At 40.7% G+C, this 223,541-nt stretch overlaps 2 protein-coding genes across 3 annotated transcripts in view; both read left to right on the forward strand.

Moving 5' to 3' along the window:
* The window catches only part of STK10 (serine/threonine kinase 10), a 119,894-nt gene extending 89,392 nt beyond the window's left edge, over nt 1–30,502 (forward strand). The window contains exons 11-19 of the mRNA XM_021698333.1: nt 3,732–3,855; nt 4,269–4,448; nt 8,373–8,465; nt 11,117–11,246; nt 12,976–13,100; nt 14,082–14,270; nt 14,692–14,817; nt 17,222–17,335; nt 28,040–30,502. Of these exons, the coding sequence (XP_021554008.1) occupies nt 3,732–3,855; nt 4,269–4,448; nt 8,373–8,465; nt 11,117–11,246; nt 12,976–13,100; nt 14,082–14,270; nt 14,692–14,817; nt 17,222–17,335; nt 28,040–28,180 (1,222 nt within the window). The 3' untranslated portion in view covers nt 28,181–30,502. The remainder of the gene's footprint in view (nt 1–3,731; nt 3,856–4,268; nt 4,449–8,372; nt 8,466–11,116; nt 11,247–12,975; nt 13,101–14,081; nt 14,271–14,691; nt 14,818–17,221; nt 17,336–28,039) is intronic.
* A 42,865-nt stretch (nt 30,503–73,367) lies between these two features.
* On the forward strand, nt 73,368–194,926 carry FBXW11 (F-box and WD repeat domain containing 11). Of its 2 annotated transcripts, none has more exons than XM_021701239.1 (13): nt 73,368–73,407; nt 152,394–152,456; nt 155,583–155,808; nt 164,663–164,849; nt 165,914–166,004; nt 173,659–173,796; nt 177,075–177,193; nt 178,220–178,469; nt 181,146–181,264; nt 183,636–183,746; nt 184,640–184,718; nt 185,779–185,964; nt 192,492–194,926. In XM_021701239.1, the coding sequence occupies exons 1-12, from the start codon at nt 73,405–73,407 to the stop codon at nt 185,938–185,940; spliced, it is 1,548 nt and encodes a 515-aa protein (XP_021556914.1). In that variant the 5' UTR covers nt 73,368–73,404; the 3' UTR covers nt 185,941–185,964; nt 192,492–194,926. The 2 variants fall into 2 exon arrangements, with proteins under 2 accessions (XP_021556914.1, XP_021556920.1); XM_021701245.1 differs by lacking the exon at nt 192,492–194,926 and adding an exon at nt 186,573–186,592.
* The last annotated feature ends 28,615 nt before the right edge of the window (nt 194,927–223,541 follow it).

Genomic DNA, 223,541 nt, shown 5'->3' on the forward strand with positions numbered 1-223,541 from the left:
TGGAGAACACCCCCATGCACCCCCTTATTCACCCACCCATCCATCCACTCATTCACCCATCCACTCAGCCACCTACCCATCCCTCTACTCATCTATTCACCCATCCATTCATCTACTCACTCACCCACCCATCCATCAATCCATCTACCCATGTACTTGCCATCTACCAGGTTGGGGGACATGGTAGCGATTCAGATAGTTGAGGCTGTTGCTGTTGTAGAACTTAGACCTGATGGGCCAACACGTGATAAAAAGCCATCCCCAATTGTAGTACACGCTGTGAAGGAAGTAATGGGTGATATGATAGTGAGCCCCTGGGTTGAGGGGAGGCTGCTCTGTGTGTGGGAGACCCCCAGTGTAGTGGCTGGGGGGCCACAGAGGGAGCTGCAAAGCTAAGGCCCGAGGAGTGACTGCTGGGCTTGTTTAGGAAGCTGAAAGGATAGGGCTGGAGTGTGCAGCGTGAGGGCAGAGGTCACGTAGGCCTGTGGGCCAGGGTGGAGTGTGGATTTTATCCCAGGGGCAGCCAGAGTAAGATAGCTGGAGAGTGACTGGCTTTCGTTTCCCTTCGGAAAGATGGCTCTGGAAGCTGCAGGAGTGTGGGCTATAGAGGGCAACGCTGCGCAGGGTGACAGGGAGACCCTGTCCAGCACAGTCGGGCTGCAGGCTTGGGCTGGGGCAGTGGCCGGGAGGAGGGAAGAAGGGGTCAGTTCAACATACATCTTGGAGGCAAAACCAGTGAGACTGGTGAGGGGAGGAGAGTGTGAGGCAAAGCTGTTTGCTGGGAGCCATCTCTGCACTTTGGAGGTGCTCAGGCCCCCTAACAGCCCTCCTCGGGGAGACGCTATTTCCCCCATTTTGTAAATGAGGAAACAGTGTTTCCTCGCAGGTAAGTTATTTGCCTTGGGTCACCCAGGTGAGAAGCTAGAGCTGCGATTCTAACTAGACCTATCTGTGTGAGGGTTCTACCAGGCTTCCACTGGACCGGAAGCTTCCTGGGGCTGCCAGGGGTGGGGGGCTTAGCAGTCAGGGAGGCCTTGGAGCCAGACCTTTGCAGGATAAATTCATTATTAGTTGGAGAATATTTCTAGAACATTGAACACATTTATCTTTTTAAAAAGCACAAGCATTCCAAAGCCAAACTGAAGCAGTTTTGGATGCTCTGGGGCACTTTCCCCATCTAGGGACCACAAAGATGAGAGGCTGACTTTTCATCAGTGGTGTTTCTGCATTTCTGCATGAATGCATGTACACGTGTACACACACACACACACACGCATTCTGGTCATGGGGGCTGGGGAGGCTCATGACAGAGGGTGGGAGGATGGTTGCTCTTGGAGGATGACACCACCTTCCATTTTCCTGGTCGCCTGGGAGGCGACCTGTTCTCCTAAGCTTCAGACCTCAAGGGCTGAGTTTCCTTTCCATCATCATCTCCTCTCTGGGCAGTTCGGGTTCCTGGGTTGAAACTGTAGATCCACCATACCCCGTCTTGAATCGATGCCCTCTGGCCCTGGCCCTAGGCCCCCACCCTTTTGCTAAGCAGAGGAGCTGTGTGTTGCTCAGGTTTGAAAGGTGAGTCTTCGCAGAGGTCGAGGGCCTCTCTCCCGGTCCGGAGGGCCGAGTGTCCTGTGTACCCGGCTAGGCTGCCAGGCTGTGCAGGGGTGTGGAAGGCTCTCATTGTTCCCTGGCTGGCTGTCGCCCCCCACCGCACCCCCAGTCCACCCCCCGGCCTTCATGGATGCTAGGATTTCCGGAGAATTGGGTCACACACAGGCTTTGAACTGTGTGACCAGATACTCACTGTCCCAGACTGAGGCTTCTAGGTCAGAGTTCTTTCTCCTTTTCCCTAAAATTGCTGGGGGCCAGTGCCTTCCTTCTATAAGACATCAGCCTGTCTCTCGGCCTGCCTTCCCTCGTGAGAACCCAGGTGGGGCAGGGAGTTAGTGTTCGCACCTGGCCGCCCACCTTCTTTTGTATTCCTTTGTTTTTTGGTCAGGTGTTCTCTGAGCCTTAGTTTCTTTGGAGTCAGGATTTCTGTGTCTTCGTTAACACACTCAGCCCTCTCAATGCCCAAAGAGCAGAGGCTCAGATGGAAGCTTCTTTATATGGCTGTGAAGAGTGTCTCTGGTTTTCCAGAGACCTAGAAGCCTTTGCCTCTTGTTATGATCACTCCAGCAGCTACCACTTGGTAACAAAGTTAGCGAGTTTTACCACTTGTCTGCGCATGCCAGGGGGGTACAACAGGCATCCCCGCATTTAGCCCTCAAAGAACCTGAGAGGTAGACATGATCTGTGCAGTTTACAGATGCAGGAAGAGGGGCCTAGAGATGGAGTGACTGCCTGAGTGCACCCAGCCGGAAGTCAGCAGAGCTAAGATTCAAACAAGGTTCCTCTGACCCCCAGGAGCGTGCTGGCCTCTAGTTGGGGGGCAGATGGACTCTGGCTGAGAACAGGACACAGGCCTCATGGACCCAAATTCTGAGAGCCTGCCAGGGAGGCCTGATTCATAGTCAGGAAGCCCACGTTCTTTCTGCATCATTTTCTTTTCTGATGACATAAATGATCCGTATCAATCTTCAGTGGATTTGCGCAGAAAGAAACACAGTTAATACTCTGGAGTTTATCCTGCAGTTATTTGTGTGTGTGTGTGTGTGTGTGTGTAAACACATAAACACATATACACACACATCAACAATATATGTGTTACAAAATTAAGGTATACTCTGTGGTTTAGGTCAAGTTTTTATTGTATTGATATTTTGAATAGTTAATACAATGTCATGGTTCGAAATTCAAAGAAACGAAAACAGAACAAAACCAAAAAAAAGAAAAGAAGAGGGTAAATAGTGAAAAATCTCCCTCCCTCCCTTTCCTTTGGTTCCCCTTTCTGTGTTAGTATTTTATATGTAATCCTTCTTGAAGTACAGTGTTTAAATAGGAAAGTGAACACACAGACATATAAATTTTTTTTATTTTTCTCCCATAAGGTAGGGTAACAATAATAGACCCACTTGTCAACACCTTGCTTTTTTCACTTAGAGATCATTCCAAATCTGTTCATGTAGAATTGTTACATTTAAAAAAAAAATTGTCCCATTTTTAACAGATATTTTTCCATGTAATTAAATATTTTTTAAAACTTGATTTTTTTCATGGTTGTGTACACAAAATTAACATCAGGTGGATACATTTTATTTAATTAGACCTATATGATGAACATTTAAGTCATTTTTAGTTTTGGACTATTATAAATTTGTTATGGATATTCTTATTCAGTTATGTTGTGCATCTATGAATATTTCTATAGAATCAATATCTAGAAGTGGAAATACTGTGTCAGAAGGCATGAACTTATTACGAGTTGTCCTCCAGAACGTACCAGTCCATACCATTCAGGTTATGAAAGTATCAATTGCCCCAATACTCTTGCCTTTTTAATGAAAATGGAATTTTTAATTTGCACCTCATATCCATATTAGGTAGTTTTAAAATTGCTTGTTTTTTCTTTCATGTCTATTCGTGTTTTGTGTTCCTTTTTAAAAGTAGGCTCCTCCTGTTTTTCTAATTGATTTGTAAGTACTCTTTATACATTGATCATTAATGTTTTGCTTGTCAATAAATAAGTTCAGCCTGAGTTCTAGTCGTGCCTCTGCCCCGTTCCACGCGCCAGCCTCCAGTGTATCTAGCCAGAGTTACGTGATTGCTGAGATGCACATCCTTTCACCCTTCAGGCGCCAGGAGCTCCGAGAGCTTCGGCTCCTCCAGAAAGAAGAACACCGGAACCAGACCCAGCTGAGCAGCAAGCATGAGCTGCAGCTGGAGCAGATGCATAAACGTTTTGAACAAGAAATCAACGTGAGTGTGAGAAAGGATGGGTCCCCGGAGGGCTTCTTGCCCCGTGTTTTCTTTAAGGGCAGTAGAGAGCCCAATTCCTGTGTTTTCCTGATCTCCTGAGGCATTGGCTTTGTAAACCCAGAATCTCATGAAAGCCCCAGTGCTTTTCTGAGTCGTTCGGGAGGGTGTCCAGAGGGACACTGACCTTTGTTGAGTACCATGCAAGGTAGACAGTCCGGTCTGTTTTTTGCACATGAGGAAACAGAGACTCACCAAGGTTAGGTGACTTGTTCCAGGTCACAGGGCAAAGAGGTGGTCGAGCTGGGATTCAAGCCCAGGTCTGAAGATAAGCTCTGGGCTCTCTCCATCTTGCTTCCCATCTTCCTCCCAAGTATAGAGTGACTTTGCTGAATTTCTCCTTCTGCTCCTTCCAGGCCAAGAAGAAGTTCTTTGACACAGAGCTGGAAAACTTGGAGCGTCAGCAGAAACAGCAAGTGGAGAGGATGGAGCAGGACCATGCCGTTCGCCGCCGGGAGGAGGCCAGGCGGATCCGGCTGGAGCAGGATCGGGACTACACCCGGTTCCAGGAGCAGCTCAAACTGATGAAGAAGGAGGTGAATATGTGTTGGGCGGAGGCTGGGGCGTCTAGGTTGCAAGTGATCAAAACCCCAGCCGAGCCCCACTTCAGCAAACAGAGGGAGTTTGGGGAGCTCATATACCTGAGGAGCTCACGTCCGTGTGTCTGGGTTTATGTGCTCCAGCTGCACCGTGAGGAGCCACTTCTCCATCATCTGGGCTCTGCTGTCTTGTGTTGACTTGACTCCCAGGCAGCTTCCTGGACATCCTCCCAGCCTAGCAATCCCAGCTGAAAGAGAGCAGGGGAGAAGGAAGGGATGGCAGCCCAGAGGGATCTGAGATGCTTTGACCAGAAGGGGGAGCGGGTGCTGGGTGGCAAACGCAGTATGTCTTCTGTGCCCTGCCCTCCTTCTGCCCAAACAGCAGTCCCCTAGTTGGGACCCACGTGGCTCTTCTTCTCTTTCCTCTCCCAGCTGGAAGAGGAAGGGGGAGGTGGCAAAGAGGTAGATGGTCCTGAGACAAAGGGAGAGGGGCAGATTTCCTAGCCTGCCCTGGGGAAGGGCATCTGGGTCCCAAAGAACAGTGCACACGTCCCTCTGTGGAGCCTGTCACCGGCAGGCTGGGCCACACTTGCTGGCCATCCCTAGTCTGCAGAACAGACTCTAAGGGTGGTCTGTGGTGCTGCCGGCCTCAGAGCCCAGCTCCCAGACTGCGGTGTGTGGGTGTGACGTTTGTTGTATCCAGGGGGCCTCAGGCAGCTGCAGGGGCAGGGCTGGGGTGAGCCATGTGGGCACAAAACTGAAGGGGGCGCCAAAAACCTTGGTAATCATCAAGATAAATAATATCCTAGTATAGTGTTTTAAAATAAAAATTACTGCAAAATATTCATGATGAACAGAATGTCAGTTACTTAAAAGTCAGCATCCAACAGGGCCAAGATTAGGGTGAGGTGATGAGTTTGAGTCCTGCAAATATAGGGCTGGATCCTGTCTGTATTTAAAATTTTGATATTCATGGGGCGCCTGGGTGGCTCAGTTGGTTAAGCGTCTGCCTTCAGCTCAGGTCATGATCCCAGGGTCCTAGGTCGAGCCCCGCATCGGGCTCCCTGCTCAGCGGGGAGTCTGCTTCTCCCTCTCCCTTCTCCTGCTGTTCCCCCTGCTTGTGCTCTCTCTCTTGCTCTCTGTCAAATAAATAAAATCTTTAAAAAAAATTTGATAGTCATGATTTTGGGTATGAATTCTGAAATTTTTAAATGCAATTTATCTTGATCACTGAAGTTTATGGTATTCCCTTTTATGCCTGAGATGAGTGCCTCACTGGCCTTACCTGGCCCTCCTGCTGAGAGCCAGGCCGGTGGGCTGGGGTACGGTGCTGATACTAAGCACACCCCCAGCTCCAGGGCAGAGGGCACAGGCTTGGGAGTCAGGCCTGGTTCTGAGTCTTGGCTCTGGACCACTAACTATGTTGAGCTTTAGACAGCAACTTTCCTGAGTCCCACTTACCTCCTATCAAAATGAGAGCTACTCAGCACCTCTTTTATTGACTATCCATACGATGGCACTGTGCTAGGTGCTGGGGGTACTGAGCAAAAGAGAGAGGAACCCCACTCTCAAGATGCTGTTCACTGCCACGGAAGCCAGAAGGTTTTGGCCATTATAGGTGTGCATTTTCTATACCCATCTCTTTCTCCTTTCCTTCTGGCATTCCCCAAAACACGAATATTACACCTTTGGTATTTTCCTGTAAGTCTCTAACACTTTAGTCTTTGTAATCCTTTCTCTCTGTTCATGTTATATAATTTTTATTACTCGCTCTTCAAATTCCCTGGCCCCTCTGTCACCTCCATTCCACCCTGGCTCTGTCCAGTGCTTTCTGGGTTTAGTGTCAGATGCTGTATTGTTTAGTCCTAAGTTTTTTTGCGTGTCTCTTTTTAAAAGATTTTATTTATTTATTTGAGAGAGCACATGTGCATGCGTGTGGGAGAGGGGCAGAGGGAGAGGGAGAAGCTGACTACGCACTGAGCATAGAGCCTGATGCGGGGCTCGATCCCACGACCCCGAGATCATGACCTGAGCTGAAACCAAGAGTCAGATGCTTAACCAACTGAGCCACCCCAGGCGCCCCTTGTCTCTTTTTTAAGGTTTGTATTTCTCTGTTTCCATTAACCTCAAGTATGTTTACCTTCACCTGACGGAGTGCAGTTATAATAGCTGCTTTAAAGTTTTTGTCTGGTAATTCCAATGTCTGGGTCATCCTGGAATTGGCATGTGATGGTTTTTTTTTTTTTGAAAATCGGTCCTAGTTCCCGATTCTTTATATGTTGTTTGGATTTATCATTGCCATTTTGAATGTTACCGTCTATAGACTCTGGGTCCTGTTACAGTCTAGAGAATGTTGACTTTTTAATTTTAGCAGGCAGTCCGATCCTGGTAGTCTCAGACCACAGGTTCTGTCTTGTCTTCTGTGGGTGGCAGCTCCAATCATAGTGTGGTTTTCAAAGTCCCTGCTATATTGCTTTGGGTCTGTCTTGTCCCGCTCAGCTCGGGTGAACTTGAGATGTGCGTGGGCTCATGCACAGAATTAGGGTTTCCCTCCTCCTGCTGCCTTCTCTCTGGGATTCTTCCCATACACTCTTTGACCCGCACAAGCCCAGAACATGAGGTTTCTTACAGAGTTTTAGTTAGCGTTCCCACTGCACCACTGTGTAGGTCTGGGACTGGTGCAAAGCCAGGAGCACAAAAGGAAAAAAAATTAGGAAACTGTCCTAACCTCTTCCATAAGTTTTGGCTCCTCTCATGGTCACCTGTTTTTGTTTACTTTTCAGAGCCCTGGGGTAGTTCTTTTTTGTATTTTACCAGGGTTTTTCATTGTAGTCAGTAGGAGAGAGAGGCTGCTTTGGCTTACACTCACCATGCCGGAAGAACTCCCCTGGAATGTTCTTTTGATCATGGACAGTATTTTTCCACCAGCTGCTCCTAAGAGCCCTCTGCCAGTGAGTTTGGGGTGTCAGACACCTGGAAAGGTGTGGGTTCCTCAGAACTGTCTCAGGAGTTCTGGGTGCCTTAGAGAGAAATGTCATGAATCTCTTCTCCCTCTTCTGTTATAAAAGACAGAAGCTATTTCCAGCTGGCTTGAGCACGCTTGCTGGCCTCTGACCAGGAGGGCAGAAGTGTCACCAGGAATCCTTCCTTTTCAGGTTTTGGCATTGCCTCCTGGCACTGAGTTCTGTCTCAGGCAGGCCCCTCCAGGGTGGCCCACCGTGGCCTCCATCCTCCCAGTTTAGCAACCCCAGAGGAGAGAGAGCAGCTTTCCTCGATAGTTCCGGCACACATCCTAAAGCTCTCACTGGCCCAGCGAGGGTCATATGCTCATCTCTGAACCAGTCCCTGAAGCCGGGGCGTGGAATATGGCGACTGACAGCCTGCGTCATGTGCCCGGCCTCGAGCCAGATGGGGGGGGGGGGGTGCTGTCAGCCCCACCTGAACCTCAGGAGCTGAGGAGACGGTGCCTGAAATGTGTCTTCTTAACCAGGGAGCTAGCACCACTGAGGGGTTAAAAAATAGCTTCGATTATTATAATGGTTTAACAGATTGATAGTTTATCTGTGGGATTACTATTTCCTGGGGGCGGGTGATTAGGAAGAAAATGTCTGAAGGTTGAGAAAGGCTGCCCTAAGGGAAACGGAGGTGCCACCATCAGAAGGGGGCTGGCTAGCAAGCAGCAAAAGCAGCACCTCTTCGCTCCGGGCGAGTCCAAAACCGGAGCCAGCAGCAGACAGGAGTAGGCCAGTGGGGACCACTTGTCCGAGGGGTGTGGTGGAGAGAGGGGTTGGGGGCCAGTGTCTAGAAAGCTGAACCCTGTCTTTGGTCTCCCTGACCCAGGAGTTCAGGGGTGAAGACTTCTTCTCTAGGAAATGTGAGGAGGGAGCCTGACCCTGCCACTCTCCGCTGTTTCTGGTGCAGGTGAAGAACGAGGTGGAGAAGCTCCCCAGGCAGCAGCGGAAGGAGAGCATGAAGCAGAAGATGGAGGAGCATGCACAGAAAAAGCAGCTTCTCGTGAGTCCTTGCCCCTTAGTCGGGGAGCAGAGGGGCTGGAGAGTCCCAGGTTTGAGACCCTGAATGATCAAGATCCCCCTCTCTCTATGCCCATGCCTTGCCCCTTGCATACCCATGTCTCACTCTGAATGCTGAAATCCAGCCTCTCCTTGTTAGCACCTTCCCCAGGCAGCCTTCCTTGACTGCTCTCACTCTAGCTAGAAGTGAGCTCCCCGGCTTCTGGACACCCAGCCCTTTACATCTACTTCTTCCAAAGTGTTTAGTGCCTCCTGCCTTGTCTTAGGGCTGTTCGTATGTCATATCTCCTTGAATAACCCAGTACATCCACCTGCCCACTTGGCATCTTTTGGAATCTCAGATGTCAAACCCACGATCTCCCAGGCCTGGCCCTGTTCTTAGATTCTGAGGGGGCACTGTCCTCCATCCTGCGTCAGGCCAGAAGCCTTGTCATTGTCATTCCTGACACCTCCTTTCCCTCCAACCCTTTATCACCTAAAGCATGGGTTGTGGGTTTTTTTTTGTTTGTTTGTTTGTTTGTTTTAAGCTCCAAACTGTCTCTGGATCTCTTCACTTTGTATCTCTGTGACTCTCTAGCTATGGTCATCTTTTGCCTGGACTGCTGCAGTAGCCTCCCAGCTAGTCTCCCTGCTTCCTCTCTTGCTCTCCTACAGTTTTCTCTCCCACCAGCCAGTGTGATCAACATGAATTCCAAATCTGATCATGTCACTCTCCCCCTATAGCCTTGTGTCTTGAAAGCCTTCAGTGGCTCCCACTTTGTCCATAAGACCAGCCTCCTCATGTGCTTACAAGGCCCGGTGGGTCTGGTTCCAGAGAGCCTCTCCCACCTCATCTCAGTCCCCTCTGCCCCAGCCTCACCAGCCTTCTTTGTAGCCCTTGTCAGACCACGTACTCATTTTCCTCCCACGATGGAGTCTGTACATTTTGCTTCCTCTGCCCCCAAATGTACCCTTAAAAATGCTTTGTATATTTTCCGGTTTAGCATTCATGGCTTACTAGGGTAGGTGCTGTTCGTTTTTCCCTTTGCAGAGGAAGAAACTAAGGCTCAGGGAGGTGACGCTCTACAGAGTTAGCAGTATGGGGCACGGCCCCAAACTCGGTCTGTCTCCAGACTTCATGTTCTCTCCAGGACACCATCATACTGTCCTACAACCTGTCCCTTGATGCTATCATCAGAAAAAGAATTCCGGGCTGGGGAGGGTGGGGAAGACGGCCCCCAGCCCCACAAAGGGAGAGCAGATTGGCTCTTTAAGGAAGCCATTTTGGCAGTGGCATCAAGAGCCTCAACAATGTGCACATTCTTGGCCTGGATTTTCTGTTTCTAGAGACTAGTCCTGAGGATAAATCATCACAGAGGTTTACAAACAGTTAGCTACCAGAGTGTGAGGAGCAGCACCACCTAAAATAGAGATAACCTGGAAACAACCTATTAGGTATTGGGTGAAGAAGCTAGGGTACACCTGGGCCATGAAATATTTTCAGCCATTAAAACTCATTTGATAGAAGATTACATTATGACATGGAAAGGTATTTTTAATTTTTAAAAATAACAGTAAAATAGACCCAACAAAAGCTAGCATCTTAACCATTTTTAAGCATACAGTTCAGTGGTATTAAGTACATCCACACCATTGTGCCAACCATCCCCATCACCCATCTCCAGAACCCTTCATCTGGCAAAACTGAAACTACTACTGAATAAATAGTAACACCCCATGATACCCCTCCCCCAGTCTCTGGCAACCACCATTCTACTTTGTCTCCACGAATCTGACCTCCTATACATGGGATCATACAGTATTTGTCCTTTTGTGTCTGCTTTACTTCAATTAACATGCCCTCGAGATTCACCCATGTGGTAACACGTGTAAGAATTTCCTTCCTTTTCAGGGCCGAGTAATGTTCCACAGTGTGTACTACATTTTGTTTATGCACTCTTCTGTCTGTGGATAGTTGAGTTGTTTCCCCCGTAGCTATCGTGAATAATGCTGTTACGAATATGGGTGTACAAATCTCTAAGTCCTTTTACATAAACATATTTGTGTAGATACCCCCAAACCAGTTGCTACTCCTGGGTGATAGGATTTGTGGGGATTTTTGTTTTTGCTTATGTGTTCCCTAAAGTATTTAAATTTTAATTTTTAAATTCTTTATTATTGCAAATTAAAAATATAGGCAGAAATAGGTACAACCAGAACCCCCTTATTACCTGATCTCAGGAATTATGAACTCATGTTCCCTTACTCCCGCACCCCATTTGATTTTAAATCAAATCCCACATATCCTGTCATTTCACCTGTAAATGTCTCAGTATGTATCTCTCAAAAAATCCACAATACTACAAACGTACCTAAACCTTTAAATATTTAACAATAATTACTTGTTGACATATTTGCAGTTGAATCATTAGTTACATTTCCAATTGTCTCATTAATTTTTTTCTTTTTTACAATTTGATTGAATCAGGGTCCACATAAAGTGCACTTGCCACAATTGGTTGACGTGTCTCTAACGCTCACATTTCCCCATATATGTTTTCTCTGCTGCTCGTGATGACTTTTCTTCTGTAGTAACAGTAGAGGGTGAGACGCCGAGGCCAGCGCTAAAGGTCTGTCCTCCTCTCTCCCACACAGGACCGGGACTTCCTGGCCAAGCAGAAGGAGGACCTGGAGCTGGCGATGAAGAAGATCACGGCTGACAACAGGCGGGAGATCTGTGACAAGGAGCGCGAGTGTCTCACTAGGAAGCAGGAACTCCTTCGAGGTGGGTGCCAGAGAGTGGGCTCTGCTAGGAACTGCTAGGTTCTTCTCCATCCTAACACCAAACAGCATCCTTCAGAGTGAAACATGGGGACAACCCCCACTGAAGTCAGGACTGAGGCACAGATACCAGTTGTCACCAACATTATTCCTGATAAGGGAGGGAGGGATTTAGGGTGGGTAGAAATTGTAAATAAGTACACCGGGTGAACAGGCTGCCGGGAGTGGGGACAGTATTGAGCCCCTTATAAGAGCTATCGTATATCGAGCGACTGCTTTGCCAGGCCATGTGCCAGTCTTCATGGCTCAGTCTCCTTGAATCTTCACCTTAATGCAACGAGGCATTTTTGTAGACGAGAAAACGGATGCTTGCAGAGCGACTGTGCTTTGGCTGGGGTTGCTTGGCTAATGGGTGGTAGAGTGGGCCTTGACCGCGGGTCTCCTCTTGAAGCTGAGCTCCTAACCACCCTGGTGTGGCGGGGCTCTGACAGGTTTGCACGCTGGCGGGTCCCTCACAGCACGGGACCTTCCGGAGACCCCAGTGTGGGCCACTCCCAGAGGGAGGGCAGAGGAACTCCTGGGGAGAGAGGGCTTCTGTATCTGGATGGGGTCACTCAGCAAGGGGGTCCTAGGGTAGAGCTCTGAAGGGCAGCAGGCCTTAGGGTCTTTCTATAGCCCTGGCTTTATCTCATCTCTGCCTAGCAGATGTTTGGTGCAGTCTTGTGTGGGTGTGCACAAAGCAAGTGGGCTCTAAATGGCCAAAGATCTGTTGTTTGAGCTACATGTAAAACAGTTGGATGGGTGAAGATTTGAGTGTGGCACCTGTGGGCTTTTGAGCCAACGGTGCAGCCTGTCGTGAAGAGGTAAAAGACATAGGGCCAGGGTACCAGCACCGTCTCACAACAAAGAAGCTACAGCCAGCACTGTGATGGCTCACACAGCTGAGCAGTGTAGACCCCTCAGTACTTGGGTGCGGGCCAGCAAAATGGGGTCCTGCATGTTCTGACGTTCTGAGGAGCCATAGATGTTTCAGGAAAGCCCGCATTTTCTTTTTTTGTCCCATGATGTCCAGAAGAACCACCCTACTTGTGGGGCAGTGGTTCTGATTTTGGTCAGGAAGCCAAATCACCGTTCCGATGTACTGTGGGCGGCTACCGGTTTTCACAGATCGGAATGAAGTGCAATAAACTGACCATTCTTAGTGGGTTGAGCACAGCCCGCTCTGTGTCTTGCAGGGCATGAGGTCTTCATCTGACACCAGCTCCCTATGGCTGAGCAGAGGATCAGATAATAGACTTCCAGTGATAAAATGCCAGATACTTCTGTCTCAATCATGTATATATAAGGGACATGCAGTGGCCAAGGAGGTGTCCCCCATTTTCCAAAGGAGGAAATAGTGACAAGAGGGCTGTCCTGTCCTCTTCATGAGCCCTTCCCACCTGCCCATTAAGAAACACTGAACATAAACATGTCTCCCAAGAACGTTTCTCCCTCTGTGGTGTGGTTGTACCCATTTGGCAGAGGCAGGAGTGGAGGCCCGGAGAGGGTTTACCACCTGTCCCAAACCCCAGTGAATGAGCTGGGCTTCAGCCTAGGTCTCTGGTTTCTCTGGCTTCGGACTCCAGTCACTTCCTGGTGTACCGCTCTCCTGGGAGCTATCATCTGATGCAGGGCAGGGCAGGGCCCAGTGGGGCTCTGGCCATTAGCATCTCATTAGGCCTCATCCTCCACAGACCGGGAGGCAGCCCTGTGGGAAATGGAGGAGCATCACCTGCAGGAGAGGCACCAACTGGTGAAGCAGCAGCTCAAAGACCAGTACTTTCTCCAGCGGCATGAGCTGGTGCGCAAGCACGAGAAGGTGAGGAGAGGGCTGCCACGAAAAGAGCTGGGTAGGGTGGTGAGGCCACGCCGTAATGGGGCGCCCCTTGAATACAAGCTGTGCTCCCAAGAGGAGCCAGGTGTTGGTCATGGTGAGGCCTGGGGAGGTTCTTGGGATGTCCTGCCTCAGGTGGGGGGGCCAGGAATAGGGGAGACCATGCAGGGCAGCAGACGGGAGCTCCCTCATTCACTCCCTAGGGTGTGTCTTTCACTTTTTTCCCTTTTCCCTCATCTTTCCGTTTTCCCCTTATCTCTCTCTTTCACATGCATGCCCTCAGAATGCTTTTAAGTCTCAACTTAAACACCACCTCTGCCAGGAAGCCTTCCTTAACCCCCTCAGGCCAGGCAAGGGCCAGAGCACCCTCTCCTTCTGTGTGACTGTCTGTCTTGGCTTGATCCCCTCAGTGGGCACAGAGACAGACAAGCCGAGGGGTGCATGTACAGTCAGTGGGTAATTATATCATCTAAGTCTAACGCAAATATATTACCTAATCTAAACACAATGGTGGCAGTCAGCATAGGGCTATGGCGGCTCTAATAAGGGTGCCCGCCCTGGCTAGGAAGTCAGGGGAGGCTCCTTGGAGGAGAGGATGGCCATGCCAAGTTCTGAAATACAAATATTTAATAAGACTTTTGACACCTGCCATCAAGAATGATGAACCGTCCCTGTTAGTATACATTTTCCTCTGAGGTATTAGCTCTAATGGCCTGCCACCACAGATGATACGAGAAGGCATTTAGAAGGTAAAAATCCAAAACATTAACCAAAAGTAACATTTTCTGTTCTCACTTTAAAAATGAACAGTAGAAGTAAAATGGTAGCAGCCTTGCTCTGCTGAGCATTTGGGGCCACGCGGGTCCTGGGCTCCTGAGTTGAGTGTGGCAGCCCTGGGCCTCTCCTGACACCCCCCTGGGGCCCAAAGCACACGTGGCCTCAGGCCCGGCTGGCCATCCCCCCCAGGAGCGGGAGCAGATGCAGCGCTACAATCAGCGCATGATGGAGCAGCTGAAGGTGCGGCAGCAGCAGGAGAAAGCACGGCTGCCCAAGATTCAGAGGAGCGAGGGCAAGACGCGCATGGCCATGTACAAGAAGAGCCTCCACATCAACGGCGCGGGCAGTGCCTCTGAGCAGCGCGAGAAGATCAAGCAGGTGGGGGCCCTGTGGGTGTGCTGTAGGTTTGGTGGGGCCTGAATCTTAAACAGAAAATATAAGCTGCAGCACCGGGTGTGCCAGTCACACCCTCATCAGCCCCCCCGCCCTGCTGGACAGACGAGGAAACTTGCTCACGTTCCCTTTCAGTCCTGCAGCTTCCTCTGCTGGTAAACCCCTTCCTCTCGTCTACCAAGACGCCCCCTGCATGTCACCCCTGTGTCTTGGGGACGTGGAGTCGGTGGCCGTTGGCCCATGTTGTGTTGTGTCCCCACCAGCCTGAGTCTCAGCTTAGGAGGAAGGCATACCCTGAATGCTGTAGGGCACAACTCGGGTTGTGCACAAAGCAGCCCCTCTGACGGGTGGAGGTGGGTCCCCCGGCCTGTGGCCCTCTGAGGCGCTCACCCTCTCTCTGTTGCAGTTCTCCCAGCAAGAGGAGAAGAGGCAGAAGTCGGAGCGGCTGCAGCAGCAGCAAAAACACGAGAACCAGATGCGGGACATGATGGCACAGTGTGAGAGCAACATGAGCGAGCTGCAGCAGCTGCAGGTACAGCCCTCCCTGCCCCCCTTCTTGGACTGCCTCAGTTTCCCTCAAGGCAGTCCACTCTCAGGGACCAAAGACTCTCATCAAAGGAGCCTGGGCTAAAACCATTTCCATCCTGCTGTGTAATGTTGGCCAAATCCCATCCCCTCCCAGGCTGTGAATGGGTATGGGGTGGGGGTGAGGACTGGAGTGAGGCTCTGTAAGAAAGTGCCTTGCCTGGGGCCTGGCAGTGGCATGCTGCTGGATTTCTTGGTCATCACTGTCTTGGGACACGGTGTCCCAATTACCCTCCTACCAAAACTAGACATTATAAGTAAGGAAAACAACAAACCACTATCTCTCGTAAATACAGATGCACAAATCCTCAACAAAATATTAGCACGTAACGGGGCGCCCCTTGGACTCCAACAACATATAGAAAGAATCCAAGTGGGCTTTATCCCAGGCTGGTTCAACATTCAAAAATCAGTGTAATCCAGAACATCAACAAGCTAAACAAGAACATGATCACATCAACAGATGCAAAAAAGCATTTGACAAAACCCAACACTCAATCATGATAACACTTTTAGTAAACTAGGAACAGAGGGGAACTTCCTCAACTTGACAAAGAACACCCACAAAAACCTACAGCTAATATCATCTTTAATGGCAAGAGGCTCAAAGCTTTCCCACTGAGATCAGGGAAGGGTATCCTGATCTTGGTGTCCCTTTTCCCCAGGGGAGATCCTGACCTCTTCAAGATTCTTGACTCCTGAGCTTGCCCCATGCCTGAGGGGTGCCACCCCATGAGCTGGTACTTGGAGCCCCCTTGTGGTGGAGCAAGGCATTGCCATACCTGCGGGATGGGCCGACTCAAACCTCTGATTTCAGGAAATTGGTCAGGCTATTGGATCCATTTGGCAATTTCTGGAGAGGCAGAGAGGTGTGGAGAAAACATGACAGGCGCTGAAGCCTGTCAGGTAGGGACTCTGCCATTTGTCGCTGTGTGAATTTTAGCCAACCCCCTCACCTTCTGCATCTGTTTTCCCATCCCTGCCTCATGGAGTTACTGGGAGCATTAATAAAGTCCCAGGGGCCCAGCTCCTGGCAGGTGAAAGGTACTCCACGCTGCTAGGAATATTGTTTCTAACTAAACCGATTTCTAAACTCTCAGAAGCCCAAAATGAAAATCCCCCAATGGGTTTCACTCTTCCAACCCAATAGGTTGAGGCATCTGGATGAAGGGACTTGCCCCTTGCTTTATATTCTCTGTGAGGAATCAACAGGGACTTGTCCCTTTTGCCTATGAGAAATTCTAAGTAACTTACCTCAGAGAGAGAACGGTAATGTTGGGAGTGTCTCAGTCAGGTCCATGTCCTCATCCTTACTACAAATTTCTCCTGAAGAAATGACATACAATACAGAAAATTACATATATAGTGAATCTTAACTCTGGCTGCCATAACGAAATACCAGTCTAGGTGGCCTAAACGACAGTTTATTTTCTCACAGTTTTGGAGCCTGGAAGTCTAAGATCAGCTTACCAGTGCGGTTGGGTTCTGGTGAAGCCTCTCTTCCTGGCCTGCAGATGTCTGCCTTCTTGCTCTGTCCTCACATGGCAGAGAGAAAGAGAAAGCAACCCCTCTAGTGTCTCTTCTAAGTACACTAATCCCATCATGAGGGCCCCACCCCTAGGACCTCAACTAAACTTAATTTTTTCCTAAAGGTCCCACCTCCAAATACCATCATATTGGGGATTAGGGCTTCAACATACGAATTTTGGGGAGACACAATTCAGTCCAAAGCATGAATACAATGCTATTTAAAATAGTGAAAATTAAGAGCAACCTAAGTGACCAGACATAGGGGAATGTTTAAGTAAATTTGATGAATCCACACTGTGGGATATTCTGTAGGCATTAAAAATGATTATGAAAAATGTTAATTCTGTGTAGAAATGTTACATTATAATGTTAAGGGTTGGGGGAAGCAGGTTTCAGAAATGTATATACAGGGTGAGCTAAACAACATCTAGAACATCTAAACTTTTGCAGTGGTTTGCCTCTAGTGGTGGGATTAGGGGACTTATTTTTATTTATTGTTAATGTTTTATAGTTTTGTTAAAGTGACATATACGTTCATGTTGAAAAATTCAAACAATGCAAAAAAGCACAAAGAAGAGAGCTGCAAATTACTGCAGATCCCATCACATAATAAGAACTATTAACATGAATATTCTGAAATATTCCTCCAGGCGTATCTTGGTATCTATGTACTTACAGAGTTTCATATAAATTATAATCCAGGAGAAGAAATAAATGAATATAATGCTGGTGCTGTCACGACTACAGCATGAGGTACGTTTCAGCCCTCTCCACCTCTGCCTTCTGAGTTTCTTACCTGTTCTGCTTGGAATTTGTTCCAGAATGAAAAGTGTCACCTCCTGGTAGAACATGAAACCCAGAAGCTGAAGGCTCTAGATGAGAGCCATAACCAGAACCTGAAGGAATGGCGGGACAAGCTTCGGCCACGCAAAAAGGTAACCATGTCTGGGCTTGTGGGCTTGGTGGTAGACTCTTCATGCTGAGCCACAGGTGTCTGCCTACGATGTGAATACAGATATAAATAAGATATGGATTTATACATTTACTTTAAGAAACTGGCTCATACGATTGTGGATAGCTGCTAAGTCTGAAATCTGCAGGGCAGGTTACAGGTTGGAGACCCAGGGAAGAGTTGATGTTGCAGTTTTGAGTCCCAGGGCAGTCTGGAGGCAGAATTCCTTTTTCCTTAGGGGAACCTCAGTCTTGAGGCCTTCAACTAGTTGGACGAGGCTCACCCACATTAGGGAGGGTAATCTACTTTACTCAGAGTCTACTGAGTTAAATATTAATCACATCTAAAAGTTCCTTCCCAATGACATCTCTATGGGTATTTGACCAAACAACTGGGTACCATGTCTTGCGAGGTTGACACGTAAAATTAACCATCACAGGTCCTCAGTGCAGTCAGCTGTAAAGTGGATGTGAATATTGTGTAGTGTGATGCAAAAAGTCATTAGCCAGCCCATAGAACAGACTAAGGACATACTCCTTTCCTTCCACTCCTAAACTCTCTGAGGAGAGAGCTTACCCCCTAATTGCCCTTGATCAGGTATCCTGAAGCCCTGAGGTTGGTTCTGCCATCATACATCAGCTCTGCTTGTTCTAACTGTGTTCTGGACAAGAGGCAGCTGCCCACCTCAGCTGTCTGATGGCCTCGGAAGTCCTTGAAGTGAGACTTCCGCACCTGTGCTAATGGAGCTTTTTGTCTGGAAGTGGCCACGGTCCCAGACCTTCCTCTTAGTAGGCCCATGTTTATCATTTTCTCTATCACTGCCTGTTGGGACTTTTGATACTTGACACTCAAATCAATAATGCTCCTGCTGACATAGGTTGACTCTGGTATCAGGAAATAAATGTTCACCTGGTTCTCTTACATGGGTGTTCTATATCCTTGGCACATCCTGAAAATGAATGATCACGTTGCCTCTAGCAACTGCCTCATTATTTCCAGGGCACCTGGATTTAGAGGAGGTACCACAGTGTATGTCTGGGGAGCTGCATTGGATTTTGCCTGTGGGGCTGCTATTATGCAGAATTCTTTTTTTTTTTTTTTTTTAGGACTTTATTTATTTGAGAGACAGAGGGAGACTACAAGCAGGGGGGAGGGGCAGAGGGAGAAGCAAACTCCCTGCTGAACAAGGAGCCTGATGCAGGACTCGATTCCAGGACTCTGGGATCATGACCTGAGCCAAAGGTAGACACTTAACCAACTGACCCACCCAGGCGTCCTTTTTTGCAGAACTCTACGTAGAACCGTCTGTCATTAGCTATCTGGGTTACTGTGGGAACACTGAACCAGAAGTGATATTACTCTTGCATTATAGTCTATAGTCTTGAGCTATACAGGGGCAGGGGAGATGACTGTACACTATAGAATAGTTTTAGAAAAATTCAGACTTCTTTCTTCCAAGTAAGTACAGAATATCTGGTAGCGGCAATAAAGTGGTGCTTGGGTGACAGTTAACACAGAATATGGCCTCAGACAAGTCTTCCCTTTCAACCTCGCTTTTTAGGGCTATAAAATGTAGATAACATTTCTTCCCTTAAAGCAAGTGTTAGTAAACTATTGTCCATGGGCCAAATCTGGCCTACCATCTATATTTGTAAATAAAGTTTTATTGGAACACAGCCAAGCTCATGTCTCTGGCTGATTTTGCACTACCACGGCAGTTGACTAGTTGTGACAGAGACCTCACAGCCTGCAAAGTTGAAAATATTTATAATCTGGCCCTTTACAGAAAAAAGATTACAGACTCATATAGATGACTATATGTGGTAGGTATGAGAGAGTAGTGCTTCAGAGCACAGGCTTTGGAGTAAGACAGGCATGCAATAAAGTCCTGACTCCCCTATTACTAGCTGTGAAACCCTGGGCAAGTTGCTAAACGTCTCTGCTCTGAAAGTGGTAGCTATGATAATTAAATTGTTATTCCTATAGCAGAGGTCACAAACTGAAACTGGCTTACAGGTGTTAGGTTTGGCCAACATATAGAAATCTCAACATTTTTTTGAAAGTTGCCAACCTTGGGGCGCCTGGGTGGCTCAGTCGGTTGACCAAGCCTTCAGCTTGGGTCATGATCCCAGGGTCCTGGGATTGAGCCCTGCATCGGGCTCCTTGCTCAGTGGAAGCCTGCTTCTCCCTCTACCTGCCGTTCCCCCTGCTTGTGCACTCTCTCTCAGATAAATAAATAAAATCTAAAAGAAAAAAAAAAAAGTTGCCAACCTTTAAATTAAGTACAGGCATACCTGTTTTATTGTACTTCACAGACAATTGTGTTCCCCTCCCCCAAACTAATGGTTTGTGGCAACCCCATGGTGAGTATATATATGAGTGTCATTTTTCCAATAGCATTTGCTTACTTCATGTCTCTGTGTCAGATTTTGGTAATTCTTGCAATATTTTAAACTTTTCATTATTACTTGTTATGGTGATCAGTGATCTTTGATGTCTGTTTTGGGGTGCCACGAAACTTGACCACAAAAGATGGTAAACTTCAAAACAAGTCTCAATAAATTTAAGAAGACTGAAATCATATCATGCATCTTTTCCAACCACAACAGTATGAGAGTGATTCAAAATCTTTGGGACAGTTTATAGTGATACTGGCTTATCTCAAGAAACAAGAAAAAAATCTCACATAAATAACCTTATGCCTAAAGGAGCTAGAAAAGAACAAAGCCTAAGGTTAATAGAAGATAGGAAATAAAGATTAGAGCTTCAAATGAAATTGAGACTAACAATGAATACCAAGAGCCACTTCTCTGAAGAGTTAAACAGAATGGATAAACCTTTAGCCAGTCTATCAAGAAAATTAGCCAGTCTATCAAGAAAAAAAGAGAAAGGACTCAATAAAATCAGAAATGAAAGGGAACATCCAGCACAAGAGAAATATAAAGGATTATAAAGAATAGTACAAAACATTATATGCCAACAAATTGGACAACCTAGAAGAAATGGATAAATTCCTAGAAACAATCTTCTAAAACTGAATCAGGAAGAAATAGAAAATCTGAACAGACCAATTATTAGGAATGAAATGAAATTGGTAATCAAAAAACTACCACCACCAACAAAAAAGCCTAGGTCCAGATGGATTCACAGTGAATTCTACCAAACATTTAAAGAAGAGATTATTTTCCTCAGTCTATTCCAAAAAATAGAAGAGCAAAGAATGCTTCCAAGTACATTCTAGGAGGCCAGAATTAATCCTGATACTAAAACCAAAGACACTAAAAAAGAGAAAACCACAGGTCATATCCCTGATGAACAAAGTGCCAAAATTCTGAACAAAGTATTCGCAAACCATATTCAACAAGGATCATTTACCATCATCAAGTAGGATTTTTTTCTGGGGATGCAAGATCAGTCAATATGATACATACCAACAAAATGAAGGATAAAAGTCATATCATCTCAGTAGATGCAGAAAAAGTTTTAACAAAATCCAGCATCTGTTGGTGATAAACACTCTCAATAGAGTGGGTTTAGAGGGAACATACAACATAATAAAGGTCATATATGAAAAACCCACAGCAAACATAACTCAATGGTAAAATACTGAGAACTTTTCCTCTAAGATCAGGAATAAGACAAGGAGAGTGTGCCCACTCTCATAACTTTTATTCAGCATAGTAGTGAGAATCCTAGCCACAGCAATGGGCTAAAAAAAAGATTAAATATTTCCTTACCAATTTGGATGCCTTTTAACTGTTACTATTTGCAGATGACGTAATACTATACATAGAAAACCCTAAAGACGCCACCAAAAAAAAAAAAAACACTTAATTTTATGTCCTGCAGCTTTACTGAATTTAGTACTTCTAATATACACAGAAATAGGTGGTATTTCTATATACTAATAACACAGTAGCAATAAAGATAAGTTAAGAAAGCAATCCCATTTATAACTGCACCCAAAAGAATAAAATACCTAGGAATCAACCAGACTATAAGACATTGATGAAAGAAATTGAAGATGGGGCACCTGGGTGGCTCAGTCGTTAAGCGTCTGCCTTCGGCTCAGGTCATGATCCTGGGGTCCTGGGATCGAGCCCTACATCGGGCTCCCTGCTCTGCGGGAAGCCTGCTTCTCCCTCTCCCGCTCCCCCTGCTTGTGTTCCTGCTCTCACTGTGTCTCTCTCTGTCAAATAAATAAATAAAATCTTTAAAAAAAAAAAAAAAGAAATTGAAGATGACAAAAACAAATGGAAAGATATTCCATGCTCATGGGCTGAAAGAATTAACACTGTTAAAATTTCCATATGCTCAAAGCAATCTACAGATTCAATGCAGTCCTATCAAAATACCAACAGTATTTTTCACAGAACTAGAATAATACTAAAATTTGTATGGAACCACAAAAGACCCCAAATAGCGAAGGAAATCTTAAAAAATAACAAAGCTGGAAGTATCAGGATCTCAGATTTCAACATACACTACAAAGCTGGAATAACCAAAACAGTATGGTACTGACACAAAAATAGACACAAATCAGTGGAACATAATAGAGCCCAGAAATAATCCCACACTTATATGGTCAATTAATCTATGACAAAGGAGGCAAGAATATACAATGGGGAGAAAAAAAACTGGACAGCCATACAAAAGAATGAAAATGAACCACTTTCTTATACTACACATAAAAATAAACTCAAAATGGATTAAAGACCTAAATGTGAGACCTGAAATCAAAAATCCTAGAAGACAGCATAGGCAGTAATTTTTCTAACATAGGCTATAGTAGTATTTTTCCTAGGTATGTCTCCTAAGGCAAGGGAAACAAAAGCAAAAATAAACTATTGGGACTACCCCAAACTAAAAACCTTTTTGCATAGCAAAGGAAACCATCAACAAAATGAAAAAGCAACCTACTGAGTGGGAAAAGATATTTGCAAATGATATGTCTGATAAGGGGTTAATATCCAAAATACATAAAGAACTTAACTTAACCACCAAAAAACCCCCCAATGGGTAGAGGACATGAATAGACATTTTTCCAAAGACAGACATTTGACCAACAGATACATGAAAAGATGTTCAACATCACTAATCATCAGGGAAATGCAAATCAAAACCACAAGCAGGTATCACCTTGCACCTGTCAGAATGGCTCATATTAAAAAGACAAGAAATAACAAGTATTGACATGGATGCCGAGAAGAAGGAACTTTTGTGCACTGTTGGTGGAAATGTAAGTTGGTGCAGCCACTGTGGGAAACAGTATGGAAGTTCCTCAAAAAATTAGAAATAGCATATGCTCCAGTAATTCCACTATTGGGTATTTAGAAAACAAAACAAAAACATTAATTTGAAAAGATACATGCACCCCTATATTTATTGCAGCATTATTTACAATAGTCAAGATAGGGAAGTAACCCAAGTGTCCATCAATCGATGAATGCATAAAGAAGACGTGATACACACACACACACACACACTGGAATATTACTTAGCCATGAAAAATGAGATTTTTGCCATTTCAGACAACGTGAGGGTATAATGCTAAGTGAAATAAGTCAGACACAGAAAGAAAAATATGGTATGTTTCACATATACGTGGAATCTAAACAGAACAGAGTAGACAAAAAGCAGAAACAAACCCATTAAGTGTAGAGAACTGATGGTTGCCAGAGAGGAGAGGGGTGAGGGGATGGACAAAAATGGGTGAAGGGGAGTGGGAGATACAAGCTTCCAGTTGTAGAATGAATAAGTCACAGGGATAAAAGTTGCAGCATTGGGAACATAGTCAAGAGTATTATAATAGCATTATGTGGTGACAGATGGTAGTTACACTTGCGGTGAGCATAGCATAATATACAGACTTGTCAAATCACTGTGTTGTACACTTGAAACTAATGTAACATTGTGTGTCAACTATACTTCAATAAAATAAATCATAAAATACACTTTAGGAAAAAACAATAAGATGGCCAATTGGTGTGTATCTTCTGACTGCTCCATTAGTCGACTGGCCATTCCCCTGGCTCTCTCCCTTTCTGCTCAGGCCTCATTCCATGAGACACAGTAATATCGAAATTATGCTAGTTAATAACCCTACAGTGGCCTCGCAGTGCTCAAGTGAAAGGAAGAGCTGCACGGCTCTCACTTTAAATCAGAAGCTAGAAATGATTAGGCTTAGTGAGGAAGGCAATGTTGAAAATTGAGATAGGCCAAAACCTGGCCTCTTGCACCAAACAGTTATAGTCAAGTTGTGAACGCAAAGGAAAAGTTTTGAAGGACATTATAAGTGCTACTCTAGTGAATACATGAATGATAAGAAAGCCAAACAGCCTCACTGCTGAAATGGAGAAAATTTTTGTAGATCAAACCGGCCACAAATTCCCTTAAGCCAAGACCTAATCCAGCGCAAGGCCCTACCTGTCTTCAGTTCTGTGAAGACTGAGAGGTGAGGAAGCTGCAGAAGAAGAGTTTGAAGTTAGCAGAGTTTGGTTCATGAGGCTTAATGGAAGGAGCCGTCTCCAGAACAGAAAAGTGCAAGGTGAAGCAGCTAGTGCTGATGTAGAAGCTGCAGCAAGGTATCCAGAAGATGTAGCTGAGATAATTCATGACAGTGGCTACACTAGATAACAGATTTTCAATATAACAGCCTTCTGTTAGAAGAAGAGTTTATAGCTGGAGAGAAGTCAGTGCCTGCCTTCAGAGCTTCAAAGGACAGGCTGACTCTCATTACAGGCTAGTGCAACTGGTGACTTTAAGTTGAAGCCAGTGCTCATTTACCATTCCAAAAATCCCAGGGCCCTTAAGAATTATGCTAAATCTACTCTACCTTTGTTCTCTAAATGGAACAGCAAAGCCTTGATGACAGCATATCCACTCACAGTGTGGTTTACTATTTTAAGCCTACTGTTGAGACCTACTGCTCATTAGCAGTGCACCTGGTCACCCAAGAGCTCTGATGGAAATGTACATGATTGATGGTTTTTTGTTTTTTAGAGAGAGAGCGTGAGCATGTGTGAGCAGGGGTGGGGGGTGTAAAGGGGGAGAGAGAGAGAGAGAGAGAGAGAATCTTAAGCAGGCTCCATGCCCAGCACAGAGCTCAATGTGGGGCTCGATCTCCTGACCCTGAGATCATAACCTGAGCTGAAACCAAGAGTCCGGACACTTAACTGACTAAGCCATCCAGACACCCCTAATGATGTTGTTGTTGTTTTAAAAGATCAATGTTTTCATGCTTGCTAACACAATATCCATTCTGCAGCCCATGGGTCAAGAGTAATTTTGACTTTCAAGTGTCATTATTTAAGAAATACATTTCCTGAGGCTATAGCTGCCATAGACAGTAATTCTTCTGATGGATTTAGGCAAAGTAAGTCAAAAACCTTCTAGAAAGGATTCACCATTCTAGATGCCATTAAGTACATTCACGATTCATGAGAAAAGGTCAAGATATCAACATGAACAGGAGTTTGGAAAGAAGATGATTCCAACCGTCATGGACGACTTTGAGGCATTCAAGACTTCAGTGGAGAAAATAACTGCAGATGTGGTGGAAACAGCAAGACAACAAGAACTAGAAGTGGAGCCTGAAGGTGTGGCTGAAATACTGCAATCTCAGGACAAAACTTAAATGGATGAGGAAGTGCTTCCTATGGATGAACAAAGAAAGTGGTTTCTTGAGATGGAATCTACTCCCGGTGAAGATTATTGAAATGACAAAAAATTTGGAAATATCGCATGGTTAGTTGATAAGACAGAGGCAGGGTTTGAGAGGACTGACTCTAATTTTGAAAGAAGTTCTGTGGGTAAAATGCTGGCAGATGGCATCACATGCTACAGAGAATGTTTGTGAAAGGAAGAGTCAGTTGATGTGGCAAACTTCACTGTTGTCTTATTTTAAGAAACTGTCTTGTATGTGAACTTCAATAATAAAAATTAAGAAATAACTACACTTACCATGGCGAACAAAGCATAATGTACAGCATTGTCGAATCACTATGTTGTACACCTGAAAGTAATATAAACATTGTATGTCAATTATACTTCAATAATAAAAAAAAATTGCCACAGCCACCCCAACCTTCAGCAACCCCTTGTTCAGTCAGCAGCCATCAAGCCTGAGGCAAGACCCTTCACCAGCAAAAACATTATGAATTGCTAAAAACTCGGATGATGGTTAGCATTTTTTAGCAATAAAGTACATTTTAATTATGGTATGTACATTTTTTTTTAGACCATGCTGTTGCACATTTAAGACTATACTATGCTATAAACATAACTTGTTTTGGTAAACATGATTTTTATATGCACTAGGAAATAAATTCATTTGACTTACTTTATTGTGATATTTGCTTTATTGAGGTAGTCTGGAACCAAACCCACAATATCTGCAAGGAATGTCTGTGTAAGGAAATTTTACGTAAAAATCCTGAGTTTCAGTTTCTTTTGAAAACCCAGGAGCTCTAGCAACACTGGGTTTGTCATACCACATGACACACATCAGCTGGGGGCTAAGAAGAAACCACCTTCTTCAGACATAGCATGTGCTCTTCACCTCACCACAATCCCCACCACTCCTCACTGCCTCACACCTAGCTGTCTTCACTTATTCAGTTCATTTGGCTACCTCCCACAGGCACTGGATCTTGTAACTTCTGTTACAAAAGCTTAAACAGTACTACTTTTATCTTGCTTATATATAATGTTTGCTTATCACAAATACTTTAATAATACATCCAGCAAAGGAGAACTTGAGCCAAGAATCTGTGTGAATTACCAGAAATTTCATATCAGTCAAGTCCAAGATGAGGCATGACTTCAAATACCTTGCCTGCCTTCACATGGACATCCTATAACAGATTGGAAAGATTGGTATTGTGATCCAGTGTCCCTTCCCCATCTCTCCTTGAAGTATAGAGAACTCACTAGAATTTAGTACTACTAAAGGAATAAGAGCATAAGGGAGGATCTGGTAATTATTTGTTGAGACTATTTCAGGGCATCTGAAGAATAGTCTTAAAAAGAGACACATAATAGGGGGCACCTGGGTGCCTCAGTTGGTTAAGTGTCCGACTCTTGATTTCAGTTCTGGTCATAGGGTCCTGGGCTCAAGCTCCACATCAGGCTCCCTGCTCAGTGGGGAATCTGCTTGTCTCCCTCTTCTTCTGCCCCTCCCCCTGCTTGTTCTCTGTCTCTTTCTCTCAAATAAACAAATAAATCTTTTTTTAAAAAAAAAGACACATAATAGAAGGCTGGTCAAATCCTGTGAACATAGTTACTTCTTAGTGAAAATAAAGAAATTGGGCTGATGGTCAGATGCTTAATAATGAAGCCACATTTCTTGAGCATCCCGGGTATGTGCCCAGCTTTGCAGATGGTGGACCACAGTGTTTCAGAGCTTTAACTCTGAAGTTAGAGGTAGGTTCCCATCTTGGCTATGCCCCTAGCTAGCTGAGTAACCAGGGGCAATTGATCTAAGCCCTCTGAGCTTCAGTTTCTCCACCTATAAGATGGAAATAATAGTATCTGTCTCATAGGGTGAAGACTGAATAAGATATAATGCACTTAGGATAACACCTGACATGTAGGAAGTACTCAGTAATTATGACCCATTAGTTTTTAGTTTAATCCTCACAACAGCCCTGCTAGATAGGTAGTGATACTGCCATTTTACACAGGAAGAAAGGTGACATGTGAAGGCCACACAGCTGGTAATAAGAAAGCTGAATTCGGTATGACTTTAAAGCTCATGTTCTAGGGCGCCTGGGTGGGTCAGTTGGTTAAGCGACTGCCTTCGGCTCAGGTCATGGTCCTGGAGTCCCGGGACCGAGTCCCGTATCGGGCTCCCTGCTCAGCAGGGGGTCTGCTTCTCTCTCTGACCCTCCTCTCTCTCATGCTCGCTCTCTCAATAAATAAATAAAAATCTTAAAAAAAAAAGTATTAAAAAAAAAAAAAGCTCATGTTCTTTCCAGTACACTTTGCTTCCCTTTTTAATTGAATGCCTATTATTGGAGACCCCTCAAGACATTTTTCTGGTAGGATCCAATTTATCTAGATAAACTTGCATGTGCCCCAGGGAAGCTCCTGCAGTAATGGTCAACTAGACACTCTGCTTGTGTTTTTATTACACACAGAACCCCTGTCCTACCACACCTACCACAAATTTTCAGAATCAGAATCTCGGGGTGGTGTGAGGGCACATTATTTTAAAAACAATGCCCTGGATGACCTCTGTGGGGCAGTGCTCTCATTAGGAACACTATGTACTTGGACGTTTCTGCCCCCACCAACTCCCACCCCCCCCCCCCCCCCCTCCTGCTGTTAAATCTGTCCATTTTCTACCTTGGGTCTTTCCCCATTCATTTGGCTGTTTTCCTGCCAGGAGACTGGCATCTGCCCCCCTCCCCCCACAGTGAGTTGGCATTCACCAAACTATAGCCCTTGGCCCACAGCAAACTCCTGTATGCTTGTGGCAGAAGGAAGCAAGAGGTGGTACCTATCTTCCGGGTGAGGAAAGGAAAGAGGCTCTGGGAAAGGAAAGAGGGAAGACTAAGTTACTATGCACTGAAGGCCCGGAGGGTGGGCGAGTTTCCAGAGAAGGCCACTTTGGTGGGGGTCCTATAATAGGGAGACCCGTCCTATGGGATCTGACTGAGCTCTGTCTGCCCTCTCTCTGTCCTAGGCTCTGGAAGAAGATCTGAACCAGAAGAAGCGAGAACAGGAGATGTTCTTCAAAATGAATGAGGAGACAGAATGCCTGAACCCTACCACCCCAAATAAGGCCACCAAGTTCTTCCCCTACAGCTCTGTGGATACTTCTTAACAGCCAGCTGGAGCTGTGGCTGGCAGGGTGGGGCGCTTCCAAGGCCCATCCATCCTCTGTGAACAAGCAACTCAGGACCCCCCTTCCCTCTTGCTTCCATGATAACTTGAATCCAGCCCGTTGCCTTGTGCTACCCCAGCTGTGCCCGACAGACCCATCCTAGTGTTTCTTAATTCTCGCTCATTTATGGAGGGCGAGGTTTTATTATGTGTGGCCTGATCCTAATGTATGTCCTGTTTGAGCCCCACATCTCTTCAAGTTGTCAGTGATCTGGGCTGCTAGTGGGGTCAGGGTCCAGGAGGAATGGTGTTTTGCAGCCTTGAGGCCCTCTTGTTTGCCAGAACACCGGTTTTGCTGTCTGTGGGCACAAAGTGCTGCCACTGGTTATGATGAGTTTGTCCATATTGTGATTCTTGCCAGCTTTTCAGCCATTCCTTCTAGTATCAGACAAAAACCATGACTCTTCACAGCCCTTTTGGTTCCTAGTGAAGCCCAGCCTGCAGCCAGCTGCTCAGGGGGTGCCCTCATCCTTCCAGTAACCCCCGATTTGCTTTTCTCTTGAGACAAGGCCGTATCTACAACAGTGGGATGGAGGAGAGCCTGAACTGTTCATTCTGCTGGTCTTGGGTGTTTCATGCCATCTCGTGCCCCCGCCTTACCTGCACACATCTGCATACACATACATAAGGCTTGGTCCCCTGGCATTACCCAGGCTGGCCTCTGCCCTGGGCCTCTTGTGCCAGGTGGGTTGAAACACGTTCACTGCGTGAGCCAGTGCCACTGAGCGTGTGCAAGTGAAGCCACTGGTGGGAAGTGTGCTGGGTGCTGGCATAAATGGTACCAGCTGAGCTGCCAGTCTGCGATTCCCTGTGGCCCCCACAGGCTCCTGTGTCCAGGGGTCAATTCCATACCACACAAGACTGTGCCTAGGCTGCTGCTGTCTCACACCTGCCCATCCTGTCTGCAGGTGATATGGGAAGGCTGTTTCCCTCTGCCTCTCCTAGCGGGAGTCCGGCCTTACACTGGAGACACCGGCTGGCGGTCACTGGGATTTCTGTTGAGGACGAAATGTAATGCTTCCTGCCCCCAGCAACACAGCGGATGCAAAGCTTCTGTGTCTCAGATGGAATCCTGGGCCTTGGGGTTACTCAGCTGGCCTCCGACAGATTCTGATTCCCACAGGCTGCAGGATGTAGATAACCTAGTAAAAGTCATGCTCAAACAGGCATTCAGTTTATCTACAAAGAAAACTTTGTTCACTTTGATTTCTGACTTGAAACAAATATAAATGAATGGCTTCTATAGGAAGATACCTGCTCTAAAACAAAACTGAAGGTGATTTTGAGGAATCATATGGATGATATATTAAGTCTGGGTACCATTTTGCTGGTGATGGAGTGGCTAAGATCCAGGGAGGACTTTTGCCTTCACTCCTAAATGTTTAAGGTTTGATGCTTGGTCCTAAAGCAATTCTCTTGAAGTTTGTGTGGCACTGGTTAGAACTGGATCTTGGGGAGGGTGGGCAGCCACACAACAAGAAGGGACTTGGGTTCCCAAGGCTTATGTATACAGTGAAGATGCTCTGGGGGCTGTGGGAAGGCAGGGGTCCTCTTAAGTTAGCGAACATTCAGCTTGTCTGCTTCAGTATTTGACCCAGATGGGACAGTTTTCTCGTCTCACATGTGAGAGACAAGGGAAACCATCATCCCCTTCTATTCCTTTTGGTGCACAGGTGCTGGGAAAATGTGAACTAGCAGCAGTGTAATTACAGAACATTGACGGAGTTCCACCAGACAAGGCCAGCACTGGCAAATGGTCAGGCAGGGCTGATACTGGCTTTGTTTACAATATTGCCTTTTGCAGCCTGGGGTGTGAGAGTATTTAAGGTGAAATGCCATGGTTCAGGTGAAAGTCTTTGATCATTCCCCTATTTGGCTTGACATTTACATGATTCCTTGAATCTTATTCAAAGAGTTGCTCCTTCCCTGTTCTTTGCTGCCCAAGGCCTGATAGCTCCCCCGTCCTTTCTGGATGGGGGCAGGTTGGGTCCTCCAGCCTCATGATGGAGCCAGCGTGCATACCCATCAGTGAGAAGGCCCACACAGTATTCCTCATGCCCTGTGCTAATGTTTCCTCTGTAAGGGACAGATGGAACTGTTTCTCGTTTTCAGTCCATTTTTGGCAGAGTAAATATAACTAACTTATATTTTCCCTTTATAAAGGATAGAAGTTATTTTTATGTCATTTCAAAACTTTATACAAAACTTTTGTAAAATTTTCTCTGCAAAGTTTAACTGCAAGAATGTAAATATGCTTCTAATAAAATAACAGGATGAGAGACTGTTTGCTTTTGTGGTTGTTCTCTTAGATCGGGGTGGAAACAGCAGGGCAGACTTACCCACATCTGCCAGGCGAGAAAGGGTTTACTATCTCTGTGAGTCACACAGCCAGTCAGACTTTGGGGTGGGTTTCTGTTTTGTAAGAAGTTATGTGTGTGTGTGTGTGTTTGTGTGTGTGTGCATGTGCGTGCGCTCTACAGACATTTAACATTAACATTCTCATTAACATCAAACATTTGACCCCCAGGAGTTTTTACATGTTAGCTTATTAAATCCTTTTAACAACCTGTGAGGAAAACCTTGTCATTCCTATTTTATAGACGAGGAAATGGACACAGCAAGGGGAAGGTTGGGCCAAACTTCACAATACTGGTAAATGATGCCTATGAAATTCAAACAGACCTAGAGGTGCTGTTTCCACCACACCTCCTCTCCTACTCTCAGTTGCCCATTACACACTAAGAGTCACTGTACTTAAATGCATTTTTCCGCCATGCCTCTGAAGCCCCATTCAGGGGTTCCTAACCTGGGGTCCACAGACCTCCCCTATCACCAACAAGGGATCAGAGAGTAGAATTTAGGGTGTCTTTGTACCTGGATGGGAAAAGATTTGGTTTTAGTTTGACTAACCTCTAACTGAAATTCAGTACTTCCTGTCTGTATGGATGTAGGCAACCAACTCTAGTAGTATAAGCAGTCCCTGGGACTGTGTCAGCTGTAGAAATCAGAGATTTCATCTCACAAGACCGCTGTGCAGACACCTCAAAACTTTTGTTCATCACTTTGAAATAACAGTAGTTATTAGACCAATCACTAGATCCTGTTATGTAAGATTGAGATGTGTGTATCGCATTATATATACATACATATCACATCTATAAGCAATATGTTTTCTAACATTTTGATACCTATATTTCATTATGACTTTCACTTGTAATCTATGTGCTTTATATTGTAGATCTGAAAATACTATTCTTAGAAGGGTTTTACATTCTTTATGGAATGCCTTAAAATTAAGGACCCCTACTCTGTCTGCAGCCCTGAGCTGTCACTGTCCTAAAAACCTACTGACCAGCAGATGGTGGTCCACTGTCAGGGTATCCCATAGGTCTGTGAACTCAGTGTGTTGGAAGATGGGGGTGCAAACAGACCAGTGGCTGGCATGCGTCCCATTAAGGGACAGAAAAATGACTGGAATTCCCAGGAAAAAGGATTCATGAGACAGGTGAAGAAGAAATGCATCAAGGGATACATGGAACTTGAGAAATAAGATCATTCCACTTGAACTGATACCTCTTATGTACTATGTGCTAGAGATGCTGAAATGAGTAAGACATTGACATTGCCTTCAAAATACTTGTCCTGCCGAGGAAACAGACCCGGAGAAGCGAGTGTCTGTTCAGGCTGATGCAGCCTCAGAGAACCAGGAAAGAGCTCCCAGAGGTGGTGACACTGAGTCTAGGAGGACAAACTACTATGTGCCAAAACACATTCAGGGACTGCGGTATGAGGTTTATGAGCCATGAGGCTGGAGAGAACAGGGCCAGACCGGCATGCCTGGGCTCAGACTGACCCTTTCCAACCCAAGGGCAGTAAGAAGTCTGGAAAAGAGTTTACTCAGGGGAAGGACAGTTGAAATCATGACAGTAGCAACTCAACAGACCAGCTGGGGAGAGATATTGTTGATATTGAAGTGAATAATGGCCTACAAGGGTTGGAGGCTTTAAGAAGGAATGGACAGACTGCAGGCTCCATAAGGGCAGGGAATAGGACTCTAGCTGATCCCTAAACACCCAGGCCCCAGCATGTTGCAACACTGAGATACTATCTGGGCTCCTTGTGCCAGCAAGGGTCTGAAAAGGGAGTAGAGGTGGTCTGGGGGCTGAAGACTGGATATATATTAACCCACTGTGGTATCAGAGATGTTAACTAGGTCTGATTAACCACTGTGTTGACAGATAAAAACAAAACGGAAAGAACTTCCACTTCCAATGATGGCAGACGAGGTAATTCAGACCAGTCCTCTAAAATTGAGGACAATTAGAAAAGCTGGGCAAAAATATTAATCATGTCTACTTGAAGGCACAGAGATCTATAAGATAGTGAAGACTTAAAAAGTCAGGATTGAAGCAAGTACAGAAGGCCAAAGAGATGATTCTGTTATTTTACCCTGAGAGCATTTGCTGATCCTAGAGAGGGTACAAATGTGGAGCTGGCCAAAATGCCAGGATCTCTGCAAGGGGAGCTTGTACATGTAGTCAGTGCACTGGTCATGTCCAGTGCCCCAGTTTTGGGGGCTGCTTCCCACAGGATGCCTCTTGATTGCCTGAATCTGGGGGCTGGGGGAGGGCTGTGTTACAGCGTCCCTCAGGACTATAACAATCAGTTCTTGGCAGACTACTACCCCCAAAACACTACTGCACAGACAGTAGACTGAAACACACCCCTAGTCTTTCTGTGAAAGAGGTGTATATGTTTGTCCTGGAGCTTTTGCCTGAGGCACAGGCTTCCAGGTTTAGCACACATCTAGAGGCCTAGGGGGGTGCTCTCAGGGAATGTAGGCTGGGGGACACAACCTTTGTGCTCTCCCTCTGCCTTGCTCCAGCTCTCCAGTATCTCCCAGAAAGGAGAATATACACTTGTCTGGAGCCCTGATTTTTGCTAATGTCATCTATAGAACACCTCCAGATCACCTAGTCTGGTGGCTAGCAGGGTTTATGCTTGTGGTCCCACAGTACTATATATATTTGCATACTCAAAAGCTGCTACCTGAAGGTCTGGCTTCCAATCAGCCTGAATTTAGGTGCTGAGATCCTCCACTTCAGGGCAGATAGAAATTGGCACACCCCCAACAATGGGAGCTTTATATTAAAAATAAGACAGGCTGCTTGGAATCTTAAAGGTTCAAGAGCCTACCAAGAGCTAGACAAGGCTGAACAATAACACTCATCTCTTAAGCAAGGCCACTCCTTTAAGACTGGAAGAGGTAGCTGTTTCGCTTAATACACAGAAACAAACACAGAGTCAAGCAAAATCAGGAAACAGAGGAATATATTCTAAACAAAAGAATAAGATAAAACAGGAAAAAACCTCAATGAAATGTGTAAGTAATTTACTTGATAAAGAGTTCAAAGCAATGGTCATAAAGATGCTCACCCAATTTGGGAGAAGAATGATGCTCACTCAACTTGGGAGAAGAATGGATGAACACAGTGAGAACTTTAACAAATGGATAGAAAACACGAGAAAGTACCAAATAAGAAGTCACAGAGCTGAAGAATACAATAATTCAACTGAAAAATACACTACAAGGGCTCAACAGCAAACTAGATGAAGCAGAAAAAAGATCAGTGAACTCAAACACAGAATAGTGGAACTCCCCAGTCAGAGCAGCAAAAAGAAAAAAAGAATTTTAAACAGTTAACATAGCTTAAGGGATTTATAGGACAACATCAAATGGACTAACATTTGCGTTATAGAGGTCCCAGAAAGAGAAGAGAGAAAGGTGCAGAAATTTTTCTTGAAGAAATAAAGGCTGAACACTTTCCTAACCTGGGGAAAGAAACGGACATACAGATCCAGGAAGCCAGAGAGTTCCAAAGAAGATAAACTCAAAATGACCCACACCAAGACATATTATAATTAAAATGTCAAAAGTTTAAGACAAGGAGAGGAATCTCAAAAGCAGCAAGAGAAAAACTTCTTAGGCACAAAGGAACCCCCTTTAGACTATCAACAGATTTTTCAGCAGAAACATTGCAGACCAGAGGGAGTGGCATGATACATTCAAAGTGTAGGAAAAAAAAATCTTCCAACCAAGAATACTTATTATTTAGAATCGAAGGAGAGCTAGTTTTTTAGATGAGCAAGGCTAAAGGACTTCACCATCTTAACTAACCTTAGAAGAAACTAACCTAACCTTAGAAGAAATGTTAAATGTACTTTTTAGCCTGAAAAGAAAGGGTGCCAATTAGTAACAAGAAAACATGAAAGAATAGATCTCACTGGAAAAGTAAATATATAGTAAAGGTAGTGGATTAATCACTTGTAAAACTAGTATGAAGGTTAATTAAGAATAAGCAGTAAAAATAACTACAATAATTAGTCAAGTGATACACAAGATAAATGTAAAATTGTGACAACAAAAACATAAAACATAGGCTGGGGAGAGTAAAAACACACAGCTTTAAAATGCATTCAAACTTAAGTTGTTATCAATTTAAAACAGATTCTTATGAATATATGAATATGTTATATGCAAGCCTCATGGTAACCACAAAGCAAATACCTATAATAGATACACAGAAGATAATAAGTAAGGAACCTGAGCATACCACTAAATAAAGTCATTAAGCCCAAAGGAAGACAGCAAGAGAAGAATAAAGAAAGAGACAAAAACTGCAAAACAACCAGGAAACAATGAACAAAATGACAATAGGTACATACCTATCAATAATTATTTTAAATATAAAAGGACTAAATTCCCCAATCAAAAGACAGAGAGTAGTTGAATGGATAAAAACAATGAAACCCATCCACATGGTGCCTACAAGAAACTCACTTCATATGTAAGGACACACACAGACTGAAAGTAGAGGGATAAAAAAGGATGTTCCACACAAATGGAAACCAAAATAAAATTGGGGTAGCTATATATATATATATATATATAAACACTTCAGGGGCACCTGGGTTGCTCAGTCAGTTAAGCATTTGCCTTCGGCTCAGGTGTTGGGTTCTCTGCTCAGCGGGGAGTCTGCTGCTCCCTCTGCCCCTCCCCCTGCTTGTGCTCACTCTCTCTCTTTCAAATAAATAAAATCTTTAAAAAAAAAAAACACTTTAAAACAAAGATTGTAATAAGAGACAAGGACATTACTTAATGATAAAGGACTCAACTCAACAAAAAGATATAACTTTTGTAAATATTTATGCACTCAACACAGGAGCACTAAAACATACAAAGGAAATATTAACATACCTAAAGGGAGGGGGCATCTGGGTGGCTCAGTTGGTTAAGTGTCTGACTCTTGATTTCAGCTCAGGTCATAATCTCAGGGTTGTGACACTGAGCCCCGCATTGGGCTCTGCGCTGGGCATGGAGCCTGCTTAAGATTCTCTCTCCCTCTGACCTTCCCCAGCTCTCTCTAAAATAAATAAATAGAAAAAAAAGAAGAATTAAAACAAAACCAAAAAACATACCAAAGGCAGAAATAGCAAACTAATAATAGTAGGGGACGTTAATGTACCACTTACATCAATGGATAGATCATCCAGAGAGAAACTCAATAAAGAAACATTAGCCTTAAATAACATGTTAGACCATATAGATTTAATAGATGTATACATAATATTCCATCCAAAAGGAACAGACAATGTATTCTTCTCAAGCACACATGGAACATTCTCCAGGATAGATCATAGTTTAGTCCACAAAACAAGTCAATAAATTAAGGAGACTAAAATCATATCAAGTACCTTTTCCAACTGCAATGGTATGGAACTAAAAATCAATACAAGAAGAAAACTGGAAAATTCACAACTATGTAGAGATTATACCACATGCTACTGAACAACCAATGGGTCAAAGAAAAAAAATCAAAAGAGAAATTAAAAAAATACCTTGAGACTAATGAAAATACAATATCGTCAAATTTATGGGATGCAATAAAAGTAGTTCTAAGAGGGTAACTCATACTAATAAAGGCCTCTATCAAGAAACAAGAAAGATCTCAAATAAATGACATCTCAAGGAACTAGAAAAAGAAGAGCCCAAAGTTAGTAGAAGGTAGGATATAACAAAGATCAGAGTACAAATGAATGAAAGAGAAACTAAAAAACCAATACAAAAGATCAATGAAACTAAGAGCTTGAAAAGGTAAAAATGGCAAACCATTAACTAAGCTTAGACTCATCAAGAAAAAAAGAAAGGGTTCAAATAAAATAAAAAAAAGAAAAAGGAGACATTACTGATACCACAGAAATACAAACATCATCAAAATGAACAACCTAAAAGGAAAAATTCCTAGAAATGTACAACCTTAGAAGACTGAATCATGAAGAAATAGAAAGTCTGAATATATCAATTACTAGTAAGGAGATTGAATCAGTAATAAAAAACCTCCCGACAAATGAAAGTCCAGGACTAGATGGTTTCACTGGTGAATTCTACCCATCCTAAGAATTAATACCAATCCTCTCAAACTCTTCTGAAAAACAGAAGAGGAGGGAAAACTTCCAAACTCATGTTGTGAGGCCAAATATTACCCTAATATCAAAACCAGATGAAGATTCCACAGTAAAAGAAAATTACAGGCCAATATCGCTAATGAACACAGACGCAAAAATCCTCAACAAAACATTAGCAAACCAAATTCAACAATATATGAAAAGGATCATATGCCACTATCAAGTGGGATATATTCTAGGGATGCAAAGATGGTGCAATACCCACAAATCAATCAAGATACACAACGTAAACAAAATGAAGGATAAAAATCATATGGTCATCTGAATAGATACAGAAAAATTCAACATCTCTTCATGATAAAAACTCTCAAAAAAGAGGGAACATACCTCAACATATAAAGGTCATAATATGACAAGCCCACAGCTAATATCACACTTAACAGTGCCCTTAAGATCAGGAACAAGAGAAGGATGCCCATTCTTGCCAGTTTTTTTCAACACAGTACTGTAACTCTTCGAGCAATTAGGCAAGAAAAAAATAATAAAAGGCATCCAAATTGGTAAGGAAGAATAAAATGATCACTATTTGCAGGTAACATGATATTATATGTAGAAAACCCTAAAGATGCCACCAAAAAAAAAAAAATCTTATTAGAACTAATAAATTCAAGGGGCACCTGGGTGGCTCAGTTGGTTAAGCCTCTGGCTCTTGATTTTGGCTCAGGTCATGATCTTGGGGTTGTGAGACTGAGCCTGGTATTGGGCTCTATGCTCAGCAGGGAGTCTGCTTGAGATTCTCTCCCTCTCCTCCAGCTCTCTCTCAAAAATAAATAAATCAATGAATCTTAAAAAAAAAAAAACTAATAAATTCAGTAAAGTTACAGGATAAAATTAATATGCAAAAAAGTTTCTACACACTAATAACAAACTATCTGAAAGAGAAATTAAGAACACAATCCCATTTACAATTGTATGAAAAAGAATTAAAAAACCTAGGAATAAATTGAACCAAGGAGGTAAAAGACCCATACACTGAAATCTATAAGACACTGATGAAAGAAAATGAAGATGACACAAATAAATGGAAAGATATTTCATGCTCATGGATTGGAAGAATATTGTTAAAATGTCCATACTACCCAAAGAAATCTACAGATTTAATATAATCCCTATCAAAATTCCAATATCATTTTTTACAGGAATATAACCAACAACCTTAAAATTTGTATGGGACCACAAAAGACTTTGAATAGCAACAACAATCTTGAGAAAAAAGAAAAAAGCCGGAGGCATCACAGTTCCTGATTTCTAACTATATTATAAGGCTAAAACAATCAAAACAGTATGGTGTTGGCATAAAAACAGACACACAGATCAATAGAACAGAGAGCCCACACATAGATGGTCAATTAAGTTATGACAAAGGACCCAAGAATAACAATGGGAAAAGGACAGTCTCTGCAGTAAATGATGCTGGAAAAACTGAACAGTCACAAGGAAAAGAATGAAACTAGACTACTATCTTACATTATATACAAAATTAACCCAAAATGGATAAGAAGGCTTGAATGTAAGACCTGAAACCATTAAACTTCTAGAGGAAAACATAGGCAGTCCACTCCTTGACACTGGTCTTCATGATTTTTTGGACCTGACACCAAAAGCAAAGGCAACAAAAACAAAAATGAACTCGTGGAATTACATCAAACTACAAACCTTCTGTACAGCAAAGGAAATTATCAACAAAATGAAAGGCACCCTACTGAACGAAAAAAATATTTGCAAATCATATATGCTAAGGAGTTAAAAATCCAAAATATATAAAAAACTCATACAACTCAATAGCAAAAAACAATCTGATTAAAAAATGGGCAGGGATGACGCACCTGGGTGGTTCAGTCATTAAGCGTCTGCCTTCGGCTCAGGTCATGAACCCAGGGTCCTGGGATCGAGTCCCACATCAGGCTCTCCGCTCAGCGGGAAGCCTGCTTCTCCCTCTCCCACTCCCCCTGCTTGTGTTCCCTCTGTCGCTGTCAAATAAATAAATAAAATCTTAAAAAAAAAAAAGGGCAGGGGACCTGAACAGACATTTTTCCAAAGACACACAGATGGCCAACAGGTATATGAAAATATGATGAACATCACTAATCATCAGGGAAATGCAAATAAAAATTACAATGAGATATCACCTCATACCTGTTAGAATGGCTATTATATCAAAAGACAAGAAACAGCAACTGTTGGTTGGATGTGGAGAAAAAGGAACCCTCGTACACTGTTGGTGGGAATGTAAATTGGTGCCGCCACTGTGGAAAACAGTATGGAGGTTCCTTTAAAAAATATATACTACCATATGAGTCAGCAATTCCACTTATGGGTATTTATCCAAAGGAAATGAAAACACTAACTTAAAAAGATACACCCACCATGTCCACTACAGCATTATTTATTTATTTATTTTTAAAAGATTTTATTTATTTATTTGACAGAGAGAGACACAGTGAGAGCAGGATCACAAGTAGGGGGAGAGGGAGAGGGAGAAACAGGCTTCCCGCGGAGCAGGGAGCCCGATGCGGGGCTCGATCCCAGGACCCTGGGATCATGACCTGAGCCGAAGGCAGACGCTTAACGACTGAGCCACCCAGGCGCCCCTCACTACAGCATTATTTATAATAATCAAGATATGGAAACAACCTAAGGGTCTATCAGTGGATGAATGAATGGATAAAGAATATGTGGTATGTGAGTATGTGTACATGTATACACATAATTAAGTACTACTCATTCATAAAAAACATAAAATCTTGCTATTTGCAATGAGATGGACCTTGAGGACATTATGCTAAGTGAAATAAGTCAAAGGCAAATGCTGTATGATCTCACTTATATGTGGAATCTAAACAATACAAAAGGAAAACAACAAAACACAACCCAAAGCTCATAGATACAGAGAACAGATTGGTGGTTGCCAGTGGTGGGGATGGGGGTTAGATGAAATGGATGAAGGCGGTCAAATATACAAACTTCCCATTATAAAATAAATAAGTCATGGGGATATAATATAGAGCACAAAGACTATAGTTAATAATACTGTATTGCATATTTGAAAGTTGTGAAGGGAGTAGCTCTTTAAAGTCCTCATCGTAAGAAATAATTTTTTCTAACTATTGTTAAAGTCAAACACAAATAAAGACCAGACTTGAAAATTCTCTGGACAGATAAAACTAGTTTAGTCATACAGGCAAAGCTTAACTTACTTTGCAAGGAAAGTGAGGCTAACTTGACATTGGACACTTCTTGCTTATGCCTCTGAAAATGATAAATGAAACTTAAATTGATCCCAAAACTGATATGAGATAACCACTAACCAATTCCCTTTCTTTTAAGAAAATTCTAATACTGTAACCAGTCATTACCTCTATAATACATAAGCTGCTTTATAACAATATACCTCTGAGCCTCCTTCCATGCTTTGATTGGAAAGCCTCCGGCTTGCAAACTGTCTTTTTGGTGTAAACACAATATACTTTTACTAATAGTACTTCAGGGATTCATTGGTTTTAGGTCTGTTTTTTTCCCTGAACTTCTGGCTCTGTGGTGTCAGAAGTGGGATCCAAAGAAGCTACCCAGTGACTCCCAAGTCTGGTGAGCACACAGGTGCTGTACGCACACACCACAATGGGCTCAATGATTTCTCACTGACTCTGGAGTTTGAGGGTATATCTCTCTTGATCTGAACTCCACTATCTGTGTTCTGGGCTCTCCAGCTTCACTGTGCACATTTGCTTTCTGTTTTTGTTGAAGCCATTCGGTAAGCCACCCTTCTGTATGTAAAGGGAAAAACCCATGATTCTTGGTTTTACACCATGGTAGAATTACTGGGGCCCCCAGAGATGATTTGTGTTAGGGACTCTAAAGGCAAAGATGGGTTCTACCTGGTCTAAAACTCTCTCTGTCCTATAAAGACTCCTCCCTTTTATAATGTATAGCCACTATAGACGAGGATCTTGTGTACTTTTTTTAAAAGAGTTTATTTATTTGAGAGAGAGAGAGGGAGAGCATGAGAGAAGGAGTGTGCACAAGAGAGAGCACCAACTGGAGGGGGAGAAGCAGACTCCCTGCTGAGCAGGGAACCCTCCACAGGTCTTGATCCCAGGGTCCTGGGATCGAGCCTCACAGCGAGCTCCCTGCTCCGCAGGAAGCCTGCTTCTCCCTTTCCCACTCCCCCTGCTTGTGTTCCCTCTCTCGCTGTGCCTCTGTCAAATAAATAAGTAGATAAATAAAATCTTAAAAAAAAAAAAGAGGCAAAATGACTCCAAAAATAGCTTCCGCAGAAGAATCCTTAAAGCACACAAATTTTAGTAAGAAACTTCGGCCATCTAACAAGGCAATCTTAACTTAGTCTCTCTGCCAAATACATTTCTGGATCCACCTATTCTTTTGAGTTCTATATTGTACCCGAAACATAGCAAAAAAAATTTTTTTTTTTTTAAAGATTTTATTTTTATTTATTTGAGAGAGAGAGAAAGCATGAGGTGGGGAGGGTCAGAGGGAGAAGCAGACTCCCCGCTGAGCAAGGAGCCCGATGCGGGACTCGATCCCGGTACCCCAGGATCATGACCTGAGCCGAAGGCAGTCGCCCAACCAACTGAGCCACCCAGGCGCCCCATAGCAAAAATTTTAAAGTGAAAATATAAGATCTGTGTGTGTGTCTGTACGTTTATGTAAATCTATGTATATGTATATGTGATATTTTTAAGAGAGTTCTATTTAATTGGCTAAAAGTGAAAGAAACAGTTGTATAAATTAAGTTTTCCTAAAACTCAGAAATACATAACCTAACCCAAATGTTTTCCAAGTTCACATGATATGGGATAATCTATGCTAAAGAGAAAGTAGTTTAAGTTTGTTGGTTTAATAAATACAGGCATGTACTCAGAATTATCAACATAAATGTAATGCAAACATGCAACTTTTCTACCTGGGTTTACCAGTCAAATAAACTCATGCTATATTTATGTTGCAAAATTTGTCAAGAAGAAAAATAATTTAAAACGATGGTTAGCAGTTTCAGGTCTAACTTAAGCACAATTGTTAAAAAAGTAATTTAAATACATTTAAATAAAAGTTTACATTAAGTTAAACTATATAATGAATATTCATTGAATATATAGGTCATTCTCAAATAAGAAAATATACTGAGACATTGATAGCTAAACATGTTTATCTACTTTTTGGCCATTTCACTTCAAGTAGGCTCTATATCCAGTGTGGAGCCCAATGCAGGCACAACCCTAGATGAAGACCTGAGCTGAAATCAAGAGTCAGACACTTAAGCGACTAGCCACCCAGGTGCCTCTACTTTTGGCTTTTTAATTTTTAGAGACAAAAGATATTTGGGTTTATTAATATTGCCACATTGAAAAGTTATACTACAAAAAATATGTCTCCAAAAACTGTAAGTTTTTATAACTATGTATTTGTAAGTTTGCTAATGTACTATGGGATGCTAATATATGAAAGACCGTTCACAATTGCCTGTGCCTTAGTTTTCACTGGAAGGTAAAGATTACTAATAGTTAAAATTTATAATCAATATGTAAATATAAACCTACTAGAAACAAGTTAAAATTTATAATCAATGTGTAAAAATAAACCTACTAGAAACAGTAAAAGGAAGCAATTTTGTATACAAAAATGTGGGAAGAAAATCATGTGTATTTATGTGCAGAGTATGCAAAGAATATAGGATGTGTTTTCATTATGAAGAAAGAGTACTGTTGTCTAAAATAACATGACTGGTTGTTCTAGAATAAGAAGTAAAAAAGAGTGGGATAGAGGCTAAATGGATATAGGAGCTGCAGAAGGTTTGTGGGAAAGAAATTTTATGTTGTGAGGTCAAAGCTGGGTAAAATTGAATAGATTTACTGCAAGTTTTTTTTTTTAAAGATTTATTTATTTATTTTAGAGAAAGTAAGCAAGTGTGCGTGCAAGTGGGGGGAGGGGCAGAGGGAGAGAGAATCCCAGGCAGGCTCCCCACTGAGCGTGGAGCCTGATGCGGGGCTTGATCTCATGACCTGAGATTATGACCTGAGCCAAAATCAAGAGTCGGATGCTTAACTTACTAAGCCACCCAGGCATCCCTAAGGGTTTTTAAAAATAAGCTTTAATATATAGTGTATTTATATAAAACTATAACTTAATTTCCTTTCATCTGCTAAAAGGACAAAGTTTTCTTGGACTATTTCTCTGCTCTTGATAAGATTATGAAAGGTTTTTCTTTGCTTTTTAAGTAATCTCCCTAGAAAACAAAGATTCTGTTTTATCAAAATAATTTTCTGTGGAACACTCTTCTCTATTAAGAGAGCTAAGGGTTTTTTTTTTTCCCCTACAAATATATGGCTTTCTGTATTTGCCTTTGAAATGTTTTAATTGTCACTTTGGTTGAATGGATAACTAAGTATTGTTTTACAGTGAACAGTTATCCTATTTGATCAAATGTTTTAAAGACTTTTTTTAAATTTTATATTTTTTTAAGAGAGGGGGAGGGGCAGAGAGAGAGGAGAAAGAATCTCAAGCAGGCTCCACACTGAGTGTGGACTCAATCTCATAACCGCGAGATCATGACCTGAGCTGAAACCAACAGCTGGATGCTTAACCAACTGAGCCACACTAGTGCCCCAAATCTTTTGACATTTTTAACAAACTTCAGCAAATCAAATTCTGAATGAAGTCTTTTTGAATTTGAACTAACTTTGGGATTTTCCTGAAGAACCCTGAAAAATCTCAAAAGTTGTGTTCTCTCTCTGTATAAGAGAAATATTAATTTATTTAGGCTTATTTGCTATGTTAAACTACATGGGAAATATTGTTGAATAAAAAGTAATGCTTAATCTTCTTAGATTATATTCATATGGTTGTATATATATATATATATATTTTAAGATTTTACTTATTTATTTGAGAGAGTGAGAGAGAGCATGAGTAAGGGGAGGGGCAGAGGGAGAAGTAGACTACCCGCGGAGCACGGAGCCCTATGCGGGGCTCGATCCCAGGACTCCGGGATCATGACCTGAGCTAAAGGCAGACAGTTAACTGACTGATCCACCCAGGTGTCCCTGGTCATATGTTATTAATATAACTGTTACAAAAATTACACAAAGTTCCTAAAATTGTAGTATGTCCTGGTATGATGTTATTAGTTATAATTCCAGTTATTATTTTACAGTACTATATATCACAAAGGTAACAGTCTGCTTCTCAATTGAATCTTTTTTTTTCCTTCGGCAAACTCTTACTAGATCTTTAACCAAAGCTATTTTGAAGTCTTGTCATTCACAGACATTTATTGTTTTACTCTTGAATTTTCTCTGGAAGCATTTACAATCAACTACAGGCAAAGATGCTTCATCTTCAAAAAGATTCATGGAAAAGATCCTCACCAGTATTCTAGAACACAGGTTTCTGATAACTTTAAATCATAACACTGGACTAGATAAGCATTTCTAAAAATCTAGTGGAAAGCGGATTGATTCATAAAGCTGCTAACCCAAGATGAAACAAAAGTATAAGTCTCTGAATAAACCAATGAAGATGATTATAAATACAAATAAAAAAATGCAAATCAAAACCACCTGTCAGAATGGCTAAATAAACCCCACAAGAACTTGGCTGGCTCAGTTGGTAGAGCATGCAACTCTTGATCTCGGGGGTTGTAAGTTCGAGCCCCAGGTTGGGTGTAGAGATTACTTAAATGAGAAAATAAATAAATAAAAACTTAAAAAAAACCCACAAGAAACAAGTGTTGGTGAGGATGTGGAGAAAAAAGAACCCTTTTGCATTCTTGGTGGGAATGCAAACTGGTGCAGCCACTATGGAAAACAGTATGGAGGTTCCTCAGAAAGTTAAATATAGGACTACCCTATGATCCAGAAATCGTACCACTGGGTATCTACTCCAAAAATACAAAAACACAAATTCAAAGTGATACAGGCACCCTTATGTTTATAGCAGCATTATTTACAATAGCCAGATTATGGAAGCAGCCCAAGTGTACATCAACAGATGAATGGATAAAGAGGAAGTGGCATATATATTTTATTTAGCCATAAAAAGGATGAGACCTTACCATTTGCAATGACGTGGATGGAAACAGAAAGTATAGTGCTAAGCAAAATAATAGTTAAAAATAGGACTACCCTATGATCCAGAAATCATACGACTGGATATCTACCCCCAAAATACAAAAACATGTGCCTGAAACTGTCATCCTCATTTTATCTTCTAAAAAAGCTCCAGGGCGCCTGGGTGGCTCAGTTGGTTAAGCAACTGCCTTCGGCTCAGGTCATGATCCTGGAGTCCTGGGATCGAGTCCCACATCAGGCTCCCTGCTCAGCAGGGAGTCTGCTTCTCCCTCTGACCCTCCTCCCTCTCATGCTCTCTGTCTCTCATTGTCTCTCTCAGATAAATAAATAAAATCTTTAAAAATAAAAAAAACAAAAAAAATAAAAAAAAAAAAAGCTCCAAACTCAAATCTAGAAATTCTCTCAACTGGCTGCTGTCTAAACTCAAAAATGAATTTATAATTTGTTTGAGCTATTAACCCGTTTTTATTTCCATAGAAATGCCTCTTATTAAATTACTTGATTGCTCACATCATGGAGGCCTAGTTAAGGTGGAAAGTCATCTGTAATTCTGCCTCCTGAAATAAAACATCCTCATGTTCATGCTGTCCAAAATAATCATGAGGACACGTGACTGTTAATACATCTATTGTGCCTATGTAAAATAACTAAAAAAATGTAGATTGAATTAGAAAGGTAAAATCTGAATCTGATTAGAACCCATTTGATTAAATGGTTAAATCTTGGCTTCTGGGAATCTCTGCTCTGGGGAATTTTTCAATCCTTGGCTATTATTCTCCTTGGAGAATCATATCTCCTTATCAATCATTTCAATGTTTCTAGTGTGTTGTATCCTCTCAAGGGTTTTGAACGCCTTTGGGCAGCCACTCACACCTCAAATTATATCCATCAGGATTAGACAACTCGAGGAACTCAATGATCTGACCTCCCAAGTGTATGACGATGATCTGACTGCTGGCAACAGTGACTACATGACCCTCCATCCTGAGGACTCAACTATTGGAAACAGTGAATGTGTGATTCTTTAGCCTGGCTACATCAACAGTGGTAACCAAGAGTAACGCTATACTAGTTGGCTACACTCAGCTTGCTAAGAGAATGACCAAAAAGGAATTGTTAGAATCAAACACATATGGAGACCAGAGCTTATTTTGCAAGGCAAGTGAGGCTAACTTGACCTGGGTTTCTTCTTGCTTATGCCTCTGGAAATCATAAGCAAAACTTAAATTGTTCGCCCATGAGGTAACCAATAATTCTCTTTCATTTAAGAAAACTCTAATATTATAACTAATCACTGTGAAGAATAAACAGTCACTCTCTACACTATATAAGCTAGTTTATAATAATAAACCTCTAAGCCTCATTCCATGTTTTGATTTGCGTGCTCCTGGCTTGCAAACTGTCTTTCTGGTGTGTGCTTTTTCAGTATGCTTTTATCAATTACTACTTCAGTGATTCATTGGTTTTACTTCTGTATTTTTCCTGAACTTTTGATACTATGTATGGTGATGGATGTTAACTAGACTTAATGTGGAGATCATTTCACAATATATAAAAATATGAAATTATGTTATGTACCTCAAACTATTATGTTGTATGTCAATTATACCTCAATTACAAAAGAGATGTGGAACTGAGTGACAGCCTTCCATGGCTAAGAGCATGAAGATTAGAGCCCAGGGCCAGATAAGAGCAGAGTGGAGGGATACCTGGGTGGCTCAGTTGGTTAAGCATCTGCCTTTGGCTCAGGTCATGATCCCAGGGTCCTGGGATTGAGTCCCACATCAGACTCCTTGCTCAGCAGGGAGCCTACTTCTCCCTCTGCCTGCCACTCCCCCTGCTTGTGCTCGCTCTCTCTGACAAATAAATAATCTTTAAAAAAAAAAAAAAAAGAGCAGAGTGGAGGGAACCCAAGTGAAACCATTTCCTTTGTAGGAACCTCAAAGGGGTATACCCATGAACAAGAGTAAAGCTGATACTGACAAGCATCTTGGGGTTTGTAGTTCTCCTTCGGACAATCAAAACCTCTAAAAAGGCCTGGGGTAATCCAGGATTGCTAAGTGCTCACAAGTGTCTGGCAGAAGCAAAGGTGAATCCTCTCTAGAGGAGTACACGACCTTAGGCTTCGACAATTTCTGCAAACAGTTTTTACAAATAAAACATCTAGCACTCAACTGAAAAATAACTAGGCACACAAGGAAAATTTTATAACTGAAACCAGCAGAAACAATGGACATTAGAAACATACCAACAAGCACACCACATACTGGAGTAATCCAACTCTAAGTATAAAACTGCTATGCTTACTATGTTTGAGGAGATAAAGGACATAATTTGAAATTTTTCATCAGAGAGCTGAAAACAAGGGGAATCAAGTGTTCTAAAATGAGGTAGCAATAATGGTTGCACAACTCTGAATATACTAGAAAACTCCACTCTTTGTACACTTTTAAAGGGTGAATTTTACTGTAGGTGAGCTGTATTTCAAAAAAGTGGTTATTAAAAAAAAGAAACAGGGCGCCTGGGTGGCTCAGTTAGTTAAGCGACTGCCTTCGGCTCAGGTCATGATCCTGGAGTCCCTGGATCGAGTCCCGTATCGGGCTCCCTGCTCGGCAGGGAGCCTGCTTCTGCCTCTGACCCTCCCCCCTCTCATGTGCTCTCTCTCTCTCTCATTCTCTCTGTCTCAAATAAATAAATAAAATCTTTAAAAAACAAAAACAAAAACAAAACGTCTAGATAACAAAACAAAAATAAATGAAGTAAAATAGCGTGTAGACACAACAATGGACACTGTCAGAAGCCTCCATCAACCAATGAATTAGTCTGCAGCTCTCTTTCCTACCTCTATCGGTCTATGTCATAGCACTTTGGGATGATAAGGTTTTGAAAAAGTTTGCAAAACATTTCTTTACCAATTCCATGAGAGCAGGGACACACTAAAAAACTCGTGAAACAGAACCAACAAGATGGATTGACTTCCTTCAGGACATGAAAAAAACCCAGCAGAGACAAAGCTGAATCAGAATCTCTTAGTAATGTGAACTGGGGTAGAGTCAGAGAACAAGCCAGTGAGAAAGGGAAGTTGAGAGGTTGAATTATCATGCCATAGTGAAGAAACAGGGGCCAGGAGGGACCAAGTATTAGCTGGAGTTAAAGGAGCTGACACTCAAGGATGGCTCCTGAATTTCTGGCTTTGCTGGCTGAGTAGGTAGAGGTATCACTTACTGAGTTAGAAAAGATTGGCACAGGACAAGATTTGGTGCGGTGAAGAGAGAGAATCAGAAGTCCGACTTTAAAGAGTTCTAAAAAAAAAAAAAAAAAGGCTTAATTGTGCATATATTAAATTTGAGATGACTATTTGACAACCAAAGAGGGATGTCACTTGTCTATCCACTTGTGTATATACATCTGGAGCTCAGGAAATATCTGGGGTGGAAATATAAATTTGAGAATAGGATATGAAGTAGGTATTTGAGAAAAATGAAACAGAAGATGTAGGCAGACCAAACGGATATACAATACACCATGAAAAGAAATTTGGATTTTATCCTGAAGGCCACATGGGACATTAGCTTCATATGGCAGAAAGGTGACTAGCTGCAGTGTAAGGAACATACTGGAGAACCAGAGACATTAAGGAGGGTAACAATTAGGGCCTTTACAGTAATCCAGGTAAGACATGGGAATTCTCATATACAGTTTTATATCCTGACTTTTTTCACTTATAACACGAGCATTTAACAATGTCACCAAAAGCTCTCTGGAAACATAGTTTTAAATGACTAAATAACCTACCCACCTGTGAATGTACATAATCTACTTAACCAGTACAAAGCAATTAGGCATTCTGGCTATTTTTAGCTTTTTTTTAAAGGAACCTATTCGTTCATAATTTACCTATTCTTTGCCCCCCACTTCAGTGATAAAATCTCTGGCAAACCTCAGAGGTTTTCCAAATTTATTTGATTAGAACTAGTTACCCAGTTTTACCTTCTCATTTGATTTATAACTTTTTCTCAACCAGCTGCAGTTTGAACTAGACTTAGAAACTTGTAGTAAAAAAGACAGCATGGCTGGGATGACAGTCACCAACTGTACAATTCCTTGTCCCCACGCAGTCAGGCAGTGCTGTCACGCCTGTGCTAACGCATACTGAAAAGCCATGCATAGTCCTCCCATGAAAACAACTGGGGGAGCTGTGTGTTCAAGGTGGGGCAGAATAAGATGATGGGTCCTCTAACGACTTCAGTTCCGTGTGGAGTGCGTCCTCTGCCATTTCATGTAGGACATGAGGCACAGGCAAAACATAAACTTTATTGTACGAGCTGCTGAGATTTTAGGGCTACTTGTTACCCCAGTATAATGGAGACTATCCAATATAGTGCATGTCTTCATCATTTCTGCCACTTTGCTCTCTTCCTCTTCTTCCCCACTTACTAGGTTGCATCTGGCTGTTCCAGGGTTGGAGAAGTGAAAACAGACAGAAGACAGTTCATGGAACCAATATTCAGAAGACCCAGGTTTTGAAATTTATAGATAAGGATTATAAAGAGTTTATCATAACTATACTCCGTGGAATCAGGAATATAGATTTGCAATGAATGAAAAGTTAAGAGGTCACAGCAGAAAAATAGAAGCTATACATATTTTAAAAAACCAAACAGAAATTCTAGAATTGAAAAAAACAATACCCAAAATAAAAAATTCACCAGATGGAATTAACAGTGCAGTGGAAGTAATAGAGGAAAGAGTTACTAAAAGAAATTACCCAATCTACAGAAGATAGAAAAAAGATGGGGAAAAAAACGAACAGAGACTCAGGGACCTATGGGATAATATCCAGAAAGAGGAGATAAAGACAGGACAGAAAACTATTTGCAGAAATGACTGACATTGCCCCAAATCTGGTGAAAGATACAAATTTATAGATTCAAGGTCAGCAGATCTTAAGCAGGAAAAATATGAAGAAAGCTATACTCAGGCACATCATAATCAAATTGCTGAAACCAAAAATAAAATCTTGAAAGCACCAAAGAAAAATGATAAATTACATACTACAGAACAACTTGAATGACTACTGACTTAGAATGGAGGCCAGAAGGGGCGCCTGGGTGGCCTAGTCATTAAGCATCTGCCTTCAGCTCAGGTCATGATCCCAGGGTCCTGGGATCGAGCCCCGCATCAGGCTCTCTGCTCCATGGGAAGCCTGCTTCTCCCTCTCCCACTCCCCTGCTTGTGTTCCTGCTTTATCTCTCTCTCTGTCAAATAAATAAATAAATAAAATCTTTAAAAAAAAAAGAAATTCTTTTTTTTTTTTTTTTTTAAAGAATGGAGGCCAGAAGACAGAGAGGGCTGAATTGTGGATCCTCCCAAAATATATCTGTTCCAGTCCAAGTTGATGATATACAAGGATCCTGAACTCACCTCCTCCCATAGACACATGGAATCTACAGTTACAGATGGAACAACTTTCTCTGAAAAACAAACAAACAAAAACAAAACAAAAAACACCCAAACCAGCTGAATAATGCCTATGCATTGGGTGAAATAGAGAAAACTCACATAGAAGCAGGTAGGAAAGACTGAGACACAATTTCCCCATGACGCCCACCCTTAGTGTGGTGTGCCACAATCAGAAGGGAACTCAAAACCCCAAGCTTCTCATTGAGAAGTGAATGGTTTGAACTCCACTTCTGGCACGCCAACTTTTAAGACCTGTACCTGGGAGGTGAGCCACAAAACATCTATCTTTGAAAGCTACTGGGGCTTGAGTCCATGAGAACTACAAGGCTATAGAGCACTAAGGAACAATTCTTAAAGGGCTGTGTACACAGAATCACCCACTCCCAAAGACCAGCACAAAGGTAGTCAACTGAAAAGTGCCCAGGACTTTCTGTGAAAGAGGCTTATTTGCTTATCTTAAAGCATTAGCCCAGTGTGACACATATCTAGTCTACTAAGATATTGTTCCAAGATGGAGGCCAGTAGGCACCATCCTTGTGCTCTTTGCCTTGCTCAAATGTACTGGTATCTCCCAGAAAGGGGCTTGTACCCTCATTTGGCCCCCTGATCTTTGCAGCTGCTGCCCAGGGGACACCCCTAGGTCACTTGGCTCTGGTCAGTGGGACTTATACTTGTGGGTCCCACAGGTCTGTAACAAATAAAAATAGAGTTCCTAGGGGTGCCTGGCTGGCTCAGTTGGTAGAATACAGGACTCTTGATCTCAGGGTTGTGAGTTCAAGCCCCATGTTGGGTATAGAGCCTATTTGAAAAAAAAAAAAAAAAAGAGAGAGTTCTTAACCAGCTACCACTCCAAGGGCATGGTAAAAAGGCAACAGACTAAGATGCCCAATCTTTCTGTGAAAGAGGCCTATTATCTTATATTCAGAGCTGTGGCCTGAGCAGCTGAATGTCATCCTCTCTGGAGACCTTGGAGAGCAGGTGCTATCATTGGGCTTTCCTTCTGCCACTCTCTAAAGCTCAGTATCTTCCAGAGAGAAGCTTGTACTCATATCTGGTGCCCTGGTTTTTATGCCCAGTGCATGGTATTTGAGGCTACTGCCCAATGTCCCCTGATCCCTTAAATCTGGTGGGCAACAGGGCTTGGGTTCCTTGGGTCCCAGGAAGGTGACTGCAACAATCAGAGGCAGTTCTTGGCTGACTACTATCCCTAGGGCACAGCGCAGACAGCAGAGTGAAACACATCACCAATCTCTGTGAACAAGGCCTGTTTGCTTATCCTGGAGTTTCAGGCTGAGAGGCAGGCTCCAGGTTTGGCACACATCTAGGGGCCTGCTGAGCTGCTTTCCGGGGATGGAGGCTGGTGGATGCCATCTTTGCGCTCTGCTTCTGCTTTGCTATATAGGTTGCCAGTATCTCCCAGAAAAGAGCTTGTACACTCATCTGGTGGCCTAACTCTTGTAGTTGCTGCCCAGGGGACACCTCTAGATCATATGGCTCTGGTGGCTAGTGAGGCTTACGCTTGCAGTCCCACAGGACTATATTATTTGCATACTCTAAAAGCTGCTGCCCATGGGTCTCACTTTCAATCAGTCTGAATCTAGGTGCTGACTGAGATCCTCCCTTTTGGGACACTGAGAGGTCTTAGCATACCCTCAACTACTGATAGCCACTAAAAATAAAGTAAGCTGCTTGGACAATCATAAAGGTGTGAGAAACAACGAAGAGCTAGGGCAAGGTTAAACAATAAGCTTCATCTCGTACATGATGCCCTTCCTTGAAGATTGGGAGATGTGGCTGTTTTATGTAATACATACAAACCAACAGAGAGAATCAAGGAAAATAAAGACAGAGAGAGGAATATGTTCCAAACAAACAAAAGATAAAACTTCAAAAAAAATGTTAATGAAACAGAGATAAGTGCTTTACCTGATAAAGAGCTCAAAGTCATGGTCATAAAGGTATTCATCAATCTCAGGAGAAGAACAGATGAACAAAGTAAGAATTTCAACAAAGAGAAAATATAAGAAGGTACCAAAAAAGAAGTCACAGAGCTGAAGAATACAATAACTGAAATGAAAAACACAATAGAGAAGTTCAACAACAGCCTAGATGAAGCAGAAGAAAGAATCAGTGAACTTAAAGATAGGGTCCTGGAACTCACCCAACCAAAGCAGCAAAAATGAAAAAAAGAAAAAAAGTAAAGAGAGCCTAAGGGACTTGTAGGACAACACCAAGGGTCCAACATCCACATCTAGGTGTTTCAGAAGAGAAAAAGAGGCAGAAAACTTATTTAAAGAAATGACAATGGTGGCGCCTGGGTGGCTCAGTCATTAGGCGTCTGCCTTCGGCTCAGGTCATGATCCCAGGGTCCTGGGATCGAGCCCTGCATCGAGCTCCCTGCTTAGCGGGAAGCTTGCTTCTCCCTCTCTCACTCCCCCTGCTTGTGTTCCCTTTCTCACTGTGTCTCTCTCTGTCAAATAAATAATACAATCTTAAAAAAAAAAAAAAAAAAGAAAGAAATGATGACAGAAAACTTCCCTAACCTGGGGAATGAAACAGACATCAAGATCAAGGAAGCCCAAGACGTTTCAAAGAAGATGAACCCAAAGGGACCCATACCAAGACCCATTATGATTACAGTATCAAAAGTTAAGATAAGGAGAAATCTTAAAAGCAGCAAGAGAAAAATAACTTGTTACATATGAGGCTATCAGAAGATTTTTCAATGGAGACTTTGTAGGCCAGAAGGGAGTGGCATGATATATTCAAAATGTGAAAGATAAAAAACCACCACCAACTAAGAATACTCTACCTGGCAGTTATCATTTAGAATGAAAGGAGAGAGAGAGTTTTCTTTTCTTTTTAAAAAGATTTTATTTATTTATTTGACAAAGAGAGACAGCGAGAGAGGGAACACAAGCAGAGGGAGTGGGAGCAGGAGAAGCAGGCTTCCCGCTAAGCAGGGAGCCCGATGTGGGGCTCGATCCCAGGACCCTGGGATCATGACCTGAGCCGACTGAGTCACCCAGGCGCCCCGAGGGAGAGTTTTCAACACAAGCAAAAGTTAAGGAGTTTACCACTAGACTGGCCTTACTAGAAATGTTAAAGGGACTTCTTTAAGCTGAAAATGAAAGGGTACTAACTGGTAACAGGAAAACATGAAAGTAGAAATCTAACTGGTAAAATCAAATATACAGTAAAATTCAGAAAAGTCTAATCTTGAAAGGCAGTGTGTTATGCACTTATAAAGCTAGTATGAGGGATACCTGGGTGGCTCAGTTAAGCATCTGCCTTTGCCTCAGGTCATGATCCCGGGGTCCTGGGATGGAGTCCCACAATCAGGCTCCTTGCTCAGCGGGGAGCCTGCTTCTCCATATGCCTGCCACTCCCCTGCTTGTGCTCTCTCTCTCTGACAAATAAATAAAATCTTTTTAAAAAAAGCTAGTATGAAAATTAAAAGACAAAAGTAGTAAAAAGAACTATACAATAACCTAAGAAATACACAAGACAAAAAGATGTAAATTGTGACATCAAATGGTGTGTGACACATGGTGTGTGAGGGGGATAAAAATGCAGAGATTTAGAATGTGTTCAAACTTAAGTTGTTATCAAATTAAAACAGACTGTTACAAATATAACTTGTTTTATGTAAGCCTCATGATAACCACAAAGCAAAACTGAACAGTAGATACATAAGATAAAGGAATCTATCCATACCACTACAGAAATATCAAATCATAAAAGAAAAGAGCAAGAGAAGAAAGGAACAGAAGGATTAAAAAATAACCAGAAAACAATTAACAAAATTAAAATAAGTACATACCCATTAATAGTTGCTTTAAATGTAAAAGGACTAACAACTCTAATCAAGAGACATAGTGGGTGAATGTATAAAAAAACAAGACCTATCAATGTGCTGCCTATAAGATATTCACTTCAGATGTAAGGACACAGACCAAAAGTGAAAGGATGGAAAAAGATACTCCATGCAAATGAAAACCAAAAGAAAGTTGGGGTAACTATACCAATTCCTGACAAAAAAGACTTTAAAACAAAGACTATAATAAGAGACAAATATATTGCACAATGATAAAGGGGTCAATCCATTTGTATTGAAAATCCAAACATTTGCAAATATTTATGCACCCAGCACAGGAGCACCTAAATATAGAAATGAAATATTAACAGGCCTGAAGGGAGAAATAGATAGCAATACAATAATGGTATGGTACTTTAACACCCACTTTTCTCAATGGATAGATCACCCACAAAGAAAATCAATAAATAAGGAAACATTATTGCCCTTAAATAACACATTAGACTAGATGGACTTAACAGATATATATAGAACGTTTGATCCAAAAGCAACAGAATACACGTTCTTCTGATGCACACATGGAACATTCTCCAGGATAGATCATAGGTTAGTCCACAAAAAAAGTCTGAAAGAAGACTGAAATCATATCAGGCATCTTTTACAACCACAATGGTACAGAACTAGAAATTAATTACAGGAAGAAAACTGGAAAATTCACAACTATGTGGAGATTAAACAACATGCTACTAAAAAACCAAAGGATCAAAGAAGAAATCAAAAGGAAAATAAAAAAATAGGGGTGGCTCAGTTGGTTAAGTGTCTGACTCTTGGTTTCAGCTTAGGTCCTGATCTCATGGATTGTGAAATAGAGCCCCAAATTGGGCTCCATACTCAGCAGAGTATGCTTGGATATTCTCTCCCTCTGCCCCTCTCCCTGCTCATGTGTGCTCTTTCTCTCTCTAATAAACAAATCTTTAAAAAAAAGATACCTCGAGACAAATGAAAACGGAAATACAACATCTCAAAACTTACAGGATGCAGCAAAAGCAGTTCTAAGAAGGAAGTTCATATTGATAAGCACCTACATCAAGAAACAAGAAAGATCTCAAATAAATGATCTAACTTTACACCTCAAGGAACTAGGAAAAGAACAAATGATGCCCAAAGTTAGTACAAGGAAGAAAATGACAACAAATAGAATGGAAATAAGTGAAATAGAGACTAAAAAGACAATAGAAAAGATCAATGAAACTAAGAGCTGGTTCTTGGAAAAAATAAACAAAATAAACCATAAGCTAGACTTAACCAAGAAAGAGGAGACTCAAATAAATAAAATCAGAAATGAAAGAGGAGATGTTACTGATAACACAGGAATACAAAGATTCATGAGACTGCTATGAACAATTATATGACAACAAACTGGACAACCTAGAAGAAATGGAGAAATTCCTAAAAACATACAACTTTACAAGACTGAATCATTATGAAATAAAAAATCTCAATAGACTGATTATGAGTAAGGTGATGGAATTAGTAATCAAAAACCTCCCATAAACAAAAGTGCAGGACCAGATGGCTTCACTGGTGAATTCTAACAAATATTCTAAGAAGAATCAATACTAAATCTTCTCAAACTCTTCCAAAAAAGAGAAGAAAAGGGAACACTTCTAAACTCATTTTTTAAGGCCAGCATTACCTGATACCCAAACCAGACAAAGATGCCTCAAGAAAAGAAAATTATAGGCCAATATGACTGATGAATATAAATGCAAAAATCCTCAACAAAATATTAGCAAACTGAATTAAAAAATACATACACCATGATCAAGTGGGATTTATTCCAGAGATGCAAGGGTGGTTCAACACATGCAAATTAATCAACTTGATACTACATTAACAAAATGAAGGATAAAAATCATATGATCATCTCTATTGCAAAAAAAGCATAAGACAAAATTCAACATTTTATGATAAAAATGCCAAACAAGGTGGATATAGAGGGAATGTATCTCAACATAATCAAGCCTGTTTGTGACAAGGCCACAGCTAACATCATACTCATTTAAGATCAGGAACAAGACAAGGATGCACACTCTTGCCAGTTTCATTCAACACAGTATTGGAATTCCTAGCTAGAGCAATTAGGCAAAAATAAATAAATAAATAAAAGGCATGCAAACTGCCAAGGAAGAATAAAACAGTCACTACTTGCAGATGACATGATATGATATATAGAAAACCCTAAAGACTCTACCAAAAAAACTGTGAGAAGGGGCACCTGGGTGGCTCAGTTGTCAAGTGTCTGCCTTCAGCTCAGGTCGTGATCCCAGGGTCCTGGGATCGAGCCCTGCATTGGGCTCCCTGCTTAGTGGGAAGCCTGCTTCTCCCTCTCCCACTCCCCCTGCTTGTGTTCCTGTTCTCGCTATCCCTCTCACTGTCAAATAAATAAATAAAATCTTAAAAAACAAACAAACTCTGTGAGAAATAATAAATTTAGTAGGGATGCCTGGGTGGCTCAGTTGGTTAAATGTCTGCCTTCAGCTCGGGTGGTGATCCCGGGGTCCTGGGATAGAGTCCCGCATGCAGCTCCTTGCTCAGTGGGGAGCTTGCTTTGCCATCTGCCTGCTGCTGCCCCTGCTTGTGCTCTCTTTCTCTCGGCCTCTGACAAATAAATAAATAAAATCTTTAAAAAAATAAATTTAGTAAAGTTGGAGAATACAATATCAATATACAAAAATTTGTTGCATTTCTATACGCTAATAACGAACTATCAGAGAATACAAAAATTTGTTGCATTTCTATACACTAATAACGAACTATCAGAGAAATTAAGAACACAACTGCCTTTACAACTGCATAAAAAAGAATAAAATACCTAGGAATAAATTAGACCAAGGAGGTGAAAGGCCTGTACATTGAAAACTGTAAGATGCTGATGAAAGAAACTGAAGACACAAATAAATGGGAAGCTATTCTGTGCTCATGGATTGGAAAAATTTATATTGTTAAAATGTCCATCCTAGCCAAAGCAATCTACAGATTCAATGCAATCTCTTACTAAATTCAAATGGCATTTTTCATAGAAATAAAACAATCTCAAAATTTGTTTGGAATCACAAAAAACCCCAAATAACCAAGGCGATCTTGAGAAAGAAGAACAAAGCTGGAGGCATCATGCTTTCTGATTTCAAACCATATATACAGAAATCCAAACAGTATGATACTGACACAAAAACAGACTTGCAGATCAGTGGAACAGAATACAGAGGCTAGAAATGAACCCACACAAATACGGTCAATTAATTTATGACAAAGGAGACAAGAATATGCAAAGGAAAAAGAACAGTTTCTTCAACAAATTGTGTTGGGAAAACTGCAAAGCCACATGCAAAAGAATGACACTGAACCACCATCTTATACCACACACAAAAAATTACTCAAAATGAATTAAAGACTTGAATATAAGACCTGAAACCATAAAACTCCTTGAAGAAAACATAGGTGGTAAGTTCCTTAATAATGGTCTTGGTGGTGATTTTTTTGGATTTGACTCCAAAAGTAAAAGCAACAAAAGCAAAAATAAACAAGGGGGACTACATCAAACTAAGAGAACTGCACGCTAAAAGAAACCATTAATAAAATGAAAAGGCAACCTACTAAATGGGAAAAAATATTTGCAAATTATATATCTTACAAGGAGCTAATACTCCAAAATATATAAAGAACTAATACAACTCAATAGCAAACAAACAAAAAATTCCATTTAGAAAGGCAGATGATTTGAATAGAAATCCTTCCAAAGACAACATACAGAAGGCCAATAGGTACATGAAAAGGTGGTCAGCATCAGTAATCATCAGGAAAATGCAAACCAAAACCACAATTAGATCACTTCCCACCTCTTAGAGTGGCTATTATCAAAAATAAGAAATAACAAATGTTGGTGAGGATATGAAGGAAAAACCCTTATGCACTGTTGGTAGAAATTTAAATTGCAACCATATGGAAACAGTATAAAAATCCTCAAAAAATTTAAAACAGAATTACTCTATGATCCAGCAATTCCACTTCTGGATATTTATCGGAAGGAAATGAAAACATTAACTTAAAATGATATATTCACCCCATGTTCATTGCAGCATTATTTACAATACCCAAGACATGGAAGCAACCTAAGTGTCCATCAATAGTGTATAAATACACTAGAATATTATTCAGTCATAAAAATGAGGGAAATCCCGCCATTTGCAACAACATGGATGGACCTTGAGAGTATTATGCTAAATTATATAGAGAAAGACAAATACCGTATCACCTCCCCTATATGTGAAATCTAAAAACATAGTAACATACAAACACAAAATCAAACTCAAAGATACAGAGAATAGATTATGCTTGCCAGAGGAGGGGATGAGGGTAGGCGAAATGTGTGTAGGCGGTTAAAAAGTATAAACCCACAGTTATAAAAGAAATGAGTCAGGGGTGCCTAGGTGGCTCAACTGGTTAAGGGTCGAACTCTTGATTTCGGCTCGGGCCTTGGTCTCAGGGTCGTGAGATAGAGCCCTGCATTGTTGGGCTCCGTGCTCAGCGGGGAGTCTGCTTGAGATTCTCTCCTTCTCCCTCTACCCCTCCCCCCCATTAAACAAATCTTTGAAAAAAAGGAAGTCAGTAATGGGATATAAAGTACAAAATGGTGACTATAGTAATATTGTATAGCTGAAAGTTGCTAAGGGAGATCTTAAAAGTTCTCATCAAAAGAAAAAAGTTTTGTAACTATGTAGGTTGATGGATGTTAACTAGACTTGCTGTGATGATCATTTTGCAATATATACAAATACCAAATCATTATATTGTATCCCTAAAACTAATATGTTAATATGTCAACTATAAAAAAGGATATGTGTAATATTTACCCTTGGAACCCATGAATGTGAATTTATTTGGAAAAAGGGTGTTTGCAGAGTAATTAAGTTAAGGATATTGGGATGAGATCATTCTAGATTAACCAGGTAGGCCCTCAATCCAGTGACAAGTGTCCTTATGACTAGAGGAAAAACACAGAGGCAAGGGGAGAAGATACAGAGAAAGAACAAAAGGCCACACAGAGGGAGGCGGAGACTAGAGTTATTAGCTATAAGCCAAGGAATGCCTGGAGCTACCAGAAACTGGAAGAGCCAAGGAAGGATGCTTGCCTAGAGCCTCTACGAGCAGTGTGGTCTGCCTACATCTGGATTTTGGATTTCTGCCCTCCAGAACTGCGAGAGGATGAGAGGATGATTTTCTGTTGTCCTAAGCCACTAAGATTGTGGTAATTTGTTACAGAAGCCCTGGAAAACTAACGCGATAGAAAACCAGCATCATTAAGTGTGGAAAGAAAAATTTCTCAACCCAGAATTTCAGGTCCAATTAAAATATCCTTGGAGAATAATGGAGAAATGAAGACATTTTTAGGAAAAAGAAAAAGCAAAAAAAAAAAAAAAATTGTTGCCAGCAGAGATGCACTGTAAGAAATGCTAAAGGAAGTCCTTCAGACAGAAAGGAAATGATACCAGATAAAGAACTGGATACTAGGAAAGAATAAAGAGCATCATAAATGGTAAGTAACTGAGTAAATATAAAACTATTTTTCCCTCTGACTTTGAAAAGAAATACATAATAACATTTAAAGCTTAATGCATAATTTTGCCTTGTTAGGTTTATAACGTACGCATATGTAATACATATGACATTTATGGTATAAAAGATGCGAAGGGATAAATGGATCCATATAGTTGCAAGTTTTCTATATTTTAGGTGAAGTGCTAAATATTAATTCTAAGTAGACTGTAAAGAGTTAAGGATGTATATTGCAAACCTTAGAGCAATCGCTAAGAAAATAAGGAAGAGGCATAGCTAACAAGTTAAAACTTGGTGCTAGCTGGGTTGAGTGGAGTGCTTAAGTAGGATGTGGCAGAGGATGATAAAGATTGTTCTAAGAGGGCGCCTGGGTGGCTCAGTTGGTTAAGCGACTGCCTTCGGCTCAGGTCATGATCCTGGAGTCCCGGGATCGGGTCCCGCATCGGGCTCCCTGCTCGGCGGGGAGTCTGCTTCTCCCTCTGACCCTCCTCCCTCTCATGCTCTCTGTCTCTCATTCTCTCTGTCTCAAATAAATAAATAAAAATCTTTAAAAAAAAAAAAAGATTGTTCTAAGAAAAAGAAACAAAAGGATTGGTAATAAAATTGCCTGTGGCAAAGGAGGTTAGAATGGACATTGTAGTGGGTTGAATAGTGGTCTCCCCCCTCCCCCACCCCCCACCAATATTTCTACCCAGAATGTCAGCACGTGACCTTATTTGGAATGAGGCTTTTTGTAGATGTAATTAAGTTAAAGATCTCAAGGTAAGATCATAATGGGTTAGGGTGGGCCAATGATGGGTTCCTCATAAGATACAGACACAGAGGAGAAACACAGAGAGAAAGAGAAAAAGGCCATGTGAAGACCAAGACAGAAATTGGGGTTATGAGACCACAAGACAAGGAACACCAGGAAGCACCAGAAGTTGGAAGAGGTAAGAAAGGCAAAAGAATGAAGGTGGAGCCTTACCTTATACTGTATTAAAAAAATGAACTCAAAATGGATCAAAGTCTTAAATATAAGAGCTAAAACTATAAAACTCTTAGAAGAAGACAGGAGAAAGCTTCATGACATTGGATTTGGCAATAATTCTTAGATATGACACGAAAAGCATAGTCAACAACAACAAAAAATATGTCAAAATTTATCTTTCATGCATCAAAGGAAACTATCAACAGAGTGAAAAGGTAACCATAGAATGGAAGAAAATATTTGCAAATTATATATCTTCTAAGAAATTAATATCCAGAATACATAAAGAATTCCTATAACATAACAACAACAAAAAGCTGAAAAAACAACTGGATTAAAAAAATGGGTAAAGGACTTGAATAGACATTCCTGCAAAGAATGCCAATAAGTACATGAAGAGATGCTCAGCATCACTAATTATAAGGGAAATGCAAATCAAAACCACAATGACATACCACGTCACACCTGGTAGGACAGTTCTTATCAAAAACAAAACAAACAACAACAACAAAACAAAGAAAAAAACCCAGAAAATTACAGGTGTTGGCAAGGATGTGGAGAAATTAGAACCTTGTGCAGTTGCCGGTGGGAACGTGAAATGATACAGCCGTTGTGGAAAACAGTACAGCAGTTCCTCAAAAAAATTAAAAATAAATTACCATATGATCCAGAAACTCCACTTCTGAGTATATACCCCAAAGAACTGAAAGCAGGGATTTGAAGAGTTATTTGTACATCCATGTTCATAGCTGCGTTTATTCAGGAGAGCCAGAAGGTAGAAGCAACCCAACTGTGAATCAATGGAAGCATGGATACACCAAATGTGGCCTATACCCGCAATGGAGTATTACTCAGCCTTAAAAAAGGAAGGATTTCTGACACGTTACAACATGGATGAACCTGAAGATAGTATGCTAAGTAAAATGACCCAGTGGCAAAAGAACAAATACTATGCGATTCACTTTATGAGGTACCTGAGTCAAATTCATGGAGTTAGAAAGCAGAATGGGGGGTTGACAGGGGCTGGGGGAGGGGGAACGGGTAGTTAGTGTTTAATGGGTAAGAAGTTCTGGAGATGGATGGTGGTGATGGTTGCACAACATGAATGTACTTAATGCCACTGTCCTGTACACTTAAAAATGTGCCAAATGATGAATTTATGTTAGGCCTATTTTACCATAATTAAAACATGAAAGAAAAAGAAAAAAAGAGGAAAGGAAGGACTCTCAGAGCCTTTGAGGGAGTATGGTCCTGCTCATAGCTTGATTTCAGACTTCTGGCCTCTGGAACTGTGAGGGCACAAATCTGTTTAAAGCCATCAAGTTTGTGGCAATTTGTGATGAAAGCCACAGGCAGCTAATAGAGATTGAGACTGCAGAAGGGAAGTTAAGACAGAAATGGAAACAGAAGACTCAGGTAGAAGAGACCAGGCACTACATCATTACGATGAAGAGCTAGGGCAGCACCCCTCTGAGTGAGGCTGGGAACTGCGGACCATGCGGCACTAGCTCAGTGAGCCCTGGTACTCCCAGGCCAGTTGTAGGCGTGAATGGCCAATGGCAGCAATCCCAGCTTGATAGAAGTATAGATATCCATGGCCTCAGACCCCTCAGGGATGAAGGTCTAGGACACCCTCAGAGGCAAGCCCTCTAGAACAGCAGAAGTGTTACAGTCAAGGTTGAGGAGGATCTAGAACACGTAGAGAGGAAGATGACAAATTACTTATAGCCTTGGGATCAACTGCAGCATTGGGGGCTGCAGCTCACCTCTCAAACCTTCCTCTTCTAAGCCTTCCCCTAGAAATTGTGACTAATCCCAATCTTACAGAGGCTGTGACAGGATGACCTTAATGTAAAATACAAGTGGATCTGGGCAGTGCTTGGGATGATCTATAACAGACACTGTTAGTGCTCCAACCCACATCCCTGTAACCTCCATGTGCTTTCTTTTCTAATGGCCCATACTAACTACAGTGGACCCCGGAACAACACGGTTTGAACTACATGGGTCCACTTAAGTTATACACGGATTTTTTCCCCAATACAATACAGTACTATAAATGTATTTTCTCTTCCTTGTGATTTTCCTAATATTTTTTCTCTAACTTACTGTATTTTAAGAATACAGTGTACAATACATATATAAAATCTGTGTTGACTGTTTTTGTTTTTGGTAAGGCTTCTGGTCAACAGTAGGCTATAAGTTAAGTTTTGGGAGAGTCTAAAGTTACACATGGATTTTCAACTGCAGAGGGGGTTGGCAACCCTAACCCCCACGTTGCTCAAGGGTCAAATGTACTCTTTCTCAAGGGTGGCACTCCTATTGATGCAGCTTTGCCTGAAGCACAGAGAGCCAGAAGTGTCTGAAAGCTGACTGACTGCTCCAGGACTAGGGAAGTTAGGACCAGCTCTGGGGAGTGACATCCCAGAACATCATGCAGGATCAGCCTGAAGCTGAAACTCCAGTCTATGGGATTCTGCCTGAGAGTGCACCTTCCCTTTCTTGGTTCCCCACTCCCTAACAGGTTTCTCTTGGGAGTACTTCTTAATAAAGCCCTTGTGCAGTATCCTCATCTCAGGGTCTGCTTCTGGGGAACCCAACCTGAGGCAGGGGAGAAAATGTCCTGACTTGCCCAATTATAATCTGGCACCTGTATCTCCTAAGTGTTTCATGTCAAAGGCTGGTATCTTTTCTCATGGGCACCTTCTGGGCTTCCTATTATTCTCTGGCTAGCTCCCTGAAACCTTCCTCCCCTCTTAATCTCCTACTTCTTATGCTCTACCCCTCATAGGGGACACCTGTAGGGATCACTTCCTCCCTCCAGATGGCCCTCTTGGTCAGCAACCATTTCAAGACAATGTTTTTGTGGAATCCCCAGCTGGCCCCCACAAACATGCATGTTTGCCCCTCAGAATTTTGGAAGTCAGGCCCTTCCGGAGATGGGTACTTTCTCTCTATGGCCCCAGGCTATGTCCACTCAGCCTTTGGCCTGCCCACATATTCACGTTTGCAGACATGAATGAGGAACCAGTGCCCATATCTCCAAACTCAAGGGGACACACTTCAGTATCTGAGTGGTCCCTAAGGCACCCTGAGGTGCATCTGGGCAGTACTGGGAGGGAAGAATTCTCTAAATGTTCTTCCATCTCAGCAGATCAGTCTATAGGCCTCTCCAGTACACCCTCAAAGTGGGGGATGGGCTGAAGAGCTGGCAGAACTTGTTTTTGGACAACCTTCTTCACAGGCCTTCCAAACTTCATCTAGAACTTTGCATTAAAATGGCACCTATTGTTTTCAGGTTCAAGGCCACAGCGGAAACTCCAGACTAAAAGAGTCCCCTTTTTACATCCTGTTGTGTAGATAAGGCTCCTGGTGCATATATTTTGCTCCAAGTTTGGTAATTCTGAGCCACTACTGGTTACAAAGCTCCTCCAGTGGGGAGAAAAAAGGGAGAATCAGGCACACAACATGCCCATTCAAGTGGAAGGGAACAGAATAAGGCCATCAACAAGAGACCGTACCTGCACACACAAGCACAACTCATTGGGATTAATGCCGGAAACCTCGGTCTTATAAATTCTATGTTCTAGCAGCTAGAATCTAGTTCATCAGGAAATCCCAAATAACTTCATCCCTCTTTACCTGTTCTCTGCTGGCCTGTTTCATCAGAATTTAGGATACTCCTCAGGATAAATTTTTCAATACTTGGAACCCTCCAAGCTGCTTAGGGCCTTACAGAAGGGCCTGAGTTAGGCTCCAGCAAAAAAATTCACACTAGAGTTGAATTATGCACTGCCCTGCCTCTCATTTTGTGCCCTGCTTTCAAGCACCCATCTCATCCTCTCTAGGATGCGAGAACTGCCAGAGAGAGGGACATGCAAGCATGAAGGAATGGACCTGTTCTGGGAAATGTGAGGAGACAGAACGGAGGTGAGGGAAAGCAGAGTGAGAAACAAAGTTGGAAAGATGTACTGGAGTTAGACTGAACAGTCTTCAGTGCTATAGTGGGTAGCCCACCACAGAGCTACTCAGGAGTGAGGACTGGGACAAAGAGATTGGCTACCTGATGGTTATTTTAACCGGTATGTCCTTGGTTATTATTGAAGGGAAATCTTTTCTAAATCCAATTCTTTCACATCTATGTCAAAGACTTCTTGGCAAATGTCTAGTTTTGTTCAAGATCCTAGACTTGAGTCTGGCACTGAGGATACCAAGGCCCTTTCCGCAGTCACCACAGTGATTTAGAGCAATGATCTTTGACTTTTTTTCCTCTTGTAACCCCAAAAGAATTTTGAAACATTATATAATTACTCATTTCTTAAAATACCTAAATTTTTTCAGCATAAATTTAAATAGTTCAGAATATGATTGTCAGTGTATTATAAATACTGGCATTTATTTTATTTATTTAATTTTATTTATTTAATTTTAAAAGATTCATTTATTTAGAGAGAAAGAGAGCTTACATGGGCAGGGGGAGGGGCAGAGGAAGAGGGAGAAAGAGAAAGAATCCTCAAGCTGACCCCTGCTGTTTGTGGAGCCCAATGTGGGGCTCCATCTCAGGACCCCAAGATCATGACCTGAGCCAAAATCAAAAGCTGGCAACTTGACTGAGCCACCCAGGCACCCCAATAAATACTGACCTTTAAAAATAAAGCTGTTAACTTTTCTCAATGAATTTAAATATATAGTAATTTCATACCATTATCCTTTTAAATATACATGAACAAGCTGTTTTCTGATAGGAGGAAATTTTATATCCTTTTTTCCCTCCTTAATTCATATCTCCATTCCATTTCCCCCCAAAATTTTATGCTTGAAAGTCTTATTGCTCACCTTATCCTACTTCTCTTCTGAATGTTGTGTTATAATTTTTATTTTTGGTGATCCCAGGCTTGGAATGTTAGCAAAAAAGCTTCCTGCATTTAAATTATCATTGTAATTGTTATTAAATGCATTTGGCCAAACAATAAGTACATGAACATTTTGATAATGACTACACAGAATTTTATTACAGCTACATCTTTAAACCAACCAATAACTAAAAAAATAGTTTGCATATCCATGCATGAATATTACTTATTGCTAGAATGAGATGATTTGGCATCAAATTTATTTTTAGGTCACATTTTTATAGATGTTAGTACTTAAAAGACTTGTTTGTACAAGAAGAATGAAAGTTGTCTCCTAGCAATGTTATACAACTTCTTTGGATTCCTTCAATGTTATTACGTTAAAAATTACATAGTGATCGGTCAGCAAAATTATTTTAAATTATCATTAAAACTTAATTCAATCATCACTCAATTTTGTTGAGAGCAAAGTACTGGATATCACCTGACTAGTAAAAGCATTTTTTCTATCATCACTGGAGAAATTCACTTTCTCAATTTCAGGAAAGCATACCTAAAAGTCTTTATCAAGAATTAGGAAATAATTATTAATTAAACCCATGTAGCAGAGATGATCTTATGTACTTACACATTCTACTTCATTTCCTTTTTTCTAGGCGGACAGGGAGAGTATGTTGCTTGGCCTCCCTTGCAGCTTCTCCAGGCCGTGTGATTCGGTACTGACCACTGCACAGTGAGCAGGAATGATGTGCTTCTGAGATAAGGCAGTTAATAGCTGGGTGACCCTCCCTTCTGTCCCCTCTGCCCAGCCATATCAGAGACCATGAATTCCAGACCGTGTAACAAGGTAGAAGGCTAGATAGCCCCTTTGGACTTTGCACAAACAAAACAGGTGTGTTAAGACATTATGTTCCCAGGGTGTGGAAACTTAGTAATGTGTCAGCTTGGCTAGGCTGAGCCACATTTCCCTGAATTTTGTTCCTGTGTTTCTGATTAGGGTGGGCCACAAGAGAGTAGAAGTAAAACTGAAGTCATTTTATAGCCCATATACACTGTCATTGATCTGCTCCCATACCTCCTTGGTGTGAAGAGTGGCTGGGTCTGCAATCACTCCAAGTTCCCTTACAGCCTCCTTTAGCTTCCCTGATTCCTGGGCCATGGTTGTGTGTTCAGCTCTTTGACAAAGGGCTCCAGCCTCTGCAGGACAGCCACACCACCAAGGTCAGAGGCAATGAAAACTGACAGGTTTCAGTCCATCCTTATGGACTCCAGTTTGGCTTATGCTTGCTCTCACACATCTTATTTCCATCTTCCCTTCCTGACTGCCTGCCCCAAGGTCTTTAGATCCAGTGTCGACTGTGAAGACAACAGGCTTACAGAGATTGCTTAATTAGATTTAACAACTACATAAGGTCAACTCCTTGTAAGAAATCCCTTAATACACTCAGTGGTTCTGCTTCTCTGACTGAATTTGGACTGATACATAGGGTTGCACAGGATTAATTTGCTACTGTGGCATAGTGTATGCTATTTTGACTAATATAAGTTTTCTTTACTCTTTCACTTGGAGATATCTTCTTTCACCTGATAAGTTTAAAAAGGGTTGGGAAACACAAATATTAATTTCAATACATGTTTGCCAATAAATTAATTGGTGAAATGTTTCTATTTATGTGCTTTAAGTGTATCTTCCTAAAAATTGTAAAACTAAAGATATAACTCATCTAACATCTATTATTGACAAAGCCAGTCTACACTATCAAACCAGTCAACCAAAAAGACTGTCAGAAAAAGTTTGGCTGTTTTTCAGTTCAAATAAATGTGCTAATCTGTATTTTATGATAACTACCTTATTTTTGATTCTATAGATGGATAAGACATGGAGCCTAGTCATATGGATAAATACAGTGCTGCTATCTTTAATACTTCTTTTTTAAAAATTTATTTATTTTAGAGAGAGAGAGAGAGAACATGAGTGGGAGGGACAGAGGGAGGAGAGGAAGAGAGAATCCCAAGCAGACTCCACACTGAGTGCAGAGCAAGACGCAGGGCTCGATCTCACGACCATGAGATCGCAACCTGAGCCGAAACCAAGAGTCGGATCAACTGTGCCACCCAGGCACCCCTTTAATACTTCTTACCACCATTCTCTTTTTTAGAGTTTCACAAGATTCTCCCCTAAGAGAACTGCATTCTTTGACATCTGTTGGAAATGAATTAAGTCAAAATTTCAGTGCAAGGAACCTGGCTGGCTCAGTTAATTGAGCATGTGACTCTTGATCTTGGGATCATGAGTTCAGCCCTACATTGGATGTAGAGATTACTTAAAAAAAAAAAAAAGGCAAATAACAATATTTTAAAAAGTGGAGGCGCCTGGCTGGCTCAGTTGGTGTAGCATGCAACTTTTGATCTTGGGGTTGTGAGTCTGAGCCCCATGTTGGGCACAGTTTACTTAAAATAAAAAAAAAAAAAAACTTAAGAAAATTTCAGTGCACTATCCCACTCTATAATGTATCTGAATTCAAAAAACCCATTAGAGGTCAAATACACCATTTTAAAATGCCAGTCTTTACCTTCAACAGTATTCAAAAGAAAGGGAAAGACCTAAAGCCCTACCAAGGGTTTATGGTGCTTTGAGTAAAAGAGAGTTCACTGAGTCCAATATGTTGAACTAGCTCACTTGCTCTCTCTTTGTGCATCTCTATTAGTAATCTATTTCTGTGTAACAAATTAACTAAAAATCTAACAGCTTAAAATAACAAATATTCATTATCTCCTAAGTCTCTGTGGGTCAGGGATCCACAAATGACATAGACCATTGGTTCTGGCTCAGGGTCTCTCATAAGATCAAGATGTCGAATGGGGCTACAGTCATCTGAAGGACTGAATGGGGCAAGAGGAGCCACTTCTAAGGTGATCCTCTCACAGGCCTGGCAAGACAGTGTGGGTTTTGGTAGGTGGCCTCAGTTCCTTACCAGGTGGACAGCTCCACAGGGCTGCTTGAGTATCCTCATGACATGGCAGCTTGCTTCCCCCCCACCGAGAGAGTAATCCAAGAGAAAGCTAGGAGGATGCCACAACACCTCATGATCTAGTTTTGAAAGTCACATACCCTCACATCTGCCATATTCTTTTTTGGGAAAATTTGATATAAAGAATTACTGTTTATATTACAAAGCTTTAATAATTGAAACAGTATGGTACTGACACAAAGACAGACACAAAGATCAATGAATCAGAATAAAGAGACAAGATAAAAGCCTACACTTACATGCAATTAATCTATGACAAAGGAGGCAAGAATATACAATGGGGAAAAGACAGTCTCCAATAAATGGTGTTGGGAAAACTGGACAGCAACATGCAAACTAATGATACTGGACCACTTTCTTACACCATACACAAAAATAAACTCAAAATGGATTAAAGACCTGAATGTGAGACCTGAAGCCATAAAGCTCCTAGAAGAAAATATATATAGGCAGTACCTTCTCTGACATCAATCTTAGCAACATTTTTCTAGATATGTCTCCTCAGGCAAAGGAAACAAAAGCAAAAATAAAATATTAGGATTATACCAAAATAAAAAGCTTTTGCATATCAAGAGGAAATCATCAACAAAATGAAAAGGCAACCTACTGAATGGGAGAAGATATTTGCAAATGATATGTCCAATAAGGGGTTAATATCCAAACTATAGAAATAAGCAACTCAACACCAAAAAAATTTGATTAAAAAAATGGGTGGAGAACCTGAATAGACATTTTTTCCACAGAAGACATACAGATGGCTAACAGATCCGTGAAAAGATGCTCAACTTCATTAATCATCAAGGAAATGCAAGTCAAAACCACAATGACATGTCATCTTATACCTGTCAGAATGACTAGTATCAAAAAGAGAAATGACAAGTGTTGGTGAGGATGTGGAGGAAAAGGAACCCGCTTACACTCTTGATGGGAATGTAAATTGGTGTAGCCACAGTGGAAAACAGTATTAAGGTTCCTCAAAAAAGTAAAAATGGAAATACCATATGATCCAATACTCCACTATTGGGTATCTGCCCACAGAAAACGGAAATACTAATCTGAAAAGATACATGAACTGCTATGTTTATTGTAGCATTTACAAAAGCCAAAATATGGAAGCAACTACAAGTCCACTGATAGAGGAATGGATAAAGAAGATGTGGTATACATATACAATGGAATATTACTCAGCCACAAAAAAGAATGGGATCTTGCCATTTGGGAAAACATGGATGGACCTAGAGGGTATTATGCTAAGTGAAATAAGTCAGAGAAAGACAAATACCATACGATTTCACTTATATGTGGAATCTAAAAAACAAAAGAGGGGCGCCTGGGTGGCTCAGTCGTTAAGCGTCTGCCCAGTGTCCTGGGATCGAGCCCTGCACTGGGCTCCTTGCTCGGCGGGAAGCCTGCTTCTCTCTCTCCCACTCCCCCTGCTTGTGTTCCCTCTCTCGCTGTGTCTCTCTCTGTCAAATAAATAAATAAAATCTTTTAAAAAAATAAATAAAAAATAAAAAACAAAAGAAACAAAAAGCAGAAAGAACTATTAACTAGTAACAGGATATTAAGCACTAAGGGGCAAAGACAATGCTAAATACAGAAACAGCGGTTATAGGGAGCAAGCACTACCTTTAGGGCTGAGGCAGAGTACCGAAGGAAGAAACAAACTTGGAAGAGCCCTCCCACCCCCACTACTAGGCTGAGATTCAGACCTCACTGGGGAGAGGTTAGTTATGGGCCATTGGATGGTTGAAGTTTGCTGAGGTGCTACAGAAATATGACTCAAGGACTTCTGCCTTTAGTGATGACCAAATCTAATCACCAGTTGGCTTCCAGCCTGAAGCAGTTAAAATACCTGAGAACCTGAGTTCTTGTCTGACATAAGTAATAAGACTTGGCTCAGCTTGCCTCTCATATAGCTTGGGTAAAGCTTCTATCAATATATGACTTTTTAATCACATTGAGCTCCTGGAATTTGACCTAAAAGTATTTTTTCCTCTTATGGTGGGATATGGTTTTTAATAAAAGGACAGAAACCTTGAGTTATCTCCATTACAGTTCTAACAGCAGGGGTTGCAAATTCAAATCTCTCTATGGGTTAGGCACACAAATTAAGTGAGTGGAGCATGCAGATATAAGACAACAGGGAGCAATGGGGACAGGAGAAATCTACAGAGCACATGCTTCATGTAAAAAAGGCAGTTGCTACTTAACCCCTGAATATTGTTGCCACACATAGCCAAAAAGCCAGATAGTCTGAGTTTTCAAGAGAAGATGGAAATTCAGACTTTAAAATGTGAAAATGTCAAATTTTAAAACAATAAAAATGCTGTAGGGTAAACATACATATTGAGGAATTCAGCTTGTGACTCCTACCCTAACCCTATGTGCTAGGTCCTGTGGCAAATGCTGGTACCTCAGGGGTCTTGGTTGGCTGTTACATTAGTAGTCCTCAATGAACCTTGACTCTCGGCATTCACAACCTTGCATAGTCCCTTTCTACATGGACTCTGGGCTTGGTTGTATGACTTGCTTTGGCCAATGGGACATTAGGAAGCATGGTGCGACTGAAGGCTTGATAATCATTTGCTCATTGGGGCTTGTCTTCTTGGAAGCTAGTCACCATGCAGAAGCTTGAATAAGACACCAGGTGAAGAAGAGAGGCCCTGGAGGATGAGAAGCCATTTTGACGAGCTCCCAGCTGATTGCAGTCTCATGAGTAACCTCAGTATACTATGTGGGCCCAGCTGTGTTCAGTCAACCCACACAGTTGTAAAAATAAACCACTGTTATTTTAAGCTACTCAGTCTTGGGCATGGCTTATTATGATACACCATATAACTGAAACAAGAGGTCATTTATTCTAACTCCTGTTTTACTAACCAAGGCCCAGGCAGGGGAAGGGGCCTAGTGAAATTCAGACAGCAAGTTAGTGGCAATAACTTTCTAATTCTGTGCTCTTTCTTCCTATTGCTTTTCTTTTAATTCTTTTGGTGGAAAGCACCAGATAAGGACTACGAAACTTCAAACTCTACCGGCGTGGAACTTACACTGTGCCCTGCATGCATACAAATTACTGTAATAACTTGGATCCTTAGAAATGGAAAGATTTCTAGGTCATTAAGTCCCCTCACTTGACAGGTGCAGAGAATTCAAAACACTAGAGAAAGAGAAAAGCAGCCTCTGATATTTGGAAGCTGGCCTGGTACAATTATCCAGGCTGTAATGTTACTAGATGATAGATGGCCCTCTTAGGTAGGCCTTGTGCTCTCCTGTTGAACCGAATTTCACAGAATGTAAACATCAGATGGGGCCATTCTCTGACTGTGGATAGATCAAGACAGAAACAAGATCACTCCTTAATTATATTCGAACGCAGATAAGTCACGAACAATGTCCAAACCTAAAAAATGACCGAACATCCCCCATCCTGATGAGGGGTTCCTGCTTCTTTAGCAATTACAGCTTCAACCTCAATCTACTGGTCCCTTGTTCCAGGCATGATTGAGATGCTCAATCATAGAATCACCCCCACTTCCTGACAGCATCTAATCCAGAGTAAAGCCCCAATTCCTTAAACCCTCTCCCAAAACACGTAACAACTCTTACCGAGACGCCTATAATTTCTCATGGTGGGTATTCTTCGTCACTGCAACCAGTAATAAACTCAACTTGTTCAATCAGTATGTACCTGGTGGTCTTTCGTTAGCGGGCACTAATCGACCTGACAAAGTTCACACAGAGCTGAAGGCAGAATTCACTAGGAGTCTCCAGCTGCAGTCCTTCTTAGCGCCTACTCTTTTGGTTAATGTCTGTTTTCCCACCACTAGAATCGGAGCTGATTCCCAGTGCCTAGGCTGGTACCTGGCAGAGATTGGAAGTTTAAAAAATAAATATATTCTGAACGCATGAGTAAGAGGGGCTCAATATACACAGGTTCCCTTTCATCTCTCAGCTCCTCCCAGTTCGTGGTGCGTACAGACAGCACCACAGTTCATCTCCATAAACCCACTTTCCCCAACGAAATTTCCAAACCCCTTACTTCTGGGATGCCCATACTCGCAGAGCCTCTCCCTTGCCCGAGCTTCTCTCGCTTGTTGCCCCTCCCACACCTGAGCCCCAAGTCCTCCTAACGCATCTAGAACCCACCTGTCTTCATCATCTGTCCCTAGCACCAGACGCTCACGGACCAGCAGCGCCGCTACCTAGACGTCGACTAGGCACTGCGGCATCGACTGCGCATGTGCGGAAATCGGTCTCACAGTCAGGATCTCTGACGAGTGAAGAGTTACCTCTGAGTTTCCGTCCCGGTCTCAGTCGCCTGGGGCTGCCCGGAAGTCAGGAGAAACTAGCCGGAAGGAGAACCCGCGCGCAGGGCTTTCCGGGACATGTAGTCGTGGAGTTCCCGAGGCCCTATTTTGAGGGAGACCTTAATTCTTTAGGTTTGCACGTCCCACAGACACAGTCCAGTGCTACTTTTGCTCAGAATTCAGCTTCGGACTGCCAAGAGAGAGTAGCCTGGTGTTGACTTCTCGTCCCCACAACGCTCTGCGGGGCCCCCGGCGCCTGCTGGGAGCTGTAGTCCTCGGTCTGCGTACTGCGTTCGCCGAGGGGGAGGGTGGAGCTGCCGGCGGCCCGGGCGGGCTGGCAGCTAGAGTGGGAACGGTAGCCGCCTCCGCTTCTGCCGCCTCCGCCGTCGCCTCCTCCGCCCGGGCTGTTCGCTGCTGCGCGGGGAGAGCGAGGCGGGGCCGCCGGGGCCGCCATGGAGCCCGACTCGGTGATTGAGGACAAGACCATCGAGCTCATGGTGAGTGCGGCCCGCTGGACCGTTCTTCCGTCCGTCCGGCCCCGGGTGGGCCTGCCCATCTCAACGTCCGGCGCGAGGCGGGCCCTGGCCCTTCCCCGCCGCCTTGGCCGGGACCTGGGCCCCCGTTTTCCTGGCCTCGGGGCCGGCGCAGTTGCTCCGGATCTCTGGAGATCTCAGGCCAGACCTGGCCCGGCCCCCTCCATGCTCCTCGGTTCTCCTTCCTCCCTCTGTCCTATATCCGGGCCCATCTCTCGAAGGACCCTCGCTCGATTATGCTGTGGCCTTAGCTCACACTCGCTCTAGCATCTCATTCTCCTTCTCTTAGAAGGGGATTTCCCCCCCGAATTTCTCCGGCCCAGGCCTGCACCGCTCTTGGAAGCCCCACTCAGGCCGAATGAGATGGTGGGGGGGGGCTACGGAGGAGATCGATCAGGGCCTCGGTCTCCGCATCCTAGTAGGGGTCTCAGCACCCTCTCCTCAGCGTAGGGGTGTGTGGATTCCGGGATAGGCCCTACAGGGGTGGAGGTGGGGAGCTCTGGGGTTTGAGGCTGTGACGGATAAGGGGCCTCTTTCCCGGGCCCCTGTGGTGTCCGGCTTCTCGGACAAAGGGTTTCCTACTCCGCGGTGAGGGATGTTTGCATAGCAAGGCCCCAGGTACTCTGGATTCCATCTCCCAGGAAAGGGAAACCGTAACTTCGTGTTTCCCAGCGTTGCTTTGGGAAGATGGGGGAGGGGAGCTTCTTCTCATCACTGCCGTCAGTTCTTTCTTATTAAAAAAAAAAGGTGGGGGGAGAGAATCCTAGGCCCCTGGGGAAGCGATCACTCTTCTATTACAAACCATTGGTAGCCATGCCAGACTCCCCGGTCCTACGGATACCCCAACCGCTTTCCGTTTTACGACTTGGAGCCAGAAGGGGTTTTTAGAAATAGAACTATCAGAGAGTGGCTAGTAGAAGCGAAGAATTTGCTGCTTGGTGGATGATTTGGTGGAAGAAAAGAAACATGGCAGCTATTACCTGCCAATTTGAGCGTTGGGGAAATCAAACTGGGCTCTGGAGAGTTGGGAGGAGAAGTCTTTACCTCAGCAAATGGACATGCCCAGGGTTTCTTCCTGTGGAAACCTTGACAGTTTCTTTGTATCTCTCCTAACACAGTAACAGCCTCTACCCCTGGGTTGAGAGGAAAGGTGAAAGAATCTACTTAACCCAGCAAAATGTTTTCCTAGCCAGATTTCTCCAGTGTGAAAATGTTTATTGAGTCAGTGATTCCACTGGGTAGGGTCGGTGACATCAGAGCCACTTCCCCCATTTAATGCTATAAATAATAAATGGTGACACTGAAAGTCTGTTGGATAGCTGCATGGTTTCTGTGGATGATGGTATCTGGGGAGTTGAGATGCATGTTTTAAAAATGGAAGTACAGTAGCATAAACACACAGCTTAATATTTGCTGTCCTTTGCATAATCCACAGAACTAGACTTCTCCAGTATTCTTATAAAACTAGAAAAAAAAAAAGCTTTGGTCGTTTCTGCTTTGTGTGCAGACATATGTGCTTGCTTTTTAAAGGATATTGTGTGAGTTTTTATTTGCTTTTCATTATTAAGTAATTTTTCCTTTTCAGTATAATTTATCAAACTATTATTGTAGCGAAGCCTTTGATGTTTCTAGAAATTTTGTAGTGGGTTATTTTGGTAAAATCTCTTATTGGAATTCCATATATAGTACATATTTTTACAGATCTACAATACATGTCCTCGCAACTGGAGGAGTACTTCACATTGAAAAGTTGTAACTTGGTGCCTCTGAAATTGGCTGTTCTGTGCTCCTTCCATTTCCATTCTTTTAAAAAATAAAATGTCTTTATTTTCAAAAGAATTAGAAGAAATACAATGTAATTCATTTAGTATTTTTGATTGTATGGTAAAAAAAAATCTCTGGCCTAAATTTATTGGTTTCCCATGCTCATAACTTTAAAAAAGTTTTGATTGTACATGAGTTTACTTGTTTATGATCTGAAAAGATATTTCAGCCTTTCAAGGACATTATAAACGGAGATTCTCAGAAAATTTAACAAAGAGATCAATTTTGAAACGGGTTTTCATATTCGGATTTTGATATTCTCTCAAAGGGATACCCAGTTAAGACTCTTAGGCAACCCTTTTCATAACTGTATATGTATTTATTTTAGTGTAGTAGATAGCACAGGTATTTAACAACTGATTTAGTAAATCCAGGATTGAATGTAGGAATGATAATGCCTTAAAATCTAATTGCATGTGGCTCTCTGTATTCACTGCATTTTAATTACAGTTTCCAAAACTAGGTTAAAAATACTTTTTACATTGGTTTCAAAATAACATAATTGAGAGAGAGGAATGGGATAAACTGATGGTATGTTGAAAGCCTTAAGCATGAAATATTTTTAGATTTTTATGAGTCAGCTTCACTACTCAAATATTTGTGATTGTGCTACCTGTATCAGTTTGGTACTTAATGGTTAACAGGGTAACTTTCATTTGATATTCCAGAGAGAGCTATATTAAAGACAGGAAATAGGCTTTTTGATTATCTCCAATTTGTTAATCTTCATCCTTCCACTTCCTCTGATTTGATTCTTTTTCTTTTTTTTCCTTGTACTTTTTTTTATTTTTATTTTTATTTTTTTTATTTTTTTAAAGATTTTATTTATTTATTTGAGACAGAGAGAATGAGAGAGAGCGAGCACATGAGAGGGGGGAGGGTCAGAGGGAGAAGCAGGCTCCCTGCCGAGCAGGGAGCCCGATGCGGGACTCGATCCAGGGATTCCAGGATCATGACCTGAGCTGAAGGCAGTCGCTTAACCAACTGAGCCACCCAGGCGCCCTGTACTTTTTTTTTTAGCTTTCTAAGAAATAAAGCTGGTGATAGCCTAATAATTAAATCTCCTATTTGCCCTCCCCACTCCTACCTCTGCCTCAGGCCGGGTCCACAAAGAGTGCTTCTCCAGTTGACCCACCTCATAGGGTTCAGTCTTGAATATAGACTATAAACTCTAGATTGAGACAACTGAATTTATAATTGCTGATGGTAAATAATTTAACCACCCAATGACTTTCATGGCCTTATCTTGGACCAGTATTGTACCTAGTTTGTGGGACTGTTTTTGAAATTTCTGACTTTGGTAGAATGAGCATTATTAATAATGAGGTAGAAAAGTAGTAATCCAGTTGGAAATATACAAAGTTTACAAGGCTATGTCTATTGCAGTGGACTTCACTGGAAAGAAGGAAAACTGCATTATGTATCACATGATGTTTATCAATGCTTGAATTAGGAATATGAGCTGATGTTCGGCCCTCATTACTAGAAAGCACTCACACAGCTGCTAATTGGAAGAGAAAGATGGTAAGTTTTCCCTATTAGAAGATAGCAGAAATTGATGTTCGAGGTTAGGAAAGGTAACCCTGCTTCCTCTATGGGTGTGAGAGCATGCCCATCCCCCTCCCCCAAACACAAATTAATGGACAGTTTATACTCTATTGCTGGCTGTTGGTTGTTTCCCCTCTTTGCTAAGTGACAAAGTGACTCATTTTCCTTTTGTGTTATCTCTAAGTGGCTGTATTACTTGTTGAATTTAGTAATATAGGTAAAATACATTGGACCTTATTAAGAAGGTCAGATATCAGTGTTGTGTTTTAGAGCTGTTGAAGTATAGGCGGGCCACAAGGCCAAGGAGAAGTGAAGTTATGGAAAATTTTTCTCTTTTTTCTTTTTGGATTTTTACCCCCTTCCTGTCACTGGTTTTCTGAGTGGAGTAAGTAGGATTTAGTGACTCTTTTAAGAAATTGGATCTTAGTTTGTCACTATCACTTATCCTTATCTACTCCTAAGCTTGTGCTGATTTACTAAAGGCAGATTAAGTATACAAAGGTTTAAGTAGGATCTGAATGAAATAAACTACATAGGTATTTATAGACTCATTTACCTGCCTCAAGGGGCTGTGGCTCAGATAAATCAATTTTGCTCCTGGTTTGGAGTAGGTTAGATGTCCCTTCAGAATTGACAAGAACAAACATGATCCAGTGCACATGTCTTGGTACCCCGGCTCTTGACTGCTCTAACCGGAAAACAGAGCGCTTGCACAGGAAAATCACTAGGCCATTACATAGGTTCACAGAGCAGCACATACAGCCACTTGACCCTTGAACGACATGGGTTTGAACTGTGTGGATCCACTTATATACCTTTTTTTTTTTTTATAGGATAGTACTGTAAGTGTATTTTCTATTCTTTATGATTGTCTTAGTATTTTCTTTAGCTTACTTCATGTAAGAATACAATATATGATACATACAAAATACAAACTGTGTGTTAGTCACCTGGTTATATTATTGATAAGGCTTCCAATCAACAGTAGGCTCTTAGTAGTTAAGTTTCTGGGGAGTCAAAAGTTATATGCAGATTTTCTGTTATGTGGGGGTCAGTGTCCTTAATCTCCCATGTTGTTCAAGGGTCAACTGTACATCCCTCTGAGTAGTGCTGTTTGATCCTATGAGTTTTGCACTCTGAGGTTCCTGGGTTCCACCTGGTGGTATTTACACTTTAAGGGAAAGAAGGCATTTCAAGTCCTAGTAATTTCAATTCGAGACTCCCAGCTTTTCTTCCCACATTCCTCACTTATTCTGTATTTCAGCCAAACAGCGGACCAGGGTTCTTCAGATTTTGCTCACACTATTTTATTTTTTCCATCAGCACTGATAGTAACTGACTAAGTCTATGTATTGAAGGCTACTGATGTTTACTAGAGGGACCTAATAGTTGGCCAAATTGGCTTAGGTCAAATCTCAGCAATTCTCTCTTGCACCTGCACTGAGATTGTCTCCTCAAAACACAATTTAGATGCTAACTCTTTTGATGTCAATTTACATTATGGTGGCGCATACCATTTTGTTTTTATAGCACTGCCTACATGATGTTTACTGTTAAATGAACGAATTCTGGCACTTTGTATTTATCTGGTGGCACTTAGCATATTCTGGGTTCGTATTATAGTTTCCTGTTTGTGTCCCCTATTGAATGATAAACTCTCAGTGCCTTCTTATGGTACATGTTCAGTAAACGTTGAATTGAATTTTCCTGTTGATTGTTGACGTGCATTATTGCTGTCTGTCTGTATGGTAATTCTCACCTGTATCATTAATTCTCATAATAATCTATTCCTAACTCTTATGGGACTTATCATACCCTTCTGTGTATCATAAAAGCCTGTGATCGTGTCTAAATTTCCCTTCCAGAGGCTGTATTGTCTTTTGAATCCTTCATAATTCTTAGCATTTGGGTGTGCAATAGATACATTGACTTAATTAATATGAGGTGACTTTTTTTTCATACTGTGAAATGTTTTTAAGATTTCCTTTTGATAACTTTAAGACAAAGGTGTAGATGAATAGAGGAAAAAGGCTGATAAAGCAGAAGAGGAGGATGGTGTGTGGTACACAGACATCCATAGACATTTCAAAATCACTATTTACAGACTTACACATAGCAGATTGATTTATATACATCCCAGAGAGTGGTTGATAGCAAAGTATTGAGGAAACCAAATTCCTTTTATATCTTTTGATGTGAACTTGCCAAAGAGCCAGTAAGTTCTGAGGATTCTATGACCTTAGAAAAGCATGATTTAGCAGCAAGGGTATGGGCTTTAGAGGGAAGCACCCGAGTTTATATTTTAGCCCTGTCACCTGCTGGCTGTGTGACCTTAAGAAAGTTAACCTTTCTGTGCTCTGATTTCATTATCCGTAAAAATAAGAAAATGTAGGTTTTGCTCCAAGTTGTTGGGAGGATTATGGGAGAGATGTATGTGAAAACACCTTGCAGACGTTTGTCTCAGCAACTGCTGGCCATACTAACTTCCCCATAAGTACAGGGACTGGGTTTTGTGAAGCACAGTCAAGGCAGATGGTGTTTTAATTTTTACCCCTTAGTTGTTCATGTATTTATTTGTGAAGCTTTACAGAGACCTGACATTGAGTTGCTTTCAGCTCTCTGTTTAATGAGATATCTTTAGGGGAAATGAGGAAATCATACAGAATCATATTATCTTGGAAATTTGGGAAGTGGAAGTAGTGTTACAATTACTAAGAATTGCCAATTAGGCATAATTAGACCTGTACTCTACCTACAGAGAGAACTCACCCAACCCTGTCTTAGTAGAAGGTAGAAGGGGACTGGTGATTAGTTTGTATTAACATTGAACATTATGTTTGATCGGTTTAGTTTTGATGAGGAAATTAGGATTTTTGAGTTCTTACTCTTGTTTTAGCAAAGCTCGACCTTTAACACAATAAGCAGTGAGTATTATACAAGATTTCCTCCTGAGTTATATCGTTATTCATTGAATTAATTGACAAAGGGGGAAAAAAACCTGTCGGTCAGGAAGGAATGTGCTTGTTAGCCTCAGTTAAGGTTCTGCTGATCACAATTGCCTAACAGGAAGTTTGTCTTTGTAGGCAAATGAGAGACAAACCAGGAAGACCTGACAGTCCAGTACGGTATCTCTAACCTGGATCTTATTTTTGTTTTCACAAAATTCAAAGATTGCAGAGTTCTATGATGTCAGCAGGAAGCATTTTTAGGAAATTCCCTCTCAGAGTTAGTCAACAATGAAGACCTTCACAGAATGGAAAGCTGTGAAGTAGAAACAATGGGATATTAACATGTAAAATGAAAAAAAAAAAAGTCTGTGAGTAGAGAGATGGCTAAATATAATAATTATAATGAATATAGGAAACCATTCTAATACTTGCCTCAGATCCACAGAAGAAAAATTAAGTTAGAGCTCTACTGTTGAGAAAAAGGAACTTGAGTCATTTTTAATTTTTATTTTCTTAAGAGTTAAATTGAGAACGCTTAACCAGTTTTGGAATAATAAAATATATTTTGGTTCTGTGAAATGATCACTTGGGAGACTCAAAAAAAAAAAAAAAAAGGGTAGAGAACAGGAAGAACTCAGTCTTTACACTCCTGGTCTGGCTTCTATTAATCTTTGTAGCTCTAGCATAAGGCCTGCCACCAATTAGGCATTCAGTAAATATTTGAAGGGAAGAGAAGAAAATTAACATAGTAATACAGGAAAAGGCTTGGTGATTCAAGAGGTTCAGAAATGAGTCCATTAGTCAGATTGTGGTTGTGTTTTGCTGTAATTGCTCAGCATTTTGGTTTACAGCAGTAAGTTATATTTTGAAAAGCAGAGTGTGTTCTTTTAGGAGTTAGCTACTAGCCATAGCTCACTGGCTGCTTTTGTCAAAACTGGGTTTCCAGTTTATTCTTGGGCTTCAGGGTAGTATCACTTAATGGGAGAAGCTTGAGCACTCATTCTTTGCTTGAGATTTTACTTATGTGAGCTCTTTTAAGTTGTGGGTATTAGGATACTTTCATATGATTGTTACGGTGAGGCTAATCATAGACTGGTATTTCAGTGACTCCCATTGCTTTACCTATGATGTGATACATCAGCACATCTTTAGTTATTGCCTGTGGACTATATATTGACAAATCTTGGAATTCCTCCGTTTCAACTGGATTTGAGATTCTTTGTCACAGACACAGTCTTTGATGTTAAACACAAAGACTTACTTGAACATTATAATGTGTTTTATCATTAATATTGTGAGCCTCAGAATTGCATGCCTCTGTTAAGGAAATGCCTTTTTAAGTGCCAAGATATGGAGAGATAGCCCTTTCTGGATGGTTTAACTGGTTCGGTTGTATTTTAGTTAGGCTAGGCTGAAATATTTATTCTTCGGTATTTTTGTACTTCTCCATTCTGATGTTAATTAACTCAGGACCTTTGAGAGTAAAGCTCAGTTTCTTCTGCCCCAGGAATCATGGCCTTTCTGATCCTTAGACTTGGCAGGCTTCAGTGCTCAGTGGAAAGGGCATGGTCTCTACCACTTAGTAGATGTAGGACTTTGGGCAAGTTATTTCTTCTCTTTTTTTTTTTTTTTTTTGGAGAATTAAATATAAGTAACAAATGTAAAGGGCCTGGCCCATTAGTATTCCTTAAATAAAGGTATGTATTATAATTACTGCAGGAACGTTTTGGCAGTAGGGTGGCAATTGAGGAAGAAGGCAATTTATGTGCAAGTAAGTTAATCTTTTGACTCCTTCTCAAGTTTTTATCTTTGTTATCCCCGTTGAATGCTTTTTTTTCCTCTCTCCCTTATATTTTGTTTATGTATTTGCAGGCTAATGGAAAAGTTGGTATGGTAGTAAAAGAATGTTGATATAATGTGTGGACTGGGCTTATGGATTTAAAGGTGTCATATAGTAAATTGTTTATTAGTTTTTTTTTTTTAATAATTTTCCTTAGTTTACCCAATGACTGGCCATTGTGGAGGATTGGCCTTTAATGAATCAGAAGTTCACTCTTAAAATTATGCCATGTGTTTTAAACCATCCTATATTTCAGGTGAGGGTTGAAGATTTGTATAATGTGTAGATTTGATGTCTTATATGTAGCAAACCAAAAGATTGCTTGCCAGGTGCCTAAATATCTTTATTGGGAGATATTTGAGCCCTCTCATATCACTAATTTTGGGTGACAAATTTTTTGTAATGGTGGAGGAGCTGTCTTAGAAAATGGATAAGGAAGTTCATTGTAGCTAAACGGTCTGAGACAATTTATGTGGATAATAGAGTAAGTTTTTAGCTGCTCTCATTTGGAATTGCATATTTATCATGAGTAAAAATTAATACTAGGGATGTTTCCTTCTTTGCCATGTAGAATTTCTTATCCTTTTGTCAGCACAGAGATGAGGAATGCTGCTCCAGAACTTTTATCCCAAATAGCTGACTCAGGGGTTGTAACTTTTTTTCTGTGCCTCAGATCCACCACTCCATTGACCATTTCTTGGTGGCTGTCCTTTGCCGCTGGTGCCATGGTGGGTGTATGGATTGCTTTCTGTCTTTCAACAGTTACCGAAGTGCATGTTTGGGATTTTATTGAAGAAAGCTGGATACAGTAAACGGAAAGAATCTTGGAAGCTGCTTGACTGCTGTCTTTTCTCAGACTAGTCTGAAAGGGAATACCCCCATTCATTCTGGATTGGTGGATCTGAAGTACAAAATATTGTCCAGGTAAGCAATTACCCTGTATTGTTTTGTTATGTGGAACTCAAAGAAACTTAAACAAAACTTCTTTACTTTTTTCTATTGATTGAGAAAGGAAGAAATGTTAGATATTTAGATATAGTGTTCATGTTTGGGATGGATTAGTGAAGGTGTCTGTGGAAGAATTGCTAGTAGACACTTTGTTTTAGTGTAAGAAGTGCAGTTATTTTTATTGTAGGCCCAATTGGTTTATAGTTAACAGTCAAACAGGAAATACAGTAAATAAGGGAAATTTGGGGAATAGCTTGTAAAATATGGACAACAGGTGATAATTTTAAGGTATTATCTCATGATTTATAGCTAATACCTGGTCAAAATAGTTTTTGTAGTTACCATGTAAAGTAGTGGTGTTTTATTCTTGGGACTCTTGGAGGGCCTTCTCAGGAAGATTTACTTACTGTAGCAACTGTTTATTGAGCATCTGCTAAGTGCCAGGCACTGTTAGAAGCTCTTTACATAATTTCTTACTCAGTTGGCACATGCTTTACCTTATATTTTATAGTTAGTGAAATGAAGCTCATAAGCATTAAGTAAGTGCAAGTTGCCTGGGGTCATACAGCTAGTAAATGGCAAAGCCAAGCTTTAGGCTTGATTCTTTATGTTTCCAAAGTTCCGGCTCTCTCCATGTGACTGCATTTGCTGAAATTTGTACTTCAGCTTCTGGATTTTCAAATTGCCCATCTGCAAGAGCAAGGTGTGTTTTTCTATGATGGGTTTCCACCAGGAAAACACATGATAGATCATTGTTTGGCATGGTATTTTTATATCTGGTGCTCTTTCTGCTTGGTGAAGAAATTAGATCTTCAGTCAGTTCATCAAGTCAGAACATAAAGGTAACTTAGGAAGTATAAGAGAGGCAATGCATTTAAATGTCAAAACATGGTTTATACAGGGAAGTATCACTTGCTCTAGTGAACTCGAACCTGTATCTTCTCAGTTCCTCCTTAGTTTTTGTTGGTTATTTAAATAGCTCAGTAGGTTATTATGTGGACTTCTTTCGATCTGTGGTTTGTTAGCCTTACAAGTAAGACATTGTCCAGCAACTCTCTTGAAAACATGACTTTTTTTTGGTATTTAATATACTCTCCAGATTATCCATTTCCTTTAATCTTAAAAAAATGTCTTTTTATCATAGACTGATACCCTGGCTTTGTGATCCTTTTTGTAGTTTAATTCCTTTATATTTGTGAATGTTTCTCCTAAGTGAGCATTTTCCACACTTGTCATCTGAAGAGCTGTGAGGGTGGTGGTGGTGGTAGAAATAATAGCAGTTAACACTTTGTGGGCACAATTATAAGCACTGCATATATATAAACTTTTTATATTCATAGTAACTCAATGAGGTAGGTACCATTATTTCTTTACTGATGAGGAAACTGAATCATAGAGTAATTAAATAACAGGTCCAAGGTCGCATGTCTAGGAAGAGACAAAGATGAGGTATGAATCCAGGCAGTCTAGCTTCAGAGACTTCTAGAAAAAGTCCAGCTTCTAAAGTCTGTACTATATTGTCTCTAGTATCGAGTGTCATCCAGTGATAAAAAGAGGGGTGGAAATCCTGAGGGCTAAAACTGAAATCACTGTAAAGAAAAAGGAAACAATTGTTGTGTCGAGTATCTACTTCTGACCTTTGGTAGAAAATAGTCTAGGGGCACCTGGGTGGCTCAGTTGGTTAAGTGACTGCCTTTGGCTCAGGTTATGATCCTGGAGTCCCGGGATTGAGCCCCGCATCTGGCTCCCTGCTCAGCGGGGAGCCTGCTTCTCCCTTTGACCCTCCCCTCTCTCATGTACTCTCTCTCGCTCTCTCAAATAAATAAATAAATCTTAAAAAAAAAAAAAAAAAAGAAAATAGTCTAGATCTCAGTTCCGTGTTAGCCATCCAAGACTATCGGGCTGTTTTCCCAAGGGGACTCACAGTAGGGTTTGTTGGAGGCTATCTTCCAGAATAGTGCTGTTCAGTAGAACTTTTTATGGTAATGAAAATGTTCAGTATCTGTGCTGTTCAATATGGTAGCCACTAGTCACATGTGGCTGTTTTGAAATGTGGCTCTGTAACTGAGGACCTGAATTTTAAATTTTATTTAATTTAAATAGCCACATACACAGTTTTAGAATTTACCTTCATCCTGGGTCTGTTCATTGGTTTAAAACTCTGAGAAATCTGATCTGGTCAGCATGCTCAAAGCAACTCCTTATCTCAGATATGGACCAGTATTAACCAGATGTGTAAGACTGATGTGTAAAGCCAGAATTCCAGTTTACTAGTTTATAATGGTATGTGCATGTTGGTATGATTAATGTAAACTTTTTTGATAGGTAGGTTTGCTTACTAGTTCCTAATTACTATACCAGTTTAAGTTTTTCAAATAAGAAACAGAATTAGAGGGAACTGAAGGCTCAAGCCAAATGCCTGTAATATTGTTTTTATGTGTTTTTGACTTGACCTACCAGGTCAGAACATAGTCACTGGGTTAGTTTGCATGGACTCAACCGGAAAAGGGAGATATTTGCTGGACTGGGACTGAGACAACGTCATTCAGCTTACGTTAGGGATGGATGGTTTTTCCCTATGGCAGAACCTTTTCCTTCAACTTCTCTCCTTGCTTTTAACTTCCCAAAATATTTTCTGATTAAGGCACTCATTTTTAGACAAGTTAGTACATTCAGCTTGAATGCACTCTTGACTTTATAGGTCTGGGAAGCCCTTCGTTTCCCTTCAGAAAACTGAAGGAAATAAATGCCTTTATCACTGCTATGATCCAGTTTGTATTCATTTTTGACTCTAAGAAGGCAGTTAGATTTTTTTGCTTCCCTGTAGCCTCTTTTGACCAAAACAATGTATTAGCTTATTTAATTTGGTCATATAATGTGGGGTGGAATAATAACATACTCATAAAAAATAAGCTAGGTGGTACATTCTCTTTGCATTTTATCGTGTTATTAAATGAGCTTGTTTTAAGCTTGCTGTATCATTACTTTGAGACTTGCTCTTGTTTTTCTGCTCTGAAAGAAGAAAGAGTAACATAACCAAATTTGTATTTTAGGAAGTTAACTTTTCAGGTGTGTGCAAGATGGATTAAAGAGACTGAAGGCAGGGAGACCAGTTAGTTCAAGTGAGCAATGAGGAAGGCAAACCAAAGCATTGACAATGGGCATGATGAAGGTGGGGTGGACTTAAAAAAGATGTAGGTGGTAGGATCTACAGAACTTGGGGATTGGTTATTGGAGTAGGTGATGGATGGACTATAGTATGAATTTTTAGATTTTTGCCTTGGGCACCAGGATGGATGTTTACTATCTTTTCCAGGATAAGGAATATTAGAAGAAGGGCATAGAGGGCATGGGAGAGGTGCAGGAAAAATAATGAATTTAATTTATAATGAAGTTGAGTTGTGTATCGTGAGTCCTCCAAGAGAAGTATCTAGTGGGAATATGAGCATCAGAGAAAGCAGGGAGAGAGAGAAAGATTTGGGAGTTTTTATTTTGCTTCAGTGGTAGCTCACTTTACTCAGTAGAGTTATAAGATTTCTCAGAGTGTAGATTGAGGAATCTATGTATCAGTGTTTGGGAATGCTAACAGAGAAATGGACTATAACTAAGTTTACATGACCTTATGAGATCATATGTGATATTGATCAAGCATTGTTACCACTCTCCTTTTCATCTGAACCTGGATATTCCATTATAGTATATTCCCAGTCTGTAAATTAGCCTATTATGTTTGGGTTATGATTTTATTTTTTTACTATATGGCTTGTTTAATGGAGGTACAGTTCTTGAAATGTGTTTTTTTAAAACTCTGGGTTGTCACTATGTATCTTACGGACATTTATGCAAATTAAGTTCCATGCATCTGGTGACCAAAACAAGGGGAAAATAACCTAAACAGTGAAGGTTCTGGATAAAGTGTGACATGAGAAATTAAAATTTGCTCTTCTCTCAGCCTATCTCAATTCCTGACTGCTTTCATCTAGCTGTGATGAGTGTGATTATTGTATTTAAAAGACACATTTTTAATATCACAAGATGAGACCTAAGGACAAGCCAGCTATTTTGTATACTAGTCAGCTGAAGAAACCGTGAACTGTTCAAGTGGAGTGAAAATTGGCTGTGTTGGAATTATTGAGATGGTGTGTCAATCTAGTGTGGCATGTATTTAAGGGATTTGTAAGGCAGATGTTTACTGTATGCTATTTTCACCTTATGCACTGACTTCAGGCCCTAATTCCCAGGTGACCTGTAATGCATGGTTTTGGTAATGAAAGCATGGAGATATGAAGAGTTCATTATAGCTACAGTAAATCAATACTTAACAAAAAGGTTTTTAGGATACATTGTATGAGTGTATGCTACAAAATTCATAAAGTACAAAAAGGAGTAGACATTTAAAAAGAAAGTCTGCAGGTCTCCCATTCCCTCTGGCTCCAGCTATTCAGCCATATTTTTGTGTAGCTTTTGTATGTATGTGTGTGTGTGCTGTACATATTCTTCTGCACCTTGAATTTTTTTAAATGTAAAACATGACATGGTTATCTTTCATATCAGTTCCCAAAGAGCTCCCATCATTTTTGAAGAGATAATTTAAAAGATGCATGCTGATTTATTGTAAGTGCTATAATTTGTTAAACCAGTCTGGACTGATACACATACAGGTTATTTCCAGTCTTTTGCTATCACATACAATGCTGTAAAGAATAACTTAGTGTATATGTCATTTTACATGCAGAGAAGTATATCTTCAGGACAGTTTTCTAGGAGTAAGTTTCACTAGATAGATGATTTTTTAAAAAATCTGATAGGCATTGCCACATTGTGCTCCAGTTGTACTGCCACAGTATATACTCTCACAGGCTCTGCTTGAGACTATTTTTTTCCTGATACTCTCATGGTGTCATGTGGATTTCAAGCTGACTGCTTTTTTAATTGTTCTTCTCTTTTCCCCCCATAACTTTTTATTATGAAAAATTTCATATATATATATAAAAGAGTTGGGGAAAGCCCAGTCCAACAAGCACTTGTATAGTCTTTCCACCTAGACTCAACTGTTGTTAAAGTTTTGCCATATTTGTATTATTTCTCTGCTCCACGCCTCCATTCCTCCTTCCCTCCCCTTGCCACTTTCCTCCCTTTCTCTCTCTCATCTCCTCCTGTCCTTATCTCCTCAAATACATATCCTTTGTGGTTGTTAAAAATTTGATAGTAAGTTGCAAGCATGACACTTCACCCTCTAAACACTCCCGCACCTGTCTCCTGAGAATAAGGATAGGCTCTCTCTCTAAAACTACACACACACACAGAACCATGTACATATAGATATATATATCCATATAAAACCACGTATTATGTGTAGTCATTTATATTTCATACATATATAAAACAACAATACTATTTTTATGTTTGAGAAAATGAAAATAATTCCATAATGTAGTATCAAGTATTCGATTAGATTTTCCTATTGTCCCAAGAATGTCTTTTCTAGCATGCCACCCCCCATTTTGTTTTAAATGCCAGGATTCAAACAGAATACACCCTTTGCTTCTGGTTATTATATCTCTTTAATTTCTTTTCATTTGGAACATTCCCTCTGCCCTTTTCCCTCCTCTCCTGGCATTGATTGTTTCTGAAGAGTCCAGCTCAGTTTCCTCTAGGATGTGCAACATTCTTCATTTGTTTATTTCCTCATGGTGTCATTTAACTTGTTTCTCTAGCTACTCTACTTCTTGTAAACTGGAAGTTAGGTGAGAGCCTTGATTGCAACCAGGTTAAACATTTTGACAAGAATGCTTCATCATAGGTGAAGTATACTTTGCACTGAGTCATGTTGGGATGCACTTGATGACAGGTTATCCCATTATAAGCTATGCTAAATTTGATCCCTTGGCTAAGGTGGCAATAGTCAGATCTCTTATTTATAAAGGTACAGTTTTATCCTCTGCAATTAGAAAGGAGTTTATGGGATAATATTTTGGAACCTTGTAAATATCCTGTTCCATTACAGCATTTCACCCAGTGGTTTCAGCATCCTGATCCTGAAGTCAGTTATTAAAATGGGAGTTACAAAATTGTAGTTTTCTGTCATTCTGTCTACATTTATTAGCTAGCATTCACAGAGCCATCCCTGTTTCTCCTCCTTTCTTTTGTGTACCATCATACTCTCATGGACTTTTTATTTAGTGTGTTAACAATCAGTCTTTTTTTGTAAAGATTTATTTGAGAGAGAGAGAAAATGGGGGAGTGGGAAGAGAGAGAGGGGTAAGAATAGAATCTCAAACAGACTCCCCGCTGAGCACGGAGCCTGAGGCGGGGCTCGATCCCACCACCCCGAGACCATGACCCGAGATGAAACCAAGAGTTGAACGCTTAACCCCCTGAGCCACCCAGGTGCCCCAATAATCAGTCTTTATTGGTGTTCACATTGTCCCAGATTTGGCTAATGAGAGCCCCTTCAAGGTAGTGCCCTGCTTCCTTTTGATGTGATCCCATCCGTCTTTGTGTGTTTCTTGGCTTTTTACTTTCTCTGCATTACAGGCATCAGCCATTTCTCCAAGAAGCTCTGATTCCTTTTAGTGGGGAATGGTATTTAGTGGGGAATGGTATTTAGAAGCCTTGTTGTTGGGTTGTCATTGCTTCTAGACCCTTTCAGTAGATAGAACTAAAGAGTCTATTTAAAAAGAACCATGAGATCATATTAGTTCTGATTCAGATTTAATATTGGATATTTTTCTAAACTTTTTAGCTTTTTGATTTTCAGAATCTAAGGGACCATATTGGTGTGTAAAACTTGTAAAACTTACAAGTTGAGATACAAATTATTATGTAAATAGCCAGGTAAATAACTTCATTCATTATTGAACATGTACTCAAACAGGTACTCTTTGGTTATGTGGGGAGTATAGAACAAAATCAGATATGTACCTTGCTTCCAGAAGCTTACAGTCTTTTACATAAAAAACTATAGTACAGTGTGAAAACTGGTAGGGATCATGAGAGGTAGACATACAATGTTTTACTCACCCTTAGAGGCCTGAGCAGAAGTTAGACATGAATATGGATGTATTGGGGAAGGGGAGGGCTTTCATAGCAAAGGTAAACAGGTGAACGATGGCTGGCAGGCAGGCAATGCTGTGTAGTGCCTTTTGGGCAGTTCTGTGAAAAATATTGGAGTATAACTTGTGTGGTGGGATTGAGGTAGATAAATTTGCAAAGATAGATTATAACCAGATTTTGAACTTTATCCTTTAGGTCCTAAGTTATGAACTAGTAGCCTATATGGATCAAGCTTCACAGATATATTTTCTTTTGTCTGCATAGATTTAAAAAATTGACATATGGGGCACTTGGGTGGCTCAGTCGGTTAAGCGTCTGCCTTGGCTGGGGTCATGATCCCAGGGTCCTGGGAACGAGCCCCGCGGGGGCGGGCTCCCTACTTGGGGGCCGGGTGGGGGCTGCTTATCCCTCTCCCTCTGCCCCCCCCCCGCCTGCGTTCTCTCTCAAATAAATAAATAAAATCTAAAAAAAGTTGAGACATTTTTTATCAAAACACTGATTTCTGGTTTGTCTGAAAATTGGAGCTGAGGAGTGGCTGCCTTTTATTAGAGTCAGGGCTTGTGCTTTCCTGGTCCCTATAGCCCCTGTAAATCTGTTTTTATCTGTCTGGCCCTTACAAGCTTCTGAGCTTGTGTGATCCTGCAGGATTGGAGGTAGGGTGTGAGGGAGGGAGATGGGATTTGAGAGGAGAGGTGACTGAAAGCTTGAGCAAGATCTGTGCTTTAGAAAGATCACGCTGGAAATCGGTTTGGAGTATGTATTGTAGCAGGGAGACCAATCCGTAGACTGTTGGAATATTCCAGGGGAATACAGGATAGTAACAGATGGTGCAGAGAGGAGAAAATGAGACATTTTAAAATGCAGAGTGGTTAGATTGTATTGTTGGATAAGAGTATGTGTGTGTATGTATTTGACAAGAATGTAAATCAAACTCTATTAAAACATGAAGTCCCGTTTTTAAAAAGCTTTGCATTCATAAGTTGGTTTCTGGAAGTTAACCACATGTTTTCATAATCTATTGGTTAATTCTGGAAGACAGTAGTAATAGTTTCTTGCATTGTCATTGTGTAAAGTTTAGTTTTGTAATATGCCAATAGCATCTTTTGTCAAAAAATCTAACTCTGGCTTTATTTCTGAAAGTTGTGTATGAAGTGAGTATATTGTGATTTTTTTTCTTAATTATAGAGCTAAATTTCCAGGCAAAAATAATAGCAACGCTATATACTTATTTTTAGAGAGTTGGCTGCTTTATTTAATTTCCCCCACAATCTCTGCAAGAAGTTAATCCAAAGGATAATGAGTTAACATGGGACTGTCCGGTACACTTAAAATCACACCTATATTAAAACCATCTATGTTGTTAGTAAGTATTTTGGACATCTTCCCTGTCCGATTGGGGCATGACTTGATCCAGTTCCATTGCCAATGCTATTACTCTAGATATTTAGTGGCACCACCAGCTTAGGCAGTCTAAGGGAGATAGACCTGGAGAGCATGTAAGTGACAAGACTGGGAGTCAGAGTGACTCAGGCCGACAAGCCATATATGGATTCTGTGTAATAAGCTTCGGCTTCAAAGGGTGAACAAAGATTGGCTTAAAGGGTATTTGTATATACGTTTGTTTGTTTTTGTAACTTAGATATAATATAGAACACAAATCTTAAGTGTACAGCTGAATGAATTTTTACCTGTGGAAACAGAACACTGTGTAACCACTACCCAAATCAAGATATAGAACACTTCCAGAGCACCTTGAGGGCTTCCTCATGTCTGTCTATGCCTCACCAAGTCAGTAACCCTCCCAAAGGTTTATTCTGGTCTTTTTCACTGTAGGTTAGTCATGACTGTTCTTGGATTTTTTTTTTTTTAAGATTTTAATTATTTGACAGAGAGATAGCCAGAGCAGGAACACAAGCAGGGGGAGTGGGAGAGGGAGATGCAGGCTTCCCGCTGAGCAGGGATCCCGGGATCCTGGGATCATGACCTGAGCCGAAGGCAGATGCTTAATGACAGAGCCCTATTTTTGAATTTTGTATAAATGGAATCATACAGCTTATACTTTTGTGGTTTTTTTCCGCCTCTGCTTGCTATTACATCTATGAAATTCACCCATTTTGTTGTAACAGGTCTTTTTCCCTGTGCATTATTCAATTGTATATATAGTCCATGCTTTGTTTATTTTACTGTTGATGAATTAGTTGGATTGTTTCCAATCTTTGGCTGCTATATAACATTTCTAAGGTGGACATAAGCACTTGATTCTGTCGGTTATAAAAAACCAGGAGTGGAATTACTGGGTCATAGGATAGGCATATGTTCAGCTTCAGTAGATACTGCTAAACTGTTTTCCAAGTGCTTGGGCCAGTTTACACCCCCACCTCTAATGTGCGAAGTTCCAGTCACTTCGTTTTGCTAGTCCTTTTATTTTATTTTATTTTATTTTATTTTTTAAGATTATTTATTTATTTATTTGACAGAGATACAGCAAGAGAGGGAACAGACACAAGCAGGGGGAGTGGGAGAGGGAGAAGCAGGCTTCCCGCGGAGCAGGGAGCAGGGAGCCCAATGCAGGGCTGGATCCCAGGACCCTGGGATCATGACCGGAGCCGAAGGCAGACGCTTAACCATCTGAGCCACCCAGGCGCCCTTGCTAGTCCTTTTAGTTTTAGCCATTCCAGTAAGTATGTAGTGATATCTATGACTATGAACTATTGAGGTGTAGTTTACATGCAGTAAAATGTACTCATTTTAAGTGCAGTGCTTGAGATTTGAGAGCTAACCTCCCCCCCCCACAAAAAAAATTCTCTCACTTCCCTTTGCAGTTCCCCCACCTCCATTCCTGGCCTCAGGTAACCTGTTTTCTGTAATTTTAAATTAGTTGTGTGTGTTGTAGAATTTCATATAGGTTAATTGTATAGTATGCATATACTGCAAGCACTCTCTGTTTAGCTTATTTTACCCAGTGTAATGTTTTTGAGATTTATTCTTGTTGAATCAGTTTTTCATTCCTTTCCATTGCTTAGCACTATTACATTACAAGATCTGGCAGTTACAATGTTTTGTTTATTCATTCTCCTGCTGAAGTATATTTGGATTGTTTGGATTGTTTCCAGTGTTTGACTTATGAATAAAGCTTGTGTGAACATTTGTGTTCAAATTTTTTTTGGACATTTCTTTTCTCTTGGGTATACCTAGGAGTGGAATTGCTGGCAGAGTGTAGTTGAATGTTTAGTTTTTCCAAGTAACTGCCAGATCTTTTCCCATAGTGGTTGTACATTCTTATGACTTGCCCCACAATATATGAGAGCTTCAGTTTCTTTTTTAGCCTTGTCAGCACTTGGCATTGTCAGACAGTTTTAGCCATTCTTATATGTGTGAAGTAGTGTCTCATTGTGGTTATAATTTACATTTTCCTTTTTTTTAAAGATTTTTATTTATTTATTTGACAGAGAGCTAGCACAAGTAGGCAGTGGCAGGCAGAGGGAGAGGGAGAAGGAGGCTCTCTGCTGAGCAAGGAGCCTGATGTGGGACTCAATCCCAGGACACTGGGATCATGACCTGAGCCGAAGGCAGCCGCTTAACTGACTGAGCCACCCAGGCGCTCCTATAATTTACATTTTCTTGATGACTAATGATGTCGATCATTTTTTCATGTGCCTTTTAGATACTGTCTTTAGAGAAGTATCCATTCAAATCTTTTGACCCTTTTAAAAAATTGAGTTATCTTTTTACTTTGATTTGTGGGAATTCTTTATAGTAGTCAGGAAACAAGTTCTTTGTCAGATACACATATTGCAGACATCTGTTCTGTGGCTTGCTTTTTCAGTGTCTTAATGTTGTCTTTTGATGGACAGATGGTCTAATGCTTACAAAATTGAATTACTCAGGTTTTTCTTTCATTGTTACTGGTTTTTGTGTCCCATTTAAGAAATTTTGCCCACTCTAAGGTCTTAAAGATAGTCTACTCGCAACTTTATGGCTTTACCATCTTTTTTTTTTTTTTGACAGAGACAGCCAGAGAAAGAGCACAAGCAGGGGGAGTGGGAGAGGGAGAAGCAGGCTTCCCACTGAGCAGGGAGCCGATGCGGGGCTCGATCCCAGGACCCTGAGATCATGACCTGAGCCGAAGGCAGATGCTTAACAACTGAGCCACCCATGCGCCCCATGGCTTTACCATCTTAAAATAATTGTTTTTTTATGGTTGAGCTAGGGATCAAGATTCATTTTCCCCCATATGGTTATCCACTTAGCTCAGTGCTGTTATTTACACATACATTAAAAAACTATTGAAAAATTGTTGAAGAACATATGAACATAAGAAGCTTATGTTTTGTTTTTACAGAGTTAACCATGTTTATTATAGAAAAATTCAAAATAAAAATAATGTAAAATAAGAAACAAAAAGAATCAAAACTTCCCCTGATGACTGTTAATATTTGGTGTATTTCCCTTCCTTCATATACATAGTTTTTCTTTTATGTATGTTTCATATATATTTTTCACACATAAAATCGTTTTGCAAACTGCTTTTATTTATTTATTTTATTTAATTTTCTTTTTTTGAGAGAGAGAGCATGCGTGTGACCTGGGGTGGGGGAGAGGGAGAGGGAGATTCTTTTCTTTCTTTTTTTTTAAGATTTTTATTTATTTGATAGAGACAGAGGGAGAGAGAGAACACAAGCAGAGGGAGTGGGAGAGGGAGAAGCAGGCTTCCCACTGAGCAGAGAGCCCGATGTGGGGCTGGATCCCAGGACCCCGGGATCATGACCTGAGCTGAAGGCAGACGCTTAACGACTGAGCCACCCAGGCGCCCCGGGAGAGGGAGATTCTTGTGTAGGCTCCACACCCAGGGTGAGCCTGATGCAGGACTAAATCTCACAACCCTGAGATCATGACCTGAGCCGAAATCAAAGAGTCGGACACTTAGCCAACTGAGCCACCCAGGTGCCCCTGCAAACTGCTTTTATTTATTTTAAAGATTTTATTTATTTATTTGACAGAGACACAGGGAGAGATGGGACACGAGGGGGGAGTGGGAGAGGGAGAAGCAGGCTTCCTGCTGAGCAGGGAGCCGGATGCGGGGCTCGATCCCAGGACCCTGGGATCATGACCTGAGCGGAAGGCAGACACTTAACGACTGAGCCACCCAGGCGCCCATGCAAACTGTTTTTAAAACTCAACAATATTTGTGGCATTTTTCTGAACCATTTTCTATTTCTTTTATAATATTTTGAAGGGTTGCCTTGTATATATGAATGTGGAAATGCCTAACTAGATAAACTGTTCCTTTATTAGACATTTAAATTCTTTTTTTAAAATTATTTCTAATAGCAACTTCTTAAAAAAGATTTTATTTATTTATTTGACACAGAGAGACACAGCTAGAGAGGGAACACAAGCAGAGGGAGTGGGAGAGGGAGAAGCAGGCTTCCCGCGGAGCAGGAAGCCCGATGTGGGGCTCAATCCCAGGACCCTGGGATCATGTTCCAAGCCGAAGGTAGACGCCCAATGACTGAGCCACCCAGGTGCCCCTAATTTATAGCAACTTAAAGCTGGGTTGTTCTTTATTGTAGTTTAATCTTTGAACACATCTGTGAGTATTATCTTGGGATAATTTCTAAGGGGCGGAATTGATGGGTCAAAGGATATACACATTTTTGGGGCGCCTGGGTGGCCAAAAGTTTACCCACTTTCTGTTACTTATATGAACTTGACACAACAGACCAAATTCTGTCTATAACAGTGCTGTTTTCTCCATGTTTATGCCATTTTAGAATATTAATAACTAAAAAATAATACCAATTTGGTTGAAGAATTTAACAAGTTATTTCTGGAATTACTAGTGATATTGGATATATTATGATGTTTGTGGCTATTTATGTTTCTTTTGTGAAAAAAGGGAAATGTGTGGAATAGCTGTGGTTGTACTCTGTTGATTTAAATCCAGGTGCTTGGGGCGCCTGGGTGGCTCAGATGGTTAAGCATCTGCCTTCGGCTTGGGTCATGAGTCCAGGGTCTCCAGGGTCCTGGGATCGAGTCCCAGGTCCGGCTCCTGGCTCAGTGGGGGAGCCTGCTTCTCCCTCTGCCTCTCCCCCTGCTCTCTCTCTCTTTCTCTCTCTCTGTATCTCTGTGTCGCGAATGAATAAATAAAATCTTAAAAAAATAAATCCAGATGCTTTGGGGGAATGTGGCGGAAGGAAGTCACCAGGGTGAGGAACTTCTGAGTTTGTTGTGGCTGGGACAGTGTTGCCTTTTTGTGAACAAAATGGCCATTTTTGGTAGAATCCAGCTGCAGGAGTATTTGCTTTACCCAGTGTACTGTCTGTGGCAAGCTTAAGCCAGTCCCTGCTCTGGCCAGACCCTGGCTCCAGATCCTCTTTATGAAGTACTTAGGGATCTATCATGTTTGGCCTCATTCATTGCTTCAAGGACCCTCACTCCTATTAGCCTTCTTTGAGCTAGGAGGTGAGGTTCTACTGGGAATTCCATTCACTTTTTAGGTAGGCTTTTCTGTGTTTACATTCAGTGAACCCTGTTTCTACTCCAGTTTTTTCTTTTTTTGTATTTTATAGAAATTCCTTGAAATGTCTTATATATGTGGAGGGCAGCCTAGCCAGGTTTCCAGTACCAATGTACATTGTCTTTTATTTTGACATTTCTTTCATGATGTCAGTTGCACCAATCAGAAATCCCAACCTTCACACCTCTATTTCCCTACGAAGTCTTGCCTGTTTTTGTTTTTTCCACTCTAGCTTTCTGCACTTAGTCATAGTCATTCCCCCACCCCTTCCTCCAATGCCTTGACGTAGCAAGCATTGTCATCTGTTATTTGTTATCTGGAAGGCTTCACCCTGTCCTCCTTTCTTGCTTATTAACCCTTGTTTGTCCTTTAGAGCTGAGCTCAAGCATTAGTTCTTCAAGGGTTGTGTCTGGGTCCCCTAGATACCCCTACAGGTTATATTCCCTTGTCATATTCTTACAGCACTCCATTCTTTCCCTTCGCTGCTGTTAACATAATTGTAATTAATAAATGTATTGCATAATCCCCCACTAGACAGCTCCTTGATTAGAAAGTAATGTCTGTGGGGACAAGGATCATGTCTGTCATGTCATATTCAGCTCACAGCATATTCCCAGCATCTAGTACAGTGCATGCCCTACAGCTGCCCAGTTGAATGAGGGAATGAATTTGGGAGAAGCAAATAAGAATTGCCGTCTTGTATCAGAAGTTTATATTTACTTTAAAAATGAATACATTTGGGGGCACCTGGGTGGTTCAGTTGGTTAAGCGGCTGCCTTCGGGCTCAGGTCATGATCCTGGGGTCCTGGGATCGAGCCCCACGTCTGGCTCCCTGCTCAGCGGAGAGCCTGCTTCTCCCTCTCCCTCTGCCTGCCACTCTGCCTACTTGTGCTCTCTGTCTGTGAAATAAATAAATAAAATCTTAAAAAAAAAAGTATACATTTGTTCCTTAAATACCTGGCGTTTTCAGTTTCAGTATCATCTCTTAATTTTAAATGACTTGATCCTGAAGTTTATTTTTTATTTTTTAAAGATTTTATTTATTTATTTGACATATACATAACGAGAGAGAGAACACAAGCGGGGGGAGTGGGAAAGGGAGAAGCAGGCTTCCTGCTGAGCAGGGAGCCCAATGCGGGGCTCGATCCCAGGACCTTGGGATCATGACCTGAGCCGAAGGCAGACACTTAAAGACTGAGCCACCCAGGCGCCACTTGATCCTGAAGTTTAAACTGCCACCATTAGAAACTCCTTTCAGGAGGTCAAAAAGCATCCCTACTTTCCCTCTCTGCCTCTTGGCCCATTTTTAAACCTGTCATTGACTTCTAATCTGTCCACATTATTTTGCTAATACTTCAGCTGTCATTTTGAAGGAGTTGTCAACTGCTGTAACTACTAATTCTTTTTTTTCTTTTCCTCCCCCCACTTTGTGTGTGTGTGTGTATGTGTGTGTGTGTGTGTGTGTGTGTGTGTCAGTGACTAATAGGATCACTATTTGCTTCTTTAGGTCAAGTAAATTTGGTAAATTCCTCATATGATTTCCTCTTGGAAATTGACTTGATAATTGTCATTTTAATAATTTGTTTCCCAGCATTTCCCAAACTTTCTGACCCCAGAATGCTTCTCCTCCTTTATTTTGGTTCAAAACCTATGGAATCCAAGAGCTATTCTTGACTATTTTTGTGCATTTCATCCCAACTTCTTGTATTCACCAAGAGTTCTCTATCTTCCTGCCAAAGTAATGAGGGGAGGGAACTAGTACTTGTTAAATGCTAGATTTACATCTACTATTCCTTTTAACCTTCTGTAACTTTGAATGAAAGGTAGGCTTATTTTCTACATTTTAGCATGTGAGGAAATGGAGACTGGAGAAGGGATTTTTTTTTTTTTTTCCTCAAGGTTACATAGCGATTTTATCTATATTTTTCATCTGTCTATCTCTACAAAGCCTTGTGTTCTTTCTCCTCACTACCTGGGGAAAGAAAAGAAAAACTCTTCTGATGATTTTAGAAGCTGTACCTCTTGCTATCACCTTAGTTAGGGGAGTGTTCGGTGTTAGTTGGACTCTCAAGAGCCAAAGGCCCAGGAGCAGCAAGGCCTCTAGGCTCTAATAGGTGGGCAGCAGCATATTCTAAGTACTTGGGGAGATGGAGAAGAGAAGGCCAAGAAAAGCCTTGACTACCCTTGCCCAGACTGCCTTTGTAAGTTCTCATACTTTCTTGCCTCCTCCATTCCAGGCTTACCTCATTCTCTTCAGTTCCAGTTTTTCCTACTGGTATATGACTTCTTTGTTGGAATTTTAGGTTGGCTTTTATCAATAACATAGGAGCTAATATTTATTGGGTGCCTGTTTTAATGTAGCCAGCCGTTCCTCTCCAAATAGTTGACTTATTTAAGGTCACATAGTGTTGGATCTGGGATCTTAACTTCACCTCAGTAAATTTTTTCAGAGGGAAAACCTACCGTAAGCAATTAAAATCTACGAAATCATGGGTTTGATGTGCTAGTTATGTGTTTTTTTATAACATATACTTAAACATATGGCTACTAAACATTAAAACACCTTTATGTACCACCAAAAATCACCTTGAATACTAAACCTTGGGAAATGTTCCTGTAATCTACTTCTTGTCTTTATCCATTTATCCACGAATAGTTCGGTGTGTATCTGTAAAAGATGAGGACTTAAAAACAAAGCAAAAGATTACAAAAAAGACATACATACACACAGCACACAATTCCATTATTATACCTAAAACATTACCAGTTGCTACCTTGCTGTCCAATAGTCAGTATTAATATTTGCCTACTTGTCTCATAAATAACTTTTAAATTAATAAACTTAATTTTTTAGGACAACTTTAGGTTTACAGAAAAATTGAGCAGGTATATTCTTCCTCCCCCTTCAATTTCCCCCATTGTTAACATCTTACATCAGTGTGGTTAATATTGATGTTTTATTATTAACTACAGCCCCTGGTTTATACAGATATCCTTGCTTTTTTACCTCATGTCCTTTTTCCACTTCAGGATCCCATCCAGGATTCTGCCTTGCATGTGGTTGTCATGTGCCCTTAGGCTCTTCTTGGCTGTGTCAGTTTCTCAGATTTTGTTTTTGATGATAATGACGGTTTTGAGGAGTTTGGTCAGGCATATTGTATTTGCCCTCTATTGACTTTGTCTTGTTTTTTCTCATAAATGTTTTTTTAATAATTGGTTTTTTTCAATTCAGGAGCCAGACTTGGTTCACACTTTGCATATAGTTAATAGCCTCTTAAATCTTTTTAATCTGTAAAAATTGCCTCTCCCATCTTTTTTTTTCTCTAGCCATGTATTTATTGAAGAATTGGGCTTTTGTTCTGTGTAACTTTATGAATTTTGGATTTTGCTGATTACATTCTCATTAGGTCTATATAATCTCTTCTTGGGATTTCTTGCAAATTGGTAGTTAAGTCCAGAGGTTTGTTGGATTCAGGTTCAGTGTATTTCTGTATCAATTAAAAAACAAAACAGGGCGCCTGGGTGGCTCAGTTGGTTAAGCGACTGCCTTCGGCTCAGGTCATGATCCTGGAGTCCCTGGATCGAGTCCCACATCGGGCTTCCTGCTCGGCAGGGAGTCTGCTTCTCCCTCTGACCCTCCTCCCTCTCATGCTCTCTGTATCTCATTCTCTCTGTCTCAAATAAATAAATAAAATCTTTAAAAAAAACAAAACAAAGTACAACCCATGCTCTTTCCACTGTGTCATGGTGCTTTCTTATTTTTGTGATACTCTCTATCCTTTCCAAGTAGCTGATTCTTGAAGAAACATAGGACTCTTATGCATGTACATTTTTCCGAGTTAAAACTGCATAATTTATTGGTGGTAGATGGTGAAGCTGTAAGCTGGCTGCAGGAATGCCTGCATGTAGTTGTCAGTTTTGCCAAGGACAATGATGACACATTTTATGGTATTGACAATCAGTTTTAGAGTATTATTTCTATAGTTTATTTTCAACTTTCTCCTTTTTCTCAATTCAGATATGTAATGGCTTTTGCTACTGTTAGTATATACTTAAACCTTACTTTATCCTCCCCCCCCAAATTTGAATGATTACAATGACACCTGTAATGTAGGAAGATAAAAACAAAATAAATGGGAAAATGAAGATGAAAGGAAAAATAAATGTAGGGAAATAAGATGAATGAAGGAATAAAGTTACGTAAAAATGCGGAGACTAAGGTTAGTTGTTAGAGGAGGGGCACAGATTAGTCTCTGCTTGTAATAGTAGTGTTCTTTGTAGCCATTTGCAGGAATTTTGTATTTTTAGATGATAAACGTCTTTCTTTCCCTAAGGCTTTTTATTTATTTGGTGTTTGTACTTGGTAATGCCATTCTCATTGCTTATTTGAAATGAAGTGCCTATAAAGATGTGGGTCAGGTTTCTCAGTGTTGGGTTTCAGAGCTCATTGGAAAATCAGGACTCTTTTTCTGTTGTGCCTTCTTTGTACAGTCTTCTTAAGAGTTTTGATTAGTTTATCCTATTATGTAGGTTTTTCTTTCTCTAGTATCTGTGGTAGAGCATGAATGAGATATTCTTGGAACATTTAGTTTTGAATACCTTTGTTTATCAGTAGAATAAAGTGATTTCTTAGGAAAGAAAAAATTTAAGAATGTTTCACCAGCAGAATACTGTGTCTTTATAACTTCGGCCATATCAAATACCTTTTTTGAGTTTTGCCTGTCGAATTTGAACTAAATATTTAAGGTTTGTTATGATTTTTCTAGTTAAAGTGGCAGAAAAGCCAACTTAAAACTGGCTTAAGCCAAAACAAGGAATTTGTAATTTGAAAAATCTAGAGGTAGGTGTGGATTTAGGTTTCTTTCTCAGACTAAAAAGTGGTATCTTCTGGTAACCAGCTCCACTCTTTCCCTTGTGGTAGCATGAAGGCATCAGTAGCACTGACTTTCATCCTGATATGTTCAAGCTCAGTGGGAAAAGAATCTCTTTTCTTGTGGCTTCCTGGAATTTGAATTTAGAACATGTGCCCACTCCTGAATCAATCACTGTGATTAGGCGATGTGGCCAAAAAACAAGTGTCTACCATCAACCCCTTAAAATTATAACATATTCTTCTCTGGCCCCTGAATCAAGTTTTTGCTCTGCATGTAAACTTTCTGGACTTTCCATGTTAATTATTTGATAACTTAACAAATATTTATTGAGTTCCTACTACGTACAGGCACTGTAAGGATTTAAAAACATTATACTGTAAATTGGTAAATTCCCTTACCAATTGCTTGTAAATTACTCTATTTTTTATAAATTATTATGGAAATGAAAGTTTATTTGGAAATGAAGTATAATTTTTGCTTTCATTTTTAATTTTTTATTTAAAAATTTTATTATTATTTATTTATTTTAAAGAGATTTATTTTATATTTTTTAGAGAGAGCTTGAGTGCACAAGCTTGGGAGCAAGGGGAGAGGTGCAGAGGGAGGGGGAGAGGTGCAGAGGGAGAGGGAGGGAAAGAATCTTAAGCAGGTTGCACATTCAGTGCAGAGCCTGACGTGGAGCTCAGTCTCACAATCCTGAGATCATGACCTGAGCCGAAATCAAGAGTCAGAGGCTTAACTGATTCAGCCACCCAGGTGCCCCCTGAAGATTTTATTTTTAAGTAATTTCTATACCCAACATGGGGCTCGAACTTACAACCCTGAGATCAAGAGTTGCATGCTCTACCAACTGAACCAGCCAGGCGCCCCTGGAAATAAAGTACAATTTTTTTTTTTTTAAGATTTTATTTATTTATTTGACAGAGAGAAACACAGCGAGAGAGGGAACACAAGCAGGGGGAGTGGGAGAGGGAGAAGCAGGCTTCCCAGGACCCTGGGATAATGACCTGAGCTGAAGACAAACGCTTAACAACTGAGCCACCCAGGTGCCCCAATAAAGTACAATTTTTAAACGAAGACTTACTACTTTAAGATTTTCCTGTGGTTTTATAGAACAGTTTTTGGTTTATGAATTTGATTATTTTCAAAGTAATAGTAATATCACCCTTTCAGCCTTTTTTCTTTTCACTCACAGTCTTGGTAGCTGTTTCTATTGTTTATTTGTAGAATTTTAACTCATCAATGAAAAGAAATGTGGCTTAAAAAAATAGAGAAATGTGGCTCGTGGATTATTTTTCCTCTTAAACACAGTAGGAAATGTCCCTGTGAGATTTGTCTTCTGATCCTCCTCTCAATTCTGTATTCTCTCAGAGTTAATGAAAAATTTATTATGATGGCGACATCTGTGTTCTGTGCTTTGTAGAACATCTTGGCTGATGGCTTATAGCTGAGTCATTCATAAAGTTATTAAAATAGTGAAGTTGAACAGTGTTTTTTGACAAAGAAGTCCAGTATCTCTTAAATATATATTTGGGCTTTCCATCTTAGACTTCATTGCTTCCTTTGTGTGAAGACTTCCAGAGTGTTACAGTCTACCCATGTTCATATGTACTCCTCCAAAAAGAGTCTGAAACTTGCAGGTTGACCTTACTGTAGCATGTGTTTAGCAGTAATTGTCTGCTGTCGAGACTAGGTGCTTTCAAGGGGATGGACACGAAGAGCACAATGTGACAGATTTAGAAGACCTGGGCTAGAAAAGCATTTTAAGAAGATGGACAGAATGCTCTGTAGAGTCCCTTTCAGAAAGCTCCAGAATATAATGAAATCTCTGGCTTCAAGCGGTGAGAACTCTCCTTTACCCAGTTGCCTGCAGGAGACAGTGTGAAGGGAATCAAAGACATCCTGGCTGTGCAGGAAGCAGCAGGAGTCCCTCACTAAGGCAGCCTTAGCCCCTGGCTGAAAGACAGATTCATTTGTTCGCAGAGCCCAGTGGATTGTGAGGCACACAACTTCATTCTTATTTGAAACCAAGGTCAGCCTAGGATATGAGGACAATGGGCTATATGAGAAAGTAGAGCAAGGGTAAAGTTTGCTATAAATTTAATTAAGGGATGATAAAATGTACCCTTTTATAAAATGTTGGCTTTGACAACTCACTTTTCAGGCTATTCCCAGCTAAAGAAGCAAAATTTTGATTACCATTGTTTTCTAAATAAGTCAACATACAGTTGAATGTGTTTGTGTATGTATAAAATTTTAAAGATTGAGACTACCAGCTTGGAATGTGTGCTTCATTAGGATAGGGGCTTGTTAGGTCTCTGAAAATAAGTATATATTTGAGAAATGAGCAGTGTTTCGAAAATATTAGAGGGCTTGTTTAAATGGTGTAAGGTTTGAATTCAAAAGGTTTCTTTGTAGGATCAACTTTCATTCTATAGATGCTTGTTCAGAGCTAATAATGAAAAGGAAGCATGGTGGAAGCTTTGAAAGTCTTTGGAAGTTTTTTTATTTTTGGCATTTTGGTGTTTTTTAAAATACCCTTAGTAGGGTTTAAGTTTTAATACTCTTGAAAGCAGTGAAACTGCATTTCTTTAAAATATTTTATACTTCTTTTAGGAACTTAACTTTTCTTTAGTGAACTGGGAAATAGTATAGCTTTATTTCCAGAAACAATTTTAATATCACAATATTTGGTCTTGAGAATTCTTGTGTTGTCTATCGAAGCATTTAGTGTACTGGCATGCTCAGTAAGCCTTTTTGAATGGATACTCAGTTTAAAATGAACAGTTAGAATAAGATTATAATGTGGTCTGACTGTAATTGAGTCAGACCCTCTGTGAGTAGATAGAAGTCAAGACATCTTCCTGAAAGTGGTATCTCTTCCTAGAAAAAATGAGAATATCCATTATATCAGAGAAAAAAAGTTTTCACTTTCTGTACATATGTTCTTTTAAAATCATGGCAAACTTTGTACTCTGGCACATGAAAAGTAGGGCAAGGATTTTGATTGAGTGTATCGTAGGTCAATCAGATCCTGTGCAGACATGTTGAGAAATTCTCTTTCTGAACTCTTAAGTTTTTTGACTCAGAGTTGGTAGAAGGACTAGGAAGGGTTCGAGCCAGGGCCTGTCTCTGGAATAGCAAGGAACGGGGAGTTGGATTAACTCAAGAGTGGGGCCTAGTGCTCTGGTATAGATAATGAGATCAGATGTCCCTCAATTCTCAGATGATGTCTAAAACACAAGGTGAATTTTTAGTTCTCTCACCTGGAAGTCCTCTCAGGTGTCATGCAGTATGGAGTATGGATTGTCAGATATTTGGAAGTGGCATCCTCATAAGACAGAACACCAGTACCTAAGAGTTTTCTGGCTAAGTACCCTCAGCTATCTAGAAGCCTTAGGCATTGAAATGAATTTAGGTTAGTGTCTTTGTCACCTCACAGTGCAACCAAATTCTGATACCTAGCTTAACCCCATCTGTTCTCCACCTTCACTGAAGGGGAATAGACTAGAATCAGGGACAATTTGTTATGACCAGATCCTTAAGGAACAGTGTGGAAGTGCCAGTTACTCTGTTTTGAGGTGGCCTGGAGGAGAGAGGATTGAGAAACCTGAGTACTGTGTTGCCCATTTTCTGTCAGCTGATCTGAAAATCTATAGTAGACCCCCCCAATAAAAAGTAAACTAAACATCACCTGTATTTAATTCTGGTATTTTATATATATTTTATATTTTATTAAATAAAAATGTAGGATCATAATGAAAGTCCTGATTTGTAGCCTTTATTCACTTAATGTTTCTTGAACTTTTTCAGTGTATTGTAACTTTCCGTATATTGTAAAGTTCTTCTGGGTCAGTAAATATACTCTTACAACGTGTTTTTTATTTGGTGGACACATAACATTCTGTCTTCTGGAGGATCTATAATTTGTATAACCAATCTCTATTGTTGGGCCTTTTTTTCCTTTGCTATTATGACTGATGTGAATGATAAACATCTTCTTAGCTGTATTTTTGGACATGTCTTTATTTCTTTCCCTAGTATAATTTCCTGCCCTTGAATTACTGAGTCAATGATGTGCATGTTTTTCAAGTATTGAATATGTATTGATAAGTTGAACAGGAGAGGTTGTACCTATTACACTCCCCATCAGCAATATAGATGGGTGACAAGTAGATAGAATTTATAAATAGATGAGAAGAAATTGCTGCTCAAGGGAGTTTAATGTCAAGCAAAGGAAATGAGAGGCAGTATAATTTAGGGAAGAAAGTAGGGATATTGGAGTCAGAATTGCAAATCTGCTGCTTTTGACCAGACAGCAAGTTATTTGCTGTCTGGTCCTCAGTTTCTTCCTCTTTAAAGCTAAGGTACCAGTCTGGCCGGAGGTGGTGTGAGAGTTAATGAGACCACAATAGTTGTACAGTGTGTGGCACACAGTAGGCATGCTGAAATATGAATGTGCATCCCCCTTCCAGTTTATCCTTTTTTGTAAACTTTCATTTTAATTTATTGTTTTCATTGAAAATGAGGTTAAGCTTATAGTTTAGTGGTCTCCCCTAATTCTGAATAACCTTCCTCTTTGGACTGCAGATGCTAATTGACAAAGGCTCAGATGTACTTAATTTAACTGTTTAATTCTCTCCAGTCTCAGGATTTGTGGATCTTGGTAAACCCTTTTGGGATTGGGTTCAGACTGATCTGACCTGGAGCTTGCTGGGGGAATCTGTTCCTTTTTGGCAGCTGAATCTCAGACTGGGCCTAGTACAACCGAGGACCCATGTGGTTCTGCCGGAAATAGGTTTATTTTGTTACATCCTGTTCTCTGTCATGCTGCTTAGAATAGAGATTTTGCTCCCCCACCCCCATTTTTCTAATCCTCCATTCCAGCAGCTTCTGTGAGAGCTCTGAAAAACCTGGTGACATTTTTGGATCCTGGGTGGTAGTTGTAAAGTGGACAAGGATATTTTTTTCATTTGGAGTTACTCAGGACTAAGGTGTTACCACTTTGAGATTTACTGCTATTTTTGAGGGTCACTAGGTAAAATATGTTTCTAGGATTCCAGCATCTTGACACATTTTAAACTGCAGTTGTTTAAAATGGACTCAACTAATTTTTGGGAAAAGAATTTGTTTTTATTTAAGTTGTCAAGTTACTATTTATAATGTATAACAACTTATATAATTATTTATATAATTAAAGCATCAGTTAGAATTATGCATTGTAGTATTATTAAACAATTATAAGTACTAAATACTCACTGGAGAAAAATTCAAAAATGTGAATGGATAAATATTCAAAAAGAAAAATTACCTTCATTCGTCTACCAAAGATAACTGCAAAGATCCATTTTAATTTTATTAGCTTCAGGTTCTGGTATCTCATCTTAGATAATCATTCAAAATGAGGTAATTGGACATTGGAAGATTTGTCTTTCAAATTATTACAGGGTTTAAGGAAAGTTTGGGCTCTGGCTTTGAGTCCTGATTTTATTCCTATTTAGTGACGTTTGAAGCTCGAAAACTTGCAGATAGTATCAGTTTTCCTCACTCTTACCCTTCTTTTTTCCTTCCTCCTTCCACTGCCTCCTGTTCCCCATACACTTTTCTTCTTTGAACATATATCCTAGCCTGAAAATGCTCTGTGGTATATTGTCTACAAATCTGTAGTTCTACTCTATAGTTGCTAAGAATTAAAGCAGTAACTTTCTTGGTTATATGTCACATGGTTGCCGTGGTTATATATCACATGGTTACCATCAAATTCTGCTATAATAAAATACCATTATAAAGAAAAGAAAGTCTTTCACACACAGGCACTGGACTGGTATTCAGTTCTTTAAAAGGCTTTGGAGAATGCCTTTAAATTGTGTATTAACTTTTATTCTGCAACCTGATTATTGTATTATGGTTCTTGGTTTTAAAAGCAGTACAATTTTTTTTTCTTTAAAGATTTTATTTATTTATTTGAGACAGAGAGAATGAGAGACAGAGAGCATGAGAGGGAGGAGGGTCAGAGGGAGAAGCAGACTCCCTGCCGAGCAGGGAGCCCGATGCGGGACAAGCAGTACAATTTTTTGGTGAGAGTTTGCTCTTATAGGTTGCCGTCAAACATTTTAACAGCAGAAGCCTAGGTTCTCAATCTTAGGGGATGCTTTTAAAAGCTTTCTGTGGCTCTATTTTCATTACACCACTGCTGCTTCTTGAAAAGCAACAGTCTGAGAATTCAGACACAATAGGAGTAGTTCCTGATTTGGATGATTTTTTTTTTTTGGATGAATTTTTATATTTGCTTTATTTGCTTTGAGGTGAAGACAGCCTCCAGCTAAAAGAATGGATACTCTGTAGCTTGCACACCCAGGTTTAGAGAGCTGGAGTTACATAATCTCCTTGAGCCTATCTGTTGTATGATTCTTCAGGACCAAATCCCCACTCCTGGATAGAGATTCCCAGTGGAGAGTGTTATGGCCAAATAGTAACCATAAAATGGACCTTCTATTTCACTTCTTCTGTTATTTGGTAGCCCCCATTTCATTATCATGGCACTGTTTGTTTTATATCCGGTAGGGCATGGTGGGAGTTTTATTGGGAAAAAAAAAAAAAAAAAGAACCTAGACTGGGCATGAAAATTGACTTTAGACATGTACTTCCAAAGGTAAGTGCCGGCCCTTGTATCTACTCTTTGTAGCCTGGCTGAAAGAAATTTGTATTGATTGTACAATAAAAATGAGAGGCTGTCTTGTTAGATTCTCCAAGAGACTTCCATTTCTAATTCTCTTCAACATGCTTCTCTCCAACTGCCAAGGATCTTTCTTTGATGCTGACTTGAGTTGGCTTGGCTTGGCTTTGGCTTGATATTTTGCTTTGTCCCTGACTTTTAGTCTAAGAACCTCACCCTAACCCTTGCCAATATGTTGCATGACCTGCTTCTATCCCTTTGACAGATATGGTTGAAACAGCATGTATGCTGAGTTGCTGAAAAAAGCTCTTGGGCATGTTGATGATAAATTGGACTGCACACTTGGGAAGGATTGGTTGTTTACTGGTGAGCCATATATATAGCACACAGTATAAGAGCTGTTGTCTATAGGATGAAGTCCCAAGTTTGATAGAGTGGTTTATGAAAGACTTCTGTGATTTGGCCTCTCAGCTTTCCCCATCTCATACTGAAATACTTTAGTAATGCTAAATTAATTGCAGATCCCTGAGTAGAATGTGCCATTTCTTAGCTCTCTGGCTTTGCTTATGCTATTATTCTGCCTGGAATGTCTTTCTCTTTTTACCCTGGCTGCCTCCTACTCATCTTTTATGGCTTAGTTCAGGCATCCTCCTTCTTTGGGTGGTGTGTGTGTGTGTGTGCGCGTGCACGCACTTGGGTGGTGTGTGTGTGTGTGTGTGTGTGTGTGTGTGTGTTACACTGCACATTCTCAAAATTCCCTCCTATGGACTCCTGGACAAGAGAGAATGTCTTAATTGCTTTTCTGTCTGCACATGTAAGTTCAGATAAGTTGTTTGTTGAATGGAATAGTGTTTAAGCCACTCAGTTATCTCAAACATGATGACAAGAGTTAGATGAGGCTGGTAGTGATTCTGTGGGAGGTGGTTTAAAGAGAACAATTAGGGGGATTTATAGGAAACCCCTAAATTTATATTTATAAATATATAGAAAATAGGGCATATTTCTGAATCAAAGTGACATTAGAGAGAGATTGACATAAAATACCTCTTTGGGTAGCTTTTAAAAGAATTGCCTCTTTGAGAAGGAATCAGGGCAGGATATTCAAAACAATCCCATCTAGAAACAGACCAAAGTAAGCTTTTGTGAGTTCTCCTTCAAGCCAGCCAATTAGAAGACAAGGTGCCTGCAACCACTTTTTCCTTTTGATTTGTGGTTCCTATGGCAATAGGAAGAGAGCCTAGGACATTTCTCTTCTACCTCTTTTAATAACTTTTTGCTTTTGAAAAATGCCAAAAGCTATTATTCTTCTTGTCTTTACTGACTTATAGTGTTTCTCAGCATGGTGGCCCTGATTCTGGTTTTTGATTGTACAGTGGGTATGCCAAAATTAATGAACACTATCAGTTTCCTTGACTAATGCTATTTTCTTTGGCCGTAGAACCTACAAATATAATCAATCTAATTGGGCATTTGCTGTTAATATTAGAACACTGTGTGAAGCATTTCTTATTCCTTATGAATAATTCTAAATTAGAATACTAGTCATTACAAGTAGCTAAATGTGAAATCAGAGCAAACATTTCTTGGGGGTTTTCTACCCCTGAGAGCTCTCTCTTAAGTGTCCCTATTGTGACCCCCGTGGGTTTCTCTTGAGCTCGAGGCTGAAGTCTCAAGAGGAAAGAGGCTTAGTTGGTATTTTTGTTGGCTTAATAAGTAGGTCAATAAGCATTTGTTAAAATTGGTAAATACCCACAGTGTTAGGGTAAGTTTTTGAGACATATTTTAATAATGAAATAGTGTTCCTCAAGTTTAAAGAGAGACCAGTTATCTTTAAAAAAAAAAACAACCCACAAAAAAACAAAATAGTCTACCTTGTGAATATAGCTGATATGACAAAATCTTTACATTATACTGTTAAACAATGATAGATAATAGTTATTCTACAAGTCAACATTGATTTCCAACCAGGTCCCTAAATTTAAAGTTAGAAGTTTCAAGAATCAGTTACTGCTGTGGTCCTAGCTGCATTTTAATGCTCTTAGGTTGATGAATGTGGAACTTTTATTTTTATCCATTATTTTCAAGTTAGATCAATGTCTTCTTGGTCCATTACACTTAAGAGGAGCCTTGTTTAGACTACTAGCAGGTACATCCTTATAAAAAGATGGGTGTATTTCCTAGAGTGGCATTTTCTGTTGTGTAAAGACTATTTTTCAGCACTGTGGTTGGTTTCTTAGCTTCAAGGAATTGAGTATGAAAGTAAAGAAGTTCTAATACCTTTAATAAATACTGGCATCACTCTCTGTACCCCACAATGTCTTTCATAGATATTATACATTCTTGGAAATTAGATCATGAGGGGGTTCTTATCTTTTCCTGAATATACAATTTCAATATCAAGCTTTTAAAAACATTTGTAATAAATGGCTACTATTTTGAAACTAAGTTTTCAGAACATTTTCTTTATGTTGTTTTCCATATATTTGTAAGAGGTCATTAGATGGTTAGGAAACTTTGGGAAGATCATTATTTTTCTTCTTTAGTTTCTTCTAAAATCAGGGGTGGAAGTGCAGACTAAATTGTCTTCCAGTTCTATATGATTCTTTGCTTTATTAAATATGAAAATGTGTCCCCCTTTTTTTTTAAGTTTTGGATCCCAAGGCATTAGCAGAATCTAATCAGGGTATAGTATTCTTATGCCTTCATAGTTTTACTGTTTGAGTCAAATACGTATTAAATTTTGAAGCGGAAACCTGTTTCTGTGGAATAAATGAAAATTAATTTGCAGGTGAACTTTGGTGTTAATTTGGTATCAGTTGTTGAATCCAGGTGTAATCCTTAAACTCCATTCTCAGATCTGAGTGATTCTGTGATTTGGATAATTACAAAGATTACAAAAAGGAAACTTAAAGTTGAACTATGGGGCTGTTGGGAATTTATTTAAAATAATCGATGTAAGCAATGTATACAAATATAATGTGTCTGGGCCTTTTCTCTGCCCATTTGCTTCTGATGCATACTGATGTAAGTATTCTTTTAATAAGCATTTGCTAGATATCTCTGGACAGAGTTTGTTTTAGTGGAAAGAAAACAGATTTGCTTAGAGTCAGGCAGAATTAACTTCTAGTCCTAATTTTACTATCAGTTAGCCCTTGTTTTCTTGCTCCTTGAACAAGCTGCTATTTCAATAAATCAAGCACTCCTTTACTGATCCGTGGATTCCTCATCTTTAAAATGGAATATTGCCTCTCTTAAAAGAGTTTTTGTAGAAAAAAAGTTTTTGTGGGGGTTTACTCTGTCAACTGGCTATCATATAATGAGCTTGATAAATGGCAGCTGTTTATGTTATTTTACAAACATTTATTCAGCATCTTTCGTGGCACTCTGTGAAAGTGTTGGGGTAACAAAATATGGATCCCTGGAGGATCAGTGATACGTTTCTATATTAGCTATGGTAAACTTTGCAGTAAAGGCACATGTTGGAAATGTATGGTTGTTACCAAAAAGCTGCTCAATTTTTTATTCCATTTGATTCCCCAATGGTTTTGGATTCTTTTAATGCCTTTTCTAAATAATCTCAATATTCGGGGTGCCTGGGTGGCTCAGTCGGTTAAGCGTCTGACTCTTGATCTCAGCTCAGGTCTTAATCTCAGGATTGTGAGTTCGAGCTCTGCACTGGGCTCCATGCTGGGCGAAGAGCCTTCTTCACAATAAATAAATAAGTAAGTGATCTCAATACTCTAGTTAACTTATAGGTGAGATGTAACTAGTAAGTGGCAGATGCTGGAGAGGAGCCCAGGTCTATTTGATGTCAAGCGTAGCTGTCTTTGTTTATATTATAATTGGGATGACCACAGAATTTGTCTCCCAAACCAGAATGCTTTTGAGAATGAAAGTTAATTTGTCTCCCAAACCAGAACGCTTTTGAGAATGAAAGTTATGCTGGGACAACAAGTGTAAACCTGGACTGTCCAAGGAAAATGAGGATGTCTGACCATCCTAATTATAGCTAGGATAAACAAGTTTATGATGTTGAGTCTAAGACTTCTGGAGTATTTTGGTTAAATCCAAACACCCACCTTCAGTTAAAAAAAGATGTTTTTTTGCATGGTTATTGTTTTTGCTGTAGTAAACTAATTGACCTTAGATCTGCAGAAAAAAGTACTTATTGAATACCATAAATAATCTAATGGCTTAAAAATACTAGCCACAATGCATATGTTCATTTTTATATTTTTCTTTTTTCTTAATTCCCTTAAAGCCAGCAAGCTTTTAGAAGAGAATGGGAATGGGTAAATGAAATAAGCCTTTAAGTTCTTACTTGTGTCAAATGAACTTTGTAAAAAAAAGTCTAAAATTAAAATCATCATATTCCAAAGTTTTTCCTTTGGAAAGGCAGAGATGTGGATGTCACTGCAAAATCAGATATGTTTTTAATCAGCTCTTTTATTGCCTGTATCTATCAGTCTATCACTCATCTTTCTTATTCCTTTTGCCTTATGTCTCTAGGTGTCCTGTGATTTTATTTAGGGAAGTACAAAACTGTATCTACATGATAAAAATTCAGATGATCAAAGTTTTTACAGTAGAAGCATCATAGTCTTGTAGAATTAATGTGGGTTTAATAGACTAACGAAGGTTTGAAATTCTGGCTCTCCCCTCCTTTGCTGTGTGTCCTTGTGCAAACGATTTAACCTCTGAGCCTCCGTTTCTTTACTGTGGTGTGGGAATTAGAAAACACACTTAAAGTCCCTGGCACATAGTAGGTGATGTAATGATGGCAGTTATAATTATATGACTCCAAGACTAGAAACGGTTATTTTTATTGTTATAGTCACAGTCTTACCATTAATCTTGTTGCTCATTCGGACCTTCACAGTTCCCTTTAGTGGGTTTTCATTTAAACATTCTCTCTCTCCCTCTTGATTCTGTTCACTGTGTCCTGAGGAATTAGTGGTTGGCAGCAGAAGCCTCCTTTCTGTAGGACAGAAAGTGGGCCCTCTCCCAGGGTTTCAGTAAGTTGTCTAGGACCACCATCCCTGACCTCCAAACTGCCAAGGGTGCATCCCCTGCCCAACTAACATTCAAGTTGCCTGTGTGAAGGAGTGATTTGTTGCGGCCTCTAACTGCTTCTTCTCTTCCTTCCTTTTTGTCATCCTGCAGTGTTCTGTGCCAAGGTCTTTGTGGCTAGGCTGCGCCAACCTGGTAGAGAGCATGTGCGCACTGAGTTGCCTGCAGAGCATGCCCAGTGTCAGATGTCTCCAGGTGCCTCTCTTCTTTCTTGTTGTAAATGTGTTTTTTACGTATGCCATGAACATTTGTTGAAACTTGCAGTAGTGTGTTTAATCCAATGTTAAGTCTGCTAAATGTTCTGTGTAACCCTCTGCTTTTCTTCAGCCTGGGTGCCCCACATGGAGGAGTTAGTACCAAGAGGGGCCTCTCAGAGAAAATGGGTCTTTGGCTGGGCCCAGTTCTACTCCTCTTTTTCTGCTCCTGCTTTTTATTCTCCTCTCCCCCCACCTTGAAGTTCTGATTCTCATGTTTAATAGTTGTGCATGTGCCCACAAAACCCTGACATTTTCCATTTGGCTACTTTTAACAGTTCTTTGTTGAGTTGGGAGGGTTTCATAATTAAAGTGGTGATTTTTCTACTTTGAAATTCATCCTTTTGGCATGCTTTCTCTCCCTCCTTCAAAAAAGGAGTAGGGAGGGAATTACTAATTGTATAAAATCTCAAATTGAAGTTTATTAAAGGTCACAGCTTTATGCTGCCAATAACTGTCGGTTTGGTCCACTTCCCAAAGGCCAGATCTGACACCTGTCCTCAGGGTCCACCCAGGTTTCCAGGCCGAGGCTGGCAGAGAATTCCACAGATAAAAGTAAAACTTTTTGGGGGTGGGGAGGGGTTGCTCAGGAAAAAACTGTTAGCAGGAGTGTGGCTGGACTGCACTCACTTGTTGGGATGGATTCTAAGGGGAGCCAAGGCAGAAAACTTTGCGGCTTTATTGGGGAAGTTCTGTTTAGAGAAAACGTGTATTTTAATTAAGTATGGTTTCAGTAGCAATATTCAGTTTTCATCACTGCGTATTCCACACAGTTTATTGTATCTTTAAAAACCGATATTAAATTCCTGGTGTCCTGTGGAGACTGCCCTGTTTTAGGAAAACACTGTAAAATGAGGAAATGAGTTAGAGGGATATTACTGATGGCATGGATGACTTTACTGTTCTCAAGGTTATCTTTCTATTCATGTTTACAGTCTCTAAATGGAGTGGGGGATCCAGGAAGGAGGAGAATTTCTTTCATATTGGGATTGTGTATTTTATTTACTTATTAGCAAACATTCTGAGTACCATTGGTGTGGTTATTGATTCAAATTGCTTTCTTTAGAAAACTGTACTGGAACCTCACTAACAGAATTAACTAGAGAGTAGATTCAGTATAAGATCCAGTTGTTATAGGAGTGTACATAAAAAGGCGGTACAACACTTAGGGTCCAGGGATTGGGTGTTGCAGTGAGGCTCCAGTGTAATGTATATTTTATTTTTGGAAAAGCAGCTTCGCTGCATGCAATGTAACTTTAACAAAAATGTTCTTCAAATGGCAGATGTTGTTGCATGGACTCTCCTTGGTGCTAAATAATGGATATTTGCATTATAGTAGTAGTGTGTTTTTCTGAAATGCTTATTACTTGAATGTTTAAAGTTAATTGTTAGTGGGGCGAATGAGTTTTTTCCAGAAATTTAAGTAGGGGAAGAATTGTAGTGCAGATTGAAGTGCAGATTCTTCTTATTGCATTCAGTTAAAAGTAATTGACCAGTGGGAAACATTTTTCGATATATTTTAGTATCAGTATTGTGAATTCTCTGGAGTTGGGGTGAGTGGGAGGAAATATGGGTTCTTACCTTGTTGAAAATAGAAACCCAAATGTGCTCAAAGTTCTTTGATTTCTCTCTCCCAGGGAAAATCATTTAAGAGAAAAAATGTAAACTTTGCCTTGACTGGACCTTGAAATACAGTGGAATACTGAATGATATTCACTGAAATGTGAATGGAGCAAATACTGTTCTTAGAGATATATTGGGAATTTTGTTTATTTAGGTTTTTGTTTTCTTTAGTATATAATTGAAAGTCTGCAACACAGTAAAATGAAATATTTACTCAGCTGATTTGGAATTAGCAAATCATTACTCTATTTTGTTCCGTTTGTGAATGGAAAGTAAACATGTATTAAAGAACATGTTGCTTCCTGTCTACTCACTGGTTTTACATATTACTGTTTTAACACCAGTGTTCCTGCTCTCTACCTCCGGTCTCCAAACAGTGCTACAATTTAGTTGACTTAATTTGTCCTTGGGTTTTCAAAGAATGCCTGTTGGTTTATATGCTTATTACATCTTTGGTTTATCACAAAGATGACTCTTGCTTGACATTGCATACCTCTCAGTGAACCCATTTTAAGAAGGCCTCAGAAGAGAATAGGTTGCCTGAAGAGCCTGCTTGACTTTGCTTGGGCTCTGGAGTTGCATGACAGGGTCCTCCTTAAAATTACCACACCGGACCCATTGCCAGTTGGAACTTGAGCCAATTACCTGTCTATGTGGCTGAATTAGTGTACCTTTTCAAAAGCAGAAATAAAGATAGTAGATGCCTTTAGGCCTTATACAATCCCTCCAGGTTCTGCTGTCTGTGAGAAAGGAAAACAGCTAAGACTGAAAAAATAAAAATCACTCATTTACCTCAATAAACTGTTAAAAAATATATGTATTAGCTTTGTGACAACCCGGTGAGGTAGGTGTTATTATCCCCATTTTTCACATGTGGAAACTGAGTTTCAGAGGTGATATGTGTGATTGGACCCAAGTTAATACTACATAGCTGTGAAGTGGTAGAGCTGGCATTTGAACCCTAGCTTGGCCTGATTCCAAAATTGTTCTTTCCTCTGTGCTTGAATGCTTCTGTTTCTAGAATTTTCCATCTTAGTTTTGTTTGTGAAAACTTTTGAGATATCTGGTGTGTGGCTTGTTTAGCCATTATTTATTTGAAAATAAAAAAAAGAAAAACCTGACAAATATTTGTAGGTGGAAAAAATTGCATTCCCATTGCCAAAATGAGCCCTCCTGAATCTTAAAGCTAGTGAGGTTCCTGAATGGCTTGTCTGCAAGAATATTTACTGTGCATTTGGTATGTGCCAAGGCCTATCCTGGTGTTGAACACATAAAGATGAACAATACAGACTTGTTCCCTGCTTTGAAGGAGTGCGTTACAGTAAGCAGACCCGTGAAGGAAAATCCAGACTAAACTACAAATAAAGTCTGAGAGAGAGAGAGAGAGAGAGAGAGAATATGTGTATAATAAACTATGAAGTTAGCCAAATGTATATGTGCTTTTAAAAAAACGTGAACCAGTTTAAACTAGGACTAACTCAACATTTTTTTAGAACAGTTGAACTGGAATATCTGGATGTCTCTGAACAAGTTGAACTGAATCAGTTTCTCAGTTGGTTCAGCTCTCCAAATTGAACCGGTTGATTGTTACATCCGATAATCAAGAGTTCAGGCCACGTAGAATATTTGCTAAGACTCTAAGACTAATCTGTCACAGGAGTAATATCAGTGTTAATAATAGTGTGTATCGTTTATTTTCCACTCTCTTTTTATGTGTCAGGCTCTAGGCACTAGGTTATTTCATTTAATCCTTATGGAGAAGTTATCCGTGATTGCTTTTTGCTATATGCAGTTACTGAATTGAATTGACTTGCTTAAGGTTACCCATTTATTAAAGTGGCAGAACTGGGTTGTGAACGTAGGTCTGGATGACTGCAAAGCCAGTGCTCTAGTCACCATGCTGTAGTGATAGTAACTCGGCAACTGCCATTTTTAGGTTGGAACAAATTCTCCTTTATTTCTAGTGTTAAAAGTTGAAAGCTAACGCACCTAGAATGGTAGGGGTTCCATGTAATGGACTGACAAATTTTCTTGGGAGTGCCATTTGCAAGCTCTCAGCTGGGGAGAGTATTAGCGATAAACTTTTCTCAAGGGGAGGACTGATGATTTGGATTGACAGCAAGCATCGTGTGAATCAAGTTTTAGTGCCTCCTCTCTTACAACTCTAGTGTGGATAGTGCTGGACAGTCAGTCCAACTTTGTGAAGCTGCCTTTTCCTTTTTCTTTTCTTACTTTCAGTACGGATAGTGAGCCACAGAGGTTTAAGAACACTACAGTTGGAAAAGAACACTACAGTTGGAACTTGCCATAGGATAAAAGGATATTTTTTAGCTATGGGCTGTAGGTTGGTAGAAAGAATCCTAGCTCTGGAGCAGACAAACTCAGTTCTAGTCTTCTGCCTGCTACTTAGTAGCTCTGTGACATTAGGCAAGTTACTTAACTTACCTGAACCTCAGTTTCCTCATCCTTAAAAATAGAGATAGTTACATCTGCCTACAGGATTTTGTGAAATAGAGGAAGGTAACATCTATCCCTTACTGATTGCTTGTTGTTGAGGGATGAAAATCCATTTCTTTCATTGCTTCTTCCTGGTTCCCTATTCAAGGAGAGGGAATTCCAGTCTTACAGTCTTGGATTCCATACCAGGGCAGGCTAAGAATAAGATAAAGGACCAGGCAGATGATATGGCCCCCACTGTCAGGTGTTCTCCTTTTGTTCTGAGCTGTTTCCTTATGTGAGACTGGCTGTTCCAACTCACTGTCTTTGTCTCTTTTCTAATGAACATTGGGGATTTATCATTTCTTGTTGCATATCCTGAGGCTACTGTGAAGGCTTGGAGTAACCTTTTGGATTGTTTAATGGTACAGTCTGTTATATTTTATGAACATTAAAAATTTTTTTCTCTTTATAAGAAAATTTACAAAATATCATTACTAAAACAAACAAACAAAACCCCAGCCATTGGTAAACTCACCACCCAGAGAGAACATCTGTTGCTGCTTTTAGGGTCTGTCTTCCTTCTGTTGGGCAAGGGGGAATCCATCAAATTGTGCAGGCTGTCTGTGTTATTATGGTGATGATAATGAATATATAATGAATATAACCAGTGGTTTTTTACATGTCCCTTGGAACCCGAGTTTGACTTTGGAGTCACTAGAGGGATAAAGGAGGGCGTTGCATAGTGCTTACTCTGAATTTATCTGTACTACATAGCAGGGCTCTTTGTAAGATTTTATGTGAAAAATTTTACTGTGGAAATTCCCAAACATACAGAAAAATAGAACCATTCAACTCAACCTTGAACAGTTTTCAAAATTAATGCTATTCTTAGTTCAACTTTCTTCTTCTCTGTTTTTTGCCGGGGCATTATAAAGCAAACCTAAGATGGCCTAAAAAGTAAAGAGGAGTTTGACAAATCAGTTTCATGTCAGCATTAAAAAAATTGTTCATAGACTTAAAAATAATATAATTGGTGCTGAAAGTTAGAGAAGACATATACAATTTCCTTTGACCCCAGATCTCACTTCCCAAAGTATCACTTACTAGTTTCCCAGTATCCTTGTAGACAAAAGCTTAAAAAAATACAAATATAACCATACTATACATACTGTTTTTTAATTAATAACTTTCTCAATTAATAATATATGTTGACCGTTCTTCCCTGTCACCACATAAAACCCAATACAACCTTACTTTTTTATAGCTGCAATAATATTCCATTATTTCATTTATCATTTAAAAAAGAATTTGGCCAATTCCCTATTGAAGGAACTTTAGACTTCAGTTTTTTTTGTATCCTAGCACTCCACTTTACTATTTTCATTGGACATTTATCTTAGGCTTGTAAGATTATGTCTGTAGAATAAACTCCTAGATCTACAATTGCTTGATCAAAGAATATCAGTGTTTTATTGTTAATTAAATTATCTGTATATAGAAAAGTTTAATAATCTCTCCCTTCCAATCTGCCCCCGCACCCAAATGTTAACAGTTTGTTGTCTACCACTGTGTATTTGGGGTTTTTTTTTGTTTTTAACCTGAGGGTATATAACTCTATAATTAAGGGATTTCCCCTCCTTTTTTTAAATAGGGAGAATGGGCTCACCCTAGAAAAGCTGATACAGCACCTTCCTTTACTTCCTTTATTTACTTAACGCTATATTACAGACATGTCCCCAGATTTATAAAGTTTAAATAACTCTTTCATCAGTGGTACTTTTATCATTCGTAGATTTGGTGGGGCGGGGGTGGTGAGAAAGAAGAGTACAGTTTTTTTTTTTCTTTTTTGAATTACAGCAGTTATAGAAAAGTGCAGAAATCTTAAGTGTATGGCTCAGTGGTTTATCGCAAAGTGGGCAGTGCTTTTTTTTTTTGATAGGTATGGCTGAATTGTTTTCATGGAGGTTGGACCATTTTATTTGTTTATTTATTTATTTATTTATTTTTGAGAGAGTGAGTGGGGGGGGGGGTGGGAGGGGAAAGGGGGGAGAGAGAGAGAGAGAGAGACTCTTAAGCAGGCTCCACACCCAGTGTGCGGAGCCTGACACAGGGCTCCATCTCACAACCCTGGGATGATGACCTGAGCCAAAATCAAGATTTGGACACTCAAATGACTGAGCCACCCAGGCACCCAACTTGGACCATTTTATAGACTTCAAATGTTCAGTGCACTAAAGAAATCACATTTCCTATGGAAGAGAATATGGGAAAATTAAAACTACATCTTGTGTTACTAACAGTTTTAATTTATGGTTTCTAAAACAGAGTGCATGATGATAAGGTTTAATAGCATAATTTGAGGACAGGGAAGCAAACAAATGGGATTCAGACCATATTAGAAAATACCTTTACCTTTTCAACAAAAATGGTGTCTTATACGTCATATAACAGACATTTATTATGTTACTTATAAAAATGCTGGTTTTATGTATTTCTATTGATTTATATTATTCCTTTTATGAAAGTAACACTTTTTCATTGCAAAAATCTTAAGAGAAATATGAAAAAGAAATGAACCATTCAGCCATAATCTCATTTCATTTTAGTGTCCATTCTTTTTTTTCTTGACATTTTCTGTATATGTATTACATATATTTTTTGTTTCTTTGTTTATATATAGGCCGATACTCTATATACTGAATTATAACCTGATTTTTATCAGTATGGTTCATATTAGTAAAAGTCTCAATTTTCAACAACTGTATAGAGTTTCATTGTCTGAGTGTACAATGATCAGTCTCTTTTGATGGACATTAAGGTCACTAAATCTTAGTGTCTATGATTAATTCCTCAGATTGTATTATTCACTGGAAAAATTCTGAGTCAAAGGATACAACCTTTCTTAGGCCTTCTAAATTTTGACCAAACTTGAACGAAAAAGATTCTAATTTACATTATCGTAGTTCCTCCATTATCTGTGAGGAATACTTTCCAAGACCCCCAGTGGATGTGTGAAACTGCAGATAGTACCAAACCCTATATATACTCTGTTTTTTTCTGTACATACATACCTATTACAAAGTTTATTTTTAAAATTAGGCGCACTAAGAGATGAACAAAAACTAATAATAAAATAGAACAATTTTAACAATATACTGTAATAAAAGTTGTGTGAGTGTGGTGTGTCTCTCAGATTATCTTATTGTACTGTACTTATCTTTCTTCTTGTGATGAAATCAGATGATAAAATGCCTACGTGATGAGGTGAAGTGAGGTGAATGATGTAGGCAGTGTGACGTAGCGCTAAGCTACTGGTGACTTTCTGATGACAAGTCAGAGGAAGATCATCTGCTTCCATACTGCAGTTGACTGTGGGTAACTGAAACTGCAGAAAGCGAAACTGTACATAAGGGGGGACTGTTGTATTCTCAGCAATGTATGATCATAGTAGAAATAGATGCCCCGTGTAGAAAAACATAGGGAAGCGCAAAGACCAAATTTAAAATCAGTCATTGTTTACTCATGTGTTTTTCTTCAAGGCAACAAATATTTATGATGCTCCTTACTGTGTGCCAGGGATTAATACAGGGGAGGGGTATACAAAACAGACAAAAAGCCACTCTGTCTTGAAACCTAAATTTTAGTGCGGGAAAAAAGAAAATGAGTAAAGCACATAATATGTTAGATAGTAATAAGTGCTATGGAGAAGAAGTGAGATAGGGCACTCCAAGATTTGGGGCTTTTATTCTGTATGAGATAGGAAGTTCTTAGAGAATTTTGACCAGAGGAGTAATTTGTCTCTCTCTAACATTTAACAAGATCTTTGGCTGCTGTGTAGATGATAGAATGAAGAGAGGAGGCAGGGAGACCAAATCTAAGGTTAGCTAGTGTATTAGGGTTCTTCAGAGAAACAGAACCAGTAGATAACATAGGTAGGTGGGTAAATAGATATTTCAGAGCATTGGCTCATGTGATTGTGGAGATTGGAAAGTTTGAAGTTTGTGGGACAGGCCAGCAGGCTGGAGACTCAGGCAAGATTTCTCTGTTGCAGTCTTGAGGCAGAATCTTTGCTCTTAAGGCCTTCAACTTATTGGATGAAGACCACGTACATTATGGAGGGTAATCTGCTTTACTCACAGTGTACCAATTATAAATGTAAATCACATCTACAGAATACCTTCCCAGCAACATCTAGACCATTGCTTGGCCAAATAATTGGCCACCATGATCAGATATCTCTTCTTTAGAGGCCTTCTCTGACCACCCAATGTAAAATAACTTCCTGCTGTTCACTCTGTTCCTTTACCCTGCTTTATTTTTTCTTCATAGCATTTAGCACTGCCTGAAATTATATTCCATGTTATTTTTCCCCCTCCTGTCTGTTGTCTTTCTCCCCCACTGGAATCTAAGTTTTGTGAGAAAAGGGGTCCTGTCTTGTTCACTGTATGGTAAATACACCCATTTTCTAGAATAGTTCCTGAGTAGGCATAGTAAGTTGGAATATGAAGGAATGGCTATCTTTAAGCTTTGTTAGGATTATATGGTGTAGTTGTAGTTGCTGCCCTAGCTAGAACTACTTTGGATTTTATTCTCTGAGTTCTTTGAATCCAAGTGTTCATGTGAGTTGAAAGTATTTTGAGTAAAAATTGATTTTGCTTTGAAGACTAGCTTGTTGTATTTTTGTTTTGTTTAAAAAATCCTTTTTTCTGGGGCGCCCGGGTGGCTCAGTCGATTAGGCGTCTGCCTTCGGCTCAGGTCATGATCCCAGGGTCCTGGAATCGAGCCCCATGTCGGGCTCCCTGCTCGGCGGGGAGCCTACTTCTCCCTCTCCCTCTGCCTACTTGTGCTCTCCCTATATATCTGTCAAATAAATAAATAAAATCTTTTAAAAAATACTCTTTTCTGATTATAAAAGTAATACATGCATACTGTAGAATGTTTGGATGAGAGTGGAAAGGAAAATGAGAAATAATCCTCAATTTAGGAAGTGCCATTCTTACTATTTTGGCATATTTTCTCTCAGTATTTAATCCGTGTATATGTATATGTAATTTCATATGCTTATTTTACTTTATACTTTGTACACTTACGGTGATTGTGTTAATGTTTTCCTATTACTAAAAATTTCTCATGGGCGCCTGGGTGGCTCAGTTGATTAAGCGACTGCCTTCGGCTCAGGTCATGATCCTGGAGTCCCGGGATCGAGTCCCGCATCGGGCTCCCTGCTCGGCAGGGAGTCTGCTTCTCCCTCTGACCCTCCTCCCTCTCATGCTCTCTGTCTCTCATTCTCTCTGTCTCAAATAAATAATAAAATAAAATCTTTTAAAAATTTCTCATGACATAATTTGAAATTACCATGTAGTGTATTTGATGAATATCACGTTATTTGTCATTTTTCTGGGTGTTTAAATCTTCATTTTTAATTATTTAAAAACTAATCACCGTCTTTCTGCATAAATCTTTGCCTTCATTTTGAATGACTTAGAATATATTTCTAGGAGGCATACTGTATATGTCTTGTTAAATTGTTTTCCAGAGAGTTTGTATCTCATTGTACCCACACTAAGATTAAACTTTGTTATTTTGAAAAAGTTTAACAAGCCTTTTCAGTAGTATATTCTAAATTCATAAGCCTCTTTACAAATGGTACTTCTCTCTGAGCAGTTTGAGTATATGCTGAGTCAGCTAAGGCATGGCCTACTAAAAGAAGGTCTAATACTACTGAATATGCCTGGCCAAGGAAAAGAACTCCAGAGACATTTCAAACACATAGCAACTGTGCCAGCCTGTGCCTTCCTATTGAGTTGCCTGGGTGCTATCTTTGATGGACTTCAAACTGAGATCAGTCAGTTCGAATGAGATTATTCAGAAAATACTTAAGAAAGTATAGAATCACTTGTAAATCTTGTACATATTTACTGACTACCTACTCTGTACCCTGTACTGTGTACCATGTACCGTGTGATGGCCTGGTGATACGAAGAACCAACTGCCAATTTTTGTAGGTAGGTTGTACATAAAGACTCTTTACCCTAATATAAGGGAGGTTCTTTCTCCCCTCTCTTTCCTTTAGAAAACCAGGAGTCATTTATTGGAGTCCTTATAAGATCTCTTATATTACAGGATGCTTCCTAGTTATTTAATTTGGAATAAAAGGCAAATGTTAAATCCTCCATCTTTAAGACAGCAGGTTATGAAAACTGAAGGATTAAAGTATTGGTAGCAGAAGACACTATCACCTAATTAATTTCAAAGAAACAATTTTGCCAAAGGAAACATTGCCCCAGGGGATCTGGAAGAGTTCACAGGAAAGGGATGGATGGATGAACTACTAATTGTTGACTTCTATGAATGGTTGGGGAAGACATGAACCTCATTCAGTACTAGTTTTAGATGTTTATTGAGATCATCCGACAGTAGTGGTGAAAAGGAGCACAGAAGATTTCAGCACATTTTTTCTGAGAGATAAGATCCCACAATTTGTTTTATTTTTATTTTTAGAATTCTTTAAACTAGGCTCCACCCCCAACATGGAGCTTGAACTCATGACCCTGAGATTAAGCGTCACATGCTCTACCGGACCAAGCCAGCCAGGTGCCCCTGATCCCACAATTTGAAGTGTTGGGTATTAATTAATGCACACCAGCTGTTGAAAGATTTTGCTTTTCATTTATTTTGAGACAGTTTCAAGCTTATTTCTCAGTACAATGCAAGAACTTTTTGTTTCTCAAACTATTTGAAAGTAAAGTTGACTCTCTTGTTGTGCTCTAATGTTTTAGTGTATGTTTCTTACAGGGGAGGTTGTTTTACATAATCCTAATAGGAGAATGAAATTAGTAAAATAACATTGACACATTACTGCCATCCAGTCTTCTAAGTTTCATCAGAGGTTCGATAATGTTTTGTTTTATTTTTTTCATAGCAAAGGTATCCAGTTCAGAATGATGTGAAGTTGTCATACTTACTGAATTTCTTTCAATCTTGAATAGTTTCTCAGTCTTTGCTGGACTTTTCATGACCATGACACTTCTGAAGATTATAGATAATTTATTTTGCAGTATGTCTGTCAATTTGGGTTTGTCTCTTTCCTTATGATTAGAATTAGGTTATACCTCTTTGAAAGGAATATCACAAAAGTGATTCTGTGTTCTTCTCATTGCATCTGATTATCAGGTGATATATGATTTTGGTTTGCCTCACTACTAATGGTGATCATCTTCATTACTTAAGTACGGTGGTGTCTAGCAGCTTTCTTCACTGTAAAGTTATCCTTTTTTCCCTTTGTAATTAAATATTTTCTGGAGAGGTGTTTTGAAACTATATAAATGTGCCCTTTTCATTAGAATTTCAGTTTATTCATTTATTATATCAGTATAGATTTGTGGTTCCTATCTTATTCAGTAGTTATAATTTGTCATTATCATTATTTATTTTGATGGTCAGGCAGTTCAGTATTTGGCTAGTGGATGCCCTTTCAGCTTGGCTCCTATATTTGATCTGTCCTCCTAATTCTTTAAACACTTCCTTACTTTCTGTTGCAACAAAAATGTTCCAGGCTCATTTTATATTTTCCTATACTCCGCGCTGGGATGAGTCAATTCTCCAACGAGCGTTGGTTACTTTTAGTGAAGAATGGTATTTAAATCTCGGTGGTAGGTGTGCTTAGTGCTACTGGGATTGCTTTTAGGCCCTCTCAGCCAACCATGTTAGGTAATGTATGTATAATTTTGTCTTTCTCTATAAAAAAAATTCCCTCCTTTTCTATATATTAAAAACCATGAGTTCACAATATCTCCGATTCTAGTCAAATCTCATAGATTTCATTCTAGCCTTATGTAAGGTAACGCTTTTTGTTTTTACTTTTTTTTTTCTCTCTTTAAGTAGGCTCCATGCCCAGTGTGGACCCCAGTGCGGGGCTTGAACTCATGACCCTGAGCTCAAGACCTGAGCTGAGATCAAGAGTCAGATGCTTAACCAACTGAACCACCCAGGCGCCCCTGCTTTTTGTTTTTATAACTCCCTTTTCTAACAGCGAGAAACCTGGCTTCCATTTTCCACAATATATTTACTCATTCAGTTCTAGAATGTATATTAAGTAGTTTTAGAATTGCTCACCTACATCACTGGAAGATAAATGTACTAATCATAATGAATATTTCTTCATAATTAAAAAATAAATCTTTTGCTTGCGGCTATATTACTGAGTTTCAGGAGTCACTTGATTTAGTTTTCCCCCCATCATTAAGTGTGATTATATTATTCATTTGAAGTATATTTAGTTTTCTTTCTTTCTGCTCTCCTAATCCTTGTCGATTGTATTTTTTAGTACATAAAGCATTTAATGTACCTAGTTCTAAGAGTCAAAACAACACAGGCAGATACAGTCATCCTTTCTGTCCTGTTCTCATTCTTCCCATTTTGTTTCCACTGGATAACCAGTTTCCTTAGTTTCTGGTTTATCCTTCCTAGGTTTTTTAGTGTACTAATGAACAGGTACACATATGTATATTTTCTTACTTCTGCTTATTTCTTCTACAAAAGGTGGTGCATAGATAGGTACATAGCTACTCCTTTTCACTTTTTTTTTTCCACCTAAAAATGTACCTTGAAAATTATTCTATATCAGTCTATAGAGGCCTTATTTATTCTTGCTTAAGGATGCCTAGTATTCTATTGTGTTGATATGCCATAGTTTATTCAACCAGTATCTTATCTATGAGCATGTAGATTGTTTCCACTTTTTTTGAAATTAGAAACAGTGCTCCACTAAATACTGTGCATATGTATTTTCATAATGTTATTTAATTGACAATGCATCTTCAGGGATAATTCCTAGAAGTGGGATTGCTGGATCAAATGTAATTACAAATGTAATTTTGTTAAATATTGCCAAATTATCCTCCAAAAGGGTTGTACACGTTTGCTTTCCTACCAGACATATATGAGAATGCCTGTTTTCTCACTGGTTCACGGACAGAATATTTGCCACTGTTAGGTGAGAAATATGTGGCTTTGATTTGCATCTCTTAAGAGTAGGTCCGAACATCTTTTCTTTTTTTTTTTTAAACAGATTTTTTTTTTTTTTTTAAGATTTTATTTATTTATTTGACAGGGAGAGACACAGCGAGAGAGGAAACACAAGCAGGGGGAGCGGGAGAGAGAGAAGCAGGCTTCCTGCGGAGCAGGGAGCCTGATGCGGGGCTCGATCCCAGGACGCTGGGATCATGACCTGAGCCGAAGGCAGACGCTTAACGACTGAGCCACCCAGGTGCCCCTGAACATCTTTTCTTATTTAAGGGTCATTTTTATATCTTTTCCCCATTTCCTATTGGGATTTTGGTCATTTTTACCCCTCAATCTAAAAGAAATTTTTAGGCATGTAAGTCCTTTCATCTGTGACTTATGTTGTAAATATTTTTTCCATCTTTTCATTTTCCTTTTGATTTTAAAGTGTTAAAAATATTGCTGTGCAAAAGTTAAAAATTTTTATCTAGCCAAATTTTCCTGTTTTTCCTTTTATTGCATCTGGATTTTGACTCATAGTTAAATCACCTTACCGTACACTCAGATTTTAAAGGAATTCACACATACCTTTTTCCAGTACTAATGGTCTCTTTAAGTTTAAATTTCTGATCTATTTGGAGTCTATTCATGTATAATCTATTAAGTATGGCTCTAATTTTATCTTTTTCCAAATGGTTAACAAGTTGTCTCGGCGCTTCTTGTTAAAAAGATCCAGCAGTTACACTTTGGGGAATATAAGGTATGGAAAACACAGATTCAAAAAGATATCTGCACCCCCCACCCCCAGTTGATAACAGCATTATTTACAGTAGCCAAGACATGGAACAACCTAAGTGTTCATTCATGGATGAATGCATGTACAAGTTGTGTTATATATACACAATGGAATATTATTCAGCTATAAAAAATGAGGAAATCCTATTTGACATATCATGGATGGACTTTGAAGGCATTATGCTGAGTGAAATGTCAGACAGAGAAAGACAAATACTGTATAATTTCACTTGTATGAGAATCTTAAAAAGCAAACAAACAAACCTCTCCAGACTCACAGAGAAAGAGATCAGACTTGTGGTTACCAAAGGTGGGGGGGATGGAAGGTGGGGGAATTGGAAGAAGATGGTCAAAAGGTACACACCGTTAGGGATGTAAGGTGCAACACGATGACTGTAGCTAACACTGCTGTACAATATATAAGAAAATTGTTAAGAGAGTAAATTTTAAGAGTTCTCATCACAAGGAGAAAAATAATTTCCCCTTTATTCTTCTTTCTTTTTATTGTATCTGTATGAGAAAATGGATTTTAGCTGTTGTGGTAATCATTTCACAGTATATGTAAATGAAACCATCTTGCTGTATGCCTTAAGTTTATACAGTGATGTTTGTTAGTTATTTCTCAATAACTCTCAGAAACGCCAAAAAAAACACAAAACACCCTTCATCATCAGGGTTTAACATTCCTTCAGTGATTGGTAACATATAACATGCCGTTCTTTAACAGTGCATACAATGATAAGATTAATTTATGGCTTTTTTTTAAGATTTTATTTATTTGTCTCAGAGAGAGAGAGAGAGTGAGCATAAGCAGAGGGAGAAGCAGGCTTCCCACTGAGCAAGGAGCTTGATGGGGACATGATCCCAGGACGCTTAACTGACTGAGCCACACACGCTTAACTGACTGAGCCACACACGCACACCAAGATTATTTATATTTAAAATATGTGTGGTTTCATCTGTGGAACTAAATTAGAGGCAATATGTAACGTTTAATGAAACTTATCTGTAAAGCCTGTTGGTGGGTCCTGGCTTTGTTTCAAATGTCTGTATAGAATAAAGAATAAAAAAATAAGTTACTCAGTGATGTGAGATGCCACTTTTATCATGTACTGAATGTCCATTATGTACTTGGGTCTATTTCTGGACATTCTATTCTGTTAGATCAGGATTTGGCACACTATGGCTGGCTGGCCAAACTCAGCCTTGTTTTTGTAAATAATGTTATTTTGGAGCACAGCCACACTCATTCATTTACAGAGTGTATATGGCTGCTTTTGTGCTACACCAGAAGAGTTGAGTAGTTGTGACAGAGACTGTGAGGCTTGCAAAGCTTAAAATATTTACCTTTTGACCCTTTACAGAAAAAGCTTGCTGACCCTACACTGAGGTAATTGCATATACCTATGCCATAAAAGTACCTTATTTTTAATTAGAATGACTTATGGTAGTGGGTTTTAGTGCCTGGTAGGGCTGACCCCCCCCCAACCCCCTTGTAGCTTTTCTTTTTCCATGTTTTTTTTCCTGAGTATTCTTATAAGTTTGTTTTCCCGTATGAACTTGAGTATCAGCTTGCCTGTGTTTCCATGAGAAGCTTTTTATGTGATTGTTGGGCACGTGTCAAACATATAAATTGGGTGAGCTGCACTCTTTGTAGTGTTGAATTGTCTTATCTAAGAATGAGTTATGAAGACTAGAATAGAGAAACTTCCAAGGAACTGCCCCACAAAACTGCAGCAGACCAGCTGATTTCTTTTTTTTTTTTTTAAGATTTTATTTATTTATTTGAGAGAGAGAGTGAGAGAGCACAAGAGGGGGGAGCAGGAGAGGGAGAAGCAGACTCCCCGCTGAGCAGGGAGCCCGATGCGGGACTCGATCCCGGGACTCCAGGATCATGACCTGAGCCGAAAGCAGTGGCTTAACCAACTGAGCCACCCAGGCGCCCTAGACCAGCTGATTTCAAGGGGAATTCTATTAAATCTTCAAAGGACATTATAGGCCAGAAGCTTCATGGATTGTTTTGTAGCATTGATTTTGAAGGAAAATGTTTAAATTATTTTTATGGCAATCATTTTTAGTTTTTTTCTTTTGATCAGAGACTGTTGTTAGTTGATTTTTCTCCTTTATGGAATTTACTATTTCTTTGTGATCTAAAATATGATCAGTTTTCATAAATTTTTCATGTGTGCTTGAAAAATAGGTTTAGTCTCTATTAACAGAGTGTAGAGTTTGATATCTCTAAGATTTGCCTACCTTCTTGGTTATATTTATTCTTTTAAACTTTGTTTTTTGTCTTCCTGTTCTGACTTGGACTGGGAGTAATATGTGTTCATGTATTTTTAATCTATGTTGTCTCTTTGCATATCTTCTACTTTCCTTTCATGATGTGTTTTTTTTTTTCTTTTATTTTTGAAACTTTTAAAAAGATTTATTTATTTATTTTAGAGAGAGGGAGGGAGAGAGAGAAGGAGAGTGAGAGAGAGCTGGAGCAAGGGGAGGGACAGAAGGAGAGGGAGAGTATCTCAAGCAGACTCCCCATTGAGCATGGAGCTTGATGCGGGGCTTGATCTCACCACCTTGAGATCATGACCTAAGCTGAAATCAAGAGACACCTAACTAACTCAGCCACCCACATGCCCTTTCGTCTTTGTTTCTGAGTCATCTCTTGGTTACTGAAGAAGGGCTCATGGGTACAGAATTCTCTGACCTGTTAACTTGTTTAAAACTTTTTCGGTTGCCTTTGGATAGAACATCTTTGCTTTATTTACACTTTCTTTTCTTTTTTTTTTTTTTTAAAGATTTTATTTATTTATTTGAGAGAGAGAATGAGAGAGAGAGAGCACATGAGAGGGGTTAGGGTCAGAGGGAGAAGCAGGCTCCCTGCCGAGCAGGGAGCCCGATGCGGGACTCCATCCAGGGACTCCAGGATCATGACCTAGCCGAAAGCAGTCGCTTAACCAACTGAGCCACCCAGGCGCCCTACACTTTATTTTCTACAGTGTTTTGAAAATGCTGCTCCGTTGATGCCTTGCTTGGTATGCCGTTTTTTTTTTAAGATTTTATTTATTTATTTGACACACAGGGAGCACAAGTAGGCAGAGCAGCAGGCAGAGGGAGAGGGAGAAGCGGGCTCCCTGCTCAGGGGGCTCGATCCCAGGACCCTGAGATCATGAGCTGAGCTGAAGGCAGTCGCTTAACCAACTGAACCACCCAGGTGCCCCTGCTATGCCGTTTTTAAGAAGTTTGATGCTAGTCCAGTGCTCTTTCTCCTCTAAGGTGTTTTTTTTTTTTTTTTAATTAAAATTATTTGGACTGGAAACTGAGAAATTTCCTCTTTATCTTCAAAATCTAATAATTTCTGTAAGATACTTCTAAGAGTTTAATGCTGTGGACCAATTTTTCTGTAGTACCTGGACACCTTTTATTTTTTATTTTATTTTATTTTTAAAGATTTTATTTATTAGAGAGCGAGCGAGAGAGAAACAGCATGAGAGGGGAGAGGGTCAGAGGGAGAAGCAGGTTGCCCACTGAGCTGGGAGCCCGATGTGGGACTCGATCCCAGGACTCCGGGATCGTGACCTGAGCCGAAGGCAGTCGCTTAACCAACTGAGCCACCCAGGCGCCCCCTGGACACCTTTTAAACATGCAGTCAGGTTTCTTTTTATTTCTGGAAAGTTTCTGTGAGTTATAGTGTTGTTTTTTTTTTTTTTTTGACAGTTTTGTTGAGGTGTAATTCACATATCCTACAATATGCTCATTTGAAGTATACGATTCATCGATATTTAGTATGTTTACATAGTTGTGCAACCATCACCACAATCAGCTTAGAACATTTTCATCACCCCCAAAGGAAACCCTTTTAGCTGTCACTCTCCTTTTCTTCACTCACTTAACCCTAGAACTTGATCCTAAAACTTGGATTATAGTTTTAAATGTTATTCTATTTCATTTTTTTTGTGTCTGTGTGTATATATATGTGCATATGAACTCCAGTTATACATGAGATGGATCTTCTTTGTCTCTCATTTCAACTACTTTCTGTCCCATTTTGCTTCTTTTTCTTATTTCCATTCACTTAGGTTATTTTCCTGCTTTTCTTCAGTGACACTACATTTTTCATTTGAATTTATCACTTTTGGGCATTGTAGTTTACTTTCATTTCTGTTACAGTTTTGTTTCTGTTTCTTTGCTGAGTGAAATCTTCTTTCATTTCTTCCTGCTTTTGGTTAATTTCTGTTTTTGTTTTTGAACTTCTGATTTAAGACATTTAAAAAATAACATCAAAAGCTTGTTTGAGCAAAATTTAGTTCACTTGGGAATAACTCTTTTCAGTTAGGTTCCCTCAGAGCAGTAAGGCATACCTGGTATATAATAAATTCACTTCTGTTATATGTAACTAATATGATAGTTATCTATGTATTGTCCTTCAGAAAATTAAGAAAATAGTTATTGAAATCTCTCTCGTTGGGGCTTAATTATCTTGCTAAACCCCAGTTAAGAAAGGTTGATGTGTGGTGTTTTAGTTTTCTTCTGCTCTCCTCCTACTCTCTCTGTCCTTTTATGTGTGGGTTGTTTTTTGTTTGTTTTGGTTTTTGTATAGCTGAAGATTGCTCATGTTGCTACATTTTTTGGGACAGGGCTGGTAGTTTGAGGTTAAATTTACAAAATTCTTAGTTTAAGAACGTCCTTTTTCAGTGTAAAAAAGTAGTTTCTTTATTGGAAGATTTTTTGGGGGCATAGGTAGGGAGTAGGAGATTTTGTTGGGGGAAGCTTTGCATCCTTTGAATGTTTTTAAAAATTCTTTAATGTTACAGGATCTTAAAATCCCTCCCCTGGCATTTCTTTTTCCTTTAGTCATATAGTTTCCAAAAGATGCCAGCCTTTTCTCCCCTTTTTAAAAAGATAAAGTTTATTTTTTAATGCAGTTTTAGGTTCATAGCAAAACTGAGTGGAAAGTGTAGAGGGTTCCCGTATATTTTCTGCCTTCACACATACACAACCTCTCCAGTATTGACAGTGGTACTTTTACTACAGTCCATGAACCTACATCATGATCCAGACTTCATAGTTTACATTGGTATTCACTTGATGGGTTTCAACAGATGTATAATGATACATATTCACTATTACAGTACAGCACCAGTGAATGAAAAATTTCTGTTGCTCTACATACTCATCAGCATTTAGTGTTGTTCATGTTTTAGATTTTGGCCGTTCTGATAGGTGTATCGTGGTATCTTGTTTTAATTTGCAATTTCCTAATGACATACGATGTTGAACATCTTCTTCATTTACTTACTGCCATTTTCTGTTCATGTCCTTTGCCCATTTTTAAAATTGGGTTGTTTCTTTTCTTATTTTTTTCAGGGTTCTTCATATATTTTAACTAACAGTTCTTTATCAGATGTATCTTTTGTGAATATTTTCTCCTAGTCCGTGGCTTCTCTTTTCTTGACAATGTCTTTCACAGAGCAGAAGTTTTTAATTTTAATGAAGTCCCGCTTATCAGTTATTTTTTTCATGGGTTATGCCTTTGGTGTTGTATCTAAAAAGTCATCACCGTACCCAAGATCATAGATTTTCTCCTACATTATTCCAGTCCTGTTGGTTGAAAAGCGTGTCTTTGCTCCATTGTATTGTCTTTAGTCCTTTGTCAGATATCAGCAGACTATATTGGTCTGTTTCTGGGCTCTCTGTTGTCTCATTGATCTGTTTGTGTATTCTTTCACCAGTACCACATCATCTTGATTGCTGCTGTAGTTTTATAATAATTCTTGAAGTTGGAAAATGTCAGTCTTCTGGTTTACTCTTCTCCTTTAATATTGTGTTGACTGTTCTAGATCTTTTACCTCTTCATATAAACTTGAGAATTAGTTTGTTGATATCCATAAAATAACTTGTGGGGATTTTGATTGGGATTGTATTGAATCTTTAGATCAAGTAGGGAAGAATTGACACTGACAATATTGAATGTTCCTATCCATGAACATGGAATATCTCTCCAATTACAGTGTTTTCTAATCTTTGCTAATCTTTCATCAGAGTTTTGCAGTTTTTCTCATATAGATCTTACACATATTTTGGTAACTTTATACCTAAATATTTAATTTTTGGAGATCCTAATGTAAATAGTAATGTATTCTTAATTTTAAATTCCGCTTGTTCATTGCTGGCGTATATGAATGCAAATGACTTTTGTATATTAACTCTGTGTTCTGCAACCTTGTTGTAATTGTGTATTAGTTCCAGAAGTTCTTTTTGGTCAGGTTTTGTTTGTTTTTTTGTTTACATAGATGGTCATGTCATCTGAAATCAAAGACCGTTGCATTTCTTTTTTCCCCATTGTATACCTTTTATTTCCTTTTTGTCTTAGTGTATTATCTAGGACTTCCACTACCACGTTGAAAAACAGTAATGAGTGGGGACATTCTTGAATTGTTCCTCATCTTAGCATGAAAACTCCTCAAGTTTTTTACCATTAAGTATGATGTTAGGTTTAGGTTTTTTTGTAGATTCTTTTTATCAAGTTGAGGAGCTTCCCTCTATTCACCTTTCCTTTTACACTCTTTTTTTTGCATCTCTGATCTTTTTTTAAAGTCCCTTATCTGTAATCAACTCTGATTGATCAGAGCTCTTTCTCAGAATTTTCATACTTAATGTGCTTTTATGTCCATCTCCATCTTGTCTGTTCCTTGTTTCTCTCTTTTTCTTTTTTGTACATTTTATCCTGAACTACTCTTGCTCTTCAGGAAGGCTTATAGCAGGAATATATTGGTGTCCCAGAATCTATTTATTTTTTTACTTATGTTCTGTTCCTTTTGGTTATGCTGAGGGCTTGAGTTTTATGCAATTTCATTTGCCCTTTTAATTCTTTGTATCCTATGACTTTGCTACCATCACATATTTAACTTGTTTTGTGGGTTTTCTAGAATTTTCTGTGTAGACAGTCATGCCATCTGGATCTTTTCTGACATTTATGCTTTTTATTTCTGATTGCGTTATTGTACTGGCTATAACTAGTGAAATTTGTATGAAATACAAGTATGAGAATAGACATTCTACTTTTGTTCTTGAGTACAGGGGGAAGTTTTCCATTTGACCATTAAATATGACATTAGCTATAGATGTGTGGGGGGGTGCGCATGCATATGCATATATACATTCTTTATCACATTGAGAAAGTTCCCTGAGAGTTTTTAATCATAAGAGGGTTTTGAATTTTTTAATATGTCCTAAATACTTGTATTGAAATCATCATATAACTTACCATCTTATCCTGTTAATGTGGTGTATTATATTGAGTTTTTGAATATTCAGCCAGTCTTTAATTCTGGGAAAGCCCCAACTGATCATGATATATTAGCCTTTTTATATAATCTTGGATTTGATTTGCTAATATTTTATTGAGGGTTTTTGCTCCTTTATACCTGAAGGCAATAATGTCTTTTCTCAGGTGGTAGCATTAGGCTTATCCTAATAAAATGAGTCACCCTCTCTGTTTTTCAAAAGAATGTGAAAGATTGCTGTTATTTCTTCCTTAAATGTTTGATAGTATTTACTAATCAGGCCATTTGGGCCTTGAATTTGCTTTGTGGGTAAGTTTTTGTTTTTGATTTGCACTTAGAATTTTTTAGAAGTTAACTTTTTTGATGTATACCTTATAATAAAATTAACCAATTTTAAGTTTGCAGTTCATTTAGGTTTGACAAATGAATATAGGAGAACATTCACAACAATCATGTTTGTCTGTTTTTTTTTTCTTGCGATGTGTTTGAGGGATTTTAGTATCAAGGTAATGCTGGCCTCAGTATGAGTTGGGAATGTTTCTGCCTCATCTACTTTCTAGCAGTTTCTATAGAATTGATATTACTTCTTTCATAAGTACTAAATAAAATTCACCAGTGAAGCCAATTTCTTTAATAGATACGGGGTTTCTGAGGTTATCTATTTCTTGTTGGTATTCTTGTATCTTTTAAGGAATTTGTCCCTTTCATCTGAGTTGTGGAATATATCAGTGTAAATTTACAATATTTCCTTATTTCCTTTAATGTCTACAGGATCTGTATTTATGTTCCTCCTTTGATATCTGAGACTGGAAATTTGTTTCTTTCCTATTTTTTTCCTTATCAGTCTGGCTAGAGGTCTATCAATTTTATTAATTGTTTCAAAGATTTGGCTTTGGTTTCATGGATTTTTCATTATTGTCTTTCTCTTTTCTATTACATCAATTTTGAATCTCATCTTTATTACTCCTTCCTGTTGCTTATTTTGGGTTTAATTTGCTAATTTCCTTGTTTTTTAAAATGGAAGCTTGGATTATTGCTTTGAAGATGCATTTAATGCTGTAAGTTTCTCTCTAATTACCACTTTAGTAATATCCCATAGTATTTAATATGTTGAATTTTCACTTTCATTCAGTTCACAATATTTTCTAATTTTCCTTGTGATTTCTTTTTTGATTCACATGTTATTTAGTGATCCATTGTTTAATTTCCAAGCTTTTTGGGATTTTCTATTAGATTAATTTTAGATAAATTCTGTCATCCTAGAGCATACTTTATATGATTTCAGTCCTTTAAAATTTATTGAAACCTGTTTTATGGCCCAGAATAACATTTATCTTGGTGAATGTTTGTTGTGTACTTGGAAAGAATGTGTTCTCTTGTTGGGTAGAGTGTTCTATAAATGTCAATTAGGTTAAGTTGGCTGATAGTGTTATTCAAGTCCTCCGTATCTTTACTCTTTTCTGTCTGCTTGTTCTATGTATAACTAAGAGAGGAGTGTTGAAGTGTCCAAATATAAATTTGGGTTTGTCTGTTTCTCCTTTGAGTTGTGTCATTGTTTTTTTCCCCCCAGATGTATTTTGGACCTCTGTTAGACAAGGGCAGATACATTTAGGATTGTTACATTCTTTTGATAAATTGACCCCTTTATCATTATGAGATACCTTCCTTGATCTCTGATAACATTCTTAGCTCTAAAATCTCCTTTGTCTAATATTAATACAGATTTTCTTTGATTTTTAGATTTCCTTTGATTTAGTCATTTACGGTATATATTTTTTTCCTGTCCTTTTACTTTTTTTTTTTTTTTTTTTTACTGTCCGAAGTATTTGTTAGTTGTTTATTTATTAAGACAAACTATTCCATAACCCAATATTTGTGTTTCATAGTTCAGGAACACAGGTCAGTGACAAACTTCAGTGGAACTCAACCTAAAGAAATTCTTTACATTCCAAAATCACTTTGCACTCTGAAAGATACCAGCCTTCTTCATCTCCTCGAAATCTTTCATGGAATCATAATTTCTGTAGAAATCTGCATATGCCTTCTTTCTTGGTTCGGCCACAGCAAACTGATAGAGAGCTGCAACCCCCAGGGATACAGCGAACGCTCCAACAATATGAAATCGCAGACGCTTGGCCAGAAGGCCTCACATCTGAGGTTTCATCAAGCACTGGAAGTCATTGTGGTTATTCTCCTCAACACCAACTTCAAATCTAACGTCCTTCCCAACTGATACAGAAACGGACTTGTCCTTTTACTCTTAACCAGTGTGTCTTTGTGTTAAAAGTGGGTTTCTTTTAGATAGCATATAGTTATCCAATTTCACAGTTTCTGCTTTTTAATTGGAGAATTTTGACTACCTATATTTAGTTAATTACTAATATGTTTGGTTTTAAATATACCATCTTACTGCTTTTTATTTGTCCCATCTGCTCTTTTGTTTCCTTTTTACTCTTTTTCTGCCTTTTTTGGGATTCATTGAGTTTTTCAGTGAATCCATTTTCATCTTTACTATTGGCTTATTAGACTTCATTTGCTTAATTTATTTTTCTCATGGTTTGTTGTAGGGTTTACAGTTTGTGTCTTGAACTTGTCATAGCCTGTCTTAAAATAATAAGATACTGCTTCATGTATATGGGAAGAAAGACCTTAAATCTGTGTACTTGTGCTTCCCTCCTCCCTTCCTTGGTGCTACTGTTGTCTCACATTTTATTTTTACAAAGGCTATGATATATTGTTACTGTTTTTACTTTAATCAATCACATGTTTGTGTGTATATAACATTACTTCAGAAGCTGTTTATTGGTTTTTAAAAAAATTTTATGTGATAAAATACATATAACATAAAATTTACCATATTAATCATTTTTGAGTATACAGTGCAGTAGTGTTAAGCATATTCACGTAGTTGTACAACCAGTCTTGAGCACTTTTTTGTATCCACTAAACAACTCCTCATTTCCCCTAGAGGGAGAAGGAACAACCATTCTACTTTCTGTTTCTATGAATTTGAAGCTCAGAGACCTCACGTAAGCGGAATTGTAAAGTATTTGTCTTTTTGTGACTGACTTATTTCACTTAGAGTAATGTGCTCAAGGTTCATCTGTGTTTTAGCATGTACAAGAATTTCCTTCCTTTTTAGGGCTGAATAATACTTCATTTCATGTTTATATCATATTTAGCAGTTGTTTCTTCAGTGGACACTTGAGTTACTTTCACTTTTTGGCTATTGTGAATAATGCCGTATGAACATGAATGTACAAATATCTCCTTTTTATTTTGAAATTCTTTTAATTCTTTTGGTAGTATACCCCAAAGTGGTCTTGCTTACTCATATGGTAATTCTATTTTTGATTTGTTGAGGAAGCACCATTTAGTTTTCCATAGCCAGTACACCATTTTACATTCCCACTAGCAATGTACAAGGATTCCAATTTCTTTACAGCCTTGTTATTTTCTGTTGTTATGATAGTAGTCATTCTGATAGGTGTGAGGTGGTATCTCATTGGTTTTGATTTTCATTTTCCTGGTAATTAGTGATGCTGAGTATCTCATAGTCTTTTTGGCCATTAGTATATCTTCTTGGAGAAGTGTCTATTCAGGTCCTTTGCCCATTTTGAATCAGGTTATTCGTTCTTTTAAGTTTTAGGGATTTTTTTTTATATATTCTGGATTTTAATCCCTTATTGGATATGTGATTTGCAAATATTTTCTCCCATTTCACAGGTTGCCTTTTCACTCTGTTGATTATACTTTTTGATGCACAGGAGTTTTGAAATTTGATGTAGTCTAATTTATCTATTTTTACTTTTGTTGCCTATGCTTTTGGGATCATATCTAAGAAATCATTGCCAAGTGGAGGGTCACGAAGCTTTTCCTTTATGTTTTTTTCTAAGAACTTTACAGTTCTAGCTCTTATGTTCAGGTCTTTGCTCCATTTTGAATTGATTTTTATAATATGGTGTACAGTAAGGTCCATCTTCATTCTTTTGCATGTGGATATCCATTTTTCCCAACACCATTTGTGGAGAAGATTGTCCTTTGAATGATTTTGGCACCCTTGTCAAAAATCATTTGACCTTGGGGCGCCTGGGTGGCTCAGTTGGTTAAGCGACTGCCTTCGGCTCAGGTCATGATCCTGGAGTCCCCGGATCGAGTCCCACATCGGGCTCCCTGCTCGGCGGGGGGTCTGCTTCTCCCTCTGACCCTCCTCCCTCTCTTGCTATCTGTCTCTCATTCTCTCTCTCAAATAAATAAATAAAATCTTTAAAAAAAAAAAAAAAAAAAATCATTTGACCATATATGTGAGGGTTTATTTCTGGGCTCTCTATTCCATTGGTCTGTCCATATGCCAGCACTACATTGTTTTGATTACTATAGCTGTGTAGGAAATGTTGAAATCAGGAAGGGTGAACCCTCCAATGTTGTTGTTTTTCAAAATTGTTTTCGCTCTTTGGGGGCCCTTGAGATTTCACATGAATTTTAGGATAGGGGTTTTTTTTTGTTGTTTTTTTACAAAAAGTGCTGTTGGGATTTTGTGGGGATTACCATGAATCTGTAGATTGGTCTGGGTAGTATTGACATATTAACAATAGTAAGTCTTGCAGTCCATGAGCACAGGATAACTTTCCATTTTATTTGTGGCTTGTTTAAAATTTCACTCAGCAGAATTTTGTACTTCTCAGGTAGTCAGTTGTATTTAAAAAATTATAACATGGGAAAAATTATTTTATATATACCCTTTTACCATTTTTCTCTTCATTAATCTGCATTCCTTCATTAGATCTAAGTTTACTTCTGGTTTTATTTTTCTTTTGTCTGAGGAACTTTAACATTTCTTATAGTAGAGGTCTGAGAACTTGCCAAATGCAGAGTCCTGGGAGCCAAGTGAATGAAGTATATCAAGAAGGAGGAAATGCTCAATCTTACTGATAGGTCCAGAAATGTAAGCAGTAAGAATTGGCTATTGGAGTTAATAACTTGTAATATGATATCTGTTTTAATGAAAAGAAATGATTAGACAAAGGGAATGAAACTCTGTTCAGACATCCATTGACTAAATGCACATTCTCATGGATCCAGCAATTCTAGGAATTTGATCAGAAGAGGTAATGACTTAATGTAGGCATGAAGGTTTCTTTGTAGTGGTGTATAAAGTAATAAAAAGTTTAATGTCCATTACTTCCTGTGTTGAGTAAGTAAATAATGAGATGAACCAAACTGGTAAAACCACTAAAAATGAAAATGTGGGTCGTCAGTAACCTAACACGTGCATGACACATGGAAAAAGCAGTGATTCAAGGGCATGTTTCAAACAGTTTTTTCACATGTAGTTTTCAGTCTGTATACCAAAATGCAAATGATATTTGTCTTTGGGCAGTACTTTGGTTGATTTTTTTGTTTTTTAATATGACTTGGATATTTTCTTTTGTGAAGTGCCTATACAAGTGTTTTACTCCTTTTTTGGTTGGGTGTATGTGTGTGTGTTTTCCTTATTGATTTGAGGTGTTGTTTTTGTTTTTGTTTTCTCCTTAATGTTCCAGATGTATTATCAGTCTCTCACTCTGTGGATTGCTTTTTTTTTCTTTTAAATTTAATTCTTTAAAAAAATTGAAAGGTATTTTACATATCATTAAATGCAGCTATTTCAGTAGTATGCAGGTCAGTGTTGCACCACCAGCATAAATCAGTTTTAGAACATTTTAATCACCTTTTCAGTCTCTTAATAATGCTTTCAGTGAACAGAAACTATTTTAATAGAATTCATCATATTTTTCTTTCTCATTAGTAGTTACGTCCTGTTTAAGAAAGCTTGCCTATTCCAAGATTATGTTCTATGGTTTCTTCTAAAAGAGAAGAATTATTATTTTACCATTACATTCAGATCTGCAATCTATCTAGAATGGATTTTTTCCCCCCTTGGTGAGAGAAGAGGGCCTTGGTTTTCAGTCAGGTTGAGTCATAATGTGGGATCTGAGTTTGGATGCTATTTTGTTCTGTTGATCAGTTTGTCTACCTTTGTCTCTACATAGCACTATTTTAGTTACTATAGCTGTATTATAGATCTTGATATCTCATAGTGTAAATTCTCCAGCTTAGTCCTTCCAGGTTGCCTTGTTTTTTTATATTTTCATATGAATTTTAAAATCAGCTCAATTTATTTATTTATTTATTATTTTTTTTCTAAATGTTTTATTTATTCATGAGAGTCAGAGAGAGAGATAGAGGCAGCGGCAGAGGGAGAAGCAGGCTCCCCGCTGAGCAGGGAGCCCGATGCGGGACTCGATCCCAGGACCCTGGGATCGTGACCTGAGCCAAAGGCAGAGGCTTAACCATCTGAGCCACCCAGGCGCCCCAAAATCAGCTCAATTTTTGGGAGGGGGGAAAATGACTGCTGGGATTTTGACTGGCATTGTGTTGAATTCATCATCTCGTACTCTTTCAAGTTTTTGGTGGGTTTAGTTTTCTTTAAACAGTATAATCTCTAATTGGTGCTCAATAAGTGGTAGCTACTCTTCTTACAAATGTAATTCATTGCTTTGTAATTTCTTCAGGTAGGTTTTGTTTTATGTTTGAATCTTAGATTAGTCTGCCAAGTTATACTTAAACACAACAATATAAGAAGTGATTGTAATGCAGTATGGTATTTCTCTGGCTTTGGCTGACATCATTGATAGATGCTTTAATTTTTTTTTTAAATGATTAATAATGGAAGCAAAAAAGTAAAAATGTTCTTCTGGTTTAACCCCCCCCCCCCCCACCACTGAGCAGTGATATGTTGTAGGTGCTTTGCACGTGTTATTTCTCTGTTCCTACAACATAGACAGTGTTATCCCTGCCCTATACAAGAGGAAACTGAATCCAAGAGATAGAAGTCACGTAACTTACAGGAAATCAGATAGTTTGTCATTGTCAGAGCGCAGAGTTTGCAGTGGGGGCACTGGGTCTCTTCAGGCCTGCTCTTTACACTTCAGCTGACTGACTCCCTCTGTGGTGCCATGACTCCGTGTCTTTTGACCATTCTTCTACTAACTTCTTTAAAAGCACCTTGTTTTTCTGGCTTCCTTTAGTGAGTATGAAACATTTTACGAGTTTTACTTTTGTAGTTCCTTCGAAGTGTTAATAAGCACCAGGAAGCATGGAAGTGCACATTTTGCCACTCCCCTGTTTGCTTTCTCAGGGAGACTCCAGCAGACTTTTATCCATCCTTCTGTTGGACCTTTTTAAACAGTCAAATAATTAATGATGTGTTCTTCTTTTATTTAGGTAAATGAATACTTGAGGGGTGATAAAGATGACTGCTTTTCTGAAAATAGATTTTTGTTTCTTAACCACTTTTTGTGAGGGCCAGAAATTGTGTTGCATGGTGTTTTTTTCCCCCCACATTTTGAATCCTTGCTCATTGTAGACAATTTGGAAAATATGGGAAAGGAGTAAGCAGAAACAAAATTACTATATTTGTCATTACAATTCATAGGAAGATTATAATAACTTTAGCTAAGGTTCATGTCAACAAATATCTGTTATACTTCTGTACTTCAGTGGTGTGTGAGGAATTATCCTAAGTGGTTAAAAATACAGAATGAATAACACAGCCAAGCATTTCTGCCCTTCGGAGGTTAAATTTGACTAAGGGAGCCCTTATAAGTGCCAGGATTCTCTTTTAAATTTTCTCACTCCCTCATCAGGGAGGCCCGTTTCCACTTCAGTTTTCTGGATGAGGAAGCAGGCATGGAGAGGTCGAATGATATGCAGCAGGATCTGACTCCTGCCTTAACTTTCAGGAACTAGTTTCTCTTTCCTTAGCCTAGAGCATATGTATCTGGGGTCTTGGCATAGAGTTTTTACTTTTTAAGTTTAATTTTAAAATCACTGTTCCTTACTATTAAAAAGAGATGTGCCTTTTAAGCAAATAGAAAATAAAATATACAGAGATAATATTGTTAGCATTTTAACACACCTTTTCTAGATATTGTTCTAAATAAATACTTTAACAGATTAAATTTTATTCATAAAGATGGAATCATACAGATGTATTTTGAAACCCCCATGTTTTTAAATTTAAAATATACTTTAGACCTTCTTTCATGTCATATTCTTCTAAGGTAGTTTTCCCCTAACTTTAGACAGGTGAGTATAACCTTCACAGTTTTTGACATATCTGCATACCATTTTTCTTTTTATCTGCTGCACATGTTTAAAATATCTGCTTTCTTTTAAAGATTTAGAAAAGGGGACTGTATCACTGCATGACTAGAAAATCAAAGGCACTTGCTGAGACTATATGAAATTCTAGCCAGATACTGTTTGTTACAGTAAACTGAATAGGAGGCCAGCTCCTTTTGTTAAAAACAGACAATTGAAAGTATTAAAGAGATGTAAAAATATCTTTTGATATAATTAGAAGAATCGGAAGAAAGCTGAAAAGGTGGTAACTTTTGCAGCATGGGATTCATTGTACTTTAATACCTTTTTTTTTAAAGGATTTTATTTATTTATTTGACAGAGACATAGCAGCGAGAGAGGGAACACAAGCAGGGGGAGTGGGAGAAGGAGAAGCAGGCTTCCCGCAGAGCAGGGAGCCCGATGTGGGGCTCGATCCCAGGACCCTGGGATCATGACCTGAGCCGAAGGCAGACGCTTAACGACTGAGCCACCCAGGCGCCCCTGTACTTTAATACCTTAACCGGGGGTTTTCAGTGTTAAGTATTTTCACAGCAAGAAATAAAATTTATGTTTGGAACAACAACAAAAAATTAGAATATATAAAGAATTTCTAGATACCAGTAAGAAAAGACAAATTAAAAAATAGTCAAAAGCTTTTTTTAAAAAACTTTTATTTGCTTTTATTTTTTATTTATTTATTTTTTTAAAAGATTTTATTTATTTATTTGAGAGAGAGAATGAGACAGAGAGAGAGAGCATGAGATGGAGGATCAGAGGGAGAAGCAGACTCCCTGCTGAGCAGGGAGCCCGATGCAGGACTCGATCCCGGGACTCCAGGATCATGACCTGAGCTGAAGGCAATCGCTTAACCAGCTGAGCCACCCAGACGCCCTGCTTTTATTTTATACCATATTTATTCTTGGGGGCCATACGTTTTTGTTTTCTTCAGTTTATTTTGGGATATCTTTTTCTTCTGTGCAGCCTACCTCTTCTGACTTAGGAACAGTTTGCTGCTTTTCAGTAAAGATCATCTGAGTGTGGCAGGGGGGTTCCACGAGTGGATTAATCTGACCATGAGCTCTGTAAGTTCTGTGCCACAACTTGGAGGCTTTGTTTATCTGGATGTGCTCAATGACCAGAGAACGTACGGCTAAACCCTTTAGCTCAGGATTACTCTCTGCATTTTTAGGCATGTGCGGTAAAAATTCAGTACTCTTGGGCCACCAGCCCTATATCTAGCCCCACTGTTTGGCCTGGGCACACCTAACGTCAGTAGCGATGGAGTGGCACACATTGTTTCTGTCAAGTTCATCCTTACGATACTTGGTGGCTTTTTGGTGGATGTGCATACCTTTGATGGCCTGGGCAGTTTCACAGGTCTTTTTAAAGTGAACGTGAAGATTTGAATCTCTCTCTTTTTTTTTTAAAGATTTTGTTTATTTATTTGACAGGGAGCGAGAGAGGGAACACAAGCAGGGGGAGTGGGAGAGGGAGAAGCAGGCTTCCCGCTGAGCAGGGAGCCTGATGCGGGGCTCGATCCCAGGACCCTGGGATCATGACCTGAGCTGAAGGCAGACGCTTAACGACTGAGCCACCCAGGTGCCCCAAGATTTGAATCTCTTGATTTGCACCTCTTGATTTGCATGCTTTTGTGGGGTTTTCTGGGTCAAGTGAATAGTGAACCATTTTCACAGATCCGGTTAGGCCACTTACGGAAAGAGCTGGTACAAAGCTTTAAAGTGTCAGTTTACAAAAGAAGATATCCAAATGACTGATCAATTTGTGAAAAGGTGTTCAACATCATTAGTCATCAGGAAAATGGAGATTAAACCACAGAGAGATACTACTATACACCCAACAGAATGTTTAAAATTAAGCAATAACACCAAACAGAAAACCCAACCAAGCAAAAAAATACACTCCATACCTGCTAAAGAACAACTAGAACTCACATACACTGCTGGTGGGAGTGATTATTAGAAAGAATTACTTTGGAAAAGTTGGAAATGTATATACTTTATGACCTAGCTATTCACCCCTGCTGTAGACCCGATAGAAATATATACCCATGTACACCAACAGACATGGCAGAATTATTTTAAATGCCAAAAGTGGAAGTGTTCATTAGCAGTAAAACGAATAAATAATTTTTGAAATAATATGTAGCAGTTTTTGAAAAAGAATGAACTGCCGCTGAATTTAAGAATCTCAAATCATAATTTAAGCAAAAGAAGCCAGACTCAAAGAGTATATATGATATGAATCTGTTTATTTAAAGTTCAAAAATAAATCTACGCCTCTATGGTGATATTAAAAAAATAGTGGTTACCTTTGGGCATTAATGACTGAGAGGTAATATGAAGGAAGTGATATGAGGGAAGTATTTGGACCCTGGTGATGTTCTTTATGTTGGTCTGAGTACTAGTTACACTTGAGAATTAAGCCCTTTACTATATTATACTTCAGTAGAAATGTTTTAAAAAGAACTAAAAATTTCTCATAATATTTTTAAAAGACACTCTGTTGTTGGACGTTCACATTGTTTTCTGTTTTTCCATGTTATAATGTTGCAGCTACTATTTTATATAGGTCTACAATTCCTTAGGATAAATTGCTATAAGTTAAATTATGTCCAGTGTTATGTAGTACTTTTTGAAGTTATATATTGATAAATATTCTCTGAAAAGTAACAATTTATAATCTTACCAGAGAGCCCAGTTCCTATATAGTATATAGAAATAAAAGTTGCTGATATTTGGTAGGTGAAAAATTGCATCTCTTCTTTTGTTGTATGTGTTCATTTTTAATGGCCATTTAAATTTCTTGTTTAGAAATATCTGTACTTACTCTTTGCTTATTTGCCTATTAAGAAATTAGTTTTGGTTTCCTGATTTATTAGAAATCTTTATATAGGGACTCCTGGGTGGCTCAGTTGGTTAAGCATCTGCCTTCGGCCTACGTCATGATCCCAAAGTCTTGGGATCAAGTCCCGCATCCTCCCTCTGCCTCTGCTGCTCCCCCTGCTCGTGCTCTTTCTCTGTCAAATAAATGAATAAAATCTTTAAAAAAAAGAGAAATCTTTATATAGTAAGTTATTTATCATACATTATAATATTCCCCCAGTGTATTTGTTTCCTGTATTGATTGTGAACATTCATGAGTTTGAATTTTTTAATCTAATCAAATCTACATTTATTTCTATGTTTGGTATCATGTTTAGACAGCCTTTCCCCTCTTCCATAAATTTTTAAAAACTCCTGTGTGCTTGCTTTTAGTAGTTTTATGGTTACAGTTTTTCACACTTGATTCTTTTTATCCATAGTATATATTGGAATGTAATATGAGGTAGCATTTTAGTTTTTATTTTAAATACTTTTTTTTTAATTATCCCTTTCTCACCAGTTCAAAGCTCTAACTTTATCGTATACAAATTTGTAAGTATAAGTGAATCGGTTTCTGGACTTCCTATTTTGTTTCATTGATCTTGGCTTTGCCAATTAAAAGCACTACACTGCTTTAATTATTGTAGCTTAGAAATATTTTTAGTATCTAATATAAGCATTCTCCTCTTTTAAAAAATAATTGGTGGTGAAGAAGGGAAGAAAAATTTTACCCTATATTCATTTTTCCAGATACTTCAGTATGATACTGTACCTAGCTAGACATTTGAATGGAACTTGCAGGTTAGATAAACTGAAACAAAACTTTCTACTATATATAGAAATCATGTAGCAGTGATTTCAAACTCCCAGTGAATTTACATTTTTAATTAATTTTTATTTTAATTATATTATGGAAAGAAAACAACTGGTTTGTTCCTATGTTTTGATATTTGTGTGGAGGGACAAGAAGGCTTTTGATTGAGCTGTGTTTAATGGTGGCTGGAGTTGTTGTTTTAAAAAGTCATCTATGCATAGCTGTATTTGTGGCTCTCTTCCTTCTGAGTTGTAAGAATAGTAGGAGAGAAGGGACTGCTTTTTTGGACAAGCTTGTCGCGTCTTTTTCCAAATGAATGTTTCTGCCTCTTCAGTGATCTCATTTCCCAGCAATGTGTTGGTAAGATTTAGGTTTAAGGGGGAAGCATTTTAGGCTACATTAGGGGCCTGGGTGGAATTAACCGTAACAACACAAAGGTGTTTGGTTTGTTTGTGCCAGTCATTGTTCTGTTTATCTTTGGAATTTATGATATATAGTGACTGGTAAACTAGACTTCCATATTTCTGCTTGGCCTGATCTTAAATATACAATAATCTTTTCCTGATTTCTAACTGTATTTCAGATTTCGTCTGTGGCCCAGGATGCTCTATCAGGGTTTTTTTTTTTTTTTTTTTAATGTCCCATGGAAAGTCAAGTCTTTTGTTTTTTTATTTGGTCTACTTGATCTGTCAAAGACAAAAAGGTGTTTTAAAATTTAAAAAAAAATTGTAACTTTTTTCCTTGATGTATTTTGTGGAATTTTATATTCAGTATTAAGAGTTCACATTAACCTCTTCATAAATTATGGCTTTTAGAGATTTTAAAAACTCCTTGTCACTCAGTGATCAGACTTGAATATTGTTCTCCTTGTGCAATAAAGACTTTTGCTTTCCTTTAATTTGAATTTTCCTGTTCTGTTTTTGCTCATTCCTTTTATTTACCCTTTGTGATTTTTGTTATGCTTACCATTGTGGGCAGGGGAATGCCCAGATTCAATTTCATTTTATTAAAATTTGCTGGTTGCAGCCCATTAAATTAATTTCATAGGCTACAACCAGCAGTTGGAAAACACCTGAGATGTGTTTTTCTGTATGGAAAGTACATTGATTTCTGAGTAGAACAGACCTAGATCTGAGTCCTGCATCTCTCATTTACTGTGTGACTCTTTATCACTTAATTCTCTGTTCCTCAGTTTTTTTCTGTAAAATTGCAGTATATACATTCATATTTTTTTCTGAAAATTAAAAGACAGTGAATGAAACATGCCTAGGTTAGAGACCCAATAAAGTTAACTAGCAGCATTTTACGTTACATACCTGTCATTCTTAATGCCGTAAATCCCCAAAAATTAAAACACAAGAGAAAATGGTTTCCCGTTTTTTTCTTTTTTTTTTTTGGGTTTTTTTTTTTTTTTTTTTTTTTTCTTTTTTTGCTTCGTGTCAAGAGTAAAGATTCTTTTTGTATGAAAATCTTACTTTTTGTTTTTTAAGATTTTATTTATTTGATAGAGCGAGAGAGCACAAGCAGGGGGAACAGTAGAGGGAGAGGGAGAAGCAGGTTCCCCGCCAAGCAGGCAGCACGATGTGGGGCTCGATCCCAGGACCCAGGGATCATGACCTGAGCCAAAGGCAGACGCTTAACCATCTGAGCCACCCAGGCGCCCCGAATATCTTACATTGTTATAAGCATTTCTCATCATGAAACTCATAATGCAGAGTTTGCAGCTTTTTTAAAGTAGGAAATTTATTCCTCTTATATAACTCTTCAAGTAGAGAATTTTCCAAGTGAAATATATTCTGTTGGTGGCACCTACTGGCAAAGATAAATCACTGCTTAGAGCTTACTGTACCTATACACAGACTCACCTCATATAGTAAGTAGTCTGGGAAAGATGATGGGGAATAGGAGAGGAATATATTGTGTTTACCAAAGTGGTCATTTCCTTTGTCTCCCAGAAGCATTGGTCCAGTGAAGTGGGAGGAGGAAGGACTTAGGCTATGCATTGCCTGTGGATTGCCTTAGTCTGGTGTTTGCCAGTATGTGCTGAGCTATTGTTAAAATTAGGTATTATTATAAAAGGGAGGTGTCCCTGTCCAACAAACTTGGGAAAGCTAGGTTAAATTATCTTAACCGGCTGTCAATTATGAGACATTTCTGAGCCTTCAGTATCTTAATGAAGTGTGTTTTAACTTCGGGGGTGGGGAGGGAGAGTGCCAGGTGCTTTTGTAGCATATGGCATTTGTCAAACTTTATTAGACCCTGGGGCCCTTTTTTTTTTTTGTCTGAGCATCGAGATATCACCTGGAGGTGACCACTTTGATAAACACAATATATTCCTCTCCTATTCTCCATCATCTTTCCCAGTCTTACTTACTGTATGAGGTGAGTCTTTGTGTGGGTACAATAAGCTCTCAGCAGTGATACTCGTGGGAAATGATTCTCTGAACAGTATAGCTTGAGAGCAGCGTTTTCCCTCTGGCATCTTTTGAAGGCTTTATAAGAGAAGGAACAGGCATTGGATTCTTGTAGTATTTGGTAGTTCTGAAATACCACATATTGGGATGGAGTCTGTTGTGATGGTATCAGTGCAGTTTCCTTACTTAGGCTGGTGCTACTACATAGACCACATCATTTTGCCATTGCGGTCTTTTTAATGCAGAGACATAGGCGTGTATATACACTAACTTTTGTATATGACTTAAAGGTATTCGTAGCCCTTATCCACACCCCCAAGCCATCTCTAGCAAAGAACTCCGGATTCAGATTTTCCCCAGTATGAATTTAATGGCAAGTGGATCTTACACCAGAACTTAGATATCTACATATTCCATGAATTACTTGGTGATGGTGATATCAGACTCCATCTGAAGAAATCACGTACTGTCACAGGGGCCAAAGGAAAGACGCCTGAAGAGAAAGAAAGGCCAGGCCTTAAATGGCAATTCATTAAGTACAGCTTCCCAAATAGGCCACCCCCTTAGAGCAGTGGCTCTCAAGTATTGCTGCTGGTACCTTCCCCCCTTGCCTCTGGCATCCAGCACATAGAGGCCAGCGATGCTGTGAACCGTCCTATAGTGCACATGACAGGTCCCCCAAAACACAGAATTATCTGACCCAAAATGTCAATAGTCCTCAAGTTGATAAGCCTTCAAGTCTAGCTGCTTCTTCCTAGATTGTGTCTTTCATTGGAAGTAGTATCAGAATAGGAAGGTCTGCATTTTTATTTACATGTAATGCTGCTTGGTAGATGTAGGAAGAAAGTGATGGTGATGAGAAGGGTAGGAAGTGAATAAGTCAGGTTTGTATTTCAAAGAACTTTCCTTTCCCAGAAGTGTTGAAGACTTAATGAGGGTTTCGGCCTTCAGATTGGCTTAACTCATAAAGTTTCATCTGAGAGTATGGAGGTAGGAAAACACCTTTCTTTTCTTCTGGCAGACTCATTGTTCTTTCTTACCTCACCCTTGAACCTGCGACCTTGTGTCTATTTTAATATTTAAGGAGTAAAAGTCAAAGTGATTAAGAAAAATTTTGGCTCTTATAAAAGAGAATTTTCTATTCATGCCATCCCTCCTTATCCTCACAGTCCCATGTTGTAGGCTGACAAAGATGGGGAATAGGAGAGGAATATATTATACTTAGCAAAAGTGGGTATTTCCTTGATCTCTCAGAAATATTTGCCCAGTAAAGTGGGAGGAGGAAGGGATTATGCCATGCTAGTGTCCTAGTCCAGTGTTTGCCAGTATGTGCTGAACTATTACTAAGAGATATAAAAGGGGGATGTCCATGTCCAACAAACTTGGGAAAGCTGGATTAAACTAATTTAACATGATTTAATTATAGGACATTACAGAGCCTTTAGTATCTTAATGAGATATTTTGTGACTGTGTGTGTGTGAGAGAGAGAGAGAGAGGGAGAGGGAAAAAAGGGGGTGAGGTTGGGAGGAGAGAGCATGCACAGGAGCATACAGCATTTGTCAAACTTAATTAGACTCTGGGACCCTTTTCGCTCTGAGCATCTCTTGTGTCACCTGGAATACTCCTTGGAAATGCTCCTTTGATCAGTGTAGCTTGAGAGCAGCATTGTCCCTTTGGCATCTTCTCCTGAGGGCTTTATGAGAGAAGTTGAAAAGATATGTGTGATGGGGGAGCTATTCTAGCCACCCCAGGGCTTTATTAAATATATTTTTATTAAATTGTATATCTTTATTCACTTTTATCAGGCCTTAAGAGAATAGTTGCTATTTTTATCAGAGGGGTTGTTTCTTTCTCAGCTATATAAACAAACACCATTTCTCTGTTTTGGAATGAATGAAAGGAAGAATTAAACTGTAAAGAAGGTTGTTTCTTGTGTAGTCTGTGGGGACTTCTGACTTTTATTTCCTCCCTGAGTGAGGAAGCTATTTAGGTAGCTTAGGTCAGAATAGCTCTGGTGGGTTCAGACTCCTCCTGTATAACAAAAGTTTTTAGTTTAAAACACTACATTTATGCATCCCTCATACATTTCCTGGGGTGCCTGAAGATGGGGGCAGGGACCTCCCATCTTTCCTCTACTTTATATACTTAACTTTTCATGTTTCCAGCCATACTTTCTTCTTCTCACTCTCTTAGAACCGAGGACATTGTGACCTTGCAAAGATGGCTTTGCAACTACCAGTCAGACCCAGAAGATGATGTACCGAGTCACTGTTCCCCCTTTATTCACTCCCCTGCCAACTTTATTAATCCCAAGTCCTTCTAGATAGCAGTAAAAGGAAAATTACATGGAAAAATACTACTTTTGTTTTTCTATACTCCATCTTCTTCTTCCCATTCAGGATCATTTATCTCTCTTCACTCTAGACCTGTTTTGGCCCCTTGGACACATTGCCTTCCTCTCTAGCTCTTGGCTTTCTCATACAGGAAGCCTGGCCCTTTTGCCCCTCTCCCCCATTGCAGACCTTGGCGCTGTGGGGCTTACAAGATTTTAGTGAGGGAGCCAGTGGATTTTCTCTATACGCAGCCATCTGGAGCTATTCTCTCAAAGTCTGAGGTTAGAAAAGTATGAGAAGATAGCACTTGGGGGAAAGTAGCATCTTCAAAACAGGACATAAACAGATTTTTTTGAATACCAGTTACACACCAAGCAGTGTGCTAGGGAGTCTGAATCCCCACAACACTTTTATATGGTTTGTATTTGTCCAAAGATCGAACACACACACACACGCACTGATGAGTGACCAGATTGGCATTCCAACGTCTCTCTGGTTTCAAGGCCTTTGACTCTTGTACTACATCATACTGTATCCCTCATCAGAGCCAGCAATGTGACCTACAGTGCCCTAGTGTTCAGTGGTATTTCTTCTGTCATTACCCACATTGGGTTTTTCAAACAGATTGAGAATACTGTATGGGTTTGAAGACTTGAGGAAAATAAAGGAAAAATAGGGAAATTTTGAGAGATAGGCTTATCCCCAAAGGCAATAAACAGAATCTTGTAAACATTCATAACTTAAACAGATCTGTAGGATCCTTTTGAATATTGCTACGGAATGTTATAAATTTTATACCCTAATGTTAGAATTTTAGGTTTGGGAAGGAATCTTAGAGGGACTTAAATTGTCATTCCTTTCAGAGCACAACTCTCCCACTTTCCCTTCTCATTAAGTTTCCATTTAGCCATTAGGTAGGAGCTTCAAAAGGGAAAATCCAATCATGTATAATCTCCAGTTAATGGGCATCTATTGAGCGACTAGGTCACCAGAAAGATTACACAGTGCCTCTTTGTGCAGTAAACACAAAAATCAAAAGCTAATGCATTCCCAAGGCAAGCCAGATTGTTACTGGCTACCAGCATCCTCCTCTTCAGGGAAAAAGTTGGGGTACCCACCATGCTTGCTAAGGGAGATTATAAAGCCCGTCCAGAAAAACAAGGTTATCAAGGGAGGAAGGAGAAAAGCAGAGAGGGCTTCCAGAGCTTTGTCAGTCCTACTTGCTGAATGATGGTTGGGATGGATTCCTGAATAGCAGACATTCTAGTTAAATGCTTTGAGCAATCATCAAGAACTTAGTGGGTCTCTGGGCTTCTTGCCACAAGTGAAAGAGTAACAGTGATGACTGAGGTAGAGCCTCAGTCCCAGTCCCATAATTTAGCTGTTTTCTAAGCATGCCCAACCTTCATAAATAAAGACTTTATGCTTACTTTTGTCCAGCCACTAACTGTATTGATTTATGAAAGATGAGCACAACCCTCTTGACCCAAAATGGCACGTGTTAGTCACAAGCCAAATAGTTCTTGGGTTTGTGTCGATACATTCTAGTTTGGGATTTCAAAATTATATTTTGTTGTAGTTATTTAGGATTTGTAAAACTCGGCATAATTCAAATAACCTGTTTTTCCCCCCTTAGAACACTTCAGTTATGGAGGATCAAAATGAAGATGAGTCCCCAAAGAAAAATACTCTTTGGCAGGTAGGAATGACGACGCACAGATAAGATAGCAGTTGACTTACTATAGATAAGATGCTCCCTCAGCTCATGTCCTCAATAAAAACAAGAGCCAAGCATTTTCCTTTGTGCATTTTTGCTAGTTTCAGAATTCACCCTAATTTATCTTCTGTTCCTTAGGGAAGTGTCATTATGAATAGTAAAGAATTTGGGGGTTACTACAGAGATTCTGAAGTGTCTGTAGCCTAAAATACTCAGTTTATTGCCACGGGCCAAGCCAAAGGTGGTGTCCTTTGTCACCAGAATAGTACCATGCCATACCATTGTGTGCATTGGTGACTTAGTCTTGCTACCCTCACCCTTCTCCCCCATTTGTTAGTTTGCTCTTTCCTTTTAAACTCTGTTTCCTTCTCCTCTGGCTCTGTTTTAGTCTGCCTGTTTCCCTCTCTATCCCCCAGGGTTTTTCTGTTTTGTTTTTTGTTTGTTTGTTTTGCCAGTGGGGGAGTGTGGACAGTGGTATGTAAAGTTTCATGATTTGATCCTTTCATCAACCATTATGGTACAAATAACTTTTCCCTTCATAAAGACACTATTAAAAGCAAAACAAATCTTAAATAATGTTAAAATATTCTCTGGGTTCATTTTATTTGAAACAAAAGGAGTAGATTAGTTAGTAAGAATAAAGTATGCCCAACAAATTTAAGGTGGAAATGAAACAAAGCAAAACAATGCCAGGAAGATGCTTCTGGTCCCAGCAGGTGGTTAGAAATAGAAATGGAAAATGTGCTGTAGAATTGTGCATTTGCTACTATTTGGGGGAACTGTGTGCAGACTGACTTCTGTTCCTCCTTCACATTTGTTATTTTCCAATAGGAGTCTCTTCATTTACTATGGATTTTTCAATTCACAGTGGCTCTTAACACTTTGGCTTTTGGTTTTTCTTTCATAAGTTCTGCTTTCAGTCAACTAGTTATTCATATGCCAGTGCTGTAGGGAAGCTGGGTGGTTAGGAACCCTTCTGTTTTAGATGAAATAATAACCCTTTTGCTTATCAAATGAGATAATGGATATGAAAGTATTTTGTAAATTATAAAGCAGTACACAAATGCAAGTTGTTACCATCATATTTAACCTGTTACAAAAGCAATTATTTTGACAAGTTATAATGAACAAAATATAGAAAAAAAAGAGGAAGGAAAACATACAGCTCTTTTTCTCAAGAGTAGGCACATTTAGCATTTTTGTACATATCCTTTACTCTGTCTTGTGTGTTCCCCTTCACACAAATAACTATAATTATAATGCTGTATAAAATTGTGCATCTTGCCTTTTCTTCCTTAACATGATTTCATAAACATGTTTTCTTGTTATTAAAATCTTACTTTATAAACCTAATTTTAATGGCTCCATTATAGTACTCTATGTAGATGCATTATTATTTGCTTTAGCCAGTTGCCTGTAGTTGGGCAGTTATATCTAATTTTTCTGTTATAACATTATGGTGAACACCCTTATACTTAAAAGTAGCAAAGTAGCAAAGATGCTCCTTATGCCAGCAGATATTCATCACAGTGAAGAATTTTCATTTTTTTCTGACTTTTGAATGTTGATTTTTAAGGTCTGTTAGAGGTCTTACTATAAGCAGCATCAAAAATTTCTGTTCAATGCTGCCCTCTGGTGGTACCCAGTGTCAGTGAGCTCTCCTTCACCCAAATGACAAGGGGAAAAAAATGGTACTCCATATTGTTGAGCTTTTCCTCACCCAAATGACAAGGGAAAAAACATTCCTAGAGAAGGAGGTGGTAAGATAAATGGGGTGGGAGCCGAAAGCCTTCTGACTATACCTCTAAATGTGGACATAAAACTTGCTTCAGGCAGGTATGATATATAAGATTTTAATAAGGAAAGCCAGACTTCTATGGATATTTATGGGATGGATTCAGTCCATTCTAATTTAGGGGACATAGTGATAACAAAGCTGTTGGTTCTTTCTGTGTGGAACTTCTGAGATAAGCTCCTAATGGAATTAATGCATGTTTGTAATATAACTCTTCAGTTATCAAAATTCTCTTCTATGCTAGTCTTTTTGGTATTACACATGAAGGGGCTATCAAAGGAATGATGGGCAGATAGCTTGGCAAATGTTTGATAAAAGCATGGAGGTAATTTTGTTTTTAAACAGGGATGTTATTGAGCCTTATAGCATCAGTGACAGTTGTGGCTTCAGTCTAGGCATTCCTGTTTTTTTTTTTTTTTTTCTGTTGCTCTTGTCACATGCGGTGTATGTAGTTTTCATTTGTAGAACAATATACTGGTTTTGTGCAAGGACTATGTAGATTTGATGAGAAATGCACAGTTAGTATAGGAGTCTGTGGGATATCATAGGCCAACTCTATAGGATAAGGATCATTTCAGGAATGTGTGGTTTAACTTGGGTGACTTTAGGAATAGGTGATCAAAAAAAGGGAGTGAAAGTCTAAACTTTTTTGCCAGCAGTCTAGTAACCCTGGATACAATTTGGAGATGGGTTCAGTTTTTAGATTGAATTGCCTTCAGGTTTCTTCATTAGATAGACCAGTGGTTTTCAAAGTGTGTTCTGTGGACCAGCAGGGTCAGTACCACCTGGGAACTTGTTAGCAATGCAAATTCTCAGGCTGCATTCCAGACCAATAGAATGAGGACATCTGTGGTGGAGCCGGGCAATCTGTGAGTTAGGAAGCCCTCTTGTTACTGTGATGCACACAGGTCTGAGAACCATTGGCATAGAGGAATATAGCATTGACTTTGGTCTTTGGGGAAGTAAAACAATCATTGCTACTTGGCCAAGTTGAGCAAGTTCTCTAAGATGGTTATCTAATAGCCCCATGGTTTTAGAATAAGCTTTGGAGAATGATGACTTGAGATGCCATTTAGCTTTATAAATAGCTGTAAATTTGACACTTACTTTAGAGACTAATTTGAGAACACAGGCCCTGAAGACATTTTAAATTACTTCATGAATGAGTTAATGAAGGAATGAGTTTGACTTTAAGGTATAACTGGCATTTTAAGATTAAATGCACAGGGTGAAAAAATGTTTCCAATGAAATTCTAATTAGATTTCTTTTCCTTATCAAACTAATTAATTTTTTCTTTATTTTTCTAAAATAGATAAGTAATGGAACATCATCTGTGATCGTCTCCAGAAAGAGGCCATCAGAAGGAAACTATCAAAAAGAAAAAGACTTGTGTATTAAATATTTTGACCAGTGGTCTGAATCAGATCAAGTGGAATTTGTGGAACACCTTATTTCACGAATGTGTCATTATCAGCATGGACATATTAACTCTTACCTGAAGCCCATGTTGCAGCGGGACTTTATTACTGCTTTACCAGGTAACTGTACTTGTCTTTTAAAAAGCTGACCAGTGGAAGAATGTCCAGCCCAAGGGCCTAGGTGGAGCTGAGTAGATATTTGTGAAATGCATGAGTGAGTACAGTGTGACTACAGTGTGAGTTTCTTTGGAACCCATATTGTATTTTAATATATGGCACTTGAAAAGGAGTTATAATGTAGCATCTATATAGGAAATGTAGGCCGTTTCTGCGATTAATGGTGTTGGTCTTTGGTCATATTATTGTTTCATTTAATTTAATGAGTTAATGCTATGTTGATAGTTTTGATGTAGTCTATATATAATCTGTATTTTGCCTTTATAAGTAATTTTTAAAAATATGAGACAATTTTTCCTACAGTGTTGGTGTTTTAAGAAGTGTCCCAAAGTTTAGGATGTTCCTTTGTACCTGAAGTGACATTTAGGATAGGGAATGGCAAAAATATATTGGAAAAACTGATGGCATGTCTTTATTACATTTTTTGAAATTTATTTCTGCATCTTCTCCCTCATTATCTCTCTCTCTCCCGCTCTCTCTTTCCCTATCTCCCTCACACCCACATACTCCTCTGGTTAAGTTTACTTTGATTAAAAAAAAAAAAGACTATTTTTTAGAATAGTTTTAGGTTTATAGTAAAATAGAATATATAGAGAATTCCCATATTTTCCATATCTTCACCCCACTCCCCATCACCATCCCATCCAGAGTGGCTCATTTGTTATATAACACATAGGCCTGCATTGATACATCATTATCACCGAAAGTCCATACTTTACGTTAGGGTTCACTCTTGGTGTTGTACATTGGCAAATATATAATGACATGTATGTATCGTTATAGTATCCTATAGAATGGTTTCAGTGCTCTAAAAATCCTCTGTGCCCTCCCTATTCTATCCCCCTTTGATTTTTGATCACTCATTAATTCTCTCTTTTCTCTCTCTCTATCACTCCTCCTCTTCCTCTTCCTCTTATTCTTTTAATTTTAAATATAAATTTGACTAGGTAAGATAGATTTCACTTCTGAAGAGAATGAATGGTAGCCAGAATGTTTTCTTTTAATACGGTCAGTGTAGTCTAGAGGTTACAACTGCCATGCCAGGGTAGACCTACAACTGGCCAGGGATGAAACAGTGCCATTGCCACCAGCCCTAACCTATCAGAGCTTCGGGACAGCTCTTCAAAGAGAATCTCCTCTTTTAGCCTGTCTGTGATTTACAGTGCATCAGGATTCCATATTCTAAGGATTTCCATAGCAGATAGGACCGGGGCTCAGGTCTTTGGGCAGCTTCGAATTTCTAATCTTTCTTCCAAAATGTGTTCGTACAATGGGGAGTGTTTAAGGATATTTGAGAGTTAGCTTAGAAAATTTTTACTCTCCTGTTGTTTTTATGCTTAAATGTAGTATTGTTTGCCCTATTTCATTCATTAGTATTTCTAGAAAAGAAAATAAGAACCCTCTCTTTTTAGAATTGTATAGTATTTAATTGCTAAGAGGCATCTTAGCCATCCTTAATCCTCTTTTTCATTGTATAGACTGGGAAGCCAGCGATCAGAGAAATTGCATGAAATGACAAAGATCATACATCTTGGTTATTGTGTTGATTATGTGGGTGATGGTGGGGGCTGGTTCAAAAGTTAGTGCAAAGGCTAAAATCATTATAGTTAGGATTACTCTGGAAAATTCCTTAAATTGACCCTAAGTATAGAATACATGTTTACAACCCAGTTCAGTAATAATTACTTTTACTTACGAGAGAGAGAGAGAGAAACAGATATGGTTTTAATTGTATGAGAGGGAGGGAGGGCGAAGAGGTCGGGGAGAGGGAATTATAGGTGGGTTTAAGTACGGTGAGTGAGCCTTTGGTGCAGCATCTCTGGTTTGTGCAGTGCCAGAACTCAGAACCCCTGGCACCCAAGTCTTTCTGTGGACTCAGGTTGCATCTCACATCAAGAAAAAGATAGGGCAATTTTTATAAAGTGGATGATTGTAATGGTTCCTCATAAGTGCTTTTAACTAAGTGAAGTTATGGCTTCATTTTGCTCAGGCAAATCTGTTGTTTTTTTGTTTGCTTTCTACTGTTTTGGTTTTATTTTATTTTTGCCTGTAATTTGCTTCTCAAACATTTTAGAGTGCCAAGAAACTCACCTTATATTTACAGAATATCCACGAGGTGGCACTGTTGAAGTTCTCTTGATTTGCAGAATGTAGTTCAGAGGCAACCCCTTCTCTTGGGGAGTGTACGGTCTTGGAGAAGAGACAGAACAGATGAACATGTGTTATGTATATAAATATGGTTAGTATAATTGCATACAATTCAGTTTTCATTACAACGAATTTTAAGGCATTGTCCATATCTCTGTTAAAGTGGAATTTTGTGGTATTGAATATTACATGAAATGAATGGACCATTGGCTGGGACATGGAAATATTTTTGTTAAAATGCTATTTGTTTTAAAAGGATTTGATCTGAACATATATACATATGTCAGTGTATATCATACGTATGAATCTAATAGCTGGGGACAAGCTGGCCTAGTTGATTGTGTTCGTGTCTAGTAGACTTGGATTAAAATTGGCGTTAGTTCCTTAACAAAGACCCTGCCTTAAGAGTATTAGGGAAGAAACAGGTCCATGTGCATGTTCATACTTAAATTTAATAATGGGTGGAGCAACTTCCTAATCACTATTCTAGTTTGGTGTTTAACTTTTTACTGTAGACGATCTTGAGTTTGAAGTTTTACTCTGTTGAAATTGTCAACTTAAGACGTCTTTTGATTGTAGAAACCATTAATTCTATAAAAATTGTCTATAGTTCTCACTTTTAAATGCTTACTGTGAATATCATACCTGTCAGTATAGGGAAAATGGAAAATGTTTGTGGTCTCTGGCTCCTTTTGGTTCAGTGGAAAAAGTGATAATTATGATATGCTTTTCTAAAAATCATGGTAAATGTTTAGTCTGCAATGTCAATTTCTGCAGGCTAAGTTTGTGGTTTGTGAGAGCTGTTGTTAAAGGGAAAATTTATACCATTTGAAGTAGAGGCAGATTGTACTTCAAAGAGGATGATAAGCATTGGAGATCCTTTTGGTGAGGTATCTAAGCAATTAAGAATTTTGAAACACTTAGCTTCCTGGCCATGGTTTATTCATTTGTCTTATCCCCAAGTAAGGATGATAAACCATTATGGACTGTAAATGTGACAGACTAGATCAAAGGTCTTGGGAGACATGGAAGAACCAGAGCGTAGCTAAGGCTTTTTAGGCTGGATGCAGGGCCAAAGACCAGCATGACAGAGTGGAAAGAGCTTGGGTGTTGGATTTACACAGCCCCTAAATTTGAATCCCAGCCCCTGCACTTAATAGTTCTATGAGCCCACTTTTTGGAGCCTCGGTTTCCTTTTTTGTGTGGGAATAATAATAATACTTCATGGGATATTGTGAAGATTAAGAACAATGTATGTAATATGCCTGACATCTGGTGGGTATTCTGAGGATGGTAGCTTAAAAAAAAAAAAAGAAAGAAAGAAAAAAAAGCCCGGAGAGGCAGGAAACACCTGCTTCTCCGGAGGTTAATAAGATTTGTTGCCAGGAAGTTTTAATTATTCACCCGCTAATTTCTGAATTGATTCATCTTGACATCATATAGGTAGGCGTTTGCACCACTCTGTTGGTACAACAACATGTTGGACTTTGTGACCTGAGTGTCATTTCACTTCAGTTCTGTCTGAATCTTTAGGTCAGTATATTCCTAAAGACATCCATTGACGTCCTGTTGCTGTCAGCAGTTGTATTGTTTTTTTCTTTCAAAAGGTTTGTAACTTCAGATTTTACAACTAGATCTGTGACTAGGAAGGGACAGCAGGAGTGGGTGGGGAAGGGAGTTTCTTTGCAGCTGCTTTTCGAAATGTGTTTCTAAAATAATAAAAGGTACTATAATTGTATGATCTAAGCAGCTGTGTTAAAACTGGCTGTAGTCAAGGGCATTGAACTGACATTTTACAGTTGAGTTTCATTTTGGTATAGTGTTATTTACATGTTGAGCTTTGAAATTTGTGCCTTTTAATTGTTTTAATTTATTGAAATTTTTCCAGACCTTCATCTGGTGCCTATAATTAGCAACAGAAGCACGTCCTCAGCATTGTGTATGCCGTATTCTGGCCTCGTTTTCTGAAACCATAATGTGTCCTCTTGTTGCCTTGGGAAGGGGGGGTGGTGATGGGAGATGGGGAGTCTCAGCAGGATAGAGTCAGTGAGAGCCAGATATTGGTACTTAAGAAATGCTTAGTTTTTTTTAAGATTTTATTTATTTATTTGACAGAGAGATAGTGAGAGCAGGAACACAAACAGGGGGAGTGGGAGAGGGAGAAGCAGGCTTCCCGCCAAGCAGGGAGCCCGATGTGGGGCTTGATCCCAGGACTCTGGGATCATGACCTGAGCCGAAGGCAGACGCTTAACGACTGAGCCATCCAGGTGCCCCAAGAAATACTTAGTTTTAACACCTCAAAGCGCTTTTTAGCCGGAGCAAATGGACCACCTTACTCAGTAACTTCTTTGTCCTGAATAGGCTTGAAACAAGGAAGTTAAATGGTCTGCATGGCCTCGGGGGATAGCTATTCTAAGGTGTTCAGATAGAGGTTGTGGGATTCCGATATCCTAAACATTGAAGGGAATGTGAGTGGGCTTAGCACTTTGCTAGAGTGCAACATTTTCTCTGCAGAAAATAACAAAGAAGAGCAACATTGCTTAGCTTCTTTGACCAATGATACCAGCTAAGGGGATTTGGGTATGAGGGAAGAACAGAGACTGACACTTAGCAAGTACCAGTTCTGTATCGGGCTCCTTAATAACCTCTTCCTGTTAATTTTCCTAACAAGGCTAAGTAGTTCATAAAATGAGCATATTGAGAGTAGCTGTCTCAGAGGGTTATTGTGCAGATTATATCAGATCATCCACTTCAACCATTTAATATCATTCCTATTTTATGGAAAACTGAGATCCAAAAGGGAAAACTGATGTGCTTCAACCCAGGTTATCTGACTCTACAGCCAGTGCATTTACCAAGAGACTAAAACATGCTGCCTCCTAGAATGGTGGTATGAATTTAAAGTATTATCCGAGGAAAGTGAATCTCATAGGTGTCATAGAGATGTTACTGAATTGGAGTGATGGCATTTTGAAAGAGGAGGAAATATGTGTTAGAGATTTCCTTATGCAGAAACCCAGTGATAGTCTAATGGTGAGCTATTGAAGGGGGAAAAAATCAAAGAGGACTAAAAAGGGTATCATGGCTATAAAGCAGTAGTTCCCAACCGTTCAGAATTATCTGGTGGCACTTCCTAAAAATACAGATTCCTGGTCCTCACCCTCTAAAGATTCTGATTCAGTAGACCAGAAAAAATGTCCAGGGAATCTGTTTTTGTTGCCTGTTGTTTTTGTTTATTTGTTTTAAAAATCACTTACCCTAAGTGACTCAATTACAACCACACAGGCTTCTGAGAACCAGCTCCTAGACCACCCAAGCAGGTGGAAGATTTGGATGCTGCTTTCCCAGTTCATAGTCAGACAATGGGGATATTGCAGTTATTGAGAAAGCTGCATTGAGAAAGCAACTATCTGATGCAATCTTGTCTCCTATTCATTTCCTCTCTCAGAGAGCAGGGGACTCACGACGGGAATTGGTTTAGGGGTGTGTTTATGACCAATTAGGAGGATTTGGTTAATGATATGGAAATAAACTAGATCTTGAAAGGTGACTGTGTTCTCATAGGACGTGTAGAAACTAGAAGATAGGTAAGTACCCAGAATTAGAAAAATTCAGAGAAGAGCTAAATCTATTAGCCCATGACTAGAGACACTAGGAGAAAATATGAATATAGAGGTCTGAGAGATTCTGAAATTTGAAATTCTTGTTAATTTGTTAGTCCTAGCAGTGGAGGGCTACAAGTAAGACTGTATGTGATTATCCATGGATTTCCCTGATTTTAAATGAAGATGGAAGAAAGGGGCACATGATCATGGAGATACACAAAAAGGAAACCAAAGCTCCTACAAACAAGCAGACTTAGAGACATTGTGGGCCAGGATATTGACAGAACCTGTAGTTGTGATTTTCAGAATTGTGGAACATTGAGAAGAAGCAGAGCTGCTGGGTACAGTTGTGTTTGGTAGCCTTGCATGAGAGCACCCTGGGATATGATCGGTGAGCACTTTTCCTGGTTTTAAGAACTGGAGAAGTAGAGGTGGGTGTATTTGGGGGATGTTGGCTGATAAATTTGGTGTTATACTCTAGCATACCTTTAAAATGGATTATCAAAGGTAAATAATTTGCAGCCAAAAAGACTCTGTAGGGTTGTGTAAGCCTAGGAGGATGTATACGGAATGTTAGGAGCCCTTATCTCTGAGAGGATTTAGGGATTAAAAATTTTTTGCTTATATGGATTTTATAATTTTTCTGTAATGAACTTGGGTTATATTTGTTTAAAAAAAGGGACACAAAGCAGCTACTTGCCAACTTGTAAACAAAAAATGTGATACCAACTTTACGTAGTAAGCACCAGCAAGAGAATACAAAGTGTAGCCATACCAAATTTGCCTGACTTCGGGGTAGGGGAGGGGGATAAGGTTATCAGATTAGTGGGGTCAGAAGAATGATGTAAAAGGTAAAGGTAGTAGGGTCTTTATATGGGGCAGTTTCTCCAAATATTCAAACACATTTGAATAGAGAGATATAGGCTGAACAGTGGTACATCCAGATGGTTACAGAACCAGTGGCTCAGTATTGGTATGTGTGAGTATTTCATGAATAGACCCACAGAAGCCTGGATAGAAATATCTAGAATCATGGGTGCTGTCCTTGGTTCTGACCCATTTAACATGTTTGCCAAGAACTTGGGATAAAGACTTACTGCATTTGACCATCACGCAGAATTTTGGTGTGGAATACCCACTCTTCTGGAGGACAGAATCAGAATTCTAGAGGCTGACATGGAAGGGTCAGATCAAGTCTCAAAGGTGAATTATAGCAAGGATAACTATAAATTCCTGCATGAAGCTGCCCTTCATCTCTCCATTAGCCATACAAATTTAGACCTGGGGGAATTTTTTAAAATAAATATTGTTGGGGAACAGGCTTAGAAATTTATTTTAACTTACTGCCATTTAGGAATCTACTGTGATAGGACTACTGGATAAAGGTGATGTAATCTTTGCACCAACTGTAATATAATGACATGTACAAGAAAAGATCGTGGCTTTAGGGTAGTCTTCATGATCAGGTCAGAGCTTGGGTATTAGGTCTAGACCAGAGTAGGACAATTAGTATATGAAAGGCTTGTAAACCAGAGTCGACAGTAGAAAGTGTCATTCTCAGAGTTGAAGACAACATTAGTTTGTGAAGCATTTTAATGCATCATCTCATTTTGATACTTTCAAAATAGAGATTATTTCCCCATCTTATACAGATGAGAAAACTGAGCTCTGAAACTTTAAAGACTTACCTATTTCCTGCCAAGTTAGTGCCACTGTATGGCTTCTATTTATCTTGAAAAAGAGAGCAAATATTAATCTTGTATGGTGCTTTGTTGTCTTTAAAATCTTTCCATAAAATTCTTTCATTTGATTCTTAACTGGTGGTGTGAGAAAGGACAGTGGTTACTGGTAATTACCATTTTATAACAGTAAAAGACCAAGGGCCAGTTATATTTCAGTATTTATTTCTTGTCAAAGAACTGCTACATGGTGAACCTAGACTTGAAATTGAAATTTTCTGCCTGTATGTTTAGCATTCCCACCACCGCAGTAGGCCTGGGGGTGAGCTTTATTTTTTGTAGTTATGGAGGGCTTGACTAGAACCACAGGGTGGGAGTTTGCAGGTGGCCACAATGTTGACTATGTTGACACCATGGCAGTGTCAGGCAGACTCTGAATCTTAGTTGTCTTTGGGAGGACCCTTGCATTGCGTGGGATAAGCCTCTTAAGGTTGAAGAATTTGTAGGCATGTATGGTTCTTGCTTTTGAGGATTTTACCTCCGTAAGAAGGAGATGAAGAATGATTGACAAAAATACATCTAAGGAGACCTGACTTTAACTCTTAGATTGTCACTTAACTTTTCATAAGCTTTTTAAGCTGTGTCAGTGTTTCACCTTTTTTGTCTCCTTGGCTCCGAGGGATTCACATAGGTCATGTGTTAAGAGGATGATGTGTTACGAGAGACGGTAGGTCAGAGGGGAAAGAACACCAACTTAGGAGCAAGAGATCAGAGTTGCAATGTAGGCTTTACTACTCTATAGTTGTGAAACCTTGAGAACTTTACCTCTCTGTGCCTCATCTGTAAAATTTGAGGAATCATTCTCCGGTAGTGGTTTTGTAAAAGAGTTATGTAAAAGAAAATGCAAACAAGTCTTTTTTCATAATATCTGACAGAAAACTGTCCAGGATCGGCTTTTACACGCAGGAACTGTTGCCATAAATTTATGTATATACATACATACGTACATATACATATACATACATATATACATGCACACATAGGTATGTATATATATTTCTTTAAAGTAACCTCTATGGCCAACCTGGGGCTTGAACTCAGTGGCCCTGAGATCAAGAGTTGCATGCACTACCGACCAAGCCAGCCAGACGCCCTGCCAGCAATTGTTTTATCTTAAAAACTCAGAGCCAAAAAGAAGCGTATGTGTTTATGTACTCATGCACTTGTATATCTGCAGAACTTTTGATATTACTCAAGTATGTTACCTGTTTCAGGATTTCTTTATTCCTCTTCCCTTTACAGAAATGGTGACTGGTACATTTCCATCTCCCTTCCCATTCCTTCACTGCCTTTTCTATTTTGTAGAGCAAGGCTTAGACCACATAGCAGAAAACATTCTTTCTTACCTGGACGCCAGGTCTCTGTGTGCAGCAGAGCTGGTATGTAAAGAATGGCAGCGAGTGATCTCTGAAGGAATGCTTTGGAAGAAGCTGATTGAACGAATGGTGCGCACTGACCCTCTATGGAAGGGGCTTTCAGAAAGAAGAGGGTGGTAAGTTCTTGGATTGTTTGTTGCCTTGAAAAAAGTTTCTTGGTACATAGGGTCAGTTTGACTGCTTAAATAAGCAGTTATACTTGCCAAATGTGTTGGCCCATTTTCAACAGGTGGGAAAGAGGAGTGGTCTGGAGTGGTGGCGGGGTGGGGTGGGAGTTAAAGCTGTTAGAATAATTTCTTTTGCAATGCATATTTCCTTTATAAGGATTAACCGCTAGGAAGTATTATATAGTTTGAATGAGTGATTTGCCTTTTCAAATCTATGTATTTATGGTTTTCCTTTCACATTATTCTTTTTTTTTTTTAAGATTTTATTTATTCATTTGAGACACAGAGATACAGAGAGAGAGAGCATGAGCAGGGGGAGAGGCAGAGGGAGAGGGAGAACCAGGCTCCCTGCTGAGCCAGGAGCCTGATCTGGGGCTCAATCCCAGGACTCTGGAATCATGACCCGAGCCGAAGGCAGATGCTTAACCATCTGAGCCACCCAGGCGCCCCCTTTCACATTATTCTTAAATGATGATACTATTACCAAAAGATAAGAAAAAAAGAAAATATAAGAAAGTCAAATAATGCCATTTTGCTATTTGTCATTGCTTCTGATTGAAGATGTGGAAGGCACAGTGGGCAGGAGTTTTCAGATAACCCATTAACTTATATACAACTTTAGAGCCTTGTACACCTGTGTAACCTGGCCCACTTAGCACAGAGAGAATGTTACAGATGGAAGTATGGGTTGCAGTGTGAGTAAGGGTTAGGGCTATATTTTCTTCATGGGAAGAAGTTTGATGTGTACCAAGTAAGCTTCATTAACATTTTTTATTAAATTATAGAATGAAAGGCTATATTAATAGGTGTTGGGTGTTCAGAAAATAAAAGGCCAGGATTATGATACAGAGCTGGAAATTAAAGTACACTTGTGTCTAATGTGTGAATTTAACGGTCAGAAACCCTGCTTTTAACTGAGTTGAAAGGTACAGAATCTTTGTAAGCACCATGTTTAAATAAAATTCACCCTTTTATGTGCAAAAATGTAACATTTGTTTGTTTTTATTTGCCAGGGATCAGTACCTGTTTAAGAACAGACCTACAGATGGCCCTCCCAATTCATTTTATAGGTCATTATACCCAAAGATTATCCAGGATATAGAGGTAACTTTATGATTTATCTGTTTTATGGGCTCTTTGTGTCTTGTTCTCAACTTTTTATGTTGCCTTAGAGTGTTTTTTGATCTAGCAACATGGAGCTAGTAATTTTTTTTAAGTTGAACTCTTGAAGCAAATGTGTCATAATCAGTGTATAATCTGCAGCCATTCTTCAGAATAGATAATGCCTGTTTGTAAAAAAATGATCTAACTTTTCTAAAACGTGAAATACGTCTGCAAGGTTGCCAGTTAATTAAAACCTGAATCCAAAGTCAGCTTTTTATTCTGATTTGATAAATTTTCCAGAATCCAAGGCACAGTTTTTCAGGTCAGCAGTTTTACATTTTGAGCCATCTCGAGGGAACTGGAGAAGGCACAGTCTCAGTTTCCTCTGTAAATTTCCCGTAACTTTTTTCATAAAAATGACTCAAATATGATTCTAAGCAATAGTTAAGTGGGTTTTATAGAGCATATTATGCTCCTGGACCATTTTGGATGTGAGTGTAACTTCACCAGACCAGTAAAACTCTGTAAACTTGATGAGAAACATTGGAGATGTTTGATATCATTCATGTGTTCTAATTAGTTCAGTTTTATTATTTAGCTCTTTTCCTTGAACCAGGAAAGACAGGCACAGGCATTTCTCATTAACTCTTTCACACGTGTTCTTGGCAGGTCTTGGTTACTTCAGTATTTCCTCCTTGGCGAAAAGTTTAGCCTTTGCTAGGCAGTGCTGTATCACCCATAAAGTTATACTCAGTTTCCCAAATGTGAAGTAATCCTCTCCCCCAGGTGATAGACATAAAAGTTACTGTGCCAAAATTCATTAATGGAGAAACATATGCCTTTTGGGGAGTCCCCTCCTCCCCCTTTAAGGCAGATGTGAACTGATGGAATCATTAGGCTAATGGTAAATCTCAATGTGACTAGAATATCATATTTAAAAAACAAATCCTTGTCTTGAGTAGACAGCTCCCTAAAATGAGCTGTAAAGTAATCTTTTAGGGAAGGCTGAATATATAAAACTTCTGCCTGACAAATCATAAAGTTTAGGAATTAATTGATCCGTTGGCAGTTCAAAACTTAGAATAAATTGCTCCTATAGTGTCGGAGCTGAGACACAGTGTTAACTTGAACCTTAAGTTGGGATGTGTGTGTGTGTGTTTCAGGGGAGAGGGGCTGTCTCTTACTCCGAGATAGTTGTACTCAGATATTGCTTGTACATATATATTAGAACCTGTATTACTTGTTGCTTTTTTTTTCAACTATTCTTTTTTTTTTTTATAAAGATTTTTATTTATTTATTTGAGAGAGAGAGAATGAGAGACAGAGAGCAGGAGAGGGAGGAGGGTCAGAAGGAGAAGCAGACTCCCCGCGGAGCAGGGAGCCTGATGCGGGACTCGATCCCGGGACTCCAGGATCATGACCTGAGCCGAAGGCAGACGCTTAACCATCTGAGCCACCCAGGCGCCCCTTTTCAACTATTCTTTACAGAGTATCTCTAAATTTCCTTGAATAATTTTAGCAAGTCCTTTGTTATGAGAAGGACAATGTTGAAAGTCAATATTAATAAACGGGAACTCTGGAAGAACTTTGATCAGGCTGAAGATTTTGGTGACATAGATTATTTTATTTAATCCTCATGAATACTGTTTTAATCGATAGTATGAACTCAGTATTCTGTAGCATGATAGCATGTGACACCACCTACCATAACCATTTCCTCAGGCTGAAATAATATTTTAAAGTTAGTGGAGGAGGCAGATGTGAGGGAAATGGAGCTATGGGGGAAAACCCTATTTGATACAAAACCTCTACATCATGGTGGTCTACCCAGTGGTTCTTAAACTGTGGTTTGGGAAAACCCACTGGTTGGCCACAAGAGTCTCCTCCAGATTTTTGTGGGCTAGATCTCTTAGTGTAAGGGATAATGTTTTATACTTTGGTATATTCACTAATAGTAGTAATAATAAAAAATAATGTATCACACATATAATAAGAGTGTTTACTTGTGCTAGATACTTTGTGAAGCATTTTATAATACACTTCATTTAACACTCTGAACAATGCCTTGAAAGGTAGGCCATGGTCTTATTTAAAGTTAAGGAAACTGAAACTTAACAAGGTTAAATAGCTTGCCCCAGAACACATAGCTAGTGAGTAACAGAGTCTGTGATCAACCTTATATTCTTCTGCACTTAATACAGCTTTCTGTATTATGGATCACTGGTACCTCATCAAAATCGAGTTCTTTACCTCTGTTTTGGGAGTATGTTTTACTCTGTCCAGAGTGGATGCACATGTAAAGGGTTGTGTCCGTGATCTATGGATCAAACAAATGCAGGCTTGGCTCTTGACCATATGGCTGGTATGAAACTCTTATGGCAGAATATAATAATTACAGTACCCTCTTTTGAGCCTTTGCAGTATGCCATGAACTGTGTTGGGTGACTTACATAGATTATTGCATTTAATTCTTACAAGGTACATATTATCCCCATCTGTAACAAGGGGAAGCTAAGGCTAAGAGAAGAGATGGGAATTTAACTGAGATCTGTCTAGCTTTAGGCTTAGTGTTGTTGTTTGTCATTTTCAAAGTTGGAAAATTCAAGAAGTGAAGGAGAAAGGTATGTTGTTGCATGCCTATGGACTTTGCAAGGTGATCTTCTCATCTTTCCCCAGTGGTGTGAGTACTCAGCATCCTTGGAAAAAAAGGGTTTGAGTTAAGATAAGATTAATTGGCCTATTTTAGTTCCAGTTATGGGAAAGGTAGTATTTTAAAAGGGTTTTAAGCACATTGCTAAAAGATAAATTACACCCCCTGAATGCTAAGTGGATGTTTGTGCCCCCTGCCCAGTTGCCCATACACAGCTGCAGAGTCTGTGTGGTTACCTTGTGCTTTGCAAAGTTGCCAATTCACAACACCTTTTTCTCTTTCTTTTTCTTGCTCTTCTTTGACAGCTCTATTTCATGTACTGGCTTCTGTCATCTGTCCATTCCCAGATTTGACTTTGATGAGCAGATGACCTTGCCCTTCCACAGTGACTTACAGAAATTGGCTAATTTTTAAAAAGAAGTAGAGAATCTAGCTTAGTGTGGCCAATCCCCATTATTCAGGAAATAAAGATGTGAGAGATGAAGTCTGGGAGAATAAATTAGAATTCTTAGCTTTCTGAGAAAGTTCATCTCTCATGGGTGTTCTTGCCACACAGAGAGAAGAGAGGGTTTAGAGTACCTCTGAGGTGAGAAGGAATTCCTGGAAAGACTGAGGCACATTCCTAAAGGAAGCAGCCATATTTCCTCTATCTAGAGTCTCAGTTGTTCTTCTTGTTACTGGTGAGCTTACTATTAGGTGCTTTGCTACAATGATTTAATTTAACCCTCAAATTAATCAAAACTGAGATTCTTAGTCCAAAGCTCATTCTCTTTTCATGCCCCCCCTCTTCCCCCCAGCATCTCTCAGGAGACAGATGTAAGTTGTTATAATAGACTCCAGTCAATCAGAATTCTGTCTTGAACTTGGATTTTTTTCTGTTGCCATCTCGGAGTAGTGGCAAACTCTTTCATGTAATAGGTCTTTTCCCTCTTTTTATTCACTGGATTAAAGCCTTTGAAGCACTCTCCTTGGAATAGACCACTGGTAAGATGATGGTGTGTTGTATCGCACCTTTTAATAAACCACATTTTATTCAGGGAAAGTGGGGAGCTTTTTTGTGGTTTGCAAACTTGATATTAATATTGTCCTGACCAGAAAATGCTGAAACTTGCCCACCCACCCAGTTGTGTTTAGGCTTCTAAAAATAATGTTATTCCTCCATACTCAGACATCTGTTTTCACTCTATTGCCAATTTAAATGCCGCTGTATACTCTGTGTATCATGGCTACTTTCCCAGTATTTTGAAAATTTGCACAGGGTAAGGGGATTTTACAAGTTCTCAAAAACACAAAATATTCCTCTACAGTAGCCATATCATATGATGTCTGAGTGAAATGGCAGGTATCTGCATAATTAAAGAGGTACACCTGTGTATGCCCTATATCCCTGCTGCTGGAGTTGAAGTGGAATTGCGTTGGAAGGCTGAGCCTCTTCCTGGGAATGGTTAGGGAGGGCTCGGGGCTAGCAGCGTTAAGTATCAGCCTAGACCGAGACAGCCATTCCTGACATTTTGGTGAGAAGATTTTTTTTTTGGTCACGGCCTACTCCTTTTGGTCCGTGTTCTCCGCGGACAAGGAAGAGCATCACTGCTATCATGTGAGGCACTGTGACGAGCACTTTACATATGTAATCTCACTTGATCCTTACAACAGTTTTGAGGAAGTAGATACTATTTTTCCCATTTTACAGAGGAGGAAACTGCAGCTCAGACAGTCCCAGCTCATTTGCCAAAGCTGCTAACTGACTTAGGTATTTTCTATACCACAATGGGCTGTCTTCCATTTTTAAAGGCCTATTTATTTATTTATTTAAAGTTAAATAAATAAGTAAATAAATACCTGGCTTATAAGCATTCTAGTAAGAGTTGAGGTCGTCAAATATGGTGGTAGGTAGTATTTGGGGCAGGCACAGTCAGCAGGAAGTGCTGCTTTCTTTTGTGGGTGGCCTGGGGAATTGAGAAGAGTGAAGTTTTAGGAATTACATAAGATTGGTGTTCAGCAAAACGATCAGCTCCCTGAACTGGTTTAGTGTCCCTTTCTTGGCATTTTGAAACAAACTACAAGTGTTTGGGGATTCAGGAACCTAATAATTTTTTTTAACACAGCCCTAAGTGGGAGCTTCCTAAAATGACCCATGAAGAATTATCTGGCCATCCTTTTCTTTTAAAATTCAGAATTGTGTTTTAGAAAATTAGTCTCTTTTCTGAATGTTGAAAAGCTAAGCCATTTCCTATTTCTTAACTTCCATTCAACTTAGAAGAAGAGCCTGTTACCTAGCAGAGCTTTTGAGAGGTCCTGGCCTCTGCTTCTTGTTTGAGGGCCAGAGATCAAGGGTATGGCTCAGCCTTTCATGTCGGGTAGTGGTTTTCTGTCCAGACTCTCCGGGAATGTGTGCACCCCAGGCTGACTACTGCCTCAGCCCAGCTTGTCTTCAGTCCTCTCTGCTGTATCTTTAGGTTTTTAGGTCCAGTAAAAGACTGTAATCAAGTCACCCAGTTCTAGAAAACATTTTCCAGGAGAGGGGGAGAGCATGTAGGAAATTCTTTTTGGTGTGGGGATTCCTCTACTTCCTCTTTTTACATTATTTTTTTCAGTCTCCCATGTGATAGTTAATATACTTCTCCTTTGCATTGAAACCTGTAGAGTAACGAAGCTACTTACTGATTCAATAATATTTTAAAGCGATTGTTTTATAACTAAAAGCAGCTATATGAATTTTTAAAATAATCCAATATATATGTGTAAGATATATTACATTGTCAGCTTTGTAATACTTAGGGTTTATATGGAGTCATGCATTCTGCAGCAACTCTGGGCCCTTGTAGGGTGTGGCCCGAACATCAGTAACCACTGCCAGGAGTCACTGGCCACGAATAAGACTTGTTACCAATACATCTGTCTCCTAAGTCAGCGTTTTCCTGGTATACTTAGCTTGCTGAGGTGGCTCAGGCACTATCTAAAAATATGTTAGTTCTCTAAATGATTTTAAGCATTGAGTTCAGTTTAAGTAAGTTTTTTTTTTTTCTGGACCCCTTTTCAAAAAGTTGCTTATACAGGCAGATCTATTATCTATGTCGGTAGCAGTAGCAGAAGTGGGGTGAATTATTTTCTTTTGTTCGTTTTGGAATGTGCTTTTATTTCTCACATTTTACAAACTTACTAGAAATGATGATGCTGCCTAAGAAGCTCTGACTTGGTAGCAGATGGGCAGATGAGCGTTCTCTCGCTCCTCGTGTCTCCATGGCCCCACCTTCGTCCCATGGGTGTTGGACATATGTGATTCTGCCCTCTCTTAGGGCTGTACATAGGAGCTCTTTGAGGGCAGGGATTAGATTTCCAGGCTCCTGTGCTAAGTACAAAGACCACAAATGATGGAACATTTTCCTTTTTAGGCATATCTATATCACCATCTCCGGCCTTTCATTTCTTTTTCTGTGAAATGAGGACAATAATTTCAGCTTCAGAGTTGTGATGAGTAAATTAGCTATACAATATTTAAAACACATAGCATAGTGTTACAAAAGCATAGTACCTGGCACATAACATTCAGAACATTTTAACATTTTAGAGCACACAGAAGCATACTGCCTTCAACGTAAGAGGAAGTACAGTTTGTTAGAGGTCAGCAGAGCCAGTAATTAAGTGCGTATCGTGAATGAAGTTGAGATTTGTCACTTTTCTCCGGCAAAGCAACTAATTAAACTTTTAGCTACTCAGATAACTAACTACTCAGAGATCATCTTTCGAACAGTGTCCTGAACTTGGGTGTAACCAATTATTTTAGTCCGGTTTGCCCCCTCATTTCCAGGATTTGGAGTTTACACTTTGGTTTTTCTTAGTAGAAATAGTGTCCTTTGATCCTGAAAATGCCTCATATCCACTACCAAGGGTTAGGTCTTCGAGTGCTCTGGGCATGACCCACTTTCTCATTAAACTTTGCCCCCTGGTGTGAAGCCATAGTACATGGTACATAGTACTGTTTATCTCATGTAAGTGTCCTACAGCACTTAGAGTTTTAATCACTCATTTGGCACTCATATGTTATCTGGAATTGTTACTGATCCTATGCTCTATGTTCACTGCCTCAGTAGCTAGGACTATACTTTTTTATAGACACTGCATATTTTAGTGGAAAACATGGACTCCGTGTCAGGAAGAACTGGGTATACTTTCCAGCTAGTCCAGCTACTAGTTTTGTGGCCTCAGGAAATTACACTCTTTCCATGTTTGCAAAAGGGAAACAATAAGAACATCCTTCCAAGGTTAATGTGTGGATCGTTTAGCCAAATAAACATGTTTAGAGTATATCCAGTTCCAGATACCTGTGTGCCTCGAGTGGTAGCTCCCTTGAAAGCAGTATGCTTCCTGTCCTTTTCATCCCCAGCACCTAGCACAGTCAGTATTGTGGAATAATGTAGCATCTCGGTAAATGTTACATGAATGATGAAAGAATGAGAATCCAGGGCAGAAATGTGCCATTCTTATTTTAAGGACCTTTCAGTCTGGTAGAAGATTAAAAGTAGATGCCAAATAAATTTCTTTCTGTAGTAGTTGGCATGTGATGGTTGTTCAATATCTTTTCTCAATGAAGAAGACAGTGCTTTGGATGGATACATAGATTGTCAATATATGCTTAATGTTGGTGGTTAAAATGTTTTAATTGGCATTAGAGAATGACCCAGTGAGTTACTGTTTATTTGTATGTTTTGGGTGCAAAAGGCATTCTTTAAACATATTGAGTTCTGTCTAGGCTATTTTTTTTCAAACCCAACTCAAACTCATTGGAAATCCTATGACGGTTGCCAGACAGTCAGGGAGCATTTGAGAAAAAACACTGTTGGGCTAATGTCTTACTTGGAAAAGAGCATGATTCCTATCCACAGACAGTTATGCAGACCAAGATGGGGTATCTGGTATGCTGTTCCTGGAAGCAACACTAAAGTCTGAAGCCTAATAGAATAGTTGATTCACAAAAACTCATCTGTTTCCTCCTTCTCCCCCTAGACTATAGAATCTAACTGGCGGTGTGGACGACACAACTTGCAGAGGATTCAGTGCCGCTCTGAAAATAGTAAAGGTGTCTACTGTTTACAGTATGATGATGAAAAAATTATCAGTGGCCTACGAGATAATTCTATTAAGGTGAATGACTGTATTTTGTATGTATTATTTTTAGAACTGTGGTTATGTGTTAGACACTGTATCACCGAATCCCTCCGTTTACTCCAGATTGTTTTTTATCTGTTCCACTCCATCTTGGCAGCCGTCAGTGTGGTTCTAAAAAAACTAGAGCCAGAGTATTTCCCTATACTAACACCAGACCCCTGGATTGTCTCACTTCTTATCCTTCTCTAAGCACATTCACATTCTGTATTCTGTGTTTAGGTGCACATTGAAAATATCTCAGTATCACAGGTCTCTTGCTGACTTTGCTAGCTGGTGGAAGTGTTGCTAACTTGCCTGTAAATCAAAGTCATTACCCTTTATGGGTGCTGACAGATGTTCAGATGATAACACAAAAGAATGATAGAGCAATTTATATTTGTATGTTTTAATTCACTTTTCAATAGATAGTAGATAAACTGGATCATTTCTCTGTATTTAATGTCTGGCAGCTGATCTGACAGATTTTGTTTTATACTGTTTGTAGCTTATTTTCTCATATTTAAGAAAACATCATGTTTTTTTTTTTTTAACTTTTTTTTAAAGTTATAATTTGCATACAGGAAAATTCGCTCTTTTTGGTGTAAAGTTTTATGAGTTTTGACAAGCACAAAAAATTGTGTGACCGTAACAAAAATCAAGATATAAAACAGTTCCATTATCCCCCAAAGTTCCCTTATTCAGCCCCTTTGTGTTTAATTCTTCCCCCTTGGCGCTGGCCTTTTTTTAAAATATTTTTTTTCCTGCCCGTATAATTTTGCGTTTTAGAGACTATCCTATAAAAATGGACTCACTTTTTGAGTCTGGCTTCTTATACTTAGCATGGTGCATTTGAGAGTCGTCATTTAGCAATAGTTGATTCCTTTTTGTCGCCAAGTGGTAATCCACTTTATGGGTGTACCTCAATGTGTTTGTCCATCTGCCTGTTGAAGGACATCCATGTTTCCAGTTTTCACAATTATGAATAAAACCACTATAAATATGTATGCAAGTTTTGGTGAGAATATAGGTTTTCAGTTCACTTGAATAAAAACGTAGGAGTGGCATTACTGACTCATGGTAAGTGTATGTATTTCCTGCTAAGAAATGGCCAAGCTGGGTTTCAAATTTTATGTTCCTATCAATAATGAATGAGCGTTCCCCTTTTTATGCAACTTTGGCAGCCCTTGGTATTCTCAATATTTTTTTCCTTTGATATTTGCCATTCTAATAGGTATGTAGACACACCTCCTTTTGGTTTAAATTTACATTTCCCCAATGGTTGATGATAACATGTATCTTTTCTTGTGCTTATTTCCCATCTGTATATTTGTTGGTGAAGTATCTATTCAGATCTTTTGTCCATTTTTAAAATGGGTTCTTTGTTTTCGTATTATTGAACTTAGAGAGTTCTTTACATATTCTGGATACAAGTCCTTTTTTTTAGGTATGTTTTTCAAGTATTTTCTTCCAGTCTTGTGTTTTCATTTTCTCGATATCTTTCACAGAGCAGAAGATTTTTATTTTGATGAAGTGTCATGTAGCATTTTTTTCTTTTATGGATTATGCTTTTGATGTCATATCTAGGAAGTCTTTCATGGAGCTTTTTTAATCTATAAATTTATGTCTTTCATTCACCAAATTTCAAAAGTCTTTGTCCATTATTTTTTCACATATTTTTTCTGCACCATTTTCTTTCTGTCTCCTTCTGAGACTCTAATTACATAAATGCTAGATCTTTTGATATTGTCTTACATTTTCTCCAATCTTTCCCCCTCCCCGTCTTTTCTGGGTAATTTCTGTTGGGTCTGTCCTCAAGTTGACTGCGCACTGTACCTCCTTCATAGAAATTCACAGGATAGAGTAACATAGAAAGGCTCTGAGAAGGTCTGCAGTAGAGACATCCAGTGTTTCCCGACTTCCAAAACATATTTGACCACAGAACTCTATTTTTATGTCATACTTACTGATAGCTCTGATAATCTGTGGCCACAGGTTAATTAATGTAATTAATAATAATTTTGGGAACTATCTTTAAGGAATAGATAAAAATGGTTTGTAAGGACCTTGTCAAAGTGTAGGCTGGCCATGGGCTTACATTTCATTTACAGTGGATGTGTTTCTAAAGAATTCTATTTATAGAGGCATACCATGTTTAATTTAAAATAGGCATGCATTTGATTTATGACATAAACAGTAGAGCATACATGTGTTTTAGAGAGATCATCTAGACCAGTGGTTGGAAACCTTTTGTACTTCATTCTGTACCAATCCTGGATCACTAATCACTTTTTCAAAAAAAATTTTTTTTAAAGTAGGCTTTACACTGGGCATGAAGCCCAATGTGGGGCTCAGACCCACTATCCTGAGGTCAAGACCTGAGCTGATACCAAGAGTTGGATGCTCAACAGACTGAGCCACCCAGGCGCCCTACTAATCACTCTTTCAAAATAACGTGTTCTAATAGGTCTTGCTTTTGTAGAAAGATGGTTAAATGTCTGTAGCACTTGTTATATCTTGGCTATTTGCAGTAAATTTGAGGGATGCTGTAAATCATGATAGTATTATTTTACAAGGGAAGAAACAGGTCCACACAATCTATTTTTAACAATCCAATCTTTAAAAGAAAATGATTTCCCATCCCCCATTATATAGGGACAGTATTGAAAACTTGGAAAATATTGGAAAGATCAAAAGGGAGAAAAAGAGCACTCAGAGAACAAAACCAACTATTATTAACATTTTCTTCTCTATTTTTCCTTTTTTAAATATGCATATTGGTTATGTCACTATATAGATTGGCTTTTATTCTGGTTTTTAAAAACCATTACTGTAATAAAGCATTCTGTTCTCTCATTAAAAACTTTTCATAGTTTAGTTTGAAATTTTTCTGAAATGTCAAACATTTTTTATTTTAAAATTTTTGTCAATAAACATAATGGGTTAGGGGTATGCATTTTTAAAGGCTCCTAATAGATACTGTCACATTGTTTTCCAGAGGGTGAGCCAACTCTTTTCAGAGTTTAAAAATTCCCTTTATAAGGCTGTAAAGTATAATGAGTATGATCGTTAGAGGCACAAAGTAAGCAAAATAGTACATCTATTTTGGAAATTATTCAATATGGCCTCTTCCTTTTTGTCATTTTCCACCTGTTTGAAGTTTAACTGCTCTTATTTACTATAACACAGGTCTGTTTTATTTTATGGTTCAGAGACAAACACATTTATCAGAATGTGATATACTAAATCACTGTTTGTGGTTGATCTTGTCTCAATAGATTTGGGATAAAACCAGCTTGGAATGTTTGAAAGTGTTAACAGGACACACTGGCTCTGTCCTTTGTCTCCAGTATGATGAACGTGTCATTGTGACTGGTTCTTCAGACTCTACAGTGAGGTGAGTGATTTGGCTTCACTGGTCTGAACTTACATATATTCCATGAGAAGACTGAGATTGCACCCTTTTTTTGGGATAAGCACACACATACTTTGTATATGTTTTTGTATGCTGTATTTTCAAAACCACTTTAGGTGTAGGTTTATTTGAACAAAGTAGGCTGGAAAGACCTACTTTTGTTAAGTAGGTCCTATTCCTGTTGCTCTATGTTACAGAGATGGCAGTGTACTTTTTGTATAAAAGCACATTACCTAGTGTTAGGCTAGCTTTTTCCTGGGAGACCATGCTCCAGACATTTGAAAAAGTCAACAGCATGCTTAGTATCCTTTCTCGGACTCGGTGCTTTTAGGCCTACTTTTGCCATATAAGCCTGCGTCTTTCCTCCTTTGCTCTGTGTGAACTTGTCCTCTTGGGAGATTGGGTTTACAGAAAAGCTATGGCATGAAAGGGCTGCCCCTGAGAACCCTGTATGTCGTGGATGAAGCAGTAGGGATACTGGCTTTGTCCATAAAACAGTTGGGTAAATAGATGAGTGTGGAAATTGCTGAGATGTCATGACTTATAGTCTCTAGTTTGCAGTGGATAAATAGACTCAGAGGCCTGTCAAAGGTCAAGAAGAACCTTAAGCTTGGGAACTGCCCTCAATTCCCCAGCTGCCAAGCCGCCTTCCCCGTCATCTCAGACTCCCCGCAGAGACCACCTACTTGAAGAATCATTTTTGTTGTCCTCAACACAAGCTTACAGGCACTGTCCCTGAATACCTAACATTAAATTAACCTAAACCTGGGCAGAGCCAGGATTGGCCTTCCTTTTTTGAAACCCTCTCAGTACTTCTCAGCAAATCGAATAATTGCTTCTGGGGGCTCCTTTTAAGCATGATCTTAGGTGTCAGATCCCAGTCATCAAATACAAGTGAAGCTTACACCTCCCCAGCCTCCTGCTAAGAATGGGCCCAGGGTACAGACGCTGGACTCTTTTCCTGGTTGTTTTAACAATAACGCATTGGGCTTTTCTGTTCTCATCTAGAGTCTGGGATGTGAACACGGGTGAAGTTTTGAACACATTGATCCACCACAATGAGGCTGTACTGCACTTACGCTTCAGCAATGGACTGATGGTGACCTGTTCCAAGGACCGCTCCATTGCTGTGTGGGACATGGCTTCTGCCACCGATATCACTTTACGCCGTGTCCTGGTTGGCCACCGCGCTGCTGTCAATGTAGTAGACTTTGATGATAAATACATCGTGTCTGCCTCTGGTGACAGAACCATCAAAGTGAGTGTGTTTTCAGTCATAACTCTGCTTACTCCTGTCCCTATTAGGACACAGAGAAAGTAGAGGTGGCTTTTACCAACCTGGTACCTGGCAAGATCTTTATTCTCCTCCATTTGTGCTTGATCCCTTGAGGCAATCCCATTCTCCATGCTTCTGGAATCATAGGCAAGATAGGAGGAAAGGGTCATGGGTCCAGGATACAGAGCGGCCCTCTATTGCATGAAATGACACTGTTGATCACATTTTTAAGGGGAAGAGAACTAACGTGTGGAGTATGTGCTGTGTGCTAGGAGATTTTCATTTCTATGTCACTCCATCTTTTCCAGCACTCTGCTGAGGTAGGTATTGCCTCCATTTTACAGAGGGGACTCAGAGAGTGAAGAACTGGGCCGACCACATAGTGAGTTAGTGGCAGAGCTGAGATTTGATTTATTCATTATTTACTTAATTTTGAGAACCTGCCATGCCATAGACCCTGGGCTGGATGCTGCAGATATGATAATGAATAAGACACATTCCTGCCTTCAAGAAGCTCAGTGTGTGGTGGGTGGTAGGCATGAGACAAACAGTTGTAGTCTAGGGTGATTCATAGGATGTGGTAGATGCACTGATAGCAGTATCCATATTTTTTAAATTTTAGTTCTGTTTTTATAACAACTCTATTGAGATATAATTCACATAGTATTAGATTCACCATTTAAAGCCTGTGATCCAGTGGCCTTTAGTATAGTCACAGTGTCAGCCATCACTAGTTTGAGAACATTTTCATTGCCCTCTGTAAAGACCTCATACCTATTGACAGTCAACCCCCATTCTCTTCTCCTGGTCCCTGGCAGTCACTAATCTACTTTTTGTCCATGGACTTGCCCCTGCTAGACATTTCATATAAATGTAATCATATGATATGTGGCCTTTTCTGTCTGGCTTCTTGCACTTAGTGTAGTGTTTTCACGGTTCATCCATGAACATTGTAGCATGTATTAGTACGTCATTCTCGTTCTAATGACTGAATGAAATTCCATTGTGGATGTACCACGTTCCATTTGTCCACTCATCAGTTGATGAACATTTTGGTGGTTTGCACTTTTTATTTGTTATGGATAGTGCTGCCATAAGCATTTGTGTACAAGTTTTTGCACGGACATAAATTTTCAGTTCTCTTAAAGGTAATTCTGGGTCTAACATTTTGAGGAACTGCCAGACTTCTTTCCAAAGTGGCTACACCATTTTAAAATCCCACCAGCAATGTGTGAATGTTTGGATTTGGCTCAAAAAACCTTTTTGTAAGCAGCACTAGTTAGCATTCTAGTGTCTAGTTCCTAGCCCCACAAATCACAAAGGTAGCATCAAACTTTAGATTCAGTGGTCTGGAAGCTGGACAGGTAGGGTTTGTATGCAGTCATTGACTCACCGCTCAGTCACACCAATTGGAACGAGATCACTGCCTGGAAGTCACGAGGGTTCGGGCCTTGTTACAAAATAGCTGATGCATAATATCAGCCTGGAGAGTTTCTCCATATCCTTGCCAGCACCTGTTATTGTCTGTCTTTTTTATTACCGCCATGCTAGTAATTGTGTGGTGGTATCTCTGGTTTTGGTTTCCATTTCCCCAGTGACTAATTATATTGAGCATCTTTTCAGTGCTTCTTGGCCATTTTTATATCTTCTTTGGAGAAACAGCTATTTAAATCTTTCACTTAAAAAATTGGATTTTTTTTTATTGTTTAGTTGTAAAAGTTATTTATATGTTCTGGTTACAAGTCCCTTATCAGGTAAATGATTTGCAAATATTCTCTTCTATCCTGTGAGTTCTCTTTTCACTTTCTTGATGGTGTTCTTTGAAGCACAGATGACTTTCATTTTGATGAAGTCCAGTTTATCAGTTTTTTGTATTTTGCTTGTGCTTTTGTTGTCATGTCTAAGAAATCATTGCCTAATCCAGGAGCACAAAGATTTACTCCTGTGTTTTCTTCTGAGAGTTTCATAGTTTCAGCTCTCACATTTAGCCCTTTGATCCATTCTGAATTAAATTTTTGTGTATCGTGTGAGTTAGGGGTCCAACTTCATTCTTTTGCATGTGGATATCTAGTTATCTTCTTCAACTACAAATGCAGCTGGTAAAGTAATTCAGGGCACTTTGGTTGCTTTGCATCTCCTTATTTGGCTTGTAATATATTAAGTGTGTCTGTGAACATCTAAGTCTTGCAGATGGTTTCACAAAAGAGGGATTATTTATTCCACATACATAATATTAGGAGTGATGTGTCAAAACAAATGGAGCTGTTCAAGAAACTCTGCTGGAAAAGAGGAGGATGTGAAAGGTGAAACTTTTTCACATCAGTTACATTGGATTTGACATGTCAGCTGGCATGAAAACATAAAATCTGGCCCACACTCTTCCTTCTAGGCAAGTGAATGTCTGAACCATCCAGGAGATGTTCTCTTTGTGAATATCTCAAGGTTTGGAGACTTCACAGCTTCCCTCTGTGTTTCATTCCTGTTTTATCACTCCACAGCCAAGAAAACTATATGCTGGCCAATCTCTCCCCCAGCCTCTGAACCATATTTTATAGTCAAGTATTTTGGTCATTCTTAGAGGCTCTGATTTTTTTTAAAAGGTGTATTGTGAGGGGACTTTTCTGCATTTTCTTAAACTATTGCTAATCTGTTCTACAGGTCTGGAGCACGAGTACCTGTGAATTTGTTCGTACTCTGAATGGGCACAAGCGAGGCATTGCCTGTCTCCAGTACAGGGATCGGCTGGTTGTTAGCGGATCATCAGATAATACCATAAGGTGGGTAGAAGTTGGTGTGCTGACAGGGCAGGCCGATTTTTGCCATATTTTTGACTCCTCTCCCAGTCCTGAGGTTTGAAGGACTCCGAGCCTTTGGGGGATATTCAAATAAGAGAAACTTTTATTAATCTGTTTGGCTCTGCATACTGAAGCGGGTAAACTGATTCCCCCAGTACACATGTTTTAAACATCAGCTCCACCCAAGATCCCTTAATACCAGAAACCCTCAGAACAGAGGACGCTCTAGCCTGATTCTCAACTTTCCCTTACTTATAGCTCCTGTCTCCCTCACTAACAGCTGGGAGGAGTGTACTTTATTTATCTGTCTCGTGCAGAGACTGTGCTACAGAATCTCCACTCTTGTTTTGTCTTGTATTTTATCTCCCTTTTTTCCTTCCAGCACTCAGTGACCTTGCTTTCTAATAAATATGACTATCCTTAAACATTTTATTTATTAAGAACTTCCCTTAGGGGCGCCTGGGTGGCTCAGTCGTTAAGCATCTGCCTTTGGCTCTGGTCGTGATCCCAGGGTCCTGGGATCGAGCCCCACATCGGGCTCCCTGCTCCACGGGAAGCCTGCTTCTCCCTCTCCCACTCCCCCTGCTTGTGTTCCCTCTCTCTCTGTGTCTCTCTGTCAAAATAAATAAATAAAATCTTTAAAAAAAAAAAAAAGAACTTCTCTTAAATATCTATTCATCAATCTTTAGTCATTTTCCCATTGTCCTAACATATGCCAGTAGCTTTTTTATAACCAAATTGTTTAATGTTTGGGTAAAATAAAGATTGGATTCAAGATAATTTTTAAAAGAAGGAAGGAAGGAAGGAAGGAGGGAATGAAACCACAACAATAGAGCTAAAACTGCTGTGAGTTTTCTTTTATCATTTTAAGGTTTAAGGTATTCTGCAAGTCATGTGAGAACCTGAATCTTCGCACTTTGTATTACTTAACTATTTCAGTAGTAGATAGTCCTTAATTTTCTCACCGGACTCTCTGAGGTTTTACAGAGTAGTAATGTATATTCCTTTATAGTTTATAGAGGGGGCCACTTTGGAGTCAGTGGCACTGCTGAATGGCTCTGTTCACAGTAGATTAGAGAAGCCATCATCACTGACACTGATGAGAGTATTTGCTGAGGCTGGCTGTGCTCAAATACTCACGGGGTGGATGGTAAGAGCTACTGGTAGAGAGGCTAAGAAAAGGTTGTTACAGAATTAGTTTGCTAACTTTGTTTTCTAAATGTTAGTTTGCTATGATTTCTTTTGGCAGACAATGTAGAAAAATCAGTAATAGAAAAATGTAAAAATCTCAGTTTTCAGAATTATTGTATATAAATCAGATACCAAGAAAAAGGCTGGATGTAGTCTATGGGTTTATATTTCTTTCTTTCTTTTTTTTTTTTTTAAATTTTATTTATTTATTTGACAGAGGGATCACAAGCAAGGGGAGTGGGAGAGGAAGAAGCAGGCTTCCCACTGAGCAGGGAGCCCGATGCGGGGCTCGATCCCAGGACCCTGGGATCATGACCTGAGCCGAAGGCAGGCGCTTAACGACTGAGCCACCCAGGCGCCCCCTACGGGTTTATATTTCTGAGACACTTCTTGTACCTAATGAGAGGCTCCCATTGTGACCTCAAAAACTGGACAACCCTAGTATGCAGGATTATCTAGAAGGGGTGTCCCTAGGCCTCATCAGGAGAGAAGGGCCACCATGCTGGTGCACTGGTTCTAACTTCAATGGGCCTCATGGATTCCAGGCCAGAAGTGCCTGGGGTGGAAGCCTAACCCCCCTGGCTATACATATTATATCCTCCCCTGACCCACACACATACATGCCTTTTCTTCTTTACTGCCTGTAATCTGTGCCTCCCCCAGAAAAGTCCTTGTTATACCATTTGGCTACATGGTTTCATCAATTCAGACATCAAGAGAATGCCTAGGAACTAAATTTAATTGAAGTTTCTTATTCGTTGATCTTATTTAAATAGTAATACATGCATGTGATTAAAAAAACTGAATAAGGAAATACAATGAGAAGTAAGGCTTCTACCCAAATTAGTGTTTTTTGGTTTTTTTTTTAATTGAAGTAATTTCTACACCCACCGTGGGGCTCAAGCTCATGACCCTGAGATCAAGAGTCGCATGCTCTTCCAACTGAGCCAGCCAGCCGCCCCCCAAATTAGTGCTTTAAAATATACAAATGGTATAAATGTACATACATATCTTTCTACGTGGATAGCATGGACTGGGAGTGAGATAGAAACAAAGAAGTCCAGGAGAGTGAAAATCACGTATGGAACAGATACAAGGAACTCAAGGATAGTGTGAATCATGTGTGGGAAGTTGTTTCACAGAGATCTGTTTTACTTCCAAGGCTATGGGATATCGAATGTGGTGCCTGTTTAAGAGTCCTAGAGGGACATGAAGAATTGGTCCGATGCATCCGGTTTGATAACAAGAGGATTGTCAGTGGGGCCTATGATGGGTATGTATTTCAGATTTTTAAATGCACTGCTGTCACTGTATCTAGAGGGAAAACGAGCGCTGTACATTCAGCAGCTATGTATGTGCCAGTTCTGTGTTAGATCCTTCCTGTGGTGACGGATGGCAGATGTTACTACACTGCCTGGTCAAGTGAGGCCACTCAGGCCCAGAAAGATGACTGGTCTTGCCCCAAGTCCTCCAGTAGCAGAGCCTCTGTAACTCCTATGCTTACACTTTTAACCATTATTGTAGATTTGGGGAGTAGCTTAGGTTGTGCAGGAATTCAGTTCTTAGCCTTAGCCCTATTAATTAAGCCAGCTGTGTGTGTGTGTTCAGTGATACATTTCCTTTCCCCGTTTGTTTAATTGAACAAATACTCTTTAAAAAGCCTCATGACTTTAAATGAGCAAATGGCAACTGTAAACCTTTCAAGGTGACCTTATGTATACTTCACAAATGGACTAGTTGGTCTGTTTATGGTCCTATTATTAACTTAGAGCATTTGCTTAGTTTGAAGAAAGGTATCCCTGGAATTTCATGGAGAGCCCTAGCTTCTGTCAGCAGCACCTACTCAGCCCCAGAGAGCCCCCTGATTAATGAATTTGGTGACATAGATTATCAAGTCAGGAACTGAATTTAGATAGCCTGAAGTTGTTTTCTTGTCTCCCTGAAAAAATATTTCTTCACAGTTTCAGCAATTCTGAGAATGTGGAGGTCCTTATTTTTTTCCCAAATCAAGTGTTGTTGGTTTAAATAACTTGTAAAAACATAAGCATGTTCTCCATTCGCTTTTCTAGTAGCAGTTCAGATGCACTCCTTTCTGTCAAAGGAAGTGCTTGACAGTACATAAAATAGTAACTTTTCTACTAATTGCAATTTCCTTTTCTTTTCTAGGAAAATTAAAGTTTGGGACTTGCAAGCTGCTTTGGACCCTCGGGCTCCAGCAAGCACTTTGTGTTTGCGCACGTTGGTGGTATGTAATCTATTGAAATGAGAGCGGTTCTTGCGCTGGAGGATGGCTACCTGCAGATAGCCCTGCCTAGGTGTATCACAAGAAAGCTGTGTATCTCACAGTGTGCCTTCAGAGAAATGCGCCGTTTTGTTCATTTTGTTTAGCCAAAATCAGAGAATACTTGACATTTACATTACAGTGAGCTCTTTCCTAAGGAGCATTAATACAACTTAAAATGTGAAAGCAGGCATCCTCATTTGTAGGTGGATTGGTTTCTTCATAGAGCACAAAATATTTCCTTCCTGTAGATTTGGGAGATTTCTTAATTGTGGGTATCTGGTTACATTATATTTTTATAATACAGCACATGTTTGTATTATTATGATGGAATTTCCCCTCAGTCTATATTGTCTGGATTATTGCTTTGGCATATAAAAATATTTTATTTTTATATGTTAATCTTGCTTTAGCAACTTTGGCAGGCTCATTATTTCTAATAGGTTGGTTTTGTTCCATTGATGAGGAGACAGTTGTTTGAAAATACTGATAGATTGTTCTTATTTTCAGTAGCTTTACCTTTGATTTTGGTTTCTTTGCTTCTTGCAGTGATTAGAACATGCAGAACTATGGTTAGGGCAATTCTTGTTTTCTTCTTGATTTTAATGAGAATGCTTCTGTTTCACCATTAATTTTGATTTTGGCTGTGGTTCAGATAGATGTTCTTGGTAATGTTAAAAACATTATCCTTCTGGCTCTGCTTTTTACAGTGTATCAAACATGGGTATTTAATATTGTTGTTTACCTTTCCAAGATCCTTGGTGAAGTGATCACATAGTTTTTCTTCTTTGACCTATTAATGAGCCAGGATCTCAGATACAAAGATTAATTCAAAGAAAAAGCTTAGAAGGAAAAGCCAAAGTATTTGCTCCTGGGGTGAAGGACAAAGCTCAGTAAACTCTGGAACATTATTTAGGAAGCATGGATAAGTAGCTGCATTTTCAGCCTGTGCCAGGTCACTGATAGTGAGATCTGAGGGATTGTAAAGGTCTCATTTTACTCATCAGTTTGTTACATTTCACAGGAACATTCTGGACGTGTGTTTCGGCTGCAGTTTGATGAATTTCAGATCATCAGCAGCTCCCACGATGACACTATTTTGATTTGGGATTTCTTAAATGTGCCTCCCAGTGCCCAGAACGAGACCCGTTCTCCCTCCAGAACATACACTTACATCTCCAGATAACAGTCTGCACTTTACCCGTTTCAGGTGAGTACCTCCCCATGTTTAATCTTGCTCGTTGAATTCACCTTCCCTTTGGGGCAGCATTGTGATTTGGGTTCCCTGTTGGTAGGAACCGAGGTGGTTAGTTAGTGTTTATTAGCTGCCTCAGCTTTGCAGAGTTCCAGTATCAGGCTAGATCTTTATAGTCACATTGAAATAAGGTTGAAATTGGAATCCTACATATTGGGGGTTTTCACACTGGCAGACAGTGTGATTCCTGTTTTTTAAAACTGTTTTCCTAAATGGTTTCCTAGGTCATATCAATTTAACTCAGGTAAAGTCATTCAAATTCTGTTTTAGGGTGTAGGAATCTCCTTTTTCTCTTTCCTGTTTTTCAGTTCTTTTATTTGAAAAGAAAAAAATCACCATCAACCGAACACTCAAAATTCTCCCTCTGCCCCTGTTATAATCCACCCACCACCACTGTTCACTAGAAGAGGGATCAAAGAAAGGTGTTTGTTGAGAAAGGCCCTAAAACCCGTTCTTCATCCATTAGACACAACAGGTACCCTGGAAGCAGAGCCCTTTGCTCTGGTTACAGGAGAACGTAGAGCCATTGTAACCATTGATGATGGCATGTTTTGATTACTAAGGGTGTCCAGCCTAGAGGATGAGAAGCCTTACTTGGCTGTGTCCTGGGAACCGATGGCCCTGTTCATCTGGAGCAGTATTTCCAACTCTGAAAATTTTGCAAGGGGCCAATAAATTCTGTGCATGTTAAACTTTGTAGATGGAATAAATATGTTTGTACTTATCTGTATTACTGTGTATATATGTATGTAAAGACTGATTAATAAAATTCATATTTATTTTAAAATGTTACTTAATACTTAGTGGCTCTTTATCATTACATATTTTCCCGTCCATTAAATATTAAAAGTGTAAAGGAAGTTTATGTGCAGAATTGTGAGATTCTTTTTGATGAAAAGATAGGGTTCCTAGATCACCAAGTTACCATTGTTTCTAATATTTCTTAAGACTCTTAAGACCGAAAACACAGATGTCCAGGAAGTTTGTCTTACCCAAGGGTAAGCTGACTATAGCCAGAGGCCAAATTTGTTCCACTGCCTGATTTTATTCCCCTACCGTAGCAAGCTAAGAATAGCTTTTTACACTTTCAAATAATTGAAAAAAATTAAAAGAAGAATACTATTTCATTACACATGAAAATTATGTGAAATTCAAATTCTAGTGTCCATAAATAAAGTTTTATTATAGGGACACCTGGGTGGCTCAGTCGTTAAGCGTCTGCCTTCAGCTCACCCGCATCAGGCTCCCTGCTCGGCGGGAAGCCTGCTTCTCCCTCTCCCACTCCCCCTGCTGTGTTCCTACTCTCGTTATCTCTCTCTCTGTCAAATAAATAAACAACATCTTTAAAAAAAAAAAGTTTTATTATAATAGCCATGCTCATTTGTTTACATATATTGCCTCTGGCCATTTTCATACTTCATTGGCAGAGATGAATAGATGCCACAGAGACGACATGGCTTGCAGCGTCTAAAATATTTATTATATAGCTCTTCGAGGAAAAGTTTGCTGACCTCCGGTCTTGCCCCTGTGCCGTCTATTAGTGATAAACCAAGGGTCTGCATCAGGAATGGCAAATAAGCTTTTTCTTCATGCTGGCTGAGTTTGATCAGCCGTGCCTGGCTGGAGTACTGCCTTTGGAAGGATTCTGGGACCCTCTATGGACCCCAAAGGGATAGGTGCTGTGACGGGTTGTCAATGTCTGCCTGGGTGTAGGAGGTGAGCAGTAATGACATGTAAGCCACATACATAGGTGCTGTCCCTGGTCCCAAGTGTGTTCATACCATCTCTCAAGATAGTGACCATCTGCTTGCTGCTTTCTCTCTGGATAGATTCTTCATAAGCTGAAAAACCCTTATGGCAGAATTATTACATTTATTGAATCGAGTCTTAAAATAGGTATTATAGGGAATTACAGAGGAAGAAGACAAGGATCTCTTGAATGATTGCTCCTCCCCACTTCAACCTCCCTTCCCAGAAATCCTAAGGAAAATACAGGGAAGGAGGAATGGACCCAAATGAAAACTGATTTCCCTTCTGGTCTTTCTTTTCCCTCTCCAACTCTCCGTTCTGCTCTCAGTGAGGATCTTCTTAAGCCCTGCCCCTGCCATCCTCTGCCTTACTGGCTTCCTGTTTCTTCAGGATTGAGGTTCAACTACTTCAGTTAGCTGACAGGAGTTTCAACATCTAGCTGTTACCTTCTGTCCTCACTATCCACCCTCCCCGTGTCCCAGTCTCCCATTCCTCCCTTCCAAAAACCTAGAGTGGCAACCAGACTGAATTCTCTTTCTCTAATTACATTATAATAGTGCAGAGCTCTACCATATCCCTCCCCTTGTGTGTGTTATTATGGCTTTTAGACACCCCCACCTTTGCCCCTGTACTTCATCTGACTTAATTTATTATTTGATACTGAAATAGTTTGTATGCCTCTCTCCTTCCCAAGGCTGAGGAGCTCCTTTTATTGTGGAACTCCAGTGTTCAGTAGAGTGCGTAAGTGTATTGTTAAGTGTTTATTGATGTTTGTTGGGCAGGTGACACCCGGGGCCAAAATGACCTATTTGTGTTTTTTCTCCTAGGCCACATAAGAATTTGCCCTTAAACAGATAAGCGTGTGACAGCTATAGTGTATTCCTGCAGTCATTTTCAGCAAACATATAACTCAGTAAAAAATTGGAGTAAGTCATCTGAACTGGCAGGGTCGGGTACTAGATAGGTTCCCTACATAGACAGGTACCTAGATGTACAGGTCTCCCTCTGCCCTGCCCCTGTTGTTGTTTTTTAAATCAATTTTATTGAGGTACGATTTGTGTAAAAATTGTACTCATTTAAAGTGTACCGTTTGATGAGTTTTTACAAATGTGTATAATCCCTGAAACTCCCTCCACAATCAAGGTAAGAACATTTCTATCACCCCTAAAAGTTCACTTCTGTCACCTTTGTAGTCAAAGCCTGACCCCTCCCAGCCTTAGCAAACACTGACCTGCTTTCTGTCACTAGATGAGTGTGTATTTTCTATAGCTGCACTGTTCACTCTGGTAGTCAGTAGCTATTTGGGGCTATTGAGCTCTTGAAATGTGGCCAGTGTGACTTAGGAATTAAATTTCAAATTATATTTTAATTGAACTTAATTGAATGTTTAATTGTATTTAATTATACCTTACTTAACTTTAAATTTAAATAGCTACGTGGAGGTAGTGATTACTATTTGGACCAGCATATCTTTGATCCAGTTAGAGTTAATTTTTGTGGATGGTGTGAGATGAGAACGTCATTGGTCTTTTTTTTTTTTTTTTAATAGCTGTCTAGTTGTTCAGCACTATTTGATTCCTTTTCCCATAGAATTTGCTTTAGCACTTTTGTCCAAAAATTATTTGACCCCTTATTTGTAGGTCAATTTCTGGACTCTATTCTAAGTCCATGATTTATGTGGCTGTCCTTTTGCCAATACCATAGTGTATAATAATCTTCCAACTTAAAAAAATTGTTTTGACTATTCTAGGTTATTTAGGTTTTCACATTCAGTTTTGAATTAGATTGTCAAAATCTGTGAAGAGGACTGCTGGGATTATAATTAAGACTTCATTGAATTATATCATTTTGGGGGAGAATTCACACCTTAACAAATGTTGAGTCTTCCAATCCATGAACATGGTATATCTCTCTATTATTTAGGTCTTCAGTTTCTCTTAGGTAGTATTTTGCAGGTTTTAGCGTAGAAGCCTTGCACATCTTCTGTTAAACTTCATTCTTTTTCTTTCTTAAACTATACGTTTTCATCTGCATATTGGTTTAGCTGCATCCTGCCTCTGCTTTTATTTTTCCACATAAGGGAAGCACATAAAATAGGACATGGCCAACTGCAGCTATAGCTGAGCTTCTGGAATAATGGATAGGTTCAGGGGAATAGGTGTATCCGAGAACAACTTAAGCGTAACTCTTTTGTATTTTTGATACGTGTTTTTTGTCTTTATACTCTGTTTTGAGAGGCACGTGATAAAATCCAAGACATCCATAATATGTTTCCCCTTTCTGGCATATTTAATAGATGAAATTTAGAACATAGTAAACTTCCACAAATTGGATAACTTTTATATATTACTTTTAAGTGCCCTGAAACAAGATTTCTTTGGTTGAGAAATGAAATAATGATTGCCAGTGGTGTTTCTCTCATTGGCTGTGGTGGAAGGGAAACTGGTGTTACTTCTTCTAGGCCTTCCTCCTGCCCCCTTTTTGGGAATCTCAGAACAACTGCCCTTGTTATGATCCACAATTATAAATCAATGGAAAAATCTTATCTGCTCTTTAAGCAGCACAAACAATGAAACCTCAAATGTGTTTGTTTCTTCAAAGTGAATTACTTTTGACAACCTTGGCAGTCAGCTCTATAGATTTTACTGCTCTTTTCCAAATTCTTTTCATTTATTGTAACATGAAAAAAATTATTACCATGTGATACTGTAAGATTTATGCATAATAAGAAACACTACCCTAATGATGATTTAACCTTGCAGTAAAATATTCAACCCTAAAATATAAGGTAAAAGTATTTCTGTGTCAGGAAATTTAGCAATAGATTTATTTGCTGAGTCATTTTTTAAAAATTACTAACTCCTAAGAGCCTCATATATACAGTAGCTCTCTTTTTTACTACAAGACAATATATGATCATTATTAGGAAATTAGAATAAGTAGATAAGCCAAAAGAAGAAAATAAACTCCTACTCATGGCTTACCATTGTTAATTTCCTTGTATATGTCCTTTCAGGCTTCTTAAAATTATGGCTGAGAAATGTACATGTTTTTAAAATACTTTTTTTTTCATTTGTTGCAAAACTCTTATATGTCCATAATGTCAGTATTGTTTAAATTACCATTCCTAATGGCAAAGGTAATATTCAGTTGTTTGCATAGGCCCTGTTGTTATGTATGTATATTGCCCCCCAGCTTTTAGCTGTTATAAAACACATTGCCATGACCATTTCTTTAGCTTAATCTTTGCCTTTTTTTTAAAGATTTATTTTCTTTATTTGAGAGAGAGACCATGAGCGAGAGGGGCAAAGGGAGAGGGAGAGAGAATCTCACGCAGACTTCGTTGAGCACGGAGCCCAACTTGGGGCTCGATCTCACAACCCTGAGATCATGACCTGAGCCAGAACCAACAGTCGGTTGCTCAACTGACTGTGCCACCCAGGCACCCATAATCTTTGCTTTCGTTACCATTGGATAAATTCTAGAAATGTCTGCAGTGTCTAGGTTAAAAGGTAAGATGTTTAAAGACTCGGATGCACAGAGCCACATTACTCTCCAGAAGAGTTAAGTCATTTTACTTTCCCACCAGCAGTGTTTGAGAGTGCCTGCTTCTTATCTGTGGGCGTTACTATTTTACAAATAATACTCTTAAAGATCCTTCATGCGAAAACAGCAGTGAATGAAATTAAATCTCTCTTGAACTCATTGAGAAGGATTCTTGATCTTTATGAAAATTGACAACCTTTTCGCGAAGTTGCCTTTAAAAAAACACACAAGCTTTAAAAAAATCACTCTCCTCTCTCTTTTTTTGTCAGAGAATTTTAGACATAAAGGTAACTTTTAAATCTTCTAGGCCAGTGGTTTAGTGCTGTGTTTGGAAAGGATTGTGACCCATTAGTGACTGTGAAGTCATTTTAATGGATTTTGACTTTGTTTTGATGAAATTTAGAATAGAAAATGTCAGCCTGCATTGTATGTAGTAATGATAAGTTTAGGTATGTGCGTGCGTGTGTGCGTGTACATATTTATCTACATAGATGAAGGTAGAGATTATTACTAAAATGTGTTTCTGACTCAAGGTCATGGTCAAAACAATGTGTAACGTTCAGTAGTCTTTCCCTCTACACCGTATTGTCCTTTTATAAATGATTTATTTAAAAAAGAAGTAACTTCTGATTAGCATTCTATTTAGAAGGAATACTTTATTTACTAGCTTTTTCATATTTTTGTTTTACAGTGATAGGTGAGGGCTCTCAGGCAGATACGAGACCAGCCCTCGTAGGCTCTGGATGTCATAAAAGATAATACTAAATATAAAATCTAACATGAAGCATATTTTGTTATATGCATAATGTTTAGCAAGCACTGACAGTTGACAAGTTATAGGGTCAGTCATCTCTTCGAGTCCGCTCTCTGTCCCTTAATGGCTAATGCTTTGAACTAAGTGTCTCTGAGCCTTCATTCTCTTATTCATCAAATGATATCATAGTTTCTACCTCGTAAGATTGTTGCAAGGTTTAAATAAATATGATGCCTGGTATGTATTACACTCAGAACAACTTGCAGCTTTTATTTTTGATGCTGATTACATTTAAAACTCAGTACCATGTCATGTGTGCACAAGTACATGTCTGTGTGGATGTGGACGGACTGTGGTGTATATCTCCATGTCTAACCAGAATATCCATCCATACTCCCTTTGTTTTTTGTTTTGTTTTGTTTTGTTTTCCCAGGGTTTCCTAGTCTTGAACTACTGGCTACATGGCTACCAAATGCCTAAGGGAGTTCTTCACAGCTGAGTTAAGAAGCTGGAATTGGTTCTAGACGCTGGGTAGATGCAAAGCAGCCTAACTCTTCCAAGTACCAACATTTCTCACCTCCGATTCCGGCCTCTACTTTGAGAAGGATACCTTAGCTTCACCGACTTCCAGTAGAACAGAAGCCCATTTCCTCCCCCCATCAGTGAAAAAAAAATCTAATGCTTCAAATGTAAATTGTTCATATAAAAGGAACGTACAGTCTGTTTTACAGAAGTAAATCGACCGTCAAGAGAAGACTGGCCTCTAATTTATATTGCTTTGCACTTTGGTCTGATATTAAGAAACAGCATTCTTCTTTGGTGAAATTTTGGGTGCCAAACACCTACCCAGAATGTCCAGGGCTTTCCTTTTCAGAAGTTAGCATTCTCCTTTTGACCGTCCAAGTCATTATGAATTCTGACCTGTATTAGGAACATGTTGGACAATGGAAAAATTTCTCTGGATTGTTTTAGTAATATTTTTTGGATTATACTTCCTTTCTGTACCAATTTCTTTTAATTTAAAGAACTATAAGCCAGGTTATATTATCTCCCAACAGGTAATATAGCTCTTTTCTTTTATTAACTATTCTGTCTGTACCCCAGCCATCTCCTGATATTTGGTAGAGTAACACTTTTACACGTGTGCTTGCCTCCTAATTTAAAATACTGTATCCGCATGTAGATATAATGTACATAACAGTTTAACCTCAAGGTTGCTGGAGTCAGGGCCCCTGTGCCTGAGACACTAATACAGAGTGTGTTCGCACTTAGCCATGGGCTGGGCTCAAGAACCTGATACCAGGGTTGATGTGGATTACCTAGGACCCTTCCTGCAGTATTCATATGATATTTTTATTTTGTCATTGTCATTTTGTGTGTATGTGTGTGGTGTGTGTGTTTTTAATGGGAATCTTATTTTAAAATGTAATTTCTAAAGTTTAACACAAAATGTTTTATTCGTTGTGTAGCATATATAATAGAGAGGTACCTTAAAATTTTTTTGTTTTTCTTTTCGTCATAAATACTCCTGAGTACTAGTGGTCACTTCCCATGGTATTCATTTGACTTTACTGTCAAAGATCATTCTGTGCATTAGTAACCCTGGAAAGGGAGGAACAAGAAGGCCCTATTGACTGGGTTTCGTGGCTCTGGAATGCATGCATCCTAGCATGGATGTCGCATCCTCACCAGGGTGTTAACAAGGCCTGCTCATAATGTTGGAGCCCGTTACACCAGGTCAGGTTGGTTCAGAGGCCCATCTCCAGTGGAAGGGTACTCCTACGTGGTGCAAAGCTTCAAGCTCATGAATCCCATTCCCGTCATCTCTGGTGTCACCTGCTGCTGTGGCCCTGGCAGGTTCTCCAAACTCCCAAGTGCTCTGCAGCCCGAATGTGTGAATGGCACTATCACGCTGACCGTGCACGGAAAGGACTTTGGCATTCGGTTGGCACTCCTTTTCCCTTGTTCAATATTAGGTTCTGATTTGCCCCTTGCCATTGTTTCCAAAGATTAAGGAATGTCAGTAACATTTTCAAGGACCAATAAGAACCTCCTGTTGACTAAACCTCTTCCCGTGGAAGCACACTCTACTACTAAAGGGAAGGGCCCTGGGCTCTGTTTTGTCCTTTGCATTGAGAACGGTGTGGGGATCAATGTGTGTGTATGTGATTTGTTTCTTGGGTTGGCTTGGCTTTTTAGTTTTTCTTTTTCCTTTTCTAAAAATACATCCTTCCCTCCCACATGGTACCAAATTAATTTCTATTTTTGAGCAGTTGAGTCTCCAAGTGTAAAAAAAAAAAAAAATAAGGAAATCTCTATTTGTGAGGTAGATGTTGTAAGCTTGACAGTGGTTGTGGAAGTGAGTTAACTTTTACCACTCTCCACATGACAGCTTTATATCAAACTGGTTAGGAGAGCCCAGGGGTGCGGGAGGGGCGGGGGGAGGAGGCAATTCTTCTGAACGAATGGACTTTTTGTTGTTGTTTTTGCATGTTTAATATAGAAGTTCTTGTTCCTTGGGAGATCATGGCCTTCGAATATGCACACAACCTTTGAATTGTGCCTACTAAATTATAGCAGGGGACTTTGGCACCCAAGGAATTCTGACTTTCTGGGATTATAGTAGTAATTCCCAGCCGTACCCTGGACTTTATTTTGCTAACCATAATTGAGCAACTGTAAATTACTGCTATATTAATGTTTTAAAGCACTGGGATAGTCTAATTCTAACTTGTAATTAATTATGTTTGCCAATTATCTGTTTGAAATAAATTTGTGTCTGAACAGCTATGAAAACTGTTAAATTGTACAGATATTATTCATGACAGCTTTGTACTGTGGAATGTGCTTAATAAAAAACAAAAAGTTTGACTTTTGTCCAATAAATTGCTAAGTAATGTCAATAAATCAAGTATGAGTATTATGCAGTACACCTAATCTGGCTTCATGCAATTGTTACTTCAGCTACTAATTCAAAGCCAATACTCTTAATAAAGTGTTGCAATACTCTGATGCTCTGTTAAGAAATTTTTCAAAAAACTGTTACGTTCTTTCAGTAATTCATTGACGTACCATTAAGGTTGGTAGTTCTAAAAAATCATCTGCTCTGTAAAGTGGAGTTGAAAGCAGACTGCTTTCTGGCTCTTGAGGGGTTTGTGTGCGAGAATGCCAGTGCCTGCCTGGGGGTGTTTCGCTGAAAGCTCGCTTTCACCTCCGGACCTGGGAGCTAGCTTCCCATAAGTTCTTAACTGCTTCCCGGGTTACTGGAAAAATAGGAAGGGGGCCCCTTTGGTGTCCCGAGTGGCTCTGAGGGTGAGCGGATCCTCTGGGTCCCGAAGGAGCAGGTGGCGGTGTGAGAAGTGCCCTTGCTGCCTGCCCCCTGTGAGCGGCGGACGTGGGATCGTCCGTTTCCCATGCTCGCAGATGCGCACGTCACCGGTTGAGGACTCTAGCGGGAGGAATGCCATTTGCGTGTGCAGGGTTCTGCTCCGAAGTCCCGAGTAGTAGCAGAGGTTTCCCGGTAACTGACTCTCCCCCCATGAGTCCACCAAATTGGTAACGTGGACCTTGGGGATGAGAGTACTTCTGTACAGTGTTGCCTCCACCCGTTTTTCTCGTAAATGTTTTAAAAATAAGTAATACGCATATGGTTAAGAGAACCTCTTTGCAAGCCATAAGAAGACTAAAAAGTGATACTTTCACCCTTGACCTTCAGTCCCCCACTCATCATCATCCAGTTTTTTGTATATCCTTCGACAGTGAGTAATAGTCTGTGTATAGCAGGCTATGTGTATGTATACATCCATGTGTATATTATACACGTACACACCCCACCCCACCCCTTCTAACGGCAGCGGAAGCATGCTATCTATACGTGCGGTGCCGCGCTTTGCTTTTTCATCTATTCATAAGGAGATCCCTCCGTGTCCGTGCATGTGATTCTGCCTCCTTCGTGGGCGCGACCGTGTAATAGTGGTTACCATAATTTATGTACCAAGTTCCTTGAGGTGGAGTTTAGGTTGTTTCTTGCCTTTTCCTATAGCGACTATCATCTTTCACAGCTCTCTCTATCCCTGCCTGTGCTAAGTGTGAAAAACCACTGGGATTTTGGGCTCATCATGATGAACAGATGTTGAGCCCAAACACTGCTGCAGAGCGGGAAGGACCTCAGGTGTCAGGTGGTCTTAAGCTCTCCGGTCGCCTCCAACCCTCACAGAGTTGGTGTTCAGTAAATGATAGTTTCTTTCTTCCCCAACAGGTGAGGTGTTAATGCAAGAAATTCACAGCTACAAATGCATCCCGTATCGATTATGGAGATTCTAAGAGAGGTTTTGTAGAACTCTTTGGATATATAATCAGAGGATAGAGTGGTGCTTTGCCATTTCAGCCTGTTGGTTTTCTAGTTAATAAGGAGAAAGGAAGTTGGACCATCTGGCTAATAATCCTGTTACTAATTAGCTGTGTGGCAATACCCCCTTTGGGGTCTTAGCTTCTCCATGTATAAAAGAAGGTGTCACTAGCTCAAGTCCAGGAGGGACATGCCCCAGCTCTGGATGATCTGTTGGCTTGCAGGAATGCAGACCCAGTAATGCCAGGTCTAAATTTTTAAGAAAAACTGAAAATCCAGTTTATGTAGAGACCCAATTTATAAAAGTTGGCAACTTTTTTTTGTGGGGGGAGACTTCTTAAATTCAGTCACTGGAGCACCAGTTTGCTATCCCTGAACCAACATGATGTTAAGCATTTCTAGTAGTGACCTCTTGAAATATTGTGTCTAACTGAACACTTGGAGAATAGAAGAGATTCCAGAGAAAAGGGACAAATTGAATGGTATGCCTTGTGACAAAGTGACCAGCACACAGAATGTCTCAATACATGTTTCTTTAGGAAAAATGACCAAACAAGGGAGGGGTTTGAAAAGGCAAGAGGAGGAGGGGGAAGGAGCCAAGAGCTGGCAGCCACCGTCTCCAATCCCATTGTGAGTGCTTAGACCAGCTGCCTGATCTTGTGCTGGGACTGAATTCACGTTACGGCAAGGCAGGCTTGGGGCCCAGGATCGACTTGGTCTTCCAGCTGGAGGAAATTCTGGGAGCTCCAAGACCTCCAAGATTCTGTTTTTGTTGCCGAAAGCTGGGTCTAAGACCTCATAAACACTCAAACTTGGATGTGGGATGACTGCGTACATGGCTATCTTCAGGTGCTTATCTGCCCAAAGATGGGGTGATGGACCCCACACACGAAATGCACTGAAATCCTAATCCAGTGTTTAAAAATTTTTATTGGTTAGGTGTAGCCATGTGAAGGAATTATAGTGCATGTCTTAAGTAACTTTTTTGTGTGTGCAAGTATGGTAAACTGGAAAGCAGAATCCTATAAATGGAGTTGTATTGTTGATTGCTTTCAACTTTGTGGCTTTTTACTCATCCTGTCTCCAGGTTTTACTTAATTGTATTTTTCAGAGTAGGTATATTGTTGGACTGGCCTGGGAGTGACAAGACCAAAGACTTAATCTGTAGTGGGACATGCCCGAGGAACAGCCTAAAACTGGCGTTCTGGCAGGATCTCACAGAGTACAACTTAAGCTCCCTCCACCCTTTATCACCATCTTTGGATCCAATGGACCTTTCTGTTCTTGCGTGTGTTTTCCTTCCAAATACCCTGCGGCTCTGGGGGTTGAGAAGGAATGCTCTTAGAACACTGCAGACTTTGGGACTTGGTATCATGCCCAGAGATATCCTGTGGGGGCACCGGCCTACTGGATGGCAGAGAGGAAAAGAGCATGAGCTTTGGTGTCATCAGACCTAGCTTGAGATTGGAGCTCTGCCTCCTAACTGGCAGCAGCCCCGGGAGCAAGGACATTCTCTGCCTTGAACCTGAGCTTCCTCGAAGTGGAGACAGTATTTTAAAATCACTTTAAGAATTAAATGACATAACCTAAAATGCTGTGTCTAAAATCTAAATTTAGATCTACTCAAAGCACTGTACCAGTATACCTTCAATGCTGGGTGTTTTTGGTAGCTTCTACTGTGGTTTTTAAGCAGATGGTACAGAATGTCCAGAGCGGAGAAGGGTATAGTAAAGGTTAAGGCTCAGGATGGTGTGAGATGAGACAAAAATCAAATGTGCTCCGGCAGCCTGAGGCCCGTCTGGGCCTCTTGAGGGGCAACACAGGAGCTGACGCTCGGAAGGACGCTGACGGTCCCCAGCGAGGACGTTAATGACCTGGGCTGCTCAGTGGGTGCAACTGAGGGAGAGGGACCAGATGAACAGTACCTACGCTAAGTTACTTTTGTTAGTTTTTAAGAATAATCCAGCTTTAAAAGTAGTCAGCTTATATCCTCTGGGGGTATTGCTGGGAAGAGGATGAGACCTCAACATGCCAACAGGTTCTGTGAATTGTGTCTCCCAAGTGGACAGGCAAGAATTTCACATCCTCAGCGTGCGTGTGCATGAGTGTGTGTGTGTGTGTGTGTGTGTGTAGGTGGTGGGGCGGGGAGAGGGGTGGGCAATGCAGGGAAGAGGGTGGTTCAACGCCAACAACAGCAACAACAAGAATAAACATACCCACCGAATAGTGAGTGCCAGGCCTGCTGGGAATGGCTTTACACATGTTGTAATCCTCACAGAAGCCCTGTGTGGTGTATGTTAGGACCACTTGACAGCTGAGGAAACTGAGGCCCGGGTCTGTCTTGCTTGTGAGCAGCTGGGCTTAGCCTTGATTCCAGCCTGTCTCGGCTGCCACCGTTGACCTCTTACCGCGCGGCCCTCACCTCTCCCTCTCCATGCTCCCTGGCCACCGTGATCCGCAGTGTCCCTGAGGAGCCAGGCCTCCTATTGAGCAGTCCCCTTGCATGAACAGACCCTCTGCACATCTTTCCTTCCTGCTGGTGTGTCCTGGGCATGCATTCTTTGGTCATTAATATGTGTACCTGTGCCTTCAACAATGCACAAAGTTTGGTAGGGTGCAAGGAAAGGGCAAGATGGGTGCCAGGGGCTGGGGCTGACCAGTGAGAAGGCTGGGGTCAAGATTCAGGAGAGAAATGTTGAGGTCCGGAATAAGGCAAAACACTGAGGAGGTGAGGGAGGGTGGTTTTGGGGGCGGTTGAGGGAGGAGCAGGTGCTAGCGAGGCCGCCACGGTTGGGCGCGTGTGTGTGTGTGTGTGTGTGTGTGTGTGTGTGCTAGCGAGGCCGCCACGGTTGGGCGTGTGTGTGTGTGTGTGTGTGTGTGTGTGTGTGTGTGTGTGTGTGTGTGTGTGTGTGTGTGTGTGTGTGTGTGTGTGTGTGGGTGTGTGTGTGTGTGTGTGTGTGTGTGTGTGTGTGTGTGTGTGTGTGTGTGTGTGTCTCCTGTGTGCCACTAGGTGGGGCTGTAGGGAAAGGAGACCCGCCCCTGCTCTCAGGAAGCTTCCCGTCAGAATAGACAACACACGGTGGTTGCTACAGTGCGCACGCACCCATGAATTCACGGGCTCAGGCCTGATAGTCGTAAGGGCTGTGAAGAGATGGCGCCTGGCAGCAGGTGCAGCGGACCGCGGGGCACCTGAGCCAAGACCTCAGTGATAAGCAGGAGCCAGCGGGGGAATGTTCCAGGCTGGGGGAACACAGAGGCAAAGGCCGTGAGGTGGGTAGGCCCGCCCTGAACAAATGGGCAGGAGGGGCGCTTGGTCCCCCAGGTAAGGGAAGGAGGGCTTGGGTAGAAGGGTGACACGTTCGGATTTGGACATTTGCAGGTGCCTGAGCCGATAGTCGAGTGAAGCCACTTTGGACTGTCTGGAGAGAGGCGAGGGGTGGCGTTCGAAGAAGAGCCCAGACGGAGTCAGGAAGAACGTAGCATTTAGGGTGGGGGCACGGGGGGGACAAGCCGGCGACAGAGGCGGAGAAGGAAGAGCGGGAAAGGTAGGGGCGTGATACCCAGCAGTCTTGGCAGGGCGGGCGGACGCTCCGAGAACTTGGAAAACCTTCTCTAAACAGTTGCCTCCACGCTGCCCGGGCCTCCTGGGGAAAAATGCCTGTCCCCTCATCGGGCCGCAGGACACCTAGTCCTGCTTCCCCCTTCTTCAGCTCAGCGCCCCGTGCTCCTGATGGCCAGGCTCCGGCAGCAAACAGCAAACAGCCCGGCCCGGTCCCAGCCTCTCTTGTCCTTGGGAGTGTTCCCTGCAAGCCCATCTGCGCAAACAGACGGGGGCCAGGTCTGCGCCTCAGGAATGAGGAGATAAAAGGGACCATCGGGGCTTTTTCCACCAAAGGTGAAAGCATTTTATAGAACGGGCTGCGAGTTTTTGTTTCAGGAAATTTCATCATGTCTCCAAGAAGGGGAGGGGTAAAATGAGAGAGGGAGAGGGTGGTGGTTGGGGCGGGTGGCGGGGGGGGGGGAGGAGAAGTTAATTGGCCTCAGATTTTCTCACTCCCTTTTCATGTTGGTAACATGAGGCGGCCCAGGTCAGCCTCAGGTCAGCGACGTTGGGGCTCTTTAGTGCCCCTCTGTGAATACCTCATTTCTGTAATAGTTTTTCCTTTAAAAACAGCTCTGCCTTCTTTGGCAGATGGTGACATTCCATTAGCATATGGAATATTTTTCAAAACACATCCGAAAGCATGTCTCTTACAGAGGAGACTGGGCAAAAGCAAATGAATGTTTGAAAAGTATGTTGGGAGCAACTCAACATTTAACAGAAGGCTCCCACTCCGCCGCCCCCATCCCACCCCTCCCCACCACGGCTCCTGGATTGTTACTGTAACAACAAGAGAAGAGGATTGTCCCCCAAAGCTTGTCTGTTGGCTGTACTATGACCATCACAATACAAAGAAGGTAGCTAGAGAGAGCCTGAACCCAAGAGGATAAAGATCACATATCTAGGACTGGAATGGACATTGGCAAGCCTTTGTGGAGGTGGCATTTGGGGGTAGTGATGGATGCTTCTTGTTCACTGAACACCTACTGTGTGCCAGATGCTGTGTGTGGCATACACTGTTGTCTTTCCTGCCGAAATCCATCTACTACATGGTGGGCAGAGCAATCTCTTGAACACATAAGTCAGATCATGTCACTGCCCTGCCCAACACACTCCATTGTGCTGGGCGTTGCGCTTAGAGTCAAGTTCAAACTCCTTGTTATACGACCTGCAGCAATCTAGCACCTGCCTGCCTCTCCAATCATCCTTCGCTCTGTCACTCCCACTCCAGCTATAAGGCTTTCTTTCCATTCCTTATTTCTGCCCCAGGGCCTTTTCATGTGCTGTTCCCTCTGCTTAGCATGCATTTCCTCAGTTATTTATTATGGCTGCTTCCTCATCATTCGGGTCTCAGCTCAAATACCCTCTTCTCCAGGAGTCTTCTCCAACCAGGTCATCTAAATTATCCCTAAATTACTCTCTATTGCACCCTGTGTTCTATTTATTCTATAGTACTTACCATTTTATTACTTTGCTTACTTGTATTCATTCAAGACATATTTATTGAAGGTCTACTATGTGCCAGGTAATGAGATAGGCAGTGACAAATGTCCCTGCTCCCAGGAAGCCTACAGTATGACATGGGAAGGCAGGTGATAAACAAATTGTATTATTTTCTGACATCCCTTGTCAGCGATGTAAACTTCCTGAAGACAGACACCTTGTTTGTCTTTTTCAGAAGCCATTTTGGGGTGTGGTAGCTTATGGAATCATAGTTACATGAAGGACGGGACCCCATTTTATAAACAATGGTATTGAGGGTAGAACAGGAAGTGGCTTTCAAAATGGCAGAGGAAGGATCTGAATCCAGTTCTGTCTGACTCTGAAGCAGGAGCTCCACAAGGCCTGCTGGGTCCATGGCTTCTTGCAGGGTGTTTTTCCTACTGCTTCCGTCTCCCAGCCCAATGTCTGGATCCTCCCTGTCTCCCCACATCCCTGTGACCTATCCCACGGCTGTGCCTTCAGCTTCCCACTCTCTGTGTCACTTTGGGCCATGTCCTTCAGCTCGCTGAACCCCGGTTTCCCCGTCAAAGTGAGAATTTAAACCACAGATTTGCTAAAGCTCCAGAGATTCTATTATCTTGAGTTCTGATCAACCAATCTGTAAGTTGGGTTCAATAACAGTTTGAAAAGTAATTTTGATTCCTGCATCTCCAGCTGACTAGTAATGTCAAGGTCCAAAATGGTCTCAGCGCCTACCTCTTCTCAGACTATTGTTTCTAGTCCTCTACTCTGCTGACTCTGTTGATCCACGGAGAGAAGCCCACATCACACTTGCCTGGGCAAAGAAGGGCATTTATTGGCTCATATTACACATGAGCCCAGGAATGGGCTAGCTTTAGGCATGGATCTGGGAGCCTCCATGTCATCAGCCCCTGGGTCTCACTCTACCTCCCTGTCCCTCTCTCCTGTCTCATGGCCTCATTTGCAGACAGGCTCTCTCCACACATGGTGGCCAGGTGGCTGCCAGCAACCCCAGAAGCACATCCTATCCTCTGAGTATCTCCGGTGGAGCAATATCTCTCTTCCCGACAGGCCCAAAGAATCCTGGACTTAAGACTCTTTGGCTCAGATTGGGTCATGTGCCCACTCTGAAACCTATCACTGTGGTCAGTGGAATGGGATGCTCTGATTGGCCAGGACTGGGTCACATAGCCACCCTGGAGCCAGGGGCTGGGGGTCTATCCCACACAAACCACACAGACTGAGAAGAGAAGGGAGGCAGATCCCAAAGGAAGATCAGGGTGCTGGGGTCCAAAAAGAAAGGGGAACGGAGGCTGGGCAGATAACCCAGGGACTGATGCTCTGCCGCTAGGCATACGTTTTCCCCATGGGAAATGACTAATTTTGCATTTCTTTGAGGCTCAGCTCAAAGGTCACCTCCTGCCCGATCCAGAGAGCAGGGACTAAATCCTCCAGGCCTGAACTCTTCTGATGCCTTACCACTTTTCTCCTTAGTGTTGTAGCTATTAACGTGCACATCTGAGGACCTGCGGGTGGAGAGGGTAAAGAGTCCACCTTTGGGGCAGAGGGTTTGGGTTCAAATCTCATCTCTGCTCTTTATTGATTAGGTGACCAAGGACTAGGCCCTTCTTTGTAATCACTCCTCCCTCCAGGACCTGCTAGGGGCATTAAGTGAGCTGAAGCCAGCCCAGCCTGGGTTCACAGAGGGCTTTTAATTTCCTTCACACCACGATCCACCCTTGGTCACCTCTGTGTCCCCAGCCCTGATCACAGGCACTGGTAAATGTGTGTGTTGAATGAGCAGACCCACAGTGTGATTCCAGAGCTGTCCAGGTACCCCAGGGTCTCCCCTTTCATGGCACTGAGATTCCAAAGTGAGCACTTCAGGTGAAAAACCACAGGCAGAGACTCTTGAAAACTCTTGAGATGTGAATTCAGCACACAAGGTGTGTGAGGTATGACCCAGTGCAGTAGTTCTCACACCCATTTAGAGTTTGAGAACCACCAGGCTGGTCAGGGAAGACAAGAGAGAAGTCCAAATGCAGACACTCAGTCATTCAAATGATTCTGCTCTTAAAAGAACTATCAGGAAGGATAGAGAATGAAGAGGGAAAAAGAAGAGAAAATGGTAAATTCGGAATTTCAAATTGCCTGCAATGTTCACTCCATTCTGGCTTAATCTGCAGCCTTATTTTATAACTTTAATATGTGTCCAGAGACTTGTTTGTTATGGGGAGAACAAATGTGACCATATATGTAAGTGCACCGAGGACAGTGTGTAGCACGAAGTGGGGGCTCAGTGAATGTGGTGGATCAAACCCAAGTCTTGCTCGGTGGTCTGCCATACAATGATTCCCTGGGTTGCTGCGGAGGAGGTCTCGGCCACCTGGATCCCTCGGGTTGCACCAAACTGGCTCTCACCCTCGCCTGGAGACTTTGGTCACTGACATGTAGGTCCGAAAGCCTGGGGTGAAATTCGGGCAGCGTGTGATGAACTCTGCTGCTGCCACCACCATCTCTATTACCCTTTGGCTGGGGAGTAAAATTCAGGCAAGTGAAGTTGACCTTGGTCCCTTTTCCCTGAGTCTTGCTTAGCAGTATTATTTTCAAGACAAGTACATAACCTCCACCACCCCACCCCCTTCCCCACTCTCTGAGCCACCCAGCCCTTGAGTCAGGAGCACCGTGGCATTGTTATCCCAGGAACAAGATTTTATATTGTGTTTTTGCGACGCCTTCCATGTGATTTCCGGGTCAGCCATGTCAGACCTCTGGGTGTGACTTTAGCCATACTGTGTCCTGAATGCAGAGTCTCCGTTGGGGAGAAAGGCAGCTGTGAGGTCCAAATGGTCCTAGAATCCAGAGGTGCCTCCGGAGGCCGAGGGGTTTCCTGCCCAAGCCCAGGTCCCTCCCAGCCGGCATTTGGACCCTCGGCTGTCATGACCGAGGTGGCAGTTCTCCTGACTGTGGACTCTAAAACCGCGCCTTTCCTTGGGCGAGGTCGAGCCATGGCCAGCAGCACTGGTTCTTCATGGAACAGCAGAATCCCTGGCTCCCTGTGCTGACCCACGGATTAGGAGCCGGGACTCCGGGTTAGCCGACTCCGGGCTCTGCATGTGAATGTTCGCAGGTCAGGAATCGAGGGAGTTTTTGCTGTCAGATCTCTTCATAGTAGTTCAAGAATCTTCACGCCATTGTGCCAGTGTCAACTTCTGTTTCTTGTGCATTTTTCTTCTGCCACCAACTTGCCACCTCCCTCCCCAGAGCCCAGTTGAATTCGAGTGACAGAGCCTACGCCTCTCAATTACTTGAAGCTCCTGGGCGGAGCTTTTTTGTTCCGGCCTCCTCATAGGTCACCAACCAGCCAATGGGTGGGCTGCCCTTGAGTCAGGTGCCCATCTTTTGTCCAATCCGTGGCCATCCTTTGTTCAAGCACAGCCTGAAGTGCAGTGGCTTTGGGTGGAGTGTTTCCTTTAGGGGGCGTGACTGATGGATAATGTAAGAATTGCATACTCCTGGGGGCGCCTGGGTGGCTCAGTCAGTTAAGCGGCTGCCTTCGGCTCAGGTCATGGTCCCAGGGTCATGGGATCGAGCCCTGCATCGGGCTCCCTGCTCAGCGGAGAGCCTGCTTCTCCCTTTCCCTCTGCCTGCCACTCTGCCTACTTGTGCTATCTCTGCCAAATAAATAAATTAAAAAAAAAAAAAAAGAATTGCATACTCCTGAAATGACTTGGAAGTCTTAAGATTCAAGGGGCAAATGTCCCTATTCTTCATTGCATGAGAAGGCTCTCCAGGTAGGCTGGCATTCACAGAACAATACCATCCCTTCTGCAGCAGTTTCTCCAAATCCTATCCATCAGTGCAGTATCTCCTGGAGTGTGACTTTTTTTTTTTTTTCTTCACAATTCTAGTATCTAGAAGACTCCAGAGCCCCTTGGAGTAGCTATAAAAATGTAGGGGTGCTCAAATGAAATTAGAAAGAGCCATACTGAGACATTTAAGGCAGGGTTCTCGGGCCAAAGGGCCTTAGTCTGTTGCCACCATTACTTGGTTTTGCTGAATCTGCTTTTACATCTCATTTATATCCTATATTTCATTTTCTCTGTAGTTCCCTCGAAATGTTTCCCAATGTGTATCCTCTGGGATGATAATTCCATGGAATAGTAAATAAATATTACACATGAAAAAAGATTCTGTGATCGAGTTTGACAAATATGGAGTTAAAGAAAGTCCAACGGATTTTTTTAACTGCAGGACTTATCAGAGCCTTTAATGTGCTAATGCATGCTGTTACTGCCCACGAAGGTACAGAGGCTTTCATATTTCCCACATTTTTTGATCTTGGAACCATTTTTCTCCCCTATGAGTATTTCACAGGACTAGTGTTCTGAGGAGAAACACACTGAAAAATGCTACTTTAGATTGAAAGGGAATACTATCTTTCCTTTTTGTTGGATATGGGGGATTTATGTAATTTGCTTGTTTGTCTGATCCATTATTGCCAGATGTGGGAAGACATGCATGTGTCACTGGATGAGACTATCTATCTTCAGAGAGGTTGCCTTCTCTTCCTGTTGGTCCATTAATTATGGACTGGGGGTGTTATAATGATGGGGAGGGTGGCTGCAGACCCACAAGGGGATTACGCATAACCTGTGTGTACATTTTGGGCAGCTTCTTTGAATTGGGTTGGAGTCACAGCATTGCCTACCCTAGGAGAACATCATGAAGTATATAAAACTCCCTAATATCCTGGTCTTTGTCTTCAAGTATGTAGCACTTTAAGACCCCAGGGAAGCTATGGTGGCTAAAGGAAGGGTTGGTAGGAGTAAAATATTGGGTGGTGTATTACTTCTGTGTTTCTCAACCTCAGCACTATTGATGTTTGGATGGGATCATTCTTGATCAGAAGGGGGGCTGTCTTGTGCACTGTAGGATGTTTGGCAGCATCCTTGGCCTCTACCCCCCAGATGCCAAGTAACACAGACTGTCTCCCCCTTGCTCCATTGTGACAACCAAAAATGTCTCCAGACATTGCTAAATGTCCTCTGGGGGGAAAAATTGCCCCTGATTCACAAACACCGCTTTAAGGAAAGCTTGACCAAAGTCTGTGAAAGGCTTTCGAAGTGTATTACCATACTTTGGAAGAAGGAAAATAGTGCTCTCATACTCAGAGCATGTTCTGAGAGCCAATAAGAACTGCCAACTCTTGTAAGAACTGAAACTCTCCTTTTGGGACATTTTTCTTAACTCATCCTTAAGGCTCAAGTAGCTGCTGTGGTTCTTGTTGCAGGATACAGAAAACGCAACCCAAAATGGTCTAAGCAGAAAAAGGAATTTTTTTGGCTCATGATATGGTGTAGTCTGATGTAGTCCAGTGTAGTGTGAGCATCAGGCACAGCTGGATCCAGGTGCTCAAGAATATTTCCAACTCTTTGCTTTGATTTCCTTGATATTGGTTCCATTCTTAGGCTCTTTTCATGTGGTAGTGGGACAGCGGCTAGCAGCTCTGGCCTACTCCTCACTACAACACATCTGGTGGAAGAGGGAGAACTTTTCCTTCACAGTCTGAATGAAAGTCCTGTTCTGGATTCCCATTGGCCCAGGACACTATGCTACTCTTATTAGCTACCCCTGACTCATACACCTGTCCCTGGAGTCAGGGGTGGAGTCATCACCAACTGAACCATCCAGTTGGGAATGGGGAAGGGATAGTTCCCCAGAGAAAAACTGTGATGGTTACCTGGGGAGAGCTTGATGGATGCTGGCCAGGCAAGCACCTCTATTGCCCCATTAATGATAAAAACGATAACAGCAGCTACCAATAGTGGCAGCCCCCATTTGTGGAGCATGAGTGCTCTGCCAGATCCTACACTGCATTATTCCTGATCCCAGTCGGCATCTTGAGAGATAGCTGTTGTTATCCCATTGTACAGATGGGTAACTGGAGACTCAGAGGGAAAATAAATGACATAGCCACAGTCCCATGGCTGGACAGTGGCTGATCCGGAGCACCATTTTGCCTCTTGCAGAGCCCCATCCCTAACCACCTTTTGCTCTGCAACAATCCAGAAGGTTTCATGGGGTCTCTTCGGTGATATTCTGGAAAGAGGGGTAATGGAGGGCCACCACCTTTCAGGTCACTGTCCAACCTGTCCAAAATTCTCTTGTCAGTGTGATGCCAGTTTGTGAAAGTAATCCCTAAGGGCCATTCCAGACACAGCAAGACAGGGAATGCTTGGTTGGCATTTTCACACTTGGTCCCATTTTGCCTGCTTGGTCTCTTTTCCTGGCTTCCTTCTTTTCTCACTGCTGCTCTTCTATCTTCACCCCCCACCCCCGGGTGCATTATTAACAATAGCTAACAGGGTGCCCGGGTGGCTCAGTTGGTTAAGCGACTGCCTTCGCCTCAGGTCATGATCCTGGAGTCCCGGGATCGAGTCCCGCATCGGGCTCCCTGCTCGGCAGGGAGCCTGCTTCTCCCTCTGACCCTTCCCCCTCTCATGTGCTCTCTGTCTCTCTCATTCTCTCTGTCTCAAATAAATAAATAAAATCTTTAAAACAAACAAACAAACAAACAAAAACAATAGCTAACATTTCTTCATTGCTTACCGTGTGCTGGGCATTCTGCCAAGGTATTTCCATGACATAATTTCATCAAACTTTCTCAAATGTCATATAAAGTTGATGCTACTATTATTCCCATTTTACAGATGAAGTAACTGAGACTCGGAGAGGCGAAGTGACTTGCCCACGGTCACCCTGGCCGTAGATGGGAGAGCTGGGGTTTGAATCCATGCAGATCCCATTGCCTTTACCATGACACAAAACTGCAGAAATTGCAAACCCATGGCCTGTGAGTCAAATTTGGCTTGCAGATATATTTTGTTTGGCCCACGGAGCACTTTAAAAAAACATTTGAATTAGTTGCCAATGTTGAAAAATTGGGAACCTGCACATTAAAAAACAAAATCCGTTCTTTCCTACTTCTCTTGAAAAAAAAAACAAACAAAAGATTGGCAACCCTGGGCCTGCATTCCTGCCGCGCAGAGACTGGGTGGAGCTGAGCTCGGTCCTGGCTGTCCCCAGGGCCACAGTCCCTATCGCCCCCTCTCGCCTTCCCAACACTGAGGCTGAGGTCATCTGTGGAGGCCTGTCGTGTGCGTGTTCTGTCGTTTTCTTCATGCGCTTCCTGCTTTACCTGCACAGCCTCAGAGAGCATCTGAGCTTGCTGCCCCACCTCCCAGATCCTGACCACAGTGGTTTGGGGTTGCTGGTAGTCCTCCACAAATTTGGGGGAAACGTCTCTCACCGGTGAAGGTCTGACTTAGGCCCTGGAGGAGTTGGAAAGAACCCCATTTTTCCTCCAGGGCTCTAACCACCGCCCCCCATCCCCCATCCACCGCCATCTTCTGTTTATTGACCATCCGGGGCCACTTTCTTGGCAGTGCTTACCTTAGGTACCTGACTGTTGTTTTTCTTGCTCCCCTCAGAGCCCCCTACCATTTTCTCCCTAATCCTCCTCAGGAGAACCATCACTCGGATTATCATGAAACCCGAGCGCTTGAGCAGGAGGCACAGCCTTTTACAACCGACGGACCATTTCATTTCTGCCCAGTTCTGTTTGTTTAAACTCTTTGCTGGCAGGACCCTGGCTCAGGGGCAGAGTTCCATGGCGTTCTCGGGCAGATGTTCTGGCCTGTTGCAGGGGCCCGCGTTAAGAACCAGGACAGGAGAGCTGGTGGCTGGGATCCAGGCTGTGGGGGGTGGAGGGCACCTTACAGGTGTGTTCGAGGAGGAGAGGCGTTCAGGATGAAAACAATAACTCACAATACTTTGTAAATGGGATTTCCAGGCCCCATTTCGTGCACGAGAACACTGCGGCTCAGAGAAGCGAAGACACTTATCCAATGCCACAGAGCTAGTTGAGAAGGGAGGAGGAAAGAAATATTTTATGTTGTTTACAGCATGAGGCTACGCCACATTTCAGGCGGGCAGGTGATGATGATAGACCTGACAGGCGCAGCGGAGCCCTGAAGGACACCATAACCTGTCACAAGTCTCCCTGGCTTCTGTTAGAGCAAGGCCGCCTCACCTGGAATCACAGAGTGGGTACGCATGAGGACGTTGGCCTCGGCACAGACTGAATCCTGGCCCCACCACTGACCAGCTGGTGAGCTTACGGGAGTCATGTCACCTCCATGAGCCTCAGTTTCTTCATCCGCGAGATAGGAGGGGAGGCGGAGAGAGGGAGGAGTAGTTTATAGGGCTTTTGTGAGAAATACATGAGATAGTGCTGTAAAGCACAGAGCATGGGGCTTCGTTCGGCATGAGGCCTTGCACACAGCCGGGCCTCAGCAAACACCATCCAGAGCCCTTTATGGGAGGCAGTGGCCAGAGGCCAGGTTTAAACTCCAGCTCCTCAGCGTCCTACTTGTGTGACTTGGGGAACATCACATGCCCTCACAGGGTTCTTGCTTCCTGGTTCGTAAAGCGGATGGGTGGGGATAATCCTCCTTCACAGGTTTGTTGGGGGATGAGAGGGTACAGCACTATTACGAGTACTCAGGCTGGGGCTAACCTCTGAGGGGTCAGGATCACACACCCATTTCCTTTCCTCCAGGACATCAAGATGAACAGGACGGGCGCTCAGTACAGCCTCACACACAGACGTGTGGAGCTAGCCAGCTTCTGCACTGACAGGAGCAAGAAGCAGAAAGCCAGGCAGCCTCTCTTGAGCACCTACTATGTCCATATGCTTTGCCTACATCAAGAGTATTACTTTCTTAGTCACAAATTCAGGCATGCAAACATATCACCTTGTTTCTGGAATGCAGGCTGACAACTGGTTCCCCGGCTCCCAGAGCTCCTTGTATGGAGCTTCATCCTGCTTCATCTTGTCATTTTCTGGCTTGCCTCCCTCCAGTTCAGGGATTTCATCTCTGTTGATTGGGTTTACAATTCAGTCAGTTAAGTTTGACTGTCCCTCCTCCCCGGGTTCCTGTCTCCTCTTGGAGACATTCCACTTGTCTCTAGCCTGGCCCCCTCAGCCTAGGGGACTGCTCTATCAAATTTGTGGCCTTGAGCTCTGGCTCATGCTGGAGCCCTGTAAGATCTCAGAGACCTCTAGCCCCTGAAGGTGGCTGGAGCACCTGCTGGAGCCATGCAGGAAATGCAGGAACTCGAAGCTCTCCTCCTATTTTTTCAGGTGCTGAGAGACAGCACCAGCGTCTGCATAACCTCCCCCTCCCCCTGTGCCCCTGGGGTGGGGACACATCAGTCACTCCATATTCCAGGAATGCTGCTGCCTATGCACCCACAATAGGGTCTCATACTGGCAACAACCCTTGAGGATTAGAAGCAGTCATGAACCCATTTTGCAGAACTAAGTGCTCAGGGAGATGGGTTAATTGCTTCAGGTCATTCAGTGGGGGAATTCAGCATTTGAACCCAGGGCCATCCGATTCTCAAGCTTGCCCTCCTTTTACTTCACAGCACTGTCTCGAAGAGACTGGTAGCAAGAAACCCAAGTTCTGATAATAGGAGAAGCCGTGTCTGCTCAACAGTTCATAAAAAGTGCTTTCGGAGTCTGTCCATTTCCATGGAAGAGACAGAGGCCCCAGGGAGGAGATGTGACTTAGTCAAGGTCACAGAGCTAAGAGGGAGCATCAGGATTCAGGCTCTACTTTCCAGTGCTGGATTCACTGCTTCTTGTTGTCCCAGCTCTGGAAGGTCTCTGGGCTGGGGAAGCCATCGCTTGAGTTTGAGGATGACACGGATGTCCACTGGATGTCATTATTTCTCTACCAAAAGCGAGCTAGGCCTTCTCCTTGGCAGGAAAATCGGATTTCCCCCCTTCCTTGGGCACGGAAGTTGCGAATGGGATGTTCAGGTGTGGACTCCTTCACCGTTTGGCTCAAAGACAGGAGGTAAAGCCTGCTTCCTGTTTTTCCAGGGCAAGGAGGTTCTGTGGCAGCTAAATCTCTCCCTCGTGGAGACCTGTGACCACTGCAGCCCTTCTTCATCCTCTATGACCCTTCCCCGCCAGCCTCTGCACAAGTCCCCTCACTGCCTCTCCCTTCCCCCAATCTCTAAAAACATATTCTTCCCAAACACTCTCTCTGCACGGGCACGGGGATGCCACCTCTCTCCACAGGCCTCACGTCAGCTCAGAGCCATATTCACTGGGTAGCGATGCTCCGCCAAGCCCCGTGCTGCCCGGTCCCCGGTGCGGAGGATACAGAAGCAGCAGGAAATGCTCTTGGCCCGAGGGGGAGGCCAGCCCGGGCTGGACAGCTTTAACTCGTGGAGGTCAGGGTACTGCGCGGAGATTACAGGGAAAGGAGCATGGGCGTTTCTGGGGAAATCATGAGGAGGAGGAGGAGGATGGGAGGAGTAGGGAAGGGCATGCTCAGCTGAGGCACACCTGTCAAAATGAGGAAGGGCGTGCGCGTCAGGAAGTGGTGCGTGATTGGAGCTTGGAGTGAAAGACAGGGTGGGATACAAGACAGCCAGACTGTCACAGAGAGGAGCTTCCTTGAAGAAGAGGCCTGGGGTCCCTGCCTTCATCCACACTACCTAAAGAATCCATCCCCTAACCGCCGTCCAGGCACACTCACATCAGAGTGAGGAGAGGCCAGGGTTCAGCGTCAGACAGACCTGACCTCCTGTCCTTCGATCCAGCTATTTGCAAATGACCTTGGGAAGGTCAGCTGACCTCTCTAAGCATAGGTTTTCTTATGTGCAAAATGAGAACACCACCTAGGAGGCTGTGGTGGAAAGCCCACATGATAGGCTTTCCATCATAGATGTGGAAAGTACTTTGGATAAAGCAAAAGAAAAGGCTATTCTGGTGTTTGTCAAATGAATGTTATGAAAGCATTTATCAAAATAATCTTCATTAAATACTCCAAGAGTGAGGCCTACGTGACCAGTGGACATGCAGGGAATGGGGAAAATATTTGAATTAACCAGTGGGAACGAGCTTGGCAATTACCAATTGTTATGGGACGAATTGTGTCTCCCCCCTTCTGAAATTCATATGCTGAAGCCCTAAACCCCAGTATCTCAAAATGGGGCTGTATTTGCAGATAGGGTCTTTAAAGAGGCAATTCAGTTAAAATGGGGTCATTAGGGTGGACCCTAATCTACTATGACTGGTGTCCTTATAAGAAAAGACAATTTGGACACGCAGAAAGACACCAGGGCCATCAGCACAGAGGGCAGATTGCATGCAGACGGAGGAAGCAGGATGTCATCTGCAAGCCAAGGAAAGAGGCCTTAGCAGAAACCAAACCTGTTGACACCTTGACCTTGGACTTCCAGCCTCCAGATCTGTGAGAAAAGAAATTTCTGTTGTTTAAGACCCCAGTCTGTGGTATTTTGTTATGGCAGCCTTAGCAAGCCAACACACCACTGAAACCTCATTTTACAAGAGCTAAGGAAAGGAATTTATTCCTTTGTTCAGCAAAACTTTCCCGGATGCCTACCATGAGCTAGGCATGCATCTAGCTGCTGGGGAAAGTGCAGTGAAAGAGACAGGCAGGCAGATAGGCAGCCAGACAGGAAGTATGTCCAGCACTTGTATGTCTAGAGTCCCTTGTCAGTGGTCCACCAGGAGCCCACGATGAAAGCCAATCATTTTACTCCAAAGCATCTTTCTTTCTTTCTTTTCATGACCCCTAGTGGTCTCCTCAGGACTGAATTTTCTCATGTTTTGTGTACACCTGTTGATATTAATTAGGATGTAGTTGGCTGCAAGTAATAGGACAGTCAGATATCTAATGGTAGCAAGAGTAATAAAGACATCTTATACTATATATCTGCTGGCAGGTGGTTGATCATAGGTTGGTTCGATGATCAAAGTTCACATCAAGGACTCTCTTTATTCTGTTCTCCTCCATGTATTTCTTTTAAGAGTCCAGCCTCATCACTTCATAGTCTTAAAAGGCTGCCATAGCTCAGAGCATCAGTGTTCACATATCATTTTCAAAGCAGAAAGTAGGGGCTTTCCATGTATTGGGAGGAAAGAACTTTCCCAGAGGCTTTAGCAGACATCTGTTTGACCAGAACTGGGTCACAAGATCAGTCTTAGCTACAAGGAGGAGAAAGTGAGTATTTAATAAAATAAAGGGGACTGGGGGCACCCTGGCTTTCTTAGATCTATCATGTGTCCCCTAGGGCTGGGCACAGCCTACCGAGATGGGAGTTCTGTTAGCAAAGGCAAAGAGGGAGGCTGGCTGTTGGGGGCAGGGGGCACCTAGGTGTATGGGCTACTCTTGGCTCCATCTCTCGAAATGATTACATTCTGGAAGCGAGGGAGGAAGTCCCATCCAGCCCTTAGAGTAACACCGCTGTCGTCGCTGCTCCTGATGGGCAGAGAGAGGTGATAACCTGAGGAGTGGGCATCCTCAGTACTGAAGGAGGAGAAGCCTTAGGCAGCAGGGAGCGTGTCATGCCCTGTCTGTGGCCCCCGGGCTCCAGCGGAGGCCAGGCACAGCAGGTGGGCTCAGCAGGTGTTTGTTCTGAGAGTGAAGGAACCCATGTGGGGACACACGAAACTGCGGTTGCAAAGATCACCGCCCTGTCACCCAGTGTCCTTTATCCCCGCAGTGCCCCAATGCATTCCTTCTGGAGCCTGGTTCCAGTAAAAATGTTGTCTCTGCCGAGGTTTGAACATGCTTTCTGTTGTCGGAAAATGAAAACTATGCAACCCGATGTGTTTCTCTTTCTGCCTTAGCTGCCAGAAGCCAGAGCCAAATGTGTCGCCCAAGTGCTGGGGGCCGTGCTCCCTGGTTTCCCAGCAGCGCCCCGCTTCCTCCAGAGGGCGCTGTTCAGGCTCACCTGCCAGTGTCAAAACGCCCGGGGCCCCTGCACGCGCAGTACTAAGGGGGCGGGGGGGCGGGTAGGGGGCAAATCAGAACGAAACTCAAGTGCTTGGCAAGCTCACCTGGGAGCGCAAAGGCATCGAGCCTGCTCAGGTGTCTTCTGAGGCTCTGCTTCCTCTGATCTTCAAAGGGAAAATAGGGGAGAGGAATGGGTTCCGTCAAAGCTGAAACCAAACATTTTGGCTATCTTAACGACCACTGAATCACCGAATCCACCGTATTTTTCCACTTTCAAGTTTTTTCTGGGCTGCTGTGGAGACACGCCCTTCCTGGGTTTAATGGCTTCGCTGTCAGGCGGTGGGGAGGAGGCGTGTTTGCTTTTCGCAGGGAAAATAGCGGTTAACGGTGGGACGGGTGGACCTGATTAGTAATCGGGTGATTTATCCCATGAACGTTCTTTGGGTTTTCCTGGTGGTTTGCACTTGAACTTCGGCTGAATGAAGCAGGAGGAGGGGTAGGAGGAAAATGGCTTTCAGGAGAAAAGGGTGCGGCTGGCTCAGAGCGGGACAGGTGGAGATTTGCCCAGATCACAGATCCAGGAAGATGTTGTTCCATCCGTTGTCCCAGACTCTTCCTCTGTGTTCATTCATTTGCTTACTCTCTCACTCATCTGCATTCAGGGTTTCCAGATTCGGAGCGCCTTCTCTGTGCTGGGGAACCAGCATACCTACTGAGCCCCAGGGGTGCAATGTGATGAATAGGCATTCCCTCCTTCAGAGGGACACAGATCGTCCCCAATAGGGGTGTGTACAAACGACAGGGGGTAGCAATAGTTAGCACCTATTAGGTGTTCTCTATGTACCGGACACTGTACCAAGTGCTTTTCATGGACCAAGTCCTTCATCTCATCAACAGTCCTGGGAACTGGGTCCTGAGGAAATGAAGGCACAGAAATGTGAATAACGTACCCAAGGTCACACAGCAAACAGATTTGCACCTAGGCAGTCTATCCAGCTTTTCACCATCATGCTTTCCTAGCTCCACTTTGGCAATGAGCTGGGTTGGCCTCAAATGAGAAGGATTTCCAGAGAGAGTGATTTGTAAATCTGGGTCTTCAGGAGGGAATAAGGAAGTTTCTGAGGTAGAGGAAGTGGCCACACAAGGCCCCCGGCCCCCCAACGTTGAGAGTGCCTGCCTTGCGCGACCAGCTGCAGGGGCGGTTGGGAGGAGAGACGGGCAGGGCCAGATTATGCAAGGAAGGGGGGTGCGATGTTCTGATTCTAAATGAAGAAAGAGATCTTGGGCAGCTCAGTGGAGGCTGGATTGTGGCTGGGAGTGGATTAGAGCAGGGCAGTTTCAGCCTTTTGGCACCCACTCTATCTTTTGCCCCCAATGCCCCCAGGGAATTTCCATCCCCCTCCCAACCTTGCTCTCAGGCCACGTGGTTTGGACGACTCCAGCTAGACTTGAGAGGTGGGCACATGACTCAGCTCTGGCCAATCAGCTTCTTCCATCCCCCTGGTCGCAGGGATTGGCTCAGGAGTGTGCATGTGACCCAAGTCAGGCCAATGAGACTCAGTTCTGGGATTTTTGTTAGGCCTGGTAGGGAAAAGAGACTCTTTCTACTGAGATTGCTGAGCTGGGGGCATAAGCCTGGAACTGCAGGGCCACACTGTCCCTATGTAGAATGACACGACTTGAGAACAAAGCTGTATTCGTTTGCTAGGGCTGCCATGCCTCAGCACAGACTGGGTAGCTTAAAGAGCACATATTTATTTTTTCACAGTTCTGGCTGTTGGAAGTCCAAGATCAAGGTGTTGACGAGGTGGGTTTCTTCTGAGCTTTCTCCTTGGCTTGTCCCTGGCTATCTTCTGGTGTCATCACATAGTCTTCCCTCTGTGTCTGTCTGTGTTCTAATCTCCTTTTCTTATAAGGAAATTAGTCATGCTGGATTAGGGCCCACCCGTGTGACCTCATTTTACCGTAATTATCTCTTTAAAGATCCTACCATAAAATATAGTCATATTAAGGTATGAAGGGTTAGGACGTTAACATATGAATTTTGGGGCGCCTGGGTGGCTCAGTTGGTTGAGCATCCAACTCTTGATTTCGGTTCAGTTCATGATCTCAGGGTCATGAGACTGAGCCAAAAGTCAGGCTCCAAGCTCAGTGGGGAGTCTACTTGAGATTCTCTCTCTTTCTCACCCTCTCCCTCTGCCCCTCCCCTTACTTGCATGCATGCACATCTCTCTCCCTAAAATAAGAAATAAATCATTAAAAAATATATGAATTTTGAGGAGACACAATTCAGCTCATAGCAGAAGTCAAACAGAAAAAAACATACAAAGGTAGAGTGAGAGACTGAGTCCTGAGTCCTGAGTCCTGGATCCAGCTGTGCCTGAAGCTGAACTAATACTATCCTGGACTCTACATTTCATGAGCCGTTAAATACCTAAGCATCATTCTCCCCTTTTTCTTAAACTAGTGGAATTGGCTTTCTGTTATCACATCTAAAGTTCTTGAGTAATATACAGGGGAACCAGTTAGTAAGATAGTCTACCTCTAGTTAAATTTCAACTTGCAAGATAGTGCTTGTAATTGCACCCAGGTCTGTCTAATTCCAATAGCCAGAGGTAGCAAATACAGAAAAATATCATCTGAGTTGGCACCAGCCTCTTCCTACTTAGGAAGGAATTCCCACCAAAGCTCTGAAGCCGTGTGGGACAGAGCTGAAGAAACTTCCCTTACCACCACCATTTCTAATGCATAAAGTAGGCTAGGGGGCTGGCAGGTAAAAATAAAAACATAGTTTGGGGTTAAAAAGGCTTTCAAGAAGGGAAGAAATCCTTGTGAGAAGCCTTGGGTGGGGCTGCGAAGAATGAGCTCAGGCTGACTCTTCATAGATGGCCTCTCCCTGAGAGACGCTCAGACGGAACTCAGAGGAGCAGCAACTTGGCTCAAGCAGATTGGCAGGAGCCGTCCAACAAACACTGCACTGCGAGTGGCTTCTTGAGACCTCCTGTGGGGTGCTGAGCAAGGAGAGGCCCTGGCTGAGGCCGTCCCCATCTGCCACGCGAACATGAAGAGAAGGCAATAGATGTTGGGTGAGGGGGCGTTCTGCATCTAGTTCTTTTTGATCTTGAAGTGGATGTCCTGACTCTTCTGTGGCCTTGATCTCTACCACTGTCACTGCAGCTGAGTCCAGTTTGGGGTCTCTTTCAGCAAAAGAGGGACTTTGAGGGGCCTCCTGTGTACCAGGCCTTGGCTTCCTCCTGAGATGCTCAGAGGTGGTCCTTCTGGTTGAGGGCACCACAACCTTTGGATTCAGCCCCACCAGCGTTCACTTGGAGCTCTGGGCCTGACCAACCCGGTGACTTGTGCTGACTGACTTAACTCTGGCTCAGTCCCTTTTATCCTCACCCTGGCAAAATGGCCCCAGATCCTCTCAGTCTCACGGCCTTCTCATGAAGCTTAAGCGAAACCAACGAGTAATTAAAGGGATAGGCTCTGAAGTCTGAGTTTAAATCCCAGTTTATTTCCTTATTAAGCTGAGTGACCTTGGGCAAGTCACTTACCCTCTCTGAGCCTCACTTTCCTGATCTGTAGAGTGGACACAGCAACAGTACTTACCTCGTGGGGTGGCTGTGAGGATTGATGGGCATAAAGCAGACAAACTTCACGAGGGCTGGGGTTTTTGTCATCTTATTTTATTCTTATTTGCTTTTCCTGAGACATAAGGACAGTAAATAAGTGCGAGCACTTATTATTGTTAATACAATTCATGGTTATCTGGCGTGGGCTGGGACTGTTGTGTGGCATCCCAAAGGGGCTGTCTCTGGGCTTGTGGTCCAGGTGGGGAAGACCGGATCCCACAGCTAGCAAACTTAGCAAACTGCCTTCCATTCTGCACGAGAGGGCATGAGCAGGGGCACGGGGATGTCCTGGGGACTGTTTAAGCACCTCATGTGCGTCCTTTCACTGCGTCCTTCCCACATCCCACAAGCTGGATTGATTTATGACGCCTTTTTTACCGATGAGAAAGCTGAGGCTCAGAGAGGGACAGTGACTGAGATCACACTGCCAAGGGGTGGCACAGCCAGGTTTCCTTCCTGAATGTGTACAGCTTCAAACCCCTCCGATTTACACAGGGAGTTGCATGGAGGGAAGGGCGAGAGGTGGAGGGACAGAGTCAGTGGGTGAAGGGCAGGTCCCCAGTGGGTGAAGGGCAGGTCCCCAGTGGGTTGCGGGGGGCCTCCAGGGATGAGCCCAGCCATGAGCTGCAAGGGCAAGTGCCCCACGGCTCTGCGCCCGCTGAATTCTTTAACAAATGGCTTGATCAGCCAGCTCTCAGCTGAAAGAGGACCCCAGGGGCTCTTTGCTGGTGGAGGATAGAACACAGAAACTGGCCCTGCCCACGCCAGCAGCGGCCTTCGGAGGTGAATGAAACACAGCCAGTGTGGGAACAGCAGTGCCCGATTGCCCTAAAATCTACCCAATAAATGGCTCCTTTCCTTGTGAACCCACAAACAGAGCCGAGAAGAAGGTGCCCGGGCCCAAACAGAAGCCTTGCCGCTGTGTGGCCGGGTTCTCGGGCGGAGGGCGAACAGAGTGCCTCGGGGGAATCCGCCCACCAGCGGAACCTGGCTGGCCCTTTCGGGGGGGTTGAGGTTGGGATGGGGGCTCTGGCCCCTGCCTCTGGACCTGAACTGCCCCCGAGTAGGACTGAGAGCTCAATCGCTCATCTTATTTGTTTGTTTAACTGAGAAAAAGATACATTTGGGAAAACTTGAATTAAAAATGTGTTATCAGGAAGGGATTTCTTGGATGATTCTCCGATAGGTCTGAGAGTTAAGAGAAAAGTGGCAGCGTGGGCCTCAGCAGGAAGGAGGAGACTGAGGCGCGGCGAAGACCCTGCCCGCCGACGGTCCCTCTCGCACGCCGCCACGGGCACCGTGGCCGTGGGACACCTGCTGTTGCCAGTGGCACGACCAGGTGCGGGGCTTCCGGCCCCTGCACTGAACCCCACTGAAGCCTTGCTGAGCCAGCCATCTCTCACTCCGTGCCTTTGGGTCACTCCCTCCAGAGACAAATTCCCCATAGACAGGGCTGGGGAAAAAAACACAGGATGACCAGGTTAATTTGAATTTCAGGAAATAAAATTTTCTTAGTAGATAAAATGGTTGTGTCTCTGAGATTCAGATTTAGCTGGGCATCCTTTTTTTTTTTTTTTTTTTTTTTCCTTTGAGAGAGAGAGAGAGAATGAGAGCACAGGGGCAGGGAGGGCAAAGAGAGAGGGAAACGCAAGCAGATTACATGCTGAGCGCGGAGCCAGATGGGGGGGCTGGATCCCACAACCCTGAGATCATGACCTGAGCTGAAACCCAAGACTCGATGCTTAACTGGCTGCGCCACCCGGGTAGCATCCTGTATTTTTATTTGCTAACTCTGGCCTGCCTACCCAAAGGGCCAAGCTCTGTTTTAGGTTGATGGAAGGGGATATCTGTCTTTTCCACTTCTGCGGTAAGAATGCCAATCTTGAAGGACTGGGTTGATTGTATTGTTGGATACAGAATGGCTGAGAAAACCAATATGGACTGCAATTCCTCAAAACCTGCCTTAAAAAAAAGTCACCTGCCTGACTGACTTGTTTTCAAAGCTGCCTTCGCCCAGAAAGGGCCCGGGTGGTAGGAATGACTCCCATGGTCATTTCTTTGCTGCGCCCACTTTCATAACACTAAAGATGCCCCTTCCCCACCCTCCCCAGCCGGGCCATCTTGGAGGCAGAGAACTCAAGGATCCTTTTGGAATGATCTAAAGTCTTTACCAATGTGCCCTTGTTGCTCAAGAGCAGGTGAAGGGAGTTGCTGAGCTGAACTGGAAGTAGTCTGTGGGGTTGACTGTCTAGACAGGGCTCAGTCCTGTGGATGGGGAGGAACGCCCCACTGCCCGTCCTCCCAGAGCCATCCTCAGACTGCCTGGGCCAGAGCCAGAATTGGCCCATGGCTGTTTCTCACTCTCATTTCAAAGGATTTGTGCTTCTCCTGAAGGAAAATGTTGAATTTTCACAAGTGAATAATTTAGCAAAAGGTAAGAAACAGTGGGTGTTACCTTCTCTTTCTTATCTTTTTGTTTGGGGGGAGCAGTTAGAGAATGAATATTTTAGCTATACAGCTTTGGCCAGAGATCAAGTTTAGAAAGAAAGGCATCTATTAATTGAAAACATCATTTTGGGGGCCCTTAATTCAAGGGAAAAAGGTGCAGGTTTGTGGTTTTAGAGTATTTCTTTTGGAAAAAAGAAGGAAAAGTGGCCCAGATAAGGTCTCTCCAAAGCCAGCAGACCTTTACTTTTCAGCCCCTAATTACTTAGAAGGTGATTGAGAAGATTAGCTGAGATGTTAAGAGAAAACCAGCTCACACCCTTCTAGGGAATACTCCAAAACCTCTTTTTTTTTTTTTTCTTCCTTTGCAAGGCTGAAGAGAGTGCAGATGTCTACAGCAATGTTGATAGCATTCTTTTATAGTACTGTCCATTCCTGAGTGCATTCCCACACCTCATCCATTTTTATTCTCAATATTGTGAGAAAAAGCCTGGGCCTTCCTTCTCTTCTCTCTCTCTTTTTAAAGATTTTATTTATTTATTTATTTATTTATTTATTTATTTATTTATTTATTTATTTATTTATTTAAGAGAGAGTGCAGGCAGAAGGGGCATAGGGAGAGAGAATCCTCAAGCAGCCTCCATGCTGAGTGTGGAGCCCAACGTGGGGCTGGATCTCACGACTCTGAGATGATGACCTGAGCTGAAACCAAGAGTCGGATGCTTAACTGACTGAGCCATGTAGGCTCCCCTCTTCTCTTTTCATACGAGCTCAACAGAGCTACTGTTTCTCCTTGCCATCTAAGTGGTATATTTTCAGGTTTTTTCCTCTGGTTGTGAAGGGACGGAAACATCAAGGCCCAAAATCTTGGAAGAAGAAGTGGTATTTTCATGCCTGCTGCATGTCGGGTGCTTGGATGTGTCACATCTTTGCACCCCCATGATAAAACCATGTGAGCTCAGTGAGGTGGTTTTCTTTCGTCAGCCTCTTTTGAAGGTGGAGGAAACGAAGGCTCAAGAGAAGTGACACGCCCGAGGTGGTCCAGCTAGGAAATAGCAGCGTTGAACTTGAAAGCCAGCTCCATCTGACTGTCAAGCCTATGCTCCTTCCATCACAGTACATCACCTCCCACCTTGGTAGTCACAGGGTGGCAAATCAAACTAAGGGCTGTGAAAATACACAGGAGATTTTTTCTTTGAAATAACTCACAGCATCTTCCGGTTTCAGGGAACTGTTCAATGGGTTATTTTTAGTCAAATATATATTACTGCCATGTTTTAGGGGAGATTTTCCTTTTCATATTACTTATCAGGAAAGGTGGTCAGAGGAGCCCATTTCCTCAAGGAATGAATATGATGTATTAGTTATCTGTAGCTGTGTAACAAATTATCCTGAAACTTAGTGTCTTGAAATAATGACATTTATTATCTTGCAGTTTCTGTAGGTCAGCAATCTGGCAGTGGCCTTGCTGGGTCCTCTGGCTCAGGGCCTCTCATGGTTTCTGAACAAGGTGTCAGATGGGGCTGTTGTCATCGGAAGGGCTGACTGGGGAAAGATATACTTCGACGCTCACTCACATGGTTGTTGGCAGGTTTCAGCTCCCACGGGCTGTTGTGGGCCTCAGTTTCTCACTGGCTAATGGCCTGAGTCCCTTGCCCTGTGGCCCTCTCCAGCAAGGCTCCTTGCTTCATCCAAGTGTACTGTGAAGGCAATAGGAGTATGTCAGTAAGATGGAAGGCCCAGTCTTTTCTAGCCTATTTAGGAAAGTGAAATGGTGCCATCCCTTATGCTGTACTCTATTCATTGGAAGCAAGTCACTAGGTCCAGCCTACACTCGAGGGGACAGATTATACAAGCGTGTGAATACCAGGAGGCAGGGATGAGTGGAGGCCATGTCAGCAGCGACCTATCACACAACAGAAAAGAAGAGATGGTGATCACAGGAACAGTACTGAGGCTGGGGAGGATAGCTGGCATTTATTGGGTAGGCTGATGTGCAGGCACTGGGCTAAACCCTTTCTATTCATTGTCTCATTTAATTCCCCACACGACTCTTTGAACCAGGAAGGATCATTAACTTCCCTGAATTACTGCAGCAAGGACAGTAGGGCTTGACTCTGGTGGTTCCCACTTCAGAGATGGTCCCTTTCCATGATGCAGATCCTTGACTGAAGCCACTGAGCTGCTGGAGCCAAACAAGCACTGTAGAGACAGGAATCCGACAGACCAAAGCCGAACCCGTCAGATTGGGGGGAAAAATTTAAGTTGGTGAGAGTGTGGGGAATTCTCATGCACTGCTGAGAGACTATAAATTTGTACTGCCACTTTGGAGGGAAATTTGGCAGGATCTATTAAAATTTTAAAAGGACATAAAAATAAAAAATGTGCATAGCCTATGACCCAGCAATTACACTTTTAAGTATCTACCCTAGAGAAATACTTGCACACGTGCATGAAGAACCAGGGACAGGAATTTTCATTCCAGTGTTGTTTCTAAGAGTAAGAAGTAAACCGTGAAATTGGAAATGATCTAAATGCCCATCAGTAAAAAAATGGCTAAATAAATTGTAGAGCATCCATACTATGAAGAACTATGAAGCAGGTAAATAGAATGAGGTAGACCTTTAAGTTATGGCATGGAAATGTCTCTAAAATATATTGTTGAATGAGAAAGACAAGTTGCAGAATGATACCCTCAGTATGATACCATATATGTAATCCCCAGCTATATTATAGACATCTGTAATATTGTACATTATACATTTACGGTATAGCTGTATATATTATATTACATATTATATACACACATACACACACATATATATGGGTACATACAAATACATATATTGTAAATACACAAATACAAATATATTCAAATGCTTGGAATGGTGTGGAAGGGTGCATGCCAAATGATAATGGGAGAAGAAGGGAGGATAAGAGGCTAGACTTGAGGGGTAGTCAAAGGAGACCTCAGCTTTGTATGTAGTTTTTTTTTTTTTAAAGTAGGCTCCATGTCCAGCGTGGGCTTGAACTCATGACTCTGAGATTAAGAGTTGCATGCTCTACTGACTGAGCCAGCCAGGTGCCCCGAAGGTCCTTTTCTTTCTTTCTTTCTTTCTTTCTTTCTTTCTTTCTTTCTTTCTTT

The sequence above is a fragment of the Neomonachus schauinslandi genome, chromosome 7, assembly GCF_002201575.2.
Source record: "Neomonachus schauinslandi chromosome 7, ASM220157v2, whole genome shotgun sequence".
Lineage (NCBI taxonomy): Eukaryota > Metazoa > Chordata > Mammalia > Carnivora > Phocidae > Neomonachus > Neomonachus schauinslandi.

What these genes read in the sequence shown, in the direction of transcription:
- FBXW11 (XM_021701239.1), top strand. An exon ending in CTTTATTACTGCTTTACCAG is followed by an intron (nt 155,809 to 164,662) that starts GTAACTGTACTT and finishes TCTATTTTGTAG; the next exon opens with AGCAAGGCTTAGACCACATA. An exon ending in TACGAGATAATTCTATTAAG is followed by an intron (nt 173,797 to 177,074) that starts GTGAATGACTGT and finishes TTGTCTCAATAG; the next exon opens with ATTTGGGATAAAACCAGCTT.